The sequence below is a fragment of the Gopherus evgoodei genome, chromosome 15, assembly GCF_007399415.2.
Source record: "Gopherus evgoodei ecotype Sinaloan lineage chromosome 15, rGopEvg1_v1.p, whole genome shotgun sequence".
Lineage (NCBI taxonomy): Eukaryota > Metazoa > Chordata > Testudines > Testudinidae > Gopherus > Gopherus evgoodei.
In genome coordinates, this window is record NC_044336.1 from 23,276,308 (window position 1) to 23,506,083 (window position 229,776).

The 229,776-nt window shown below is 45.3% G+C and overlaps 5 protein-coding genes across 24 annotated transcripts; 3 read left to right on the forward strand and 2 right to left on the reverse strand.

The window, feature by feature from the left end:
- The first annotated feature begins 7,520 nt into the window (after nucleotides 1–7,520).
- On the forward strand, nucleotides 7,521–49,782 carry GNA13 (G protein subunit alpha 13). The gene is made up of 4 exons (XM_030534373.1): nucleotides 7,521–7,887; nucleotides 12,717–12,943; nucleotides 40,063–40,113; nucleotides 47,857–49,782. The coding sequence occupies exons 1-4, from the start codon at nucleotides 7,605–7,607 to the stop codon at nucleotides 48,427–48,429; spliced, it is 1,134 nt and encodes a 377-aa protein (XP_030390233.1). The 5' UTR covers nucleotides 7,521–7,604; the 3' UTR covers nucleotides 48,430–49,782.
- An 18,579-nt stretch (nucleotides 49,783–68,361) lies between these two features.
- On the forward strand, nucleotides 68,362–88,760 carry AMZ2 (archaelysin family metallopeptidase 2). 6 transcript variants are annotated; one of them, XM_030534319.1, is made up of 7 exons: nucleotides 68,362–68,430; nucleotides 71,358–71,640; nucleotides 72,998–73,171; nucleotides 74,928–75,056; nucleotides 84,713–84,876; nucleotides 87,485–87,661; nucleotides 88,458–88,760. In XM_030534319.1, the coding sequence occupies exons 2-7, from the start codon at nucleotides 71,358–71,360 to the stop codon at nucleotides 88,602–88,604; spliced, it is 1,074 nt and encodes a 357-aa protein (XP_030390179.1). In that variant the 5' UTR covers nucleotides 68,362–68,430; the 3' UTR covers nucleotides 88,605–88,760. The 6 variants fall into 6 exon arrangements, with proteins under 6 accessions (XP_030390179.1, XP_030390177.1, XP_030390182.1 ...); XM_030534317.1 differs by having other exon boundaries at nucleotides 68,378–68,464; XM_030534318.1 differs by having other exon boundaries at nucleotides 68,402–68,469.
- An 11,891-nt stretch (nucleotides 88,761–100,651) lies between these two features.
- ARSG (arylsulfatase G) lies at nucleotides 100,652–181,614 on the forward strand. 13 transcript variants are annotated; one of them, XR_003996589.1, is made up of 15 exons: nucleotides 100,743–100,929; nucleotides 133,040–133,908; nucleotides 137,705–137,892; nucleotides 139,644–139,691; nucleotides 140,619–140,730; nucleotides 141,655–141,792; nucleotides 144,079–144,254; nucleotides 145,766–145,820; nucleotides 152,563–152,655; nucleotides 153,154–153,350; nucleotides 155,171–155,251; nucleotides 160,424–160,532; nucleotides 169,324–169,444; nucleotides 169,985–170,078; nucleotides 179,573–179,656. XR_003996589.1 is itself a non-coding variant. In XM_030534148.1 (15 exons), exons 2-15 carry the CDS (start codon nucleotides 133,685–133,687, stop codon nucleotides 181,516–181,518), a joined length of 1,932 nt encoding a protein of 643 aa, XP_030390008.1. In that variant the 5' UTR covers nucleotides 100,793–100,929; nucleotides 133,040–133,684; the 3' UTR covers nucleotides 181,519–181,614. The 13 variants fall into 13 exon arrangements, 11 of the variants coding, with proteins under 11 accessions (XP_030390019.1, XP_030390014.1, XP_030390015.1 ...); XM_030534148.1 differs by lacking the exon at nucleotides 169,985–170,078 and adding an exon at nucleotides 181,220–181,614 and having other exon boundaries at nucleotides 100,793–100,929; nucleotides 179,573–179,663; XM_030534150.1 differs by lacking the exon at nucleotides 169,985–170,078 and adding an exon at nucleotides 181,220–181,614 and having other exon boundaries at nucleotides 100,795–100,929; nucleotides 141,658–141,792; nucleotides 179,573–179,663.
- Nucleotides 102,946–117,685, reverse strand: SLC16A6 (solute carrier family 16 member 6). Of its 2 annotated transcripts, XM_030534160.1 has the most exons (6): nucleotides 117,430–117,685; nucleotides 112,430–112,671; nucleotides 111,535–111,678; nucleotides 109,556–109,684; nucleotides 107,216–108,037; nucleotides 102,946–106,525 (listed from the first exon to the last, which is right to left on the reverse strand). In XM_030534160.1, exons 2-6 carry the CDS (start codon nucleotides 112,662–112,664, stop codon nucleotides 106,284–106,286), a joined length of 1,572 nt encoding a protein of 523 aa, XP_030390020.1. In that variant the 5' UTR covers nucleotides 112,665–112,671; nucleotides 117,430–117,685; the 3' UTR covers nucleotides 102,946–106,283. The 2 variants fall into 2 exon arrangements, with proteins under 2 accessions (XP_030390020.1, XP_030390022.1); XM_030534162.1 differs by lacking the exon at nucleotides 109,556–109,684.
- Nucleotides 181,615–183,291: 1,677 nt separating the features above from the next.
- WIPI1 (WD repeat domain, phosphoinositide interacting 1) lies at nucleotides 183,292–217,455 on the reverse strand. 2 transcript variants are annotated; one of them, XM_030534163.1, is made up of 13 exons: nucleotides 217,374–217,455; nucleotides 213,902–213,984; nucleotides 211,265–211,434; nucleotides 206,282–206,378; nucleotides 201,329–201,426; nucleotides 200,330–200,422; nucleotides 199,612–199,682; nucleotides 197,255–197,362; nucleotides 195,660–195,824; nucleotides 194,930–195,037; nucleotides 193,787–193,908; nucleotides 190,809–190,909; nucleotides 183,292–183,827 (listed from the first exon to the last, which is right to left on the reverse strand). In XM_030534163.1, exons 1-13 carry the CDS (start codon nucleotides 217,439–217,441, stop codon nucleotides 183,780–183,782), a joined length of 1,332 nt encoding a protein of 443 aa, XP_030390023.1. In that variant the 5' UTR covers nucleotides 217,442–217,455; the 3' UTR covers nucleotides 183,292–183,779. The 2 variants fall into 2 exon arrangements, 1 of the variants encoding a protein (XP_030390023.1); XR_003996591.1 differs by lacking the exon at nucleotides 183,292–183,827 and adding an exon at nucleotides 193,467–193,683 and having other exon boundaries at nucleotides 190,823–190,909.
- Nucleotides 217,456–229,776: the final 12,321 nt, after the last annotated feature.

Here is a 229,776-nt window from a genome sequence, read left to right on the forward strand (position 1 = left end):
TCATTGAGGTCAAGAGATCTAATGATGTGAGAAAAGTTACTCATGTTTGGAAGACTGGAGCTTAAAATCATGAATGGATAATGATGAAATCAATAGATTTCTAGAGACCCTGATCCTGTTACAATGCTGAATGTGTTCAACTCCACGGAAGTTAATGGGGTTGATAGAAAGTGATCCTTGCAGGATCAGGCTCTTAGGGCTGTGTTTTAGCTGACCTCAGTAGTAGGTCGTGCCTCAGGAGAGGAAAGGGAAGGAAAGGGACCCAAAAAAGGATGCATCCGCCTAAGCGGGTGTTCACCCACAAAAGCTCATGCTCCAATATGTCTGTTAGTCTATTGTGGACTGAAATCCTTCATTTATCCAGACAGGGCTAATGGAGCAATAGTCATGCAAACTTCCTCATCTCTCCCAAGTGATGCACTTTAGCCCTGATCAGGAGGGACCGCCTCTGTGGGTGAGGCAGAGGCGAGACCTTGGTGCTACACAAAAACAATAATTGTGCCAGGTTTAATATCTAATACATTTCACAGAAACACCTGCCATCCATGAGGCCACACACCCTGATACATGCCACACACACACTCACCGTAAATGTGCCCATACACTCACCACTCACATGTGCCCTCATCCATATATATAACACATACACCAAGCACGTGCACATGTATACACTCATAGACTTTAAGGTCAGAAGGGACCATTATGATCATCTAGTCTAACCTCCTGCACAACACAGGCCACAGAATATCACCTAACCACTCCTGTATCAAACTTGTGTCTGAGACACTGAAGTCCTCAAATAACGGTTTAAAGACTTCAAGGTGCAGAGAATCTGCCAGCAAGTGACCTGTCATAGACATAATCACTCACACCATGCCATGTGTGCATATACCCACATCCACACTGCAAAAGCATGTACATATCACACACATTAATGAATACACTATGCACACACTCCTTTGCATGCACTCACATACATGCTACACCCCCACATACATATCATACATGCAAGTGCCAACACACCATACATGTGGCTGCACCCACAAAGAGACCAAGCACATACATATGCTATACACATATATGCACACCAAACAGATGCACATATAAACTACACTACAGTCAAACACATCTCAGTGATATATTTTCATGGCACTCTCAGCATTACACTCTTTTGTGACTTCCATGACATCACAGCTCCTACCCTTCAGTAAAGTACATTGGCAATGTTGTCTCTCCACTAACAGCCTAAAGGAACTAATGACCTCCTCAGTCGCATTGCAGCTTTTCGGAAGCATCTGAATGAGCAGGCTTTCCTCCCATATCCTGTCTCTACTCATGAAGATTCCCATGTGAATTGCCTCCCTTTTGCATCTCTCCCAACCACATGACAGTCAGCACACTTGCTTTACAGGTGTTTTTCCTCTGGAATTCTCTGCTTCCTGCTGCTGCGTGATTTAATGATTATTAATGACATCTGTATTTCTGCCTGTGAATGCTAGGGGAAGTAGATCTCGGACTTCAGGGCATTAGCTGATTGTCATGGGGTTCAGGAGGGATTTTTTTCACCCATTTTAATCTTCTCACAATTGAATTGTCTCATTGTTGTTTTTCTGAAAGGAGTTCATCTACTGGCAATTCTCATCAATTGACAAAAGGACAGAAAATCTAGCAGCACAGAAATCTCCTAAGGGCAATCAGCAGGAGAAGGAAAGGACTTAAGAGTAGACTCATGCCTGGTCTACACCTAAAACTTAGGTCAGCCTAGCTACATGGCAAAATTTCACCCCTGTGTGATATAACTAGGTCAACCTAACCCCTGGCGTAAATGCAGCTAGGGAGATGGAAAAATTCTTCCATCAACCAAGCTACCGCCTTTTGGAGAAGTGAATTACCTACATCAATGAAGAAACTCCTTCCAAACTCTTTTTAATTTTGTTTTTTTTTTTTAAGAACAAAGTATTTGTTTTTGGTTCATAAATCACAATCTGCAGTTTGCAACACCAAAAGCACGCAATGTGTGACCCGCTTCTTATCTGAGGGACTGAGGGATAATAGATATGAAGCAAGTAGAATGATATTGTAAGCATGTCAAGCATATACTTCACACTGAATTTCATTACCTAGCTTTTTCACCAGTACATCTCAAAGTTCTTTACGAAGGAGGTCAGTATCATTATCCCCATTTTACAGATGGGAAAACTGAGGCATAGAGAAGTAAGCAATTTACCCAAGCAGTCAAAGGAAGAGCTAGGACCAGAACTCACACCGCTGCTGTTCCAGACTAGGTCTTGATCTGCTAGGCCATAGTGCAAAAATGAAGATGCTTCTACAGCAGCAACATAAAACCTGTGAGCAGGAAGGGGCTGTGTTTGTCTATTTCCATTCTCCCCTGGCAGCAGTAGTTAATTAGCTTTGGTGCTCTGGCATAAGTGGGCACAGCACCTGCTGATTTCACTAGGAATTGTACCTGCCTAACCAAGGCTGAATTTAAAATCTCACTGAAACACACACATTGCAACAAACAAAGCAAAAGCAAATCATTCATTCCAACAGGGAGAGACTTTAAAAGTGATTTGGAAATGGACACAAAAAGATGGAGTTTCCATCGGATGAGTGGGATTTGGCAGGTCTGGGAAGCACATAGTAATGAGGGCACAGAACTCACTCAGTGGCGGTAATGGGGTCATGGTAAAATCCCTCCTTGGACTGGACATTGCATAAAGCCTTATCTACATGGGAAAGATTTGAATCTAAGGTGTGACTTTAAACTGGTATTGTTATACAAGCCCCCTTGTAAACACTTTTATTCCAGTTTAAGAGAGTGTGTGTGTGTGTATAACATCTCTATTTGTATAACGGTATAATTGGTGAACCTTTCCCATAGACAAGGCCTGAGGCTTTCTTTCAAGGAGACAGAGAAGCAAACAAGCTGGTGGGGGAGTTGTTATGTCAAATGGTGTAGGAAGAGACTTGAGTAGCTAGGGAGTTTTCACCCTGGTATTAAAAACAATGGTCCAGTTAAAGTCCTCTGAACAAAAAGTAAAACCTTGAAATGTATTTATCATGCACTCTCCTCCGAAGTGCAACAACAGAAAGGAGTTTTTGGAACATGACACTAGAATGAGGAATCCGAGGCAGCTCAGGCTTCCGTTGTGATGTTTACACAAGGATGGGGATGGGAGGGAAACAAAGAGGAAATGAAACGTTTCGTTCTTTATTAGCATTTTATCAAAAATAGAGAAAGGGCTTTAACATCTTTAAGACTTGGTTATTAGTTCATATTACAGGAATGGTCCCCATTTACGGATGGAAACCCTACAACTGCTAGGTGGAGTGGTTAGTATAGGCCCAAGGGTGTGCACAGTTTGCAATCACATATTTGATCTGCCTCAGCTTTGGTCATGGCCATTTTTGTTTATCATCTGTGCATCACAATGGGAATTAAGCTAATCTACCAGCGTTTGGCCAGTTCCTCAGGTAATTGCTACTACTCAATTGACCTGGAGATATACCAGCTTTACATCAGCTGAAGATCTGGCCCAAAAGGTTAAAGGGCAAAAAGGTCAGTCATCTTTTTCTTACAGTTTCACTAGTGGCATTTTTTGGGTCGTATTGCTCAAACACACACACAGAAGTAATATTGTTAAAATGCATGCACGCACTGGTCAATCACACACCAACAAAACAAAAACTGAGCTACATGGTGCCATTTTTACAGTTACTTGTCATTTTTGGATCAGTCATATTCCTTAAAGGCACACACACATACAAAACTCACATCACAGTAAAACAAACACACATGCATGGGTCATCTAACTCAGACACATGCAAGTGCACACGCATACACACCTCACATCACTCAGACATGGTTATATATGGGTCATTTTACAGAAACTCACTTACTGACTATATCAAACATTCCTTTTCTCTATCCTTTCCCCATCCTCTAATCCCTAACTTGGGCATCCAGCACTTCTTCCTCTTTTAATACTTTCCTGTCTTTTGTTCTCTTGATAATATTTTAGGTTTGGAAAAGAAAAAAAAGCGGTGGGTGAGGGGGAGAAATGGTTGTGGAGACTGTGACTCAACTTTCATGCGAGGAAACTTTGGCAGTTTATTGGAAAAACTATTTCCTTTAAATCAATACTTAAAAGTATCAAAGTTCACATTCCAGAATACTGGGTATGGTTTGTCCAGAAGTCTTGCAGTGAGTTTATCAGGGTTAGATTCCGTAAATACTAAGGATTAGATTTTATCAGTAAATGTCAGTAAACATTGTCCAAAGAGCCACGAATTTGGGGGGCCTACTTTTCTGAGTGCTCCTTTTGAGTCTGCTGGTAAACAGCACAGAGAGACAAAAAAGGGGTAGAAGCAGGCGATGAAAATCACGGTTGCCCAGCAGAGCAAGATAACAAAAAATTCCTTCTGGAGAATGAGCATAAGGCATTATGATCAAAAGAAGTTAGGCTTCTGACGTCTACTGAGGCTCCTAACTTCTATGGAAATCTTTGGAAGATTCAGCCCTTACTGTCTGTCAGGCAAGCTACTGACCTTCACTTAAAAATCTTGTGTTCATTTTTAAACAAAGATGGTTGAGCCAGAGTCCCCAGTTCTGAAAGTCACAACTGCCACCGCGTATCCCCTCCACATGTAACCGCAATATCATCCTCCAGATCTGATTTTCCCCTCGCCAGAATGAATTACCATCTCATAGATGAGAATTTACTCAGAGGGGAAATAGAAATCATTGTTTTAACAATAAAACAAGCAATTCAACCCTGCTCCCCAATTCCATCAGCGAGAAGAACCAGGCCTCTGGCACTACCCTTCCAGTGAGATCTCACAGACAGTTTCACTCTCTGTCTAGTTCTCCATAGTTCTGTTGGTTTCATCATTTTCCTTCCTCTCTCACTTTGCATAACTTCACTTTCCCATCCCTCACCCTGTGTTCTTCTCACACAGTCAGTCCTGCAGCCTATTGGCTGTTCCTCACTGCCTGTTCCCCGACTCCCTGTCCTGCTCCAGGGGGTCAAACTGCTGAAACTACACTTCTTTCAGGCTCCTTCTCTCTCCAGCTGCCCACTCCCAGCTGTCCAGTTCTGACTGTCACCATCCAATTGTCCATTTCCAGCAGTCACTCTCAGCTCCCCAGACCCTACTGACATTCCCAGTCCCAACTATCAGTCACTCCACGTTTCCAGCTGTCCACTTCCCAACTGCCAGGAAAGCCTCCAAAGCCTTCTAATCACGATATTGCTCCTCTTCTTTTATCAAAGTGACTGACAACATCCCGGAATATTGTGGACAAAGCTGAATTTGGCCCACAGTGTTTTGAAATCATGCTCCTTCAAACCATCACAGACTAAGAGCTGCCCTGCGTATTGTGTTTAAATGCTCAAGAGAGATTTGCTTTTACAGATACAAATAAACTCCTGAATTGTTCCATCATCAGTTTGATGTACACACTTCCATAATGCTGGAACTAGGGCTTCTGGTGCACCCCCTGGCTTGAAGTGGTTTCCCTCATATACTGGGTTTACAGTTTGGTGTAATGGCTCTCAGGACCCCTACTATACGAATTGTTCCAGCACCCCTGTACACTTCTGCTTCTAATTATCCCCATTCCTTAATTAATTCCCTATTCATGAGTGACATCACCTGCTTCACTATGCCTACACTCTTGCACTATACCATGCAAGATTCCCTGGACAATTATGTTCCCTTTGCTCTGGCCTGGGAGAGTGACAACTAATTGTATCTCCCCAGCAGGAACAGAGTTGATGTAGTGGCTCCTACATCATTTCCTTCATGTATAAGAAAGGTCAGACCATGTTTTTCTATGATTATCCTGAGCTGGTGGACAGTCCCACCCAAGATGCTCTAACCCAGGGGTAGGCAACCTATGGCACTTGTGCCAAAGGCAGCACGCAAGCTAATTTTCAGTGGCACTCAGACAGTGTGGGTCCTGGGCACCAGTCCAGGGGGCTCTGCATTTTAATGTAATTTTAAATGAAGCTTCTTAAACAGTTTAGAAACCTATTTACATACAACAATAGTTTAGTTATATATTACAGACTTATAGAAAGAGACCTTCTAAAAACGTTAAAATGTATTACTGGCACACGAAACCTTAAATTAGAGTGAATAAATGAAGACTCGGCTCACCACTTCTGAAAGGTTGCTGACCTCTGCTCTAACCTTTAGCAAGACCAGACTTGGGGAAAGGGAAAGCTGAGCAAAGTGACTTGCTCCCTGGTAGCCTTTCTTCTGTTGCAGCTGAGATCCAGTTGATGCAGCAGAAAATCTGGCCACTTATTTTATTGTAGTAGTAATGATCCAAAAAGTGCCTAAAAACGGCAGCCTCTTATTCCACAGATCTGCTGTCTTTGTGCTAATCGACTTACTTTACTGAATAAACTAAGTTGATTCACGTTTAGTCCTATAAGATGTGTTAGATCTGAACCACTGAAGGGGGACTGGTATACATTTTGGTCTGGCTAATGTAACTGCAACAGAATTGCCAGATAAGATGTATTACAAAATATTTATTACTACTGAAATGTGTGGACAGAACCCATTTTGACATTCTGATTCCAGGCTGAATTTGCAGTAGTGGATGTTAGAAAAAAAATCTTACTTGTAAATTAAAGATGTATAATATGGAATCATAGAGACACCAAAAAACAAAAGTAAACAGGAAAAAAAATGGAGCCACATACTGCCATTTTTCCAATGACTAGTCTCTATTTGGAGCAAGACTGCCCCACCCCACAAAAAGTCCATGTTTTGAGTCTTTCCAAACCCCAAATGACAGTAGAACTTGGTAAAACAAGAGAAGGGTGAGTGTGCAGGCAGGCCGTGGGAAAGAACTGTGGGGCTTGGTGTCCCAGGAGCCCCACCCCTCCCATGTCATCCCAGTGACAGTGCAGAAGCCCCCCCTAGCTCCGCTGTGGGTACAATTGTCCCCTGGTTCCCCAAACTCTCTCATCAGCCCTGGGCACACCTGTGCATGCACGAATGTCCGTGTGCACAAAAGTGTGCGAGCAAACGCGTGTGCAAATCTACATGTGCGTACACGGTTAGGTCTGTGTGGGTGACACAGAGGTGCACTGACTACATGCTCTTAGCAGCCCTGCCTGTGTGGGGGCCCGCCCTGCTCGTACTCTGCGCGTGCCGCGAGACATCGGCCCCGCCTGTCATATTGCACGCGCGAGCTGAACACGCATGCGCAGACAGAGGCGCGCGGCCGGCCGCTGTTTAAGGCGGACTCGCCCCCAAAGACCCTCGATCTCGCGACATCTTGCGATGACTTTAGCCCCGCCCAGGTACACACAGGCGAAACCCAATAGGCGGCAAAAACGTCACGTGACTGCGCTGGGTCGCAGAGGGGAAGGCTAATCATGTGACGACGGGCAGACAGCGGCGGATAGGGCAGCACAGTCACGTGGCAGGTGTGAGCGGAGGCCCGCCCCCGCGGTCACGTGCCTCTTTCCGGGCGGCGGCAGCTGCTGCCTGCGAGGCGCATGTGCAGGCGGCCGCGCCGAGGGGAGCGCTAGGCTGCAGCTGCGGCGCGCGGCGGCCGCTCCCTGGCAGTGTTTGCTAAGATGGCGGACTTCCTGCCGTCCCGCTCCGCGCTGTCGGGCTGCTTCCCCGGCTGCCTGCTGACCAGCACCGAGGCCGAGCAGCAGCGCAAGTCCAAGGAGATCGACAAGTGCCTGAACCGCGAGAAGACCTACGTGAAGCGCCTCGTCAAGATCCTGCTGCTGGGCGCGGGCGAGAGCGGCAAGTCCACCTTCCTCAAGCAGATGCGGATCATCCACGGGCAGGACTGGGACCGGGCGGCCCGCGAGGAGTTCCGCGCCACCATCTACAGCAACGTGATCAAAGGTGGGCCGGGGTCGGCCCGCGGCCGCTGGGCTTGTCGGGGGCGGGGCTGGGGACCGGCGGCTGGCCTCCCGGGACGCTGGCCTGGTGTCGACAGTAGTGTCAGATGGCGGGAGGGGGAAGGTCTGAGGGGCGGCCGCGGGAGAGCGCGCGGGGGGGAGTGGGCGCTGGGGCATGGTCTTTGGGGGAGGGGACGAGAGGGGGGTATGGCCCGCGGGTGAGGGAGGTATAGGGGAAGGGGGGACGATCCGGGAGAGGTGAGAGAGCGTTGGGGTGTGTGTGAAGTAACTGGTCTCCAGATGTGAGGGGGGGAGAGCGCGCGGGGCTGTGCCGAGGGCGTGTTGCGGGGGGAGGGGGGAGAGAGAAAGCATGGAGGGGTATGGACCCTGAGGGAGGAAGGTGGGGGTAAGAGAGGATGGTGTGGGGAGGCGTGGCCTCAGGGAGTGGGGTCTTGAAAGCATGAGGTGTGTGTGTGGGGGGCAAGAGAGTATGGATCGTGGGGGGATATAGCCCGGGGGGAGAAGGGGATGAGAGCATAGGAGGGGGCGCGAGAGGTAGAGAGTGGGTGGGGCACAGAAACCCCGCCTCCTCCGGGGGTCATGAAGAGCCTTTACTAGACTATTACCTTCCAAAGACGTGTCCAAGGAGCAGCCCTATTTCTTACCGTCTGATCATTTTCTGCCTGATGGGCTTGGTTTTATTTCAATCACTTAACACTTTTATACAACCCAGCACTAGTTTATATAATAACCACTGAGGAGAGAGTCTCCGAACTGGCGGGCCACCCTGCAGGAAGTGGAGGTAGCCTGGGCTGCAACCAGTCACACTCTGACGTGAGGCTTGGTACTGAGGGATTCTAGCTTATCGTGCAGTATTTTCCTAGCTTTATTCATGCAAAACACATACAAAAAAATTTCATTCAGACAGATTTCAGCTTCACCACTTCCTAGTAAGGTATCCCAGTGTGATAAGTCATGGAAAGGCGGAAACAGTGCACTTGAAAGTTTATATATACATATCTATATCTATATATAAAGAGAAGTGTCCTGTATTTGTGGAGAGGGATTTGCATATCAAATTGATTTAGTAGAAGCTGCATTGCTGTAAATGTGGAAACTTAGACTGACCTAGTTGTTAAGAGAAGCCCACATATTCATCCCATTCTGTGCCCCTTCCAGAGCCAGAGTGCCATAACTGAGATGTGCATGTGACTTAAATGAGTGTGTCTGATGATTGTTGTCATCCTTTTATTTTTTTTACCCCGGCCCCTCTAAATTTTTATCTTCATCTCATTTTCAGATTAGACTGTAAAGTTTTCAAGGCAGACACCAGGGATAAGATTTTCAAAATATATAAGTGATATAAGAGTCTTAAATTCCATTTTCAAAGTGTGCCTTTGATTTAAGAGTTAAGTTCCATTGACTTTCAGTAAAACTGGACTATAAGTCTAAAAGTCACCATAGAAAAAGGGACCTAGACTCCTAAAATAATTACTCAGTTGAAAATTTTACCCCTAGTCTTTCTTCCATCAAGTGCCTAGTATGTGTTCAGGAGCTGCAAAAACTAAATAATAATGCTTTCCCTTACCCTGAGCAAATATGTATTGGGCAGATGCTCGGGACAGAGTTCTGTTTGTAAATTCAGGTGGTTCTACTGCTGTAAAACAGTATGCAAATAAGGATTGCAGGTGAATGTTCTATACTTTAATTTTCTTTCCATTTGCCAATCTGGAAGGTATGGTTAAGTATTACCTGAAGAGAATGAACATTTTAAAAATAGTTTGTATATCACCCTCATAAAATTAGACATTTTTCTTAATGTGGTTCTCGTGTCAAGATATTTTGATCCCATGTGCCTGTCCTGTACTTGCGTCACCATGCTGATTTCCTCTTTTCATACTTTCTCCTATCTGTCAGTAAATCTAATGGTAGCATAATTCCTCAGTCATGTAATTTTTTTCTACTGCTGCATAGATGAATTTTAAAAGGTCAAATATTAAACTTGTTTAAATTGCTTAATTTGCTTTTCTTTAAGAATTCATCAGAGTAAAAAGTAAGAGTAGGGAAATACTGTGTGTATAATGGTACTGAACATGATTAGTTACTGTGTAAATTTAATCAAATCAGAGTATCTTTAGGAACAGAAATTTACATTTTATGAAGTGTCGATTAATGTCACATTGGTAAGCATGTTGACTAACTGTATCCCTGAAATCTATAATTTCAGTTTTGCTACTGCCTTTACGCATAACTGAAGGTGGTTTTGGAACAAATTGATACATTAAACTTTTAATAAGTCACCAGGAGCAAATAGTATTCACCCAAGAGTTCTGAAGGAACTCAGATGTGAAATTATAAACGACTAATTGTGGTATATATTGTTTACATCAGCCTCACATGACTGGAGGATAGGTAATGTAATGCCAATTTTTGAAAAAGGCTACAAGGGTGATCCTGGCAATTAAAGGCCTGTAAGCCTAACTTCAGTACCAGACATATTGGCTTTAGTAAAGAACAGAATTATCAGATATATAGATGACTCTTCCTCAACATATTGTGTTCATCGCAGCTTTTGTAAAGGGAAATCATACTTCACCAATCTACTAGATTTCTTGAAGGGAGTCAAAAAGCTTATGGACAAGAGTGATCAAGTTGATATCTTGTCCTTGGATTTTTCAGAAAGCCTTTGACAATGTTCCATACCAGAGGCTCTCAAGCAAAGTAATTTGTTATGAGATGAGGGAAGGTCCTCTCAGGATCAATAACTGCCTAAAAGATAGGAAACAAAGGGTAGGTATAAATGGTCACTTTTCACAATGGACATAAGTAAATAAATAGTGGGGACCCTCAAGGATCTGTACTGGGACCAGTGCTGTTCAACATATTCATAAATTATCTGAAAAAGGGAGTAAACGGTGAGGTGGCAAAATTTGCAGATAGTTGCATCCAAAGCTAACTGCAGAGAGTTACAAAGCGATCTCATTAAACTGGATTACTGGGCAAGAAAGTGCAGATGAAATTTAGTGTTGAGTACAAAGTAATGCATGGTGGAAAACGTAATCCCAATTATACATAGAAAATGATAGGATCTATCTTACGGGTTATCATTCAAGGAAGAGATCTTGAAGTCCTCATGGTTAGGTCTCTGAAAGCATCTGTACAGCAGCAATCAAAAAAAACTAACAATGTTAGGAACAATTAGGAAAGAGATAAGACACCGTATCATAATGCCACTGTATAAATCCATGGTACCCTGACACCTTGAATGCTGCATGCAGATCTGGTTGCCTGATCTCAAAAAATGTATTGGAACTGGAAAAAGTACACAGAAGGACAACAGAAATTATTAGGGCTATAGAACAGCTTCCATATTAGGAGAAATTAAAAAGATTGGGACTGTTCAGTTTGGAAAAGAGCCAACTGAGGAAGGATGTGATAGAGGTCTATAAAATCGTGAATGTGTGGAGAAAATGAATAAGGACATATTATTATTTACCTCTTCACATAACACAAGAACCAAAGGTCACTCAGTGAAATTAATAGTCAGCAGGTTTAAAACAAGCATAAGGAAGAACTTCTTAACACAGCCCACAGTCAACCTGTAGAACTCCTTTCCAGTGGATGTTGTGAAGGCCAGAAGTATAATTGGGTACAAAAAAGAATTAGATAAATGAATGGAGGATAGTATCAGAGGGGTAACTGTGTTAGACTGGATCTGTAAAAAGCAGCAAAGAGTCCTGTGGCACCTTATAGACTAACATGTATTGGAGCATGAGCTTTTGTGGGTGAATACCCACTTTGTCAAGATAGGAGGATAGGTCCATCAGTGGCTGTTAGCTAAGATGATGAGCGATGCAACCCCATGCTCTGGGTGTCCCTAACTCTCTGACTTTCAGGATCTGGAACTGGACAACAGAGGGTGGATTATTGTTCTGTTTCTTCTGATAATTGTTCTGTTCTTTCTATCCAAAGCACCTGGCATTCGCCACTTTTGCAGGAAAAGATATTGGCCTATATGGGCCATTGGTCTGACCCGTATGGCCATTCTTAGGTTCTTATCTTCCAAGTGTATTACAATGTATGGAAACAAGGAGATGCCTTAAAGCAGGATGCTAGAGACTTCATTGTGTTCTGAAATGGTGCTTAGCATAACTAATTTATAGGCCTGAAATCTTGGGCTCTTGCCAGGTAAAGTCAACTGCCATAAACTGGCTTCAGAGTTTTGACAAGTGACAAATAGGCCTTGTAAAGTGACAAAGTGGGTTGAGTAATATCTTTTACTGGACCAACTTCTGTTGGTGATAGAGACAAGCTTTAAAGCTTATACGGAGCTCTTTTTCAGGTTTGGGAAACTAACTCCGTGTCTCTTGTCTCTCTCTGACAGAAGTTGGTCCAATAAAAGAAGGTTACCTCACCCAAGTTGTCTCTAATATCCCGGGACCAGCATGGCTACAGTGCTGCATACAAGTAGGCCTTGTGACATTTTTCATTTGCCAGCTTAGATTGCTTACTCTGTCGTTTAGAATATTACTTACAATCCATACTAGTCATAATACAAGATAAAAAAAAATCCTGGTAATAGGAACCTTACAATATTGCTGGTTCTGTTCTTCATAAGGATCTTAATATCTGCAATCAGAAAATTGACAGCTATCATATTCTCCTGAGAAACAGAGCATTAATAGCTAGGATCCCAGCCCTGGAAATATTTACACGTAATGCATACGGTTACATGTGTATTTAAGTCTTTGCAGGTTCAGGGCCTAGTATAATGACTAGACATAGCAGATATTGGAAGTATCTAATCATGGCACTTTCCCGTTTTTTTTCAAGGTGTGAGAGTCCTTGTAGATGCTCGAGAGAAACTTCATATTCCCTGGGGTGATCCTGACAACCAGAATAATGGGGATAAGATGATGGCTTTTGATACTCGGTCAACAATGGTGGCACAAGGGATGGTGGAGACTCAGGTTTTTTTACAGTATCTTCCAGCAATAAAATCACTGTGGGCAGATAATGGAATCCAGCATGCCTATGACAGACGCAGAGAATTCCAGCTGGTAAGCTGTGGCTTTCTTAATACTGTCAATGACATCTGTATGATGCATTGTTCCTGTATCATTTTTCAGTAAACACTAATTTAAATCTACCTCTTTCAGGCTGTTATCATTGACGTATATCATGAGGCCTACCTAAAATACTAGCCCGTGGAATTGCAGACTAGTTATAGCTTTTACTTTTAACCAAGAAAGCTAGATTGAGCTGAAACAGGACATAAGGAAGTATTAGTCCCCACTTTGCAGATGAGAGAGGTTAAGTTCAGTAAGGTTGACTTGCTGTCATGCTCTGAGTCTGTAGCAGATCTAGTAATTGAATCTAGATGGTTTGTCTCATTCCAGTGTCTTAACTGCAAGACCATTCTTCCTCTTTGATGTATTGAAACTTTTTTTAAATGATGTGGAGGGGAGAATTAATACCTAGTATTTTATGTGATTATTCTTCCTTTTAAAAAAAAAAAAAGTGGTGTTATACACTTGATTTTTATTAGAAAAAGGGTTTTTAAACCACTTTTTTCTCTATTCCAATCTGAGCAATCTTGCAAGCATTCCCTCTGTGTTTCCTGATGTATTTCATGTGTGTGGTTTTCATGTAATCACCTATTTTGTTTTGTTGAAGTTCAGTTGGAAATATGGACTTCTAGTTGAATAACTTAATTCTAGGATGGGTAGGTGTTTGTGTGGGATGGCAAAAGAAACACACGGTGATAACCCATTGGAAGTTGCATTTTTAATGTAAGTGATATGGAAAAGAGATACAAATATGACAATTTTTTGTGTCTTTAAATGAGGAAAAGCCACTCTAGCATATAATAACATTAAGGTGATTTTCCTAAGTAGTGGAAGTTCTGATATAACTTGCAAATAAAAATTGTGCATTTGTAACCTTGATCCCTTCTAAAATACTTTTTAGTATGCAGGTGAATTTGCCTAGTGTTGCATGCTTAATAACAATGGGCTTCCATGTCTTCACTTGCTAAGTAATAACTGTGTAGTTGAGATTGCATTGTGTATCCCGTGTAATTCTCTGATTCGTTTTGACTTCAGGGGATTTGGATTTTCAGATTCACTACACATTATGTAAGTAGTTGACAATACGTACTCACTAGACACCAAGTTTAAGGACTGGACAATTTTTAGTCTCTCAGCCAAATTTAACCTTTCCACTCCCTCTTTGATTAAAAAAAAAAATAAATCAAAATTTAAGCTCAGACATCTGTAAAATTTGACTTTTAAAAGTTCCCTCTTAACACTAAAATGAGAGAGCTAGATGGAACTTTTATCAGGGCGATAAATTTATCAGAACCATAATCCCACTGTGTAGTTTTAGAGGGGACATTTGGAATGTATAATGCTTTAAATTGCAAGCACGATTTGATTTTGGCTCATCTCTAGTGGAATAAATTTAGAGGGGAGAAGATATGTTAACCCATCAATTTCATTCATTTACACCAAGTTTCTCTTGTTGTGCTTTTTAAGTATTTGCTTTTGGTATTGTATTGGTTGGTATATAAAAAGTTAAACCACTTCAGTCTTGGATACAGGAACTCTATATTTAACTCCTTTATTTAGTATATCTCAGGTGACAAAGTTCTGCTACCTACATTGATATTGTGAAACAAAATGAAAATTCAAAGTTAAAGCTGATGCCGTTGGACTAGCCTGTGACAGTGAACTGTTGCAGTACATAGGGATGTCGGAGCTTGCTCTCTTTGGCCACTACTGTAGGTAGATTAAGGCTAACATTTTCTTAACTTGATATTTCACTTCCAGTCTTGTTACAATTTAAAATACGCAAACCTAGGTTGTTAATTTCATAGTCTTACCTCAAATATGGGGGTTATTTTTGAGCAATAGACCATGATGTCTTCTAAGCTTTTATGGGCTATTGTATACACTGATTTAACATAAGCTGTGTAAATACTCTGTTATAAATTCGTATTGGCCTGAGGCTAGACTGGCTTCTAGAGAACATAAATTGGGTGAGTATTCAGGCAGTATGAATATTGTGGACCAGCTTAGTAGCGATGCTATATGAGACTAATTCCTGGCAAATGTGCGGCTTGTGTTATCAGATGTTGGACTGTTGTGGAGGCAAGTGTGATTGGCTGTAAAGGGAGTCTGGTGTAACAAAGGAAGTTGAAGTGAAACATTGCTTTGTCTTCAGAAAGAATTATAAAGGAGTAGAAGTTTTCCCAGTGCTCAGGATTCTCGTCTGGTGTAGAGATGATATTCCTGATAAAATATTTACTATGGATGACACAGCCATCTTTTTAAACTTTTTTTTTAATGAATATGCTCAGCCCTTTAGACCAAATAGTTAATCTTGAAAACCTTTCATGGAAAATCTTTTCATTAGTCACACTTGGTGTTTTTAATCAGTCTTTAAGCTGAAGAACGCCTCTCCCTTGCTATCTTCATGTCTTCCTTAGTCCATCAAGTACGCTTTGACAAGAGTTGTGACATATGCACAGTTTTGTTTTGAGTTGGCGCTAGAATAGGTGCACTCTTCTAAAAGTCACCAGAAAGACTGATTAAACTGTCCCCAAATTAGAATCTGTATGAATGTACATCAGTTAAAGAGGCTACATTTCTGGCCTAACAATCTGTATGATATGCCGGTTTGGTAAAGTACAGATTTTTGCTCTGTCATTGCTGAAAGACTCTGTAGAGGTCTTTTTAGTGGGATTGATTGAAGAGGAAGGTAGTTCAAGCATGTTACATGGTGTGGGAGGAAGATATGGAAGGATTGCATAGGAAGGAGTCTCAGGAGTAACTGAGGTGGTGGGAGGGAGAATGTGAAGACATGAGTAGAGAGGTAGACTGATGAGTTGTGCAAGGCCTTGGAAGTAAGGACTAGAAACTTGAACTTGATAGGAGCGTCGGATGAGATGCGTATAAGAAAAATTTGCACTTCACAAATTGTGAGGTGAACAAGGTATGGGCAAAGGCTGTTGGAGGGTGAGGGTGATATGGCACTGGAAGAGTTGGCTTTTTGGAGATGTAGAAGTAATGATAGGATTTGGTGAACGTGGAGAAGAAAGGAGTGGAATATGACATTTCGAGGTACTGTAGTGAAAGTTTAAAGGTCACGAACAAAGTTTTTTCAAGAGAAGATGGGGTTCAGTTTTCATTGCCCTGAATTTGAGGTTGTATAGGAACAACAGTCAGGAGGAGGTGTTGCAGGTATAGTTATGAGACTGGACAGAAGGAAAAAGATTAGTGAATAAGAATGAAGTCATCTGTGTGGACATGGTAAGCTGGAACTATGGGAATGGATGGAATTTGTGTGCATGAAAGCAGAAGAAAACAGGCTGAGAGCAGAGTAGTGAAGGAAATGAAGTGAGTGAAAGCTGTGAAGATTGCCCAAAGAAAAGGATGGAGGGGAGAGATCAACTGATTTAAGTGACAGAATGTGGAGGGTGAGTACTGAGAAGAAAGGCAGGTTGAGAATGTCATCAGAGGTACACCTCAAACTTATTTGCAACAGAAGAAGAGCTCTTGTGAGAGAGCATTGAGTTTGTCCTTACGACAAATTGATGAAACCTGGGGGAAGGGTGAGTGAAGGAAGGTTTTGAGGAGAGAATTAGAGCCAGGTATGGGAGCATGGCATTGAAGAATCAACTTAACTTTACTTATAGCAGTGCTGGTGGGATGCTAAAACTCAGTTGCAGCTTCTTAATAAGAGGCAGGGTTACTCTGGACCTGACTTCTTATCCCTGCTCTGCTGCTAATTGTTGAGGTCTTGAGCAGACCATTAAGTGGGGGGTTCTCAAGCTGCAAAATGGGGGTGTTACTTCACAGAGGTGCTTATGAAGATCCATCAGTTAATACTTGTACAGTGCTTTGAAGATGGAAAGAGCTATGTAATATTTAGCGCTTTCATAATGACTAATTATAATCCTTCAAACAAAAAACTTCATTTAAAACCCAATTCAGGCTGTTCAAGTGATTAATCCACTAACACAGTTTATAAAGCCAAGAATTTCGTAGTTAACTTCTCAGCCATTCCTTACCTTCATCATGTTCCCTTCCCACATCCACCGCACTCATGCCATCTCTTCCCTCCGCTCAAACCATGCAATGCTAACCGACTACAATCATTGGCTGTTGAGAACCCACAACATTCCACATTTCTGTCACCTAATAAATATTACAAACTTCTAAGCCAATACATTCTATTATAAACTGTTCCATCTGTCTTCCTACATGACTCAGGTAAACATAACCAGCTAAAATCTATGCCATATACACTAACAGTCTCCTTCAATGCAATACCAAGTCAACATTCCAATCAGTTACAAAACCTCCCTTTGTAACCACTCCACTGGAGGGAGTGAAATTGGCTATGTTTTGTGTGGAGGTGGAGGAAGGAAGCATGTGTTTCTGTGGGTGGTAGATGTGGAAGAGGTAATGTGGAGAAAGTAAAATTATAGTTATAGATTGCAAGTGGTGGCTGACAGTTTTTAACTAGGGATTTCCTGGCTTTTATGCATGTGTTGGTGGAATATTTGCTTGTTCAATTTAAACTGTTTGCTCTGTTTTGTGGGGGGCTCTCTTCAAAGTTACTGGCAGCTGAAGAGGAAACTTCTAGTGCCAGTGTTGTCTTGCTTTTATTACTGAGGAAGGTGCTTCTGTGCAGGAACACAGGTGGGAGAAGAGGGAGTGTGAGTGCATGCTAGTAGAAGGATCCCAGGGCAGATTAAGGAGAAAGCAAGCTCCCAGCATGGTAGGGAAGTACTCTGGTAGGAATATCTCCAGGCAGGATTTCCTTCTAGAATTTTCAGTTTTTTTTGCGATATAGGCAGGACCAATCTGAAAACTCAACTTTTCAGTCCCATTGTTACTTTGACTCAGATTTAAAGGAATTGCATCAGGTGAAAAAACTTTGAGATGGATTTCAAGTTTTGGTATCAGTACTTAGTGAGGTATCCTTTCCCCATTTCACATACTTTGAATGACTATTCACCAACATATCTCTTAATAATCTGGAGATGATTTTGTGCCCTACTTGTGATTTGACAGGGATTGGCAGTGGCAGAGCTAAACAGTTTTAAGTGCATGGATGCAGTAATTCCACCTTGGTCTGTGGAATCACCATTTGCAGAGAACTGCAGCTAATATGAGTGTTGAAACAGGGTGGAAACAACTGGATATGTGTTTTACCTCTGGATTCCTGTTTACTTGTGGCATTGCCTCTAAGCGAGATCAGATTACAGTATAGAAAACCGGAAAAGGTGTGTTCAGTTAGAATCTTTCTTGCTAGTTTTGCTACAGTTTCTCTGTAGCTTTACATGTTGCAAAGGAGAGGGGAAAATCTTATGGGATATTGTCCACACTGAGTTCTCTGCCTGATTCAGCTTACTATGAGGAGATAAAATGTTACAAATAATCCTGATTCCTGATAGGCTTCTCTCTGGAAGGAGTGATTCCCTAAATGGCCTGGTGAGAGTAGTGAACAAAACTTACTGTAACTAGTTTTTTTGGGACAGGGTTGCTGAAGAGATTGATAGTGAGATAGGTCACCTCTCTCCTCAAGGTCACTGGCTTGGAAGTTGGTCCAATAAAAGATATTGCTTCACTCTCCTTTTCCCTCTAATATCTTGGGACCAGGATACACTACACTACATATTGCCATTTATGCTACCCATTTGAGGGGCGGGAGTGGCAGTAAAGATTACATTGCCTATAATTCTGTGAAGTGGGGGAGAGAATCCAATTCCAAATTATTTCAGATCTTCAGAAGGGTTTTAAAGTTCTTGAGAATTTTCCACATGTGCTCCCTCTTTAAAAACAAATTGACTTTAAAATATCACAATTTTATTTTGATTACAGGCCTTCACATTTGTGTTAAGTCTAGTTTTAGACAATGTGAAGAGGCCTGAATTCCCATATTAGAGTATTCTGGGCCTCTGGCCACAAATGTTTGCATTTCTCCAGGCCCCTTAATTTCTGTGGGTGTATATATACACCACAATATCTGCAGTGCTGCAATTACACCACGATGGTGTAGACCCTTACTATAGTAACAGGGTTTTTTCCATAGCTGTAGTAAATCTACTTCCTTAAGGTGGTAGCTAGATTGACGAAAGAATTATTGCATCAATCTAGTAGTGTCTACAATGGGTGTTAAGTTGACATAACTATATCTTACACAGCATGAAATTTTTTACAGCCCTGACTGACATAACCAGGTCAACTAAGTTTTAGGCATAGACTAAGCTTATGCAAACAACTAGATACTCTCATTTTTATAACACTTATTGATCTGAATAACTTTCATTCCAGTGATACTTCATGCTAATTTAAGTGCCAGCTTTCCTCGTTTTCCAAAATGGGGCTAGTTTCCCTTTCAGACATGTAAGTTCTGCAATAACTCCATTCTGGCACTGCATTCCTTCCTTATCCAACATTCTTTTCTCCTTGCTTGTGACTTGTTTCTGCTTAGCTACAAAATTTAAAGTAATTGCAGAGTCCTAGTGTGGTATAGCACATTGATCTCATAGTGAGAGTTGGTTTTGTTTGCATTGTAGAGCAGTTTGTTCTGCACAACGTTTCCAAAATACATAGAAGATAAATTTCATGCTGCAAATTGGTATGCTGTGTTCTGAGCAAGCAGTAGTGTGCTCCTGGTGGCCTTGTTCGTCTTGCATGCTGCCTCTTGTGGTTGCAATTCTGTATCTAGCCAGTGATGTAAAGTCTGTTCAGTGTGGTTTGTATTTACACCTAGTAGTTCAGTTTCCTTCTGATGCATCTGTTCCTTTTGTTAAAGGCAGCTGATAAAATGGTTCACATGTAGTTTGGGACTTATTAAATATGGACTATAGTTTTGGTAGATATGGGCTGGGTATCCAGAATGTTGTAGTTGACATACTGCTTCTACACTTGGGAGATGCAAGCTCTTTCCAATCGAGAACACCGCTGGCAGCTTGCCAGGGGAACATTTGATTTGCATATGCGGACTACATCATGGGGAGAAGGATGACCCAGTGGTTGGGACACTGACCTGGGATGTGGGGAGACCCAGGTTTAATTACCTGCTTTGCCACAAACTTCCAGTATCACTGTAGAGAAGTCACTTAGACTCTTTGTGCCTCAGTTCCCTATCTGTAAAATGGGGGTTCCAGAGAGGATACAGGCTTCACTGAGATAAAATCCCCACCCATTGGAACATCCTGGAAATGACACTCCTACAACCAGATCGGTCACAGATACATTTCCTACAACCTCTTTAATCCAAAAGAGGTCTAACCAATATGTTTGCTGTATTAGTAAAACTTGAGAATGTCATAGTAGCCCAGTGATATGACACCAAGTGGCAATTAGGAGACCAGGTTTTAATCCTGACTCTGCCATTGACAGGCAAGTCACTTGATCAATTTTTTTAGATTCTCTTAGTATTTTGTCATAGAAGTGAGAAGCACCAAAAAGTTAGACTTGTTATCAAGTCATCCTTGCTAAATCTAGAAATGAAATTTGACTGTCCTTTTGATTCTGTGTATATCTGTGCAATGGTCAAAGAGCCTGGTCTGAAAGGAAAGGGTTTTTTAATATCTGATGTTTAAAGGTACACTGACGTATTTTCCAGAGCTACTGGATTACTTGCGGTGGTCATAGTTCAAGGTGTGTCTGCTGTTTAATTTCCACAGTAATTATTTCTGCAACTTGTAAAAGCCTGTTGGAGCAGCCTTTTCCACACTCTGCTTTCAGTGCAGTGTTTGAGTTGTTGGCATAATAATCCATTCAGAGCTGACTTTCTTGTTGGCCACTAAACTTGAAGGTAGCACATGTTGGCATAGGTAGCTTGTCATGTTGGATCACATTGCAGTGGTAAAGATGTTAGTGGCCAGGGGACTAGATAACTTAGGGGTTTATAATTGGATAGAGAGCTCTCTATCTCTAATGTGTCAGTTGAAATCTAGCCCAAAATGGTGGTAACAAAGCTCACTATTGCACTGTATAGGTGGAATAAATTTGGTCTCTGTGTAGTTCTAGTCATTCATGTCAAACAATACCTCATTTGGGAACAAGGTTGTCATTTTCAGCAGAGATCAAGGAATGAAAGGCTGTGGAGAGTGAACCTCCTTTGCATCTGTATAGTGGCTTCCTTGAGGATTGAGGCAAACTGGCAGGGTCGTGTTGGGTGGGGGAAAGTTTGTGCTGCTATTGCCCATGCTGTAGCTGCTCCAGGGATAAATAAGATTCAAGTACTCAGAGCTGTCAAACTTGCATCTTATGAGCATTGAATTTGCAGCGACTACATGGTGTTACAGCTAGTTGCTTTCACATTTGTTGTAGACCCAGACTCTACCAGATTCTTTGTTTTATTTAAAATGTTCCATGTTCAGTCCATAACCCTTCTAGGAACCTAGCATAGCAATAGGAAGTTGTAATTTTGAGCATCTTCCCCAACCCACAAAGCAAGTGTGAGGAAACCATAACATGGCTGACCTTACTGCTTTGTCTAGGAGGAAAGCAGTGGAATTGTTGAAGTGCTGCTGTTGGCTATGGCAGCAAAATAGCTGCTGCATTTGTTACTAAATAGTTGAATTTACCTAAGCAAACTGGTCTGCTAATAAAGTTTGCATTTGCTGGTCTGTTTACTGATAGATTGTGAAATGTATGAGTGTAGGACTGATCCAGAGCTTGTACTCTTAACAGATCAGGAATACTTGTAACAGTGCTATTGATCCTGGATGTTGTAAGTTACAACCAAGTCTTGCATTATTCTAACACTAGGGCTCAGTTTACTCCAGATTTTTTTTGCCATTAAAATGGAGTCATGAGAGGGAAGGATGGATAATAGGATCTTGGAACATGCACTTCTGCACTGAACACAAGCAGCTTTGGTTGTCAAATATATTATAACCAAAATATAATTACTAATGAACATCTGAAGTTGGGAATCCGTTCTCCCTACTAAACTAAATTTACTACATTGACAAATGGGGAAAAAAAGCAAACCTTAATTACAGTTGCTGGCCGTCCCCTGTGGATGCAAAGACCGAGGGATAGGGACTTGGCAACTGGAGCAAAGGCCTATGTTATGCAGGAAAATATTTGTCTCTGGAGGTGTTGGAACTGATGCCTATATTGATGACAAATGTTACATGCATCTAAAGAGTAAGGAATTTTGAAAGCTAAAGAATTCAAGGTATTTTCTAAAAATCTCGTGAAATATCTCATGACCCCTTTGTCCTCACAGAATCATGAGCCATGATAGATTTGGATATTTCAAAGCAAGCAGTCTTGAACTCTAAAAGATAGTGAACCCATCCAAATAAAACACCCACTTTCACAGCCTCTTAATCTAGTGTGCCTTACTTTCTTCAAATGTTTTCCCTGAATTCATCTGTGGCTGAGACTAAGCATGATAAATTTCAATGGAAAAGGAATTATTTGAGGGAGTCTGGAAAATAGAGCTGGAAACATCACTTAACTAAGGCATCGCCAAGGAACTGGAAAGACTCAAAAATCTCCTTAATGGGCTGCTACAGGATCAGAAATGATATACAGCAAAGTGATAGTCTAATTGTATTTGCATAAACACACCTGAACTTCTTTCTGCATTGTATCCCTTCTGTAGTAATGCCACAGCAATAGTTTGAAAGTGACTAGAATCTCTGCAGTTTGAAATTGATTAGGAAAACACTGCCTGTCAGAGCAGAGATATAATCATCTACTGCTGACTGTTGAAAGGAGTGGATGCAGAAATTCCAGCTAAGAAAGTGAGAAGCCCTCTGGCAAATTAACATCAGATAAAACATGAACAGAATTATGCTCTATTTGTCTATCTCACAGTAGGTTTCAAATTTTTAATAAGGATTGTTTAAACCTTTCTTTCCAAAAGCACAGATGAATTCTTGCCCTAGTACAATGGTTCTCAACCAGGCATACGCAGAGGTCTTCCATCAACTCATCTAGATATTTGCCTAGTTTTAAAACCAGGTACATAAAAGGAACTAGTGAAGTTAGTACAAACTAAAATTTCATACAAGCAATGATTTGTTTATACTGCTCTATATACTATACACTGAAATTTAAGTACAATATTTATATTCCAAGTGATTTTCTAATTGTATGGTAAAAATGAGAAAATAAGCAATTTTTCAATAATCGTGTGCTTGGGCCAGTTTTATATTTTCAATGTCTGACTTTCTAAGCAAGTAGTTTTTAAGTGAGGTGAAACTTGAGGATATACAAGACACATCAGAGCCCTGAAAAGGGTGCAGTAGTCTGGAAAGTTTGAGAGCCACTACCCTAGTATATTAATTTCTGTTGTGAAATCCCATAACTAATGTAAAATGTTGGGTGCCTTATATGGCATATGGGTGCTGTGCATAGGATTTTCTGAATGTTTTGACTTTGATATTTTAGCTTTTTATTTCAGGGATTTTGTAGTCACAGCTTATGTCAATTTTTTTAAGTGGTTAATGCACAAAATTATAGTGATTTGCTGTGCATTTTGCAAGCCATAGTGATTTCACATCCTTAAATGTAATCAAAAGGTTCATGACAAGTAGTCAACACACTTGTTGCACAAAATGTTTAATTGCTTTTGTTTAAGGTTCTTTGTTGAACAAAGAAATTAGAACTTTCCCTTACTCAGTCCAAATAGATTCTGCTAGATGCAGTCAAAGTGACTGATGAAAAGTATTTGGTCTGCATTTTGTCTCCTAAGAGACTGAAGGGGGGAGTGAATTCATGCTATAAAATAGAATCCTCATAAAGGATACTTACCCCAAGTGCATGAGTAGGTCCATATTCTTATGAAACTCTCCTTTCCTAGTGCATTTGTCTTCTGCATAGCATACACAGCACTAAATGTAACAATTTCTAGTTTAAGATTGGCAGTTCATAATAGGGGAAGGTGATTTAACACACTATTACTGTTATAACCTTTGTAACTTGTATACTAATGCAAGTGTTAGCATGTATCCATATGTCAGATTCTTCTCATGCTTTTGGCACACTTGAGAGAGTCTTTGCCAAGCTCTGCAAACTGGCTGCTTTTGGAAAGGAGCATAGTTCTGAGTGATGAGTGACAGACTTGCAGACTCACTGCTGCTTCAGGGTTAGATTAAAAGCAGTTTGAGTTGCAAATACATGAAGTCATGGAGCCAGTGGGTCAGTGGACTGAGGGAAGAAAAATGTTTACAGTCTGGTTCCAGTCTGTTTTGCACATAAAACATCCAAAGTTTATAGATGCTTCCAGAGTATAAATAGTAATTGGGAGGTGGCAGTTTGGTCTTGGATAGTATGTGCTCCCTGGTCAGTACATGGTTTCCAGTTGACTTCTGTAGTAGTTAGAGGATGCCCTGGCCTGAAATGTGTCAATCATTGTAGAATGAGATTCCAAATAGTCATAGTTCAAAAATACCTGTGCTATGCCCCATCCTCCCACCCGCTGCAGGCAAGTACTTCCAAATACTGGCGGGAGGGATAGCTCAGTGGTTTGATCATTGGCCTCCTAAACCCAGGGTTGTAAATTCAATCCTTGAGGGGGCCACTTAGGGATCTGGGGCAAAATAGTACCTACTAGTGAAGGCAGGGGACTGGACTCAATGACCTTTTGGGGTCCCTTCCAGTTCTTTGAGATAGGTATATCTCCATATATGATATTGATGATATTCCATAAATGGCTCTAAGATTTTATATGGAGGGAGAAGATGAAGAAACTTCTGCACTAATGAAGTGCAACAATAATTGGACAGAAACATTTTCATTTCTTTACTTTAATGGATTAGTTTCTGTTCTGGATCTGGCAAACTAACAGTTGAGTGCTTAGTATAGATCATTTGGTACCCTGGCACTTGCAAGTCCTTCACCTCATACCCAGCATATTCCCCATTTTTTCATATTCCTTGTGCTGATTTGAACTTCTGTGGAAGCGGTTGGAATGGTCTTAAGGAGGTCATCCTCACAGTTTGAAGAAGTACTGTGGCAAAACGGTGAGCTCTAGTGGTGTCCTACATCCCTTAAGTTTGTCAGAGAAAAAACTTGCTCCAAGCTTAACAGACATTAGGCTTTGGATATTGTCCCTAAACTCTGTGTGCATCTACAAATCTCTCCACAGCTCTGAGCTGTGGAAACTTTTGTTGAAGCCTTGGATTGGTTGGGTGATTCTAATGTGATATGATGCATCTTGCTGTCTGGGTCTCTGGCTTGAAAGTACAGGTTGAACCTCTTTAATCTGGCACTCCCCGGTCTGGCAACATCTGTATAGGCGTCGACTCTGTGGAGCACTGGAGCACCCATGGGGAAAAATTAGTGGGTGTGGAGCATCCACCGGTGCCAAGCTTCCCCCTCCTCTCCAGCACCAGCAGCCCCACGCTTACTAATTCCTCCTCCCTCTCTCCCAGCACTTCCAGAGCCCTGTGAACAGCTTATTCTCAGCATTCAAGTTCAGGGAGAGAGGGAGCGGACCTGAGGCTGGCGGCTGGGACCCCAGGCGGGTTCCATGCTGGGTGCAAAGCCTATGGGTGCAGAAGCTTTCCCCCCTCCACTGCTTCCTGCACCTATAGAGACCCACTGGCACTCTGCATTGACCTCCCGTGGTTCAGTTGTTCCTGACTGAAAGCTGTTTTATGATGGCAGTTTGCAAAACAAGCTGGAGTTTTGCATCTGGTTCGTAGGAAAATTGTGCTTGTTCTCTCTGAAGCAGTAATGAGTGAGTTTGCAAGTTTTGTTTAAATAAAATAGTTTTCTCCTCCTCCCCACCTCCTCTCCCCTGCCAAAGTGCACACCAACACAGCTTGTTTGTACACCACCTGGCAGGTTTCTTTTTTGTGCATTTTAGAGAAAATGTAAAACCCTTATTGATCGTCTTTTGGGGAGAGGCTAATTAAAAACTGAAACAGCTTGCTTTATTGTAAACTGAGCTGTGGCTATGGTATCTCTGGTACTTAAAACCTTAACTTGATCATATTTCTTTGAACAGAGTTATATGGGGTTAAGTAGGATAGTATTCAGTGAACTCTGAAATAATGAAAGTGTTAATTGGAGCAAATCTGAGACTAATTACAGGAGATGTTTACTAAATGCAAATTAGTGAGTTTTGAATGACCAGTGCAAAATCAGTTTTAGGATTTAAAATAACAAATTGACACCTTGGATTAATGAAGTCCTTTTTTGGAATGCATGTTAAGTTAGAACGGGGATCGGCAACCTTTGGCACGCAGCCCAGGCCAGTTTGTTTACCTACCGCGTCCACGGGTTCGGCTGATCGTGGCTCCCACTGGCCAATGAGGGCTGCGGAAGGTGGCAGCCAGCACATCCCTCAGCCCGTGCCGCTTCCCGCAGCCTCCATTGGCCTAGAGTGGCGAACTACCGCCAGTGGGAGCCACGATTGCCCGAACCTGCAGACGCAGCAGGTAAACAAACCGGCCCTGGGGTGCATGTCAAAGGTCGCAGATCCCTGGGTTAGAATCACTGTCTTGTCTCTATCTGTCCATCCCTGCTTCTCCTCTTATTTGCAACGATTTTTGGATTGCTTTATGGCAACTGCAGCAGATGTTTCTGTAGAAGAGTAATATCCAGAAAGTATTTAGTGTATTTTTAGTATATTTTATGTAGAGTAAAAGCTCAAAAGAGAATAGAACAGTATTTGTTCTCCATGGGACCATGCTTTGGGAACCCCTAGATTAATCTGCTTCTGCAGTAAATGGTGGATGGGAAATTAAACAGGTATTACTGGTTTACAACCTCCTTTTTAAAAACTTCTTTCCCCTTGTTTCTGTTAACATGGTTAAGTGTTCAAACTGAAAATGTTAAATTTGTTTCACCAATGACGTGTTTGACCTCTTTGTTTTCCTTGTCAGTTGCACTTTAACTCATGTTTTAGTTTCACTTTTTAGTTTTCATGTAGTATCAAGTTAATGTAGTGGTTGTGTCGCACATTGTGCGGAGGTCTCTTTTTAAAAAAAAATCCAAATTACACTTTGTTTTGGGTTGCTTATTTCTTGTGAAATCCTTTCAACAAATAATAAATGTGAGGCGTAATCTACATGATAGTGTCACTTCAACAGTAGAGTTGATTCCTTTCTGCTGATTGAACAGTGAGCAGTAACAAGCAAAACATTCACATTTCATTCTGTTTTGAGGCTGAAGTTTACCTTGTTCTTTCAGGGCAGATACTGAGGGCTTGTCTACATCAGAAAGTTGCAGCGCTGGTGAGGGAGTTACAGCGCTGCAACTTTGAAGGTGTACACATCTGCAGGGCACCACCAGCGCTGCAACTCCCTGTTTGCAGCGCTGGCCGTACTCCCGTTTTGTCTCGGGTGTAGAGGATCCAGCGCTGGTGATCCAGCGCTGGTAATCCAATGTAGACAGTTACCAGCGCTTTTCTTGACCTCCGTGGAAGGAGGAAGCCTCTGGTAATCAAGCTGGTTTCCTTTCCCGGTTTGCTCTCTCGGTCCCGGAGCCAGCCAGCAAACCGCAGGGAAGGAGACCTGCTTGCTCGGGGTTCCGGGACCGAGAGAGCAAACCGGGAACGCCGCGGTTTGCTCTCTCGGTCCCGGAGCCAGCCAGCAAACCGCAGGGAAGGAGACCTGCTTGCTCGGGGTTCCGGGACCGAGAGAGCAAACCGGGAACGCCGCGGTTTGCTCTCTCGGTCCCGGAGCCAGCCAGCAAACCGCAGGGAAGGAGACCTGCTTGCTCGGGGTTCCGGGACCGAGAGAGCAAACCGGGAAAGGAAACCAGCTTCGCCGCGGTTTGCTCTCTCGGTCCCGGAACCCCGAGCAAGCAGGTCTCCTTCCCTGCGGTTTGCTGGCTGGCTCCGGGACCCGAGAGAGCAAACCGCGGCGTTCCCGGTTTGCTCTCTCGGTCCCGGAACCCCGAGCAAGCAGGTCTCCTTCCCTGCGGTTTGCTGGCTGGCTCCGGGACCGAGAGAGCAAACCGCGGCGTTCCCGGTTTGCTCTCTCGGTCCCGGAACCCCGAGCAAGCAGGTCTCCTTCCCTGCGGTTTGCTGGGTGGCTCCGGGACCGAGAGAGCAAACCGCGGCGAAGCTGGTTTCCTTTCCCGGTTTGCTCTCTCGTCCCGGAACCCCCCTTGAAGCCGCCCAACAGCGCTGCAGTGTGGCCACATCTAACACCACTTGCAGCGCTGGTTGCTGTAAGTGTGGCCACTCTGCAGCGCTGGCCCTATACAGCTGTACTAATACAGCTGTAACAACCAGCGCTGCAAAATTTTAGATGTAGACATGGCCTGAGATAGGAGTTGTGTTAAAGCAGTCTAGAAGTGAAGCCTTCTCTTCTGCAACGGAGTTCGGCTTTTTTTCGAAGCATCTAATGTTGTGCACAGAAAGTGCTAAAAAAGAAAAGAAGATAATGTTTTGAGCAGAGGTGGGATGAGCTGTTATGTGCTTGTTACTGACATGCTTACCCTAGGAAAAGTATTTTGGTGAATCTGTTTTCACAAGAGAAAAATCTGTGACTGAAATTCTCCTATCTGTCTAGGGAGCTACACAAGCAGTCTTAACACTTAGTCAAAATCAGTTCACCCTGAACTGCATATAACAGACTTAAAAACTGAATATAATACTAATGTATTCAGGAATTGGGACAAGTGATGTATTTTTTTTTGTATCTGATCTCTATATACAGTATCAGTGCTTTAGCTACTTCTAAATTACATTAGACAGGTTTTGTTTTGTTTTTTTTACAGTTTCAGGCCTTGACATGACTACATTTAAAACTATACAAGCAGTAACCATGTTTTGACACACTGTATTTTTGAATGGCTTTCACCCTATTTTGATCAGATGTAACTGGAGCTTTTACTAACACTACTCTTTGACTTGCTAGCCCTTTTTTCTAACTTTTTTTTTAAAAAATCAGTGTTTAAAGAAGGGACAGCCTCTTCAGAGGCTAGAGGACAATAGTAGTAGTTGGGACACAAGCTATTTCCCTTCTTTCACTAACTTGTGTGATGTTGGGCAAGTTGCTTAACTGTCCAGTGCCTCAGTTTCCCTATCTATAAAACGGAATATTCACCTGAGGCCCTGCATTCTTTGGGTGTAAGGCACTTCTAGCAGTCTCCACATACGAAGCAGTACAAATTTAATAAAAATAGGCAAAGATTGTATACATGAGGAACCCACTACTGAACTGTGGAGAGGTGGGAGGAGTGAATAGTGTGAGAATAGTTGGATATGAGGTATTGGGGGGGGATTACACCATAGAATCCCTGAAAATTCAGTGGGAAGTTGTTACTGGATTCTTGGCTGAACTAGGAAGCTAGTGAGTAACTGATGTGGTGATGGTCCTACCAGTGTCTGCAGAGTAGGCTACTTATGATGTTAGACATTCTAAAGTTCACATGGCTTCAGGAGGCCATGAGGCTGGAATTGGCATAGCTGTGGCTGTATATGAATGTGGCTTTCAGTGGATGCAGGATCAGGTGTTCAAGGGCAAACTCTCACTCAATCTTGATGATTCAGTTAAGGACAATGGTAGCAGGGTCACAGCTGGGACAAAGGACTTTAATCTGGCCTAATTTTATTGGTCTAACAAACACAAAACCAAGGAAATTCAGAGTTAAGGTGAATGTCTAACTCAGCAATAACTGACCTGTTTTTATTGCTAAGATTCCAGAATACTGCAAATGTTACTTAACATTGATGGCAGCAGTGTTGCTTCATGATCAACCAACTTTGAAATGAGCTGTATGAGTTTGGGGAAACGAAAACTAAAGGCTCCTTGCTTTGCCGAACCCACACATGTGCTATGTATTTGGATAAAATAGTAACCAAAAGCATGCACACTTTTAAACTGCAGTTTTGAGGTTTATTAAGGTGTTGGCATGCTACAGAATTAAGAATCCTGACTAACTTCCCCCCAACCCTGTTTTCATAACCAGGCTACCTGCATTTTCCTGTGTTAGTTTTCATGGTTTGTGCACTATCTGCACCCCAGACACACCCTCCAATAGTATCAGCATTGTGGTTTACCTGTTGCTCTTAGCGCTGGCCAGGGCTTCTGACTACTTACTTAGCTTTTTCACCTCTTCAAAGTACAAATAACATAAGGGAACAGGAAACGTTGATAGTGAAGAAATTGATACTGATTGAGTTGCTTAAATCCAAGACCACTTGCAATTAGAAATGTCCTTGATTTCTCTTTCTTGCTCTACTCAAGGATAATCCAGATCCTTGGAGGAAACCTGAAGGTTTCTTCTTAACATAATATAAGAACATAAGAATGGCCATACTGGGTCAGACCAAAGGTCCATCCAGCCCAGTATCCTGGCTGCTGACAGTGACCAATGCCAGGTGCCCCAGAGGGAGTGAACCTAACAGGTAATGATCAAGTGATCTCTCTCTTGTCAACCATTTCCACACTCTTGACAAACAGGCTAGGGACACCGTTCCTTACCTATCCTGGCTATTAGCCATTAATGGACTTAACCTCCATTAATGTATCTAGTTCTCATTTAAACACTGTTATAGTCCTAGCATTCACAATCTCCTCAGGCAAGGAGTTCCACAAGTTGACTGTGGGCTGTGTGAAGAACTACTTCCTTTTATTTGTTTTAAACCTGCTGCGCATTAATTTCATTTGTTGGCCCCTAGTTCTTATGGGAACAAGTAAATAACTTTTCCTTATTCACTTTCTCCACGCCACTCATGATTTTATATACCTCTGTCATATCCCCCCTTAGTCTCCTTTTTTTCCAAGCTGAAAAGTCCTAGCCTCTTTAATCTCTCATTGTATGGGACCCATTCCAATCCCCTAATCATTTTAGTTGCCCTTTTCTGAACCTTTTCTAGTGCTAGAATATCTTTTTTTGAGGTGAGGAGACCACATCTGTACACAGTATTCGAGATGTGGGCATACCATGGATTTATATAAGGGCAATAAGATATTCTCAGTCTTATTCTCTGTCCCCTTTTTAATGATTCCTAACATCCTGCTTGCTTTTTTGACTGCCGCTGCATTTTGCGTGGATGGCTTCAGAGAACTATCCATGATGACTCCAAGATCTTTCCTCATTAGTTGTAGCTAAATTAGCCCCCATCATATTGTATGTATAGTTTGGTTTATTTTTTCCAATGTGCATTACTTTACATTTATCCACATTAAATTTTATTTGCCATTTTGTTGCCCAATCAGTTAGTTTTGTGAGATCTTTTTGAAGTTCTTCACAGTCTGCTTTGGTCTTAACTATCTTGAGCAGTTTAGTATCATCTGAAAACTTTGCCACCTCACTGTTTACCCCTTTCTACAGATCATTTATAAATAAGTTTAATAGGATTTGTCCTAGAACTGACCCTTGGGGACCACCACTAGTTACCCCTCTCCATTCTGAAAACTTACCATTTATTCCTACTCTTTTTTCCCTGTCTTTTAACCAGTTCTCAGTTCATGAAAGGATCTTCCCTCTTATCCAATGACAACTTAATTTACGTAAGAGCCTTGGTGAGAGACCTTGTCAAAGGTTTTCTGGAAATCTAAGTACAGTATGTCCACTGGATCCCCCTTGTCCACATGCTTGTTGACCCCTTCAGAGAACTCTAATAGATTAGTAAGACATGATTTCCCCCTTCCAAATGTTTAAAGTAGACTTATCAGTCCAATGTTGTGTTGGATCTGCATCCAAACTGGGACAGGTGAATAAAAATGTGAACACTTAGGTTTAAAGTAGACTTATCAGTCCAATGTTGTGTTGGATCTGCATCCAAACTGGGACAGGTGAATAAAAATGTGAACACTTAGACTATGTCTACACTATGTACCTTTTAGCGACACAGCTGTGTCGCTACAGCCATACCACTAAAATGCACACCATGTAGCTGCTGTTTGTCTGCAGGAGAGAGCTCTCCTGCCCCTGCCCCCCAAACAAGCAACCAGTAGCTTTGTGGGCAGGAGAGCTCTCCTGACAAAGCCTTGCTCACACCTCTGCTTTTTGTCAGCAAAACTTTTGTCATTTGTGGGGGAAGAGGGTTTCAGACCTCTGAAGTCCTTCAAGTTCCAATGCAGATAATGCCTCTGGGCTTGTCTACACTGGCACTTCACAGCACTACAACTTTCTCACTTGGGGGTGTGAAAACACCCCCCTACCCCCCGAGCGCTGCAAGTTTCAGCTCTCTAAAGTGCCAGTGTAGACCATGCACCAATGCTGGGACCTATTCCCCTTGCGGAGATGGGGTTTTTTTAGACTGCCGGGAGAGCTCTCTCCCAGCTCCATGCCACGACTGCACAAGCATGGCAGCGCTTTAACGTTGCCAGTGAAGACGTGTCTTCCAGTTGTGTTATTTCAAAGTGTTAAGGCTCTTTAAGGGCTATCCCTAATGAACAAATAGCAAAACGCACAAGCTCTACCAAAGTCCTTTAAAATTTAATTGTGAGAACTTGGCTTGGTTTTAAATTTTGATTACTTGGTTTGCATGTAAATTACTCACTTTTGTTTTTGTCAGTGAATTGATGCCACCCAGTAACTATTCTGATTTAAAGGGAGCATTCATTCATTTGCTGTGCATTTCAACTAGTACATATTTTTTGGCTTTTTTTAAAAAAAAATTTGCTTTCCTTTAAATGCTAGCAGTATACTTGGGCTGTTAGCAGTTTGCTTGTTGTTGAAGGGAACTCCTCTTAAAAGCTAAAACTAAGTGTATTAGACTTTGGGAGCCTGCTAATAGTTTTTATAACCCACTAGTCTCTCATGTAAGAAGAATGACTGAAAGCACATCGAGTTATTGCTGCTGTCTTTTGGTGAAGGAAAATTGGACTGTGCATCTATGACTTGGGTAGAAACAGGCTGGATTTGTAAAAACTAATGCAAGGCTGAAAGGAAAGCTGGTGGTTAGAATGTCTGTCTTCACAAGGAGATTAGGTGTTTTCCTCATAATTTGTTTGAAACATGACTTGTGTGATTGCACTAAAAATAGTTTTTGCTTTGACTTTCTTCAGTAGAGATCACAAGACTTCAGGAGGCACACAAGCTGTCTGAATCAAACCTGTCTGAAAATGGAATATTTGACAGTTATGAATCAAGTTATTTAACAGTGAGCTTCCTGTGGTTTACACAGACTTCTGAATCAGAGGGAGTATTGAGGTCTGCAGCTGAGCTGAGCCCTGGACAACTTTGATTCCAGTTAAACAAAAGAACTCATCTATGAGCATTCAAAGCAATTGGCTGAAATCCAAGAGAATGATAGAGGTCTATTTTAGTTCTGTACCAAAGATGCAAAGGCTGATGTTCGAACAGAGGAAGATCTTGTAAGGCCACCCTGCAAACTAATCTCCAGAAAGCCATGCATCTTGCTGTATCATAGTGAGTGTATGTTAAAATACTGCTTTATCACACCACCTGTTGCTTGAGCACATTTGTCACCAAAGTGAAACACTTCAGCACATAAGTTGTCATGCAGAATTCTGCCCTTGGATCAAGTTGTTTTACCTCTTCTCTGATATTAGCCTCTTCATGTTTATACTTAGCCATTCCCTCACTATGTGAGATCCTTGAACTGTGAAAATAAAGGTTAAAAGCATCTTTCAAGGTGTGTGTGTATACACACACACACACACACACACACACACACACACACACACACACACACACCACTCTGACAATGGTTTTTAATGTAAACCACGCTTTTGGAGATCACTGCTTGAAATTCCCATATTTTCAAATGTCAGAACAAAGTTAGTAGCTTTCACTTCAATTTCAAGTATGTTGAGGCTCCCACTTAACACAGTTCTGCCTTAGCCATGTGGTGGTAATTTGATTTTACTTGCATATGTATGACCAAACCAATGCCTAGTTTACACTTAAAATGTAGGTTGAAGTAGGTACATCAGTCAGGGGGCTGAAAAATCCACACGGTTGAGTAATGTACCTGTGCTGACATATTAATCCTCCATTATAGGCGGAGCTAGGTGGACAAGAAAATGCATCTGTTGACCTAACTACCATTGCTAAGGGAGGGGGTGTTCCTATACCAACAGAAAAACCCCGTCCATTGGTGTAGGCTGTGTCTGCACTATGTGGTTATGCCAGCATAGCTACAATGCCGTAGCTATACTGGTCCAGTCCCTGTAGTGTAGAAATTTCCCAAGTTAAGGAAACCATGCTAGAATGCGAATCTTCCAACTCATTACATCCCTGATTCTGCAAAGTTGATCCCTACCTCAGTTTTGTAACAGTTCCCTGAAGCAAAACTTGAAAATTTGGTTTGTGTTGGGGTTGTGTTTTTTGTTTTTTGTTTGTTTGGTTTTTTTGGGGGGGAGGGGGGGAGTTGTCAATTTTGATTTTAAAAAAGTAAGTCCTGAAAGTTTGTGTTAACCTTAAAAATATCAGAAATCCAAGTCTTGTTTTCATTGACTTTTGCTCATGGACTTGTGTGGGTTTTTTTAACTGATTTTTATTTTTCCAGAAATATACAAACTCAGGCCATGTCTACATCTAAAATTTTGCAGCGCTGGTTGTTACAGCTGTATTAGTACAGCTGTATAGGGCCAGCGCTGCAGAGTGGCCACACTTACAGCAACCAGCACTGCAAGTGGTGTTAGATGTGGCCACACTGCAGCGCTGTTGGGCGGCTTCAAGGGGGGTTCCGGGAACGCGAGAGCAAACCGGGGAAGGAGACCAGCTTCGCCGCGGTTTGCTCTCTCGTTCCCGGAACCCCGAGCAAGCAGGTCTCCTTCCCTGCGGTTTGCAGGGTGGCTCCGGGAACGCGAGAGCAAACCGCGGCGAAGCTGGTCTCCTTTTCCGGTTTGCACTCTCGTTCCCCGAACCGCCGAGCAAGCGGTTCTCCTTCCCTGCGGTTTGCAGGGTGGCTCCGGGAACGAGAGAGCAAACCGGGAAAGGAGACCAGCTTCGCCGCAGCTTGCTCTCGCGTTCCCGGAGCCACCCTGCAAACCGCAGGGAAGGAGACCTGCTTGCTCGGGGTTCCGGGAACGCGAGAGCAAACCGCGGCGAAGCTGGTCTCCTTCCCCGGCTTGCTCTCTCGTTCCCGGAACCCCGAGCAAGCGGTTCTCCTTCCCTGCGGTTTGCAGGGTGGCTCCGGGAACGAGAGAGCAAACCGTGGCGAAGCTGGTCTCCTTTCCCGGTTTGCTCTCTCGTTCCCCGAACCGCCGAGCAAGCGGTTCTCCTTCCCTGCGGTTTGCAGGGTGGCTCCGGGAACGAGAGAGCAAACCGGGAAAGGAGACCAGCTTCGCCGCGGTTTGCTCTCGCGTTCCGGGAGCCACCCTGCAAACCGCAGGGAAGGAGAACCGCTTGCTCGGCGGTTCGGGGAACGAGAGAGGAAACCGGGAAAGGAGACCAGCTCCGCCGCGGTTTGCTCTCGCGTTCCCGGAGCCACCCTGCAAACCGCAGGGAAGGAGACCTGCTTGCTCGGGGTTCCGGGAACGAGAGAGCAAACCGGGAAAGGAGACCAGCTTGATTACCAGAGGCTTCCTCGTTCCACGGAGGTCAAGAAAAGCGCTGGTAAGTGTCTACATTGGATTACCAGCGCTGGATCACCAGCGCTGGATCCTCTACACCCCAGACAAAACGGGAGTACGGCCAGCGCTGCAAACAGGGAGTTGCAGCGCTGGTGATGCCCTGCAGATGTGTACACCTTCAAAGTTGCAGCGCTGTAACTCCCTCACCAGCGCTGCAACTTTCTGATGTAGACAAGCCCTTACTCTCTCATTTCTCCATCTTCTCCTCTAACGTACAGGACGTTGTTACATCTTATCAAAACTTCACCAAGGTGTCCTGACAACACACCATCTATGTATTCTTCCATGTTTGCAAGCTGCATGTTCATGTAGCTGTCGACAGACACCAGGTAGCGGATCTCAGGATAGATGAGCTTTCAACTTAGTTTAGGAAATAGAGGTATTGAATTTTTAACAAAGGTTTCCTATCTCATAAGTGCTCAGTAGGCACTAGAGTTTAAATGAGTGTTAAATTGGAGTTAGTCTATTCCCCTTTCAGTCACTTGGATTGGTCTTTCATGATGACACTTCACTAGTTTTCCAGTTACCATAGACTTGGTGTACCCTCTACTTTGTTCTCATTTTCTAATTCTTAGTATCACTGGTGCAGCTCTAGCAGTACTGAGAGCACTTGCTTAGATGGGGTGACTTATTCTTACATCATGTTATTGGAAACATTGTTTGGGGTCTTTAGATGCAAACTGATATAAATACTAAAGTTCTCTCAAATGCAAACTAAACTGGGAGAAAAAGTTCCTAATCTTTCACTTAGCCATCCTGGGTATTATAAGTAACACTAGTAGGTTTAAAGAAAAAAATTACAGACAGATGTGACTGTCTTCCTTTAAATAGAATTGTAACAGTTGCTGTCTTAGTCCTCTTCAGTAGGGCATACTTGTTCTTTAATCCACATAATATGCATAAGATGTTTTTCGATCCTCTGTATTACAAAAAAAAAAAGTGTATTAGTGAAGAATACTGTCGTCCTTTTGGCCTCATTACATTTCCTCATATCCAGTTACTATACCAATGTATATACACAAGGGTAGCCCTGAAAGGAATTATTAAATGTGCCATATTGTCCTTGTATCTTACCTGTACATTCCAAGTGCTCTGCGGGGACTAGATATTTTATTTTTTTGTGAAAGTGATGTTTACTGGCTTTGCATCTTGCCCTTTACTCAGCTGAAGAATTTTTATAGATTTTCATGGCTTAAAAGTTGGAAATGTGCCTTGATAGAATATGCAGTTGTCTGAATTCCATCTTCACCTGATTGGGAATAGTGTGTTTGAGCAATCCTTAAATCTACACAAACTTTTTCTTATTAACCATTCAGCATGAACGACTAAGTGAACAATGGTGGAGCTGTAGTCAGAGCAGTGCTTAGTCCAGTAAAATTGAAGGGGTGTAAGTGAGGCTGAAATGGTCAGTAGTCAAGACTCTAGCTTTGAGCTGTGTAATGTACAGAAACGACTCCAAGGCTAGAGACACAAGTTGGAAAATGTGAATTGAAGTCCACAAGAGCTGAAAGACTCTTACCTTCTTAGAGGTAATATAAGGTTGAAGCATATTGTCAGGAAGTTTGCCCCATTGCTGTCACACTGGTGGTGTGAATGGATTTAGGTAGGTACGGTGGCTGTCATTCCAGCCCAGAGAATGGACTCTCAGGGCACGTCTTCACTAGCCATGCTAAAGCACTGCCACAGCAGCACTTTAACATGGCTTGTGTAGTCGCTGTGGCACTAGGGAAAAAAACAACAACCCCATGAGGGGAATAGCTGCCAGCACTGGGAGCACTGTCTACACTGGCACTGTACAGCACTGAAATTTGCAGCGCTCGGGGGGAGGGGGAGAAATGTTTTTTCACACCCTTGGGTGAGAAAGTTGCAGTGCTGTAAAGTGCCATTGTAGACAAGCCCTCAGGTTAAAGAAGTGGTGGAGGAAAATCTAAGCATCCTTATAAGTGGAATATTTATTTCCCTTTGTTTTTTTCATAGCTTTTTCTGACTCTCTCAAAATGGCCATATTCAGGACACAGCAGCAAACAAGCTTAAAAACCCAAGTAGAAGTAGCTTTCTCAATGCATCTGTTGAAGCTTTTGAGCATTAGTTTGTAAACTTACTGTCAAATGCATAGCTATAGAGCTTTGTCATTACTGTGTGCTAATATATTTTGCATTCATGTTATCAGGAAATCCCCTCTTCTGGAAAGCAGATTTTGGTGCTGTTCTATGACCTTTATATGTTGTGGTTTTGGTTGTGTGCTTTAACAGAACAATCACTAGTGTGGCAATAAGCTCTCAGGACTTAAATGAAAAGGTAGTAACAAATTTGTTTAAATGCAGAAGAGTTAGGGCCTCATTAGAGCAATGTAGATTCCTTAAACAGAATAGTGCAGTCTGATCTAAAAGTTCTCTTTGAAGGTTCTTGGGACAACATTAGACTATCTAAGTCCATATTTAGGTACCTAAATAGTCTGATTTTTTTTTCAAAGATGTTGAGCACCCAACAGGTCCTGTTAGAGCCTAAATAAGGATTTAGGAACTTAACTTTAAACATGCTTTTTTAAAAAAATCTTGTCCTAAATCTTTAAGGTAGAAAAGGTGCTTTGGATTAAAAAAAGATGGAGTCAGGAGACCTGGAATTTCCTGGCTCTGCTGCGAACTTCCTGTGTTCGAGCAAGTCACTTTTCTCTGTTTCCTCATCTGTCTAATAGGAATGCCCACCTGCCTCTGCCTCACAGAGGTGAGGTGAGGTTGTATCTGTAATTTATGAAGCACTGTGAGCTTCTGTAGTACGTGGCATTGCAAGTGTGAAGTCTTGTTGTCATACTGAACAACCACTGCCTTCCTCCAGCAAGCTTGGAAATCTGTTACTGTTTTCCAATACTGTAGTTTGTCAGTTTATGAAAAATGTGACATTAAACGAGATATAATATATGATAGTGGTTCTTGCCTTAATGTCTGTCCCTTTAAGTACATCAGGCACAAGATGACTCTCACTGAAGTCTCAGCCTTGTCTAATTAAAGGCTTGGGTTTTAAAACTGCAGTTTTACTGTGAGTATGGTGTATACTTGCACCAGGTGACCTCTAGCCCTACAAATGAAAAAGCTGGCAAAGAGTTTTAACTTCTGAGCTTGTTGAACTGGCCAGAAGTTTCTGGTGTCTTGGTTACTTTAATGTCCTAATGCCTGCTCAGACTTCACATTTTAATGCTGTCTCCTCTGGAAAGGACTGACCTCCTTGATCATTTTTTAAATATTCATTCTTAAATGAAGGACCTTATCAGAGATATAACTCTGGTCTTAGTTCTGTTTATGACTAAATGTAGTACCTCCTAATCTTGAATATTTTATGTAATTTAAAGTCCCTTGATGCACAGATTAATTGTATGTATTGCAAAATCTAATTGACTTCCTGCGCTTCCCTTCACTGGCAGAGTAGTATAGACTGCTCTCTAATTGAATTGATGACCAAGTAAGCCATATTTGGATTGCTTTGTAGTTAAGAATTGAAGTGTAACTTACAACTTTGCCCTCTTGTTATGACACTGAATATCTCAACAAGGCCTTTCAGTTATTGTGCTCTAAATTTGTCATTTAACATCAACCAAAAATAGAATAATTCAAGCTTCTATAAATTTTAGTTTTTGCATCTGAGGGTGTTCAGAATTGCAATTGCCACATGTAAGGGTTGGTATTGTATTGAACTTGAAAGTCTGTTCACTAGAAGAAATATTATACAGAATTGCAGCTTGGAGCACTATTCATAACTTCCTAAACAAGTTGTGCTTATCCAGGGTGGTCTTTGACAAGAAGGCTTATTCCAATGTTTTATATTCATCCATTTATTATGGTTTTACCTTTCCGTCTACCAGGAAGAGGAGGTTGGTCAATGGAGACTCCTGTGACTGTGGGGCTTGTTTCCGGGCCTTAGTCCGTTCATGTATCCAGGCAGAGTTCCTCTGGGCGGCATCCACTGGCTCCCTTGACGTCTTCAAGGAGCAGTGGGCGCTGTCTGGGGTTCTCTGCTCGATGTCCCCCTCAGACTCCCTTCTTATGACCCTCTAACCGCACTCCTGTTCTTTTATTAGTTGTCCTCCGGAATTGGTTGGGTTTTTGAAATCCTGTAGATCCTCCCCTTAGGCTGTGGGATGGGGATCTGTTAGCAGTGGGCAGGCTTCCGCCTGCCCAGTTCCCAGAAATCCAATAGGTACTGCTATGTGCTCTGCTCAGCAGCTAGCAGGGCCTGTAGAAATGGGAGCTGACTTCATTATGCAGTTTAAATGAATCTATCTCAGTTGACCTTTATGTACCCAGTCACCTATATACAGACTACTCAGGAATAGCAAAAAATATTAAATGCAATATTTTATGCTGAAGTTGAGTCTGAGGTTTTGTACAGTGATTACCCAAATGAACAGCACTAATAAAAATGTGACAATCCTAAATTTTGTAATCATTAAAAGAACTATTTTAAGTTAGACTATCCCTGCTTTTTTAAATGGTTGAATATTAATTTCCATGAGTATCAAGCTCACTAAACTTCTCTACATAGTTGCATACAGAATTTATAAAAGTCGGTGACTAAAGCTTTTATACCAAGTATGTTTGGTTTCAGTAACTGGACTTCAAAATGTAAACTGCTGTGACCAAGTATGCCATCTGTGAAAAACGCTGATCAGTTTATTTTGTTTTTTAGGGGGAATCTGTAAAATATTTCCTGGACAACTTGGATAAACTTGGAGAATCGGTAAGTTTAATTTAGTTGGGAAGTTTAAATCAGGTTAGTCTTGAATATCATTAGGGATTTTGTTGATTCAGTTTAAATATGTAACTTGCATGTGGTAACTGGAGAGTAGTGCTTTCATCTTGTTCTAGTAATTTACATAACCTACAGGTTGACTGGTAAAACATCCAAACATGAGTGGCAGGGGGTATGGATAGGGTCCTGGCAAATTCACCCGTCTGTTTTGGCCAACTTCATGATCATAGGATTTAAAAAATCCTAAATTTAATGATTTCAGCTGTTTAAACCCAAAATGTCATGGTGTTGTAATTATAGCGGTCCTGATCCAAAAAGGAGTTTGGAGGGTGGGGAAACAGGCAGTGCTACTGTAGGAGAGGTTACAGTACTGCTACCCTTCTGTGCTGATGGCGTCACTGCCATCAGAGCTGGGCAGCTGGAGAGCGGCAGATGCTGGCTGGAAGCCCAGCTCCGAAGGCAGAGCTGCTGTCTGGAGACCTGGGCCTTCAGTCAGCAGCGGCCACTCAGTGGCCACCCAGCTCTGAAGGCAGCAGCACGGAAGTAAGGGTGCCATGGTGTGGTATTGCCACCCTTACTTCTGTGCTGCTGCTGGCAAGGTGCTGCCTTCAGAGTTGGGCGGCCAAAGAGCAGCAGCTGTTGACCAGGCATCCAGCTCTGAAGGCAGTACCCTGCCAGCAGCAGCGCAGAAGTAAGGGTGACAATACTGTGGCACCCCTAAAATAACCTTGCCCCACACACACACAACTCCTTTTTTGGCCAGGACCCCCAATTTGAGAAACAGTGGTCTCCTCCATGAAACCTGTATAGTATAGGGTAACAGCACACACAAGACCAGATGTCATGATCCGTGACAAGTTTTTCATGGCTGTGAATTTGGTAGGGCCCTAGGTATGGCGTAGAATATGGTGATTGTCCTGTCTGGTAAAACGCTCAGAAAACAGTATGATAGTGGCCAGGAGAAGTCTGTGAATATAAATCGCAGAGTCAAGCAATCACCACTGAACTCTACAGAATATATGAAGTTAGTAATTTTTCTATAGAAAGCACATGGTGCTGCTGTATTCTGAAAATGTCTGCGAAAATACAACAAATATGGAAACAGTGCTATTTAATTTTGAAAATCATATATGTTCTTTTTACAAATAAAAAATGTGGCTTTTTCTAACAAGCTCCCACAGGGATCTAAAAGTCAAGCTGGATTTACTGGGTTCACATATCACTTTCAGTAAAGATTCTGACGTTAGAAAGTAGCTAACTACTCGGATGATGTATAAGCCATGTTTAAATCCAGCTCTGCTTCTTCTGACACTAACAGATTGAGAAGTGGTAAGCTTATTACCATGCACACCTGGAGCAGGTCTGTTAAATAGGGTGGTTTTATTTTTAGTTATTCTTATGACCATAAATATACATTAAAGAAGAAGAAAAAATTGCTCTTTACAAAGTGGTTATCCAGATTGTGTATTTTGGTATCCTGAATTTGCTGGTAACACTGTACGTCCATTTATCAAGATGGCTCTGGGGCAGTACAGATCTAATTATTGATACTCAAAGATGCCTCTTGCTAGAAAACTTTGTGCTTATATGTAAGAAACCTCTAGAACAAGAAATTGTGACTGTACAGTTCACTGTTATATTTTGTAATGTGCCTGGCATATAACCCATTTAATGTAAATTTAATATGGGATAGAATCTCTGTATCTGCTCTGGAAAATGTTTCAGCATTCCATTTTCCATGGGTTTGTATTGCTTCCTAATGACAGCCATTTTGATTGTAATTTTTGCCTCATCAGCTTGTGTTTATAGTCAGTTTGTATGTTCATATCCAGCGGTCTTGTTTTGCAGAATTTATGCATGAAAATTGACCTGACAGTGGGAAGCTAACGTCAAACCTAACTGCGAAGACACTGCATCTGTTATATTCCCAGCCATAGGTGTCAACTCTGGAGGTGCTCTGGCGCTGGAGCGCGCACACACCTGGGGGGACGTGGGGGAGGGTGCTCAGCACGCACCAGCCACTGCTGTTCGGCAGCACCGCTGATCAGCTGTTTGGCATCTTGGGGAGAGACTAGGGGGAGGGTGGAGCGTCACAGGCAGGCTCAGAACTCTGAGGGGGGTGGATTGGGGGCTGGAAGAGGCAGAGCGAGGGCAGGGCATTGGGGGGAGTGGTGGAGCCAGGGCAGGCCTTGGTGCAGCACCAATAGGGGAAAAACAAAGTCAGCACCTATGTTCTCAACAAATGCTTTGAAGCCTAATACCACCCAATACCTAAGAACGGCCATACTGGGTCAGACCATTGGTTCATCTAGTCCAGTATCCTGTCTTCCAGTAGTGGCCAGTGTCAGGTGCTTCAGAAGGAATGAACAGAACAGGCAATCACTGAGTGATCCATTCCCTGTTGTCTACTCCCAACTCCTGACAGTCAAGAGGCTAGGGACACCCAGAGCATGGGGTTACATCCCTGACCATTTTGACTAATGGCCACTGATGGTCCTATCCTCCATGAACTTAATTCTTTTTTGAACCCTGTGATAGTTTTGGCCTTCACAATGTCGCCTGGCAACAAGTTCCACCAGTTGACTTTGTATTGTGTGAAGAAGTACTTCCTTTTGTTTGTGTTTTAAGCTTGCTGCTTATTAATTTCATTGGGTGACTCCAGATTCTTGTGTTATGTGATTGAGTAAATAACACTTCCCTGTTCACTTCCTCCACGCTGTTCATGATTTTATAGACCTATTATTTCCCCTTCTTTAGTCGTTTCTCTCTGAAACTGAACCAGTCCCAGTCTTTTTAATTTCTCCTCATACAGAAACTGTTCCATACCTCAGTCATTTTTGTTGCCTTTCTTTGTATCTTTTACAATTCAAATATACTTTTTTCAGATGGAGTGATCAGAACAGCGTGCACCTAATTCTTTTCTTTTCTTTTTTTTTTTTTTTGCAATGATTTTGAGTGAGGAGAGTCTAAGCTATCATCTAAACTTAAACGATATGGGAACCAAAACAAAACCTTTCCGAACTTGATTATCAGGTTAGATCTCACATCACTTATCGAGTCTCATTTAGAAGTTCCAACATCAGTGCTGCTTGTTTGCCTTTTGCCTTATGGCATCTGTCTGAAGCAATAAAAGGAGTACTAATTGTTTGTCTCTAGTAGCCAGCCAGGTGGCTTTTTTAACTTTCTGTTCAGATTTTTCACACCCATTGTTATGCCGGTCCACACATTACATCTAAAACAATCGCTTTGAGGGCTGCTTCTGTTTTTCAGCCACCTTAAAGTTCTTAATCAGAACTATAAAAAGGAATGATAGCAATATAAGACATTCCAGTTAACTGTGCCTTAGAGTCTCTAGCTATAAATACAATAAATGACTTCGTTTCTTTAGCAATTGCATCTTGAACTAAAATGATTTTAGTCACTCATCAGAATGGTGACTTTTAAAGTTGGATAATAGTGTTTAATTGTAAATCACAAATGTTAAGAGGTGTAGTTTTCTTCAAAATCATTATCTGTTGACAGAAATGACTAGATATATTCAGGCAAATGCTAGGTAATTTTGAGTAAATATAGCTTTTGGTTTATTTCCCATTTGTATTGGAGCACAGCTCTTTGCTGGCAGTTAAAGATTGTTTTTGTACGTTGGCACTGTAGTAGTTTATGGGTAGAAGCACTCACTACTCCTGTCTCATGCAAACCGATGATTTGAAGTTACATTGTTAATGGGCAGACGTGACTATGGCCTTTTCTCCTTTAGCATAAGGAAGCTAGAGAGATCAGCATGTCTAAAACCTGCTCGTTCAGATTTCTGTTGATCTGGTCAAGCATAAGGAAATCTGGTCTTGTTTACATACATTATTATAACCAGGCCTGTTTATTTCAAAGCTGAATTGGAAAAATAGAGAAAATTACCTATCATTCTCACTATTGGTCAAGTAGAATATTAATTGTAAACATTTTATATAGGACCTTGGCTTTGCATAGCATGTTAGATTATGGCTATGGTCAGCACTACAATATAGAGGTATGATTCCCCTGCTCATGTACACGCACATGTAGCAGCTTGATGAGAACTAATGCAAGTATAAATAGCAGCGTAGCCAGGTAGCACAGGTAACAACAGCAGAGGCACAGCCAAGCTGGCAGGTACATATTCAGCACAGCTCAGTCGTGTCTCTGCTTCCTGTGTTACCCCAGCTATACTGCTGTTTGTAGTCATTCTAGCTCTCATTGATCTGTCGCGAGCATGTGTGCACGAGCAGGGGAATCCCTACCTCAGCGTGGACATATCCTCAGAGATATGATCCCTGCCTTGAACAGATTCCAATCCAGATTAGGCAGACACAGTGAGTCACACTAGCAAGTGACACATTCTGATATTTCTAAGTAGGTTGGGAGAGCAGACAGTTCAGGAGTGGAGGTAGAGAGTGGAAAATATGGCCAAAGTAGTGGGTTTTGAGGAGGCATTTGAAGGAACTGAAGATGCTTGGCTCCTTGGAATGATACTACCCATTCCGATCTTGCTTGTTTTGTCTAAGTGTGGGAGAGCAGGAGAAAAGGAAATGACAAAGCTGAGAAAGAGGGTGGAGTCCTAAGGACTAGGTTGAGAGTGACAGGAGGTGAGATGCAGGCTGAGGAGATGACATGAGATGTTTCAGGGAGGCCAGTGATGGAGTGTCGTTTGTACTGGCTGAAAGAACAATGGCGTGATCCAGAATATTGGCAGTGAGGATTGAAAGGGGGGGATTACTTAAGAAATTGTACAGGAGCAAGAGGGCCTCACAAGTCTAAAAGTGAAATAGAAAGGAAGGAATTGGTGCCCTCGGGTTGCATGTATGACAAGGAAGAGTGGATCAGAGTGTGGGGATGGAGAAAGGAATTGGAAGGAGGTGAAATTCATGCTCAGGCATTGGGAAACCTATGAGGAGATGGGAATTGATGGGGCTCTTCTCAGTCGGTGGTGCTTTCAACTGTGCACAGACTACTTGACATTCACATTGCCCTTTACAGACTGTACAGTTCATTAAATGTAGCCAATTGTGAAGTAAAATGTGGTGGCTTTTATGAGCCAGTAATGCTAAACAGCCTTTAAGAGGGGAAGTGAAACACTTTATGATTGAAATTTTAAGCCGAATGTTAATGCCCAGTTGTGAGCTTAACCCAGGTGTCCTGGTCACTGGTGGTGCTCTTGCAGGCATATGTATCTTGGGAGCTCTAATAGGAGGTCAAGGTCTTGCATTTTATCTGCTGGAAAGGAATTGTAGAAATATGCTTTGTGCCCTGTTTTGTGTATTTGAAATGTGTTTAAAAAGTCTGCTTGTCTTTTACCTTAGAAATATCAGGAATGTCTGGTCTTCCCTGGCTTTGATGGAGGACCTCTTTGAGAGGGAGTTGATCTCAGGAATGTGTTTGATCTTTTGCTCCTTCAGAGAAAGGGTGGTGGTGGTGGTCACTCTGCAGCAATGACAGCCGCTCTCCCGAATGTTCATTAGGCACTGCAGTTAAGTGTGTGTTTAAAATCTAACTAAAAATCCTTACTCAGTTTCTTAGTTTCAGTCTCTGTGATGTTATAATTTCTCAGATTTTCCCATGTTAGTCTTTTCCTGGCAGACAAGACCTGAATTTAATGTTGTAAAGCAAGCAGGAAAACTTATTAACTGTTCAGGCTGCTTTTATCCATATGAGAGAGGCAAAAAAGGGCAAAAGCCCAGCTTTTTCTTCCATGGGTCACTTTTAAGACAGTAGGTGGAGTTCTAAAGGCTTCAGCTTTCCTTCTGAGAAACTAGGTTGCACCGTCATGGATGTACGTCAGTACCTAAAGATGAGAGCAAAGAGGGGAGCCTTGTGGTGGATCAGAAAGTTTCTTGGTAACTGGTTTTTATCAGAATCACCCAGACATCTCAGTTGTGGCCAGCTTGAATAAAAGAATCAGGAGTTTAGACAAAAAGGTTGCTCTTCCCTCATTAGTTTCACTTTCTGATTTTCATGCGTTAGAACAAAGTGCTCCTTAAAATCCTCAAACCCATTTTTAGGCTAATTTGTAACTTTTTGTCAATGCTTTTGTTTTAAGTTGAGCTTAAACCCTTTTAAATATTCATTAACAAATGTCTATTAGGGTATTATGGGATTCTATTTTATCTGTAAAAGCTTGCAATGATATATCTTCTTGTTAATTGTTTTTAAATAGTTTGTCTGAAATTTTGTAACAATTCCTTATTGAAAAGATTTAAACATTCAGGTTTTGTATAGCCGTAATTTAAAGCAAAACAGGCATGTCTGGGCATTTCAAAAACTAAACTGTACTACTGTTAAATTCTAGTTTTGTTTATTTAACTGTTTATCCAGGGGTTTCTTTCTATCCTCAGTAGAAGTTGGTTGAATCAGAGGTCTCTTGACATTGCTTCACAAGTTTTTTCAAAGGATTTCAATAACTCGGTCCTGGGACAGGGGTTGTTATAAAATTGGATGGGTGGGGTTCTGTGGCCTGCCTTGTGCAGGAGGTCAGACTAGATGATCAGATTGGTCCCTTCTGATCTATGAGTCTCATGTTGAGCCGTGAGCCCTTCATTGACTAGGATTATTAGGAAAAGATCTTTGAATAGATTAAGTGAAGAGAGACTTGCTTTTAAACTTCTCAAGGTTTCAAACCTAGCTTGTTTCCCAAAACTGCCGTGAATACCAAAGCATGACATGTCTGAACAGTGAAGTATAACAAAGGATGTATTTATACTGGAGAACAAAGCTGTGAACTTAAAATTTAGCAAACTGACTGCTCAGAGGTAAATGCACAAATCAGCAAAATGACTCCTGTGAAAATGGAGAAGACAAAAATGCATTAGCTTTCCTTAGAGATCAGGTCCCACAACTTTGGCCTCTTGGATTCATCTGTTTAAATTCCTGCACTTTGGAAACACAACTCTTTCCTGCACTGAGTATTTTCATTCCATTGGATGTCACTACTCATAACGGAACGCCAAGAAGCTTTCTCATGCTGCCTGTTACCCATGAGGGAGCGAGGCAACAGGTTGCTGTGCAGGCATCAAGAAGTTCCTTGTGTTTGGCTTCTTTGTGATGGCATCTGTGGGTTCAATAAAAACTTAGGTAGTCTCAATACCTTGTCAGACAGTGGTTCTGTTCTTTAATTATGAATCATGATCAACTGAGCAATATGCCAAAGAGCGGAAAGCTAGTGAATGAGTGCTTACTGTTAGAATTGGTAGAATCATTCTAATGCAGCCATTGGGGGTAAAGTTGGCAGCCAACAAATGCATATTGTATAACAGATGGGGGAAGGAGACTTTTTACAAGAATCTGTAGTGAGGGAATAAAAGAAGCTGGTGGCATGAGAAATGGGTAATGCTCCTTCCAATATTGTTTACTAAGGTCACTTGATATGTAGCAGAGGGAAAGTTTCAGTTGTCTAAAGCAGTGCTTCTCAACCTTTTTGATACCAAGGACCAGATTGCTGCCACCTCAAACTGTATTAGGGAGATCTCAGGGACTGATGCCAGTCCATGGACCGGTCGTTGAGAGAAACTGCTCTAGAGGGATTCTCATTTTAGGGTTGGGTGTGTTAATCTCAGCTTTAGCGACTGAAATCTTTTAAAAATGGAATAGTGCATGAAAACTCTGTTCAAAAATAACTTTCCTTCCAGCTTTTCTAGGTCAGAAGTCTGCTAAAGCCACTATGCTCATTGTTCCCTAACTGGCAAACTTTGCTTTATTTTTTAGGATTATCTTCCATCACAGCAAGATATTCTGCTGGCACGAAGACCCACAAAAGGGATTCATGAGTACGACTTCGAAATAAAAAATGTTCCCTTCAAGATGGTTGATGTAGGTGGCCAAAGATCAGAAAGGAAACGTTGGTTTGAGTGCTTCGACAGTGTCACATCGATACTTTTCCTGGTCTCCTCAAGTGAATTCGACCAGGTGCTCATGGAGGATCGGCTAACAAATCGCCTTACAGAATCACTGAACATTTTTGAAACAATAGTCAACAACCGGGTTTTCAGCAACGTCTCCATCATTCTATTTCTAAATAAGACAGACTTGCTTGAGGAAAAAGTACAAAAAGTGAGCATCAAAAACTATTTCCCAGAGTTCGAAGGGGATCCCCACTGCTTAACAGACGTCCAAAAATTCCTGGTGGATTGTTTTCGTACCAAACGCCGGGACCAACAGCAGAAGCCCCTATACCACCACTTCACCACTGCTATTAACACAGAAAACATCCGGCTGGTTTTCCGTGACGTCAAGGATACCATTCTTCACGACAACCTCAAGCAGCTTATGCTACAGTGATGTGCAAAAAGACATATTTTTATTTGAATACCTTTTGTGTTTTTAAAATTGTGGTTTACAACAGGAGAAGAAAAATCCAGGTCCTGTCAGACTTCTTGATGTGTGGCTGAAAGGTGCTGCTGAGCACATTATTGCCAATTTCTGCTGAAATTGAGGCTTTAATCTCTTCCACTGTAGCTTTGAGTTGACTCAGTTATAATTTTATAGCAAACCTAAGTCCAAATAACCTGTAAGGTGACTAAACTTGACCTCTAGTGCTTGTATGTTGCAAAAAGTCTATCTAGAAAACACACTCCACCATCAAAATTCCAAGTCCAGACTTCAGTGTAACATTCATCGGAATTACATTAGACTTGTAGTAGTAGTTTTTTAAAGCTGTTCCTTTTCACCTCTTCCTTAAAACTATGATGAAGACTGTGATAATATAGCTGACTTTGATTTCTCAGGTCTTTCATTGGATAGATATTCCATAAATTTCTTGTTGGAATCATTTAGAAGCTAGGATACTTGGTAATAAAGCCTTTCCTGCCTTAAATATAAAGTTTTGCATGGGTTTTTGACTGTAGGGTATGCTTTAGGTCAGGAAATACAGAAAAGCTGGGAATGGTCAGCATTAATACCTTCTGCCAGAAATGTATAAAGACTAATATGATCAAGAACTAGTAAATGACACAGTTCAGTCTAAACTTCATTTTTATTGCATATTTTAAGTACTCTGCTTGTTAGAGCTATAACAGAGCACTATGATCTGAAATGCTGATATGTGGGAAGAAGCAAACTACACTTTAGAATCTGTATTCTCAGTTTGTCATTGTGCTGAATAGCTTACATCCAGGTACCTTGCCCCAGAGTTTAGGCTGATTTGAAGTGCTTTTGTATCTTTTCACCATAACTTTTACAGTGTGCCTAGTCCCACATCAACAAGCATTCACTAATGCACAGAAGTATTTGCAAACGTAAGTGCCTCCAGTCTTCTTTCCTTCTCCAGTGTTTTCAGTGGCCTTACATGAAGACAAATTCCCCAGACAATGGCCGTATGCAGATATGGGTAAATAGGCCAAACGCCACTAAGCCAAAAGTCTGTACAGTAAGATGAGCATAACATGTTACAATACTTAAATGCTAAAGTCTGAAAACTTCAGAGAATCTGTCAGAATCAGGTCTAAAATCCCTAAGAACCATAAGAATGGCCATACTGGGTCAGACCAATTGTCCATCTAGCCCAATATTCAGTCTTTCGGCAGTGGCCAGTAGCAGATGCTTCATAGGGGATGAACGGAACAGGGCAATTTATTGAATGATTCATCCACTGTTGTCCAGTCCCAGCCTCTGGCAGTCAGAGGTTTAGGAACATCCCTGATAGTCTTGGCTAATAGCCATTGATGGACCTATACTCCAGGACCTTACCCAATTCTTTTTTTAATGCAGTTATACTTTTGGCCTTCACAACATCCAGTGGCAACAAGTTCTATAGGTTGACTGGGTTGTGTGAAGAAGTACTTCCTTATGTTTGTTTAAAACCTGCTGCCTGTAATTTCATTGGGTGACGCCTGATTCTTGTATTGTGTAAATAACACTTGTTCATGATATTTTATAGAGCTCTATCATTCCCTTCTCTCCCCCTCCCCCACTGTCTCCTTTTGAAGCTGAACAGTCTATCTTTAATCTCTCCTCATACGGAAGCTGTTCAATTCCCCAGTCATTTTTGTTGCCCTTCTTTGTACTTTTTCCAATTTTAATCTTTTTGGACATGAGACAACCAGAATGGACATACTATTCAAGATGTGGTCTTACCTTGGATTTACGTAGTAACATTGATATTTTCTGACTTCTGTCCCTTTCCAACTGGTTCGACTGCCACTGCACGTTGAGCTGATATTTTCAGAATACTACCCACAGTGACGCCAAGATCTTTCATGAGTAGTAACAGTTAATGTAGAACCTCTCATTTTATGTGAATATTTGTCATTGTTTTCCAGTGTCCATTACTTTGCATCTGTCGTTTTGTTGCACAATCACCCAGTTTTGAGAGATTCCTTCATAACTCTTAGTTAAGTCCAAAGCTGACTGCTGTCTTGAGTAATTTTGTATTATCCTAGCAGTCAGCTTTGGACTTAATTATCTTGAGTAAAATTTGTATCATCTGCAAACTGTCTCCCCTCTGTTTACCCCTTTTTTTCCAGATTACTTGAGTATGTTAAACAGCACAGGTCCTTGAGGGACCCTGCTATTTACCTCTCTCCACTCTGAAAACTGAACGTTTATTCCTGCCCTTTGTTTCCTGATCCATGAGAGGAGCTTCCATCTTATCCCAAAGTATGACTGCTTACTTTGTTCAAGAGCCTTTGGTGTGAGACCTTGTCAAAGACTTTCTAGAAGTCCAAGTATACCGTATCTATTTAATCACCCTTGTCCATATGTTTCACCTCCTCAAAGAATTCTAATAGATTGGTGAAGCATGATTTCCTTTTACAAAAACAGTGACTCTTCCCCATCATACATTCATCTATGCATTTGATAATTCTGTTCTTTACTGTAATTTCAACTAGTTTGCCTGGTACTGAAGTTAGGCTGGCAGGCCTGTAATTGCCAGGAATGCTTATGGATCCTTTTTTTTTAAAAATCAGCATTACATTAGTTATTCACCAGTCATATGATACAAAGGCTGATTTAAGCAGTTGGTTTTGTACCACAGTTAGTGGTTCTGCTATTTCATATTCGAGTTCTTTCACAACTCTTGGGTGAATACCATCTGGTCCTGGTGACTTATGACTGTTTAGCTTATCAGTTTGTTCCAAAGCCTCCTCTAATGACACTTCAGTCTCTGATAGTTGCTCAGATTTGTCACCTAAAAAGAATGGCTCAGGTGTGGAAATCTCTCATCCTCTGCAGTGAAGACAGATGTATTTAGTTTCTCTGCAACTGCCTTGTCTTCCTTGAATGGGCCTTTAGCACCTCGATTGTACAGTGGCCCCTCCTGATTGTTTGTTTGACAGGCTTCCTGCTTCTGATGTACTGAAAAAATTTTTGCTGTTAGTTTGTCTTTTGCTCAGTGCTCTTTAAATTCTTTTTTTGGCCTGCCTTGTCCACTAGACTTGCCAAAGTTTGTTTTCCTTTCTATTGTCCTCAGTAGGACATGACTCCAATTTTTAAAAGATGCCTTTTTATCCAGCGGCCTTACTTATTCTGTTTAGCCATGGTGACGTTTTTTGATCCTCTTAGTATTTTTTTTTATCATAAGAAAACTTGAGCCAAACATGCTACATAAGGTTTTCTAGAGATGCCATTTCTCACCAGTTTTATTCTGCCCAAAGTTCCATTACAACTAACTCTTGTGGAATTTCACTTTGGTTGCGGTGCAAAATATACTTTTGGCTGAAACTTTATATGCCAAAGAGCATGTTATGAAATAAAGCTTGGCCAATTGGTGTTTTAAAGCTATAAGTGCAGGTCACTACTGCACAAATCAAGTAGTTCTGTTTACCCTTGCCAGTGTTCTGTTTTGCTACTTGGCCCATAGAACAAGTTAATTTTTGTGGTGGAAGAGCAATTTTTTAAAGATGGGTTTTATCATAGATGCACTGCATGTGCAGCAGTGGTTTGACATGTTCTAGTTGTTTAAAACAGTCTGCATTGAAGATGGGATTGTTTTTGGTAGGAGTCGGGGAAGCTTGGGCTCTGTTGGCAACTCTGCCTCTGACTTCCTGTGACTGTCATTTAAATTTCTCTGTACCTCATTCTCTCATCAGTAAAATGAGAATAGTGCTTACTCACCACTGTAAAGTGCTTAGAAATCTGTGGATGCAGTGCTAAAGAAATGCAAAATACTTATTAAGCTAAGGATTTGAATTTTGGTTTAGACTGACACTTATTAAAAAAATTGAAACACTGAAATTTCACATCACAGGATCTGTTTGTTAAAATTGATACCCATGCAGGAATAGCACCTGTCTCTCAGTAGTGGCAGGCTCCCACAAGTCCAGCTGAAGTCAATGGGAGGTGAATGTTAAGGATAAAGTCAAGTCCCAAAGCCTTGATTAAGTAAGTGTTTCTGAAGAGTCCCTAACAATGAGTAAATCTGCTTTTCAAAATGCTTCCATGCGCCTTGGACTAATCCAAAATACATGTTACTTTGTTTTGGTTAAGTGTCATGTCTCTTCTTCCCAGAAAGGTCTTGTTTTCTTAACTAGAGTTCTAGCCACTCTGTCTCCTTGGATCACTCAGCCTTAAACTTTGACATCAAGAAAGGGTAGGAAATGTAGTGTGTGAAACTTCTCTCCATCTGAAACTTGCACTCAGACTAATTCCATCTAAGACAATTGTATTGAGGTAAATCATTGATGGTATTATTATTCCCCCCCCCCCCCCCATACACACACACACAAACACACTTCCTCCCTCCCTGAAAACTAACCTTGAAACATTGTATATTTGTTCCTATGTGACAGTCTGGCTCAAAACTACTGGGCATTTCCGTCGTCTTTGTACCTATTACTTGCAGACACACTGAAAGAGAGCACCAGTTAGGCTGCTTTATTTCTTTTGGGATTTGTTACTGGATGTATTTTTTTTGGAAATAATTTGGATGCAAGGTGTAGTAATTTAATATTGCTGAACAGAGACTGACCATATGTGTACTGAAGCTAAAGCAAATGTGTGATCAAAATCAAACTAATAAAAGTGAAGACTGAGTGTAAACCAGTAAGTATGGTACAAAGTCAGGACTTACATTTCCAGTAGAAGTGGAAATGCAGGAAAAATCCTAAGACTTTAATTAAAAAAAGCTACTTTTAACAGGACTAATTTTCCAAGGATCATTAGCTTCACTGAATGATCAGTAACTGCATTGAGCTATGATTTCTATATACCACTGTCTTGTACAGTCTGTACTTGAAGGTGAAAATAGCATTTTAGCAAACGTTCCTTGTTGCATTGTTTAAATTTGTTTGATACCTGAAAATAAATGGTGGCTGTTCACCAGTCTCGAAAAAATCCACTTACCAATGGTGTAGGTCCCCACATTTCTCAGGAGGAATAGGCCATCAGTTCCTGCCCAATGTAAGCTCTCATTTTTAAAAAGAAAATTCTGGCCCCTCTCATCTTTCCAGAGAGGCCTCTGGCTAATAGGCTTAGTCCTTTGGCTAATAAGTGTCTGGTAAAAGGTTTTTAATCCTGCCATCCAGGATTCTAGCAAACCTAAAATGCTTTGAGCATGTCTGTAGTATTCCTGACTCTTGGCTAATACTGAGTCAGTATTTTGAACTCCGCATAACTTCAGCAGAAACTTTTTAACTAATGGGCTTTTATTCTATCCTGCTGCTAATGTAAGTAAAACTTTAAAAAAAACAAAAAAAAAACACCTGATAGTTCTGAACACAGCACTGTTTGAGAGATGGCACTATGAGTTTATAAGCAAGTTGCCACTTAAAGGGGTGCACACAACTGTCGCAGTCTTCAACTTTCCTGCTGGTTGCCAAGCTAGTCAAGAATCTCTAGGCATTTATCTTTAAAGATGGTTGCAGAAGTTGTTTTCCAACAGCAGCATTTCCTGTTTTAGAATAATCAGTGTTTCATGCTAAAATAGTCACAAGATGACTTTTTGGGTCTTTCTGTATTTGATGGTACCATGATGTAGATGAATCTAAGTTTTGTTTTTTTTTAATTACACAGCATTGCAATACAGTGCCATTTGCAATTTTCTTTGCCTTGAACTTAACAACAAATAATTGAATTGCAGAATATTTAAAACTGCTTTCCTGTGCTTTCAATAGCAGAGAGAGCTTACCTTCCATGAAGCCTTATGAAAAAATATTTGTAACAACCTCATAGATCCTTTATCTAACAATCAAGATTTGTATTAGCTTTGTATAAATGTTTGTGGCTTACCATTTTTATATGTGTATCTTTTATAACTTTCCAGGGGCTAACCAGCATCTTTTATATTGTACATTGCTTTCCTTGCTTTAGTTCAGAATTGGCAATAAATTATTTCTAAAGAAGGTCTTAAAGAAAAAACATCACTTGCTTTTATAAAATGGTTAAATTACTAATAGATTAAAGCCTCTTACATTCAGTTGTAGATTGCTCTGTACATACTCTGCAAGTGTTGTCTTTCAGCTATTAATATTTGCCTTGTGTTTAAAAAAAAAATTACTGACGATAAATAAACATATACAGCCTCATTTGGGTGCTGTGAATTTACTTTACCTTCAGTACTTAACTTTCATTATAGTATGATTAAGGGGCCTTGTTTAAGGCTTAAGAACAGCAAAGTTAGACTCTGCCACTGATTTAAAATATTTACTAATGTATTTTGAATTCATAAGAATGGCCGTACCGGGTCAGACCAAAGGTCCGTCTAGCCCAGTATCTGTCTACCGACAGTGGCCAATGCCAGGTGCCCCAGAGGGAGTGAAGCTAACAGGCAATATTCAAGTGATCTCTCTCCTGCCATCCATCTCCATCCTCTGATGAACAGAGGCTAGGGACTCCATTCTTTACCCTTCCTGGCTAATAGCCATTTATGGACTTAGCCACCATGAATTTATCCAGTTCCCTTTTAAACATTGTTATAGTCCCAGCCTTCACAATCTCCTCAGGTAAGGAGTTCCACAAGTTGACTGTGCGCTGTGTGAAAAACTTCCTTTTATTTGTTTTAAACCTACTACCTATTAATTTCATTTGGTGGCCCCTAGTTCTTGTATTATGGGAATAAGTAAATAACTTTTCCTTATCCACTTTCTCCACATCACTCATGCTTTTATATACCTCTGTCATATCCCCCCTTAGTCTCCTCTTTTCCAAGCTGAAGAGGCCTATCCTTTTTAATCTTTCCTCATATAGGACCCTCTCCAAACCCCTAATCATTTTAGTTGCCCTTTTCTGAACCTTTTCTAGTGCTAGAATATCTTTTTTTGAGGTGAGGAGACCACATCTGTACACAGTATTCGAGATGTGGGCATACCATGGATTTATATAAGGGCAATAAGATATTCTCAGTCTTATTCTCTGTCCCCTTTTTAATGATTCCTAACATCCTGTTTGCTTTTTTGACCGCTTCTGCGCACTGCGTGGACATCTTCAGAGAACTATCCACGATGACTCCAAGATATTTTTCCTGACTCATTGTAGTTAAATTATCCCCCATCATATTGTATGTATAGTTGGGATTATTTTTTCCAATGTGCATTACTTTACATTTATCCACATTAAATTTCATTTGCCATTTTGTTGCCCAATCAGTTAGTTAGTTTTGTGAGATCTTCTTGAAGTTCTTCACAATCTGCTTTGGTCTTAACTATCTGAAGTAGTTTAGTATCATCTGCAAACTTTGCCACCTCACTGTTTACTCCTTTCTCCAGATCATTTATGAATAAATTGAATAGAATTGGTCCTAGGACTGACCCTTGGGGAACACCGCTAGTTACCCCTCTCCATTCTGAGAATTTAACCATTAATTCCTACTCTTTGTTCCTTGTCTTTTAACCAGTTCTCAATCCATGAAAGGACCTTCCCTGTTATCCCATGACAGCTTAATTTACATAAGAGCCTTTGGTGAGGGACCTTGTCAAAGGCTTTCTGGAAATCTAAGTACACTATGTCCACTGGATCCCCCTTGTCCACATGTTTCACCCCTTCAAAGAACTCTAATAGATTAGTAAGACACAATTTCCTTTTACAGAAATCATGTTGACTATTGCTCAACAGTTTGTTTTTCTATGTGTCTGACAATTTTATTAACTATTGTTTCGACTAATTTGCCCGGTACCGACGTTAGACTTACCAGTCTGTAATTGCCAGGATCACCTCTAGAGCCCTTTTTAAATATTGGCGTTACATTAGCTAACTTCCAGTCATTGGCTACTGAAGCAGATTTAAAGGACAGGTTACAAACCATAGTTAATAGTTCCGCAACTTCACATTTGAGTTCTTTCAGAACTCTTGGGTGAATGCCATCTGGTCCCGGTGACTTGTTAATGTTGAGTTTATCAATTAATTCCAAAACCACCTCTAGTGACACTTCAATCTGACAGTTCCTCAGATTTGTCACCTACAAAAGCTGGCTCAGGTTTGGGAATCTCCCTAACATCCTCAGCCGTGAAGACTGAAGCAAAGAATCCATTTAGTTTCTTCGCAATGACTTTATCGTCTTTAAGCGCTCCTTTTGTATCTCGATCATCAAGGGGCCCTACTGGTTGTTTGTAATGATTTCTGGTCTTGCACAAACTCTGTGCTGAAGGGCATCCTTCCAAAGCTCTAGGTGCCCTTGGCATCCTTTCAGCATAGGCGATACAATGTAAAAATTGAACAAATCAACAGCATTTTTTTCCTCTCGCTATTGCACAGCATTTGGTCACCAGTCCTGTGACCAGAATTTCAAAACCCTTAAGATGTTGGGTCATCTGAATGGCACTTATGTGCTTTTTATGGGGTTAAATGGCAAAGCCTTGTATAAATTAATTAGCTTATTCAAAAAATAGCTGCAGGGATTTGCAGCCTTCCTTTGTTGGATTATAGAATACAGCAGTGTCAAGTTTTCACCTTAGTTATTTTTTGTAGCTACAATACTAAACTTTATAGTTTATAACTGTATAGTTAGGAGGATGATGCTGATCTCCTCTCCATCAGTTAATGGATCTGTGCCTGGGATGCTTCATGGCTCCTGCAGTGCTGAAGTCCCACTGAATACAATGGGAGTTAAGCACGTTGCAGGACCTGGCTTATGTTTGTTTGAAGTGTCAAAAATATTGAGGCATCCTCTGATTAAATGCATGATAGCTGCCATCTGCACAGAATTTTCTGCTTTGTTGACCTTAAGTTCAGCATCAACTCCATCACACCACACTAATCTTCCTATGAAGTAATGAGGGGAAGGAGGTGGCTGCTTTCCATCTCCCCCTCACCCTTCTTTGTAAAGAACATTCACCACTAAAAATGTTATCTTACAGGTTGACTGAGAGAAATACTTCTTGTGGAAATTAGGAGATATAAAAGTTGTAGTGCAAGATCACTGGAAAAGGAAGTGTTTTCCCCTGCTTTGCAATAAGGTTTGATCAAGGTCATCAAGTGTTGTTGTAACTTAGCTGTCCCTTTAAAACGGTATATCACATAATTGCTTTCACTTTACCACTTACCTTCACACTGAAGAAATGCCTGCACTTGAGTGACTTATCAGTGCTTGCTGAGTTGCTTTGACGTTGATACCTGCGTAATAAGAGGGTTTCTTTGTTTTGAACTGCTTTATATAATCTCCTTTACTTACCCTCTCTTCTGTCTAGAATACAGCCTCTGGTCTTGGAGGGCTAAGCTGAACACCCTTTAAAACTCTATATGACCAGCCATAGTGCCAAAAACTAGCTAGTACCACTTATTCCCACTTCCCACTAGCAGAAGACAGAAGTGTTGTTGGCCCCTCTTACTTCAAGGATTATTTGGGCTTTCCCTTTTGGATATTTGAACTATGTAGATCAGGGGTGACCAACCTGTGGCTCTGGAGCCACATGTGGCTCTTCAGAAGTTAATATGCGGCTCCTTGGATAGGCACCAACTCTGGGGCTGGAGCTCCAGGCACCAACTTTCCAATGTGCTGGGGGGTTCTCACTGCTCAACCCCTGGCTCTGCCCCTACTCCACCCCCTCCCTCCCCTAAGCCTGCAATGCCCTCGCTCCTCTGTTTTCTCCTCTCCTCCCCCTGCCCCCTGAAAAAACTTCCTGCATGCCAAGAAACAGCTGATTGGGAGGGAATGGGGAGGTGCTGATTGGGGGGGCTGCTGGTGGGCGGAAAGCACGGGGAGGTGGGAAGAGCTGATGGAGGGGGGGCTGCTGACATATTACTGTGGCTTTTTGGCAATATACATTGGTAAATTCTGGCTCCTTCTCAGGCTCAGGTTGGCCACCCCGATGTAGATTCTAGACTTCCCAGGTCTGTGTGTGATTGATAGTTCTATGCTACTAAATGAATCTTTTCTGAAATGTGCAGGCTGCAAGACTGATCTAAAATAAGAACCACTGGTAGTTAATCATACCAGTCAGAAGAGCTTGCACGTGCCAAACTACGCTACAGCGGCCAATAGGATAAGTTTGGGAAGGGAAAAGGAATGAGAAAGTGACTGGGACAATATTCAGCCAATAAATGACTAGGTTAGTGAAGAGTCCTGTCTGTCTCTCAGAGTTGCCCATTTGGGCAAGCTGAAGGCTTGGTGGCTCTTTTTATTTAAAAAACAAAAGCTGCACTGCGAGTAGTTTCTGAAACCTCTTCCTTCCTGTCAAAGGGGACAGATTACTCAATGAGGAAACTGACACAAGAGCAAAGCTTGCATGAAGCTGCATTGAAATAGCCTCCTGCGCAGCTATTTGCATCCAGTTGCGCAGCTGCTCTGCTAGGCAAGCCAGGGAGGCTGTTTCAGACTGACTTTGGGTGCTCATTCCTGGGCAGGTACTGACTTGCCCATTGTCCCATTTCTCAGCTGGAGTGCAAAGTGCCACAGGAGCAGCTGTCTCACAGGAGAAGCATTTGCCCTGCAGGACAGGTGTGTAAACAGGACCAAAGTCTGCTCTGATTCAGTGCTTGGCTCTTTTGCATCCAATAAGAAAGGTGCTGGGGAAGCAAGGGGGTGAGAACTCTGCTTATGCTCTAGATCCCAGCAAAATGAGGAGGGTCTATTTTCTGCATATAACACCAGGATTAAGCCAAGGTCACTAATTTCTGTTCACATTGAACAGCTCCCATGATACCTGAAACCTTGTCCTCCAAAACCTGTGCTGTCAACGGATAGTCTTCTCTTGGAAAGCATTGCATATGTAATCACCAGCCTGGAAAAAAACCAACCAAACACTTGTCTAAAAACTGAGTAACCTCAAGCCTCACAAAACTCTTAAATTTACTATATGGCTGCAGAAGTTGGTAGCAAAATATTCTTTGTCATGCACATTTGTATGGATCTCCCATACGTCATTCTCCCATCCTAATGAACCTAAAAAACAGCAGCAAAACCCCTAGGTATGGGGGAACAAAATTAACTTTATTTTTTTTCAGTGAAGATATATTAAGGGTGCTTGGTCAGAAACTGGAGTTACTTTGTTTTTAAATTAGTCCAATAATTAGAAGTGATGGGCTTCCTTTAACAATTTGGAGGGATGGCCTTGAAGCATCAGATTCTAATATACTACACTTACCTACCCAGGTGTTTAAGCAGAGTGGTATCGGTTTTTGCTGCACTTCCATAAACCACAAGCTCAAATCTTAGCAAGGTGGAGGGTGGGCCCATCTGTACAAGGTAGGTAAATGGAGCTCTATACAGTTGACTCTGTAGGGGCATTCTGGATAAGAGCTTAAACCAGGGTCCTGTCAGAACTCTGGTGCTGTTTGTAAGAGTGCTGGTTGAAGGTTTAACACGTGAAGTGTTTTAAAATTAGAAGCTTTTAAACCCAGATTTTTCCCTTTTGAGCTATTTGTTTGGATGTGTCATGATTTTATCTTTTGCAGAGTGGTCCAGTAGACAGAGACCAGGCCTGTGATCCAGGAGAATGGCTTCTGTCCCTGATCCTGGTTCTGACTCTGGAGGTGATTGCAGGTGGTTTTGACACATTGTTGCAAACAGTTGAGTTTTTCTCCACTAGCACTACACTGTGAGCACTGGGTGCTGAAAAACAGGTGCAAAACATGCTATACATGAAGAGGTTCTTGGTAGCAGGATCTGGCCTAAATTAGATTCAGCACACCAAGGGATGATAAAGTATAAAGGAGGAAGGGAGGGAATATGGCGAAGGCTCATGCCACATGCTTATTATGTACACATCCGATTGATATATTTCAAAAAGAAGGAACTAATGTGAGCACCAAAGAAGACTGAAGGCTGGGGTGGAGGGTTTTTTAAAGTGAGCATTTTACTGTGCAGCAGATCGTACTCTGTTGGATAAAGAGCCTCTTGTGTGTACTGTCTGCAAATAAAGAGTGGACAACAGCCATAACAGGGACCAGCATGAACAATTGCTTATTCTTTGTACCAATATTTAACTACTTCAGGCTGGGCTGAGTGACACACTGCTCAGCTGTTTCTCTTCCCACCCCCACAAACTGAGACCTGTTTTTTTTTCTTTGTGCTCATCCTCAATTGCAAATTTGGAAAAAAAAAAAAAAAAGATGAAACGAATGACGAGAAGGGTTTGGAATAAAGCACGAGTCCCTTCTGACTCTGGCTGGTTCTACGGTATATGGCTCTGCATTTATGCGATGTTTGTCCCTAACTTGTGTGTAAGATATTATTTTAATCCCCTGTTCTCCCTTCTTTCTCCCTCTCTGCATTGTTTATGTGCAGGCTGGGTAAATGAAGAGCAGGGTTTTTTGACAGCAGTTGAATGCCCTTCCCCACTGAGAGAAGCTCTCAGAAGGACATATGAGCAGCCCCACCCTCTGGCAGGCGAGAATGTGGTGGCAGAGTCATAGAAAATCCTTAAACTTCAGTTCAGTAAACAAGCTGCAGAAGATTCAAGATAAGGAATCAAAGCATTCAGAAGAAATGAGAAATACACCCAATAAAGGCAAGAGAAATGCTCCCCACCCCCACGTGTGCAGACAGACATATTCTGTCAGTCTTGTCTCACTCCTCAGGGCTTGATTAAATATTAAGGACTTGATTCTGCAAACCCTGTTTTAGGGTACATCGAGGTAATGCTCCAGTGCAGGTGGGGGCTAGGTGAAGCTGCGCATAAAGGTTAATGAGTGAGGCAAAGCCCCCTCCACAGCAAATAGCAGTGCTCTCTCACAACCTTGCTGAGTAGTGAAAGGGGCAGGCCTTTGGGAGACACGAAACATCCCTGCAGAGAATAAGGCTTCAACACAATTGTCAGCATACGCATAGGATGGTTGTAAAGCTGTAATCTGCCTCTTGGATGGCTGTTTAGTCCAGGCCAGGATTTAGAGACCCCCTGTGTGAGGCAGGGCCAGCTCCAGCTTACCCTGGCAGGCCGCGGACCGGAGGTTGCCAATCCTTGGTATAAATCAATACAAAATAACCTTCACTGTCCTTTTTCGGTGGGTGACATTGAAGAAAAGTGACATTATTTTAAACGTACAAAGGTCAATGACAAGTCAACCTGGATGTGTTTTTCTCTCTCTCTCTCTCTGTCAAAGCTTCAGTTACTGTGAGGTTGCAGAAGATTTCTTCCCTAATTGGAGAAGACCCCAATTGCCTAAATCAGCAGGGATGGATGCATGGATGGTATTTAGACACTTTTTGTAATTAAACTGCATATTATCACTCATCTAAAACATTAGCGAGGTAAATTGTTTTCTTTATTTCCTGTTCACTGCAGTGGGAATCAAGCATGAAAGTAGCTAGATGACAGCCAACTACTCCACCAGAGTACAGCTTAGCTTCATTGTTTCCTCCTCCTCCTCGATTGGCTTATAGCAGGCCAAATCCCTCCCTCGGGTGACTCCATTGAGGTTAGTGGAGTTATATCAGAGATGAGTTTAGCCCAACACCTTTCCTTAATACTATGACGTGCCTCTGTGGTGGAGGTGGTACCGTCTAGTGATTTGAGCAGGGCACTAGGAATCTAGACTTTTGAGTTTGATTCCAGGCGCTGTTGCAGCCTTGCTGTATGGTGATGGGTAAGTCACTTAATAGCTCTGTGCCTTGTTTCACCATCTAGTGAATGTAGATAATCTGTACCTCAAAAGGGTGTCGTAGGGGCTCATTAATTCTTGGAAAGCACTTTGAGATCCTTAGAGGAAAGGTCCACTCTATACACTTGCAAAATATTATTTAATTTTTCATTGATCTAGGATCCCACAGCATGTCTCCGTGGGATTTCACAGGTCCAGGCTCTCATGTTTTCCAGATCCTTGCTTGTAATAGTCACCGGCGACTGGAAATAGGTTGTCCCTGTAGCTGGAACTGTTTGGAGCACATACTCTTGCCATTTGGGCCTGATTTTCTTTCCCCTGAGTTTGCATTAAAAGGGATTTCTCTTGGACTAGACATGCCAAACCTAAATGCCATTCCATCTTTTGGTGACTCCTTATCTCAGCCATTGTGGGGAAACCCAGTAAGCAGAGATCTCAGTGTGATCGCTGTGAAAAATAGGACAAATCTTAAAATACTAGTAATAATAGAGATCCAAGATAGCAAATGCACAACCAGTTTGTTATTCTGAGCACAGGATTGGGATCCAGCAACTCCTGAGTTCTAATCCTGTCTCACTATGACTTTGACTTTGGACAAAGCAGATAATGTCCCTGCGTCCGGGCTTGTCTACAGGGGAAAGTTAGACCAGTGTACAATAAGATGTGAACTGAAACTGCTATAGTTATACTGTGTGTACACTTATTCTGGTATAAGATTGGCTTTTCCTGGTTTAATTTGTCACTTTTGAAGGGGTTTAAACCAATCGGCAAAAAAGTCACTCTTATTTTGGAATAAGTATGTCCACAGGAGTAGTAGTTCAGGTATAATTATATCAGTATAACTAGTGAAACTTTCCCATGTAGACAAACGCTCATTTTTTCCATCTGAGCAGTGAGCACAATTATACCTGCTGGCAAGATTCAGTAATGTTAGTAAAGTCCTTTTGAAGATTAAAAGCGTTATATAAGTGTTAGATCTTCATTTGTTTGTTTTTTGTTATAAACGCGTCAGGAAACTGTCCAGTGTGCTGGGGAAAGGCTGCTCCTGGCAGAAACCAGGAACTCTTAATATTTGGGGGTTTTGTTTGTTTGTTTTCGTTTCTTCAGGGGAAATCCCTCAAGGTTGCTTGCATTCAGAAGGCAGAAAGGATCACAGTTGTGAGTGAGAGCAAGTTTCCATGACCGATTCAGTCACTGTTTTCTCTGCTGTTAGCCACTTTTTGACACAGATAATGTCAATTGTGTTTGTGGAATTTACAACAACAAAAAATTAAGTACATCAGAAGCAGGAAGTCAAACAATCCATGGGGCCACTGGATGAGCAAGGTGCACTGCGAAAGGTTCACTCAAGGAAGACAAGGCTGATGCAGAGAAGCTAAATTAATTCTTTGCATTGGTCTTCACGGCAGAGGATGTGAGGGAGATTCCCACACCTGAGCTGGTCTTTTTAGGTGACAAATCGATGGAACTGTCCCAGATTGAGGTGGTGTTAGAGGAGGTTTTGGAACAAATGAATAAGCAGTAAAAAGTCACCAAGACCAGCTGGCATTCACCCAAGGGGTCTGAAGAAACTCAAATATGAAATGCCACCATGACTAACTGTGGTATGTAACCTATCACTTATATCAGCCTCTATACCAGATGACTAGAGAATAGCTAAAGTAATGTTGATTTTTTAAAAAGGCTCCATAGTTCAATTGTGTCAATTACAGGGCCATAAACCTAATCTCAATATCAGCAAAGTGGTAGAAACTAAAATAAAGAACAGAATTATCAGACCTATAGATGAACATGATTTGTGGGGGAAAAGTCAACAGGGCTTTTGTAAAACCATGTCTCACCAATCTATTAGAATTCTGTGAGGGGGTCTACAAATATGGAAAAGGGTGATCCAGTGAATATAGTGTACTTGGACTTTCAGAAAGCTTTTGACAAGGTTCCTCACCAAGCAAAGTAAGCAGTCATGGGATAAGATGGAAGGTCCTCTTATCGATCACTAACTGTTTTCTATCTTTTAACCAAAGTGTATAAATAAATGGTCAGTTGTTAGAATGAGTGCAGTAAATAGTGGGGTACCTCAAGGATCCATACTAGGGCCTGTAGTTTTCAACCTATTCATAAATGATCTGGAAAAAGAGGTGACAAAGTTTGCAGATGATACAAAATTACTCAAGATAGTTAAATCCAAAGCTGACTGTGAAGAGTTACAAAGAGATCTCACAAAATGTGGTGCCTTGGTGACAAAATGGCAGATGAAATTCAATGTTGGCAAATGCAAAGGAACGCACATTAGAAAACAAAATCTCAATAATACATACAAAATGATGGGGTCTAAATTAGCTGTTACTACTCAAGAAAGAGATTTTGGAGTCCTTGTAGATACTTCTCTGAAAATATCAGCTCAACATGCAGTGCCAGTCAAAAAAAGCTAACACAACAGAAGAAAAAACAGGAACCATTAGAAAGACAATAAATATAATGTCACTATATAAATACAGGGTACGCCTACAGCTTGCAAACTGCATGCAGTTCTGCTTGCCTCATCTCAAAAAAGATTTATCAGAACTGGAAAAGGTACAGAGAATGGCAGCAAAAAATGATTAGGGGTATGGAACAGTTCCTATAATAGAACTGAATGAGTGGGACTGCTCTGCTTGGAAAAGAGATAACTTGGAAAAGAGAGGTGCTATGCTAGAGGTTTATAAAATCATGAATACTGTGGAGAAAGTGAATAAATAAGTGATATTTACCCCTTCACACAAACCAGGGTTAACATAATGAAATTAATAAGCAGCCCGTTTAGAACAAACAAAAGGAAATACTTCTTCACTCAACACACAATCAACCTTTGGAACTCCGTGCCAGGAGATGTTTTGAAGGACAAAAGTATAACTGAGTTCAAAAGAGAATTAGGCCACGTCCAGACTAGGTATTAAAATCGATTTTAGATACGCAACTTCAGCTACGGGAATAACGTAGCTGAAGTCGAATTTCTAAAATCGAGGTACTCACCAGTCTGGACGGCGCGGCATCGATGTCCGCGGCTCTCCGTGTCGATTCCGGAACTCCGTTCGGGTTGATGGAGTTCCGGAATCGATGTAAGCGCGCTCGGGGATCGATACACCGCGTCCAGACTAGACGCGATATATCGATCCCCGAGCAATTGATTTTAACCCGCTGATGCCGCGGGTTAGTCTGGACGTGGGCTTAGATAAGTTGCTGGAGGACAGGTCCATCAACAGCTATTAGCTGACATGGTCAGGGATGCAACCCATGCTCTGGGTGTCCCTAGCCTCTGCGTGCCAGATGCTAGGAGTGGATGACAGGTGATGGATCACTTGATAATTGTCCTGTTCCGTTCATTCCCTCTGAAGCATCTGGCATTGGCCACTGTCATAAGACAGGATCCTGGGCTAGATGGACCATCAGTCTGATCCAGTGTAGCTACGTTTGTATATCTCGGTTGAGGGGAAATAGCTATTGAACAAACTTCCAGAGGAGACTAGGGAAATTCATCTGACTGGTCTTTTGGATACACTACAAAACTTTTTGAAAAAATCTTTCCACTACAAGCGTGATACTCACAATATTAAATCCTCATCCCCCCAAAAGGGTTAGTTGCTCAAATCTGAATAATAAAAAACTAAAACCCTGCTGAAAGAGTTCTACTCCAGAAAGGGAGAAATGCCAGAGACTCCATGAAATTCAGAAAGGACTTGGCTGTTGACACTGATTTTTTTTCACGGCTGGTACTCAGTCTATGGTAAACTATCTCATTACCAAGCCACTCTCTCAAAGATAACAGTTCATGTTTGTTCCTGGCTGTAACTCTGCTGATGTCAATAGAGTTACCCTAGGAGTGACTTTGCCCAATATGATTTAGAATTTTAGAGAGTCCCTTCCACATGCTATGTTGCACAAGTGTAATGAGACTCTCAGAAATAGAGCATCCTCCTCGGAACTTGCAGACAGGCATAAAATGATGGCTAGACATCCTAAAGCCAGACACAGCGTTTCTCACAGGGCACTTCCGCACGTCTCAGGATGCCATGCTAACGCAGCTGAAATGACAGGAAATTACATCTGAGTTTGAGGGGGATTTTTTCTTTACAGAATGGCAGCTGCGAGAACTGCTTTCTTCCTGAAAACCCTCCAAGAGGCAGAGCTAGTTAATTCCTGTAAAAACCACAGATATATCAGCTGAATCTTTCACAGGGCCCCTCCCCGTATCTCGTGCTGCACCTTGCAGCTGGGATAACAAGAAATAACAGTTGTTTTTCTGCTGCCTATTGCAGCTTAGATAACACTGCACCCCAAGCTGCCCAAAAAGAGGAAAATTCCTCCAAATTCATTAGATTTAGGCCTGGTCTGTACACACAGATATTGCACTGATTTAACTAAGTACTAAGAAATTGAATTAAGCTAAATCAATATTAATTAACTGATGTAACTACGTCTACCTAAGGGGGCTGCACTGATTTTAATTATATCAGTTTAGCAATTGATTTAGTTAAATTGGTGCAGTTTGCCCTGAGAGAAAAGCTCCAAGAGTTATGTCGGGTTTCACAGAAGGACAGCTGTCTTCTGCAGATTGACAGAATACTATAATTCACTTCATCAGATCCATGGAGTGAAAAATATAGTAGGAGTTAGATACCCAAATCCATGGGAGTTGGGCATTAACTGCCAGCCTAAATGCTAGACTGTCATTCCATCAGCATAGGCAGTGTCCTGTTAGAGCCCAATGACGTGAGCTCTCTAGTTTGGCCTTTGCTAGTGCCGTGGATCCAGATTTACTAAGGGCACCAAGGCCATAAACTCCTTCCTTCTTTAAAGAGTAATTGTTGGCAGTGCTGTTTCTGAGCCATTCATGTGGCTCTGCCCTGTGTCACGAGCCTTTTTAAAATCCCACAGCCATCATCAGTCTTGAAGCTCATCTGTCTAGGGATCTGAATGCAGAACTCCCATCATCTAGCCCTAAAATAACACTCCACTCACTTGCACTTGCACTTGAATTGAGCTAGGTTGCAGAAGTTTACCAAACTGGTAGTACTTTTAAGAGAGGATGTTTTCTCATGCTCCAGAATTTCTTTCATTTATAAAAAGTCTGTAGCCCCTGTGTTTGCAAAGAAAATCTTTGCATTTTGAAGCAAGTACAAACTGGTGGAAGGACATCTGTCTGAGACTGCACACAGCCTAAAGCAGTACTTCTGCACTGTGTTGGCTCTGTAGCTTAATGACAATTAAAAAAATACTTGTTTTAACTGGTGCAGTACTGATCAAAATGTGCAAGAAAGAAGAGAGATGATCATATTATTTTGAGAAACTATAGTCTACTGTGGGTAACGTCTCATTTTATTGTCTCGAGTGGGAGCATGCCACTATTTTTCTTCCATCCCTGCCCCCTCAGGGCATCCCTATGGAAGTTTTAAACAACCAGAAAAGAGACGTACATGGCCAGGATTAGATCCCTACAGAAATGGTGCATAATGTAAACCTGTGTTCTTTGGATGTCATTGCCTAGTGGGCCATCCACCCCATCTGTGGCCCAGTTCCAGGCAACTGCCCTAACTTAGGGTTGGTCAAAAGTTGGGGGGGGGGGTCCCTTGTGCTTCTTGATGCAAAACAAGGCCAGGTTTTAGCATTGTTCAGGCTGGAAGAGGGAGCATAGTTGACCACTCTTCCAGTCTTAGGCTTGGGGCTGTATTTCTTTAAAGCCCAGCTGCTGGCAGCAAGAGATGGCACATGGCGCTCAGCTCGCTTTCTTTTTCAAGTAACATTGTGGCTGCCCAGAAAAGCTCGAGTGCGATTTCCAGGCTCGGAGGCGGGAAGGCAAAGACCCCGCACCTGCAATTCATCACAAATCATGAGAGTGTTATGGAAAAGGTCGTTTGTTTGCTGGGTTGGCCCCAGGATGCTGGAGAGGGATGGTGGGGGAGGCGATTGTCTCTGACTGGGCAGGGAGGCAGGCTCAGGCACCACACAGCTCTGCTTCAGGGGCTGAGGGGATGCTTGGGAAGAGTGTGGGGCGGTGGTTGATGAGGGGGAGAGTTATGGGGTGAGGGGGGGGCTGTGGGGCGGGGGCGTGGCACTACGCGGGGCAGGGGGATGTGGGGGGCCCTAGGGGAATGCGGGGGGGCACGGGGCGGCAGCTCCGGCCCCTCACCCCCAGCAGCCGCCATAACCGCCCATGTTCGAGTCACTCTGCCGCGCTAGGGCCCGACGCCGCCGAACGGGCCGCGGGCTGGCGGGCTGGGCGCGCCCCGCCTGGGACTCGGAGCGGGGCGGGCTCTGGTCTGGAGCCGCCCCACCCGACTGCCGCGCGGCTGGGACAGTGCGCAGGGCCCCGCCTCCGGGCGCTGGGGCAGGAGGGTGAGGCCGCGCCCAGGCCCGGCAGCGCGGCGGGGTGAGGCGAGCGGGGTTCCCCCGCGGAAAGCTGGGAGGGGAGGCAGAGAGGACGCTGGGATAGGTGTGGGGGTGCCATGGGGCTGTCTGGAGTGGGTGCTGGGAGGGTTTGGGGGGGGGTCAGGGGGTGCTGAGAGGGTTGTGTGGGGGCAGGGGGTGCTGAGAGGGGTGTGTGGGGGTTGCTGAGAGGGGTGTGTGGGGGTTGCTGAGAGGGTTGGGGATGCTGGGAGGGTTGTGGGGGAGGTCAGGGGGTGCTGAGAGGGTTGTGTGGGGTGTTGGGGGGGTTGCTGAGAGGGTTGTGTGGGGTGCCGTGAGGCCTGGGGATGCTGGGAGGGTTGTGGGGGATGGGGGGTGCTGAGAGGGGTGTGTGGGGGTTGCTGAGAGGGTTGGGGGGGTGCTGAGAGGGTTGTGGGGGGTGCTGTGAGGCCTGGGGATGCTGGGAGGGTTGTGGGGGAGGTCAGGGGGTGCTGAGAGGGTTGTGTGGGGTGTTGGGGGGGTTGCTGAGAGGGTTGGGGGGGTGCCATGAGGCCTGGGGATGCTGGGAGGGTTGTGGGGGAGGTCAGGGGGTGCTGAGAGGGTTGTGTGGGGTGTTGGGGGGGGTTGCTGAGAGGGTTGGGGGGGTGCCATGAGGCCTGGGGATGCTGGGAGGGTTGTGGGGGAGGTCAGGGGGTGCTGAGAGGGTTGTGTGGGGTGTTGGGGGGGTTGCTGAGAGGGTTGGGGGGGTGCCATGAGGCCTGGGGATGCTGGGAGGGTTGTGTGGGAGGTCAGGGGGTGCTGAGAGGGTTGTGTGGGGTGTTGGGGGTACTGGTAGAGTTGTGGGGAGCAAGGGGTGCTGGGGGGGCAGAGAGTGCTGGGCATGTTCTGGGGGAAGCAGGGGATGCTGTGGGGGCTGATGGGATGCTAGGAGAGGTGTGGGAGACATGCTGTGGAGGCAAGGGGCAAAGCTGGGAGAGGTGTATGGCTGGGGGATGCTGGGTGTGTGTGTGGGCCACTATGAGGGGTGAGGGATGGTCAACCTTGATTGGACATATTCCTGGAGATTTCATCAGATGACCTAATCTTTAATTTCTGGAGACTCCAAGACAATCCCACAGGGTTGGCAACCCTAACTAGTGGGGATGCTGGGACTGATGTGTGGGACGTATAATGTGGGTTGTACACAATGTGTGGCTGTGGTGGAATGTAATGGGGTCTGTGTTGGGAAGTAATTGGGGTTGCTGTGGGGTGTGTGGTTATGGGTTTAGGGTATTTGGAGGTGTGAGGTGGATTCTGTACTAACCCCATGCACCCTGGAATAGGATGTGTAGGCATGAGGGATGAATTTCAGTGTCCCCCTTTGAGGTCTGACCAACACAAACAAAAAAATAGTCCCTCTTCTCTGCATCTGATACTTTTCTTTTTCTCATTTAAAAAATAGCAATGAGCACAATCAAAAGTGTGTTAAAATAGAATACAGTCTTTGTGCACAATGGACTGGTACTAATTGTACCAACATTGTTCCCTCAAAAATCTCAGTCCTGCCCGATATGTTTTGATACGTTTTGTAACACATAGGAGAATGAAAATATCATCTATAAAATCTCTTTTCTCATAAACTTACATATATGTTTATATTATATTCTTCTCTTAATTATCAGAGGGGTAGCTGTGTTAGTCTGGATCTGTAAAAAGCAACAGAGAGGCCTGTGGCACCTTATAGCTTATGCTCCAATACATCTGTTAGTCTATAAGGTGCCACAGAACTCTGTTACTCTTAATTATTGAGTCTACTTTATATTTCCTAATACACCCTGAAGTGCAGGCACAATTGTTATCAAAGCCATCTTAATACTTAGCAATCTAGCATTCAGTCCCAGAGTCCACTAATCACAGATGAAGATACAGGGAGAAACAAGAGATGAGATAGCAAGATACTATCCTAAGTGGTGGATGATTAAGAGAAGTGTCCTTATGGAGGAGAAAATTGGCATTCATTTGTATTATACTGATAAGTGCTTCATCCACTGCATAATGATGAATTGTTTGTGGGTTTTTTTTTATCACAATGCCTTTTGTTCAGTCAGTTGTTGCTAGCATTAACTAAGCTTACAGAAGAAAGAGCTTCCTGGTCTTGATTCTCCTACATCAGCATAAACCTATTGAAGTCAGCTGAGGGAGTTGCACTGTTTTTTGTTGTTGTTTGTTTGTTTTTTTACACTGGAGCAAATGAGATTAGAATCAGTTCTAAAGATCTTGTTGGAGTGGGAGCCACTAGAGCAGTGGTTCTCAAACTTTTGTACTGGTGACCTGTTTCACATAACAAGCCTTTGAGTGCAACCCCCCTAATAAATTAAAAACACTTTTTAATATATTTAACACCATTATAAATGCTGGAGGCAAAGCAGGGTTTGAGTTGGAGGCTGACAGCTCGTGACCCCCCCCAGGTAATAACTTCACGACCCTCTGAGGGGTCCTAACCCTCAGTTTGAAAATCACTGCACTAGACTGATATAGTAACAACAGGGATTTTTTTAAGCAGAGAATGAAGTGAGGGAATGACATAATACATAGAACTAGACTGGGAATTGTGAGTTTGCAGCAAAACTTTCCCATGCTGGTCACTTCCCCCTCCCCTCCAAAAAGCAGAAGCTGCTTGTGTGTTTGGGGGCTGGGTATGGAAATTGTAGGGAAAAGAGGAAGCTAAACGGCCCTGCCTCAGCAATCCTGGCTGGTTAGCTAGCAACAGGCTATGGAAAACAGCTTGTTAGCTTACCAACACCTCAGAAAAGGAATGAGAAGCTGGGGGTCATCAGATGGTGGTAGAGGAAGGAAGGAAGCTGTTTAGAATACATGCTAGGTATGAAACCTGGATTTTATAAATGCTTTTGGTCTTTTATATCTTTCCCTTTGGTCAGATGAAGGTAATTAAACATTCTGAGCAGGTCCTGAAGACAGCATTGATCTCCAAGAACACACAGCTTGTGAAGCTGTATGAGAATCTTGAGTCTAGGGAGAAGTGTTTGCTGAATGAAGCGTTTCAGCCAGACAGTGTTCTCTTCAGACCCATCACTCTTCATTCGGAGTCAGACTGGATCTCCTCACACCCTGAGCCCACCCAGGACTTTGAACAGTTTTATAACGATCCTTACAGAAGCAGACCGACATCTCGGAAAAGTGCCATTTATGTACAGCCCATTGGTAATATCTAACTGTGATTGCTGAACCAAGCCATCTGTCTCTTTAATGTGCCTGTCTCATTAAATATGAACTAACTAGGTTATATGTTCCAATTTTCAAATAAAAAGACTTTACAGTAGATCTCAGACAAAGTGGTCTAGTGGTTAGAGCAGGGGACTTGGGAGTCAGGGCTCCTGGGTTTTATTCCTGATTCAGACATTCAGCGATGGTGTTATGGAAAATTCACTAGAGTCTATGAGTCTGAGTCTTGATCCTGCAAGCACTTATGGATGTGCTTAACTTTATTCATCTGAGTAGCCCTATTAGAGTCAATGGAACTGCTCATGTGAGTAGAGGTAAATTCATCCATAAATACTTGTATGATTAGGCCTTCTGTGCCTCGGTTTACCCCTCTTCAAAATGGTGAATACTTAATTAAGCATTACTGGAGTGTTGTGAAGCTTAATGTTTACAATGTGCTTTGGTTTCTTTGGATGAAAGGTGCTATAGAAATGCAAATTACTGTTAGTACAGAAAAAATATATTAAATATGTTGCATAAAGACATGTCATTGAGAATCACAGTAAATAATATAGATGGATTTAAGTCATATTTCCTGGTAGCTTTCACAGTTTTTGGTTAACTTGTGTATAAAATTGTGTGTTAAGAAAATCAGGAACAGTCATCATCTTGGGGGGGAAAAACACATTGAGGTAAAAACAAACGAATAAACAAATACAATATGCTAAACCTCAGTCCTTCAGTTTCTCTACTCCATCCATATTTCATCAGTGTTTATGGGAATTGCCATTACTCTTAAAGCTGAAATTTTAATTACAGGTATGAGTAATAGATTCACTATTGCAGTCTACAGCACTGACGTCAGTTTCTGTGTTGCCTCTTGTGGTAACATTGTATTGTTTGGCTGTTTTTAATATCCTGTATCTCAGCACTTGACAGTGATAAACAGTGTCCTTATTTAAAAAACAAACAAACCTCCCACTTCATTACTGTACAATAATTATCCCCAACATGGCTGTATCATTGTTATGAGATGTAGTATCTTGGAGTATTGCAGTAGAATAACTTGGTCACTTTGTTTTTAGGCTAAGGGAATAGAAGTTAATAAAATAGCGGCTTTCTTGGAATTGCATGGAAATGGTGAAAGGTTACAATTGTGTTTGTTCTGTGTTCTATAATATTGCTCGTATTTTCTTTTGATAACTTGGGGTAAATGTGGTGATCATTAATAAACATTAAATAAGAGGAAATATTAAAGTTATCATTCTTTTGGGGGATTTTTTAAAAAACATGAGTTGATTGGATGAACTGCCATAGCAGGTTTATAATCTGATGTTGTTTTGGACTGCTTATATAGGTTCTTTTGGGGACACCAAAGTTAGTACGGAGGATTATATGAAATGGTTGAAGGATTACTGTGAAGCCTTTTACTATGGCCTATCTGTAAAAATCCTGGAGCCGGTTCCTGTTTCACACACAGGTTGTGCTTTTCGAGTGAATGAGTACACATGCAATCTACAGATTCATGCAGGTATGTAGGGAGGAGAAGAACATCAAGTTCGGAACCGCCTCATTGCTAAAAGATTGGGATAATAAAGAAATGAACACTGAGTTTCTTGAAACTCTAAGTCGCGGTGTTGTGATGATAAATATGTTAAAGATTGTGAGGTGTTCAGATACTACAGTTGGGGGGGAGGTGGTTATATCAGTGCCATAGGCAGACAGAAGGATGGATAACTTCAGATTCTTTGTCAGCAGCTCACCAGAATCTCCAGTCACTTGACTTAAGTGTAGTGGAGAAGTGTCGTTTAGTTGTTTGAGCATAAATCTAGGACTCAGTAATGCAAGAGTCTAATCCCAGCTCTGGTTTCAGACCTGATTCTGCAACCTTTATTCATGTGGGTAGTTCCGTTGCCATCAGTGGGGTGATTCATTCAAATAAGAGCATCTGCATCACGCTTCGAAAAAGCAGTTGAGTCATTCTGTTATATCAGTATAACACTGCCTGGTAGTGCATCAAGGGTAGTGCATTCAGGTTTGATCACAAAGTTCCCTAAACTAACCAAATGGTCAGCTAGCCAAGTAGTTTTTTCTTGAACGTTAGTTTTTTAAAATGAACACAAATGTATGAGTCCAAAGATTAAATAGATGTCCAGCTACTTTGGATTGAGATACATTTTCTTTGGATATTGCCATGAAACCACTTGATGATTGCCTATTCTGTTAATTCCCTCTGAAGTACCTGGCATTGGCCACTGTCGGAAGATGGGATACTGGGCTAGACGGACTTTTGGTCTGACCAGTGTGGCCATTCTTCTGTTTCTAATATTATCTTTTTTGACCCTTAGAATGTCAGTCATGGTGGTGATTTTTGTGATGTGACTACTAGAAACTTTGAGACCATCAAGTGTCCCTCTGACTTCTAGGACTTTTAACCTGCAATAAGTTCAATCCTCTACCTTTATCAAGCAGCCTGACCACTCCTGTAAGACTGCATTGAATAGAAAAATATTATCTGCCCTAAGGGCTTGTCTAGGCGTATTGCGTTGCCAAAGCTCACTGTGAAACTTTCAGTGCACTTTAGTAGGGTCCACATGGTGACTTAGTGCACAGCAAGCTAGTGTGCTGTAGCTTTCTGTGCACTAATACAGTATGTTAACAAGCCCCAATTCATCCTGATACCAATCCTGCAAACAGAACTCCCATTGGAAATTCTGTGTATGGCAGGTTTTTACAGGGTCTGACTGCATGTTAGCAGCATTAATGGCTTCAGTTTGATAATGCGGCTGGACCCCTACATTGCATAATCCAGTGGCTTCTCAACCTTTCTGGACTACTGTACCCCTTTCAGAAATCTGATTTGTCTTGTGTACCCCCAAGTTACACCTCACTTTAAAACTACTTGCTTACAAAATCAGACATAAAAATACAAAAGTGGCACAGCACACTATTACTGAAAAATTGCTTACTTTCTCATTCTTACCTTATAAAATAAATCAATTGGAATATAAATGTTGTACTTACATTTCAGTGTATATTATATAGAGCAGTACAAACAAGTCATTGTCAGCATGAAATTTTAGTTTGTACTGACTTTGCTACTGCTTTTTATGTAGCCTGTTATAAAACTAGGCAAATATCTAGATGGGTTGCTGTACTCCCTGCAACACCTCTGAGTACCCACCTGGTTGAGAACCACTGGCATACTCCTATGACTGCTTTCACAGGTTTCTTCTGTGGTGACACATGCTTCTCCTGAAAGGAGTTGTTTTCTGTTGTTTATACAGAGGACCTCTTGAAATACCTAAAGAAGAAAAAGCCAGAAGATGCTTTCTGTATTGTTGGGATAACAATGATAGATCTTTATCCAAGGGCGTCCTGGAATTTTGTCTTTGGCCTAGCTTCTTTGACAGAAGGTATTATGTCTGGAGTATATCAGTGGAGAAAACTAAAATGACTCCAAAATGCTAGGAATCAATTTACTATTAAAATGTGTATAAAATATGATAAATATGAGGAAATATTAATTGAATTGATATATAATTTATGGGTAGATAATTTTTACAATAATATGTGATATTGTTTGAACTCTTACAGTTCAAAATCACTACATTCAAAAGACAGTTTAAAAAGTAAGAAACAGTTTTGATTAATCTACTGTTAAAAGAAAAATCCCTAAAATGGGTTGGCAACCTTTCAGAAGTGGTGTGCCAAATCTTCATTTAGTCACTCTGATTTAAGGTTTTGCATGTGAGTAATACATTTTAACGTTTTCAGAAGGTCTCTTTCTATAAGTCTGTACTATATAACTAAACTATTGTTGTATGTAAAGTAAATAAGGTTTTTAAAATGCTTACAAAGCTTCATTTAAAACTAAATTAAAATGCAGTGCCCCCCCGATCGGTGGCCAGGACCCGGGCAGTGTGAGTGCCACTGAAAATCAGCTTGCATGCTGCCTTTGGCACACATGCCATAAGTTGCCTACTCCTACCCTAAAACTTTGTTCATAACATCAGATATGTTTCCCATTCTATACTGAATCTTGTTGGATAAGTTCACAGCCCTAAAGGGGATTTTTTGGTTGACACAGTAGGGTTGGTGTTGGTTTCTGTGTGTTTGTTTAGAGTTACAGAAGTGCCAAAGAAATAGAGCTCACATTTTCAAGATGTAATTTTTCATACTCTGGTAAGTAAACAGTGCATTTTGCTTTTTAAAATAAAATCTTATGCAAATAAAGAAGGCGCTGCTGCCCTAAGAACTTAAACCCAGCTCAGAACATGTCAATGTCTGTCCAAATCGCCTATTTTTCTTAGATTATTTACTGCTACAAACAGAGGGTAGGCTGAAAAAGAACAGCCAAAATTAGTGAGTTGCTGCTACAAAGACTCTGAGAACCTTCTGCAACACCAAAACCCCTTGGCAAAGGGTCCCCTGTTCTTTGCAGACAACTCGCCTCAGACAAACCCAGTATACCAAACATTGTACAGGATATTTATCCATAAAGAGAAACATAAGCTATCTATGGAAGACTCATAACTTGTCAAGATTCATAATCATTGTGAGATGTATGTATGGGATGGATATATATGAAATGAGAGAGAATGCTTGATGACTTGCAGTAAAAATTAGTCACTGGGGTTAATGCCTATTTCAGGGTGGGGGAGTCGTCACTCCTTGCTGTTTAGCCGAGGATGCAGTGCAAGGCTCAGTTTATCTTTGTGCAATAGTAAGACTTTGTTTGCAGTTGCTTCTGATGGTTTCACATTCAATCAAAACCACCTGAAGGTCAAAAAAGGACTTTACAACAAGACAGGGGTTTGCCCTGTCTCTGAATAGGAACAAAAGGTTGGTTTCATTATAACAGGAGGAAAGACCCTCTGGATCCATTCACTAAAGAAACTCCTTGTGGAACGAGGGTGTTTGCATCATATTTCTTGGTAAACCAGACAACTCTGCAACAGACTGAACTTTGTGGGGGAAACCTACTTTATTTGGTAGGAAAAGTATTTATTAATAAATATAGACCCAAGTTCACATTTTGTGATTCTGTTTTGCATTGTAACCATATGTTTCCACTGCTCTCTCTTGTTTCTAGTTAAAGCTTTATTCTTTCTTACAATAAAACAATATTAGCTTTATTTCAGTGCTCATAAGGACTGTGTGGTTTACAGGAGCGGTGGTTTAAGATAAAACTGGAATACGCTTAGGGTGACCAGATGTCCCGATTTTTGGGTCTTTTTCTTATAGGCTCCTATTACCCCCCACCCCCTGTCCCGATTTTTCACATTTTCTCTCTGGTCACCCTAAATACATTGCTCCTTCGGGAGCAGAGGATCTGGGATTTCTGTGAGTTGCCAGTGTCACAGGGGAATGATCCAAAGGAACTTGGGGACTGGGGTGCACCTATTGTTCACCTGCAAGGGGAAGTTAGGGCTGGTATAGTCCAGAGGAGAGGGCTTGAGTGGCTGAAGGGCTGATGGTGTTAGGGAGATGACGCCCAGCCAGGCAGTGGCAGGAATTCCTCATGCTGAAGGTAGGGGATAACAAGGTGACTCTCAGTCTTGAGTACTCTAAGAACTGTCACACCCTCTTTCTAACAGGCTAAGATATGGGCAATGTCTTTCACTAGGTATACTGGAAATTAGAAATATTTTGACAGGTTAGTCACACAGCAGATGTTATGTACATTTTTATGTTGTGTACAATTTTAAATGAAAATAACTTAAAAAAATCTTGCGGTCTTATGATCTAGTCTTCCTTGTACTCCTAAATCTCCCGATCACATAAAATCAGAATTTGGCATTCCCTAGGAGTACTAATTGAGCCTCTAGGTTGTGATAGACTTTTGCTGTTGGAAAAAAACCAAATGATTGTTAATGTAATTTTTTTTAATGCATAAAGTCGTCATAACATTTAGACTGTTTGGTTTTGAGTCTGGTGTTAGTTCACTGTAAATTAGGAGTCAGTACATCAAGGGCAATGGAGTGACTCCTGCATTAGTGAAAGGAGAAACAGGCCCTCTCTGTCCTGATTGCATGTTTGCACCATGAGTTCACTTCATGGACCACAACAGCCTTTAGTCTATGATACCCAAAATCTATATCTCAGAATTTTGTTCTTTGGCTTTTTCACCATAAAATAGAGTGCCTGTGGTATTCAAAGCAAAAATATAAAACATTTTATCATCTTAGCTATTCCAAAAACATATATGCTCGCAAAAATCTGATCAGGTCAGTGACAGGGTAAAATGGTTTGCTTAGCAGCAGGGCTTAGTGGGCATGTATATTTAACTGCAAGACTTAGTTGGCATAAAAAGCAATCTTGCCGTGGGCCCAATTCTGTACTCAGTTATAATTGGACAGCTGCATTGATTTCACTGGGGATTGCTGGACGTCTTAAGTGCAAGTAGATTTTGGTCTGATATCTGTCCAAAGCATAGTGTAAGTAGCTCTGTCTATTTCGCCAGAGTCTGATTGCTAGCAATCAAATCCAGTTTGCATAGGTGCTTCTGATTTGACTCATTCTTCAATTCCCAGCTTATGGGCCTGATACAACAAGCACTCTGTTTGCCAAACTCCCATAGAAATCAGTGGAATTGCCCTTCCATATACGTAGGGTGAATTTGGAATTTTTTATATGTTGATTCTTTCTTTTCAAACAGTACTTTGTTAAATAAGTTAGAATTTCAGTTATGAATCAATTGACTTACATTCACCTGAAAGATTCACAGTTAAAATTTTGGCCCTGTAATGTATATTTTTAATTTAAACAGTATTTTTCCATTTAAGTGTTCCTTTTTTATTTTTATTTCCCCTATATTGGCCAGGTGCCTCCAGAAATGAGGAATCTAAATTATCTGTGTATCACCTGTGACAAAACCTGGCACAGGCTCCAAGTCAGCAAGGCACTTAATCATGTGACTAAGTTTGTGAGTAGCCCTGTGGACTTGAATGAGACTTCTCACACATTTAAAGTTAGCCCCACACTTAAGTACGTTCCTGAGCTAAGCAATACAGCTTAGGGCCCGATTCTGGGAGGCTTTGAATGTGCTCATTTGCCATTGACATCAGTCTCAGGATTGGCCCTAATATGGCTATGATCAAAAACTTGAACACCAAATGTTAGTCAAAATACAAAATCACTCCAAACCAAAACCAGAACAAAATGAGCAAATGGAATAAGACAAAAATAAAACAGGACCAAAACATTGAACCAAATTCTAAATTAAATGCAGGGACCATGCACATAGGCCCAGTGCACAAGCTCATTCATTGATAGCCAGAGCTGCCTTAAAAGAATGTGTTTTCCAGTGCTACTAGACTCCTAACTTCAGAATTGCCTGCCTGCCACAAAATGTGCCTTCAGAGAGCATTTTTATTAGGTGGAGATGACCTCTGAACCCAAAATGAGACAGGTATCAAGAACTATATTTCTTTAGTTGAAATAGAAACATAAACTTCCAGAGTTGCCTAGAACAGCCCCATCTACCCTTTTAGGGAACTTTTTTAATACGTTTTTTATTATATTTTGTAATAGTGCAGTTTTAACATGGAAAAATTAAGCCATCAGTTGGAATCTCTGCATTAAAGTTGAAAGCTCAGCCTTAACTCCATCCCCTGCTCTTGTGCCTTATAAAGTGTGGTCCAATCCTGGGAGATGTTGAGAGGCTCTGCAGCCAATGGGAGATGGAGTTGCTCAGGGTCAAGATTGTACATTGTTTGAGACAAGGCCTGTGTCTTCTGCTTGATTCAGCAAGTCACCTACCATGCTTTTGGAGGCTGTAAAAGACTAATACAATCTATAATACATCCTGGAAGAGGTCTTTTTTTTTTAATTAAATGTAAAAATGTCTGCACTGATTTTAATAAGACTGTATACACGTACAGCCACAAAGTACCTCTGAGCTTCAACAAAGCCTGCTGAATTTCAGCCTAAAATAAATTAATTTAAGAAAATAATTATTAATTGAGAAGGAGTGGTTAGAATAGAAGGTGGAATTCCACCTTCACCATAGTGTATGCTGCGTATACCAGCTACACCTCTACCCCAATATAACGCGACCCAATATAACACAAATTCGGATATAACGCGGTAAAGCAGCACTCCAGGGGGGCGGGCTGCGTGCTCCGGTGGATCAAAGCAAGTTCAATATAATGCGGTTTCACTTATAACGTGGTAAGATGTTTTTGGCTCCCAAGGACAGCATTATATTGGGGTAGAGGTGTATGTCCTGGCTAATGCTGGAATAGCATTTAACAATAGCAATCTGTATTCACGTAGCTGTGCTACAGAAAGGGCAGAGATTCTAAAAAGGAAGTTGCACCCATTTCACTCTGCTGCACCCTTTCTATTCAATAGCTAAGCATAGAGGGTGGGATCCATGGAGGGACTTAGGTGTTACAACACAACACAGCACCTAGCTTCTGGCACCGAGAAAATTCAAGAATATCTCTGCCATCCACCAAGCCAAGTGAGGTGCCTAGGCTTCCCCTACAGCAACAGGACAATTAAAATGAATAGATTGGGGAGGCAAAAATCGGTCTAAACTTGATGAAAATATAATAAAAACATAAATGTTCTCTGTGTTCTCAGCCTTTCATGAGCAATTTAAACAAATTAACATAAAGTAAGGATCAAGCATGGCTTCTGGCTTTGCATTTGGTTGTTTTAATAATTGTTTTTTAATTACCTAGCAGTATGGATCATTGTGTTTGGTTTCTGTGACGCAGACCACATCTTCCACAGTGGTCCATGTATTTGTGACAACATGTGTTTGTGTTTGGTGTCCACTCTGATGAATTGTGAATGCGAAGCAAATGCTGTTTGTGCTCAAATTGCAAATTTTTCCATGGGCAGAACAGCGGGTTCAAAGATAAAGATTTGGGGCTTGATTTCCCCATTGCTAAATGTCCCTCTGGCAGTGGTGTAACTCCACTCATCTAGTTTCAATAGAGTTATGCCAACTTTAAAACTGGAGTAATGCATTGGTGACTGAAGCCCATGGCCAAAACCCTTCTGTAAATTCAGCTAATTGAGCATAAACTCATGTGCCAAAGAAGCCCATATGCAATTGCTGAAATTAACTAAGAAATAGTGGTATCTCTTTGTATTCTCTCTTTGACATTAAGCAGACAAAATGTCCCATTGTGCACCTTTGCTCGTAATCCTGCTTTAGGAGAGAAGTCTGGTATTCCTTATTATACAGTAAATCACCTGATATCATTCCAAATTTGCAAACTCAAATTTTAAATTTTGAGTTAAGTTTAAGACCAGTATAGAATAATCTGGAGTCTTTAACACTTTATTTGAAGTTTGTGGAGAAAATTAATGTTGTTAAAACACTAGTTTACATGCAGGGCCGGGGCTTTTTGACTAACTGCATGTGTTGCTTGCATGCACTTTGTTTAGTTTGCCATTTGACATATAAAAGCTGAGATACATGGTGTTTTATGCTGAAACAATGTGTGTATTTATTGCTAATATATAAAGTATCATAATTAAGGCTAAGTTTTTGTCACGGATATTTTTAATAAAAGTCAGGGACAGGTCACGGGCAAAAAAAGAAAAATTCACTGAAACCGTGACCTGTCCCTGACTTTTACTAAATATATCCCTGACAAAATGGGGATCTGTGGGTCCAGACTACCTGAAGTGGGGCAGCTGCGCAGGGACTAGGAGCTGCCTGCAGCAGCTGGGAGCTGTAGGGTACCCCTGGCCACCCACAGCTCCAGGGGCCCACAGCGGCCGGGAACTTGGGGGTTCCCCACTGCCTGTGGTGGCCAGGAGTTTGGGGGTTCCATCAGCAGCTCTGGAGGCCCCCACCACCTGCGGTGACTGAGAGCTCGGGTTCCCCCACCACTGGCAGCTCCGGAGGCCCAAGGCACCCATGGCGGGTGGGAGCTCTGGGAGTTCCTCTGTGGCAGCCAAGAGTTGTGGGGAACCCTGCTGCCTATAGTGGCTTGGAGATCCGGGGGCCGCCAGATGTGGCAGGGGTACCCCACAGCTCCCTGCTCCCACGGGCCGTGGGGTACCCTGCAGCTCCCAACCACCATAGGTTGGAGTCACAGAGGTCGCTGGAAGTCATGGATTCTGTGACTTCCGTGACTAAATCGTAGCCTTACTCATAATTGCTGTTGTGCAGATTTTCAATTAGATAAAATGCACTGGGAAAATGTTAAAGTGCACATATTCGAAACCTATTTTATGACGCCATCACGCACACATTTTGGAGACTCTCTCACAATTTGTAGAATTACCACTTGAGTTCATTTCTGCAGGGCTCCTGCACTATAGAATTTAGGATGACTTCACAGTGGTAGGGAACTTTTACACTGAAAAACTTTAGGTGTCCAGTGAGTTTAAGCACTTACAAGGTTTGCTGGGAATTTTGTGGATTGCATTGGAGCCCAAACTGTGTCTTAGGTGCCTAAGTACTGTCGTGAATCCCACCCCAAGTTCTCAGGCTTCATTTAATGTCTGGCAGTCTGCATTTTTTGTCTGTAAACTTAAACATGATGGTGAAATTCCTCAGAGGGGCTGAATAACTGTAACACCTGCTGACTTTATTGGGTGATGTAGGTGATTGGTACCTTTTAGTATCTGTCCTGCTTTGTGTCATGGAGAAAACCACATGGAAAATCATCAGATCTAAAGTTCCTTAGTGGAACGTCAGAATATGACGCGCACACACAGCTGGGAAATACAGAGCTAGAGTGCTCCTTTTGACCCCTAGATATAGTGGGCACCTGCCCTTTTTGCTACTTGTTTGTATTGTACTGCGTTTTCTTTATGTGCAAGAGGAGCTTTAACTGTGATTGTAATCTTACTTATTTTTTTAAGTCAGTCCCTCTCCCTGGGAATGGCTGTGTCCTTCTGGGCCATGTCTCTTAGGGAGGCTGGAAACTTTTGCTTTCACACTCCCCATTTTAATGTTACCATCCTCCAGGTCTTTTAACTCAGCCATCCTTCTTACAGGATACGCATGGGTGGATACTTTTTGGAGGCCCTTCATTGCTGTTACATGGTCAGCTAGATGGGTCATTATTGGGCAACACAAGGCAATTCCTCCCTCAGTGGCAAAGTTCTTTTCCCCTGTATTACTTGTACCCCCCTCAAACCCGAGGAGTGAGAGCCAGGTGTGGAACTCCCATGCTTCATTGCAGAGTTAAGGCCCTGAACATTCTGGTGTGTGTAAAATATTGTTTCTCTTTCTGCTGCTGCTGTACATAGCACTTCTCTCTTTATTATAAATCAGCAATGATTCTCAGTAGAAACTTTCGATCATAGGGGTATAGGCCTGCTGACTTCTTACGTGCAGGACTCCTGTTGGTGACATCAGGATTTTATCCTGCAGGAATAGATTTTCAAATGGACTATTTTGTTTTTTACAGCAACCTGGGGTGGTTAATGTAAAGTAGGCACCAAATGCCCCTGATAATTACACATATGAATGGGGGAAGGGAGCCTTGTAAATTGTGTTTGACAACCTGAGTCATCCATTCCTTTCTGAGTCACTGTGAATCAGTGGTGCCACAGAAGTCATGTTCCATTCTCAGTGAATAATAGTGCGAGACGCTGGCCTTATGTCTTCTTCATCACATTGCTAATTATAATATCCAAAAGGACATAAATAGCCTAGTAATGTTCAGTGTCCCACTATATTGTTTTTCACAGGGACCTGTCATACAGGAAATGCTCAGTAGTAAGGTGCCTTGTACTTCAGCTATTCCTGCAATAATTTTGATTTGACAACTCAGAAAAATCAGCACAGTGGGAATATATTGGACTCACTACATGGAAGATCTGGATTCATTATTTGAAAAGCAAATGTACTGTATCTGTGGCATAGATCCTGCGTAGTGTAATCAATTTAAATAACATCTTCCTGTGGTTAAGGTACAAGACCGGCAGCCAAGTGTTTTGAATACTAATCCTGCCTTTGCTCCTGATTTTCTCTGTGGGCTTGGACAAGTTACTTAATCTCCCTGTGCCACAGTGTATCCCTACGTGCGATAAAGTCTGTAAAGCATAGTGAGATGAAAAGATGCCGTAGAAGTGCAAAATATTAACAGTCATAATCCATGTGCCTGTTTTAAAGACTGTGCGTGTGCAAAATCATGTGCGCTATGGGATCCTAAGCATGTGTTTTCCCCGTTTTTGAAGATTGCATTACACTCAATATGGGACAATTATTTAGCACTTACATCTGCAACTCTTGCTCATATGAGTAGTTCTACTGAAATCAATGGGATTACACAAAGGAGGAAATGCTACTCAATATGAGTAAGGTTAACTGGGCTTTTAAACATCAAGGGAAACTGAGTACAAGAGGTTGTTTTGTTTTGTTTTTTGTATTTGTTTTTTCAGATATTTGCTCTGAGCTCTGCCAAATCCTTCTTTGACCAGACGAGGTCGCTAGTAGTACATGTGAAGCACTTCTACCACCTTCTCTTTGTACTACTTTCCAGAGCTATAAACCAGAGCTCTGCTAAACAGTAGCTAGTTTGCTCAGAAATAGATGAGGGTAGATCTACTTGTCCTTCTGTGCTGAGCCATAAACTGAAGGGTACATTCATTAGAACACGTGGCAAAGCAAAATGGTGATTTTAAAACACAGGGTACAATGTATATTATTATTTATTTTGATGATGCTTCCTGTGTTTGAAGACTTCTGTGTATCTAACACAATGTAACCCAAAACATAGGAGTGCTCTTTTGGCATTGACTTAAAATAACAAATCTAGGACTTCAGATCATTGTAAGTTTAATCACAGTTGTGTTTGTGGGTAGGGCTCAACTTATAACAGCTGGCAATTATGCTCTTCATGAGTCTTCACAGAGAAACCAACGCGCAGACGATGGCCTGTTGCAGGCAGTCTGGCTTGCTGGGAATATCAGTGTAGGCAGGGAACTGTACAGCGTGGAAAACCCCTGTTTAGGAGGGAGAGAGAGATGGCTGCCCAGAAGCCTAGAATGCACCCTCAAGGGACTGCGGAGCGAGAATACAGGGGCAGTTGCCCTGAACTGTGAAGGTGTCTTCTCTAATAGAATTCCTTTTTGATTTCTTCTTAAGGAATGGGGATCTTCAGCTTTGCCAGGTATGACAGTGACTTTTATAGTGCGAGCTACAAAGGCAGACTGAAGAGTGTCAAGAAGCTTCCCTCAGCAGACTATTCAGTTTTTGATGGCTATTATACTCCTGCAATCAACAGTATGCTGCTTCTGAGGTCCTGCAAGGTCGGTGCCTGTTGGGCTCTAGAGAGTTATTGAAAGCCTTAAATTTCTATTTGGAAAAAAAAATAGCTTTTGTTTCGAAGGGTTTAATTCTCCTCTTGCTGGTGTAAATCAGGAGCAACTCCAGTGAAGTCAATGGAGTTACACCAATGTAAATGACAGCAGAATCTGTCTCTTCATCCTCCAGCCCTGCAGCTGAGATCAGGTGGAATGTTCAAGCTGATATTCCTTACACTTGTATATATTACTCCTGGGGGAATTTTGCGCCAAAAAAATAAAAATTCTGCGTGCAATATTTTAAAATTCTGCAAATTTTATTTGTTAAAATAACACTACATAATCACACCAGCTTCAATTATTTTGGTAATTTATTTAACAGTACCTGTCAGCAAGCATGTCTGTAACAATACAAGGACACAAAAGTATTGCCCCAGGAGTAGAGAGTTAAAGAAACCCCTATGACAATCCTGTTTCTCTGCCCCCTCTCCTACAGAGCCCTGCTGGGGGCCAGACACCTACAACCCCTCCCGTCCAAAGCCCAGCCATGCTCCGCCCCCAGCTAATACACCTGAAACCCCTCCCCCCCCAGCCCCGCTGCAGGGTACTCTCAGAGCCCAGACACCTGCACCCCTCTGCCCCCAGAGCCCAGCCATGGCCCCTGCAGCCTAGAAACCTGCTCCCCTACCCCTCAGAGCCCACAGATCCCAAGGGATAAACAGCCTGATGCTTGGTCCCAGGCTTGTGTGGTGTTTTCTGGACACTGCCATCTCCTTCCCTCGGTGTGCTGAGAAGTGCCCCTGTTGGGAGACCTCTAACTCCCTCCCCGCCGGCAGTGTCTTATGTATATGAACTGGGCTCTGCTAGGTCCTGTGGCCTCTAGTGGCAGCCAGCAGCACTGCAGCCCATTTCTGTGGGAGAAAGGAAATTCTGTGGGCACAACATTAATTTCTGCAAAATTTTGCATTACACAGTGGCACAGAATTCCCCCAGGAGTAGTATATGGGAGCAGGGTTTCTCAGTAGAGGGTACTTGGCAAGAGGGGATTAAAGCCAGATCCATGAATCTGAAACCTGGGTTGGGAAGAGGCCCAAGAAGTGACAAAGTTTGGCTCCAAGGATATAGTTCATCTCAAGAGAGGAGTGGTATTTGCTGTGAGGACTGGGGAGGAGGGGTTAGCACTGGTGGGGCAGAGAACCAGGAGTGGCATGAGTGTTTTTGCAAGGGGGAGGGACTTTGGTTTGCTAAGAGCCCTTTGGTTGGATTGGATCCAACTCCATTAATCCGGATCCACTACCAGTCTGCTTCACTTTGGTTGGATGGAGCCTATTCAGTAACCTCCAGGCCTATCTGTTTAATCAACCTCTTCCGGAAGAGATGGTGTCTGTGGGATATCTGAGGGCTTGAGATTTTTTTCTAGCTGTAGGAAGGTCTTTGTTGAGCTTCAGTTCATCTGCAGATTTGACACAATCAGCTCAGGATTAAACAAAGACTGTGAATGGCTAGCCAACTACAAAATCACTTTCTCCTCCCTTGGTTTTCACACCTCAACTGCTAGAAGAGGGCCTCATCCTCCCTGATTGAGCTGACCTCGTTATCTTTAGCCTGCTTCTTGCTTGCATATATATATCTGCCCCTGGAAATTTCTACTATATGCATCCGACGAAGTGGGTATTCACTCGCGAAAGCTCATGCTCCAATACGTCTGTTAGTCTATAGGGTGCCACCGGACTCTTTGCATTGTTGTTAGTGGTTCCTGTTGTCAGTAGATCGATGTGGTTTGATAGCCTTTGTCCGGGGACCTAGAGGGAACAATAGGTGCATTTTTCTAAATTGGAGAAATCACTTCATCTAATCAATATGTTTTAATTTCCAAATCAAGGAAGACCATGCCTCCTTGTGCTCAATATTGACTGAACTAAATAAAACACAGTAAATCCTTAATTTGAATGCCAGTAAACTCAGCCTCTGCGGGTCAATCGGGGGCTGCAAGTCTTAGCTTGCTACTGTTTGTGACGCACTTTGCGTTCCCTGGATGTTAGCACTATGCAGATGTGTGAAGAATTATCCTTATAAACAAACATCAGGGTTTTTTAAATCCCTTGAGCATAGTCTGGGGAGCGGGATATCTTGTTTTTATTACAACAGTGTCTGGAGGCCCCAGCTGAAATTAGGGCCTCACTATGCTAGGTGCTGTACAAACAGATAGGAAGAGACAGTCCCTACCTCAGGTTGCTTAGAGCCCAAATCCACAATACAGAACAAGGATGGAAGAAAGTAAGTATTACTGTCCCCATTTTGCAGCTGGGGAACTGAAGCACAGAGCAATTGTGACTCATCCAGTTCATAGAGTAAGTTTGTGGCAGGATTGGGAATTGAGCACTCATTTCCTTTCCTTAACTACAAGGCCAGCCTCTTCATTTTTCTGTAACTAAAATTGGTACCAGCCCCGTACCAGGTCTGTTGCCCTATCTTGGAGTGGGTTGGAAGTGGATCTGTTTTATCATTGGCCAAATTGGAAGGTGCTATAATGGGTTCTGCCAGTGTAGGAAGAGTGGAAGAAAGGGGGGGATTATAGATTACAATAATTTGCAAAATAAGACCTGTGTTTCAGACCCTGACCCATGAGATTGGGCACATTTTTGGACTCCATCACTGTCAGTGGCTGCAGTGTGTGATGCAGGGTTCCAATCACCTGGAGGAATCAGACCGACGCCCATTGGATCTGTGTCCAATTTGTCTGCGCAAGTTGCAATCTGCCATTGGCTTTCACATTGTGGAGAGATACCAGGTACAAAGATATTGCTTACTACTGGAAGATTTGCCACTGAGGAACAGGCCACTTCTCCTGTGGTTTAGCACCCTGTCAATAGTTGATGCTTCAGAGAAAATGAAAATCTTCTTTCTGTGTCATGATGCACCTGACTACTTGTGCAACGCTGTATATGGGGGGATTCCTTACAGATCCCTGTGGCTGTTTGCCCTTGCCAAAGAGCATGACATTTGATTATCCAGTAATTAGCATGCATTATCCAATCCCAGTTTTTAACCTTTTGACCCCTTGCGGGAGTGAATCCCACAAACGCACACAGAAGGAAGAAACATTTTTCTTGCATTTGTTTCTGCTGCTCTGTTTGAAACATTGCTATGGAAACTGTAGTTTGTGTCTGCTTTTTTCTTGGTGCCTTTTTGGTCCACTACTGCAGTACTTACAAGACTAAAAAATCAGGAGCACAGACATTCATGGCCCCGGGAGGAAACTGTGGTTTGAGACATGCAAAGAAAGATAATTGTTTATGCAGAATATTGGCCCTGTGATTTATTGGAAACTAAGTGTTTACTTGTTCTTCTAAGTAGTGAGCTTGAGAAGCAGCTACTTACAATGACAATTCTGTGTAGTTAAGATGGAAGGCAGAATAGCTATATACACGGTTGGCCTGTTGAAAAGATCCTAATCAATGCAAATTGGATTTGTTGTTACCAATAGAATATAATGGAGAGAGGGAGCGAACAGTTTTGGAGTTGCTCAGTATTTTAATTTGGTCCGGTGTTCATCTGAAGCCCTTCAGCTTGTCTATCTTTTCTAGGCGTTACTGAGGTGGATGGATGAAGATGGTAGTGGAATGGATGCTGAATTCAGAAATGAAGCCAAGATGGGCTTGCTGAAACCTGTGGAAGCATTTAAGGAGTGTCGAGAGTGGGTATTAAAATGTCTTGATGTCTTGCAGAAATAAAGCTATAGGAGGTATGTAGTATCAAAGGGGAAACATTCTCCTCTATTTAAAGAGTTGCTTTCAGAATGACTACTTCTAAAACTGTTGTAACTTGATATGGATCATCCACTGCATTGTAAGGATCTTTAAATAAAAATCCATCCCTTTGTCGCTGAACATTTAACCTTTATACACTCCTTCCCCAGACAGTAGCTATTTCTGCCATGACCTTACAATATTTGCTCTCTGCTGCTCTCATATCAGAAATCAAGGTACATTTTAATCTTAATTGCAGTTGTCAAAGTTAGAATCAGGACTCTCAATTTGTCAGACCACTCTGTTTATTAGCGCAGCCCTCCGCCAATAACATTCAGAATATGTGAGTGGCCATGCAAGGCCCAAACAGTCTTATTTATACAGATAAAAGAGCGGGAATTAGACAAAGGGACAAAGAAAGCACAACAGTAAAATTCACCTGGGGCACAGCATGCATATCCTATTTCCTTACTAACTGTTATCAATCTGAGGCTAATACTTCACCAATTGCCCTTAAACAGTGCAATTGTTCTATGTTAATGTCTGTATTCCTGACACCTGGATTGCAACATTCCAACAATTTTGCTTAAAGGTACAGACATTTCTTTAATCCTTTCTATTCTTACAATATAATTCATTCTACTTTCACAATCCCTACTTTTGGTCAAGCGTACGCTATGACCAACCATTACTGGGTTCCACAAATTAACCGTTCCTTATCTCTTTGTTCATCAGTGATATTCAAAATCATCATATTAGCACTCTGTTTTGGGGCAGTCATCTGGGTGACTCAATTCTGGATACAACAGGAAATTAACTGAAAGCATACAAAAATCACTAAGATTCCAGACAGGATAGTTAGGGCTCCCTGAAACAACCAGTTTCCTATGCCAGAGAAATTGAACAGGTTACTTAGCCACTTCCATAAAGAACTCGGCTCTTCATGAGGAAGATATGTGATTTGTTCTAAGTGGCTAGCGCGATCTATTACCTCATTGGTATTGTCAGGTATAAACACACAACATTCTTTCCCAATGAGAGCACAGGTCCCTCCTTTGGCCACCAGCACTATGTCTAATGCTTGACGGTTTTGGAGGGCCACCTGTCGGATCATCCCTGTTTCTTTGGCCGGGTTTTTAAACTTTCTCCGGTTTCATTTGCCATTATTTCAACCACTGCTTGTAACCTTAGGAGTCTTTTTGCGTGGTGTATTACTCCCCCAAGTGGGATAAAGGAAGTGCCAATGGCCTCTTCCCAAGTTAAGGGGCTTATGTTATGTATATATCATTGGGCATCTAGTAAGTCCCTTCTTTTTCGCCTGAAATTATGAAGGCGTTCTCATGGGAGGGACTCTAGTACTCGGAATTGTGGGAAGAGTTGGGTGGGATAACAGATACCTGACCAGTTAGCTGGTAATACAGTATAAGCTTTGGTTCCACAAACCCAATGATGGCCTATTAAGGCCGGGATGGGTCGATTGCATCCATTTGTTACATAGGTATCTGCAAATGAGGAGTAATATCCTCCAAAGGGCACAGGGTAATCCTCCTTACGAGGAGTGGTAGTGTTTGTATAGCATTGGAAGATTGTATTATTTTTACTAAGATTACTGTAGGGGGAACATGAGATTGACTTTTCTGTTTGATCCCAGATTGAGAAAAAATTCATATCCCCATACCTAGCCCCCCACTCTTTTTAGTTTTGTTTGAATAATCCCATACACCATTTGCCACAATATGCTGAAGGCAACGGCTTTTTCCCAGATCCAGCCCTGTCCTATTACACACCCAACACCAATGACCTTTTCCCCCCACCACACTTATCCATTTAGATACATTTATTCCCACTGCTTCCCAAGTGTCATTGCTGTTCCATGTTTTATTAAATGAACGAGGTCCTCCAGTAAGGTCTGGGGAATTCAGTGGGATAGCCAGGGCAGGAACACCAGCTTGAGGGTGGGCTGGGATGTGGCTGCAGACCCAGCATTTAGAAATATTAAGGGTCTGAGCTATCCACACTTGCTGCTGGATAAAAGAATTGTCATTGTGGGCTCCCCAGAACTTAAGATACCAGCAGCCGAGGAACAGGCGCCACCAGAGGTGCATACTGGAGGCAAGGCCCTTCTGGTTCTGACAACCTCAACTGAGGGAACCGCAGTCGTGGTTTTATATCCACCAGGCAGCAGGCGCTAGGCTTACTACTGCTGCTTCTTGGGCCTTCCTTTAGGTTGTCGTCTGCTTCTGGCAACCCTTACGAGAGCGTAGATTGTAAGGTATTGCAGGCTGTTCCTCTACGTCTTCTTCTGGAGTCAAAACTGATTCTGTGCAGTCCTGAGGTGTTGAATGATTTGCCGGGGAGGGTGTCTTCTTACACTGTGAAGCATGTATCCATGCTGCAATGCCAGATAGCTTAACAGCTGTCTGGGTAGTAAGCAGTACCTGATGAGGACCCTTCCACCGAGGTTCCAAGGCGTGTTTTCGATGGTGATGCTGTACGTAGACCCAGTCACCTGGCTCAAGGTTGTGGCAGGCGTCAGAGGTGGGTTCCGTCGGCCAGGCGGCTCGAACCTGTGAATGGAAGTGACTTACAGCTTGCATTAATCCCTTGCAATATTGAAGGAGCATACTGTGAGTCAAGTTCAAGTCTGGGACTGGAGTAATGGTAGCCACAGTTCGCATAGGGCATCCCATAACGATTTCAAAAGGACTCAGTTTATGCCTTTGGGATGGAGTGGATTGCATTTCCATAAGGGCTAGTGGTAAAGCTGCTGGCCAGCTTAATCCTGTGGAGTCACAAATCTTAGCAATTTTATTCTTAAGTACACTATTTTGCCTTTCCACAGCCCCTGCATTTTGTGCGTGGTAGGGACAGTGCAGCAGGTGTGTGACATGTAATATACGATCCAGGTGTTGGACAATTTGTCTGGTAAAGTGTGTACCCCGGTCACTGGACAGAGTGGCAGGAATTCCCTTGGCAGGCATAATATGGTTTAACAAACATTTAGCAACAGACAGTGAGTCAGCCTTGCGACAAGGAAAGGCTTCAATCCAACCAGAAAATAAACATACCATAACCAAAATAAATTCAAATCGTCGACACCTAGGCATTTGTACAAAATCAAGTTGCCAATGCAAGAAGGGTGCTTGGGGCAAGCCCCGGAATCCCTGAGCCACTTTTACAGGTTTACCAATATTGTGGCTTTGGCAAGTGGTGCAGGCCGCACCGTTGCTGGCCGCAAAAGAGCTGAAATGTGGAGCCCACCATCCCGTCTTAGTTAGAGCAGAGACCATTCCCTCCTTTCTGACGTGCGAAACACCGTGTAGCAGGGCGGCCAGCGATGGGTAGAATGAAAAGGGGGCTACAAAGGCACCAGTGGGCGAACGCCAAAGGGAATCAGGATGTAGAGAGCAACCCTGGGCAACCCAGGAGTTTTTTTTCGGTTTCTGGGGCAGAGTCCTGGAGCAGGGTGAGGTCAGTGAGGGACAGTGGTGGTATAGAAACAGAGGGGGAACCTAGAAATGCATCTGGGGAAGGTTCTATGGCAGCAGCATGTTTAGCAGAGGCATCAGCAAATGCGTTACCCTTAGCAACATCAGTGTCTGCCATCGAGTGGCCAGGGCACTTAACAATAGCCAGGGCAGAGGGAAGTAAAACTGCATACAGGAGAGCAGCGATATAGGGGCCGTTCTTAATTGGGGTACCGGCAGATGTAAGGAAACCCTGAGCTTGCCAGAGGGTACCAAAGTCATGTGCAACCCCAAAAGCATAGCGGGAGTCAGTGTAAATGGTGGCGGAGCGTCCCTCCGCCAAAAAGCAGGCACAGGTGAGGGCAACTAATTCAGCAACTTGTGCTGAGGTTACAGAAGGTAAAGGCACAGCTTCTAGGGTTTCAGAGAGTGACACTACAGCGTATCCTGCAAGGAGACGACCTTGGTTGTCACGAAAACAGGAACCATCAGTAAACAAAACAAGGTCAGAGTTAGGGAGAGGGACATCAGAAAGGTTAGAGCGCGGCATGGTGATAGCAGAGACAGTTGCAAGGCAGTCGTGAGGATCACCATCATTAGACAAAGGAAGGGGAGTGGCAGGATTTAACTGAGAACAGCGCTTTATAGTGATATATGAGGCTGACAGCAGTAGAAGTTCATACCTGGTAAGGCGAGCGGGGAGAGGGGCTTGTATTCCGTTGTAACAGCAGAGTTTCTACAGAGTGAGGGACCATGAGAGTAAGGGGGGAGTGAAGGACAAGGGATTCAGACATTTTGACTAGGCGTGCTGCGGCAGCCACAGCACGCAGGCAGGGGGGCAGGCCTTGGGCCACAGGGTCCAAAGTGGCAGAGAAATAAGCTCCTGGGCGGTTCTTGCCTCCGTGCACCTGAGTGAGAACTCCAAGTGCACATCCAGATTGTTCATGGCAGAAAAGGGTAAAAGGCTTAGAATAGTCTGGCAGCCCTAAAGTGGGGGGCAGAAGCCAAACCTTGTTTGAGGGAAACAAAGGCAGAGTCTGCTTCAGGTGGCCATGGCATGGGATTAGGCACAGAGAGTCGAGTGAGTTCCTGTAGAGGTTTTGCAAGGGAGGCATATTGGGGAATCCATTGCCTGCAAAATCCAGCCATGCCCAAGAATTTTTGGACCTGGCGTGGAGTGCAGGGTCGGGGAAAGCTAAGGATAGCCTGGACGCGGGTGGGAGAAAGTGTACAGGAATCCTGGGAGAGGAGAAAACCAAGGTATGTGACAGAGGTTTGACAGAGCTGTAGTTTAGAGCAAGAAGCCTTCTGACCTTTGTTTGCTAGGGCAGTAAGGAGCACTAAAGAATCAGTTTCCGAGGCAGATAACGAGGGGGAACAGAGGAGCAAATCATCTACATATTGGACTAGAGTGGACCTGGATGGGAAAACAAGGTCAGCTAGGTCTCGGGCTAATGCCTGGGAGAAATAAGATGGACTTTCCGTATACCCCTGAGGGAGCGTGGTCCATGTATATTGCTGTCCCCTGTAGGAAAAGGCAAAGAGGTACTGGGAGTCAGGATGAACCGGAACAGAAAAGAAAGTAGAACACAAATCAATAACAGTAAAATGAGTTGCAGCTGGTGGGATAGAAGCCAGGATCGTTGCTGGGTTTGGGACAACAGGAAAAGCGGGTATGACAATACGATTAATGGCTCGAAGGTCATGAACAAAACGCCATGATTTGCTATCAGCTTTTCGAACGGGGAGGATAGGAGTGTTACAGGGACTGGAACAGGGAACAATAATGCCTTGCTCCTGCAGGGCAGTTATGACCAGAGCAATGCCAGCCTCTGCCTCAGGGTTTAAAGGGTACTGGGATAGGCGAGGCAGGGGTTTGGAAGAGTCAACAGTAATGCAGACAGGATCGGTATTTAAGCGGCCCACCTCAGAGGGATGGGTTGGCCACAGAGAGGATGGGACCTGCAAAATTAGGTGCTCAAGGGACGGGACCAGTGGGCAACAATGGACTGGAGTAGAAAGGGACGTTTCAGACAGCAGGGAGGCTACAGAATCACTCAGGGAAGACTGGGGAATTTGTAAATAGACCCCATCCGGGGAACAGTATATGGTGCAGCCAAGCTTACATAACAGATCCCGACCCAAAAGGTTTACCGGAGTGAAATCAGAGAGAAGGAAGGCATGATCCGCAGAAAGGGGACCAACCTGGACCAGTAGAGGTTTTGAAAGGGGATAAGGAGTTGGGACTCCTGTAATGCCCACAGCAGACACGGTTTTTCCGGAGCAGGGAACCTCAGGCAGGTCGGTAGTATGAACTGCAGAGAGCGAAGCTCCCATATCAACAAGGAAAGGGAGAGAAAGATCACTGATAGTTAACACACACTCACCCGTGGAAATGAGAGGTAGTAAAGGGGCTAAAATTTCCTGAGGTTCCCCCGTGTCCCATCGTTGTGGGGCAAAGTAAGGCTGGGGGCTGACTGGCTGTGCTGGCAGGGGGTTTAACTGGTTGTTCACAGAATTACCAGGCCGGCTTGGACACTCATTCTTCCAATGTCCCGGCTGTTTACAGTAATTACAAACATCCCCATAACCCGAAAATCCAGTTCCCTGTCCCCTCCCACGACCACGTCCCCATCCCTGGAATTTTCCCTGTCCCCCGTACTGTTTGCCCTGCCCTGAATAATGCTGTATTTGCAAGGCCATTAACTGCTGAGCTGATTGTTCTTCCTTTCCTTTTAAAGTACGTTGGCAGTGCTCTGCCACTGTTAGCAATTTGTCCATGGTTTCGGTCTCCCATCCAACACTTATTCGTTTTAGTAAATTGCCAATAGCAGGCAGGAGGCCATTAATGAATGCACTAGCCAGGGCGCCCTGTCCATTTGTATCTGGTTGCTGTATACCAGAATGTTGCAGAAAAATGTCAGTTAGCCGGGTGCGATAGTCGCCCGGGTTTTCTCCCTGTCGTTGCTTACAGCCATTTATGGCCGTCCAGTTGGTTTTAGGAGTCCATACCCGAGGGATGGCTTCAAATAGATTTTTAGCTCGTTCCTTACACTTTTTTTGGTATTCAGCATTAGGACCGTGTCTGGCAAAGTAGAGTGGCGGTCAGCAGCGAGCCAATCTGCTGCTGTGAGCCATTTTTCATGCTCACTAGGGGCTGTTACAAGTAGCTTGCACAGCTGCAGGAGGTCTGCCTCAGAGGGTTCATAGGTATCACACACTAACAAAAATTCCTCTGCATATTTGGTAGGATTTTCTCGGGGCTTTGGAAAGCCTTTTACAATTGAAAGCAGCTCAGTGCGAGTCCAGGGTTTATAGCTCCAAGCGGGACCTCCGTCCTGGCCCCCAGTATGCAGGATTCGGAGGGGAGCCTGGATATTTTTAAGTCCCAAGCATGAGCTTTTACGAGGCAGAGTGAGTCCAGAGGAATGGGCCTCGGCAGTACCGGATGATCCGGATGGGTCTGAACTGGAGATCTCTGGGAATTGTTCCTGAGCTGGGAGATCTGGTGACAGTTGTTCCTGAGCTGGGGGCGTAGGTGGCCATCTATTGATTCGACGCAAGGCTGCCAGGCCAATTAATGCGTCTTCTTCATCCTTGTCCTCGGAATCTAGCAAGGGGTTTTCTTCGTCTTTTCCCACCCGGAGACAGGAATATGAAGGGGGGTCTGCTTGGAGAAAAGGGTAAAGGGGAGCGCTCGGTCTAGTGGTGGGAGAGGAGGTTTCCAATAAAGCTTTTAACTTATGATTTGAATCTTTGAGAGAGGCGAGTTTCTATTCTGTCCATCTACGATTTGCCTCTTCCCACCATTGCATGAAACAATCGACCTCTCCTTTTGTCAATTTACTTTTAGATTGGCCGAGTTTTTCTTTTAAGACATCTACTCGATCCTTGTCCCAAGATCCTAACAGTGGCCACTGAGTTTTGGGATCTCCCTGAGTTAGCCTAGACCATTTTTCCAGAAACTTACAGGAGTCCAGACCCTTCCTAAAATACATTAAATGAGCCGGAGTTCCTTTAGGGAACTGCCCCGGCTTAGACGTCTGGTTACCCATACAGGAAGACTTCACACACCAATCACACAAGAAGGAAATTAGGGTTCGTCAGAGTGATGCCCAGTGCAACACACAAAAGGAGTCCACAGGCTACTGCCTCATTCGCCTTTGCTTTCACACTAAGGGTTTTACCCAAGGTGCAGTGCGGCTGCGATTGTGCAGATTTCACTCACTCAGACCGCGGGGACAGGAACCCCTTGGTCGACCGATCCCCGGATGGAGACAGCACCCAGACTCAAACACTCCACAGGGAGGACGGATAGACACAGAGAGAGGACAGTCCTCAGTCCAGACAAAACACAGAAATAATTAGCTGACCAGATTCCTGATGTCAGATCCTGGGATCCCTACCAGAAAAGAGTGGGAACCAACAGGTTCGATGACGTAGACTTCACTGTGGTCGTGCGCCTTTCCATTCTAGTGGAGGACCGCTTGGGCCAAGTGCCGGCTGCCACGGTCGTCCTACATAAACGGTCAGGAATCACACAGCCCCAGTGAAGACGGTTGCCATCTCGGTGGAACCTCCAAATTGTCAAAGTTAGAATCAGGACTCACAATTTGTCAGACCACTCTGTTTATTAGTGCAGCGCTCCGCCAATAACATTCAGAATATGTGAGTGGCCATGCAAGGCCCAAACAGTCTTATTTATACAGATAAAAGAGCGGGAATTAGACAAAGGGACAAAGAAAGCAAAACAGTAAAATTCACCGGGGGCACAACATGCATATCCTATTTCCTTACTAACTGTTATCGATCTGAGGCTAATACTTCACCAATTGCCCTTAAACGGTGTAATTGTTCTATGTTAATGTCTGTATTCCTGACACCTGGATTGCAACATTCCAACAATTTTGCTTAAAGGTACAGACAACATTTCTTTAATCCTTTCTATTCTTACAATATAATTCATTCTACTTTCACACTGTAATATACAAAAGAACATTTAACATCTTGCAAAAAGGGCCTAATGTGTAGTTTATAAAATATATATTCTAAATGTTTGCGGAGGATTTTGGTGTTTATTTTATTTAGTTTTTTTTTCTAGCATTGGAAAATTAGGAGCATTGGACAATGAGGAGTCACTGAAGCTGCAAATGTGGTGTGGTTGTGCCAGTTGTCCAGGCACTGTCACTAAATCAGGGAGAGGATTCCATCCCCTGTACCTGCATATAGCCCTATGCAAAGGCCTGTAGTTGTCTCCATGTGGGTGCAGGGGTCTGTTTGTGGAGAGTCATTTGCAGGATCAGGACCAAAGTGAGTTTTTACTTGGTCTTTCTCCTAGAGAATCAGGAAATGGTGCCTGGGTACTTTAAAATTAGGAACGGAATGAAAAGAACCTGGTTAAAAGAGCAGGGATGGCTCTAGGCATTTTGCCACCCCAAGCATGGCAGGGTCCTCCGAAGCTGCGGGACCAGTGGACCCTCCGCAGGCAAGCCGCTGAAAGCAGCCTGCCTGCCGCCCTCGCAGCGACCGGCAGAGTGCCCCCATTTGCTTGCCGTCCCAAGCACGCACTTGGCGTGCTGGGGCCTGGAGCCACCCCTGTAAAAGAGACAAAGCAGTACAGATTTAATTGATGTATTGCGTGTGATGGGTTTAATTTCCCGTGGCAGGGTATTGTTTTAATTACAGTTACCAAGACCCAATTATGCTTTCAATTTTCTTTATATAATCCTGTTAAGACACTTCCTTAGTCTGTTGCTGCTAAATTGCTTTCTTCCCATCATCACCCCAAAGCGAGGCTGCTTGGCCAGATTTCACACTGTGTACAATTTTCTGGATTATTTTTGCACTCTATTTCACAAAGGTACATTTGTGCTCCCTTCCCAATCCCTATGCGTTGTGAGTAATTAGCTTTCTAATTAAATTTATAAATAGAGCAATGTTATTCCAATGGAAAAATATATTCCAAAGGAACATTTTATTATTTTAAATTTAAATCAGTTTGCAGTTTGTTCTAATATTTATTACTATTATTATTTCCATCGTGCTGTGCTTGTGGAAATGACACATGACAGTCTAATAAAAGGACACAATCTGTACCCCATAGAGCTTCCATTCTGAGGCTGTGGTCCTGTAATCTGATCAATGTGGGCATATTATACTGAATGGAGGGTGTGCTCTGCTCAGGAAGAGGAGTACATCTGTGCAGATCAGATTGCAGGATTGGGGCCTAATCCTGCAAGCACTTCAGCACGTGAGTAATTTGGTTTACATGAGTACTCCCATTGTCCTCAATCTGATTTCTTGGGTGAAGTTTACTCACGTGCTTAAGTGTTTGCAGAACAAGGTCCAGGTCTCTCCAGGCCACTTGGCACCTCAATTGTTAATGGCAGGTAAGCCTTTATTTGTGTTATCAGTGGATTTTCGTTTCCACCAGTTTTGAAATAATCAGTCCACACAGGATGTCCATTACATCTCTGCTTTCGTTATATTTTTAAAATTTGGCATATATTTGATGATAATCACTAGGGATAAAACTATGGAAAAGGCCAAAAGACTTCAATGGGGCCAAGATTTCACCCTAAATCTTAAATGGATAAATATTTCTTTTTAAAATGACAATTTTTTTTAAAAATGTTAATTTGTTTGTATTTAAATACTCTGAAATAATTCACAGGCACTAGAATTTCTCCCTCTACATAAAAAGAAAGTGTATTTCCAAACTCCATTTTCAATGAGTTTTAGTTTGAAATATTTAAAGGAGGTGTGACAGAGTGACCCCGCTCAGTTCAGTCTCGAAGGGGGGAGAGATGTGATGGAGTAAGGACTGTCTGTGTGGGGAGTGGGAGAGCAGGGGAGGACTTTAGGGGATGGAGGATGCCAGGGCCTGTAACCTGAGCTAGGTAAGGGAGGGGAAAGGTCAACACCTTTGCCCGGGAAGGGGAAAAAGGAAGGGAGTGGCAGGAGGGAAGCAGTTTGAGTTTGGGCTTGGGGCTGTGTGGGCGGAATTCAGGGGATCCTAGCTAGGATCCAAGCACCCTGAAAGCCCAGAAGGACTCGGTGGAGGGGTCCTGACTGTGCCTGCAAACTCTGCTGTAACCTGTGTTCCTGTTGTCCAATAAACCTTCTGTTTTACTGGCTGGCTGAGAGTCACTGTGGGTCCCAGGAAGAGGGGTGCAGGGCCGGACTCCCCACACTCTGTGACAACTGGTGGAGGTACCTTATTCCGCTAACACAGGGAGTGCCACAGAATGCAGAAAACATAGCTGAGAAATGGTGAGCAAAAGCAGAAAAATTACTTGTGCCCCAGTTGACTCCATCTATGCAGGCGCAATTTATTTAACTCCATTTTATTTTTGGAAGTAAGGAGAAAAAGTGTGTGTGAGAAAATGACTGAGTGAAGGGAAATCTTGCGAGGATTAAGTGGTTTATGCATAGGGAAGGTAACCATGGATGGCAAATTCACTAGAACCTCTATTCCCATGTGTAACATGAATATTCTCCTCAGCTAGGATTTTCAGGCTGAGAGGGTTTGAACATTGGGGAAGAAGTTTGATTTTAAATGTCTCACTGAAAGAAAGCACAATGCTTCCTCACAAAAGGTTGTATGCGGTGCAGTTGTAAGCCCTATTGATCCCAGGATATTAGAGAGACAAGGTGGGTGAGCTAATATCACAGAAGCTGGTCCAGTAAAAGATACTACCTCACCCACCTTGCCCTTCACGAAAAGAACATGCTTTAAAATAACAACACTAATCACTCTGCTTTCAAATGACTCTCCAGATGAGTGAGACTTTGTAGGTTTGCTGGATGTGCAGGGCTAAAGATTTCTCCTACACCCAGTGTCGTCAGATGCTCCTGGTGTGGTGCTCTGTTCTAGCCAATGTTGATATCAGTCGACCGTGTACGTGTGTTCCCTCTGCGTGTTGCCCCAGCTCTGTGCAGATAGCTGACGCAGCAGACCCCGAGAGAACCCCCAATGATCACAGACTCTAGTAAGGTATGAAGGCGCCCGGGCCAGGTTTATTGTCGAAGAGGAACGCAGTCTCTAGCTCCCTGGCATAGAAGTCCAAGGTGCTGCTAAAGTGCTGCTAGCTAGTACTTATGTGCTCCCTGTCAATGGACCAGCTCAATCAGTGGCAGGACTTTCCATTGCCCTCTAGGCCGGACAAAGACATCCATTCAGGGGTGCATTCTTATACAGAGGTACAAACAAGTTACACATCGCTCCTGATGTATTGAGGTGCAACCCCTCTACGTAGTAAGGTGCTGCCTCTCACCTTGTACAGGTTGGTTCGAACAAAACAACTCTATTCATCATAGTACTCTTTTGGCCCTGTCATTGGGATATGTCTGCCAGTTCCTTGTTATCTGTGTAGAGTGTACAAGTATGCAAATGTTATGATATCTGGTGTCCAGTACTTTTTAGGTATGTCTCTTTTTGCAGCATCAGCCCTTTCCTTGCCAGCTTCTGTGAGCAGGGCCTCTGATAAGGGTGTATGTTTCAGGGCCTCATCTAACTACACCCAGTAGCAGAAAAGCGGTTTCTGGTTCTGTCTGTGTGGGTCATTGGAAGCAGGAAAAAATATTGCTCCCTTTTGTTGTGTCTGCCCTTAGCCACCTGAGTGCTGCTGGCAAACAGCTGCACGTGCAGACCAGTTGCTCTGGAGTGGGCTGGAAAGCAGTCATAAGCTTCTGACTTCTGCTCCACCCACGGGTATAGCAGTCAGACTGCGGTGGGAGGGGCAGGGCCTCTCTCTCACCCGCTCTCACACGTGTCACGGACTGTGCAGCGGGGAAGATTAAACATGGCAGGCAAGCAGCAGGAGGCTGCTCTCTGTACACCAGTGAGTGCACCAATCTTTATTTTGGGTGTGTGGGGTGTTTGATTATACACTGTCTTTTCTTGGTGGTGGTGTGCCAGCCTCTTTAAACCTGTTTGCATTAGAGAAATTATTGGCATGAACTGTGAACCTTGTTTTGTATCGGGGAGGGCATAATGTGGCCTAGGAGCTATATGCCGCCTGTGTATCTTTGTACAGCAATGTGTTTACAGCCAGATCTCTGAAGGTGCAGAGGAGGGCAGAGCGGAAGGTGTGATTTATAGATGATAAACTCACAGTGTGTGTGTGTGTGTGTGTAGGGGTGAAGGTAAGGGGAGGATGGGGGAGATTCTTAAGCATATCTCATGGTTGATGGATATTTATTTGTGATGTATGTATAACTGAGGTGGAATCCAAATCCTGCCTTGTAAGACATGGCTGCGCTAGTGTGGGGAGGGAGTGCAGAGAGTGGCTTCTCTCCCATTCCCACACACCTGTTGAGCAGCAGGGCAGGAAACCCACTCAGAGCTCAGGAGGTGGGCCCTGCTACTGCACCATCCTGGACACTGCTATCCTACAGAGGCGTAATCTGCTGGTTTAGTGAGTGTTGCCAGGTGCCCAGCTCCTTGTGCCTGTCCTGCAGTGTGCAGCGAGAGCTTCATATTGCTTCTTCTCAGAGCAGTAAGGTGTGCCCCACTGTACATTCACCCTGGCACTTCATGAGCCAGCCTGCCCTGCACTGCTAAGATGACAGAGGAGGCCCCTTATGTGAGGCTAGCACTGGCACACCCCTGAGCATGGCTCAAGATAGAGAGGGGCAGGATTTGGCTTTAGGCCTTGTCCACACGGGATTTATTCTGGAGTGAGGTAGGGTGTGAATTCAAAGTACAGTCTGGAATAGATATCCACACTGGAATAAGAACTGCAGTCCATTTCCTGTTGTAGACGAACCCTTAGTTGTGACCCTTATATGTCTGGCTAGTTGCCAGTGCAGCGCATGTTGTCTTAAAGGATATATAGGAAAAAAATCCAGCAACAGAAACTACTGGGGAAGAATTTCTGTGGTTTGGACCAAATGCTGCAGTCTTTATCCAGGCAAAATCTTAATTGACTCTAGTGGTTTGACTTCTCCTGAGTGAGGATGTCAGGGTCAGATATTGTGATGGTTTGCAGGATTTACCTTATTACTACTTTGCATCTTATCAGTATGTTCATTCATCTCTCTGGGTGTACATTATTGACTAAGGTTGAACACCCTGTTCGACTGTCCTCCTTTTTGTGTAAATGAGGCCTGAAACAACTATTCCTCTCTGGTTTCTTAGTTCCAGTCTTGTCTACTCTGGTCAGTTGGATGACAGGTTCGTTATGACATCAGATACCAAGAAAGCGACATCTAATGGGGAATTGTTAATTTATTATTTTCTTGGGGTTCAGACATGACATTACGAATATTTTGATGGGGGAAAAAATGTAAAACCTCATCTTTCTGGTTTTATTTATATATCATACAGGATACAATCACTTTTTTTTTCCTTCTGCAAGTTATTTTATGTAACTTCCTTTATCTGTAGATATAGAAAATGTTGGACCCCATGAACCAGACAACTACAAGAGAGGTTATTTTATAGTCATGGTTGACAGAAACGGATTGTATAAATGAATTAACTTAACTTGCAGATATAGTGTCTGAGTCTCTGTCTTGCACCTTTCGTAATTTGGACCAGTGCAAAGTGGATGTAAAATGTTACCAAATAAGAGTGGTTGTGTTTTTATCTCACTTTGCTCTGGTTTAAATGACCACATACAGGACAATAGAGAATCTGGCCCATGTGATCAAATGGAATTACTTTAAATTGAGGTATGTGTATGTGTGTGCGGGGGAGTTAACTCGGGGGGAAAAAAATGTTATGTGGGGAGGGATAGCTCAGTGGTTTGAGCATTGGCCTGCTAAACCCAGGGTTGTGAATTCAATCGTTGAGGGGGCCATTTAGGGATCTGGGGCAAAAATCTTTCAGGGATGGTATTTAGTTGGGGATTGGCCCTGCTTTGAGCAAGGGGATGGGACTAGATGACCACCTGAAGTCCCTTCCAACCCTGATATTCTATAGTGGAAGTCACCAGATGGCAGTTACCATTTAACGAGTTTTTTCTTAGCATGTGAGCAAATGTGCAATCTCTGTTATAGTTTCGTGATGCACGTTCTTTTTGGGGAATCTGTTGCAAATAGCATGTTTACTGTTCGCCTTAATCTAAACAGTTAATTCTTGTGGTAGAGTTGCTTCCTGAAAACTGGCCATTGGTGTTGACACTGGGATTTTGAAAGAGGTTTGCCTGCATGCTGTTTGTGATCACTTTTTGTTACAGGACTGATCACTAAGGAAGTGCCACTGATTTCTCCTCCAATGAATAACTAGTAATAGTGCTTACTGCCCATTTTCATGCTATGAGCTATGAATAGGGAATTGTGAGGCAATGGGGAGAATTGGATTGGATTAAATTAATATAAGAACCAGGGTTTTGCAGAAAAGAAATGCCTCAGGAAGTGTTATGGCTCTGTGCAATTTACAGTTTCACTTTTGAGGCACCAGCCAGCTGCTTTGTAATATAACATTCTTCTCTATTCACTGAGACAGTATAATAATTGCATGACTGCTTAGAAATGGCAGTGATGTTCCTCAAATGTGTGTATGTTATCAAAGCACATTTACCTGTCAGAATGATGAATGATTATAGCCCAGAGTACAGTGGTATAAATTGTACAAGAGCACCGGTTCTTATTTAAGGTCAATGTTAATCCACCCTCTCACATGCAACCAATGTAAAAGAATGCAGGGTTGCTTAGTCCACTGGGTAAACATGGTCCTTCAATCTCAGCAAGCTGCATGTGATAGCAATGCACTTCTGAAAGCCTTTCTAAAGAGGGAATTATAATAATCAAGCCTTTTATTCACAAGGCTCTGTGTTACTTTTTGCGAGGTTACTACAGGACAACTAGAAGCACAGCAATGGAGATCTGGAAATGAAAGGGGCAAAAAGTGTTTTGTTTTTCAAAAATCTTTATTGTAAAACTCAGTATTTTATATCACTTCCAGACTTCACTAAATACATTACAGAACAAACCAGCAAATCCTGTTTTGAACACGTTAAAGCCTGCTTTTCTGGGTCTTTTGTGCGCATATGCATGCGAACATACATGTGCCTACTCATGCTATGGACATAAACAGAAACTTATTGTGCAGCCATTTATAGACATTATTATTGAATCTGTATTGGAAATCCTTGTAAAAAAGTGACAGCAGAACCTCGTTAATCTGCAGAACAGGTAGTTTTCTCACACACACAACCTGGCAGCCTCTCCCACTTCTAAACAAGTTTATAATAGCAAAGTGCTGTAGTGAGGTCTCATATTACTAAGACTTCATTAATTTTACAATTCTATTCTACAGTACATTTTACCAGCATGCCAGAAGCATTAGCATAAATTAAAAATAAACATTTACAAAAATAAATACAGTTTTGTGATGCAGTATTGTGTTTGTTCACTTACCCGCTAACTCACAAATTCTAGTCATGTACAATGGATCTTCCAGTCATTCATGCAATTTAGCGAGGTTCTGCTGTACATCATAAAGTGCTGAAGGCATATTAAAAAAAAGAAACAAAACTGCAGCATAGTCTCACTAGTTCTCAGGCAGTAACAGTGGAGTGCCATAGCCACTTTGTTGCAGGAATGTGTTTCTTTTTGGACATCTAAGACAGTTTAAAGAAAAACACCTTCCTAAAGAGAGGAGTTTTATACAGATTGTCCCACATTTCTATGGCTGATACAATACCTAGACACGTTAGCATAGCAGTTAATATACAGCGCCACTTCCACTTAAGTACAGAGAAACATGTCAAGCTGTATGCGTACTTAGAACCAAACAAACCTTTTACTTGTCCCCCTGAGTTGCCGAGTGGCATAATAATGCGTAAAGGAATCTATCAAAATAAGAGTGAGTGAACAGCCGGTTTGTCGTCTCTCAGAATTCCCTTCTTTGTGGGTAATAAAACACGAAACACAGTAAGGACCCAATTCTGCTGTCGCTGAAGTGAGTGGCAAAAAACTCACTGACTTCAATGGCAACAAAGCAGTGTTCACAATGATGATTTTCTTTCCATTGTAGAAGACCAGTTATTTGATGCCTACAGAAGCTTGAGAACACACTGGTTGTATTCTAATAATGTAAACTGTTACTGGTAATGGTCAAGTGCCTTTACTACTTCATATTAGCTGCACTGACTTTATTCATGTTAATTCAGTAGTGCTGCAAAGATTCCTTTATGTGCAGCTGTGGTAAGTGGAAGTTGCAGGTATGTTTAGGTGCTAATCATACAGGACCAGATTCCCAGCTAGTGTTATTCAGTGGAACTAGATCAGTTTACACCAGCTGAGGCAAAGACCTACAGTCTATTAAAAGATGGATAGTATCTTGCATTCAGTTTACCACAGAATTATTTTAAGAGCATAGTTGTCTAAGACCACCATAGTAAAATCAGGCAGCATTCACAACAACTTGTGATTTTCAAAACAAAACAAAACTGAGTTTACAAGATAGGCATTGAAAGGATTGATGCAGAGAGGTAAAAAGGTTTTCTGCTAAATCAGATATTTTTTCTCTCCAATTCAAATTATTTATCTGATAGCCTTTAACAATCCTAGAATAACTTAAATAATAAATACTGGTTTAAATTAAAGACAATACATTTTGCTAGCAACAGGAAATGATTCTTAGGATGCTAGTTTGTAGAGAAATATCTTTATAGTGAAATATCTGCAGTAATAACTGGCCATAAAAATAAGTGGTAACCTCCAACTTCCCAGCATTTACAAAATTCAAGTTAACTAAAAACCAATTTACCAATAATTCTACTTTTAACTAATTAGCCTACCCTACTGCCCCCCATGTCTTGTTACAATGATCTGAAACAAGAGTCCATGTTCTTCTGATAGAAAACTCGAGTTCAAATTATATTTATTTATTAAATAATTTCTTCTGCATTATTTATTCTGTTGATTGAGCAAAATTTACAGTTTGGGAAGCCTACCAGGCAATCACAAAAGATTGTGACCTAATAGATTTAGTTGTAGGGGCCACTTCTGATTTTCTTTCATACTTCTTATGTAACTAGTAATGTGTGGCCATCTCTCATATGGAACCTACCATTGCTGGTTTACAAAAATAAAAGCAATCTTTCCAAAATAATAGTTGTTGGCAACTTTTTTACATTAAAATGTTGCATTCCTTTTGAAGTATAGTTTTAGAACATGGAGCAGAGCTGACTTGTTTTTCCCAGATTTAACAAAGAGCATACTGGATTTATAAGGACCAGCTTTTTCATGCTATGCTGTCACAGCTTCTTACTGAATCATCTGTTTTTCCAAGATCCATTTCAATAAAGTCATCTGGTATGTCTTGTAAAGCTTCCGATGCATCTTCTTCTAAGCCCTGCTTCTGACCTTGACACAGTACTGTCTTGCATGGTCTTACTAAGGACAGAAACACAGCACCCAGTACCATGCCAGCAGCACAGGAGTAGAATGCTGAACTGTAGTTCTGTGTAACGTCCACTAGCACACCTATGGGGGAAACATTTCAAATCCATTAAAAATAAAAATCACATCTCACACTCATCTATCATTTTCCTGCCCATCTCATTACCTCAAAAACACCACCTCTCCCAACTTTTTGATATAATTGCCACTGTATTTGTATGATATTTCAACTTGAAGATCTAGGTACTGGTAATCAGCTAACCAACCATTATGGGTACCTTTTTAAGTCTTAAAATATCCAGGATCAACTTAATACATATGTAACTGACATCTGCCAATACAGGCCTGACATTTTTCAGGGGCTCTGGCTAGAAGGCACTGTATGAATGAGTCATTTTCATGGGTATATTTCATTAATACCTAGAAAGAATGCTAGTTTTAGGATTCTAACTGGAACAGGGTAGCAGTGCAGGATTTTCCTTCCTTCTATAGAGGATGCCTCATCTCCAAGACACTGCAGTCCTGCATTGCAGCAACTTTCTTTCCAGCTCAAGAGGGCTGGATGGGGCATTGCTTGGAGCCTACCACTGTTTTCCTTAATTCAGTCAGAAAGGTGGTTCTAAAGAGGTATAACGTATTCTCACCTTCCCACCCAGGCAGAGGAGCAGCACTAACCAGAGGCCTAACCCATTGCAACATGGTTATTCGGAAGAGGCATCAATAGTAATAGTAGCTGATGTCAGCTATTGAAAAAGGTACATAGTTTAAAGTTACCTGCAAGGGGTGGTCCAGCCAACCCAGCTAAACTCTGAATGAAGACATATACTCCCGCTGCAGAAGACATCCTGTCGATACCAGCCACATCATCTTCGGCTAGCATTGGAATGTGTGTGCCCGCTACAGTTCCAAGCATGAACCCAAAAAATATGCTACATATCATCAGTCCCCAAAATTCATAGGCAAGAGGGAAGGCAAACAGAGCTATGGAGAGCAGAATGACACATATGAGTTCAATGTAAATCTTGCGGATAGGCTTCTTGTTGAGGACCCAACCGGCACTAATTCTTCCAAAGACTTCAGCAATGGCCATTGCAGACAATATGTATGCAGAACGATCCTTATCGATACCAAGACTGATGCCAAGAGGAATGATGTAGAGTGACGGAGCAAAGAATCCCAGAGTAGCAAAGAGACCAAAAAGTGCATAACAAATAAAGCCGTGGTCTTTCATCACAGAGAAGTCCAGTAGTTGGATTTTTGGTTTTTGAGGGGAGCTGCTAGCTTCAACAAGCATCTGTATGGTTTCCTTTGGTTCTTCACTTTTCAGCTCTGCTTTGGTGTTTCCAGGCACACTGCTGGGTGAGGTAGATACTTCTACTCCTGAGTCAATTGAATCTATTGAGGTGCGTGTTTGCTCATTTTCAAGCATGTACTTAGTCTCTGTCTGCTCTTCTGTTGGTAACACTTTCACCTCTTCCTGTGCTTGGATAATAATAGGTCGCAGCAGTAATCCACAAATGACGATGCCTAACTGTAGCACCCCAACAATCAGGAGACTGTATCTCCAACCAATCTGCTCCTTCAATGAGGTGATAGCTGGGGAAATGGGGAGCAGGGAAGAAATTATAAAAAAATAACAGGAAGCTTCCAACATTAAAAAAAAATCATACACATTAAAAAATATAAATCAAAGTTATTTGGACAAACTCTGCTCCATCTAAAGTCAATAGGGTCCTAGGTGTCTCAAATTAGGCACCTAAAAACTAATGGCCACTTTTGGAAGTACAGCTTACTCGAGATCACCCACTGGTTCCCTATCAGAATTCCAGATTCCCAGTTTTAGGCTCAGTCTACACTGGCTAATATTTAGAGTCTGACCTGTAGTAACTACAGGCTTTCCCTTCGCTTCTTGAGTGAACAGTCTTTTCAGACATTTCTTAACTGGCGTGGGCTGGCAGGCACTTTGATCAGCAGGGAGCAACTAGGTAGTATTTTTAATGAGTTTTCGTGAACTCAGTTTTAAAGTTTCCTTTCCTATCTGACCGCACCCTGAAGCCAGTTAGTAAGGGGGAAGTTTTTTCTCTATTCAAAGTGTGCTGGTGCTTACATACAAGCCTTTCATTACAAAGGTTTCTTTAACTGAAAATGAGTATTTTGCATTAATTGAAGGCAGACCACACCAGCAGATTGCATTATCTGATCAGTAGAGAAATGGCAGGTGGCTTGCCCTGTTTTAGCTATTCTGAAAAGTGCTAGTAGAAGAAAAGATGATAGGGGAGTGGAGTTCCAGAAATTACAGTACTAGGAAAAGACTTAATCTTCTTATGGAATTCTAGGAAGGCCTCATACAATTCAGTCTCCCAAGACCTTGGAGTTGGGTTTCACATGACACATACTCTGAAAGATTAGTGAAGATAGAGATTGAGGGTGAGTCCACGTTACAACCCATGCTATAAAGTAGCCATGGTAACTACCCTGCCTTATTTTTAGCTTGCCAGGGCTGTACAGGGAACCTACCAGATGAGGTGTCAGTGTAGCTTACCCTGTTCAGCCAGCAGAGACTGAGACTAAAAAGCCAAGCCTCTCCCCCGATATTGATCTTTTTTCTTGCTAATAATAACAGAGGAGCAGATCGTTCCTCTATGACGTAACACCATGCAAGAGATGGGTTTTCTTCTGCATTCTTAGGCAGAGGAATGCAGAAAAGGCTAGGGATAGCTGTCCAGAGACCTTGTGTCTCCTTGTAGCTCTGGGTTCCTGGCACACCCCCACAAACTCCAATTTCAATGAAAGTTAATAAAACATGTCATTGTCTTGTGACCAGAATAACTAGGATCTAAACTTAACACTATGCAGGAGACAGGCATTTCAGCTGTCTGTCCAAAAATTCCACTGGGACTAATTTTGAAATCCTTACTCAGGCAATGTCTTAAAAAGGACTTTTACCCTAGTAAGGACAGCACTGGCCCAGTAACTACAAGTGTCAATGAAATCAATATAGTTGTGATTAAGGCGTCAGCTTATGTAAGAATCGGGCTCTCATTTGGTTGGAAGGAGGATCACACAACGTATTGCTTATGTACACTTGTGTTTACAGTATTTTGGTCTATATACCTGGCGCAAAAGAGAAGACAGCAAAACATTCTCCTGTGGATGCCACTGCAGTGACCAGTGAACGCCGTTTGTCAAAATACTGTGACAAAATGGTGACAGTCGGGAGGAAAGACAGACAGTATCCCAAGCCTGTGAATAAATGCCAGAAAGTGTCATGACAATGAGGAAGGAAGCTGGATGCTAATGCCAGCTTCCCTGGTGGTGAAATTATGGGATCAAGTCTGACAACTAAGTAATTCACTTAGGGAAAAACAGAATGACCTAGCATAGCCTAAACCCACTAGATCCTGCTTCCTACTTCAAAATAACTGGGAATTCCCAGTTGGGGGAATTTCCAAGGATCATTTATTTAGTTACTAGTTTGTGTCTGTGGTGCTTATCACCCTGTTGTCAGAGCACTTCATGGACAATAGCTTTATCTTTAAAACACCCTGGCCATGTTGGCAAGTATCATTATCCCCAATTTACAGATGGAGAACTGAGCTACAGAGAGATTCAAGGGCTCAGTCCTGGCAAGGTGCTGTGCACCTTCAGTTTCCACTGAAGTCATAGGTATTTCCTCCCCACCCCCCCGACCAACTTAATGGCTGTGAAAAATGTGTCATGGACCATGATATCTGGTCTTGTGTGTGCTTTTACCCTATACTATACAGATTTCATGGGGGAGACCAGCATTTCTCAAACTGAGGTTCCTGCGCGGGTGGGTGGGGACAGTATTGCCACCCTTACTTCTACGCTGCCTTCAGGGCTGGGTGGCCGGAGAGCGGCAGCTGCTGTCCAAGGGCTCAGCTCTGCAGGCATCAGCACAGCACTAAGGGTGGCAATACAATACCATGCCATCCTGACTTCTACACTGCTGCTGGTGGCAGCTCTGCCTTCAAAGCTGGGCTCCCAGCCAGCATCTGCCGCTGCCCAGCTCTGAAGTCAGCAATGCCAGCAGCAGCAGCACAGAAGTAAGAGTAGCAGTACCGCAATCTCCCCCTACAAGAACCTTGTGACCCCCCCTCCCCTCTCCAACTCCTTTTTGGGACAATTACAACATAGTGAAATTTCAGATTTAAATAGCTGAAATCATGAAATTTGATTTTTAAAATCCTAGGACTATGAAATTGACTAAATTTGACTGAATTTGGTAGGGTCCTAGTCATAGGAAATTGACAGTGGTCAGCACATCTACAGGATCATTTGACAATTTTCAGGATCAAGCCCCAGGTGACCTGGCCTAGGTCACACAGGAAGTGTGAGGCAGATGCAGGAAAACAAACCCAGCTCTTCTGAGTCTCAGTGCAGTGACTTAACCACAAGCTCATCCTTCCTCTCTGAAAAGGGAAATAATTTCACAAGAGTCTGGAATGGGACTCCTCTCCGCAAGGCAAGTGACTTTGGTGTGATAACAATACTCAGAAATCTTCCAGAAGATTGTGTGCGTACGTGTGTACACACACAAGCTATATACTGCAAGCTAAATATCCTCTTTGCAAAGCTAAGTACTGGCTTTTATACACACACACACACACACACACACACAAACTGAATTACTTGATATATCAAGTGTACACATGGGCTTTAGAAAATACAGACATTGGTGCCTATGAGATCTTAAAATGCAATACGCCCCCTTAACATCTTCCCCCCACCCAAAACAAAAAAATAAATAAAACCCCAAAACAAAACAGAGCAAGAGTTCTGTGACAGAGTTTGAAAAGAAATCGGTTTTGAAGTGGTTGACACAGGCAGTCTTTGTGAAAGAAACAGGTTTTAAGGAGAAATATGAAGAGGAGATGCTTTGTTGAATGAGAAATGGGAAATGGTTCCAAGTGTAGGGGGCAGCCTGAAAACCAACCAACAAGAAACATAGCCGGCAAAAGGTGATAAAAGGAACAGCAAGGAAGCAGGATTGGGAGGAGCATAAGGAGTAAGATGAAGAGTCATTTAAAAAAAAAAAAAAGCCAGTTTAGAATAAGGGAATCCTAACTCACCAGAAATTAGGCCAATCGTGATATACATCTCGACAACTGTGCGTGCAAAGGAGGCTGTGACCATTCCAGTACTGATCAGTACCCCTCCGACCATCACCACAAGGCCATGACCAAAACGGTTACTCAGGACTGTAGACAAGGGAGCTGGATTGGGGGGAGAAAAGTGCATAAAACATGACAGTAATTTGCAAAACTCTTGTAGTCTCTGATCTCTTTTCCCCATTTTCTCCTCCTTTTATCCCTCTGGTCACGCTGACGCTCTTCTTTGATCAATGCTAGTCTACTCCCACACCCTTGCCAATCTATCCACCTTCCCTGAGCTTTTTATACCCAGGGAGAGCCTGAAATAAATGCTGTAGCTGAAATATTGGCCCCACTGAAGTCAAAACTCCCACTTCAATGGGGCCACGATGTCACCTTTCATAGCACTTACCAGCTATATATGGCAAGTCACTTTACAAAAGTACAAGTTTGATGCTCATCATTATCCATCCCCCATATTTACAGAAATGGAGATGCTGAGAAGTTAAATGACTTGTCCAAGCTCACACAAGCAGAGACATGTACAGAGCCCAGTTGGTCCCAGGCCCTATCTGTGGTGGTTCAGATTGAGACTGCAGAAGTGAGTTGTGGAAGTAGCAGAGACGAAGAAAGGGACCTGATGAGTAGAGTGGGGAATGGGATGTTGAATGACTTACCTGCTTGTTTCCTTGCTCTTTATCGTTTGTGATAGTGGGATATGCAGGTTGTCAACCACAGATAGCTCAGAGGAGGGGGGAGTATATACACTTAAGTGTGATGTGAATGTGTGTAATATTTATATGGGTGCACCAGTGACATGAACACAGACCCTTAATAATTTTCAGTTCAAACTAAAGATGTACTGTGCACTTACCTGTAAAAGTCAGTACAAACACACATATTGAAATTATCCACGATATCCTGCTGTTGGTTTCATCAAAGCTTTCCATCAAATCATTAAAGAAGACTCCAAATGATTTTATAATACCGTATGTAAGTGCTTCCACAACAAAGAAAGCAAAAGCAACAGTCCATCCCCATCCTCCATCAGGCACTTTAGTATAAACATTTGGGGTGGTACACGACATTTTTATAGCTTTGACAGTCATTCTTAATCTGGAATAGAGGGAAAAATAAGATATCTTTTAAAATTCATTTTTTACAAAGTCTAATTGTAACATCACAGAAAAATATTGGGGAGAAGAGTCGCTTTCTCGCTCTGCTGCTGTGAGATTAAACACGAGACTCAGGTAGACGTTTGTCTTTTCTATGATGAGATAGGAGTGGTTTGTCAATGGGCCCTTTGAATCAAGAACCAGAAACTCATCACTCAGCATCAGGACAAGCTGTCCCAATCAGCAAAACCAGTGGTTAAAAGCAGTCATCTGAGTTAAATGCAGATGGGATACAATTCATGAAAAAATCCACAGGGGAGCCCCAAAGGGCTTACGAAATGACACAGACTTCAGAACAATGCACCAACAATCACGTTTTTCTAACTTGCTGACACTGAACAAAAAGTAAAGCAGTAGGGGGAGGATGAGACTTCCATCCTGCACATCCTCAAGGACCTCTCTGCTGTTTCAGCCCAAAGCTTCAACACAGCTCCACATGGTTTTTGCAGGGCTGGTCAGTTACCTAAATCAGCTAGAGGCTTTTTTTCCCCTGTGGCTTTTAAAACCATTAAATGTTTTCCTGAGCACTCATAGTGGCTGCTAAGATTCAAGAAAAGAGAATGGAGTGGCTTGTATCAAAGACAACGACAGCCAAGAAAAAAAACCCAAAACTGTTCCCTTCATGTCTCCCTCCAGTGGCCAAGATATATTTGGAGGTGGTTCAGCCTCTAGTGGTTCTTGGGGCTACAAAATGTTGATCTACTTCTGAAGCTTCTTCCCTGGTAAGAAGTATTTGTTAGGATCAGTTTGTCTGATGCTGAGGAAGTTAAAGGTGACCTGCCACACAGAAAGACCAAATTGCTTCAGCATGATGGGCTGAACACTTACAGCAATAGTAAAGGAGAGCACTGAACACATTATAAAGGAAAACTATGTGTCTCCTTACCATAAGGCTCAGTCATGATGACATGCCGGAGATTCACTGAGCACTTATCAGCAAACACCCAATCCTGCATCTGGTGACTTCACACTCACCACTAATCCCATCTGCAGGCTAGGCCTGGCATACACATGTAAAAGTAAATCCTATTGTTAACAACACTGCATGGTTTTCTGGAGTGTTTTAATACCATACAGTATATTAAACTAGGCCCAAATTATCCTGGTGTAACTCTGTTGACATCAGTGGAGTTACACTAGGGATAAATGTGGCCCATTAGCTTTTAAAAGTACTGAAATACTCTCTGTCAAAAAACAAATCAACAGAAACGACCCCAAAACCCACACAACCTAGGGTTCATCTTAGTCTCCAATAGTGTTTTCTGAAAACTGGCCTTGTAGTGGGTGTGACAGCACCAACATGAGTCATGGCGTCCCTGTTGCCAGATAACCAGAGTAGGTCAAGCCTCCATTTTATTTTGTAAGTCTTCAGCATACACAAGTGCAAAAGGTCATTTCTCTTTCTGGAGCTCCCACTAAAAACCAAGGCCCTATGTCAGAACAATCATCCCAGTAGCTGAGGAGGGCTAAGACCTGTGCTTCTGAGTAGGATGGGCAGAGAGGTATGAGAGATGTCATGGTCTACTAGCGGATGGCCCTGTCGCCCACCTGCTGTGTGACCTTGGGCAAGTCACCTTCTCTCTCTATCCCTATGGCCCTTCCCACCCTTTCTCTGTCTTTTCTAGTTAGAACTTGTCTGTGCTATGGAGGCTACAGCACCGTAGCTATGCCTCTGTAACCTCATAGTGTAGAAGTATGCTACAGTGACGGAAGTGGGTTTTCCATCATGGTAGGATCTCTACCTAGGTTGATGGAAGCACTCTTCTGTTAAATTGTAAATTCTCTCTTACTATGTACCTCTTCCTGTATAGTGCTCAGAACAATGGGACCCAAAACGCTAGTACTAACCTTGGATCTTGAACCAAACTACTGCCCGGGAGCCTCCTCCGGCCTTCCAGACATTTTAATCTGTCCCTCGAGCTCCCGCTGGGGAGCTGTGTCCGGGACTTGCCCTGCTCTGGTGCTCCAGCCAGGGAGTGGTATCTGGGGCTTGTCCCTCTCTGCGCAGCTACTGGAAGCAGTGGCATGTCCCCTCTCTGGCTCCTGTGTGTAAGGGCAGCCAGGGGGGTCCGCACGCTGCCCCCACTCCAATAGCTGCCCCTGCAGCTCCCATTGGCCTGAAACTGTGGCCAATGGGAGCTGCAGGGGTGGAACCTGTGGATGGGACAGCTTGCCTGGCCACGCCTCCATGTAGGAGCTGGATGGGGGACATGCCACTGCTTCTGGGAGCTGCTTGAGGTAAGCGCTGCCCAGAACTTGCACCCCTGACCCCCTTCCTGCGCCCCAACCCGCTGCCCCATCCCTAATCCCCCTCCTGCCCTCAAATCGCTTGGTCCCAGCCCAGAGCACTCTCCAGCACCCCCAGCCCAGAGCTTGCACCCCAAGCTGGAGCCCTCACCCCCTCCCGCACCCCAGCCCCCAATTTTGTGAGCATTCATGGCCTGCCATACAATTTCCATACCCAGATGTGGCCCTCGGGCCAAAAAAGTTTGCCCACCCCTGACCTAGCTGCATCTACTTCCAGGATTAGGAGCGATGAAGCTATGTGTCAATTAGGGCTTAAGTATAGACAATGCATTAAACTGTAAATTCTCTCTTATGAGGCTCTCTCTTACTATGTACCTCTTCCTATATAGCACGCAGAACAATGGGACTCAAAACACTAGTACTAACCTTGGATCTTGAACTATTCCCAGCTGGTTGCTTTATCCCTGCTCTGCTATTCCCAGCCCCCAAATCTTTACACAATAATGTTTTCCTTCCCCCATTTTCTACCTGAGTTGCTTCAAAACATCCAGAAAGATTCATTTGGGAAAAGCCCAAGGTATCTGTTAGGTTTTGTATGCTAATTTCAGCCTAAGTGTAGAATTCAAGGATGAATTTCAAATAGAGATACTGACACACCCTTTAAGTGTAACAAATCTGTATATATGGCATACCCTTTGCTAGGCGTGGGCTTATTCATTAAAAGCTTTTCCATTCTATCATGTCAGTACTCAGTCAGGACGTGCACTTAGGTATATTAAAATGTACTTCAAGATTCCTTATGGAAAGGGTAGAAAAAGCTGCTGCAGGGCATTTGATACAGGTCACTAACCAATTTACAAGATCTACTTTTTTGATGATGCTTAAGAATTTAGTTTTGCCCCTTGAAACGAATCCCATAGGGATAACACTTACTCCTGGTAACTGAAGAGTAAACCTGGGCTAAATTTTGTCTATACAAATTGTAACTTTTCCTACTTGGCTGAAGAGACTGCAGTAGGGCATGTTTGTGCTGAAAGACTTGGCAACTTAAAGAAAATGACCTGCCTCCTTTGGTTAAGCACAGAGGGTCAAATCCATTCATGTTGTAATTCAACAAGTACACACACTGACTGTACACACAAAGACCAAATTCCTTATAGCTAGCTAGAAATAGCAATTAAAAATGATGTATTTCTAGCAGTGGCCCTAAATGCTGTTTGATTTCTGAACAGAAGACAGTGCCCAGCATAATTCACAATTAGGGAAACTCTTGTAGGGATTGTTCTATTTCAGAGATGCTATAGCAAGTCTCTTGTGGAAAGTGTCTTTCACGTGGATGCTGTGTTGAATGAACATTGATATGTTATTGGTTTTTGTAAAGGTATTGTACAAAGTTACTGTATATACTTTTTCTATCATACTGTTGTTCTCATTATTTAAATCCAGCCAGAGAAAACTAGTTGAAGCTTCTTGTTCTCAGATGGCACTAAATCAAATAACAGCAGCACCCTAAACCTTCTATAAAATGGGGATTGGGAACAGGAGCTGAAAATGAACCTTTATAACTTAGGGAAAACTTCTGTTGTCTAGCCACACGGTGGACAGAGTGCTGGCACTCCTCTCTTCCCCCTTCAGTAGAGCTCTCAGATCCACCTGGCAGATTTTACCAGTACTGTGTCCTCCCAAAGCATGCAGAGCCCTACCTGCTCTGGATCTCCATGCTGCTTCGTCTGCTCTCCGAAGGCACTGAGGACCCTCTCCAAAGCAGACGTGATTTAACAAAGGATTGGATGATGTGTTCCTGTCCATTCAACATTTAAGCCCTTGCTGATGTCCTATTGACCTCCATGAGATTTATACACACTTCAATGCTTTGCTGACTAAGACTGGGGCTGAGCACGTGCTTAGCTTTATGGCCCTACTTTGCTGATTTGGAACTTGCCCTCATCAGAAAGCAGATCATTAGCGTCCAACTATCTCTCCAAAGTTTGTTGGAAAGAATCTTGATCCCTCAGCAGTGGGGGCACTAGGAATAGAGACCGGTGTGCAAATCTGGGGCACTACAGAAGTCATAAATAATGGAAGAAATGAGCGAGGGACACTGCTAGAAAAGCAGTTTTGAAATATACAACCAAGTTCCTTTAAAAAAAAAAATCTATAGATCACGAAGGACCACGGCAAAAATTATCTGGGTGCAAAAAAAAAAAAAAAAAAAAAAAAAGAAAAGGCAAAAAAAAGCCCTCCTGGTTCCTAAGCGATGTCGGGGACATTAGTGCGGGGGGGGGGGGGGGCAGATTTTCGGCATCACTTTGCGGGTTTAAGCAGAGTTCCCACTGGGACTGCGGCAGCGCTGGCGAGGGGAGCCAGCTGTGCGCTGGGCACGGATGCTCCTAGTTACAGAAATAAAGAACGGCCACAAGGCAACAAACTTTGAAGCATAAATCTCACTTACCAGCTTTGCTGCTGCTGCTGCTGCTGGGGACCCCCCACGCCACAGCGGGGTGCAGGCGAGCTCAGCAGCGGACCGGCAGCATGGTGAGGGAGAAGGGGGCTGGGGAGGGCAGCCGGGCAGGGACCCCTGTGCAGCGGGGGCTGTGGCCGGAGAAGGGGGGAGACGCTAGCCCCACTCTGAGCAGGACTAGGGTCTGTGCCCGGCTGCTCCCCAGCGCCTAGCTCCGGCGGCGCCCGGCTGCCCGTCCCCTGCTCCTGCCCGGGCGGCGGCTGCTGTCCCCCTCCGCTCACTTCCCAGCTTTATATAGACCGGCTCGAGCCGGTCTCTGCCGGCGGACCCGGCGCGCGCGGCAGCTCAGCAGCGCCATGTGCGCGCCGGGCCCGGCTCGCAGCAGCCGCTCCAGCCCGGCGTGCGCTGCAGGGAGGGGGGCGCGGGGGTGCGCGCTGGGGAGGCGGGGCAGGGAGGAGAGGCTGCGGCCCAGAGCCAGTGTGCGAGCTGGGGGGGGGGGGGGGGGGAGATTAACCATCACCCTGGGTCTGACCTGCCCCTCTCCCAAATACCCCACTTCCAAGGGGGTGGCTCTCCCCTTGACTCTGACCCCCCAACCAATGGGTGTCCCGCCTCTGCGGTGCATGCCCCAGGCTGTCCCTCTTCCTCCCCCAATACCCCGAGGGGTACCGCTCCCCACAATCCCCTGGCTCTGCCCCCACTCCCAGAGCCCCTGGATCCTTTGCAACCGCCCATTAATTACTAGCCCAGACCTGGGACAGGGCGGCCCCCCTTCGCGGGTGGCAGTGCCCCCTCTGCCCCCCGTCCTGTGCACAAGCCAGGGGATGCTCTCCCGCCGGAGCAGCGAAGCGGGGCCCGGCTTAACAAGGCCAAGTGGCTGCGGAGGCGCAGCCGGCCCTGCACGGCCGCACGCAGGGCTGTGGTTTGGCCACCCGGCCTTCAAAACCAACCTCCAGCAGAGGGGCTGCATAAAGGCTGCGTTTCCTGCTCCTTCCAATAGCACCGATGAGACCGTTATTGGGAATGGGACCCGGTGGGTGGCTGGGGAGGCGGGGGCAGCCGTGCATTTCACCGTTCTGCGACTGGGGTGCAGGCACCTGCTGGACTCAACCTTCAGCATCCTTCAAGCTGGAGTCCAGAGGCTGCCCCGGGCATACGTGGGCAAACATTCCCTCTTTACAGCATAGACCCCGTAAGGAAATCTGAAAGGATTCCTGGCTGGCACCAAGCCACGGTCCTAGATCTGCCGTTAGCTGATGCCAGGCTAGGACCCGTCTGCGCCGTAACATGCCATGTTATTTCATCACCATGCACCCCTGCACAGCCGGGCAAAGGCGCACGCTGCCGGAGTGCAGCGGGGGAAGGAGTTGGGTCAGAGCAGTTACTGCTTGCGTTCGGGGGGGCTGTGGCTGGGGGGGGGAGGAGCGGTAATTGGGACAAAACAAAGTGCCGCAGCCCCCCCAAAGGGCAAAGCCGGGCAGGGGTCTCTGTTGCAAAGGGGTCGCATCAGGGGAGGAGGGGGCTGCAGCTGCTGCTCGCGCCCCCCGTGCTAGGTGTCTCCCCCCGCCTCCCGGCGGCGCCGGGGCCCCGCTCTCCCCGGGGAGAGGAAACCCTGGAAGCGCCTCCTCGCGCTCGGGTCCCCGGCGGGCGCGAGCCCGGCAGCAGCATCCTCCTCCGCCTCGGTGGCGCGAGCGCGTCCCAGGTTCCAGCTCGTGCAGCTGCCGCTGACTGGAGCTGGTCCGGGCAGAACAGGTTTCTGCCAGTTTGGGTGTGTGTGTGTGTGTGTGTTGTGTGTGTCCCCGCCGGAAGCCGCGCGCTGCTTGCTGCAATGGCCCATGACGATGGCTCCCGTTGCATGGCAGAAGCACCCCCCCCCAGGAGAGAGCCAAGCGGCTGGGTCTCCCCCTGAGTCAGCAGTTTGCAGCCTGCACCCCTGAATGTGCCGGAGCTGGGTGGTGGCTGTGTTAACTGTGTGGGCAGGGAGGCTGGGGATGGAGCACGGTGCAGCTGCTTCTCCTGGTTCAGCAACAAACCCGGCCGGGCCGAATTGTTATGCAATTTTCAGTGCTTCGCTTCCTGACTCCCAATTCCGGGCTGGGAAAAAGGGGAATTATATTTTATTCGCTCGCCCTGGCCGAAACTAAAATCACTCGCCCCCTGGGCAAAAGGTTAAGGAGACTCTCGCGGGGTGGGGCGGGTTAAATCTTACTGCGTGGACGTGGGTGATTTTGCTAATGCTGACGCGCTTTTAACGGTGGAAGAACGGGAAAAGAAAGGGTTCACTTGTCACCCGTGCTGCGTGTAAGGGACTCGGTCTGTAGGAAGAGTCGCATGTTATTTAGCGTGTAGCCAAAACGGATTGACGAATGGGAGCGCTTTGTGGTGCGCCCACTTCATCCTGCACCCTCCCATTCAGCCGGCCACCCCCCACTCCGCTCTCAAGCCCTGCACCGTTTTGGAGGGTCCATGTTGCATCCTGTTTGTTTAGAGAAGGGCCCTTCCTCTCTGTGTGGAAAGGAGACAGAAGGGCTAAGTGTGTAATGCAAAGGAAGCAGTGGGTGCCCCCCTACACGCACTCTGTTTGATGCCTGCTTTGAAACAGCTGCATCCGACCTTTTCTTTCATTCCCAAATACAGTTGGCATCTGCAGTTTAGAAAGCCATGCAAGACGGGATCCTATGGATAGTGCGTGTAACAGTGCAGAACAGCAGCCCCAGCCTGCTATAAGGCAGCAGAACTGGAGGTTTCAGAGTAGCAGCCCTGTTAGTTTGGATCCGCAAGAAGAACAGGAGTACTTGTGGCTGGAGGAGGGAGCCTGGTAAGCTGCTCTTTTAATAATAATGCTTAGCGCCTGCAAGTGCTTCATCTTCCAGGGACTATATAGTCATTAATTGAATTATTTTTTACCACTATTTTGGGCTGCCGACCTGAGCCTGAGGAGTCAGAATTTACCAATGTACATTGCCAAAGAGCCACACTAATATGTCAGCAGCCCCCCACCAGCTCCCCACCTCCTCCCACAGCCCCGCCAATCAGTGCCTCCCACTCCCTTCCCATGCCTCTCCGCCCCCGGTGATCAGCTGTTATGCCTTGCACAGGAGGCTCCAGTGGGGAGGGGGAAGAGCGAGGGCATGGCAGGCTCAGGAGAAGGGGTGGATTGGGGGGCAGAGCAGGGGGTTGAGCACTGAGCACTCCCCATCACACTGGAAGGTTAGCATCTCTAGCTCCAGCCCTGGAGTCAGTGTCTATGCAAGAAGCAGCATGTTAACCTATGAAGAGCCGCGTGCGGATCCGGAGCCACAGGTTGGCCATCCCTGGACTATTTCTGTTCCTTTTTAGTGCCACAATAATGGTAGGTCTCATTTTGCAGCCTTAACAAGCAGACTAAAAGCCTGAGTGCAGATTTCACTCTTAATCATTAGAAAAAACAGATAACTTTTTGTTAATTGTTTTAAAGCTTTCCCTTGGTTTTCATGTCAAAGAAAAATGATCTGGTCATAAAATAGGCAGGATCTGATCATAAAATAGGTCATAAAATACTACCTTACAGATAATATTGTTGTTTGTTTGTTTGTATTGTTGTAACTCTTTGGAACCCTAGTCGTGGCGTAAGACCCTGTTGTGCCAGGTGCTGTACAAACGCAGAACAAACTGTCCCAAAGAACTTAGCTGCTTTGAACTTTAAACAGGATGTGGACACTACGGAAACATGTTTGTTGGTCTCAGTCCAGTTGCCCAAAGAACCATCCAACAGGTGCCCTGGTCATGAACTTAGATGATACCCTCAAAGCAGAGTCAAAAGATTGACTGGACCATTGAGGCTGAGGCACATTGCTGGGTGTAACCCTCACCCTGCTATGGCCCAAACGTGGGATACAACGTGTGACAAAGACCCAGATGAGCGATGCAACAAAATTATCCATGTAAGAAATGTAAAATGCCTCATGGCTCCTTCTGTGAGCTGTAGCTCCCAAACTTTTTCATGCTGTGACCTCCTTTGGGCTCATATCAGATAACGTGACCTCGAGGGGTCTGAGAGGTGGTGATGGGGTTGGAAAATTAAAGGCTGGAAAAACAGGTTCTGCCCGTGGCGGAGCAGGAGCTTTGCAGAGTGAGCCCACCTTGTGCTCGCCTGGCAGTGGTAGCTCCTGTCCCGCAGGGCTGACTAGGCTTGGGTCCCCATTCTGGGCTTTGCAGCCTGGTCCCTGGTATGTGGGTTTGTGTCACAGCACCACGCAGGGTTGGCCTGGCCCCTCTAATGGAGGAATGGTTGAGCCAAATTTGAGTGAGTGACGTTATGAGTCCGTGCACCATGAGCAAAGCCGTAACACCTGGAGCAGGGAGTTGAGCCCAGCTAGCCCTGCAAGACAGGAGCCTCTTCAGCTGGCACATATTCTGGCTTTCTTACATTTTCTTTTCTTTCCTCTTTTTTTAACATCTCGCCAGGCCCTGGCACTCTTTTATGACCCTTTCTAGGAGTTGCAACACAGAGTTTGGCAAAAGCTGCTGTAGAGTAAATAACTCGGTAGCCTCAGCTCCACGGTTCTTAATCTATAATTTTTCAGAATAAAGTGAGGGGAAACCAAATTTTTGTGGAATGAGGGTAACCTTGGGACTAAAATGAGAAACTTTCCTCCAAACCAGGATCATTGGCAGGTATGTTGCTGAGCCATACGAATTCTACCGATGCTGGTTCTACTTGTTCTGTGGCTAAACAGAATGCTTGAATCTTAGCAGCTGCCCAGTCTGGCATCTTGTGCCAGCATTCAGCTTTTGCTTTCTAAGTGAACTTGGTTGATGATGTGATGAGCTTTCCTGACTCAAAAAGGTCCATTCTTTGGAGTCTGTCTCCAAAGAAGTCTGTATTTCAGACTGTTATTTAGCCTCTGGAAAAAGAACCTTTTGGGCTTGAAAAATTAAATTAAAAGAGGCACGTTATGTACCTTGTGTATCCATGTTGGTATTCGGTGCTTTGTTCTCTAAGTGAACATACTGTGTACTTGATAAAATCAGATTCTGGTTCTTCTCGTTTTTTAAATTTTAGCATCCCTCTACACACACGCATTGTTTGTGAACTTAAAGCGGGGCTCTTGTTCTGAATTCTTGAGCCTTGCACCATTAATCATTGCTGTTTGTGTTTACAGTCAATGACTTTTGCCCACTTGTAACAGATTTAAATTTTTTATTAAAGCTAATGTTAAAAAAATTATATAAAACATAGGTTGAGAAAAGAGTCTGCACATCTCGTTCTAATACTTAGATTATCCACAAATACAAAGTTTGTTTTTAAAACTCATATGATACGTAAAATACATAATCAGCAATCACCCACATTTGGGTAAATAGATTTAACAATACAGTTTAGGTATTAGAATCTGAATACTCGGGTGCATCATTCATGAAAAGTGTACAGAGATTTGATTGTGGAAAGCAAAATATATCAATGAGTGGCGATTGTCCCTCAGTAATTGAGAATTAGGTAGGTTGTCCCTTTAGAAATACAATCTATGAGGAAAGTTGTCATGAGATAAAAGGGAAGGTCCTTTCATGGATTGAGAACTGGTTAAAAGACAGGGAACAAAGAGTAGGAATAAATGGTAAATTCTCAGAATGGAGAGGGGTAACTAGTCGTGTTCCCCAAGGGTCAGTCCTCGGACCAATCCTATTCAACTTATTCCTAAATTATCTGTAGAAAGGGGTAAACAGTGAGGTGGCAAAGTTTGCAGATTATACTAAACTGCTCAAGATATTTAAGACCAAAGCAGACTGTGAAGAACTTCAAAAAGATCTCACAAATCTTAAGTGATTGGGCAACAAAATGGCAAATGAAATTTAATGTGGATAAATGTAGAGTAATGCACATTGGAAAAAATAACCCCAACTATACATACAATATGATGGGGGCTAATTTAGCTACAGTGTTTCAGGAAAAAGATCTTGGAGTCATCGTGGATAGTTCTCTGAAGATGTCCATGCAGTATGCAGAGACAGTCAAAAAAGCAAACAGGAAGTTAGGAATCATTAAAAAGGGGATAGAGAATAAGATGGAGAATATCTTGTTGCCCTTATATAAATCAGTGGTACGCCCACATCTTGAATACTGTGTACAGATGTGGTGTCCTCATCTCAAAAAAGATATAGTGGCATTAGAAAAGGTTCAGAGAAGGGCAACTAAAATGATTAGGGGTTTGGAACAGCTCCCATATGAGGAGAGATTAAAGAGGCTAGGACTTTTCAGCTTGGAAAAGAAGAGACTAAGAGGGGATATGATAGAGGTATATAAAATCATGAGTGATATGGAGAAAGTAGATAAGGAAAAGTTATTTACTTATTCCCATAATACAAGAACTAGGGGCCACCAAATGAAATTAATGGGCAGCAGGTTTAAAACAAATAAAAGGAAGTTCTTCTTCACACAGCGCACAGTCAACTTGTGGAACTCCTTACCTGAGGAGGTTGTGAATGCTAGGACTGTAACGGTGTTTAAACAAGAACTAGGTACATTAATGGAGGTTAAGTCCATTAATGGTGATTAGCCGGGATGGGTAAGGAATGGTGTCCCTAGCCTCTGTTTGTCAGAGGGTGGAGACAGATGGCAGGAGAGAGATCACTTGATCATTACCTGTTAAGTTCACTCCCTCTGGGGCATGTGGCATTGGCCACTGTTGGTAGACAGGATACTGGGCTAGATGGACCTTTGGTCTGACCCAGTACGGCCGTTCTTATGTTCTTAAAGTATGTTAGAGACTTTCCTGATTGCGCTTTTCACCAGCATGCCAGCTCATCCCTTCTGGTATTGCTGATGTCTGGTGATGTGTTCTACGTATATGTCCCTTGACCACCTGATGACGTCCGGCACCATGAGTTGCCGGATCAGCTGAGCGTAGTGTTGACCGATTCTGCATTCTCTCAGCTCTCGCTCGTTAGTGAGGTCCCATGCACCCAAGGCTCTGACAATCAGTCCGTGTGTCTGAATCTGGTAACCCTTAGCTCTCAAGGTTTTGGCTAGAGGGGTGTATTTCTACACTTTCGAGTTTGGGCGTCGTGGAAGGCCGGAGTGACATCTACCATGATGATCTTCTTCCGGTCCTCACTGGTGATGACGATATCCAGTTGCAATTGGCTGTTGGTTCCGGGGATGGCGGAGTTTACGGCAACCTTCCCCAGGGGTGGTGGGATGGCTCTGGCCAGGTGGTCTAGAATGGCGTTATGTTGCAGCTGCCAGGCTCTGGAATGAGGCTTGCAGCTACATAGGACGTGGGGTAGGAATACTTCATTCAGTCCAGAGTGGGATAAAAAAACGTATCTTGTTTGCTCTGCTGTACTTATGGACTGTGGAAACTTGCCAGATTGCCATGGTAATATAAATATAAAACTACAACACACAAATAACTCTTTCTAGTTCAAATGGGACTCAGAAGAACTTTAAGGAATCGAGTTTATAAACTTTCAAAAATTAGGAAATAAATCAAGATCTTCATTCAGTTCTGAAGTCATTCTGCAGTGCTCATTGCATCTCATATGGCATGTATAATTTCTCAGTGGGTAAAGCCCTCCAGAGTCCCTATCACTCAGATCAGAGGTAGTAAATGATCACAAACATACACAGAGATATATGTTATTGAGAAACAATCTGAGCTTTCTTTAACTTCAATTGGCAGCTCATGGAACTCCCATTAACTTTCAGTTGGCAACTCTCTTTGACTTCAAAGAGCATAGCCTCTGAAGACATCAGCATATGTCAAAACCTTTGGATGAAAAGGACCTTTCTGAAGAGTTCATGGCCCTATCCTCCCACCCATTCACCCTGTTGGCTACGGTGCAAGTAGTTTTGAGGCAGTGGAAGAGATGTGTTGCTCCAGGTGAGAAAATAACATGCTAGTGTTCTTAGAATAAAGAACAAAAAGAAAGAATATAGGGCTATCACCTTTCCTTTGGGCAAAGCTTGAATGCAGCCCTGTCCTTGTCTGGCCTCTCGATTGATTGAACTCTTCCTTGCTCATCCATCAGTCCTTTTCCACACGTCTGCCTGCCTCCTCCTCCCCCTATTTCTGCTCCTTTCCTTTGCTCTCCTTGATACTTTCCCTCCCACTTTATTTTGCGGTGTTGTTCATGCAAACTGTCGACGCGTCGCAGGTTGTTGTATACTGTGTAGTTGTAGCTGTGTCGGTCCATCTCACCAACTGAAGGTGATCCAGTAAAAGATTATTGCCTTCCTTGTCTCACACTTCACGGAGGGCAATAAGGGAAATGGGAGATGTGCAGTTTTGGGTGAGGTCTGAGGATGATGGAGAGAAGGAAGGCTATACCAGATTGCAGCAGCTGCAGGGGGGCAGGCTCTTGCCCCAGCAGTGATGAGAGATGGTGCACAATGTGATAGGGGAGGAGAGAGAGGCAAGTGGTCTTTTGAGCAGGCTGGAGAAGCTTCTTGGGTAATTTTGAAAGCAAGTGGGAAAATAAAATTAATTGGATGCTGATGTGGCCGGGGAGGCCATTGAGCTGTTTGGAGATGGGGGAGTTGTGGGAAGGTGGTCAACAGCGTTCAGCACTGGCTGGCGTCTGGCGAAAGGGCAATTCATTTACAGGTGTGAGGTGCCTGGCTCTTAGCCATTCTTCCCCTGGTTCATCCCACCCAACCCAGCTCCTCCTCCCCACTCTGCATTCCCTCCTGGGGATCCTGTGGTTCCCTTGTGGCAGGGAGCACTCCTACCACATCACCAGCTTAGCACCTCACTCCATGGCTTGCCCATGCGCTTCAGGCCAGTCAAAGGGCCTGCTCAGCCCCAGGGTACACACACAATGGCTTGGAAGCCAGGGGACTCGGGCTAAGGTATACACTCTACTCCCCGATTTAAACTTTCTTTGGGGCTGCAGACCCACATTAGCTCAACATGCGCCCTGTGGTCTGAGATTTAGTAGTGGAGATGGTCAGTCACTGAGGCCTTTGGGACTGACTTCAGGGGGACTCACCAAGCAGGCTCAGAAAAGCCTGCCTCTGTGCTTTAAAGAGGCAGATTCTTCCATAGCCGGATGATCAGGTGCACAGTTCAAAGGGGTCACGTTGTTGGGTTCTGGCTGACAGCTCAGTTCTCCAGGCCAGTCTGGAATTGTGTAGAGATCAGCTCACAGTGGCCCAAAGACTCATTCTCTCCAGAGCAGACTGATGACGTTTAATGGACACAGTTTTTTGTACAGGTAAATAAATAAATACCATACAGACATTTACTACTCTCCCCTCTGGCTAGGCCCAACCTGCTTGGGTTTACTTTACGGTGGCCATTAATTAGTCACAGCACAGCACAACTTCTCTTCTGAGGAGGGGATTCTCGAATTGACCTCACTATTAAAATATAGCTCCCTGGTGTTCAAGAATCATTTATTGCAGTGTAGACCTGGGCAAAGTGCTGCTTTATGGGCGGCATTTCTCTCTCCTAGTAGAAACTGAAGGATGCTGCATAAAGACACATTTATAATTTACACCTTTTTAAAGCCTTCTGATGCCTTGCCACTGAACTGTGCAGGGATGGGCAAGCTCAGCAGTGGCTTCAGGCTTCCATACACTCAGCTTGTTATGGTGGCAACCGTACAGTGGCCGCCCCATGCTCTTAAACGTGCAGTCTTCAGATATGCAACCTCAGGCAGGATCGTGTGCAGTCATCCAAATCATACAGCAGTTAAAGAAGGAATTATGTTCAAACAATGCGGAGTGACGTATTTTTAGATAGTCAAGGAAAGCTCAAGCTAAGACAGCCAACCGCAGCCCCCAGAATTCAGTAACTGTCCTGGTCTCGTTTTGAAGAGAGTGGAGTTTTGGTCCCCAGGAAGCTCTGCAGTGGTTCTAAGGAGTCACTGTGGCAGGGGAATTTGCTGCTGGGTTGCAGCATTTTGAGCTGGTCAGACACCCCTCCCCCTCTTGCCTCTGAACAATTGTTTTCTCAGCCGGGGGCTCTGATTCAATGATGCACATAACCATGTGCTTGAGTACCCCACCTACTAAGCAAAGCACTGGAGCCCCTGCCTAAATCCCATTGAAGTCAACGGGAAAAGCACATGCTATATAGTACTTTGCTGAACATGGAGTTTGCATGACTCGTTGTTGGTCAGGGTAACTGGGCAGGGAAAACTTGGCTTAGTTTATCTGCCACGTGGGCATGTCTAGGTTTCTTTGTACTTTGTTCCACATCTCCGTTAATGGCCTTTGAGGGTTTATGTGCTCTGAAACTGGGAGCAAGCCTCCCAGCTGGGGTGGAGAGACAATGTGCTAGCTCCAATCAAGCTAGTGTACTAAAAAGAGCAGTGTGGACTTTGTGTCACGGGTTGGCTGCCTGAAAACATACCCAGAGGGTCAGGCGGCTCTGAACTCGGGTGGCTAGCTCCCGCTGCCACCTGTGCCACAATGGCCACATGACTATTTTGAGCTCCCTAGCTCCGTCATAGCTACTGCCTTTCTACCTACCCCAGCTATGGGCATGTTCCCAGCCGCAGTGTAGACATACCCTAAGAGCCCAGAGGATCAAGCAATTTGATCAGACACTAATGCACAGACATAGGCCTCAAATAACTTTTTCCTTTTCAATTACAGAGAAGACAGTGTCCTTTGAAAATGGTTCGGATTGCTTGTGTTAGCCATGTTATACCCACTTACCTCCCTACAATCAATCGACACATCTGGCAAAAGTTCAGGCTCACTCTGGGATGGAGGTGCAGTTAGTTTGGTCAGGCAAGGGTGTGGCATTATATTATTGCGGTAGGTCACTCATGCTAGATGAGATTTATCAGGCAAAGCCATAAGCTCTTTTATTAGCAGAAGTATCTTACCAGCAGGGTTTGTTTTTCATCGATACAATTTTAAAAGATACCTTGCTTGGGCAGTTTCAACTAGGAGTGCTGTTGCATGTTTTGCACCCTTATTGCACAAAAGGATACATTTTCACAGGCTGTTACTCTGAAATGCAGATTAGGCTCTTTCTCATGATGCTCGGCGTTACTTTGCTTGCTGACTTACTGTGCTATTAGAATGGGAAGACTGGCATACATGTGGCTAGGATGTAATGTGCATGGAGAGTTTCTGCAAACCATGCTTTGTGTGTCAACTCAGAATGTCAATACGATTTCTTTTCTGGTGTTTTTAGTAAGGTTTTCTGAACAGCCGTGAACAAACTACATTTCTTAGTTCAGTCCTTTTACAATAGTATCAGTGTGATCTTCCTCTCTGATGAGTACAGGCTACAGGCACTGTTTCCAATAAGGACTCAAATATAGTTTAAGAATTGGTTATGGTAGAAGAGGTGATTTGTGAGTGTGACCAAGTTTCCCGTGGACTTTTAAAAAAGTGGTTACAAAATCCTCAAGATATTTTTAAAAAAAGGAATGTAGCAATTTTGAAGGGTGTTAGAACCTGCATTGGAGACCAGAGCCTTCTGTCCGTAGAACAGGTCTATCCACTGCAGCCTTGGTGTCAGCTTCCCCCAGCATTGACCTCCTAATGTGCCACCCTAACCTGACCATGGGTGAAAGGGGAGTCAACAAGGGACAGGATTCTGCTGTCAGCTGCTTCAGTGTAAATCTAGAGTCCCTGTACTTAAGTTAGTGGAATACTCCACATTTACGCCAGTGTAAATGTGATCAGAATCTTGCCTAAGAAGGTCAGTTGTTTTTTTGTGTAGTGGACACTTGCCCATTATTGGGAATTGGAAGAGGGACACCAGCTTATTTCATACAGACCCACAACCAGCCTGCATAGGCTAATAACCTTCAACTGCTGCTGCTTTTAACCCCAATCTTCCAAACACTTAGGCCAGGTTTACCGAAGGTACTTTTTCCAGTATAATAATGTCGATTAGGATGTAATTCTCTACAATGTTTATAAAATGGCAAAAAAATTCTAGTGTAGATACAGTAATACTGACAAAAAAAGTCCTTTTGCTGGGATAGCTTGTTTTGTTTGGGGAGTGGCATAAGCTATATTGGCAAAAGATTTTTTCTGCTGGTATGAGCTATGTCTCCACTAGGAGAGTTTCCTAGTGCCATACAGTACCAGTGTAGCTATACCAGCAAAGCCTTTCTAGTGTAGACATGTTTCTGGAGTCACGGGATTACATGAGAATGTCAGCTTTCTTTCTTTTTTTTTTAAATAAAAGCATAAGTCTGTAGCCCTCGTCACCTTTGTCACCTTTGTCCAGCTTGTCCTTGTCCATCCCTCCACGAATGCAAGTCGACGCCACACCTTTCTGTTTCATTGCAAGCATGTTCTTTCCATTTTTGGCCAAAGAGTTTTATCATGGGACTGGCCCAGCGCATTTTCAGTCTGCCCAGCGATTGCTTGTGGTCCCTGGGGATCCAGTCACTGATGCAAGTTGTCCACTTATTGTCTTGCCTGCGGACTACATGACCTGCCTATCTCTGCTTTGCGTCATACATTGCCAGCACTACTTCGGTCACCTCTATATGGCTTCTGATCTCATTCAGTATCTGATCACGGAGCGCTGGTGTGGGGGTGAATGGGGTTCGACAGCGAAGTACAGCGGATAGTAGGGAGGCCGACCGTACCTCTATTACTCTAGGGCAGCCCCACCAAAGTGGAGGGGTACAGGGCACAAGGGCTGGCACCCCAAATGCACCGCAGCAAAATTCTCCTGCCAAACAAGCCACATAAAAACAGAATAAACTGAGCACAGACTCATGCGTCGGCCTGACCATCACTCACAACCCAGGGCGGCACAGGACAAAAAACAGAAAATGGCTAAAAGAATAGTCCAACTATTTGTTGAAGTCACAACGCAAGCCTAGCCCTCATGCTTGAGGGAAAACCTTGAAAAAGTGATCCCTAAACGCTCAAAATCCAGAAAGCAAATAACAAGAACCCCCTCGCCCCATTTATTCATTTTTAAAATCTTGTGATTTCAAAGCCTGTCTCAAGATTCTGGAACGCTTGGTGTTGGCAAATTTGCACTTGGAGGTTACGTCATGGGAAACTGTTCACAGTAGCAAATGCGACACCTGATAGTGTTTGCTATCCCTCAGGCTGATTGGAACCAGAGTCATTTTATGAAAAGATTATAAGAATTGGTTTATTTTATTCTGGGAATTTTTTTTTTCAATGGAAGTTGGCAAACTTTATGGGATGTTTCTCTGTGGACACAAGGCAATGTTTAAAAAGCTCTGCAGCATACGGCAGTCTACAGCAGCTTTCACCTGAGAAAAGAGAGTATCCTGTCCCTACTTATTTCCGATGCTTCCCTTTTCATTAGGAGAAAAAAAAACCTAACTAAAACAACCAACTCAGCCCAGAGGCTGATAATAGGAAAACCAGTAAAATCTGTCAGGGAACTTTCATCAACGGAGAAACTTTCATCAACGGAAAAACTTTCATCAGCGGAGCCGTGCAGGAAACAATTTGGGCTCATTCGTTCAAAACTTTCTTTCTGAAGGAATTCTGCCTCCATAAGTCAGTTTCACTACAATGGGAATTCTGTCCAGAAGTGAAGGAAATTTAGTACCAATCTAATCTAGCTCTCTGTCTGATAGAGGTTCTTTTTGGTAGTGTAATACACCAGGGAATGACTGTGGTTTTGTGGTTAATGCACACGAATGGAAGTCAGGACTCCTGAGGTCTATTCTTGGCTCAGGCAGTGGCTCATGTGTGATCCTGGACAAATCACTTAGACTGTCTGTGCATCTGGAGGGCTGTTCTGTACCTCACACACTTCATGAATGAATGTCTGTAAAGAGCTTTGAGAGCCTCAGATGAAAGGTGTTAAATAACTTCACAAGGTTATATTTATTATGATGATTTTTTATTGTAAGTTAGAAGACTAAAGAAAGATGCTGATCTGAACTGAAGCCCTAAGACTTTTTAAACTTAATAATGAATTTGACTGGGAAATTATGACTTATTTCCCACTGCCAGCTGCTGAAATCTTGACCTACACATGGTGTTTGTTGTGTTTTCTCTCTCTTTACCCTGCATCTCATGGTCCTTTTGGTTTTTATTATTCATTTATTTACTCTTCCTTTGAGTTTATCTAGATAATTCTTAATTTTGTTGCCCTCCTCAGTTGTGTTGACTGAGTCAAGTTTTGTATCATCAGCTGCACATTCTTTTCTCAAGGGCACTGATACACAACTGGAAACATCTGTCATAATACTGGCCCTAGCTGGACTCAGCTAGCTTGCTCTGTCCACTTCAAGCTGCTCATACTCATTGCTCTCTGTATTTGATATTAAAGCCAGTTCTTTGCCCAATCGAATGTCTCATTCTCTGATATCATTCTTGTTGTCCTTGCAGATTAGTCCTTGTGCTGATGGTTTTTTATAAATAGCCTGAAGGCTTGTAAATTATAGGAGCTTCCTGCCACCTCATTTCTTGTTACTGTCTCATGAAATTCACACTGATTTCTTAGGCATCAGCTCATTTTTGGTAAATCTTGGCTGATTAGTTTAGTTAAACCGTAACTTTCAACATGTTCCCCAACTAGAACTCTAGGCAGTTTCTCTAGACAGCGCAACAGGCATTTGGTCCCTTAGTTCTGCCTTACATGCCTTCCTATAGCCACCTTGGACCAAATCTGCCCCCAGCTACCACCCTGATTTCCGTGACGATCTGTCAGCACACAGCCACTACATCAGCTTCTCTCCAGCCTCTCCTGCCCTGCCCTGTGTTTGTGAGCCCAGCACTGCTCTCTGTGCACTAAATTCTGACACCCTTACTCATGCAGAGAATTCCTTGAGCGATCCCACTGATATCAACAGGACTGCTCATGGGATAAGCTGCTATTCCAAAAGAGGAAGCGTGTGATGTTCTGGCTCAGTGTGAGGAATGGGCCTATTCAGTGTAACTAAGGTTTAATTTTTAAAACTGAATTTTACTAATTGACCTTAGTCCTTGTAAATTATTAAAAATTGTGGAAAGTCTGCATATAAATCCTATCTGCCTGTTTGCTGTCTGCAATGCAGATTAGTAACACCCCATGACATAAGAACATAGGAATCACCATACTGGGTCAGACCAATGGCCCATCTATCCCAGAATCCTGTCTTCCAGCAGTGGCCAGTAGCAGATCTTCAGAGGGAATGAACAGAACAGGGCAATTAACAAGTGATCTATCCCCTGTCTTCCAATCCTAGCTACTAGCAGTCAGATATTTAGAAATACCCAGAGAATGGGATTGACCATCTTGGCTAATAGCCATTGATGGACCTGTCCTGCAGTAACTTATCTAATTCTTTTTTGAACTCATGACCTCATGCTCAAAGATCAACTCTGAGATCACATTGCAAATCTAGGCAAAATTACTTCTGCAGTGATCTTCAATTCTTAATTGTATAAGAAGAAGTCAGGCTTGATTGTTTATACAACAGAGTATGTAGGTTTGATATGTGGTGATTAGGGGAAATGGGCACTTCGTTTGTTTCCAGGCATTGGAGTAGTTATCAGTTGAGTTACAGCAACCTTAGATTTGACAGCAAAATTGCAACCACTGTGTTTGAAAAGCAAAGGAAATGTCTCTGCAATAGAAAAACAATTCTTACGCTCACTAGGATTAGGGTCTAAAAGCTTAACTCTTTCCAGTGCTAATTGTCTCTTGTTTTTCTTGCACAGGAACATTTGCTGTAATGTAAAGGTGTCCCCCTTATGGAATTCAAAGAACAGTTCGACATCATTTAACTTCAACTTTTGTCTAGTCTTTTGAAGAATGGGCATCATCACTTTACAAGGCAAAATAGAGAATTCTCCTGTAAACACGAGTAATCTAAATTGCATGGTTCCTGGGACTAAGTAATTTATAAAATTGCATGCCGTATGGACAGTTTGTAATCAGGATAAAGAAGCTTGGGAAAAAAACAAGTAAACCATATATTAATAAGACGTTATTTTAATCGCATATTTTGCAAAAATCCACAATTATTAAATGACAATATGATTATTGTGACTTCCTACAAGATCTCACTTAGCATGTCAGCTGTTTGCAAATGGAAAAGAGAGAGGAAGATTATGGTTCAGTCGATCTCCAAATGATTAAAAGTCAATACCGCAGTTTTGTGACTCGTCTCTTCAGCACCATCCAAAGATGTGAAATTTGCATCTCTGCAGAATCCCAGGGCTGCTTTGGGTGGCAATAAACAGCTGACTCACATCTGAGCAAAGCACGGCAATGGAAGTTCTCAAATGAGCATGCGGCAGGAATAGGCCACCACCGCCTACTCACGCACACTAAAGGTCTCCAGGAGGCGTTCGCCTGACACTATGGAGATTCTGTTCCTGAAAATGCTTCTTCTGCTGGCTGGCTGTTTAGCTGGGCTCTTTTATCACCTCTCAGATCTTTGTGTGGGTGAGAAGAGAACAGTTCAGAACAAGCCGAATTTCATAGTCATTTTGGCAGATGATGTTGGATGGGGGGATCTTGGGGCCAACTGGGCAGAAACCAAGGACACTCCTAACTTGGATCAGATGGCTGCAGAAGGAATGAGGTAAGCCTCAAAGAGGCATCTGTCTATTTCTGAGTCTTCTGTTTACCTGTTGTATGATACTAAATAGCAGGTGGGCAACAGTAAAATGGACAGAGGTTCTCACTAGTTCTTAACAACAACAATAAGTGCCAGGATATCCTGTCTGAGATCCATGTGAGAACCGTGCTGTGGACTACCTGTGGTCAAATTCATCCCTATGCTGAGACACTCCCTCCCCTCACCCCCATGGAGGCATGAGCATTACTTACATCACATATGCCCTCAAAATAGCAAGAGCAGGGATCTAGCGCCACCAATGGGGTGTGTCTGGGCAGGACACTGTGGGGGCCCTGCCTGCTACAGGGGCCGGTAGGATGAAGGTCCAAAAGATACTGCACCTGCCTCAGAATTAGGCAGATTTCCCATGGGAAGGTGCTTAAAGTCCAGGGAGCTGAATCAGGAACTCTGGCTCTATTTCCAGCTCTGAGTGACCTTGGACGGTCTTTGCCCAGCCTGTGCCTCAGTTTCTCTCTCAGCAAAATAGGGATCATAATGCTCCCTTACCTCACACAGGGGTTGCAAGGTTGAGCTTTAAGGCTGGCATTTTCAAAGGGGCCTGGGTGGGTTTGGAGATGGGAACCTAGCTTCCATAGCCTCATTGACAGTTCCAGCTTTAGTGTCTGTTAAACCACTGAGATCTCCAAAAGAAGGGGTGATACAAGTGCACAGTGTCCTTCTTATTTATGGCATTGGTCTGCAGGCAGCAGCAAGCCAAAAAGGTGCAGGTGGTGACCCAAGAAAGAGTTCCTGAATAAGCATTAGGACTGCCTTGGAAAACTTGCCCAGATGCACAGGAGATCAGTGAACATAGCATCACTGTTTGGAACTTTGGTTGTTTGCAACATATTTGTTCTTCATGCTGACTGTGGCAGAGAACCTGGGTTCTGACAGCCTAGGAATAGCTGATAGACAAATGTTTGCATGAACTAACTGCCTAGCAGTAAAGACTTTTCTTCATCTCAGCAAATATTTAGAGGCAGGTCCTGGTTCAAGTGAACGAGTCTTGTCTTTAAGGACGTTGATAAATACAAGTTATGGTAATTGCGGAGGAAATCATACCATGTCTTTTTGTGTAGAACTCAGAGAGAAATCTCAGCTGGAAAATGATTTTAATATTCCTTTTTATCAGGATATACAATGCATTGTAGCATCGACATAGAGCTTTACATTTTAAAAGCTGTTCCTAAACATTAACTATTTAATATGTGGCCAGGATTAGGTTACAAGAATGCACAATTTATTCTCTTGCCAGTTCATTAACTCCTATTTTAGAAAGGTTATTGTAGTGGTGTTGCAGTCGTCCCTCTCCCTATGGGTCAGAGGGAGGCCACACCACCTCACTAGTCATTGGGATCATGGCCCTTCCAGCCTTCGTAACAGGGCAGGACCCCAAATAGTCAATAGGGATTAGGCCCTCAGGCAGGACTGGGCTAATGAGTAGTCTGTAGGCTCAGGCCTGTACTCAGGCAGCACAATAAAGCAGTCTATGAGCTCTAACCCTTAGGCAGGGGAGAGCTAGCAAGCACTCTGTGGTGGGGAGTCTGCCACCCCAGGAGTAGTGGCGCAGAAGCCCGCCCGACTACACTGCATCCCAGCCCAGGACCCTAACAGTGGTGGGGTGTCCCACCACTGGGTCAGCGGGGATCCTCCCACAACACGCTGACTGGCTGTTAAGCCACACCACCACCAAACTGAAGTCTGGTTTCCCTGGGCTACTTCCTACCAGAGTTCCAGATCGGGGTCCGTGGTCGCAGGATCCTCTGCTTCATCGGGGTACTCAGCTGCCGGCAGTGCCACCAGCTCCTCCCCGACTTCTGTCCTCTCCGGGGCCAGGGTGCTGCCTGGCTTGGCCGCAGGGTCAGCGGGCTGCAGCCAGCAAGGCACGTTTGTCTCTTTCTATGGCTTGGTTCCAACGGAGCTAGAGGCACCGCCTTTTGTACTTCTAGCCCCACCTCTCAATTTTCGGTGGGAAGGTCAAACCTGGCCTGACTCCGCCCACCTGGGCAGAGAGAGTGGTTCCTCCTCCTCTGGCTCGAAGGGTGGCCACACCACTTCACTACCATTATAAAACCGCATATTTCAAGGTTTAAGTCACCCACTCTCACTATTTAGGGATTAGGGTGAGACCTTCATGGGGGCATTTCACATCTTCCTATTGTAGGGTCCTTGTGCCCTCCTCTGGAACATCTGGTTCTGTGCCTGGTCGGGACAGGATTCTGAGCTCTGTGGACAATGGATCTGCTCCAGTCTGGCAATTCCAGTCTAGCTCATAAATGAGGTAGAAAAAACCTTCTAGCTCAGGCACTGTAGTTCACCTCCCTTCTCCCCAGCGCTGCTAGATTGTTCCTTGGGATATATTTTCTAGTGCTTTGTCCTTTTGAGATTCTCACCTAGGATTTCAGTCCTGCTGGTTATTTAGCAGTTGGTGCATGGAACTGTGCGGAACTGGGGCTGCTCAGAGAATGATTTCCTAGAATTAGATGGAGAAACCTGACCGATGGAGCCAGTGTGAGGTTACACAGAAGTGGGACAACAGCCTCAGGTCAAGGCAGGCTGAGGAGAAGTCCTGGCTGCGTGAGAAAGGCCTCAGAAAACTGTATCAAGTCCTTGATTCGGGGGAAGTTGGTTCTAGCGATGAGGAATCAACAACAGAATTTAAAGAAATGACCCAGCTGTGTATTCCAGACAAGACAAGCCTCTCACACTGCTGTCGTGGGTGTGAGGAGAATGGTCTGACTGGGAAGATACAAAGTAGGGAAGTGGTGAGCCTGGTATTTAAAGGACTGACATGCCCAGGGCCACTGTGAAAAATGCATCTGCGCTTGTGCATCTGATTGCTTGTGCCTCGCTAGGAACCCCCTCCCTTCCCCTTGGGCGAGAACTGTGCCCACATCACCGCCAGGCTGGGTCACAGCACTTCCCTGTCTTTGAATGGAGAACCAAGAGAGAGGCTCCCGCTGGTACACAATGCAGCTGCCCACTTCCCTAGTGTATAAGTCATGGTGAGCTCATCAAGTCCACTTCTGCTACCCGGTCCAGGCACTGGTGGGCCTCTTCAAACCAGTTAATGGAGCAGCGCCTCATTGCGTTAGTGAGCACAGCTCCATCGATGAACTGCCAAGACAGTTGCCCTCCTTTGGGACAATGCCGATCATGAAGCACATGAAAGCCAGTGACAAATCCGTCTCATTTGAAGGGCTCTGGTTGTGGATGAATCTGGCGTCGGGCGGGCTTTAGAGAACTCTGTAGAACCTTCCCACTTGATGAAGTGTCTCCACTATATAATCACAATGATGTTCCCAGCATCAACTGCTCCCTGTTCCTGCTCCCTCTCCCAAACACACTCTACTCCCAGCAGAGCTTACTGTGCCCAAAGAAGGAGAAGAGCAAGAAACTCCATGACATCCACTCAAGGCTTCACTGTTCCCAATTTCCTTTGTGCAGAAGATGCTCAAATGCTAAGGGAATGGGTGGCAATTTGAAACCCATATAGCTTCATGGTAGTTTGAAGAACTCAGCTATCTTCAGGCAGCTCAGCATCTCACTGGCCGCTAACATGTACAATATGGTCATTTGCACTTGTGGCAGGTGAATGGCAATCCCATGCATGTTTGTTTGCAGCCCTGGGCTCCTCGAACAAAGCCCAGCATGTGGGAGCATGTCAATTTTTGCCAGCTAGTGGGGGTCTTTTTTGCAGCTTTTTGTCAGACGTTCCAATCACAAATCCTAAGGTACATTCTGCCTCTTTCTCTTCTAGATTTATGGATTTTCACTCTGCTGCATCCACTTGCTCCCCATCCCGTGCCTCCCTGCTCACTGGAAGGCTCGGCATTCGCAATGGAGTGACCCACAACTTTGCTGTCACATCAATGGGTGGCCTCCCCCTCAACGAGACTACGTTAGCTGAAGTTCTGAAGGAAGCAGGATACGTCACTGCGGTAATAGGTAATGGATGCATTGCGGAAAGCTCATACTGTTCTGTTTTGCAGTTTATTATATAGACAGTGGTAGACAGGGCTTGGGGCATAGGTGCTGGAGGTGGCAGTCCCTGGCTTGAAGTGGTTTCCATTATATAAAGTTTGGTTCAATGGCTCTCAGTACCCCCCTCTATAAAGATTGTTCCAACCCCCCTGCTCAAGAGACACAGGATGGACCATGGAGCTAATTTATTGGCTCAGATCCAACCCACGCAGGGAATGGCTACAAGTGATTATTACCGCTTAGGTTGTGCACTCTTGGGGATGAGGACTGTGCAGCACCTTGCACACCTGACCTTGCTTGGGGCTTTGGAGTGCTACTGTAATAGAAACATTAAATAACGGCGGAGGCTGTTCAGTGGAGGGAACTTGAGCATCACGTCTATGTTGTGAGAAATATCATCTCATTTGGCACGAAATGACTAGCTCCCTTGCTGGCAGTCACAGCGGCTAAGACAAACCTTGAAATATGCTGTGAAGACTGACTCTTCATTCACCACTAGGATTGGTCCCTTCTGGTTTAGCATTGAGGCACGTTGGCAGAACGGTCCAGGGGCAGGTTGAACTATTCTCCAGTGTACTTTCTGCCTATATCATCTATCTATCTATCTTTATTTCTTCAATATTGTGAAAATATATACAGGTGCCCATCCTCCGCTTAGGATTCTTTTCCCTACATTGAAACCAGTGCATTCATTAAAGAAGAACTTAAAGGATTTTTTTTTCTGACTTTTCACTTTTTCTCCCTCTCTTTTTGCAGTTCTATGATATTTTTTAAAAGTTGCCTTTTTAGATGTGGGTGGTTACATCATGATGTGAACTTAACTTTTGGCTCCCTCCAAAATTTAAATGTGTGAATTGGTTAACTTTAGAAGAGTGTTTTTTCCTACATATAGTAACTTTTAAGCAAAATATTAATACGCAGAATGGTTCTGTGCCCACAGACCCCAATGTTCCTTGATATAATACCCTGTGCTAGCATGAAAAGCTATGTTATATGTTGTGTCAATAGTTCATGAGTTTTGAATTCCATACTGCAAGCATATGGAGCGCTGTACCAACTTCCAAGGGAGTCATTCTAGTGTTTCAGATCAGTCATCAGTGGATAATAAGTAAAATATACACTTTCATTCAGAGCCATTAAAATGCAATGAAAGAAAGTCACAAAAACCAGGAAATTCAGTTAGTTAAATGCAGATCTTGCCATTTCTTTACATTGACTCACATGCAAAATCATTCTCTGACTTCAAAGGTTGTTTTGCATGCAAAATTATGACAGGATATTGTTCTGAATAGCTAAAGCTTCATAATTAAACTGTTGGTCATCACGCTGGGCCAAATTGTGGCAGGGCCTGCGAATATAGTGCTTGATCTTTGAAAACACATATGTGGCAATTCAGAGGAGGAAGCCAAGAATGGATCATTCCAAAACTCTTAGAATGTCTTGTCTTTGAAATCTGAATGTCTGGCAGAACTGTGGTGAGGGTTTAAGGATGAACGAGACTTAAGAAAATGTAACAATTTGTTTTATGAAATTCCTCTGAGGTCTAACACCCTTGTGGAATGGATCCCGTGGCAAAACGGCATGCTTTAAACAGGACCTGCAAAGACAGCGACTCTTGTTGCTGGATTAAAACGTCAGGCCCTGGACACTATATGTAATTACTAGTATCTACGACCTTTTTCCTTCTGAAAAGACTTCCTGTTGCTTCCATGCAGGTAAATGGCACCTTGGGCACAGTGGCCTCTATCATCCCAACTTTCGTGGTAAGGTTTTGTTGTAAAACCCAGTAAGTGTTTTGTTTCCCACCATCCCTTTCTCTTTTTAAACCCATTCTCTTCCTTCTCCTTCCTGGTAATTGCCCTCAGAGTGGGAGGAGTGAGCCAGCAGCAGGCTCCTCTGTCGGTTCCCCTGTAGGTCATTAGTCTGCAGGGGGACACCGGCCACCCACTGCTCTGTCTGTTGCCAGAGAAGTTCTGCTGCACAGGAGACTCTGCAACCCCTGCCCACTCCCACAGCAGCAGGAGGGGTTTGTGGGATGGCCAGTGACTTGAATTCCCTGTGGAAGGAGTAATTCTAGTTATTGGGTGGGGATGCCTGTTGCCCAGCTCCCATGGGCTTGCAGAGTGGGGGCGCAGTCTATGAGGTATGAATTCCTTTTGGTAGTCGAGGTGGAGTAGGGGATATTTGTGCTCTGGATCTCCCTGTGTTTAAGTTCACAGCTAGGGCTGCTCCCACAGGGGTTGGTGGAGTTATCTCTGAGGTGGAGTTGACCCAAAAAGTCTGTCTTCACTTGCAGGAAAGTCCAGCACTGCTGTCAATTTGTTCTTAGAATAGAGTCCCTCTTATTGTGCTATTTACTTGTTCCTGCCTTCCATTAACTCAATATTAGAGCCCTGTGAAGAGAGGACCATGCTGGGAAAAAACCACAGGAAAGTACAAACGATGAAGTCTCAATGGATCCTCATCCGGTTGTAACATGAACTAGATTCCCGAACCTTTACTCAGACCCCCATGGGCGTGAGCATTCACCTGCATGGTTCTGCTTCCAGGACAGGGGTCGAAGCAGCAGTTTTGCCTAGAACTGACCCCGTTCCCATCCTTGAGTTTGTAAACTCAGCAGCAGAAACTGTGTAAACAGTGTATAAAAGGCGAATGGCCACAGCAGGCTAACCTACTCGTTTGGATCCCAGGTTTTGACTATTACTTCGGGATCCCCTACAGTCACGACATGGGTTGCACTGACACCCCAGGCTACAACCTCCCTCCCTGTCCTGCGTGCCCCCGACGCTCTGCAGCCACAAGGTACAGCTTCTCCGGTGGGGTGGGGTGGAGTGGAGTCTGGGCTTTGATGGGAGCGGGGATGATAAAAGGCATCTCCCTCTTGCTAAATATCAGAGCTGAATGGAAAATGTTTTCCCCTTGGATCCCAGGAACAGAGAAATTGGCAGGGGTTGTAAAGATGAAGGGTTTGGAATGTTCACTGAGGTCTCCTCTCCCCTTGCTCTGCCCCAGTGGGACTATCCCCTGTCACCCTGCAGTGCGTATAAAACACAGCAGGTTTGGGGGGCCAGGCTGGTCCTCTGGATCCCCTTCACTCTCCTCCCTGGCATCACAGCACTGCTCCCTCAGACCAAGGAAACCCTGAGGAACCCATCAATGCTCCTTCCTGCACTAGCCCGAGGTAGTAACCAGAGAGCAAGATGAGGGGCCCTGGCCAGGTCCTGCTGAAGTCAGAGACCAACGGGGTCTATGGGAGGGAAGTGGTTAAGACACTTGTCTGTGACACAGGAGATCTGGGCTCAGTTCCTGGCTTTGCCACAGACACCCCCTGCCCCTCCCGATCTTGGTTAAGTCTCTCAGTTTGTCTGTGTCTCAGTTCCCATCTGTTGAGACTGTAAGCTCTCCAGGGACTATCCTTACTGAGTGTCCATCCAGCAAGGGGCCCTGAGCTAGGCTGGAGCCTCCCAGTGGTAACAAAAATGTGTTCACTCTCCTACAGTGGGAGGGGATAGTGAGGGGCTGAGTTCAGATCCCCTCTAGGGCTGCCTGTGTCACATGTGCAGCCAAACCCGAGAGTGAAGAGGCTTGATTTCTGATGCAAGGGGAATAACCGAGACTGGGTCACATTGTGAACAGACCCCAGTGATGTCAGGACCCAAGCAGGCCTGCTTCCTTCATTCAGAAAGCCTCCCTTGTTATTAACAGGGTCTCTTGGTTTCTCTCCAGCAGCCATGGGAGAGATTGTTACACCAAGGTGGCTCTTCCTCTCTTTGAAAACATCACCATCACCCAACAACCTGTGAACCTCACTGGGTTGGCTGCAGAGTACGCAGAAAAAGCAGCTCAGTTCATCCAGCATGCAAGGTAAGTCTTCCCCTTCCTCCCCCCAAGACACAACTTTGTAGCTCTCTCTCTGCAGAGCTTGGGGTAGTATCCAAATATTGATGGCCTCCTGCCCCAGCAGTACCCCCACACTCTGGGTCTCCCCTCTCAGGGAAACCCCCAACCCTCTAAGCCCACCTTGCCTCAGTGGCAACTGCCAATCATCATCTAGCCCCCCGGCTCACTGGGGCAGACTGCAGTTTGTCATGGCCACTCATCATTAGCAAGGAGGTTGGACTAGCTGCCTCTACCTGTCTCTGGGCTGCTGCCTCTGTAACCTCAGTACTTGCTTTGGTCCTTAGCAAGGCCTGCAGCCTGGGGATTTGCCAGGCTGGAGCTCCCCAGCCCCTCTTACCTTTCCCCAGCCCTGCCCTACTCCCAGCTAGCTTTACTCTCAGACCATCAGCCCTTCCTACTCCAGGGCTAGAGTGAGACTCTTCCAGCTTCTGGCCCACAGCCCTCTTATCAGGGCCAGCTGGGCCCTAACTGAGCTGTGACTGCTACTCCAATCAGCTTAGCCTTTCACAGCAGCAGCCCTCTCCAGGGCTGCTTTTAACCCTTGTTTTCCAGGAGTGGGGCAGCTATCCCACTACAAGCCCATTATTAATGCTGTCTTCAGAGCAGGGTTTGAACAGAGTTCAGTAAATGAGCCATATGGAGCAATGAGGATAAAATAAAATATTGAATAACTGCTCACTCCGGGAGCACTGTCTATCCTGTGCACTGGCTGAAGCAGGGGTCTGGTGGAAAAAATAGTATGTGACCATGTAATTAAACCCTGTAGCATTATGCATATGCACAAAGGTCTTGAATTAAGGTTGCCCAGGCAATTTAAATTCTGGCATTTCCTAACTTTAGAGCAGGGATCGGCAGCCTCTGGCACGTGGCTCGCCAGGGTAAGCACCCTGGCGGGCCAGGCCAGTTTGTCTACCTGCTATGCTGGCAGGTTTGGCGGACCGCGGCTCCCTTGGGGAAAGCAGCGCGGGCCGAGGGATGTGCTGGCCGCAGCTTCCTGCCACCCCCATTGGCCTGGGATGGCAAACCGTGGCCAGTGGGACCCGCGATCGGCTGAACCTGCCGACGCGGCAGGTAAACAAACTGGCCCGGCCCGCCAGGGTGCTTACCCTGGTGAGCCGCATGCCAGGGGTTGCTGACCCCTGCTTTAGAGTCTTTGACTTTGCAACTGTAATATTCTTTTAATAGAGTTGTTGCTACTCCTGAGGGAATTCTACGCAAAAAAACAATCAAAAAAAATTATGGGCACAATATTTTAAAATTCTACAAAATTTTGCAAATTTAATTTGTCAGTAAATAACTGTGGGTCCAGCATGGCAGTGGGGAGCACTGGCTACTGGCTGCATTGAGATGGGAGATCACCCTGAAGCCCCCACTTCCCTCAGTACATGGACTCGGCAGTGAGGCTGCACCTGACCCTGACACAGTGCGAGGGCTGGGCCTGCCCCAGAAAGACCCTGGGGCCCTGCCCCTCTGCACCAGGCAGACCAGGTGTGGGTGGGCAGGCTCAGCCCAGCAGGATCCAAGTGTGGAGGGGCTTAGTGTGGGGGGGGATCCAGGTGTGGGGCGAGAGGTTTCTGTGTGGGGCAATCTGGATGCAGGCGGCTCAGTGGATGCACTGGGGCTTGTTGGGGGTTCTGGGTGCAGGGGAAGTGGGACTCTGAAGGGGATCCAGGTGAAGGTGGTTGGGACTCAGCAGAGGGCATTCTGGGGAGATGGAGCTTGGGGGGGGTCTGGCTGTGGGGTCTCAATGGGGGTCCAGGTGCTGGGAGAGTGTGGCTAGATGGGGTGAGGGTCCAGGTGCAGCTGGTTGGAGATCAATGGGGTGGGGGTGGGGGTGGGGGACGTGGCGGGCGGGTCCAGGTGTAGGGTGTTAGGGCTTGTCAGGGTACAGGTTTGAGGGGCCTGCTTAAGGGGGGAGCCCCAGCTGCTGCTGAGAGGATGCCACATGCCGGGCTCCTGCTTCCCCCTGCAATTCCCCTCTCCCCCTGCCGTATTCCACCCTCTAGTATTTCTGAGAGCTGATTTGGCACAGCCGTGGGAACTGAGTTTGCATTTCTGTTGCTGATGCCAGAATAGTTGATGGTACCATCTCACTGTTCCAGAGTTAACAGGAGCATAGCAGTGAGAGTTTTGCAGGACTGGAATCTTAGGCCCAGATCCCCAGAGGTATTTAGGATCCTAACTCTTACTGAAATATGGGAATTAGCCACCAATGTACCTATGTGAAACTGAACCTTAGTGTGTCCTCAGAGTGAGCGGACCTCCCTCTGAATATGTACAGGGAGTGGATCTGTGGAGTCACTTTTCAAAGCACTCTTCAAGGGGGGAAAAGGCTGCTAGCCACAAAAGAATGCACTGCAAAGCTCGTAGTAAAAGTGCTGCTATCTTCAGTGCATCTCCTGTGCAGGGGTCATGTGTGCTTACAGGTAAGATTTTTTGGAATGGTCCAGTCTTTTAATTTGTATTTATGTAACAGACATGTTGCGGGCCAGGCTGCATTCTGAGAGCAAGAGGGGGCTTAGCCCTACATACTGTGAAATCAGCATTAACTGGGGAAGCACAGGAAAGGGAGGGTTGTTACTGGACCAAATACTGCAGCTCTTAAGGCCTGATTCTGTTCCTCTCCCAAAATTCCCATTGGTGTCAGTCAGAGTGAGGTTCTCCTCAGTTCCCACATAAGCAAAGCTCCTAATGAGTCCTGTGGGGTTTCAGGGAGCCATAGAAATGAGAGGTAGAACAGGCCTTTGTAGAGCCCATCTTGCAGGGGCTAGCCTAGGGCTTCGTCCAGGCTGGTTGTGAGAGCCTGTGTCGGCAGCTACCAATGTCCCCATTCCCCTTGGGTCTTCCCAAAGAGCTGAGGGCACCTCACAGGATCAGGCCCTGAAAGACTCCTGCAAGGGTGCCTCCATTGCTCCCCTTAGGAGCCCAATCCCCAGTCTCTTAGATCTCTCCACTAGAACATGGCTTAGCAACAGTCAGCCTAGGTCTCCCTTTTTTCAGCCCACCCCTCTGCCCTCACCACCTCCCAGGGAAGTCCCAAAGCCCAGTGGAGACCCTGAGCCAGGGTCACCTATATGCTCTGGCTACTTTGGGCTACTCCAGTGGTACAAAGAAGCCTCATTTAACCAGCCAGAAGAGATGGGTTTACAGCTACTTTGAGGCCCTGGAGAGTTCACAGGTGAAGGTGGCCTTGTTTAAGGTGCTCTCCAGAGGAAGAGAGCTGCACATTTGTCCTAGTTAACGGGACCCCATTCTGAGCCCTAGCAAAGGATGAGAGATGTAACAGGGGAGACGGCTGCAGGCACATTGCAGGGAGAAGGAAGCTACCAGCAGGAGTTAACCAGACACAGCTGCCCTGCTTTCCCTGTGGGAGAAGAGCAGGCATCTCCTGCTTTGGGAGCCACTGATGGTCAACAAGTGGCTCTTATTGCACCTAATTAAAGGGGCGCTCCAGAAGGAGATGGGTGGGGGAGAGAGACCAGGGGAAAGGTTTATTAGGGTGGGTGAGAGAGGAGTAGTCTATTGCTGTGTGTTTGTGCTGGGGTGGAGGAGATACTTTGTTTGCAGAGCAGGCTCTGTGAAAAGGGAAGTTTGAGATGCAAAAGCCTGGTGTGATTCCCAGAGTTTAATCCAGCCCAAGCTAGGGGGCTTCTGCAGAGCTCTGGGTTGCAGGAGAATTCCTCTTGGGAGGAGTGATGGCTCCCAGCACTAAATAGATGCACCATATCTGCAATAAGGGCTGTTTGTTTCTGGTAGGACTCTGTGGGGGGGAGAATGTGGCTGATGGAGCATCTTTTGAAAGGGGGCAGTGTATAGTGGGTGGGCTGTGTGGACCAAGGGCAGGACCCAGCTCCTCTCCACAGTCTTGATAGAGCCTAGAACCACAGTAGGGCTAGATTCACATAGTGTTTGAACTCCCGTCTCTCTCCTCACTCAGGCATCTATGCAGGGCTGGTGACAGCTGAACTGCAGGATCCTGTGCTGCTGCCAGTGTAAGTGAGCTTGGCTCAAGGCCCCCAACTGATGGACCGAGAAGGCCCGTACCATTCACTGATCTCAGAACATACAGTTAGGGCCTAATTCTCTGTTACTCTTTGGCCCTGCTTGGAAACCGTAAAGGTGCTTTTAAAGATGTAAGCAGCCTCCTGAGAATCTCCTTTAAATTGGGAGCCTCCCTGGTTGGTGTGTAATTAGTGAAAGGGCTCTAAGCCAGCTCTGTTTCTCAATATCTGGTGCAGGGAGAATCAAAAGACCAGGGTTGGAAGGGACCTCAGGAAGTTCTAGTCCAACCCCCTGCTCAAAGCAGGACCAAGCACAACTAAATCATCTCAGCCAGAGCTTTGTCAAGCCGGGCCTTAAAAACCTCTAAGGAAGGAGATTCCACTGCCTCCAGTTCCAGTGCTTCACCACCCTCCTGGTGAATCAGTGTTTCCTAATATCTAATCTAAACCTCCCCCGCTGCAACTTGAGACCATTGCTCCTTGTTCTGTCCTTTGCTACCACTGAAAACAGTCTAGATGAATCCCCTTTCAGGTCTTTGAAAGCAGCTATCAAATCCCCCCTCACTTTTCTCTTCTGCAGGCTAAATAATCCCAGTTCCCTCAGTCTCTCCTCATAAGTCATGTGCTTCAGTCCCCTAGTGATTTTTGTTGAATGTCAGGGATGTAGCTAGAGTATGCTGCTCTGAGGCTGGAGTACATTACTCTATGGCTTATCTCTGTTTCACAGGGGCCATGGGAAACAGAACATGAGTTGGAGCAGCCCTGGGACTGCTCTAGCTTATACCAGAGGGCAGACAGGGCTCTGCATGCCCCCCCAGATATGGAATGTGTAAAGGTGGCTTAAAGCTATCTCTTGCGGCAAGCCCACTCCTCCCCGTGAGTAACAGAGAATCAGGTCCAGAGTTTTCTGAGAACAAGAGGGAGATTTTTGATCCTTTGACACTCACGTAGGAAGAACCAAAACAGGACTCAGAAATGACATCCTGCTTCCTGACCTGAGCTTGGAAAGCCAAACTGAGCAATTCCCAGCATCGCCAGGCCTAAAACAGGGGGCAAGGACATGAGGGGCAAACTCCAGAATATCAGAGCTGTTGGAGTGCAAGAGCAAGCCCAGCTTGTCCGGGGTTAAATGCTATTTTCTTTGGGGTGCTTAAGCTCTGCCCATGGACTGTGCTTTTGAAATCACTTGTTTGCTGTCAAGCTGACAGCCCTTGAGAAGGGAACTTTTTTCTTTTCCCTTCAGCTGGGACAGCGTACTGGGATGTGGGAAGATTGATGTAGATGAAAAGGATACCAGTGTCTGATGGGACAGATAGATATATATTTAGAGTCATAGACTTTTGTCTAGCCAGCCAAGATCAATGGCTGCAGAGGTGTCTTGAGTGGCCTAATAGTTTGCAAAACACACATGATTGAAATGTGAATTTGGGGCTCACACTCCTTTGCTTCTTTCTGATAAATGATCTAGGAGCAATGCTAGAGGATGCACTCTCCTTGAAGCCCTGCTTTGTGGTGCCTGCTGGGAAAAAGAGAGGGAAAGTCAGCATCTCTTCTGTAATGAGAGGGGCTCAGGTATGACAGTCTCTGGCTTCTGTCGGGTACCTAGAGCAAAGTCATTTCCACTTTGCTGGGTCTCGATGTGCCCAAGCTGTAGGACAGTGGAGGATCTGACTCTAAAGCTTTATACCATTTTAAGTGGGATAAAACATTGGCTTCTTACACTGGTGGTTCTGGCAACAGTGGCAGCTGAACTCATCTTTGGAATTCAAGCAGAAAAAAACAACTCATACAGATGGATGGTAATTTGGATGCTGTGACTTTAAGGTCCACTTTATCCTGGCTTGCTAGGGTTAGGGTAGCAGAAAGCCAGGCTTTCTCCATTTCCTAAGGTGTATAGAGCATTTCTTTCTTGCCATGGTGACTTGTGAGAAACTAAGCCTTGAAACCAGCACTGACCCAGGACTGACTATAGCAAGTCCCAAGGCAAAGATCAGAGTAGCTCCCAGTTCCTATTGTCCATCAGTTTTCCACTGTCACTTTTACAGACCAGCTTTCTGCATGGTGTGAGGCTGGGCAGGTGCTAAGTAGTCATCAAACAGACACAGCTGCAGAGCCTAATTCAAAAAAGCACTCGAGTACAGTGTTCACCTGTGTGTGGCAGGTCTCATCCTTCTCCCACTGAACCAAAGGGAGTCTGGCCATTGACTTCAGTCAGAGCAGGGTGTTGCCCTCTACAGGGATACTGGTGCCAGAGGTTGGAAAGGGGATTTATGCCATGTGCAACTAGCCTCTTTCTGTGTAGTGAGACCCGGAGCATTCTGGTGCTGGTAGCATGGGCTGGCCCTGAATCTGATTCTCTTCATACCAGATCAGCTTCTGGGGCAGGATTAAACACCCCCGAGTCAGAGCTGGAGGCCAGGGTTCCACTGGATCCTGCCAGGGCAGTAGGGAAAACAAATTTGTGTTCCAGAAGCCATGGAACTGCTGGTTGCAGTTGATCCTTCCTCACAAGCTGCCAGTTGCTCTGGGGATGAAAAAGGGGATCCTAGAACCATCCCACTGCTCTTGAACAAGCTGACATGGCTGGCGTCCTATTGACGTGCACCAAGAAGAGCCTGTCAGTTCAGCACTAGGCCTGCCTCACTCATCAGTGGCAAAATCTGAGCCTGAGCTCTAAACCAGGGAGTGTTGGTATTGACACACCTTAAACATGTATTTTCCAGGGCAGTTTCTGCCCTGAGTTACCTCTGTGCTAATCTGCTTTTTATCTATCACCTTGGTACCCAGCCCTCATTGCAGTCATGGCGTGAGAGTAACTAGAACCTGCTACAGTCCTGGTCTTGCCTTCTATCTGCACCCATTTTAGGGGCACAGATACACCAAACTGGGGCTTGCTTGTGCACGTACTTAACCCCTAGCTGGTTCACATGCATCCGGGCACTTGCCTACCTCAGTGGGGCCTGTGCGAAAACACGGGTGCCCTTTGGAAGGCTTGTCCCTGAATTGCTGCCCTGATCCCATGTGACTATTTTAGAAGCAGCTGTCCCGTGCATGGTCGTACACACGCAGGGTTAACAGAAAAGCTTTTAAAGCAATTTCTAGCTATTTGGGGGAAATGTTTCACTATCTGCTGAGAACTTGATTAAACAGGTTGCTGTACACGGAGGCAGAGTCCAGTTTGGCTGCTGCTGCTGCTTAACTTTTCAATAGTTTAGTTTGCTATAGTTCTTCTTTGCCTGCCTCTCTCACATTGCTAGGCAATGACAGAACACGAGGTGCGTCGGCTATACTTTGTGTAGCGAGATGTGTCAAGGCTGAGCAGGGACACAGATCCGAGGGAATGTGAGGTACAAAGTCAAAGGATTTTAATCTAAAAGCCCCACCCATGAGTTATGGATTAAACCATTTAAATTTTATATATATTTTTTGCAGAATCATCATGGAGTGTGGATGCAAAAAGCAACCAGGATTCACAGCTGAGTGGACTGGGGATGAATCCGGTTATTTCTGGATTCCTTCCCCACCTCCTATTAGAAACATTGTACTCCTGCTGTTTGGGCTAGATCCAAACATGCTCCCTCATGCAAAACTCCCATTGAAATCAGCGGGCCAAATTATTAACTTTATTATGTGTGTTGTGGTAATACGTAGAAGCCCCGGACCTAGGTCCCATTGTGCAAGGCACGGTACAAACACAGAACAAAAAGATCTTCTCCTAAGTTCTTGATTTACTTCCACCAGTATTCCCTAGATATGAAGTCAAGGGAACCATGAACATACGTTTGTGCTGAACGGGTGAATAGTTTTGGGTGAAATTTTGCTGCAGTGTTGTCCCTGGGTTTGCAGAGATTGGCTTGAGACAGACTCTAGAAAAGCATTCAGAAAACGAGGTCCTGTTGAGTAGAGCGTCCATGTGTGGATGTGTGAAAATGGTAGTATTCTCCTCTAATTTAGTTTAGACCCTGCTCAGAGTAGCTGGGCTGGGTCTGTGAAAATGATTGGCACTGAAGCAGTTAACAACGCTGTTGCTGAAATTGTCCTTACTTAAAGTGTCAAAGGTTGATACCCTGTTGAAATAAAAGGGACAGTTTCCCATCTTTCCCCTGAGCTATTGTTTCAGGCTCTCCAGTCTCAGGAAAACAGTGTTGCATCACACCACATAGAGAAAGTGATTTTCCCCTCCACAGCAGTAATGGCTAGAAACATATATGCCTGTTTTAATTAAAGCTAAATTTTGTACGGGAATGTTACAGCCCAACAACAAAGTGCAATAGAGTGTGATACTTCGGCTGGCTCCAGCTAGGCTGTGGAATAAAAAGGCTATTCAGGGAGCTTTAGGACTGACTGATGTTTTCACTTGATGTGGGAGACATCCTCTAGGCAAAGGAAGGAAACATAGGCCGCAAAGTCGAAATGTGCTCTGCTGGAATCATGATAGCATCTTAATTCTTTTAAAATTTGATCAGGCTGCAATGATAAGACCCTGGTTTAGCAGCAGAGACTGCACAGACTTGCAGGGCTGGGAATTAGTGAGGCAGACTGCAGTTTCCTTCAGTGACTTCCAGGCCTTTGTTTGACACGTGCGCGCACACACGCACGCGTCACTGGGATGACCCAGTTCCTCCCGATCACTTGTCATCCCACCCTTCCCTTCACAGGGCCCTGAGGAAGAGTGGGCCTCTTTTGACGAAATAAATATAGCCTGTAAACAAGAAAACAGGATGTGTCCACTGATGATTTAAAAACAAACTTCGGAGGGGACGATCAGCAGCCCTCCGGTTTGTTCAGTAACAGGATTCTCCTCTAAAGATGCCTTGTGAGAAGTTGAATGTATGTGGTTTGCAGTTCTGAGACACCCCTGTGCAGCTGATGTCGTCGTTTCCCTCTGTGTTTTAATCCTTTAAAATTACTTCCTGATGCAGCGGGGTCCAGATCTTACCTTGGATTTCTGCAGGGGAACGAAAACAAAGGGAAACACAGTAGTTCGCAAAGCACTTGGCAGTCCCAGTCGTACAGATGGGAAACTGAGGCACAGAGAGGCCAATCACTTGCTTATGGTCACACAGAGAGTCTGGGGTGAAGTAGGAAGTTGAACCTGGGGCTTCCAAGTCTTACGCTCGTGATCTAACCTCGTTATCATCCTCGTTAGGTGGCCCCAGAATCTCTTGAAGGGGACGAGAGTTGAGCCTCCCTCCAAAACTCGTCAATCCCCCTCATCCTTAACTCCGCAGGCATGGGGTCTGGTGGGGTTGGGGGGCAGAGCCGTGAGGTTCGCAGGGCCCTGGTGACAGAACGGCCCTCTCTTACGCAGGACTGACCATTGGAGGGAAAACTCCCACCATCACCCTAACACAGTACAGCTCCACCAAGTGGGGGCGCTAGTGTGCAGAGTCAGCCCCCTTGCCGCCTAGGATTGCTCAGAGCAGAGTAAGAGGATGTGGTGGCCTAGGCTAGCACTCCCGCTCTAGCTAATGCTGATCGAGCTCCGGGAGCTGCAGTCAGAGACTTCCCTCAGCTTGTCTGTGAGGGCAGGGCCCTAGCTGTGGCCCCTTTGGGTCAGGTTTGTGGCATGTTGACAGGGGGACAGAGGAGCAAGCTTGCATTGCAGCTGCTGAACCTGTTCTGTGGATCGCGGGACTGCAGGCAGCCAGGAAGGAGAACCAGGCCTGGAAGGCAGCCAAGCAGCGAGTGCATCTGACTGCCAAGAAATGAGCTTAGGAAGTGAAATTGGGGCGAGGAAACAGCCCCCGCACTCCCAGGTTCCTCAGGCTGGGCCAGGAGCGGTGGTGGATGCAGCGGGCGCTTAGCAACTGGGGGAAAAGCAAATAAAATTCTGGGATACGTGAACAGCGCCAGGGAAAAACTGACTCTCGCCCAGTGACAGGAAAGAATGAGGCTGGGCTTGGGACTTTGTGCAGCTGCTCCACTCCAGGGCAGGTGCCGAGGCTGCCTGAACCCACCTGGGAGGCAGGTTTGCTGGTCTCTGCCTTGAGCTTCGCCTCTCATATAGATTTTATCTGCAGAAAAGCCAGTGACCCCTCTCCATCCCTCCCCCTCCCAGTCTGCTCATGCAAAGGTGGAAGGGCAGGCGGGGCTGGTCCGGGCAGGGCCAGAAGCTGGCGTCTGAGCTGTGCACAGTGAATCCAGGCGTGCAGCCCCTGCTACCCCTTCCCAGAGGCAGGAATGGCCAGTGCAGAAAGCTGGGTGCGGCCGACCCTCTGCCCCAGCTCTGTTTGGGAATCCAATGCTGCTGTCTGCGCTAGGCTCCCTCAGTCTCTGTCGAAGTTTGGCACTTCACGTTCCTACACAGGCTGGGGGCTCGCCGGCCCTTGCAAACAGGTCCCCTTCCTGGCATCACTGCCTGCCATGTTTATGACTGCACCAGCTGTAGATTGCGCTTACTCTGATTATTGGCCCTAGGAGAGTGGGGAGATTTACAGGCCTGGGGGATGAAGTACCTGACAGCTGACTGGGTGACTTTGGACTTAGTGATTTGCCTAGAACGGCCTTTGGACTGCAGGGCTGGAGACAAGGGGGAGAGCCTGACCTCCGGATCAGAAACAGACGTTGCCTGGAGTAGCGTGTGTACTAAGCCTGAGGCAGAGAGACCCCTCTGTATCAAGTCTCCTATCTCATTTGCTTGTTCCTGCAGGGGAGGGATAGATCTTGTTTGCCTGCCTCATGTGACTCCTCCTGCTAGCCCCCAGCTCCAAGCACTTCTTCTCCCTCACAGGGGTCCAACACTGCCATGCCCTGGTGCAGGCTGGATTCCCAGTCCGGAGCTCTCTCCTCCCACGCTGCAGGTGCTGAGAGTCCTGGGAGCAAGGTGCGGAGTCCCAGGATGAGGAGCTGTGTGCATGGTAGAAAGGGCTAAGAGTGTCGTCTTTGATTTGCCACAGCACCTTCCTCAGCTATGAAAGTGGAGGCCCATGAGGTGAAGCCACAAGGCTCCAGCTGAGTTCAAGGCCCCATTGTGTTAGGTGCTGTACAAACCCAGAGTGAGTGAGTCCCTCCCTCAGGGAGCTCACACTGTTAATAGATAAGTCAGGTGGACGGTGGGAGGGGGAAGGGAGACACCAAGCAGTGAAGTGACTTGCCCAAGGTTCCCCGGTGTATCTATGACACAGCCAGAATCGACCCCAGATCTCCTGGGTCCCAGTGCAGTGTCCTACCCACTGGTGGCCTTCTGTAAAAGTTCCTTCTGCATTAGAGATTGTGGAAAACCTTTCCCCGTGCCCTGCCCTGGCTGCCCAAGCTCTCCACCCTCCCCCACACCTTTCTCATACCCAGCGTGCTAAATACACTTCCTGTGTTTCCTGTCTAGTGAAAGCGGACGCCCGTTCTTCCTATACTTAGCGCTGGCCCATATGCACGTGCCCTTGGTCCTCGCTCAGCCTCCCTCCAGCTTCTCCTTCCCTGAGCCATACCGAGCCGGCCTGAGGGAGATGGATGCCCTGGTGGGACGGATAAAAGACAAAGTTGACGGCTGCGGGAAGGAAAACACATTCCTTTGGTTCACAGGTGAAGCAATAAAACCAGCTACAGTAACGGCAGATCATCTCGATAACTGATATTTACATACTGCTGGGATCCACAGGCAAGGCAAGGGGTGAAGGGGAGCCTCATGCAAATGGGACGCTGTCTTAGGGACAGCCCTAGCATTGTGTTAGGGGAGGAAGTGGGGCTTAATTTGGGGGAAAGGAGAACTTGTTCACAGGCTCTGCACAAGGGGGTGGATCTCATCTCCCATGAACTGTGCTCCTTTGTATTCATCTGTGTTAAGCAGTACTAAAGCCACAAGCCAAGCTCTGCTCTCGGTTATTCTGGTGTGAACTGGGAGCTGTGGCACGGGTGTCAGTGGACTTTTACAGGTGTAACCAAGAGCAGGAGCTCTGCGGGTCTTGTTTTTTCCATTCCTATTATCCTGCCTGTCTCACGTCCCCCTGCCATCTTTGTTGAGGTCCCTTCCCTGGCCCTTCTGTCGAGCATGGTGAACCAGCACGGGACAGCACTGTGTAATCCAGAATCCCGGGGGGGGGGGGTATAACAGAAGTGGGGAGTAAACCCCTCCTGGCCAAGTGGGCTTTCAGGGAGACGGGGAGCAATGGGCAAGAGGAGCTGCAGGCACAAGATGGACTGAGACGGTCTGGTCGGTTGCGTGCCCAGAGCAATTCTCAAAACTGGATTGTGGAAAATGCTGATTGGTGCCTGGCCTCTGGTGAGACCCAGGATACACCACTGAGAGCGACATGGTTACTCTGAGGAACTGGCTCTCAGGCCCATCATGAAGTTTGAGGGATTCCTCTCCCCCTTGAAATTGGGTGTGTGTGGGGAATGGGGGCCGGGATCCCCAGAGAGTTTCCTCTGGATTCTCCTGTTGGTCAGACCCTGTCTGAGGTGCTGGTCCACTGGCACTCAGACACCGTGCAGATGGGAGGCTGTAAATTTGCCTAGATAGGTCAGACTCCCCCGCTTTGGGGGGTTGCTAGGGAGGCTGGACTCCCCACCTGCTTTATAGGAAAGGTTTGGGCCTCACAGGGCCGTGCTGCTCCATCAGATTCGGCAATGATCCCTTCTGTCAGGCAACTTGTTTTCCAACCATCTCCCCACTCCCCAGGCTGCCCCGCTTCAAGCGGGGGGATGAACCTGGACATCCATGTCCACAAATTAAACCTCAAATCCCTGTTAATTAAAAAACCCAAATCCGCTCTTGCTGAGACGCCTCCCTAACGAGGATGTCTTGCTTCACTGCCATTCAGATGACAGGAACAGCTCTGCGGCTCTTTAACGCCAAATTGCTCTTGTCCCCCCGCCACCCTCCCCCATCTTAGACTCAATCTCCTGAGTGGAAGCTCAGCCCCCTTGAGGAAACATGGCCCTGTTATTTGAAACTAACCTCCATTGTCAGCCGTTCAGTCAATCCTCACTCAGGCGCCTGCCGAGGTAAAAAGCCGTCAGGCACTGCAGAGGAGGGGAGCAGGGGATTGGCTGCCTCTTTAAAGGGCCTATGAGCTCCCCCATGGGGAGAAAATATCATCCGCAGCAGCTCCCCACTTCCCCCCAAACATCAGGGGGCCCTGTCTGGAGCACCCTCAATTCAGAGAGGCCACCAGACAATCTGCTCCATGGAAGCTGTGTGAGATTGTGCCATCCTTGCTCAGTTTCCCAGGTGAAAATCAGCGTAACGCTTCGTTTTGATGGAGCTGATCTGAGATTGTGCCCTAGGGACGGAGGCTGGCTTGTCTCCCATGGCCTCCATGGTCTGACTCGTTCGCTGTGTTTCAGTCCAACTTGTCTGTCTCAGACTGTTACTCAACAAGGTTTTTTTTTCTCTCCTCCAGGAGACAATGGCCCTTGGGCTCAGAAGTGCGAGCTTGCAGGGAGTGTGGGCCCATTCTCCGGGGCATGGCAAAGGCAACGAGGTAAACGACAAGGCTGCTCGCAATGCTGTTACCATCTTGGTAGCCATCACATGTGACCTGCTGGGAGGGACCTGCTCCTGGAAGGCCCTTGTTCAAATCTGGCCACCAAGTAGAAGGGAGAGATAGGACACTTCCCTGCCTCTGGCAGAGTTCACTCCCAACTGTCTGGCTACTGCTGGACCAGCTCTGCACGGACTGATTTACCTGCAGAGCTCCAATTTTTGAAGAGCAATTTTCTTTCCTTTAGCGTGGACCAGCTAGTACTAAATAGCAGGTGTTTCCCCAAAATGTCATAGGGCATCTGGCTGAATTAAGGCAATCTGGGGCCCTGGACGCATGTCCATGGAGCCTTCTGGCCCCTCCCCCATGCATGGCCCTACCCCTTCTTATGGAAGCAGCAGCCTTCAGATGACTGGAGAAGTTTGTGCCTCTTGGAGCTATTGTCTTAGGCTGTCTGCAGACTCAGGCAGGTGTTGTTCACACATGGCTCATATTTCAAGCTTTTCTCTTATTGCACAATAGTTACAAACATGATTTTTTAACTGACAGCCCCTAGGTCTGGGCCTGTAGTGTGATATACTTTAGCTTCTAGATAGATATAAAACTATAATCTGGCCCTGACAGTGAAGGATGCTGAGAGATGCGTATAAAAGGTCTTCAAGTCCACCTAGCTCCTGAGGTGACCCAAGCTGAGACCTGTGGTCTGACTGTGCTGAGAATTACTTTAGAGCTTGGATTTTATTGTCCTGGAAGGGCTGAGCTCCCACTGACTTCCGTAGGGGTTCAGGGTGCCCTGGGTTTCTGGAAATCAGGCCTGTAAGTGTGTGTCATTGTAAGCCCTAAAATCTAACTGTATGGAGGTGTGGTTTTAGTGTTTGCTGTCTCCAATGGAGCCATCTGTGTGGTGGCTTTGATTATTTACACAGAAGCAGCCAAAAGTCTCCAGCATGACTCAGGCTTTTCCCGCTTCTGCTTGTGTTACGCACTGTGACTGCGTGTCGGGTTACATTTCCTCATTTGCTCCAGGACGGAAGGGGAGGGGACAGCGGAGTGAGGCAGCATCTCTTTCCTCATCTATTTCCTGACATCTTCCAAAAATAGTAGAGGCCCGGAGGAAACTGATGTGGGATTCCGAGAAAAGGTGGCTGTGGGGCTGGCCGGCCAAACAAGGGGTACTCCCTCTTCCTTGCATCTTTTTGCCATTCTTGCTTGGTTATTTTTTTTATCACTTTTTTTTTCTCTCCCCTTCTCCATCTCCCAAAAATCAGCAAATCGAGATTGTATTCTCTTCTGACCTAATTAAAAAAATAAATCTTTAGCAACAACCCAACACACCTATGAGCAACCAAGCCTATGATAACAACAGACAGCCTAGCACCCACTCGCAACCCTACAAGAACAAACCAGGGCTAGAAACCCACTGCTCACAGACAACCCTACAGATCAGACCTCACAGAAAGGGGACAGATTCCATAAGGATATAGAAACATCTGTCAGGAGCAGTGATTTTTAAAATTCCTCTAGGTTCCTTCTTAAACTTCATGCAAAAAAGGAATATTTATAGATATTTCGAAGTGCCTATGTGACGCTAATATCTTTGTTCTATAGCATCTCAATCCTATAGGTGCTGATCTCTGTTCTATTGCCTCAGGTCTCTTTTGTCTTATGGATGTAGTTTGCCTATCTTGACATCCCCAGAGTATGTGATCTGTCTGCCTGTTCTAGACTGTCGCCCATTACTGCAGTACCTGAGCACCTACCATATAAAATCTGTCCCTGCTGGACTCCGTGGTGTCTCTGCTACTTCTCCCTTTTTGGGCTCAAATCTCTGATTAGGAGAGGGTGCTTGTTAAATTTTTTGGGTAGAGGTTTAGGGGAACAAGGGAGGCTGTCAGAGTTATGAGTGTCATTCCTGTGGTGACAAGGCTTTTTATATGGGTTGGGTGAGGCCTGAAACTAGCTGGCAAGTTTACGAAAGAGCATTGGTTATTAGTGAAAGCACTTCTCAAGCAACCTGGCTTTTCCCTAGGCCCTGATCCAAATCTCAGGAGTCTTTCCAGGGACTTTGATGGCTTTAGATTAGGCCCTTCCTGGGAGGGAGAATAGCAATACCACAGTCTTGGCCTTTTCCCACCCTCTCCGTGAGCTCTGTACGTCAGAATAAAAACTTTGCCTCTCCTCTGCAGCAGCCCCCAAACCGTTGGGGAAACTGTCTTCCCATCTCTGGCTGGTTGGGCCCTTAGCTGTTACACCCGAACCTGGGTGGGCTGGTACTCTAATGGAACCCTGACATGTGTCAGCTGCATCGCCTTGGACTTGAGGAGGTGCTGGAGATGTGTTGAATTTGCTATGAAAGGAAGCAGTGGACCCACCATCACCCCTCCCAGGCATATGGGGATGGTGTCCCCCCGGCGCGGTTCCCTCTGTTTTGTACCTCGCCTGGAAGTCACACTGAAAGGGGGAGCAGTGCCGTCTCCCCACTGGAAACGTCCTAGTTTTTGACCTATTGTTGGGATGGATTTGTTATTACTTGCAAGGAAATCTTCTGTTTTATCTGGTGTCCAAGTTTTTGTAGAAAGCCTTGACCTTTCTACAATCTACACAGGAGGTCCACTTCCTAGACACCACGGTGCAAATAAGTGATGGTCACATTACCACCACCCTATACCGAAAACCTACCGACCGCTATGCCTATCTTCATGCCTCCAGCTTCCATCCCGGGCACATCACACAATCCATTGTCTACAGCCAAGTACTGAGGTACAACCGCATCTGCTCTAACCCCTCAGACAGAGACCAACACCTACAAAATCTCCTCCAAGCATTCTCAAAACTACAATACCCACATGAGGAAATAAGGAAACAGATCAACAGAGCCAGATGTGTACCCAGAAGCCTCCTACTGCAAGACAAACCCAAGAAAGAAAGCAACAGGACTCCACTGGCCATCACATACAGTCCCCAGCTAAAACCTCTCCAACGCATCATCAGGGACCTACAACCCATCCTGGACAATGATCCCACACTTTCACAGGCCTTGGGTGGCAAGCCAGTCCTCGCCCACAGACAACCTGCTAACCTGAAACATATTCTCACCAGTAACTGCACACTGCACCATAGTAACTCTAGCTCAGGAACCAATCCATGCAACAAACCTCGATGCCAGCTCTGCCCACATATCTACACCAGCGACACCATCACAGGACCTAACCAGATCAGCCACACCATCACCGGTTCATTCACCTGTACGTCCACCAATGTAATATACGCCATCATATGCCAGCAATGCCCCTCTGCTATGTACATCGGCCAAACTGGACAGTCGCTACGGAAAAGGATAAACGGACACAAATCAGATATTAGGAATGGCAATATACAAAAACCTGTAGGAGAACACTTCAACCTCCCTGACCACACTATAGCAGACCTTAAGGTGGCCATCCTGCAGCAAAAAAACTTCAGGACCAGACTTCAAAGAGAAACTGCTGAACTTCAGTTCATCTGCAAATTTGACACCATCAGCTCAGGATTAAACAAAGATTGTGAATGGCTTGCCAATTACAGAACCAGTTTCTCCTCCCTTGGTTTTCACACCTCAACTGCTAGAACAGGGCCTCATCCTCCCTGATTGAACTAACCTTATTATCTCTAGCTTGCCTGCATATATATACCTGCCCCTGGAAATTTTCACTACATGCATCTGACGAAGTGGGTATTCACCCACGAAAGCTCATGCTCCAAAACGTCTGTTAGTCTATAAGGTGCCACAAGACTCTCTGCTGCCTTGACCTTTGTAATTTGATGGCGTCACACAATTGTGCAACCGTTATTACTGAGAAAAATCCACGTGGATTTTTTTGTTTTCTTTGTTTTGTTTCAGCGTAGTGTTTACTACTGAAAATGTCACCCTGAGCCTGTCAGAAGGCTGCTCTGGCTTCCTGTGTAATTAAACACACCACAGTATGTGGTATAGGTAGCGCAGCTAGTGAATATTCCTTTGACTCTATCTTGCTGTCTGCTATGACTCATTATGGGTTTGTTTTACAAATCTCTTGACCTTATTGTGTCTCGGTTAACCCAGCTGTAACTTGGTACAAGCGAAACCTTATTTAAAAATACAAGGGCCTCCTTTTATTTGGATTATGGAGGATCAAATTAAAAATCTGGTACGGAGGCTGGTTTAAGACATAGATTAGTCTACAAAGCACAGTTAGCTCTGCAATTTCATATTTGAGTTCCTTCAGAACTCTTGGGTGATACCACCTGGTCCTGGCGACTTGTTTAGGCTAGAGCTCTAACCACTGGACTATATTTCCTCCCTTGCTAGAGGTAGACCCAGGTGTGTTGGGAAATAAACTAGTGGGTAATTAAGAGTAGAGGAAATTGTTTGTAATGTGGTCAGAAGGGATTTAGTTTAAAGGTGCAGGCCTGGCAGATATGTGTTTGTATGAATACTTCAGCAATCTGGAGGGTGCAGCTTTCATGTACTGGAGTTGTTTCCAGTTGGTACTGTACAAACACACGTATGTACACCACGCCCCTCTAGCCAGCCCATGAGGCTTGCACATAGAAACAAAACCAAATCAGCAGTAACCGCAAGGTAAACATTTCTCTGTGTGTTAGGTTCTCACACAACATCAAAGGCTTATGGAAATAATGTTACCCCAGCTACATGTCTTGTGAAACTAGCTCTGCGATTTTTCTATTGCTCATCAAAACAGATGAGAAGTAATTAGTCTGGGAGGGACCTCCGGGTCATCGAATCCATTTTCCAACCCCAAATCTTTGTTAAAAAGGGCAAAAGTAGGAAATCCAGTTAACTTTTCTCTCTCCTCCTTCTCTAAAAAAAGAACACTGTAAGTTTAAAACCCCCAAACATTGGAAAGACTCAAAATGTACAGGATTAAGCCATGCATGAGTCTGCTGCTAGCCCAGGGTGAATTTCATCCTAAAGAAACTGGGGGGCTGGAAGGAAGCTACTCTTTGAATTCACTTTGCTGCAGGATTTTTTTTTTCTTGACACAGCTTCACATTTCTGATGCAATCCTCCTCCTTTGTAATTTGTTTAGTATCTGTAACTCTGGATAATTCCTTTACCTTGTATCAGGAGAGGTTTGGGTTAACGAAAAGCTCCTGTGCAGAAGGGCCACTGTGAGTATACCTGTCTTCCAGGTGGGAGTGCAGCCAAGCAAACGACCTGGGAAGGGGGACATCGTGTTCCAGCACTGGCTTATTGGCCTGGCAGGATACCTGCAAACGTGACGAGCACTGCACTGTTGAGGTAGGAGGACAAAACTTTTTTGTTTTCCCTAGGTGAGGTCTAATGGTCTAAGCACAGGACTGGGAGCCTGCATCAGGAGGCCTGGATCTTCCATAGTCTTTCTCCCAAGCAGGTAATGTGCTCTCAGGGCGTGAGCTAAACTGCTGGCATTTCGGCTTTAAACACAGGGAAGCAAACCATGATCTGTCGGCTTGGTCCTGACAGATGAGCCTTTGCTCAGTGGCTCAGAGGGAGGTGAAGGAAAATCCAGGATCGCTGCCAGCGTGCCTGCAGGGGGATGTTCCTGCCTGACCTCAAGCGGGGCTGTGGATAAAACTAGAGCGAAGTGTGTATCGTGTGGCATTGGTGGAATCCAAGTCTTTGCCCTTCTCTTATTGAGGGCCAGCCCGGTGAACCCTGCCAGGACAGCCTGGGTAAAACATTCCAAGGATTAATCCCCCTTACAGGGAAGAAAGGAATTGTGATTATACACAAAAGCTGTGCTCCAACTGATCAGAGCAACTGTTTGCCTGGCCTGGTCCCCTGTCCCGGCGTGGGGTGGGTGAGGGGTAGCCAGGACTGGGTGCTCTAGGAAAGAGTGTAAAGCCCACATCATAGTTAGCGAATGCATTGCAGCTTTGAGTGGTGAAGGGAGAGACTGTGGATTATCTACTGCTTTTACGTCTACCAGACCCAGTCCAGCAGGTTTGACAGCAATAACTCTAGGAAGCTGCCAGAGTTTCAGGGCGCACAGTTGTGGCTGGATTAGAGAAGGAGGGGGCTGAAGGGCACTTGCAGGCTCTCAGAAATACCCAGTTCCAGATTTTTGTTGTTGTTAAAGATGAAATTCTCCAGTCCCGCACAGCCCCAGGGGTGGGCAATCCAGCTTTATGTACTATCCTGTGAAATTCACTGACCATGCTGGGGGCAGCAAACAGCACTACAGTGCAACTGTTCTGGTCTGGAGTCTGGGGTAACATGGCACCCAGAGCTATTGGTTCTCGGTCACTAGACTGACATGAGCCCAGATCCACAGAGCCCTGCGCGGATGCAAGAGTTGTATCTGCATCTGATCCGCAATCTGCAAGCATGGTCTGCAGATATCTGTGGAGCTAAATCTGCAGATCTGCAGGACTCTACAAGTCTAGTGCCGCTAGCCTGGCCTGCATCCAATTATCCCCTGTGCATTGATGGGGAGTCAGTGTTGGACAAGGAAATTTAAAGACAACACACTCTGAAAAGGTTTAAATAACTTCAAGTGTGTGACACAGACCAATAAAAGGCAGGATGTTGCAAGTGAAGGGCTGACGGCTTGTCTTTAAGGAACGCCACTCTCCGGCCACATCTGGTGGTGACGCACATGGTGGTGACATAAATCAACATCTCAATAAATGGGCATTAATGAATGTCAGTCACACACTGGGGGTAAAGGGCAGGACAGTTGTAGGAAAAGTGGGAATATATACGATGATATTGAACAAGGTGGAGCCCTGGAGTTTTGTAGCCAGTCTAACAGATTGGGTACAGGGCCAGGTTATCTCAAGGCTGTGGGGTTTTATACCTGATGTTCATGCCAGTTAAAGGCACACCATTGGGAGGCTTAGGGACTGAAGGTGTAGCAGAGACTACAGCGTGCCAGTTTTCTCCCTCCTCCCCCTTCCCCAAGAGAGATTTTCCCTAGGGGTAATGAGAGACTTTGATTTCTCAGGCTCTTTTATTTGCAGGCGCCTCTGGCTGGACTGCCGACAAGGCCGCTGATTCATGTCTCATAGAATGCGGGACACCCTAGTCAGTTAGTGACTGAGACCACCAGGCGGATATGAGTGGGTGATAAGCTTTGTCAAGACCAATGAGGAAGGGCTCTGTATTGGCGACCTGCCTGTGAGGTTCTCTGCCTGACACTCACACGCAAAACTGTGCAGGTTGTTTACTGTCCAGATTTATTTTTCCCTATGACATGTCAGCAATGGATTCCATCCTGTTCCCCTAACCTTCCTGTGATCCCTCAATAGCTTGTTTTGGAAGCAGCCTTTCTTACAGAATCTGATCCAGATATTTTCACAGAAAGGTCATCTTTGTTTTCCCAGTGCTGCAGCGTATTTCTCTTTGTTGTCACTAAACCAATAGGAATCCACCTCCAGGAAATCTGGCAGAGATTGAGCACTCTTATCGGCTGCATTGCTGATGTGTCCTCTTTCAGGTTAGAGAAGTAGTGCAGCCTGCTGCTCTGAACTTTTGCCCCAGCATGACCACTGGCTCACCCTGGGGCCTGGGCCCACACCCAAAGGCAGTCTTTTCCAGTTGTGGCCTCTGCTTTTAGGTGCCTCTCTAGGTACTTATGGGTCCCTCATCACTGGGGCATCCAAGCACATGGATATGATCCTCACTCACCCCTGTGAGGAAGGGCTGGGCTGTTCTCCACATTGTACAGAGGGGAAACTGAGGCCCAGAGAGACTAAGTGACTTGCCTAAGGTCACACGAGAAGTCTGTGATAAAGCCAGGAATTGAATTGGTGTCTCCTGAGTCCCAGTCCAGGCAACTGTAAAGCCCCCAGTATATTTAAAGCTGTTGTGTCCAGGACTTTTACTCTCCCCTGACTGCAGGAGCCCCAGGGTAGGGGGCATGGTGTGGCATGTTGCAATCAGGGTGGAAATTACCAGCCTTTGTGGCTATGCTGCAGGCTGAGGTGACACTTGTCAGGCCCAGGATAGGGTTCTCACTAGCTACGCTCCCCATCAATCCCTGTGCCCACCCCAGATTGGTGCAGCAATTAACTCTCCTCCCCTGGGCCTTATACTGAGATGCAGTTACTCCTGGAGATGTGAGTGCTTTGAACATCTGAAAACAAGGCACTCCGTGTCTCAGGCTGATGAATAAAGCAGCTCAGCCGAGCTGGGCATTCAGAATTAGTGGATGCCTTTGGAAATGTTGGCCTCAGTCCTTCTTCACCACCGTTTTGTCCTCCTGTTAAACCTTCTTCGTTGCACAGAGGTGTGGCCGAGATTCATTAGCTAATGTCTGTGCAGCATGCCATGTATTGCTGTCCCCTGCCTTGGAAAGGACATGGTCCCAAGGACCGTCCGGATGGGTCTTTCCCATCTCTTGTTCCAGTGATCCCAACTGGCATTGGAGAGCGTAGGCGCCACCTGAAATGATCACCCTGAAGGAAGGGAGGATGCAACACGCCAAGCCCAGGAAATGCAAGCGGCTGGCTGCATTGTGAAAGAGGCATGCCTTTATATTAGCTTGGCTGCGCTCCAGTCTATCTGGCAGGGCTGCTAATGCAACCAGCGCTACATGGTGCTGGGAAAGACTCTGCATGCTGTTGGGAGCACATCCTGACAGGGAGGAGATGGAGCATTCCTGTGGAGTTGTGAGCGATGGATCTGAGTGCAGGAGGAAGGTGCATGGGGTGAAATGTCCAGCCCCAATTAAAGCAGTCAGGGTAAAGGCTTTGCTCCCATTGGGGAAGAAGCCAAGCAGCATTTTGGTGTGACTGGGAAACCTCTCTGTGGATGAAGGTTGCCCCTCACCCTCAAACGATGGTGATGCAGAAGGCCATTGTGGGGTGATGTTTGGAGGTGCACATGGAGTGTAATCTCTTAAAGATCTGATCCTGCAGCCTCTACACGCAGAGAGCTCCCATTTACATTGATGTGGGCATTTTGCTTGCATAAGCCCAGCAGGGTTGGACCCTTTATGGATTACATGGTAGAAGCGCCTTCAAATTCCTTGGGCCGGCTTCGGAATGGCCTGCACTGCTTCTGTACTCTGTGTGGCTATTCTGGGGAGAGCAGTGCTGAGCAAAGCTTGCAGGAAGCCCAGGTCAGTGGACAGCAGGGCACAGAGCCATGGAAAGCAGATCAGAACTGAACAGAAACATGCTGATGCACTCTGTGTTCTTTTACACACACTGTCCGCCTGTGTGCCAGTGCAAACGTGCAGCTTCTAGCTTGTTTCCCCTGAAATGTGCCGTGTCTAACTGTTTTGCTTTATGATATTTGACTAGTAGAGCCTGCTGTGCCTTTACCATTCTCCTCACCAGTCAAAAGTAGGGCCTGGAAGTAGGTCACTGAGATGAATAAGAAGCAATTTGCACCATCATTTATTACACACTCTCTTGGCAAAATTCTGCAGATTGAGCAAAGCTGTTCTGCAGTATTTTCTGCAGAGGCAGGTGTGCATCTTGCTTAATAGCTCTTTGTTGCTGCATAGCCATCTACATTGTATCATCAGCAAAATATGGCTTGAGGTGGATTTGAAGACAGAGACTTTTACTCTTGTGATGTCATCTAGGATCCTTGTGAGCTACTTGCTGCTCTGCTTCATTGATTTTTTTGAAAAAATATTCCATCCTGGTTCTTGCTGTACAGTGAGCAGGAAGAAATACCTGTAGTGTCAGAACTTCCAATGTTGTTCAAATAGATGTGGACCCTAAGCAGAAAGTTTAAATGGCTTTATTTACCCACAGGTTTCCTTATGAGTGTTTGCTATGTAGGCAAAAGCATCTTCCTCTTTTAGTACTGCCATGTTTTCCCAGCTTTACTTCTTAGATTCATCCTTTTGCACCACATTAGCCTTCACACAGCTCTTGGAAGGTCGCAAATGCACATTCACCTAGAGAGATTTGGTCCCCAGTGTACTAAATTGTCAGGAACAGCTGACAATCAACAGCATTGATTCTTAGCCAAGGAAGTGAGTTTTGTGTTTTGGATGTTGCCATCCCAGGGAAGGAGGTGCCATCCCTTATATTTGTTGCAGCCATCTTCAAAATACCAAAGGTAACTTGACACAAGAGCTAAAGTGCAAATTGTTACCTTTTCAGTCTCAAGCTGACCCCAGGCAGAGTTCTTGCAGTGTATTTATGCTGGTTGGCCTGGCCGGCTACCGATTCATGGCTGGAGTTTTGTCAGCGGTCTTAGAAGTCTCTTCTTCCCTTGATATGCATTTCCAGCTCATGTCTTCCCGGCTCAGCAGTCAGCGAACTCTGAATCCTGAGATACTGGCTAAGAAAGAGCTCTTGCGTTAGAGCTGAAGACCTGGAACGTTGACAGGAAAGGTGAATTGTCATCAAAGGTTCTGTTACAGCATGAAACCTCTTGACATCTGTGATCTGCACTTCATATCTGTGTAAATATTAACTCATCCTGCAAAGGCATCTGCCTGTGAGGCCATGAAGGTCCCTTTGCAGAATTGGGACCATGGTTAGGAGCTGTGACTGGGTGAAATGTAGTTGTTTCTAGCATGGCCAAGAGGTCTGATGTGCCCCTCTCACATATCCCTCTTTTCTCCCCTTACACAATCCCTTTCCAACTCTGAGTCTCTGATCATTTCCACCAGCCTGGCTGCTGTTTACAGCCTATTTTTGGCATAATGGTTTGAAATTGTTCTAAGAGGTAATGCTAAGAGCCAGATCCTGAGAGGTGCAGCTCACCTGGCCCGTAGGGGAGCTGCAGGCAGGTGGCAGCCTCGGAGTCGTCTCAATGGCAGCCATAGGCCACGTCTACACTACGGGCGTTGTGGCAGCATAGCTACAGCATTGTGACCCCGTGCAGCGATGGAAGGGGGTTTTCCGTTGGCGTAGGAACCCCACCTCCCCTAGCAATTGTTGCTAGGTTGATGGAACCTTGTTGGCCTGGGTGGGATTCCCCCGGCAATGAGGCCTGAGTATTCTCTGTTTGGAGCCTGACTTATTTAACAGCCTCCTCACTTGCCTCACCCATCAGCCAGCCTCTAGGAGAGGACATTAGATTGAGCCTGCCTTTCTGCTCTCCTCAGCGTTGTTTGGCCACTCGGTCTCTTAGCAGCCGGGGAAATAGGAGCTTCGAGTTCCTCTGCTTCCAACTCACGCAACTGGGATAGTACCAATGGGCCCAGGCCAGAAGTGCTCACTCAGGCAAAACTCCCGTTATGTCCAGTCGTGCTCCTTGACTTCCGTGGGAGTGTTGGTTGAGTCAGGAGTTCAGGCCTGGGCCCCGAATACCTGGCACTCTTACTGGTGCTTGGCATGGCATTTCTGCTCCAGCCCAAAGCACAATAGTAGTAATCCACCTCTCAGTGCCTCTGTGAGTCAGGGACGTTGTAGGGTTGTTTTGCCTTCCTCAGGCCTGATAAGCTAAGATGCAGGTTAAGCTGGTTACCTGAGATCGCACAGAGTCAGCAGCAGAACTTGGAGCTCCTGCCAGTGGGGCTTGTGTCTGATCAGTGGAACCTGCCCCCTGTTTACTTCCTAAAGCAGAGGTGTTACCCGCCTGGCTCAGCCCAGCTGCCTGGAGGTCCAGGAGGCTGAAGGAACTCTTCCCACGCTGGTAAATTCCATCATACGTCTGTAAGTGCTGTGACTGATACAGAGACCTTTCTGGATTTCCAGCAAGCAGGGAGTTACCACCCTGTTCAGATGCCTTAGGCATGCAGGGGATAAGAGCCTTTCCCAGGCTGCTGCTCCAGGGCTGGGAGTTATCTGTTCTTGTATGCAACCTCTTTAACGCCTCAAGAATAACGCCTAGGAGGAGAAAGTGCAGATGAAAGGGGGGCACTTTCATTGCTGATCCACGCTGGTAGTTCACGCCAGTGATGGAAGCCCTGTGCCCAGACACTCGCAGCCTTGTTGTAACTCTTCAGGGAGCCGTGTGTGAGGGGCCTGCTCAAAGCTACTTGTGAGAGGTTTCGGAGTCAAAGGAACACAGGCTACAGTTTTCATAGGGTCCCAAACTCCCAGCTACCATGGAAAGTCAATGGGAGTTAAATGTCTAACTCCTTTAGCCCTCTTTAAAACCCCAAGCCCCAGTGTTTCTTACTGAAGCAGGTCGTGAACACGGCTGAGTTCTTACCTGTTTGTTTTCATCTGCGGATCTTGAAGTGCTTTTTAACATGAAATATTTCTCCTCTCCTTGTGCACGTGGTCCAGGGATTTGTGGGAAATGTCACTGATCCATATTGACATCCTGTTTCCTTTATAAGGGACTGGGGGCTGCCCTGGGAGGACACATCTGTCCCCAAAGTCAGTGCGTAGCTTATTTTGACCATCCTAGATTGCCTGATTCTCATGCTCCCTGGCAGCTATGGTGGCTGTCCACTCCAGAGGACCTAGGAATCATACGTGGCCCTTGTGGGAGTGCATTCATATTTGTGCCAACAACTGGGAGGATTAGAAGGGAAAGAGAGCTACAGAAAGTGAGGGTTAGATGAAGAGGAACAGAGATGCAGAGAGCTGGATTTGCCCCTGATCTCACTGGAGTTGTGCCTGCTTATGACAGTGGTGAATTTGGCCTGGAAAGTATAAATGACTTCCCCAAGGCTGCACAAGAAGTCAGTAGCAGAGCCAAGAGCTCAGGAGTTCCTGGTCCCAGTCCCATGCTCAGTCCATCAGACCATGTTCATGTACAATCAGCACGTTAAAAGTTGGCTGCAGTCCACAAACAGCAGGCAGAAACTCTCGCTCTTCCTGTTCCTGGCCTTACAGGTCTATATGTTACAGCTCCTGGATGTCAGGATGCCTGTTCCTCTCTGTGTGCCACACCCTTAGCAGGAGCTGAATACATGGAGTAACCAAGAATTAGCCTAGAGCAGTATTTTGTGGCTGAGCTGTAAACCCCCGAAAAGAGAGGATGATGGTGGAAATGCTGACGGCTTTTCGGTATAAGTGTACAAAACAGCACTGCTCTCATTTTCCAGTCTGGTTTCTATGGCTCCGGTATGCGATACATAAGTGAGACCACATGTTCCTAGGTTACAGGATCTGCTGTGACTGGAGTGAAAAGTGACTGAGTTAGCACTTTCCCTTCAGAGGGTAACTTGGCACCTTCCGGGGGGGACTTCATAAAGGGTTATGTGGCCCTGCCGCAACTGCAGTATCTCTGGCCAGCTTCCTCTTTGATATGGACTCCCAGGTATCCAAGAACCTGGAGGCCCAAAGGATTCCTTTGTGTGCTTCTGTATTCCTTTCTGGCAGGAAATGCTCAGCCGTGCCAGCAGAGGGGATGAACTAGGAGTTAGGGCACGGCCTGGCACTTAGGAGAATTGGGGTTCAAATCCTACCTGATTATCGTGCATACTGTGATAGCATCTAAGTACTGTACAAACACAGGACAGAAAGACCCTCCCTGCCCCAGGGAGCATCTCTGCCAGACGCTCTATGCGACCATGGGTCTCCATCACTTGAGTGAGATGCGGACAAATTGATTGAGGATAGTGCGGTGCTTAGATTGTACAGAGATGAGGAAACCCAATAAGTGCCTCTGGAGAAACTATGTTCCCTAGCAGCTCCAGCCCCGTTGTGCTGGACAAAGCCCATTTTGACCCATTCTCCCATATTTTAGTAGTGAAGTTGTTCTGCGTGTCCTATCGCTGGGGGGCACAGGCCTCTGAGCTCTTTCCAGCTACTGTGTCCTTTGGCAGATCGATTTGTGTAAGACATGCTGGCTCTTCTCATGCACATGTACTCGCTATCCTAAAAATATGCTAATCAGTATGGGCTATAAGGCAATTGCATCTCTTGTACAGAGCATGCCCCCAGCAAGCTGTGCCTCGTGTTACCAGGGCTCTTTCATTAAATACGCTGAGGTTAGGGATTCTGGCAGGCTTCTTGGATAGGTGCCCTTACTCACAAATGCCATTAGCTTTGATAAGCGGCAGGATTGAACTCCAGCACTCCCCCAGCATCCAGGCCCAGAGGGCCCTGACATTACTGTTAGGCCTGGGACGGGCTCGCTGGGGACAGGCTCAACTGCTTTTGCTCCAAGCTCAGGGGTGTGGATGGGATTTTAATTATTTTAATTTCATGTTTTAATGAAAGCTTCCTCTCTGCTCCAGCACCACAGACATTTTCCCCACCTTGGTGTCCCTGGCAAAGGCAAGCCTGCCTTCCAACAGGCGCTTTGATGGTTCAGATGTGTCTGAGATTCTCTTTGGGCAGTCGCACCAGGGGCACAAGGTATGTAGTGGACTCTCTTCAGCTGCAGCGGGAATTACAAACACCACTTCAGTGAGGGTTAATTGTTCCTTGTGCATGCGATCATTACCAGGTGCAGTCACAGTGGGAATGCTGCTGTAGACAGACGGACACCACTTTAAGCACTGTGTCATGTAGGCCTGCACTGGTAGAATGGTGGGACACAGCTTCCTTAGGGGTGTGGTTTGACTGGCTGGGGGCAGTGGGGTGCAGAGGGCTAGTTAGCATAATGAATCTACTGTTCATTCCCTATCGCCCAGACTCTCGTCCCAGCTCATTTTGAGGTCTTACATAAATTGGCTCTGATGGGTCTCAGGTCTGACATCACATGACAGGACTCCATATTATCAACTGCCCAACATTACTTGGCATCATTCAAGAGAGATCTGAAGCTAAGCTAGCCTGGAATCTGAGCTGCCTCTTCACTCAAGACAGGGTGGTCTCTTCCAGGCACTGCTGAGATTGCCAGGAGCTGGTGGAAGGGTTGGAGAAGAATGTGTGATGGTTTGATTTTATCTGTAGTGCACAATGGTAGCACCGAGAGGTCTCAGCTGAGATTCCAGGCACTACACAGACACACCGTGAGATACAGTCGCTGTTCCCAAGGGCTTATCATGTAAGTAGACAAGATAGACCAGCATGGGAGGCGATAGTGGACTTGCTTGAAGTCACACAGCGCATCAGTGGACAAGCCAGAAATAGAACCCAGGTTTCCTGGCTCCCAAGCCTGACTACCGACTGGACCACACTCCATTAGCAGCAAGATGGCAGTTACAAATTAACCTTACCAGATTTGGAACTGCACATTTCTGTGGGCTCCTCTGGCATTTCCCAGCTTGGCCAGAATGTAACAGACTGGATTTCATGGCAGAGGTGAGGTGGGGCAGGGCAGGGCAGGGCAAGATGGAAAAGATTTTTTAAAAAGAGTAGTTAAAACTTGATTTGTAGCCTGAGCAGCTTGGTTAGCGGCAGCGTGTGGCCCATCAATATGGCATTACGAGCTAAAGTGCGTCTGTCCTGCTGGACAGCATTCATCTGGCTCCATGTGTCACTGGAGTCATTGGGACCTGTCTGTGAGTATCCGAGAACCAGAACTTGGCCCTTGGCCATTCCTTTTATGCTTGGTAGTTGACCTGTCACATCTTTTTCCCTGTGCATTTCATAGCTGAGATGCAGTGACAGGAACGCCATCCCATGTGGTATTTGGGTCGCTGTAGCACTAGAATTAGAGAGAAACAAAACTCCCAGGCACTTGAAACCAGTAGCGTGTCTGTCTTGATTTGACAAACAGGGTCATGATTAAGCTCCTGTTTGTTCTGAGCCCTGGCTTGAACAACATGCCCATTATCAATTTGTAAGTAGGGCAGCCAGTCCCATATCCTGCAGCTTTCAATCCACATGACAATAGGACCTTCTCACAGCTCCCTAATGCATGAGAAATGCAGTTAGCAGGACAGCCATTTCTGAGCCTTACACAAGATTTTGGCTGCAGGACTCCAATGGCCTTTAATGAGCATCCCGCATCTAAAATCTTGCTCTTTGTTTTGAAAGTCTGCCCTGCTGGGAGCTTCTCAATCTGGCTCCCGGTAGGGATTTTGGATTTGCCCTCTGAGTCCATTGCGTGATTGGTATTTAATATTTTTTATGGAACCCTTTGTTGAATCCTAAGATAAACAACTAAGATATGGCAAAAGCCCATTTGGCTGTGTGAGTTGTGATGGACCTTATTATGAGTTTGTAGTGATGAGCCACTGTGAAACGCTACAATTCGTAGAGCATGTCCAGTACTTAAGCAATAGCCAAGGAATTAACCATCGTGACTGGTTCTTCCCCCAGCAGTGGCTGAAAGCCTCCAGGCAATTCCAGAGAAATACAATAGCCATGATAGATGGGCATGGGCTTGGAGATCTGCTAGCAGAGCTGTCATGTTTCATCATGGGAATTTCCAAAGTGTGGAGAGGAAATTGAAGGGGGCGTAAGAGGCTGCGGGCGGGTCACAGAGAAGAAATGGTAGACGGGCAATTCATAGTGGGCCAGGGAACCAGAGACTGCAAGGCAATAGAAAATGTAGTGCTGGCTCAGGGTGGCTGTGCTGCAGGACAACAGAGAGTGCAGTGCTAGGGACTGCAGGGTGACAGAGAGTGTGGTGCTGGCTTGGGGGTAATACAGAGCAGCAGCACTGGGCCTGCAGGCTGCTAGGCAGTGCTACAGAGAACTGCCGGGGAATGTTGATACCCAAAGGAATAAGTTACATTTTGACCTTAAACCCTAGATTGTCATAATAGCAACAAATATTGAAAGGTTGCACTGGATACTAATTTAGTTTGTCTGTTGTCTCCAGTTTACCACCACTAGAGCTCTGACGTGCCCTGTCTGTGGTTACTCACTGATTAATAACACTCCTGCCTCAAGTCAAACCACTTGTGTTCCTGAGAAAGCCTGCAGACTCCTAGCCATTCAGAACAGGAAATTGGGATGGGATGGGAAACTGTTGTGTTTTCAGCTCCTTTCCCTGCCTGCACAGGGCTGGCCCCTATGCTGCATTTCACCCTGTTCTAAATATCCCCACAGAGACGGAAGGCCTTGGCTATGTGGCCTTTCAAATGATCAGCTTGTGTCTTTTGAGCACTCCCTTAAAGGTAAGCAGGCTTTGTAATTCTCCCTGGAGGATCATGAGGAGTGAATTAACCCTGTCAGAGCCAGACCCTCCCTGGGTTTAGGAAACTGATTGGTTAAATGTGGGGCAAACAGTAGCTTACTATTTCTAGGACAAGGCAACCTTTCAGCCAGTTTTGGGCTCAGCTCCCTGCCTTTTGTAAGCAGGGAAGGCTGGTGCCATATCCAGTGTGTTCTCTGTCTGCAGGCGAGACCCTGGTTCACTCCTGAACCACAGTCCAAACCAGATGTGTTTGAAGTTGCCTGGCTCCCCGTCCTTTAGCCAGCTGGGACTTGAGTTGTTCCCGCCAACTTGACACATTTGGTCTGGTGTGCGCGGAGGGAGAAATAGGCGAGTCTGTCAGAGCAATCCAGCACCTTGGAGCTTGTGTATTCTATTCTAATAAGGGCACATCCATGGGTCAGCAATCACTTGGCCTTGTGCCTCTCAACACACTCATGCTGGGGAGCTGATTGCATTTCTGCTGTACCTCCCTGCTCAGTGCATACAGCCAAGTACTTTGCAATGAGAATCTACTCCCTTTTGTCTTGTACTTGTAAGCTAGTGATAGCAAAACTGCCTTTGATGTTACAGGCTTTTCCTTGACACAAATCCTCTCTGAATCAGTTCCTTTTTCCTTTTTTTTTTTTCCTAGCATCTGATTTATGCACAGTTCTGGCAGCTGATTGAGGTAGTTGTGTTTATTTGGGAGGCAGTTTGCTGACTGCAGTGTCTGTACATCTCCTCGCATGGTCTCACTTAGGGTATGTCTACATCTACAATTTTGCAGCGCTGGTTGTTACAGCTGTATTAGTACAACTGTATAGGGCCAGCGCTGCAGAGTGGCCACACTTACAGCAACCAGCGCTGCAAGTGGTGTTAGATGTGGCCACACTGCAGTGCTGTTGGGCGGCTTCAAGGGGGGTTCGGAGAACGCGAGAGCAAACCGGGGAAGGAGACCAGCTTCGCCACGGTTTGCTCTCGCATTCCCCAAACCCTCCTGCAAACCGCAGGGAAGGAGACCTGCTTGCTCGGGGATTCGGGAAACGCGAGAGCAAACCGGGGAAGGAGACCTGCTTGATTACCAGAGGCTTCCTCAGGTATGCTGGGATACCTGCTTATTCCACGGAGGTCAAGAAAAGCGCTGGTAAGTGTCTACACTTGATTACCAGCGCTGGATCACCAGCGCTGGATCCTCTACACCCGAGACAAAACGGGAGTACGGCCAGCGCTGCAAACAGGGAGTTGCAGCGCTGGTGATGCCCTGCAGATGTGTACACCTCCTAAGTTGCAGCGCTGTAACCCCCTCACCAGCGCTGCAACTTTGTGATGTAGACAAGCCCTTAGATACCCTTTGCTTTCCACTCCAACAGCACCTATATTCACTAGTAGTGCCACCTATGCGGGCTCTGGAACTGCAGCCAGGGTCCTGTTTTGAATAAAGTTTGTTCGCAATAAAAACAAATCATATGAAATGTATCACAGATAAAAGCATCAGGCAAATAGGCTTGTTTCAGTAGATTAATGTCAAAGGAATGTTCCTGATGCCCACTCAGTAATAGAAATATACCAAGTAGTTTAGTTCAAACTGAAAATGATCAGCTTTTTTTTTTAAATAATAAAGTCAAGAATCACTAGCTATGTAACATACCTAGTAGTAAAGCTTTGCAATTCTCTAGACTAGAGCCATTCACCAGAGGGCTTCAGTTAAGATAAGCAATTTACCTGTGCAGGAAGAATTGTAATAGACGTTTTAGAGATGAAAACAACGAGGAGTCTGGTGGCACATTAAAGACTAACAGATTTATTTGGGCATAAGCTTTCATGGGTAAAAAACCCACTTCTACTGATGCATGGAGAGAAAATTACAGATATATATTGGTACTTGAAGAGAAGGGAGTTACCTTACCTTTAGAGATGGTTAACCTGAGTGTAACAATACCAGCAAATGTTTCAAGTGTAGACAATGCCATATACTGGTACAGCTTATTCCTCTTCCTGCATAGGAATAAGCCATACTGGTATATGGCACCTTCATACTGATGTGACGGCACACATGCTAGTCAGTGCACCATGTTCATGCCACTGCTATAGTTAAATCAGTACGACTTTTGTGTGTAGACGAGACCTAATTTTAAGCATGTAAGGAGACCCATGGGGCTTGATTCTCATTTATGCTAAGGGATTGTCTGCACACAGTGGTAACGTGCTGACAGAGGTGTGATGTCTAAAACACACTAACATGTTGCACATTAATTAGTCCATGTAGACCCTGCTGGTGCACTTTAACTTAATGCTCTTTGGAATAGCACTACATTAAGCACGCTAGGGAACCTTTAGTTCACACCGGCAGGATCAACATGGAACAATTAATGCTCTAGGTTAGTGTGCTTTAGAAATTACACCCCTGTACAGCGCGTTATTCCACCATGAAGACTAGCCCTAAGGCCAGTTTACGCTGTCCAGCTACTTTAAAGGGGGCCTTAATGGTGGGTGTGAATGTATTATTAACTCCCACTTGAAGGCTCATTCGTGCTAACAAAGCAGTGTACAGTGGTCTCGGTGTACATGGAAATTTTTACAGGAAAAAAATATTTTTTATTAAATTTTTCAGAACTCCAAACCTGTTTGTTTTTTTTTAACCAAAAAACAATCCCATAAACAGTTTTGAAAAGTGAAAAGTTGTTGAAAAACTGGGGGGTTGGTGGGAAATGTACAGGAAACGTTTATGAAAACAAAGCAAACCAACGGTTTATAAAATTTCCCACCAAAACTTGGCATTTTTTGTGTAAACCACATTATTCCTTCATTAGTAGCGGCTGTATTCATTTATCTGGCTTTTTCCTGGATAGAGAACACATGGATGTAAAATCCCAGGGCATCAAAAAAGATGACAGTTCATAAAATGGGATTAGGAATCAGGGTCCATAAATTCAACAGCCATCAAAGTGATTTCAGAAAGAAGTGCTCCATTTGGGAAGTGAACAGGACTTAAACATAAATGCCAATTGGAATGATTACTGTGGGTGGGAAAATAATGTACATTTGAATTCAGTCATGTTGTCTTGGGGAGTCTAGGAAACAGAGAATAACTTGAAGCCATTGCTAGATTCTCTTTTGATTGCAGGTTGGTGTGGATCCTCCACACTTTTTGTATGCGTAAGGTTCTTTGAATAAAGGCCAGACAAATATTAGACAAACGCCATATCTGATCAGATCAATGGTTCAACCAGTCCAGTATCCCATCTCTGACAGTGTTCAGGTGCTTCAGAAGAAGGAGTAGAAGCTTCGTAAGAAACAGATATGCAATACTATCGTCATGGGGGAGTTCCTTCCTGGCCTTAAGCAGTTATTGGTTGGCTTATAGCCTGAAGCATGAGGGTTTATATCCTGTCTACATTTGTATAATATCTAATGAAACTGCATGATGAAGTTGGTCTAATATCTAATTCTGTTCAAATATCTGATCCTCCAAAGCTCTTTCCGCATCTTGTAGCAGTGGGTTTGACAGATTAGTTATACAATAAAAAGCATTTAATTGTATCTGGAGATGTTTTTTAACCCTCTGGTTTTCTTGGGAGAAGTTTTCTTCCCCTCCCTCTTGTGGCTGGACACATAATTTCAATAGTGAAGGGGGGCAGCTGGAAGCTCAAGCATTGATCGTGTCTGACGGGAAGAGGGGGTTGAATTTTTAGAGACACTAAGATGCTCCAAGGATGATATGGGCCTGACCCAGCCATCTGCTGTCAATAGGGCCACGTCTATACTACAGGGACTGGCATAAACCCATAGCTTAGCTTACCGCTTATGACGGAAGTGGTTTTTCCCTGAGTGATGGTAGCTAGCTTGACAGAAGAATGTAGCTGCATCTATGCTGAGGGGAAGGACAGTATAACTATGGTGCTTTGGGGTGTGGGTTTTTCACACTCCTTAACACAGTAGCTGAGTTGACCTACATTTTAGGTGTAGCCCAGGCGCCAGGCCTAGAAGCGGCACTCTGAAGGTACGTCTACACCACGGGCAGTGGCAGGTAGGGTGTGGAGCTACATGCCAGAGTGAAAAGCGGGCTACCTGTGTCTGTGAAAGGCTATGGCAACGGTGAAAGGCTATGGCAGTGGGGAGCTGCTGGAGCTTTTCCCCACTGCCTCTACCCTGCCAGAACCTTTCCCTGTTGCTGGAGCCTTTCCCTGTGGTGGAGAAAGGCTCTGGCAGCGGGACACTGCACTGCTAAAAATAGCGGTGTAGCTGGGGGAGCGCTGCTTGGGTGTGTAGAGAACCGTGTCAGTTACGTACCCGAGTACGTACCCTAAGGTTCCGGCACTCTCCTAAGCTGTCTATGCTGCTGTTTATCTCTGTGCTGAGGGCTGTACTCTACACAGCACTATTAGGAGAGTGCGCTGTAGGCTTATGGAATCCAGATCCTGTCGCTGAAGGGATGGCCTTGGGTAAAGAATGTTCCCTTTGGTTGGGAAAGAAGAAAGGGCAAAGTAGATGAGAAACAGCATTTCGCTGTCCTGAGGCGAAGGCTCGGAGTGCTGATTGGTTCCTCCTGAGGGGCTGTTATTTGTTTCCATTGTATTCTACTGAAATAGCAGCACTTCAACAACATATTTTTCTGTCTCCCCCTCTTGGTCTTTTCTTCAGACAGGCTGGGGCCTGCAAAAGACCAGCATCAATCAGCATTCCAGAGCCTCAGCGCTGAAGCTCTCCTGGTAACAGCATTCCAAGGGCGGTTTAGCAGAACCAGGGATTGCCTCCGCCAGAAAGGATTTGGAGCACTCGTAGGCAGTTTAATATAAAGGCTCCAATAATGGTACCAGCCAGGCAGGATACCATGGCGACGAGGGCCACAGAAATACCTAGAGGTCATGGTAACCCCAGCTCCTGAGGCTGCTCAGAGAGCAGTGGGCTGGAAGGATGCTGGATCCTATGAGCATTTACACTTCCCCCTGCATCTCTGAGGAGATTGTATCGGTTCTATGATGACACCCACTGAGCTGCTAGGATAGCAGGAGCCTGTGCTGGAGGCTAGCTTCACTGCACTGCTCTTGTTTTCCCCCTCCCACCTACCTGAACCTTTTCCAGCCAGCAGGGTCTGGCTGCTCAGGGATTTGTGGGCGTAGGTCTGTTCTGCCGCTGAATCACGGTGTGACCTTGGGAGGTTGCTTAGCCTCACTGTGCCTCAGTTTCTCATTTGTAAAATGTCATCAGTAATTATTTGTCAGACACTTTGAGATCTTTGCCTGAAGGGTCCAGATATGGGCAGAGTATACCGTCTGCATGGGAGTCCTATAGGACATGAAATCAGGCCTGCCTGCTTTGAGCTGCAGTATGTGCAAACTTCTCAGCTATAGATAGTAAAAAAGAGGCAGCTAGTCTACCTCACTGCTACCTGCCCTGAGAGCGACACACCAGCTGTAAAGCATGTTGGTTGAAGAAGATCCCCATTGACAGTGTTTTCTCAAAATGCCACTATGTGGTTTCCTTTCCCTTGTTTGGGACACAAGGGCAGATGCCTTGGTGGTGTGTTATAGCTCTGTGAACCTCTGGGATGGCTTCTCGCTCTGTAAAAGTGCATCAAGTTGGGACAACAAGGGCTTTTGCAAAGAGAAGACCAGATGTCGAGTCAAAGGGAGTTAAACACACTGTGCAGATGCTGCCCAGTCAGACCCAGTCTCTGTTATATTCTCCACCCGGAACCTTCATATGAAAATGTTAAGATCCTGCTTTTCCTCAGGGGAGAAGATCTAGTAGTCAGTCTCTGAAAATGGACAAATGTTCTCAAGGTTAATTTTTAGTTTGAATATGGGGTCTGTGCTGCCTGCCCACACTAGCCTGAGAGTGCTAGTCCCCCCCCCACTGCAGTGTTGTATGGTCTGGTGACAGTGGGAACACCTGTTAAGTAATCATCTCACTGATCAGCTGTGAACATGGCTGCTAAACTTGGCGCGACAGCTGCCTCCATCTCCAGCAGATGTTTCTAATTTTTAGCCCAACGGAAACTTTATGAATCACTTCAACTCCTTCCCAGGGAGGAAACCTCTTGTGATTCATCCCCCTCTGGGACTGTGGGGTTCCAACCGGAGATTATCTGACAGACTGGTCCATCAAGTTCACTTGGCCCTGTCATTTTATTTTGCCTCCAGGGGATCATCCAGTATGGATTCAGGGTGTCAAAGATTGAACTAGACATAATCCACCCCACCCCCTCCTACTCCTTGTCACCTTAACTCCCCTTAATGTGTCTCTCTGTGTTTGTGAAGGGAGACTTCCTTAAAGTGGAATGAGTGACTCAGTGGCAATGAACTGTGCTGTTCCAGGGCGTGAGCTCAGAGTATAGTCTCTGCTTCACAAGAGACATGAAGTCATTATGAACTTGGGGCTTGGTTGCTGGCCCCACAGAGCTGTAAAGGTCTCTTAGATGTCCCTGCCACTAGCTGAGCTGTAATAATAGCAGGAAGGACCAGAATGCTCCTTGTTCTCATAGCGTCATGCTGGAGAGGGTTCACAGGAAAATTTACAGTAGAACATGAGCTCGTGTTTGTTAAACACATTCCATTCGCTAGCCTCAAATGTTTTGCCGCTCCTCTCTGAAAGGCCTTGGTACTGGATAGTCCAGTTCATATAATGAGGCTGGTATCAGAGTAGTTAACTTTCGTGGTGTGAACCCAGAGCAGATTCTGTAGGGCTGTATTGAAAACTAGCAGCTGTATTGAGGCAGGGACAGAATGAGGTTGTTGTTAAAGCTGATCATTTTTTAAGCCAAGCAGGAATAATGCAGTGGGCGCAGGTTGCCCATTGAGTTGCAGCTTCGATCGGGTCCAGCTACGCTGGTGTTGTTGGAACACAGACAAGCTCAGAGTAGGTCTTTAGTGATGTGCCATTGCCTAAAGCAACAGAAGGGTGTTAACAACCCTTGCAAGGAGCTGCTACATTCTGGCTAGTCATATTCATTCTAGCATTGACCCCCTGTTAATGGCGAGATTGAAAACAAGAGTGATTGTTATAAACAGGCACAACGGTTGATCAGATCTCTAGTGCACAATTAATGCCCATCGGCTGTTCATCAGGGAAGGAAATGGACTCCAACGGCCCTACCTCAGGGAACATGATATAAGAGAAAAGGTGAGAAAGGGCGAATAAAAACGTTTTAGGAACCAGACCTAGTGTCTTACCTTGGCAAGCAGATCTCTCACGGCATGACGTATGCAAGCCCTACTCTGTCACCAGGGGGATCGAAGCAAAGAAACACCAATGGCTCTTACTTTTCCATAGCAGAATTTTGCTTCCAAAGCATGCGTGGTCCTCAAGACTTGTAATCTGGTGGGAAAGCAGAATGGCTGCCTCTGCAAGCACAGCCTGGTCTCCTCTGGGGCTGTATCAGAGCTCAGGGCAGGAACAGATAAAATCTTACCTGGTGTCCCCTAACTTGTTGCCTTCTTTTCTTCCTTTAGACGTTGTTTCACCCCAATAGCGGAGCAGCTGGAAAGGCCGGAGAGATAAAAGCGCTACGGCTGGCTCAATATAAGGCATTTTACACTACAGGTATAGTCTGTTTGAATTTAGGAAAAGCCTCTTATCCAAAGGCCTGGGTGCTCTGGGGGAGAGATTTAAAAATCCAGGCAGATTGGTACAAACAAGCACAGATCCAGGAGCCGCCCGCAAACCAGAAAATGAATCAAATCCTTGCCCCAGCCACGGGTCCCTCCCCTGCAGGCTTCGTGGCCCAGAGTTGGTGACCTTCAGGGCAGCGTCAGACCAAGGGGAGTGTGAATTCCAAAGCTGAGGATGCCTCCCAGAGAAGAAGGTGCTGACAGCAGCTTCCTTTCTCAGCCCCAGATTCAGCAAGGCACCTAGGCACATGGCTTCAGTGGGGCAAGCCATGTGCTTAAAGGCAGGAATATGCTGCAGTGCTTTTTTGAATCAGGACCTAGAATGAGGGCTTCAGCCACAGCACCTCTGATGGTCACAACGACTGATAGTGGTGACCTCTGGAAACAAAGCTGGGAAGCAGACACCCAGAGCACTTCAACAAGAGTTACAGAGGAAGGCTCCTGATGTGAGAGGACAGCAAGAGGAATGACATGCTTCTCTGCAGCCCTCTGGACATGCTTAGGTTCCATTAACCTCAGAGGGTGGATGAATGATTAAAATGGGACCCTCACCCCCAACTTCAGAACTGCACACAATTCCACTGCTCCTGTTCATAGCATGTGGCTTTTTCTGAGGCATCTCCAATGTAGTATGTAGCCCCTATAGAGCAAGTGCCTTCCCTGCCAGGGTCTCTGCTTACCAGCAGCACTGGACCTGCTCATGTTCCTCTTCATCTTGTTTCCTTTATTTGTAACCTTCGGTTTACTTAGCCTTCTTGTAGCTATTCTTGTGTCTCTGTGTTGCCCTTTGTGTCTCAATTCCCTTTTAGAGCAGCCCACAATATGCCTTCCTATCCTCCCCTTGCCTGTAGAGCGTGCGAGAGCTATAATTTCATAACTGGGTCAAACTCGGGTCAGCCTATGCAAACCAACGCACAACCTTGCTGGAGGGTTTTAACCACAGCTGCAGTCTCCAGTGCTGTACAGGGCTTCTGAGCTATAATTACTGAAGGCTGTGGTGCTAGTACCGTTTGCCAGAGATCACAGCAAGCCCTAGGACGGTCACTTCATATAACGTAGCTCCCTGTCCTTCTGTGGTGCGATTCCTAAAGAGCAGACAGTCACTTTTACAGATGTTTCCGATACAGCACCACTGCACAGTAAATGTTGCTAGGCAGGACTTTCCTTAGCCTATCACTGGAATAATCCATGTAGAACTCAAAAGCTTTTCCGTCTGCTGCTAGGTTGTTAAGCCATGTCCAGCAATGTGGTAGCAACTGTAGGTATAAGAGGTTAGACCTACACTAGAAACTCACTGATCTCCTTTGCTTGTGAGTAACTCATTTGCCATAGTTATCTCAGGTAGCCTAGGACCTTGGCACCCCTTGGTAACAGAAGTACCTGCTGCATGTGTTCAGGCCGCTACGTCTGCTAGAAACTAATGACGCTGCAGCAGGGATGGCTGCCAGGGGACTTACTTCAGAGTTTTTCTCTGGGTTTCCATTCCAGGCGGGGCGAAAGCCTGTGACGGAAGCATTGGGCTGGAGGAGCATCACCAGCCACCGCTCATTTTTAATCTGGATCAAGACATTCAGGAGCAGGTGCCTCTGGATGTGGAGGCTGGCGAGTATCGCGCTGTGCTACCTGTGATAACCAGGGCTTTGACAGACTTTCTTCAGGATATTGCAACAGACAACGTCTCAACAGCTGATTACTCTCACGATCCAGCGGCAATGCCCTGCTGCAATCCACAGCACATAGTTTGCCGATGTCAGGCTTGCTGCTCTAGCGGTAACAGGGAGCCGTAGACAATCGTTTCACACTGAATCAGCTATCAGGACAGTCTGTGCCATTCTAGCTGTGCTGTATGCAAATAAAGCTGATGCTATCTAGACCAGCTCGAAGGACTAGCATATCAGTGTGTAGCTACCGTCGGCATGGACAGCAGACATGGCTCTCTTTGCAGTGTTTAGAACAGCATAGCCATGTTGAGACACTGTGAGTGGAGTGTTCTGAGATCACCTTCTCTGCTCCTGCGTAAAGAGCTGGTAGATCTAGATCTGTAGTTCTCACACGATTTACCACTGTGGGCCACATCCAACACTACCAGCATGGCCTGTATGGGTGTCACATCGACCACAGCTCTGCTGAATGGGCTGCAAGCAGCCCACAGCTTGAGAACCACTGATCTATATTGTGGTTGGGGGGGGGGTGGGGAGGAAGAAGGGGGAATGCTATTTATGGGCTCACCAGGTGACAGAGGCGGTTCTTGGGTCAAAGCCCTTGTCTATGGTATTGCCCCCTGCCTGTCCCATGGAGAATTGCTGCAAAAGATGAACCTGCATGTCACTTGCCTCTCTGTGATCTGAAACTGGCCTTGAAGGGGACTTGGGGGGATGGGATGTGAGGAGCGAAGATGAGCCCAGGGGAGCATAGATGGAGAAGAAGGGGGCCCAGGAAGCAGTGGATTAAACCTTTGTACATGTGGCCTTGGCCTATGTCAAGGCCCTGAGATCTGTTGGCTCAGAGGGCCAGACACCCCCCACTATTCCTGGGGAGGTGAGGGGTAATCTTTATCCCTCTGGCAGCACAAGGTGGTCACTCCTGGCTCCAGGTGAGTTTTTCTATCTAGGGTTAAACCAGTATGGGCTTTACATGAAATTGAGATGAAGACAATGGCCCAGCTCTATATCCTAGGGACAGGGGAATTGCAGGGAGAACTGACCTCCTCCTAGAGACTTAAACAGCTCACAAGTAGTAAGGCCAAGCCCCATCCTCGCCCCCCAGGATTTATCCATATTTACAAAAGGCTCCCGCTTAGAATAATGCCCTGTACTTCCAGGGCAACTTGCGCCGTTGAGGATCTCACAGCACTTTGCCAAGATGGGAAAGTGTTAGCCCAGCTTGAGAGGATTCCTTTAGCACAGCATGCTGTCCTTGCCCTGGTGTAAGGGTGTTTGGAGATGGCTTAGAGACGGGGTGTGAAAGGGGCGGAGCCAGAGCATGATGCCCTCATGATTGCATGATGCAATCTTAACCACTAAAGGAGGTCCTTGGGAGCGGTTATGTACTGGCACAAGGCAGCGCAGCCCAGAGACCAACCTGGTGCCTGGCAGTTCCCTGAATGGTGCTGGAAAGCCCCAATGCCCCTTCCTTTCCCAGGCTGTTGCACATCTAAGCCATTATCTCCATGTTACAAATGGGGAATCCCAGGCAAAAGTTACGTGAATCCCCCAAGGTTGCAGCAGGTCAATGTCACAGTAGCAAACAGAGACCACAGGTCACACATCCTGGACAATGCTCCTGAAGCCAGAAAGGGTTGGGCAGGGTTGTAAGTTAGTCCAGGCTCAGCAACGGCAGCAGCCATCTTGAGTCTCAATTCTCATCTCTAACGACGATGCCCTTCACTCCCAAGATAGTATTGTTTGAAACAAACCAGTGAACGTGCAGCTGAGGGCAACGGGCGATGATTCACAAACAGTAGAAACCAAAACTAGGAGCCGTTCCACTAATACACCTGAATCAAGACTGACATCCGTAGGGCCCCCTAGAGAACAGCAAGAACTCTCACACCGAGCAGCCACTGACGTATGACGACTTTATTACTAGCCTTCTGGTAGAGCTCAAACATAATAAATTGGGAGATTTCCCCCTAATATCACTGCAAAAATACTCTGCATGGATAAAATATTATGTATATACTGTACAAAGACATAGTTTAATAGACTTTATACACATAAAACAGCATAAATTAGAAAAGGGAAACCCATGTATATAAAATTCAGGTTACATACAAATCTGGTCAGGTTAGCATTTACAATGGGGTGTTAATGTCTCCTTTGTTACATATAGCACTGTGCATGCAGTATAGTTCTACCACTCCCGTGTACCATGTCAAACACAGGGCCAGAGGGTGAGGTAACCACTTGAATATACTGTTGTAAAAGCAATGCAGCACCTCTGGTTATTCGCTCTGTTGTAGGCACCCCCCAAATCCTTTCTTCCACACTGCTGGGTTTTTCCAAACCACCTCCCAGTGCCTGTCTCGAATCCTGAAGTTGGCGTCTCATCATGACCTCTTCACTTTGCCCGGGTGACCTCCACGGCACAAGATTATCTACCAAAATCAAAACAGAACTGCCTTACTTTTCCCAGCGACAGGCCGTTAAGCAGGGTTAATCACAGAAGGCTTTGCACATGTGCAGGGGAGAGGACGCCATGCAGTGTTTTACTTTCTGGTCAATGGGAGTTGTTTGTTTGCCCTACATGTATAGGTTGGTGATAATGTGTCCCTTATCCAGCTGCCATCGCATCCAGAACACAGAGATTAAAAATAGACAAAGCATGCAGACATACTGGATCACTACGTGTCAGCTCTTAACTCCGGTAACAGAATACAGCATCCTCCTCAGGACACAGACAGGAAATACACAATGGCAAGGATGTTTAAATAGCTACTTCATACCAGCACCACACACACAAGCCACAAAAAGGGGACCAAAGACCTCTGGGCAAGAACTGCACCTTCTTATGGAAAAGCCTGGGGAGGGAGGGTTGCTCCCCCACCCACTACCCTCAGAAGGGTTCTGCTCTACGGAGACTCCACCCAGCAGCTAATGTGTTTTGGGTGTCAGTGCACAGATGCCTGCTGGCTAGATCACCCCGCAGCTCCTCCATCTTCGGCTGAGTTGCAGAGACACTGAATGCTAGAAGGAGCAAAAGGCCAGCCATACTTCCACAGAAGCTTCCCACCAAGGAGCAGTATTAACAACAGACAGTTCCACAGAGACACTTTTGCTCTTTGTTACCGCAGGTAGCAACTATAAAGAAATGCAGCCAAAAATTCATAGTAATGCCAAATGTCTATGTAGCGGAGTTAGTATGATCAAAACGACAGAAGACCAATGTGGAAAACAAACACCGTGACCTAGGCAAGCACTGTAACATGCAACACAAGCGTGGCTGCAATATTTTCGCTTCAGGCGTACCAAAATATCAGTTGTTTAGACAGCTTGGAACCTGTAGTAAATAATGCTTTCGGCAACAATCCTCAGCAGTATCTCCACCAACTTCGGCATAGCAAGGCTGACCAATACAACGCTCCCTGTTTTAATTATAGGTAAGTTCTGTTCCTTGGCAACAAGGTCCTAGCTCATTGCAACTTATCTAGTGCATAGCTCTCACCTGCGCCTGTTGCTAAGCCGTTCCTGGTTTACATGGCTGCAATGTCACCTTTATTCTGCCCTAGGGACTAAGCTACTTTGTGCTAAGCAAAGTTTGTTAACGCTCTGATGATCGTGATTAGACCTTCATCCACAACTCATGCTAACTACACTGCGTCCATTACAGGAAGCTCTTTTCTAGCACTCCACACTATTTATGCTGAACTCACTCAAATGAAACCTGAAGCTAGTAAAGTAAAGACACAGTGAAATAATGACTGCAACAGGCTCTCTAAACAGCCTCTTCGTTATTGGCCAAGCAGGAATACTGGGGTGCGTATTGCAATGAGCAAACATTCATCAAAGCCTCTAAGAGCCGCTCAAGTAACCCAAATTGCAGCAAACAGGTGGTAGATGGATATGGCCCATTGTAAGGATCGGTTTTCTCACTGCTGTTGACAATGCTAGTTGCTGGGCATGCATACAGGAGCTATATGCTCACAGTGGCAGCAGTGTGCTTCAGCTGCCCGCCCTTTTGTACTGGTCACTCAAGTGTCATTAAATCTGGAGGTAACAGAACAAAAGGTCCTGAGCATGGAAGCCATTTTAAAGGCTCCTTTTGCATTTCAGTCCCAAGCCATTGGTTCCATCAAATAACTTGTCGCTTTGCAATCTCTAGCTGGAGTTCAGAAAATGCCTCTAATGAAATTCCCTCTTGCTATCAGGCTCCATCTTAACATTTCTGACACGAGATTCTTTGGCTCTCAGCACATGCAGAAGAATCCAAAAGACATGTAACCATGCATGACAATCCTGCATTAGAGCTCTATAGGCGGGCTTTACATTCTGCACAGATCCTCTTTCCTAATACAGCAACTCCTCACTTAAAGTCGTCCTGGTTAACGTTGTTTCGTTGCTGATCAGTTACGGAACATGCTCATTTAAAGTTGTGCAATGCTCCCTTCTAACGTTGTTTGGCAGCTGCCTGCTTTATCCACTGCTTGCAGGAAGAGCAGCCCGTTGCAGCGAGCTGGTGGGGGCTTGGAACCAGGGTGGACTGGCAGCCCCCCTATCAGCTCCTGCTCCCCTAAGTTCCCTGTGCTGCAGGCACCCAGCAGGCTATTAATTGCTGGGCAGTTCAGCTGTCCCTGCCCCACTGCCATGTGCTGCTCCTGCCCTCTGCCTTGGAGCTGCTCCCAGAGACTCCTGCTTGCTGGGAACAGGGGAGGGGAGGCTAATGTCAGGGTGTCCCCCTCCCCCCTGCTCACCCCTTCTCCATATAGAGCAGAGATGGGACACTGACGGAGAGAGACAGAGAGAGCCTGGGGCAGCAGCTGCTGTCTCAACTTCCTGATCCACTTAAAAAGACAATGGGTTTAAGAGTGGGTCAGCTTACTTACAGGGGAGTGTGTATCTCTGTCTGTCTGCTATGCTGTCTCCCCTCCCTTGTGTTCGTGCTGCCCTCTTGTTTATGTGGCCTCTCATCAATGTGTTAACCCTTGAGGGCTCAGCCAAGTGCTAGTTCATCATTTAGCAGCAAGGCATTCCCTGGGAAATATCCCTCCCTCTTCCACCGTCTAAATTCACCACCTCAACCAAGCTGTGAACAGTATTAAATTGTTTAAAAGTAAGTGTGTGTGTGTGTGTGTGTGTGTGTGTGTGTGTGTGTGTGTGTGTGTGAGAGAGAGAGATTTTTTTGTCTGGTGAAAAAAATTTCCCTGGAATCTAACCCGCCTATTTACATTCATTCTTATGGAGAATTTGGATTCGCTTAAAGTCACATTTTTCAGGAACATAACTACAACGTTATACATTCTGCGGGCCTTTGCAGAGATTTCTTTGGCATGTATATTTCATTTCTATTGAAGCTGCTCTATAGGTTTCATCCTTCTCGCTGATAAATGCTGCTCAATCCTATAGGACTCGTCCATAAAACCTCATGACCACGCTATCTCTCTCTTTAGAACATTCAGAAAAACACCTTGTGATCATGGTGTCCTGAAGAAGCTGCAATGAATTCTGAAAGGCTACTTTGGCTATGTGGCCAAAATCACATCAGCATTAAACTCAGGCATAAAGTGCATAAATCAGCAATTACTGGAAAGCTCTTTTGGAATACTGACTGCCATCTGTCAGATCACTAGCATAGGTAAGCAGAAGTCACAGCTGGAATTTGTGCAGCTGTGTGTGGCCAGAACCACATGAACATTTAAAACTGGATCTGTACATAGAATAAATAATGTGGGTTCATTCCTCCCTTCCCAGCATTTCTGGTCCTCCCAGCAAGTCAGCATTCTGCAGGGATCAAGTATTGACTTCAGTGCTTTCTTCTCGAGACATCAATCTTAGGGTACTATGCTGCCAGCCATTAAGTAGCCATTTCCTCACAAAATCAATAGCACAGACACTAAGTCCCTAAGTGGACTTCACAGAATCAAGTCCACTCCTATCACTGAAAGTGAAATAGGTGATTAACCTTGTTCTCCAAGTCACTACCAGTTTCAATAGCTCCTAGCAACATGGGTATCATCCAAACAACTTCTAGTTGTGGTCAGATTTTAAAATCAACACAGGTCCTCGGGCTTTTTATCTCCTCCTCTCACTGAGATCTGGGCTGATCCTTTCCTTGTTAAATTAAGTGGCACCTTTCTATTGCCAGCAACAGGCTCTGGATCAGATCCAAGCTATGGCACCTTTATTACTAATGAGTTAGTCACATTAAGCAGTGATTGAATTCAGTAGAAGGAAGGGTATTTAAAAACCAGAGCAGCTATAGGATACTGTATGTTGCTCCTTCCACAAAACTGTCCAAATACAAAGCGTAATGAGTCGAGCTGGCTGGGCGGGGACAATTCCATTTTGCAAGAGCTTTCAAGGTTTCAGAATTTGTTTTTGTTCCAAACCCTTTCAAACATTTTCACAAAACGGAAATGGGTTGAAATATCTGTTTTTGGATTGAAAGGGCAGGCTTTGATTCTGATCTTTAGTCAAAACTGACCAGAGTGTGCACCCTAGACCCCAGAAACCTTTCTGTTGAAAACCTCCTCGAAATCAATACATCTCCAACCATCAAAGTGTTCCGACCAGCCTTACTTATAAGCAGCACAGTGTAAGCAAATGCTGCACTAACAACTGGAACCTTGAGCAGCAAGGAGGAAAAACAAAGTTCTAAGTCCAAATGCTTCATCTGGAAGCTCCTACTGCTAGCTCACAGCGGAGAGGCCTGTTTTGGGAAGTAAGTCACACACGTAAGTTGTTCTGTCAAGTTAATTACAGCACAAGGTTTTGACAGATCAAAGTCCATTTAATAAAGGCCTGTTGGTGGACAGCAGGGGTTTTCGGCTGCTTTCATACAATCCAGTCACAGCATGCAAACTCACGGGAGCATGTCAGCTCAGCTCAGCTCCTGCTTGTTGGCACTTGCTTGTCCCTAGAACACATACTCAAGAGCAGGTTCCTTGGAAACAAGCACAGGAATTTTTTGTGGGCTCCACTCCTTCTAGAACATTGGCTTCAGCACCCCGGGGTCGTATGGAATGGTTAAAGGGTAAACACTTCAAACTAAATACCCTGAACAGGAAGCCAATAGGGAAAAGAGAAAAGGGTCATGCCAAGTTTCAAATCAATTATGTTGCCGACAACGGAAGGGAACTGTATAATCCATGGCCATGTCACGCACAGTTCTGAACTAAAGCAGTGAGTTTCATGAGTTCTGCAGCTATATAGCCCTCTACAGCAGTACATCTCAATGTGCTTTAGAATATCACTAAATCCTAAGGAGTCCAGTGGCACCTTAAAGACTAACAGATTTGGCCATAAGCTTTCGTAACCCACTTTTACACGGTCTTTCAGACAGCCCCTCAACCTGAAGCAAATACTCACCAGCAACTACACACCACACCACAGAAGCGCTAACCCAGGAACCAATCCCTGTAGCAAACCTCATTGCCTACTCTGTTCCCATATCTACTCTAGCGACACCATCAGAGGACCCAACCACATCAGCCACATCATCACCTGCACGTCTAGTAATGTGATATATGCCATCATGTGTCAGCAATGCCCCACTGCCATGTACATTGGCCAAACCGGACAGTCCCTACATAAAAGAATAAATGAACACAAATCAGACATCAGAATCGGTAACATACAAAAGCCAGTAGGTGAACTCTTCAATCTCCCTGGACATTCTATAACAGATTTAAAAGTGGCTATACGTGAACAAAAAAACTTCAGAAACAGGCTTCAAAGAGAAACAGCAGAACTAAAATTCATTTGCAAATTTAACACCATTAATTTGGGCTTGAATAGGGACTGGGAGTGGCTGGCTCAGTACAAAAGCAGCTTCACCTGGAATTGACACCTCATCTATTATTGGGAGTGGACTACATCCACCCTGATCGAATTGGCCCTGTCAGCACTGGTTCTCCACTTGTGAGGTAACTCCCTTCTCTTCATGGGTCAGTGTATAATGCCTGCACCTGTAGTTTTCATTCCATGCACCTCAAGAAGTGAGGTTTTTACCCACGAAAGCTTATGCCCAAATATATCTGTTAAGATTTTAAGGTGCCACCGGGCTTCTTGTTGTTTTTGTGGATACAGACTAACATGGCTACCCCGATACTTGACACTAAACCCTAGTCAGCTTTGAAAATCTCATCCACCAATTGTGGGTCACATCCTGAGACCATAATATAGTTTTTACTTGGTCCTTACTCAGGCAAAACTTCCACTGAAGATGGGTGAGGACTAAGTAAAGGACTCACGCTTCTGTCCACAGTAAATTGCTGCAACAATTTAGTCAAGTCAAAGTGTCCTGGTGTATTAGGGTGTTACCATTATGGAGAGGCTGCTAACTACTGCTAACTACTATAAATTATCATCGCAGGTAACCAACATCTGCCCTCTCAAATGTTAAGCAAACAACATAGTAAGTGTTTGGATACTAGATCACATAGCTGGAGAGACACTGCCAGGTTCAAAGTCAGTTTTAAAAAGCAAAAGTGTCCTTACCTCTGGTGACTAATGGGATAATTGTTAAAAGATTGGAAATGGATTTTAAGTTCTAGTACGCTTGTCCCAATTTGGGCTGGAGGTTTGAGCTCTCTAGAGGTGGCGGAAACTCTCTGTGAATTGGGGGCATGGGGCGGCAGATCAGAGATGCTCTACATGGGGAGCAGGGGAAAGTCGAGTGTCAGCGATAGATTGTGGAATGGGATGGGCGCTCTGCATGGGGAGCTACTTAGTTTAAACGGTGTGTGCGCGTAGTGTGTTCCTGCCTGGATCCTGCTCACTGCCTCTCTCTACCACCCCTCGTGCATTTGTGCATGGTATAGAGAACGGCATGCCAGTGTGGAAGCACAGATCAGCCTCCCCCCCATATTTCCATTGTGGTGGCATTAGCCCCCTTTGCCCCTCTGATTCCGCATCCCTTGGGATTTTTTGCATTTCACTCAGCTTGGGAATTAAAAGATGGCTCAATTTTACTTTTGTTCTGGTCACTTCAAGTTGCAGCTGCACCAGCCCAATGCTGGGACATGTTTGCACTGAAAATACAGCTGGGGATAATAATATTTTTGTTAAAATGCTGCCGTCATTGCAGTTAAAGCTACTTCTATTAATATGAGAGACAGGCCCAAGATTTAAAGGTCAGATCCAGATTCAAACTTCACCCACATTTGTAGGTGCTTAAACACTGGGAATCTGCTTGGCCCTCTCTCTACTTAATGTTAGGTTTTGTAGGCTGTAGCCCCATCCCTAGCTGCATAGCTGTGGGCGTAAACTACCTGGCGGTGTCCCTGTAACATAGCTGTTATAGGCTTGATAATGGATCAAGACACATTAGAGAAAGGGAACAACAACTCTTCTGTAAGAAGTTAATATTTTCTTCTTAGCATGAGGGCTGTACTGCCGTTTTAAGGACTCCTAATGCTCACAGGAGGGAATTCATTCTCGTCATCAAGACGCACTGGTCCAGTTGCAAATTCGTGCTCTGGGATAACCTCTCCTCGCAGGGCGCCCCCATCTTCTGAGTAACCTGTAAAAACAAAGAAAGGCAAAAGACTAAGGGCAAATGAATCCAAGAAGCTCAGACCTGAGCAGGAAGAGACACCATCTTCTCACTAAATATGAGCTCAGAGCTGGTTTCGGCAGCAGTTTGGCAAAGGAGCTGGGGAATCGGGGGTGGGGTGGGGTGTTGTCTTTGCCACCAGTAGTCTGGGGAACGGATTAAGGAATTAGCGCCTGCAAAATAAGTTTTCTGCCTCCCACCACAGGCAAACCAAGACAGGCTTGGGTAATTTGCTGCAGTAACTTTAACAGCCACGCAGCTGTAGCATAGGAGTCATTCATACAGAAGACCTGGAAGAACTCAAAGATGTGGCATTTGTTTCTGTAGGATGCACGAAAGAAAGAGGCTTAACAAATAAATCAGTTTCAATAGTAAACTAGGTCTCATGCTGTACAGACTAATGTCCAGGGAAATGATCACACCAGCTTGTGTTCCCAAAGAGAGGGAAAGAGTTTAAATTGTAATCATGCTTTATACTGTTTCACTGTCTTTTCGTTTCTTCAATTATGACACCCAAATGATCTAGCTTAAAGTACATTTGCGCCTTGCAGCATTGAGATAATGCCAAGAATGTATTTAATGTGTGTGTATATATATCTCCTCACTATACGTTCCATTCTATGCATCCGAAGAGGTGGGCTATAGCCCACGTAAGCTTATGCTCAAATAAATTTGTTAGTCTCTAGGGTACCACAAGGACTCCTGTTCTTTTTGCGGATACAGACTAACACGGCTGCTACTCTGAAACCTTTAATAAAAGAAAATCCTGTAAAAAGACCTTTGTGCAGGACGCATTTCTGCTCTCGGTGGATATGGGCAACTTCCACTAAATATTAACAGAAGTTGTGCCCGAGTGCATGGAGAGATGCACACCCACCCCTGCAAACTCACTCTCCCTGGCATGCATTCTGCATAAGGAACATAAGCAGACTGCTTGATGCTAACAAACTGCTAAGGAATCACACTCCATGTTTTGGTAAAAGCTTGTCAGAGACTTGGTCTTGCTGATTTATTCCCAAGAATTAGAACCCTGAAATGTTGCTTCGTGTTTTTAATTAGGATTATTTCTGATCACCTTAGATATAACGTTCTGCAAGGCTGCTGTCATGATGGAATCATTTATTTTAAACTGGGGAGGAGATGTGTTAAAGGTGACTGAGTCCATTAGAGCAAGCCCAGGTCCCTGTAATAAAAATCTTGTTCTATTGGCTAGTGTGTATGCAAATCTTGATGACTGGGAAGTATAAGAGGGCAGTCACCCCCTGGACTCCTGCACCATTTTAGAGCTAGTTTCTGTACGAAGAGGCAAAGTGGTTTCAATAGAATTTGTAGCGATCCCGACACAGTGCCATGGAGATCTGGCTTTTTCTGGACAACTACTGTCTCAATGGTTGGACACAGATCTGACAACTGTTATCAGTTACAAACTGTAATGCAAGTGAGGATATAGTTACTGCTCTTCCCAGCGGAATTGCAGCATAATTTTGATCATTATTAATCATGCTTAGCATTAGCTAGTGCTCCCTACTGTCAAAGCATTGTAAGTATTAGCCAATTCATCATTAGGACACCCCTGTGAAGTAGGAAAACAATGTGGTGTTTTGCAGTAAACTGACTGTAATCAGTTTGTCTCACTCATGAAAATCGAAAGACCAGACTCTTTAGAGCCAAGAATGATTTCCTCAACATGTCACTTATTTATACTGTTTAAGGTTCTTGGACGTATAGCACAGATCCAAGGTACTGGAAACTGGCTACAAGCAAGGATGAAACACAAGCTCAGGTCTGGAAAGTGTTCAAAGCTCTGAACAGGGAGAATCTACTACAGGGTGTGGTGGTTATTCCAGAGAAGGGTGGGGAAAGACACGGATTTACAGGGATCAATGCTACAAATGAGGAGGGTGAGTAATACTGAATATTTACACAGTGCTTTTAATATTCAGAGCTCTTTGAAATACACTGTGGCGCTCCAGAGATTTATTATATTAAACCTCACAACACACCCGGGCCAGATGGTGTCATCTGATGCAAGGAGGTTAAGGGCTTGTCTACATTACCCACTGGATCGACGGGCAGCGACTGATCCAGCATGGGTCAATCTATTGTGTCTAGTCTAGACGCGATAAATAGACCGCCGAGCACTCTCCCGTCAACCAGAGGGAGAGGCGCAGGCAGAATCAAGGGGGGAGCGTTAGCTGACGACTTAACACAGTGAAGACACTCTGGTGAGTAGATCTAAGTATGTCAACTTCGGCTACATTATTCACATAGCTGAAGCTGCTTAACTTAGATCGACAATCCCCCCGCCCGCCCAGTGTAGACCAGGCCTAAGTGACTAGCTCAAGGCTACAGAGGGAGTCATTATTAGAGAGGAAATTCAAATGTAGATGTTCCCGATGCCCTCTCCTGTGCTCAGTTCACTAGAGCAACCTTCTGCCTCATGCATACATGAGCACTGGCCTTTCCGAATTGGTGACCATAATAAAACATGGGGTGTGGGGAAGGACAACACCATGGAACTTACAATGAACTTGATTGCAATGAAAGTCCATTCTGTAGTTGAATCAGTGCAAGAGGGCCCTGAGAGACCCAAAGGACACTGTGTGAGCATAAGGATTAGCTTGGATGGATCGGATAGCAGGAACAGGGTGATGGTGAAGCAGAACAAAACATCCCAAGTCATTTCAATGGGCTGCAACATGGAAAGTCCAGTGCCAGGGAAGCCTCTGCTCAGTGATGCTCTGTGGAGAAAAATTCTGACTTTGCTACAAGAAGCTTTCACCTGGTCGCCCTTTCAGAGATGCCAGCCCTGCGGCAAGCCCAGCTCACCTGCCATGTGCTCACCTGGCATGGATGAAGATGAAGGCATCGTACTTTGTCGGGCTACGGTTGCTGCGTAAGACTGAGGTAATGGAGGCCGAAGGTCATTTTCTTTGTTCTCGTCTGTCTTTTCCGAGCTGAGCAGGCTGATTGTTTTGAAGCAAGAGAAGAAATAAGAGTTAGCTTTGATCCTGTCCATTCCTCTCCTCTGCAGCAGTTCTAACAACGCCCTTGTACAGGTCACAGTGATGGATAATGAGCTTCTAAGTAACAGACTCATCCAAAGTTTCTGAGAGATACCAACCCTGCTACAAAAAAATTAGGAGCTCACAGAAACAAGGAAACCAAACATGAACCTGAAACGGCCCATCTGGGGCCTGTGCTATGCAGGAGGTACATGGCAAGACCATTGTCACTGATGTCTGAATTAGCCAGGCACGCTGGAGCATGCTCAGCACTCAGCTTTTACGTGTGTTCGTTTTGTGGGTTTAACAGACAATGCTTAGGCAGATAGACAGACACATCTCTTCCACTCCACCCCAAAGGCTTAATATTATCCATAGCTATGTAACCCTCTGGGGTTATTTATCTGAAATGGACATACAAATTAAAACAATCTCCCAGGAGAAGACTGCACTCTACCAGACGGCTATTTGTGTTTATGGGAGCTCCCTGTACTGCCCTGCACGATCACTCCTCCCGGATCAGTTCTAGAGCACCAGAGAGGCAGTACTCCTGCCTCTCCAGTGCATGGTCCACGTTCTCCAGCCAGAGGATCTGATTGCAGTGGAAGTACTTTGGCTTCAGTTGTAGAAGATCAGGGCCCCAGAATTTCAGAGAGGAACAAACCTCTCCAAAGAAGTGGGCTGAAAATGTCCCCTATCCAAAAGCAGAGCAGCTCCAGGCTGAGATTTTTGCAAAGCAGCTAGTGATTGTGATGCCTCGATGTCGGGGTGCTCAGCTGGAGACACCTGAAGGGGCAGGAAGTGCGTAACATCTGCCCTTTGGAAATCAGACTCCTTCAAAGAGCCTCAGGTTGAGCACCCAAAATCTAGTCACTTTTTAAATCCTAGTGTCTCTGTTTCCTTAGGATGAACTTTCCCTTTTTAAAGATCAGTCGGTGCATCAGCCAGGCCCAGTGGCTCAGAGCACCTGTGATGTGCTTACTTGTGTTTCTTAATTAAGACGCACTCTCCTCCATCTTGAGGGTCTAGGTTGTAGATGTAAAGGTGTCCGTCTGATGTTGTAACTAACAGTCGTGGCAGCTTCTGAATCCTAATAAGAAATGAAGACATGGATCTCTGTGCTAGCAGTGCACTGTGGGAGGAATGCAGAGCTGGGCGTCTCCACCAGGACACTTGCCTGCCCTTCAAGTGGTAGCACATGAAATTACAGCCATGGCCAGGATCCGACTGCTATCCTCACATACATACCTCACACATTCCCACTGCTCTAGATCCCCCATGATGGGCAGTGACACTCTGCACTGGAGCAGGGAGACAAGGGGCTAAAGCCCTGCAATGGAGGCCAGGCATGGGGGTATGCCTGACCCCATCCAACCCGGGTTACCTGTAGTGTAGACATAGCCTTAAAGGGTCCACACACAGTTTGCACTGGTTTAACTAAGCAATGCAGATTGGTGTGTAGACAAGACCTCAGTGATCACCCAATGTTAAGGAAGGGCTATGCAGAGGACCTAATCTGCACCTCCACCTTTGCCTGCCACATCCCTTGAGTGGACTGTTGTAGGTAACCTATGTGCAGTAATGCACCTTCAACAAGCTAATACACCACCCTTCTCTGCCTGTATCACATCAGGAAACAGCCCAGTTGTGTTCTGTGTCTAGCACCCATTGCCAGCTGATGGGGTGAAGAGAATGCAGATGTTCCAACGCACGTGGACAGCGTGCAGATGTTCCTTTGTCCAGAGAAGTTCAGGCGCACAGTGGCAAAGGCTCGGTCCTGGTTCATCATGTCCGACACCTGAGCAGGGAGGTAGTTGGTAGCAGCCATAAACATCTTTCCCATGTAACCACTCCAGGTGGGAGGCTCTTCTGGCCGGCTGGGGATAATAAAACACCCATCACTAAGGCTATGTGCAGTAGCTACCACAACTAGCATCAACAAAACAACAGAGACCAGGACTAGTTAAAATGTACATACAAATTAAAACAACCATACAGGCATCTTCCTTTTGCCAGCCTGTGCAAGCTGAATCACAAGAGTTCCCTGAACAGTCTTTGCATAACCGCCCTTACCCAATGGCCGTGGCTTGCTTGCACCAAAAGAAAAATGTCCTGCTGGTAACTTGTGCAAACCCTCCACCCCTCACTCCTGCCAGAGAATGACTTGCAGGATTGGAGTGTTAGATATGGCCAGTAAAACGGAACCTACTTTAATGCAGGCTTGCTAAAGTGTAATTCAAATGGACCAGCCCAGACAGAGCAACGACGTGACTTGCCCAAGGTCACCCAGCAGGCCAGTGGCAGTGCTAGGAATAGAACCCCAAGTCGCCTGAGTCCCAAACCAGTGCTCTATCCAGTAGGCCACACTGCCCCTCCGCAGCTTGATTTAAAACTGCACTAGTCCTATCAGAGCTGCATGGGGAATGTGTCTCTGAAGACAGTCCTCCTGCTGGTGGGCGATGCCAGTCAGAGAGCACTATGGAGCCCGCCATGTGAGACACAGAAAACTCCCACCCTTATGGCAACATGCAGCCAGCCTGCTGTATGGCAGGGAAGCTGTCCTCACACCATGCTGGTCTGTACAGGCAGCTTCTATGGGAACTGATACACCAAGCCCTCTCTGTAGACTGCAGGTGAAAGACCTCATTTGCAACCTCTGCGCTGAAGCCCTCTCTGCACACCGCAGGGGAAAGGCCTCAGAGCAGATCCTCAGCAACGGATTAGCAGTGTTTTTCTATTCAGATTTAAACATTCCCTTTGCTGGGGCCGATGCTTGCAGCCAACGTGTTCCTACAGTGGATTCGTCCAGGATACCAGCTGGGGCAGCAAGTTGTAACAAGAAGTGCCCACAGGTGGTGGAAATGCTTCCAGCAGGCAAACTCCATGGACTTGGTGGCCGGCTAATTGCTTTGCTGCCTACGGTGGGACCTTTCTCCCTGCGTCCAGCCACAAGCACAGAGCAGCTCCTTAGCAACGCTGCTTGGATTTGCTATAGCAACTCTGACGTCAGCAGCATCCTGCTGAGAAGGGGGGACCTTGCTGGATACGGCCAGACACTGGCAGGGAGCGAGGAGGCTAGAGGTGAACCTGGGGTGCTGACATCACTTCCCAGCCAACAGCAGGAGAGAGCAGAGAGCTCTTCCAAGCAGCAAGTCCCTCAGGCTCTTAAGCCAAAGGGGCAGTTTGCTGCCAGTGTCACGGAAGGAAAAGCACGAGGCCTAGTTCACGCTAACAGTAACGTGTGCTCATTCCCCCGCAGAGGGAAACATACCCTCTGGGGCAAGTGGCTTAGCTCAGAGCCTCTCACCTGTCTGTGATATGTTCCAGTTTAAAGATGTGCACGGTCTCGGTGTTACTCGAAGCACACAGGAACTGCGAGTCCATACTGAACACAAGAGAGCTGATGTTCACGTACCTAGGGCAGAGAAAACAAAGGGCCTGTCACCGAATGGCGCACAACCAAGAGGGACACACCGCAGCACCCACACCCAGCCATCTGTAAATCCTCTCCACTGACAGAAGAGGACCCAGAGACTGGTGAGACATTTTGCCCAAGTAGGCCCTGGCTACACTGCCAGGGAAGCCCCATTAGCAACGTTTTAACATGAACCATGATTTTGACTGGCTGGGCTAAACACAACCCTAGAGTGGAGATGTGGCCTTGGCCCCATTACTAGGGCAGGAGCAGCAGAAGCTCCCTAAAAGTAAGGGGGCCACTGGCGCCTGAATCGCGGCCCCGCCCTCTGGGCCACCCCTTCCCGAGGCCCTGCCCTTTCTCCCCAAAACCCCCCTTCCCCACTCGCTCCTCTCCACCCTCTCTCCCCTGTCGCTCACCCTTATAGCCGATAAAAAGTGATGAGGCCATGGCCACCTGCCCGCCCCCGTTCCGGCGCCCCGTACTAGGGTTATGGAGGAGCGGCACGGAGCCTCTCTGGAAACTGCCAACTGTGACGGGGCTACGTAGGCTCATCTCCCAGCCACGCAACACTGGGTAACGGAAGGCAAGAGGGGGAAAATTTTGTGGCATGAAGTGGTGCTGTCATGGGGCAGGCAAAGAGTGCTCAGAGCTGCTCTATTTACTGCTCAGAGGGAAGGGGATGCCCCTTGCTTTCACCAGCAATTTCTGGGGCCTGGTCTGTGCAGATTTTGTACCAGCAGAACTGTACTGGTCAGGGTATGTAGCAGGGTGAACACCCGCTCAGCCCTGAAGGGGTTGGAAAAGCCCTGCAGAGGGCTGGAGCTGCGGAAGGGAGCAAAACCCCGACTGATTGGTGGAAGTGGCTGCAGCTGGGGCCACGCCCCAAACTGAGCAACTAGGCCTTATAAGAAGGCCAGGGCAGCTGGAAGCTGAGCAGTCTCACTCTGATGGAGAGAGAGACAGGCCTGGCTGCTGGGGAACTCACCCGGGGACCTAGAGTGAGGCAGGGCTGGGGAAAGGCCTTGGGGGCTGGGAAGCCCCAGGCCAGCAACTCCCCAGGCTGCAGGGCCTGGTCCTAGGCCCACATAGGTATTGGGGACGACCAGCAGGAGGCGCCGCTGGGTGAGTCTGCACCTGATTGCAGGGTACAAATATAGAGTTCTCCTGGTACAATCCCTTGTGTGGATGCAGTTATCCCAGGATAAAAAGGTCTTATGGCTGCAGACCTTATTCTCCTTCCTATAGAAGAATAAGCTATGCTGGTATAGTTAAGCAGTATGACTTCCTAGTATCAGCAAGGCCTTAATAGTGGAGAAGAACCCAAAGATATTATTCAAACAACTTCTGAGCCAGGCATTGGATAATTCAGAGGCACATTAGCTTCCTCCGCTCTGCTAGTTCTACAGGGCTGATTTCCTGTTGCCTTAAGGGGCAAGTTTACGCTACAAAATTAAGCTAACACAAGTTACGTTGACATACAGCCACCGTGGTAATTAAATAGCTTTGCTCCTTGTGTCGGTGGTGCATGTCCTTGCCATGAACGCTCGCACTGATTTAACTGGCAGTGTGCGTGCAGCATTGTGGGACAGCTTCTGAAAGTCAGTGTAAGCAGCTCAGTGTCTACACTGACACTGCGTCAACTTAACTACGTCGACCTAAGCACTACATCTCCCGCGGAGATAGAGTTAAGTAAGTGCAGTGAGCGAGTTACACCAGCGGGAGCTACATTTTAGTGTGGACGCTTATAGAGTTAGGTCGATGTAAGCTGCCTTATCTTGACCTACCTGTAGCCTAGACCAGGGCACTGTCATTTATCTCTGGACAATGTGGGTATAAAACCCAACTGAATCAGAGGGTAGCTTTTTAGCACCCACTTAGCCCAGGCAAAGTGAGAATCAGATCTCTGTAGAATGGTATAACTATTGTATCTTCATTACTTAGAATGGAAATCCAATTACCTTTCCTTTCAAGTGGAGATTATACAAAGAAGAGAGTAACATGTCCAATTTGCCTCCAGTTCTCTGGAATCACCCAATTCTGCAAGCAATTGAACTGTGTGACTCAGCTTGCCAGAGACAAAATGGGGGAGGTACGCAGCACTATCACGTTCCTATAGAAGGACAGCAACATATGCCGAAGCACCCAAGGTCCTACATGGGCAAGAATGTCTGCAGTGAGAATGTATTTAACGTGTTGTTACTTGATCCCTTCGCATGCTTGTCAATAATTTTAAGGAGTGAACTGACCTCTTCATTCCTCTTCTGAATTCGTAGAGTTTTTGCCCATCAGGTACAGAAAATACACGAATGACAGTGCCCTGTAAAAATGCAGAATAACGATCAGGCAGCAAGCAGGGCGAAAAGAAACATGCCCCTTCCTCAATGCTGTCTCTGGGGAGTTCAAAACATGCAAAAGCCATTCCCACCTTCCCACCCAAGGATCAGTGCAAAGCAAAATCAGATCTCTTCCTCACAACTGCTTTTCTTCTGTTTGTGCTCCCCCAGCCCCCTTCCTCCCCTCAATCAATACTAAAGCTTCACTGTCATGAACAGGGCTGCCCAGAGGATTCAGGGGGCCTGTGGTCTTCGGCAGCGGGGGGCCCCCCGCTTCAGCAGTAATTCAGCGGCGGGGGGTCCTTCTGCTCCAGGACCCACCGCCGAAGTGCCCCGAAGACCCGCAGTGGGGGCCCCCGGCTGCTGAATTACCGCCTAAGACCTGGCACTTTGATGGTGGGTCCCGCTTTGGCAGCAGGGGGTCCTTCCACCCCAGGGGTCCTGAAAAACTCTCGTGGGGGCCTATTGCCCCACTTCCCCCCCCCTCGGGCAGCCCTGGTCATGAAACACAGAAAGATACCACTTCCCAAAAAACCAACAAACAATCTAATCCAAATACTGCATTGCTCTGCGGATCTTCCGCAAACCCATAAGCATTAAGGAGTCTGTTCACAGCGGGCTTTTCACTCACTTTTTCTGAAGCGCTTGCTAACTTCGATCCCATGGAGTTGAAGGTTATTGCAGCGAGGGGCCCATCATGGGCAGGAATTGTGCAGACTGTTCTCTGTTGGTAAAAAGGTAACAGGAATGTAAACCAAAGTGCGATGCCCCACCTGCTCTCTGAAGACACATTCCATACCCAATTACACTTGATTCGAAGATGTGCCTTTTCAGCTTAGTGCTAAATCCAGGAGGTATCTCACGCTTCCTTCCACCTCACCCTCAGTTCTCCTCCTACCACAGCCACCATGTTACAAAAGCAAGTTTGGGCCTCATTCCAAGTAGTGCCCAGAACTTACAACTCCTCTGACAGTTATGGGTGCTTCACACATCTCAAAATGGCCACAATGTAGTGATTGCCCTCCTACCCTTCTCCTTTGATGCTTGGCACCTACCTAGGCAAAAGCAGCCCTGAACTCTGGGGACAGTTCAGTCTCTGCAGAACTTTTAATATTCCAAGACAATACCTATTCCTGGGATTTTACCCCACGGAAGCCCTGGCAAGAGAGGACTGGGGACTTGCTAATAATTCTCACTATACGCCATGCACCAGAGTAGCTTAAGTTGCTCACTGGCTCTTCTTTCTCTGCCCTCTAGCTCCTTTCATGATGACACATTTCTCCTGGGTCGCTACGTTCAGAAGGTTCATGAAGGTTACTCTCCTTACCAAGGAACTAGACCATGAATAACACTGATCTTAAATTCAGTACTTTTGCTCTGGGCATGTGTCAGATAATTAGTTTAACCACGTGACATGTCCAGATGAGCAGGCATGGAGGAGACCCCAAATCTTAGTGGTCGATTTCTATGCAGTATGGTTATGTGGACTTTCTTTTCTCTCTCTCTTTTATTAAAAGAGCTCAGTTTGGCATTTCTGTAGCGGTCTTTGTTTACCAACACAGATTATTTTCTGTCCACGGAAGTATCCACATGTCCATGCCCTGAAACCTTCTAGTCACTTCACACCTACCAAATTATTTCCATCGTAAAGCACAATCTCCCCAATAGTCGAGCTGCCAGGGTACGCCAAGTAGGAGTTGGAATGGTTGATAGAAAGTGCACATAAACCTAGCAAGGCATGAAGGCAAAGAAACATGCTGTCAGGTATAGGGTGAGCACACACAATAAAAACGGAATGGTTACAGTCAGCAACAGAAATGCTGGATTTTCAAGCTCCATTGCTTCAGGGGAGGAGTGTCCAGCCACAGGAAACATTCGGGGCTTTCCCTAAGGGTGGGCTGGAATTCACTAGGAAATTCCTCAACTCTGGTGACACCTACTGGCATGTGATGGTAGCGCCGATAACCCTCCAAGATGCTTTTAAAAAGGATTCTTTCTTAGAGGTCAATACTGGGTCCAGTTTCTTCCCCTTCATCTAAATTACCACCCTTGGGAATGGAGAAAATAAATCACTTTCAACATTTCAAAGGGCTCTCTCTAGCTACGTCCTTATCTGACCCCGTCACTGTGTATCCAAGCCCCTCACAACCACTAATGGATTTTAGTCTCACAACGCCCCTTTGCAACAGAGAAGCAGCATTCCCTTTTTACAGATGGGGCACAGGGTAATTAAGTGAGTTGCCTCAGCTCACATGGGAAGCCTGTTGCTGAGCTGGAAACTGAATCCAGATCTTGAGTCCCAATCTAGTGCCCCATCCACTAGACCATCTTTCCTACCCTCATGTGAGTTTCAATGGTAGCTGAAGTAACAGGTCTTCATTTCCCTTTTGGGTGCCTATGAGCCTGTTCTCAGGGCTGGCTGCAGTCTTGCAGGACCTTGTGCAGAGTACACCACATGGCATGCCAGCCCATCTCACGTGCCACCTCTTGGGGGACTGTCTGCTGCAGGACAGGAGCCCAGATGCTTATCAGATGGTAACAGTGTTCATTCTAGGATACTGCACGCTCGGCCTACGGCCAATCCCTGCCTGCTCTGCCCATGTGCTGAAATGAACCTCGGTTCTTTCCAGAACCAATGCTGTCACCCTCAAACACACACCGCAGCTACTGTCAGAACGTAGGGGACTGCTGGCCCTGCAAGAACATGGATTTCTGATTCAGTAGGTTTGTAAAACCTCACGGAGCACTGCTAGGAAGGTGCCACATGTGGGGCAGACTGCGAAGTTAGAGGCTATTTCAGATCCAGCCAGCTTGTGCGCTCAGCTCTCCGAACAGGAAATGCACCTCCCCCACCAGACACACTTCATGGGGCCGGTCATGCCAGGACACTGCCTTGGCAAATGCCCAACAGCAGTGCAGGATTAGCTGCAGCTAGTGTTTCAGATCATTGTTTATAACTGAACAAAAGCCCCAGAGTTACAGCAGCATCCAATAACCTGAGATATCCTTTTATCAATCTAGGGTATTTATACAGTGCTAGTCACTGCTCTACCTTGGCCTGAGGTGAGCTGCAGCCATATAAACTTGGCAGCAGTGGGAAAAGCATTTAAAATAATACAAGGCAGCTGATAAAGCCTGAAGAGTGTGATTCTGGGGATCAAGGGGGAGGAGATAAGATCAAGGAAATACCAGAGACTTTTTCATAATAAATGCAGCTAAAAGGCCAGAGAGACAAGGAACGAGTTCCCTCCAAAAGAAGGCCTTGACTATCAGTCATTACTGTCTAAAGGCAACCACGGAGAGAATTTTCAAGCTTAAGAAGCTGAGTTCTGAGCCAATCATGCCCTGCTACGGGCCTGTCTGGAAGACTCAAACAGGAAACCAGGCCAGGGAAAGGTAAGAATACAAATATACAGAGCTGACCTCTTTAAAGGCACAAAGAGCAGCCCAGCCACTGAGGTAGATGTGCAACTTGTCCGATTTCTCCTTCCTACGGTGCAGGATAATCTCATCTCAGAGTATTCACACTACACAGTGAAGGGCTCCCAAACTAAGCAAATATGGGCCCAGAATCTGGGTGCTGCTTAGGATGGACAAACATGGCGAGCTCCTTGCTACCTCAGGGACTGTCAGACTCCAGGGATCCATCCAGTCCTTAGCATAACTGAGCAGGCTGAAGGTGACCCCGAGCACAAAGGGACTGCAGGAGTCAGGGGAAGACTGGCTTGACTTAAGTTGAAATTGAACTGTGCTGTTTGTTTCATAAACCAGAACCCACGAAGGGGTATCATTTGATACAGGAGAGCCTCAATGCACTTACTGGATCCACAAAGGGAAAACTGAAGCAGAGGCCGGGCCTGATGCTACAGTCCCTGAGAGTGAGGAGGGAAACAAAAATCAGAGATGGGCTGAGTTCAAGTCTCCAGGCAATATGGCTCTTCCTGGCCCAGGGGAAGTTCTGCAAGAGAACAGCCAGTTGGAAGAGGCTTCCCTGTGAGAGCAGAATGTTCTGCCAGGGTCAACCTACTGCAGCCATCCCACAGCTGAGCAACTGACATCACTGGTAAAAATGCAACTGGCTTAATTACAGCTCCACACGGACACAATCTCGTAGCCTTCGAATGGATGTGAGCACCGTGAAATCAGGAGTCAGTTTTCTGCCTCTGGCACAGATTCACTCTGGGGCTTTGGGGGACTTGTTAACCTTCCTGCCCCAGTTTCCCCCGTCTGCAGAATAGGGCTGTATTCCCTCTCCTCCCTTGCAGTGGTGGCCGGATAGGACTTGTTAGCAACCTGCAAAGCTCTTGGGAGATGAAGATCTCTCGGTGCGCTAAGTGCTGTTAGCGCTCCAACGACCAAGGGTGGCTCTCTCAGGCACACGAAAACCACTGTCAGACTCACCCTCGCAGGGCATTTACCTGTGCTGAGAAAGCTGCCAAAACGTCACGGAGAAGGCAACACTAATCAGACGCAACCTTCCTCTCTGTGGAACTGTGGCAGGAAACGTTGTTTCGCCAACACTTGGTTGCAGTGAGTTTGTGGAGAGAGTTATTGAGAGCATTTCCCCTCCAACTCAAGGACACTGGTTCAGGGCCACCCAGAGGATTCAGGGGGCCTGGGGTCTTCGGCGGCAGGGGCCCCTGGAGCTAGTGAAGGACCCTGCTCCAGGGGCCTCGAAAAACTCTCGTGGGGGCCCCCTGCAGGGCCCAGGGCAAATTGCCCCTCTTGCCCCCCCCGGGCAGCTCTGCATTGGCTGTGTATGGTTTCCTGTATGCGGCAAACCCCCTCTCGATGCCTTCATCAATATACTGACTGACTGCCCTGGCATCTCAGATAATCCATGTTATCATCACGTGCTGTTGCTTTTGAAGCACAACGATGACCCTTTCCAGCTATTAGAGAACAGCGGCATGCCTGGGTGTTTGTGTCCCTTGGGGGATTTTTTTTTTTTAATATCATTAAATTATATGTGAATCTTTAGTATGTTTAATCCTTAGCAAGAGACCATCTGTGAAGGGACTGAAGTAGGTCACTCTGGAGGGCCAGGCACTGTATCCCTGGAAAGCCAAGGAGGCCGGCATTTGTTCCATGGAGATGAATTGCATCAGTGACTCTACAATGAGAGATGCCACAATCCATGGCTGTGACATCAGAACAGTGTACAGAGGAACCCACCTTAAGCAGCCACTGCAGACTACCCTCCCACCACCAAAATAAATCATTGGCTAGTGGATGTAGAGCTGGATTTCCCCTAAGGAGGACAGGAGGGGATTCAGCTGAGGGAAGCCAGGTGGGTTCTGCTGCTGCCTACCCTCCCTTGAGGTTGCCACAGGCAAGGAATAGCGTTAAGTTGTGGCCAGGCTGCTCAGAGAGATGAATTGAATTAGTGCAGTACCTAGACATACTGGCCACACCCCACTCCCCGCCCAGCACTGTACACTTTTGAGGCTGGCCTCATGCAGGTCCCTGGCAGAGGAGTAGTTGCAAGGACTTTCCACAATAGTAAACACCTCCTGGGCTGCCACAGGCCTCTGTTAGGGTCCACATTGACCTGGAGAGAATCTGGGCCATGATCTAACTAGAAGTCTATAATCAAGTGTCAAGCTACAGGACCCTGTGTGGAGGTGCAGAGCTATTCTGCTGACTCACCCTGTCAGCAAAAGCAGCTGGGTCTCATTTGCACAGGAACACAAAAGGCTGGCAGCATCTCTGAAGTAAGACAGCTAGAAGAAAGAGCAGGGAGTCCTGAAGGGAGAAATTCTAATCTTCCCATTCAGGAAGGATCTCATGGGGTGAAGTCTAAGTATGGTTCTGCCTTAAGACTGTTACTTTATCTAAAAATAAAGGCAAATTCCAGGAAGGTTAAGATGTCGGAGAGGAGAGTGTCAGGGCCACCTGACTGTATGGCTGAATTCAATTATACTGGGATATTTTGGGGATATTTTTAAGTGGTTGCTTGAGAGAGAATGCTGCCTGGTGGAGGTCAGCTATGGAAGAGATTTTGGTGTAGGCCAGTATAGATTTAGGGGTTAGAGCAGTCAGACGTGTCAGTGATACATGCATCCTGGATGCTGTACCTCCAAGGTCTTCAGCTAAAAATCTAATACTCAGAGAACAAATCTCTTTCCTTTTACCATAACTCATGTCAGTGTGTCGATTGTAGCCAACCCATGTTTGGGAATTTAAAGGCAGCCATGTATTATACAATCTACAACAGGGGTATTGCACTGAGATAAATGCAGTTAGACTGAGTCCTAGCAGTGTTGCCAGAGTCCTTCAATGAAGTTATTTCCTTGTAATTTGGTGCCGTTCACCCATTCAGCTGTGCACCCTCTCCACCTCTGGTTCCCGCTCCCCCAGTTCTGCACTGCTGAGACAAGGCTCCTCTCACACGTACAGGTCACTGGTGATATTTACTCTCTTCAATGCATTTCTGAATTCTCAACACTAAACTAAATGCGTTAGTAAGAATGCTGACACTGGCTTGATTTAAATTCTTACAGCGAAGTTTCAAATCTGCAGAGCTCTCTGCAGAACACCCAGCTTGTCATTAGTTTCCTTTGATCCGATCTCCTTTGCTTACCTGTTGTATTCGGAGGGGTATCCAGGATCGTCTTCAAAAGCTTCATGTCCTTAATGTTATGAATATAAATTGACTCCTCCAGGCAAACAATCAGCCTCTGCAACAACACAGTTGACAGGTACACAACCACAACTTGTTAACCCTCCCCCTACACACACAAAACATGTCAGCAGATGCCAGTTACATTTGTCTTTCACAGCAGAGTTCACACTTTCACTCAGGCCCTTGCAATCTGAGAGAGTTACCAGGCATCTCTGAACTCCAAAATGGATCAGAGAGGCGAAGATCATCCTCTCAAATCCCTTGCAATTGAGAAGCCCCCAGTTTTGCACCACATGACTGCAAAGACCTGCCTGCATTTGGAACCAGGCTTAGACCCCCAATCTTCTTTGCCTTGACTTTATGAGAGAGTTGATTTTAAAGAGCACTTGCAAATGTACAGTGTTGTGCGAACGGTAGGGATTACCTGGGTGCAGCCTTAACTGTGGGCATGAGGATGGTCTCATAGTACTACAGAGTTTCATTCCTTCCCCACCCCAACCAGGCTTTTCCTTTTAACAGTTCTCTCTTTGTGGCTTCTTTAGTAGCAAGACACTTTACAATCATAAAAACTGGAGGGGGAAGAGGCTGTTAGACCCTTTCTAGTCTATTTCCTCCACAGCCTGGCATTGCTCCCTACAATACACTCGCTCTAACTTTGTCCAATCTAGCTGAAAACATCCAAGTGATGAGGCTCCCACCGCTTCCAAAAGAAGCGCCTGCCACTCATGGGTGCCTTTTAACTTGGAATCAGGGAGCAGGAATCCATCTTCTGCTCCCCACTCCATGGCGGTCTATGGCATAGCCAACTGCATTCGAGTTCCGACTAGGGGGGCACATTACAGAGTGGCTGGTTTGCTCAGGTGGAACATTTTATCTTGGCAGTAGGATAGGGTATGATAGCTAATGTGATCTGCACCATCTCCATCCGACTGTGCAGTTCTTCCACTCACCCACCTAGCCTGAAACCACTCCCAACACTGATGGCCAGGAACACATGAATTCCCCAAAGCTGTGTCTAGTGCTGTCATGATGTTAACATTAGGGCCCTAATCACAGCCCCGTTCCTCAGAACAGTAGCACTGTAAGCAGACATTTGTCACCAATGTATTCTGCACTGATAAGTAACAGAGAGGGAGCTCTGGGCAGCTGAGGGCATGTTTTCAAAAGCACTGAGCACCTGCAGCTCCCCCCAGCATCAAGAGCAATGGCAGATGCTTAGCCCCTCTGAAAATCTGGCACTAAAAGGTGAGGCCAGAACCTTCAGACTTGGGCGTCTGCAACTACAGGTGCTTCCATCCCTTTGGCCATCAGACCACTTATTTAAGGTCTACATCTGGATCTTAGTGACTCACTTTAGACACCGACATTAGAAGACTTTGTCCTCAGTGTGTAACTATAGGCTCAACCAATGCTACTTGAAATCAAAGCCTTCTTATAAGAGAAGCTTCTATTTTTGTTAACCACAGCAGACAATGCTTTGTTTCCCAAAACCATTTAGGATTTCCAGGGAGGTTTACATTTAGCATAATTTCAACGGCACGTTCCAAAAGAACAACCCTCAACTTTATAACGGAGACTTGAAAATAAAGTGTGTTAAGTGTATGATAGGCAAAGGCGTCTCAAGGCTTCACAGAGTTCTACAATACAATGCTGTTGATATATCGGCAGAGAGACGCAGAGGGAGAGACGTGTGTGTGGGGGAGAATGCAAATAGGTTTTCAGATGTGAGATGGAGTGTCCGAGGGGCAAAAATACAACAAAGCTGTTCCAGGTGACAGGAGCTGTGGACGAGAAATTTCCTGCCCCAAGAGGAAAAAGATCCTAAGAAGGCAAACACTGGGTGAGTGGCGGGAGCAGGGAGGGAGGCCTGAACAAGTCCATGGAGAGTTTCAGACAAAAGGCCTAATTCTCCATTGCCCTGCCCCTTGAGCAGACAACACCAGCATCAAATGCAACCAGAAGAGACTAGGTGTGTTTGCCCCTCACTTTGCACTGGTGTAAAGCACTGCACAAGGGGCAGGTAATGGAGAGTTGGGCCCAAGGAGGGCAGGTTTGAGCAGCTGAAATGGATGAGGAGCTAGAGGAGGCGTTTGCACTTCTTGCTCAGATACTGGGGGGTGGTGCCTTAGAACTGTGTGTAGTAATTCCTGGGGTGAGGGAGACGGAACTATCATCAATACAATGTACATTATGTAGAATGCATCACTTCTATTGCTTACTGATCCATGGCACTTTCCTCTACACTCTCATTTAGATACCAACAAACAGACTAGTTATCTTGACCTGCACACTGAGAAGGAACGAGTGTCCTTCTGCTAAGTACATCAAAAGGATTCGGCAGCAGGACTGCAGCCAAGAAGAGATCCAAGGAAAACACAGGGAATTTTCATTAAAATACAAACACTGCTTCTCACTAGTCAAAAGCACAAACCCCTGCTCCAGCATAAAAAAAAAAAAAATCTTGTTTTTCACCAGGTGCAAGTAATAACATGGCTGGAAATAAAGTGTTTCCATGAATCAACAGCAATTGAGAGTCTAAATCAAATGAATTCTTCCGTTTGAATAACAAAGATTTTCCACTAAGAGATCAAATCAAAAGATAAAACTGTTTGCCCAAAGAGATCTGTTCTTATTTAAACTTCCATGGCTGACAGTCATTCTCTCACTTGGATGGGTTTCACACTACGATGGACTTTCTCCAGTGCAGTATGGTTTCCATACTCAGGTCCAAGACAAGGGTTTTCAGAGTAACACAGAGAATGCATAACCTGATCTCCAGTAGATTAACTCGCAAGAGGGGCTAGATTAGTCCCCTGAAGTCAGAGTTACACCACAGATACATTTGGCCCAGGTTGTACTGATTTCATGCTGTAATGCACGGAAACAAAATGCATTCATATTGAGGGAGCTGGGCCACCTTGTCCCTGGTATTTAGAGACATTTTTGTGCACGAGCTCTCAGATATTTGGGTAAGCCAGCGATTCTGTCCCATAGCATCCTGCAAACATCTAGATGAATCTGCTTCACATATTTTTAGGAGACAAGGTAGGGAAGGTAATATCTTTTATTGGACCAACTTCTCTTGGTGAGAGAAACAAGCTTTCAAAGACAAGTTATTTGAAGAGCTCTGTGCCAGTTCAAAAGTTTGTCTCTCTCACCAACAGAAGTTGGTCCAATATAAAAGACCACCTTGTCTCCCTAATATCTGGAACCAGCGTGGCTACACTGTATACACATTTTAATGACAGCTGATGTGAAATAAACAGTTATGCCCAATGGCAAGCATGAGAGGGTGTGCGTTATCATTCCCTAGGTATGGAAGAGCACTCATCCCATGTGAAAGTACCCTCCCGTGCCTTCAAAACTCCTTTTTGCTCATTTCTCCTGTGCTGACCTGGTATGGTCTGTTCTCCAGTGCTGGGTCATAACCATTTTGTATTGCATCCACCGAGGCTAGAGCATTAGCTTCTCAGGACAGTGACCTTATCATTAGAATCATCCCTCAGATTCATGTTTGACATTTACACCATCTATCTATGATGTCTGAGCACCTCAGTCTTTAATGTATTTATCCTCATAGCCCCCCCAGGAGACAGGACAGTGCCATTACGCTCAATTTACAGCTAGGGGACTAAGGCACAGGGAGACCAAGTGACCTTCTCAAGGTCACACAGCGATGAACCTGGGTCTGCCAAGTCCTAAGCTAGTGCCCTAACCACTGTACCATCCTTCCTTTCCATGGCATCCTTCTGGCCCATGAGACTGCACAGGGGAGTGAGCGCCACCAAAATGAACATTGAGCTCCTAGAACTACACTGACATTTGCAATACATAAATCAGAACGCCAAAGGAAGTGATGAGTTTCCCAGCTACTCTTACCTGCCACCACACATTTCAGTGAGGAAATTAATTTAGTACAAAGTTAATTACAGCATAGCACAAGCTATAGGGAGCCTGTGATCAGACAAAACTTTAATGGAAACTCAAGACAGGGCTTGCCTGTTGGAGATGCTTACTGCAGATTTCACCATTGCTAACCTAGAAATGGTTGATTATATACAATTATACAGTATTGTAATATACGCCACTCTTTATAACCTGTAATGTATTTTGGAAGAGATTATGGAAAAAAGAAGACTTTACATCCTAAAAAATAACAACAGAGAGCTGCTAGGATACAGGATACGTGCAGCAGGACATTCAAAACTTTCCTCAGCATGATTCAGGTACAAGCCATACCTTTAAAACCACAGCGAGGCTATGAGCTGCTGATGGATGCTATTTGAGACATAAGCCTTTCGGTGAGACCCGGCAGTTCAAATTACACTCAGGGTTGTGCTATTAACTTTGACTACATTATCTGTGACAAAGATGCCACTGTAGGTCAGAAGCCAGAGCACGGCATTCAGGGAAAAGATGTTGTAGAAAAAAGTTTACATGCCTTTGGAGCATGCCATTTTGTTGAATCAGAACAGCTTCGTTTAACTGTTTGTTGCTAATTTATCATCTTCCAATTCAAAGCTCACCAGCAACATTTTGCTGTGACCTAGCATCCCATTCCACATGGAGTTATTGTAAGGAAATGTTGGAAGGAATGTATTTAAAACATACATTTCACTAAGGGACATGCCTGAGTCGTATTCAGAGGGGATGCAAGTTACGTGTTGTTAAGTGGATGTAACTGAGTGACAGAGTCTAAGGGCGAAAGTAGTTCAAGACGTAGATCACCTGTGGGTACCAGTGGGTGTGAAAGTGCCTCTCTGACCTCTCCTTTTTGCACAGAGGAGAGTGTAAGGCTAAAGGAAAAGGAAGAACCTCACAGAAGTCAATGGAGCGAGAACAACCTAGAGCCAGAGCGACGGAAGACAGAGTCGGGCCTATTGTGTTTAGACTTAGTTGACTATTATCGTATATTAATGCACGAGTAATCGATGCCCTTACCTGCCGATTCAGCCGGATGGACAGGATGTTGCTAGAATAGCTATAGTTGCAGATCTCTGTCCCTTTTTTGAAATGATAGACGTTCATCTGCCGAGGCTTGGTGTGACTCACCACGACCACCAGGCTGCTGGAGAAGAGGCGCTCCACGATGTAAACATCCGGGATTTCATCTGCTCAGCCAAAAGACAGTGAGAAGGCTAAATTCATCTTGGGTCTGGCTCTTTAAGAGTCAAATCCCCCATGCACTGTGCCTAGCTCAGGGGCTGAAGGGTTTAGTGCTTAGTCATGGCAGTTCTCCTTTTGTTAACGATTACCCTTCCTTGGCATGGCTGCAGCTAGGCCTTCCACTGGGGGGTGCATTGGGCCCAGACAGGAAGGGGTTGATTGGTCTTTCTTTTGGCGACAGGAACTTAGTACCTGCAATACCTGCCACCAATGACTAGCCTCCCTTGGGCCCTCCAGCTGTAGTTAATCAGAAGAGAACAGGACATAGAGGAGAATGAGGCCTGCCTCCCAGGGGTTTACCTTAATCCAGGGACATACATGTCCTGGGAGGGAGCTAGAGAAGCTCCTTACAGGGGAAGAGATGAATCTGTGAGGGAACTGATCAGGACTCCCTGAGGCAGGGGACAAGCAGGGCATAGTCTTATTTCCTGTAAGTACATGCTGCACTGTTCTGAGCTCCCTGAGGAAAGGGATGGCCTAAAGGAAGATAAGACATAGGCTATTCTATTCCTCCCCAACCCCCCAGTGGCCATAAGCCATCATGGTACTTTGGCTGACTTCCTGTAAATACAGAGCAGTGGTTCTCAAACTTTTGTACTGGTGACCCCTTTCACATAGCAAGCCTCTGAGTGTGATCCCCCCTTCATAAATTAAAAAACACTTTTTTATATATTTAACACCATTATAAATGCTGAAGGCAAAGCAGGGTTTGGGGTGGAGGCTGACAGCTCGTGACCCCCCATGTAATAACCTCATGACCCCCTGAGAGGTCCTGACCCCCAGTTTGAGAACCCTTGATATAGACAGCTCTTTCTCTTACTACCATAGCCCCTCCTCCCCAATACACCCAGATAACCTGGGAGAAGTTCTTCCTTTTTCACTCTAGCTGCAGGCAGCGAATATTCTACATGATCCCTGCACTGACCCACACTGAGGGCAGGCCCATGCTAGCTCCAATCTTGTTTAAATATTATTCTTGTGCTTGAGCGGGATTTCAATATTTTAAGTGGGGTGTAAAAACAACAGGCAACACTGGAGATAGCAAGGTTCTACTATGGGCTCTCTAACTAGCATGGATCAGGATTGTCTCCCTAAAGTATGCCAGCCAGCCTGTTCTCTAAGGTCTCTTGTACACTGTCACTTATTCCATTTGGGGGACCCTGTTACAACACTGTAGTCTGTGATGCTATCGGAACACTCTTCCAGCTGCCAGTGTTAGTGGAACCAAACTGTGCCCCTGAAGGCCGCAGAAGTCCAAGTTTATAGCCTGTTTCAGCAACACTGTGTGGTTCCAGCTGTGCTGTGCGACTGAAATATCGCTCTATCTGTTGGGACTACCATGTTTCTAGGAGGTGGCCCCCAATCTGGCTGACAAAATAGTGTAATTTGACATAGGGCCTTGGGTGGCCTATGCAGGACTTCAATGTCTTAAACCAAGTTGGCTGATCTATTCGGCAGATCAGTATGCATAAGGCTAAATTGTGGTCTAACAAGGTTAAAGGGCTTTAGCAGAGCATCTAGGTTAGAGCATTTTTAAATCTAATCTATAATGCAGTCTGATCTCAGCAAACAAAACTGCATTATATACAGTTTGGCAACAAAAAAGCTGCTCAGCAGAGTCGAGTCCCTACCAGATAGGAATAGTTCAGTGGTTTGAGCACTGGGCCTGCTAAACCCAAGGTTGTGAGCTCAATCCTTGAGAAGGCCAGTTAGGGATCTGGGCAAAAATCTGTCAAGGATGGTACTTGGTCCTGCTGTGAAGGCAGAGGACTGGACTCGATGACCTTTCGAGGTCCCTTCCAGCTCTATGAGATCGGTATATCTTCATATAAATAAGATGGGTCCCTAAAAGAGAAATCCTGGCAGCCTACCCTTATTCTTAATATTAAATTAAGGTAGACGGCTGAAGTTTTGGGTCTAAAACTTACTGATCCTAAAGGAAGTATTTGCATTTAAGTCATCTTGTGTCTGCAACTCAGACAACAGTTGTATTGAGCTAACCTATAGGAACTGAGATATGAAACTACCAGAAAGCAAGACTGACTAGTGTCTGCACTTCATTCAGTCTAACACTGGAAAGCGTGAACTCACAATCTAATGGTGAAAAGTGAATCAGCTCTTAAATGCTCAGGTCTAATAACCTACAATGGTATTAGTAATATGGGTAAGAATGTGTTTCCAATTGACTTTTTTCTTTTTTTTTTTTTAACCTGACAATGTCCCTTTAAACATGGCTGTAACTAGCACAGCTCTACTCCAATGAAGATACAGTAGAGGCAGATACCGTCTGTGCTATAGTAGGAAAGCTAACCAAATGGAATTGCTCCTTTGAGACAGATCACAAGTGCAGTAATAAAAACTAGAGCCTATCATCATCCAATATTCTGCTGCACCAAGACAAAACAGACTTACTGTTTGCATGGACTTGGTCCAACTGTTCCACAGAACTTAGGGAGAAAAGCCTGTATCCAGTTTTGGTTCCGATTGCTAGGGAACTGCAAGAGACAAAATGTGTGCTAATTAGTTTATAGTGTATTGCTCTAACCCTGAAACTACTGAGTATGATAGAAAAATTAGTAGATCCTAATACAATGCATCATTTACAGGGAGCCACTAGCCTGGTCATATATGCAAATTTCAACCCAAAGCAGATATAACTGTCCACCCTAGTAGTGGACTTTTTATGTGACAGTTGGGTGCACACAAGAAGTGCCTTAATAGCAATTTGCATGTGAGGCTGATAGCTTTACAAATGTTAATTAAACTGCAGAATACTTTGAGAGAATTCAATAGTCCTGTTTCACAGCAGGAAAAAACTGAAGTACACTGGGGCCATATCCTGCCATCTGGCTTTTAAACTGAAGTCCCTACTAACTTCCTTGATAAGTTAATGACTATCAACTATATTACAGTGAAACTTCTCTTAAGTGACCACCCAAGGACCCAGGAAAGGTTGCTCTCCAGTAGACAGTTAAACCACAGGTTAAGCAAAACTGTGTTTGACACTATTTAATGGAGCTGGTGACTTTATTATTAGAATTGCCAAGAAAGCTCCCTCTTTGGGGGTGCCCCATGCAGGGAAAGCTATTGGTGATTGGTACCAGACTTTACCAAGAACCAAGGCCTACTCTTGATGGCAGATATCCCGTTAACTGCAGAACAGATAATTCAGTTCTCCTGCAACCTAGTGTTCTAGAAACTATAGAACACATTCCGTTTTCCACAAATACATAGGCATAATAATACACTCACTTGTGGATTCAACCACTAGGAAAACTACTTCCCCATTCCTGCAAAACTTGTTATGCTGTATTTGCAATAGTTTTGAGCTACTTAGGAAGACTCATGATTGAGATGGATTATTAAATATTAGGAATACTGTTCTTACTTTTTCCTCTTCTAAAATGTACTGGAGACTAAGCTCAAGTCTAGTGGCTACAAAAGCAGACTGTCAGACCTAGGCTTTATTTCAACTCTGATATTTAACTCACTAGGTGAAGTTAGCAGACACTTGCTATGCCTCGGTTTCCCTATCTGTAAACTGGAGATAGTATTCACCCTGCCCTTGGAAAGCAGTGAGATCGCCCAATGGAAGCTTCACTTAGTACGCTACCACACAAGTCATCTTGCCAAGAAATAGTTCATAGCTGAACAATTATTTAAATGTCCATTTTGCCAATAAACATGCACTGAATGGCTCTAAGAAAAAAGCAGGGGCATAAACTAAGGCTCACATAATCTCTATAGGCATCCAGATGTTGCCATTACAGCTCTGCACAGTTAATACTGATGTAGATCATGACCAGCCAAGCCCTGAATGCACAATAGTGACACTAAGTGAGGAAAGCACAAACTGGTAAAGCAGGAAGCGTGATGTGAGATGGGATTAAACTCCAGTGCCCTAACTATATCAGATTGAGAAAAGTGCAATCATACGTTGTGACACGTAGGCACTCACCCATACAACGATGCTTTGTGCACTGCCACGGACACATGGCCCTGAGTGTGTAACAAGTATACTGTGCAAGGTGTTAAACTTTCTATCCCCTCAGCTGGAATGTAAATAATTGGGTGGTATAAGGGGCCCAATCCCATGAAATGCCTGGCCTCCAATGTGCAAGAACTTCAGGGTGCCCCGCACCTTGCAAGATTGGGCCCAACACAAGAAGTGGTTTGGCTCTGCACTACAAGAAGGAAGGCTGCTTGTACTGAAGGAGAGAGGAGAGCTGAACTTGCACGCCAACAGACAGCTATCCTCATGGGCTGAGGCTCAAACATGGGACAGATGAATATTATTGGTACAGAAAACTTCACCAACAGCACCCTGACAGCTCTGGCACAAGCAACCCTTTCTATAAGCTCACTGCTCAGGCTCTGCCATGCTGGGGCCAACTCTTTCCCAACTGAAGAGCTGTTCCAGTGTGGGACAGAAACTGAGTTGCTGGGACCCAGCAAACAGGCACAAGCTGGAAAGCCTGAGAGACAGCAACAATTAGCTAAAGCCCAACCTGCTTAGTCAGACTCAAGGCTGCCAGGACTAGCCTGAATTGGCCTGGAAGCTGCAGGTACATGAGCCAGCCAGGGAGACACAGCTGCCTCTTTGTTCCCGTTCCAGTGCAGCTGCCCTGCCACGGGCCAAGCAGCGGGATCTCCCTCCCCTCCTCTGGGGACAAGTCAGAGCCAGAGCCCTAGCCTGGCTGGCTCTTTTCCTCTGCCCCATTCTCTCCTTTATCCCCACCGGACTCCTGCCCTCCTCCCTCCACCGAATCCCCAGCATGCCGCTAGCCTTCATTCCCCCCTTCCCCTCCTCTTCTTCCTCCCCTTCCCCCATCCCATCTCCACCGAGTCCCCTGCACACCTCCCACCTTCGTTCTCCCCATCCCCTACTCTTCTTCCTCCCACCCTTCCCATCTCCAGTGAGTCCCCTGCACTCTCTCCTTCCCCTCCTCTTCGTCCTTCCCTTCCCCCTTCTTCCTCCCTCCCCATCTCCACCGTGTCCCCTGCATACCTCCTTCTTTCATTCTCTCCCTCTCCTCCCCCACCCTTCTTCTTCCCTTCCCCATCTCCACAAGTCCCCTGAGTCCCCTGCACACCTCGGGCCTTCATTCTCCCTTCCCTCATCCCATCTCCACCGAGTCCCCTGCATGCCTCCCACCTTCATTCTCTCCTTCCCCTCTTCTCCTTCCTCCCTCCCCCCCATCTCCACCGAGTCCCCTGCATGCCTCCCACCTTCATTCTCCCCATCCCCTCTTCTCCTTCCTCCCTCCCCCCATCTCCACCGAGTCCCCTGCATGCCTCCCACCTTCATTCTCTCCTTCCCCTCCTCTTCTTCCTCCCTCCCCCCCATCTCCACAAGTCCCCTGCACACCTCCCACCTTCGTTCTCCCCATCCCCTACTCTTCTTTCTCCCACCCTTCCCATCTCCAGTGAGTCCCCTGCACTCTCTCCTTCCCCTCCTCTTCTTCCTCCCCTTCCCCCTTCTTCCTCCCTCCCCATCTCCACCGTGTCCCCTGCATACCTCCTTCTTTCATTCTCTCCCTCTCCTCCCCCACCCTTCTTCTTCCCTTCCCCATCTCCACAAGTCCCCTGCACACCTCGGGCCTTCATTCTCCCTTCCCTCATCCCATCTCCACCGAATCCCCTGCATACCTCCTTCTTTCATTCTCCCTCCCCCACCCCCGCCCCCCATCTCCACCGAGTCCCCTGCATGCCTCCCACCTTCATTCTCCCCATCCCCTCTTCTCCTTCCTCTCTCCCTCCCCATCTCCACCGAGTCCCCTGCACATCTCGGGCCTTCATTCTCTCCTTCCCCTCCTCTTCTTCCTCCCTCCCCCCAGCTCCACCGAGGCCCCCGCACGCCTCCTTCCCCGCCCGCCGCGCCTACGTGCAGTCCTGGTTGTAGGCGAAGCAGCTCAGCGCCTCGGCCGGGCCGGCTCCAGCTGCGGCCTCCATGGGCGGCGCGCGGCCCCGGGCCTGGCTCGCGCTCCGGCCTCGCTGGCTCCCCGCGGGCCCGGCCAGTCGCCACAACAGCTGGAGCCCCCGGTGGGCGGAGCCGCACCCGCCTGAGGCCTCCTATTGGCCAACGGGCGTTCGGGCCAGCCACCCTCCGCCGCTGGACTCGGTTCGGCCTATCGCGGGCGTGTCTGGAGGGGGAGGGCGGGGCAAAGGGGGAACGCCCCGCCCCTTCGGCCAACAGGGCTGGCTGTGATTGGCTAGAGGGGAGGAGCGCCTGCCTATGGCCACGTGGTTGTGTTGTGGTTGCATCAGACGGGACTCATGACAGATGTGGTGTGGGGGGAGGGGTTGGGGTCAGGGAACAGCTGGAAGGGAGGGAACAGCTGGGCTGGGCCGGGCCCTAGCCCCTCCTGGCTGCTGGCTAGCTAAAATGAGTGCCTTGGGCTGCTTGGATTATATCTAGCACCGTTCAGCTATTTGAATAATTCTGTCCTTCCCCTTCCCATGCATCAAAGCCTTTAGCAACTAGCGTCCCAACCAAAATCAGGCCCCTCCATTGTGCTAGGCACGGTGAAGCTCGTGATCTTGCAAAGACTGAAGTGTAGGTTTGATTTACTACCCTCCAGTAGTCCCTTTAAAGTCAATGGGAGTAGCTGAAGTGTGTAACTCTAGGCAAATTTGTAAAAATCTTTGCCGGAATGAGGCCTGACTAGACCAGACAAATAAAGGGTACGAGAAAGGGAGTAATACTTTGATCTACATTTAGCTAAGGCACAGAGAGATCAAGTGAGTTGATAAAGGAAACGCAGGCTATCTATGGCAGATCTGAGAATCAAACCCAGGGCTCCTGAGTCCCAGTGCACTGTTTTAAAACAAGCTCATCCTTTTCCATCATATCGGTAATCCCTAATACTTTAAAGTCCTTGGATGAAAGGTGCTGTAGAACTGCCAAGTGTTTTGTGAACCTTGTGGCCCCAAGCCCACCAGCACTCATACAATGTGAATAACTTTAGTCGAGCAGCCAGTCCTACTGAAATCGTGTAGGAATGAACCTACTCATGTAACATATAGGTTCAGGCCTATTAATTAGAAAACACCAAGAAAAAGGAAAACATGCTCCTAAATCACAAATATTCTAAAAGTTAATGTAACTAAACTAACGGTTAAGTAAACAGTGTATTGAAACTTGAGGGCAGATCCTGCAAACCCTTAATTAGATGAGTAATCCTCATGTGAGTGCTAAAGTTGATGGGAATGCTGTATGTGTAAGGATAACGTGAGAGAATTTGTTGTAGGTACGTGATTATACAGCTATACGACATGGCTCTGATCCTGTAAAAGGATCCACAGAGTCCCACCAAAGTCAGTTGGACTCCATGTGGACATAAGTATCTACCTGGATGAATCTCTTTTCACAGGATCTAGGCCCTTATTATAGAAATCTCTTTTGTTCCAGTATTTTAGAATTAATGACCCACAAACATGTCAGAATTATCAGTCTCTGGCAACGTGCGTGTTTTAGCGAAAGTGTTTCTGTTAAAATAAATAGCTCCAAATTAACACTGTTTCTGAGACCAGTGAAGTTGATGGCAAATGGTTCTAATGCACAATGCAATATAGTGATTAAGGAAATGTCTACAATTGGAACACTACAGTGGCACAGCTGCAGCCTTGCAATGTAGACACTTACCACAGCGACGACGGAAGGATGGAAGAATTCTTCCCTTGATCTACTGGTATCTACACTGGGGCTTAGGCAGGGGTGAAAGTAATATGAAACGCTTACCGGTACAGGGGCCCGGCGGGGCCTCTGGCAGAAGGGGTGGGGCCTCAGGTGAAAGGAGTGGGGCTCGAGGTCAGCCTACCCCAGCGAGTCCATCCATGCTGCCTGGCTCATGCTGCCCGGAGTCCGTCAGTGATTTAAAAGGGCCTGGGGCTGCTGCCGTGATAGCAACAGCCGGAAGCCCCGGGCCCTTTTAAATCGCTGGCCCTGGGGCAGCTGCTCCTTTTGCCCCCCATTGGCAGCCCTGCTAGTAGGGTCCTGCTGGTAGGGTCCCTACTGGCATGGTCGCCAACGGGGAGGCAAAAGGAGCAGCAACGTTAAGGCTCTGCCACAGCTGCGTACAGGCCGGTACTGGCTTCTTATCGATATGTCATACCAGCCCCTATCGGCCTACTTTCACCCCTGGGCTTAAATTGACTTAATTACATCACACACAGAGTGAAATTTTTCACAGCCCTGAGCAATGTTTTAGGCTGAACTAACTTTGCAGTCAAGTATCAGAGGGGTAGCCATGTTAGTCCATGTCCACAAAAACAATGAGGAGTCCGGTGGCACCTTAAAGACTAACAGTTTTATTTGGACATAAACTTTCACAGATAAAAAACCACTTCTTCAGATGTAGTTTTTTTAAACTTTGTAGTGTAGAACAAATTTGCAAACATAGCAGGAGGAACAGTTGAAATTAAGCGAATTGCAGGAAAACACGTCTATTAATATTAAATCTTTTAAAAACAAAATGTAAAAGCTGGTCTTATATTACCTGCTATTTGAGTTCAAGCAGTGCTTGTTGATGAAATATTAATGTCCAAAGAAAAGTCGAGCTTGAACAGATGAACATCATGCCTATTTTAAGGAATTTGGTCTGATTAGCCCCTATAATTGAAAGCTTGCTGTTTGGGGTAGTAATAATAAAATTACCCATAGACAAGTTTTTAAAATCCAGCCACAAGAGCAACTGAGACTTGTGTAATACAAGTTGTAACCATACTAATATTTTGCCATCCAACACTGTTGCAACAGCATTGACCAATCTTCTTTGCAGCTAGCTGCCTACAGCTAGTATTTAACCTCTGTGGTGAGGACATACTATGCTCGCCTTAATGAAGGGAGTGTTGGAAAATACCACGAACTCTGAACAAACATCAAACGTAGCTGAGTCAGACTTAAGGCAAGGGGTTTTGATAGATTGTCTTTGGAGATTAGGGGCTGTGTCACAGATGCAGGGCTAACAGCACTTTGGGCCCATTTCTGGCCTCTGAGTGCACCCATCACCGGTGTTGAGCCTTTACCTTTCTTTGGGTGTAATCATGCGATTCTTCCATTCTTAGGACTGGGTGGTGGGCTACAGTACCCTGTGTGTCGACCCTGCTCACCCAGCAGGTCTAACTGGGTATGGTTCCTGTCATTCTGCCCTTTGGGAGCTTGTGATCAGTGGATTAGTGACCCAAACCAGCTTTCTTAAAACATAGCATAGAAAAAAAGATTTTAAAACAACACAAGGTCTACATGCATTCTTACCTAGAGTCTCCCTGTCCTCCTGATGGGCACCCCTCTAGATCTAACTTCCCCCAGGATTCCACTCAGCAAGCTCTGGGATCTTATTCTCTAAAACTCGTCTCTGTCCTTGAAGGAGGATGTGTCTCTTTACCCGTTGAGATTCAGAGAGTACGTCCAGACTACCCGCCGTATCAGCGGATAGCGATCGATTTATCGGGGATCGATATATCGCTAGACACGATATATTGATCCCCGAACGTGCTCCCCGTTGACTCCGGAACGCCACTGGAGCGAGTGGTGGTAGTGGAGTCGACAGGGGAGCCACGGACGTCGATCCCACGCTGTGAGGATGGGATGTAAGTTGGAATAAGATACGTTGACTTCAGCTACGGTATTCCCGTAGCTGAAGTTGCGTATCTTAAATCGACACCCTCCCCCCCGCAGTGTAGACCAGGCCTTAGATCCTCCTTTCCACAGGGTCCAAGCCGCTTCTGGAGAAACTGGTTTGGCAAGTGACGTTGCACTCCATATGTTTTATGGAAATATGCTTATGAGTGTGAATATGATGTAACTGGAATATGCTTTATGCAAAAGGTCTCTTGTAAGGTATCGTAACAAAGGTTATAACCTACTGAATATATTCCTTCTATTTGTATGCATGTATCATTCTTGTATCTGAAGCTAGAAATATGAAGTATAACTCTGAGGTCCTTTTGTAATTATGCAAAGTGTGGGCCTTAATAGTAGTTTAGAATCTTAATGGCTCCCGTAGACTAACACAATTAAATGGCTCTGTTTTCTTGCAAAACTTCTTGTGTATGCGGGGGTGGAGGGCATCCCTGGAAGAATGGAGGCTGGGGTCTTACAGTGACATGTGCCCATGTCACATGACACTGGAATCCATCTTAAATCTTGTACTTTTCCATTTAGAAGGAGGGATGGGGACCCAGAGAAACAAAAAATTCCTGCCTTGTGCCAAAGTTATAAAAGGGGGTGGAACAGGACAAAGGGGTCCCAATCATGAGAATACCCTTGTTTACCACCTAAGACATCTGCTGAAACTAACAAGGGCTAAGTGATTGGGCAACAAAATGGCAAATGAAATTTAATGTGGATAAATGTAAAGTAATGCACAATGGAAAAAATAACCCCAACTATACATACAATATGATGGGGGATAATTTAACTACAACGAGTGAGGAAAAAGATCTTGGAGTCATTGTGGATAGTTTTTTGAAAATGTCCATGCAGTGTGCAGAGGCAGTCAAAAAGGCAAACAGGATGTTAGGAATCATTAAAAAGGAGATAGAGAATAAGATGGAGAATATCTTATTGTCCTTATATAAATCCATGGTACGCCCATATCTCGAATACTGAGTACAGATGTGGTCTCCTCATCTCAAAAAAGATATACTGGCACTAGAAAAGGTTCAGAAAAGGGCAACTAAAATGATTAGGGGTTTGGAATGGGTCCCATATAGGAGAGATTAAAGAGGCTAGGACTCTTCAGCTTGGAAAAAAGGAGACTAAGGGGGGGATATGATAGAGGTGTATAAAATCATGAGTGATGTGAAGAAAGTGGATAAGGAAAAGTTATTTACTTATTCCCATAATACAAGAACTAGGGGTGACCAAATGAAATTAATGGGCAGCAGGTTTAAAACAAATAAAAGGAAGTTCTTCTTCACACAGTGCACAGTCAACCTGTGGAACTCCTTACCTGAGGAGGTTGTGAAGGCTGGGACTATAACAGCTGTGATGGGGCAAGGCCAGATGGCTACAGTAAAGTACTGAGCAACAGGGTATGTTAGCCCCAGGCTAAACAAATCCCTAGGACCACGGTAACCAAATGGCAGTTGCTCCAGGTTAATCAAGGCACCTGAGGCCAATTAAGATCTTTCTAGAAGGCAGTGGAGATAGCTACTTTGATTAGAACACCTGCAGCCAATCAAGGCAGGCTAATCAGGGCACCTGGGTTTAAAAAGGAGCTCACTCCAGTCAGGTGGGGAGGAGCCAGAGGAGAGGAAGTGCATATGAGGAGCTGGGAGCAACAGGCGCAAGGAGCTGAGACTGAGAGGGTATGTTACTGGAGGACTGAGGAATTATCAGACAATCAAGCATTATCAGACAGCAGGAGGAAGGTCCTGTGGTGAGGATAAAGAAGGTGTTTGGAGGAGGCCATGGGGAAGTAGCCCAGGGAGTTGTAGCTGTCATGCAGCTGTTACAGGAGGCACTATGGACAGCTGTAATCCACAGGGCCCTGGGCTGGAACCTGGAGTAGAGGGTGGGTCTGGGTTCCCCCCAAACCTCACAACTCCTGATCAGACACAGGAGGAGTTGACCCAGACTGTGGGTTCCACCAGAGGAGAAGATCACTGAGGTGAGCAAATCTGCCAATAAGCGCAGGACCCACCAAGGTAGAGGAGGAACTTTGTCACACAGCGTTTAAAAGAGAACTGGATAAATTCATGGTGGTTAAGTCCATTAATGGCTATTAACCAGGATGAGTAAGGAATGGTGTCCCTAACCTCTGTTTGTCAGAAGTGGAAATGGATGGCAGGAGAGAGAGCACTTGATCATTGCCTGTTAGGTCCACTCCCTCTGGGGCACCTGACATTGCCCGCTGTTGGTAGACAGGATACTGGGCTAGATGGACTTTTGGTCTGACACGGTACGGCCATTCTTATGTTCTTATATACTGGGAAAAGGATTGGGCCTAGACTAGGATGGAGTCTAGTCTGTGAAAGAAGTGTATTGGAACATCTCTGAGGGTGAGAGATTATTACCTGTAATCAGTTTCTTAATGTATTAGGCTTAGACTTGTGTGTTTTGTTTTATTTTGGTTGGTGGCTTACTTTGTTCTATCTGTTATTACTTGAAACCACTGAAATCCTACTTTTTATACTTAATAAAATCACTTTTGTTTATTAATGAACCCAGAGTAAATGATTAATACCTGGGGGAGCAAACAGCTGTGCATATCTCTCTATCAGTGTTACAGAGTGTGAATGGTTGCAAATGCCAGAGAAAAGTTTCTAGCCATAATATTTTAGACTGTGGCATGGTTTCCTTGAGGAGTGATGGAAACCCCAGCAGTAGGTAGCGCTTAATTTGTAATGGAAACGGTGCTGGCGTTCAAGTGATTAGGTACCAGGGCTCAAGCAATTTTTTTACATTCATAACTGGTGCAGCAAGCCCAGATGTATGGGGGCTATGAACTGCCAAGACTAGAGGTGCCAGGGCTCAGCTCTGGCAGTAATTAAGCACTGGCAGTAGGGAAACTTAAAATTAGATTGGACAAAGCAGAAGAGAATATTTTGTAGGAGCATTTTGTATTTGTTTCCAGGAGCTAGACTAAACAGAATATCAAAAGTCTCTTCCATCTCTCTGATTCCACTGCTCAGATAGCATGTGCGAGGGAAACACTCAAATGATACAAACTCTGCCATTTAAAATCAATGTATTGTTAACCTTGTAACTGCTAGTCCTGTTTATGGCTCATGCTTATATAAATTGTTCCATATCTTTGAAAAAATACCAAATCCAGAACTAAAATGGTCTTGTTCATTGTGTCTTTACCTGTACAACCCAGATCACCAGTGCTCCATCTACACCAGTGCTGCTAAACTTGGTCATGCTGGAATCTTTTCCAAAATAGACACGCTGCTGACTTAATTTTGCAACGAAAAATCAAAGAATGTTTTCAACCCGTTAATATTAGACTCCAAGCAGTCATCTCTGAAAAATCTGATTGCTATTTCTTCCTCCAAAGCAATAGCTGCCTCACAAGAGACATCGTATGCTGGGCCAGCACAGAGTCTAAAATTGCCTCTCACCCCTGCAGGTGCCTTGTCCAGTGTAGGACAGAAGAACAGTAACTGTATGTACCCTGCCGTTGTCTCTGCCACACCTCTTTGGTGGAGAGGTGGTTCACTTTCTGGAGTAATTAAAAAAAAAAAAGACACCAAGTAATTCCCAATCCCAAATCATAACTATATAAACTCTGCAATCAGGTAGGAAACAGATTTGCTACACTTTGTAAATATGACCTGAAATCTGTCATCTGACAAATCAGGAAGCTTGGCTGTACTGGAAAATGGATAGTTCAGGTTTATGACCTTACAATGAGGTGATCAGTCCATGACTCGGTTGTTTTGCTCCAGTGTACTGTGTATCCAATGGAGAGGATGGAAGAAAAGCTGCACAGCTTGCACAGAAGAGCTTAGTGCTGGAGTTATTGTGAGAAATGACTTGGCTCCCTAGTTTAGGAGAGTGGGCAGACTCTTAACTCCTGCTTACCCTGGCTCTGAATGGTCGTACAGAGCTGCACAAAGGAAGCCATTTGCAGTGCATACACCAAGCTTTATGGAACTTATTTTACAAAACCCAGAAATGATGCTATGTATTGGAGTGCCATCTACTGGTAATTCATATATATGGTGGATTTACATAAATACAAACCATAGAACGTACTGATAATATGAGTAACTCCACTGAATGACTAGAGTTGCAGATGCATGCAAGTAGTCTGAATTTGACTCCAGGTCTCTCCGGTTAAGGTTGATGGTACTTCACTGAGCCCATTGATTAAAAAAGGTGTATCACTTCCAATGTAGCTATTTCTTTTACCTATTTTTTACCTTGATATTGACCTAAGCCAGATTGTGAAGCCGTTACTCCCATTTAAAAAGAAGTTACTTGCACAAGTAATCTTTCTGAAGCTAATCTGGTTACTTGGATGAATAACTGCTCACCAGTCTGGCCCTGTGTTTTTGTGAATTAGATTAATGTGCTAAATCTTGCACTCCTTATTCAGGCAATACTCTCCTATCTTTGAGTAAGAACCACAAGGTCACACCCAGTCATGTTGAGTACTTCCCACCTGATGTTGTTCTGGTGAACGGTGTCCAACCCAGAATCCTTGTTTTCCTTGATGGCTTTCTTATTTGAGTTGCAGAAATATTGCATTGCTGTCAAATCCCCCTTGCTGCTTTGCTTCTGGGAGTCAACTTTCCCAATGAGCTGCAGGTTGTCTGAGTTTGTGTATGAAAACAGACGGGCTGCAATCATGATCATGGAGGGAAGAAGACAATTGCAGCTGTATGTCATTGGTCCTTGGCTTTAGCACCTGCTGAAGTGAGGGATGTTACTCTTCTGAGGTGACAGTGGTAATAATGGGCCAAATCCTGATGTTCTTACTTGGTGATGACATAGTCCTCACTCAAGCAACACTTCCGCTGAGGGACTTCAATGGGAATGTCGCCCACATAAGAATGTTAGGATTTAGCCCAATAATAGCTCCCCACCAAACGATGTCCACCTCTGTATTGGAGGGTGGTGAGCAGCCAGCATGCCAAGCAAAAGGGGAGAGGAAAGTTTCTGGCTAACAGCAGCAGCACGTACTCCCTTTTATGAAAAGTACCGTGGGCTCTCTTGTGTCCATGCTGAACAGACACATCATCTGGTGGGCTATTTTTTCTTTTAAGGTCTCCTCTAAAAGGGATCCTACCATAGGAAATAGAGTTTAACATTGGTTGTATGGTTGGGGAAACTAAATGTGGAACACCAAAGTGGGAAGTTATAAAGAAACCATTTTAAGAGTTATACTTCCTTAGAACAAAGGCAAGAGTCAGTTTCTGTTTTTAGTAGACTCTGAGGCCTGGTCTACACTTAATAATTAGATTGACCTAAGTAAATCACTCAGGGCTGTGAAAAATGTCTTGCCCAGAGCGCTGTCATCAGCTTGACCTAACCTCTGGTGTAGAGGTGGCAACATCAAGAGAAGAATTATTCCATTGAGCTACACACTGCCTCACGGAGGAGTGGATTAATTACACAGATGGTAAAACCCCCTTCTATTGATGTAGGAAGCATCTACAATACAATACAGCTGCAGTACCTTAGACCAGCTCTACATTAAACACTGAGGGCAGGTCTACGCTGTGGGGTTAAGTCGACCTAAGTTACACAACTCCAGCTACGTCTGGAGTTAACATAGCTTAGGTCGACTTACTGCGGTGTCTGCACCATGCTATGTTGATGGGAGACACTCTTCCATCAACTTCCCTTACTCTTCTCATTCTGGTGGAGTACCGGAGTCGATGGGAGAGCTATCTATGGTTGATTCAGTGGGTCTTCACTAGACCTGCTAAATCGACCCCCGGTGGATCGATCGCAGCAGCATCGGGTAAGCGTAGACATACTCATACTTTGCTATCATTGCGTTGCTCAGGGGTGTGAAAATCCACACCCCTGGAGTGAAATAGTTATACCGACCATAACCCCCAGTGTAAACAGCGCTATGTTAGCGGGAGAGCGTCTCAATACAGCTGTGCCATTGTAATGCTCCTCGCGAAGGTGGTGTTATTAAGCCAACGGGAGAGCTCCCTCCCCTTGGCTTAGAGCACCTTCACCAGAAACGTTACAGTAGCACAGTTGCATCGGTGCAGCCACACCGATTCAAGTTTGTAGCATAGACCACCCCTTAATTGCCATGCTGTAGAGGCTGTAGTGTAGACATGGCCTGAACCCTATTGATTAGATTAAAAGGAAGGTATTCCTTCTGAACTTCCCTGTGAAGTATTGAAGTAATTTTTGTGCTAACCTTATAAATTGATTTAATAACTTCTTGTCGTAACTTGCGAGCCAAATAAATTGAACCCATTGATCTAGTTACTGAGATTCAAATTCTAACCTTGATTTGACCATTGCACTGAGTTTTATTGGCTTAGTTTAGGGAAATTAGAGATAAATTAGTTAATATAGAACAGGCCTATGTCTCTAAGAAACTAAGCCTGTATGACTATGTCACTAAGGGATGTGAAAAATCCATAGTCTTGAGCAACGCAGTTAAACTGACCTAACCCCTGGTGTGGATGCCACGAGGTCAGTGAGAGAATTATCCCATCGACCTAGCTACCATCTCTTGGGGAGGTGGGTTACCTACTCTGCCAGGAGAATCCCTTCTGGGGCATAGGTAGCATCTTCACTGAAGTGCTGTAGCGGTGGCAGGTTTTAAGTGTAGACAAGCCCATATACATGCTTAGCTTTATTTTTGTTTGCTTATTTGAATAAATCCTTAAAAAGCACAGTAGCCTGGTTCCTGTCTCAAAACTTCAATGTGGGAAAACAACCTGTTTAGAGGTAAAAGTGAATACAGTGAGTAGCTTCTGGACATGTATTGTTTCGTTAAAATCCTATGACCACTACCCCTTGGCCCATCCTTCTGTTTCAGAAGTATTACTACACTGAGGATTAAAAGGGTATACTTCCCTCCTGCTGCATATGGTTTATATTCAGGCTCAGCACACAAACAAGGAGCCAGCTGACAGTTCAAAGGCTGAGGTTTTGTTTTTGTGTTTTGAAAGAGACATCTTCGAGAGTTGTAAAAATGTCTACAGTGTTTGTGTATAAGGTCGGGGAAAGTACAGACCTGCACCAGAAATCCCTCGATCCTGCAGCCAGTAAAATGTTGTTTGGGTGCCAATCTAGATTGACTTCTTTATGTGTTTACTCAGCCACCTGTTGTTAAGCGTCAAGCACACCGGAAGAATAAATACGTGGGAAGTTTGGGGCATATAACTCTGCAGTGAAGCTATTCTGTGAATGACATTTCCCAGAGTGCTTGCATTCCAGCTGTTAGGGAAGTTGGGATCCTTTTAGTGAAATTCTTTACAGTCCACTGAAAAGCAAACCCTGGTAACTAGATGATATTTGTTTCAGGAAAATTTGTCCCATTAAAATTAGTTTGCTTCAGTACAAACTGACAAGGTGGGAGAATCACATTTGCAGATGCTGAAGCAGCAGATGAACTGTTTGAGTTGCTTTGGGATTGTAGAAACACAAAGTAATATAGCCCCCATGTGAATTATAAAGAAGGCAAGACCCATGGGGTTATCTAGTCCATCTCCCTACCCCTGGAGGACTGGTCCTTACAGGATCTTTTTCTGGTGCTTTGAAATGCTGTCTTCAATCTACCTGCCATCCTGGAGTACTTCAGAAAGGGCTCAAACACGTGAGCACTTATTACTGGATACTCTCACCCAGAGCCACTGAAATTCATGAGACTCTGTGTCTGAATAGACATATGCATGACAACACCAGGACATATTTCCAGGACTGTTCTTATAAATAGCTGATTTACAAGTTATACCCAGGAGTTTTTTCACCCACCACTGAATTGCAGCTGTAGCTGTGGTGCAACATGGCAGCCGTTTAACAGTGCTCAGCAACCACGTACAGCATCTTAATGTAGAGGAAGGGAAGAATATTGTATCCAGCTGAAATTGCAGGAGGAGCATTAGGCAGGCAGAATGCAACTACTCAAGCGGGATTTAGCCAGGGCACCCTGGTTTTTCCTAAAGTGTCACGGACTCTTTGCTGACATAAAAATAAAGGTGCTCAGTTTCATACTTCAGGGAGAGCATGGCACCTCCAACAGCACTACTCTCCTTCGTGCTATGTCAGATCACTGGCTTTGTACTGAGTCAGAGGGGAAAAGTGCAACCTCTGCTCCTTGATGTGTGTTTCTTGGAAGTCCTGTCTCAGAACTGTACGACCCCATACCACAGAGCTTGTGAGATCTGATAGTACTGCGGTTCACGATGACAAAGCCCACAGGCACGGATGACTTACTTGAGGGGGCTTTTAACTTAATAAGTTAAAGATTGTGCATTTCAAAGAGTTGTCTCTGCTCAGGGCAGGCTCTTCCATTTAAGCAACCTAGGCGCTTGCCTAGGGCACCAGGATTTTGGGGGGCGGCAATTCGGCGGCGGGGGGGTCCTTCCGCGTTCCGGGTCTTTGGCAGCAATTCTGCGGTGGGTCCTTCACTCACTCTGGGACCCGCCACTGAAGTGCCCCGAAGACCGGGAGCATGGAAGGCCCCCCCCCACCGCCGAATTGCCGCCAACCGGGAGCACAGAAGGATCCCTGCCTAGGGCGCCAAAAACCCTGGCGCCGCTCCTGTCTCTGCTCTCCGTGTTTTGGGCTTACCAGTCATTTTCTTTCTCAAAGTAACATGCGGAAATGATATTAGATCCACTGCAAAGCAAAC

Excerpts from the sequence above, each read along its gene's own strand:
- SLC16A6 (XM_030534160.1), bottom strand. The coding sequence starts at position 112,664 with ATGACTGTCAAAGCTATAAAAATGTCGTGTACCACCCCAAATGTTTAT. Across the intron at positions 111,679-112,429 it reads GTTTGTACTGACTTTTACAG|CTCCCTTGTCTACAGTCCTG; the intron begins GTAAGTGCACAG and ends CCCCCAATCCAG. Across the intron at positions 109,685-111,534 it reads CACGATTGGCCTAATTTCTG|GCTTGGGATACTGTCTGTCT; the intron begins GTGAGTTAGGAT and ends ATTTATTCACAG.
- ARSG (XM_030534148.1), top strand. The coding sequence starts at position 133,685 with ATGGAGATTCTGTTCCTGAAAATGCTTCTTCTGCTGGCTGGCTGTTTA. Across the intron at positions 155,252-160,423 it reads GGCATGGCAAAGGCAACGAG|GTGGGAGTGCAGCCAAGCAA; the intron begins GTAAACGACAAG and ends CCTGTCTTCCAG. Across the intron at positions 160,533-169,323 it reads ACGAGCACTGCACTGTTGAG|CACCACAGACATTTTCCCCA; the intron begins GTAGGAGGACAA and ends TCTCTGCTCCAG.
- AMZ2 (XM_030534319.1), top strand. The coding sequence starts at position 71,358 with ATGAAGGTAATTAAACATTCTGAGCAGGTCCTGAAGACAGCATTGATC. Across the intron at positions 73,172-74,927 it reads CAATCTACAGATTCATGCAG|AGGACCTCTTGAAATACCTA; the intron begins GTATGTAGGGAG and ends TTGTTTATACAG. Across the intron at positions 87,662-88,457 it reads ACATTGTGGAGAGATACCAG|GCGTTACTGAGGTGGATGGA; the intron begins GTACAAAGATAT and ends TATCTTTTCTAG.
- WIPI1 (XM_030534163.1), bottom strand. The coding sequence starts at position 217,441 with ATGGAGGCCGCAGCTGGAGCCGGCCCGGCCGAGGCGCTGAGCTGCTTC. Across the intron at positions 199,683-200,329 it reads TAGCAAGCGCTTCAGAAAAA|GGCACTGTCATTCGTGTATT; the intron begins GTGAGTGAAAAG and ends GCATTTTTACAG. Across the intron at positions 183,828-190,808 it reads ACGAGAATGAATTCCCTCCT|ATAATCTTGTGCCGTGGAGG; the intron begins GTGAGCATTAGG and ends TGATTTTGGTAG.
- GNA13 (XM_030534373.1), top strand. The coding sequence starts at position 7,605 with ATGGCGGACTTCCTGCCGTCCCGCTCCGCGCTGTCGGGCTGCTTCCCC. Across the intron at positions 7,888-12,716 it reads CTACAGCAACGTGATCAAAG|GTGTGAGAGTCCTTGTAGAT; the intron begins GTGGGCCGGGGT and ends TTTTTTTTCAAG. Across the intron at positions 12,944-40,062 it reads GACGCAGAGAATTCCAGCTG|GGGGAATCTGTAAAATATTT; the intron begins GTAAGCTGTGGC and ends TTTGTTTTTTAG.